Source organism: Amblyomma maculatum, chromosome 6, assembly GCF_055883805.1.
Source record: "Amblyomma maculatum isolate TAMU_Amacu chromosome 6, ASM5588380v1, whole genome shotgun sequence".
Taxonomy (NCBI): domain Eukaryota; kingdom Metazoa; phylum Arthropoda; class Arachnida; order Ixodida; family Ixodidae; genus Amblyomma; species Amblyomma maculatum.
Window position 1 is genome coordinate 140,235,533 of NC_139349.1, and position 283,787 is coordinate 140,519,319.

The 283,787-nt window shown below is 45.5% G+C and overlaps 1 protein-coding gene and 1 pseudogene across 4 annotated transcripts; both read left to right on the forward strand.

Annotated features, from left to right (window-relative positions):
- Positions 1-62,227: 62,227 nt before the first annotated feature.
- Positions 62,228-211,838, forward strand: LOC146186889 (glycine receptor subunit alpha-2-like). 4 transcript variants are annotated; one of them, XM_084607483.1, is made up of 8 exons: positions 62,230-62,651; positions 155,981-156,204; positions 167,396-167,463; positions 190,096-190,408; positions 191,427-191,561; positions 195,754-196,115; positions 204,777-204,821; positions 207,625-211,838. In XM_084607483.1, exons 1-8 carry the CDS (start codon positions 62,530-62,532, stop codon positions 207,826-207,828), a joined length of 1,473 nt encoding a protein of 490 aa, XP_084463609.1. In that variant the 5' UTR covers positions 62,230-62,529; the 3' UTR covers positions 207,829-211,838. The 4 variants fall into 4 exon arrangements, with proteins under 4 accessions (XP_084463611.1, XP_084463609.1, XP_084463610.1 ...); XM_084607484.1 differs by having other exon boundaries at positions 62,231-62,651; positions 155,984-156,204; XM_084607486.1 differs by lacking the exon at positions 62,230-62,651 and adding an exon at positions 103,670-103,830 and having other exon boundaries at positions 155,984-156,204.
- Positions 211,839-225,495: 13,657 nt separating this feature from the next.
- Positions 225,496-255,772, forward strand: LOC146186890 (sperm-specific sodium:proton exchanger-like; annotated as a pseudogene).
- Positions 255,773-283,787: the final 28,015 nt, after the last annotated feature.

Below are 283,787 nucleotides of genomic sequence, written 5' to 3' on the forward strand. Positions count from 1 at the left end.
TTGTGGTGGAAGATGATTGGCGGGAACCTCTAAGGCAAAGTTCGTCAGCGCTAGTGCAGATAGTCCCCACTGTCGTCAGGTGACGATAACAGCGGCCTGCCGGCGTCTGTTGAGACACGTGGGCTTCGGCATGATCCGCTGTAATGAGCACTCCAGCACAGGCGATGAGCGGAACTTGCCGACAAATAATTAACGAAACACTTCGGAGGCATTTCTGGTGCGTGCCGAGCCCGCAACTCGCACACTTCGCTTTTGAGATGGTTTTGTGCTGACATTACATTGCGGGATGCCGAATCCTGCAGACGTTTGCAGTTCAACGATAGACGAGCAAGCTTGCTGCTATCGCCTTCGCCGAGTAGCTTAATTCGTTTCCAGGCGCTAGTCAGACCAGTAAAGATCGAAAATGTGCAACGATATATGTATTCGTCTGTAAGCAAACCGCACGCATTAAGTAGATTGACAAGAAACAGGCGAACTATAAAGCAAATAAACTTTATAAAGGGAAATTTCGTATAAAAAGCTTAAGGCATGATAGATTCTATTGTTCACTTTATTACATTAGGAGCATAAGAGAGCGCGTGTGTCAACAACGTCTGGATAATCGCGTCACCGGTACAGGGTTTACGCAGGCGAAGCTGCATGCACTTTGCAGTGTGGCATAAAATATATGTAAAATATTCGTTTGTTGCAACAACCTTGTTTATCCCAGCGAATGATGCTATAACATATACGCCCCCCCCCCCCCCCCACACACACACACACACATACACGCGCGCGCGCGCGAACCCTCCGTACGGGGCTTCCCATACCTTGGTACGTTAAACCATGAAACGAAACCGTGCTAAACAATATCTCTAATTGTAAATGCTTACAAACGCACGCTCGCGGTGTAATTCGCGCTGCTGGTCTCATGGGGCGTGGACTGTTAACTATAACCATAAAGAAGGCCTGGGCTTAAGGCCTATAATGTGAATCATACCCGGAAATTGAAGACAATTTCCGGAAACTTGATCAAAAACATCTTTTGTTTTTCTGCATATCGAAAGTTTAAACCATAACCATCAATACATCCACGAACTCAACTTCACGAGGTTTGGACTGTATAGTTGTTTATTACCAAAAACGCGCGTAATATTGATCTTCATGGATGTTTTAACTATTAAAAGGAAGCGCTGGACAAACTTTAATATCAAAGCGTTATTGAGCACCGGAAAATAAAACCATTCCGTTAAAATGTTCTCAACGTTACTTAAATTATCGAAAGAAAAGCGCATTTTATATGTTTTATATGACCGATTAAAGTGCTGCGTAGAAGGTCGGGGCAAGCCTTTGAACGAATTTCTCTCTGCGCATCGAAACGATAGTTTGGTACCATCGATTTGTGGGTAACAGTATCTTACAATATCCTATTGTTACCTCCAAATCAAGAGCGATATCCCAGAAAAATGGACTTCACCAATGAGACGGCCGTTCAGGGGTCTTCTGCCACTCCAGTGTGGCTAATGCCATTCACAGTGGCATCACAATGGTTAATGCTACATGGGCTAATGCCAGTTATAATCCCCATTACTGCAACGATGTAATCACAGAACCAGCAGCAAGCAGACCCATCAACCTTGCGTCTATTCTTCGATATGTTCTCCGGCCAAGATAAACCGGCAGGAGCAGGATTGTTGATTCGGTTTGTGAGGGGTTTTGTGGTTACATTATTGCATAATTCGGCCCGAACTGTTCCTGAATATTTTTCACTAGGCTTTTTTATCTTTGTTTCCTCCACACTGCGTCGTGATTAATTAGGTTTGAGACAAAGAAAGGCGCAGTATGCGGAATCTGCTTTCTCGTGTCAGACCTCAACTTCGAAAAAGCGGAGATGGCGCCAGCACGCGCGTTGAACGCCCGAGGCGAAGATTGTATACTTCGTCTCACAGGCTACCCACAACACTGCAAAAGGCAGAGGAGCTCTTGCAATTGTGCTTCTAAGTGCCTCTCGCCCCTGCGCACTATAATGGAGAATTGTGCTCCTATACTGTCACCCCCGCCAATTTGAGGAACTAGAGGCGCGTATACAGAGCACAATTGCCAATTGTAGTGCGCATGATCCTGATTGGACCTGCGTGCCTCTGCCTTTCGCAGTGCTGCAGATATCCTGTGAGACGAAGTATAGAGTTCGGTATACTACGAAAGGGGTGAGGGAAGCCGATCGGGGTGCTCACCTACTAAAACAATTGATAGCTCTTGACTACTCGAGGGCAGCTACTGTCATTTGTGAGACGCTTGAAAACTGTAAGCCTTTATTGCAATGCATTTAATGCTCACATTTAATTTCGAAGAGGAGACCGACAGTTTCATTTAATGTTTGATTTAATGTGCAACCTTTAATAATGGGTGGAATCTCTTTGCGTAGAAAAGTTTTCATCTGAGTGGCTGCAAGTGTGCAAACCTTTTTACTTTCCGAGCAATAGAAGAGGCTAGTATCTGCTACTCACCCCCACTCATTTGTGTTCCTTTCCTTTTAACCGAAGAGTAATTACCACGACTAGTTACTACGATCGGAAGCAGGCGGATGCGGATTTCGAAGAACTGACAGTGACAAATCACCCACTTCAGGATGGTCTCGTTTCGGTGAGGCAACGCAGGAGCGCTGCCAATTATTCTGGGAGGCATACCTAAGGACTGAGCTTAAATTCATGTATAATTGAACGCACTGCGTTCGACTGCCCTTGGAACGTGGAAGCGACAGAACACTTCTAGTTCTCCTAAACGAAATTACCTTCATCGGTATTCCACGAAAGGGATCGCAGGATTCCTAAAGTTCTCAATTTCGCCTAAACCATAGCGTACCCCATAATGCTACTGCTCTTACCAGCCAAGTACCAGTTCGCAGTTATCAAACCGTTTACCTCTCAGATTATAGCAACACTGATGTGATGGCGCTTTTGCTGCATGCTGAAACATAAGCGACCTTACAGGAGCCATTGGAACTCTCAAGTTATACCTCACAAAAACTATTCTGGGCTCTCCCAGAAACAAGGCAGCGCAAACTATCTGAAGTCAGTCACTATAACAGCGTTGGTGGGGAGAGACATGTATTGCGTCAAGCGCTGAATGACAACCCGGATAAGCAAGCAATGTGCACATGGGCGTCGCACGCAGTTGTCATTTTGGCATCCGCGTATGACTTCCTCGTACGTCAACTTGGGAGCTGCCCGCTGCAGGGAAGGCACGGTTCAACATGCCAATTAATGCACCGCGCTTCAGTGCATCCGGGAAGGTAATTCAGAGCGCTCAAGCGGATGAAGCATGGTTGCTGCGGTGTATTGAAACTAGCAGGTCTTCGTTGTCATGCGAAGTGCCAAGCCAGCAGAAATAAAGTGGTGTGGTTTCTTTCGCTTTTTGTGAAAAAAATACCTAAAAAGAAAAACAAAGAAGACGACAAGGGCTAAGGTAGTAACAGTGGTGTTCGCTTTCTTGGAAGCATGCTCTCGCGTTTAATATCGCAGAATTGTGGAGACTTCTGGCGCGTGATCTAATTGGTGTGCTTGTTAGCACGAATGTTTAGCTTATATTGCGCATAACTTAGAAAGAAGCTAACACAGTTTGGCCGGAGCAATTATTTGCAGATTGTTTTCACAGTAAAAGAAAGTGAAGGATACATCAAATATTCAGCAGCTATTTATCAGTTTCATGAAACTTTATATCACTCAAAAATCAATAATAACATCTTTATAACCCAAAACGATGACAAAGCTCGTGAAGGAAAAGCAATCGAATCACGAGAATCCGTTGGCTTCCAGACAAAACTACAGAATCTTTCAGAGGGTCCTAGCCACACTTTTATCAATATTTCACTTCAGCATGTTAAGATTCCTTCGCGCAGCCGAATTCCCTAAAAGCACTGGCACGTTCACGGCGTCAGCGCTCCTCGAATTCAGGAACTTTGAAGAGAAGCACTTAATGATTTCGGTTTCTGATTACGTTTACACTATTGTTTTTGTAGCTTGGTTTTCCGCACACACAGTCTGTAATTTGCCTTTTAAATCCATAGAAACACCCCTTTTTGTAAGGTGCACATCCATCACTTTTAAACATTCACAGCCCCTTTGGTGTATATTTTGCCCATTTTGTATTTTTGTGATTGCAAAGCTGTCGATCTACGTAAGATGTTCATCAGCGGGTCTGCCGTGCCCTACAGAGTTTCCAACCGGTCAGTAATATCCGGTAGGAAAAGTGCAGATTTCTGCTCTTTCTGATCTCGCAAATCACAAACGTATAGACAGTCGGGTTTCTTAAAGCAATAGCGATATGACATTTTCGGACTGCATTTCTATTTTAAAATTATGCGTAAGACATTAGCAAACATGTATCACCCCATAAAATTCGTTTACGTTCAGAAAATATCTTTTATAAGGAAATTGCTTGCGTCCTACTGCTTGCGAAGTGAATACTTTCACGTCACAAGGTAGTGCGATTTCACTTTACGCACACAAAAGCTTTAATACATGAGCTTCTTTGCAGTTTTAATTCACGAAAACTCTTTCGTGCAGCCCCTCCAGAAGTTGAAACGACAGCGTCTGGACAAATAACTATTGTATTGAAGAATATGTGGGCTACTGAGATCTCAACTATATCAATGTGATGTCGCACCTGTCGTTAGGCAACTTGAATCCAAAAAACCTGAAGCTGCGCGGCAGAAGAAGAAGAAGAAGCAGGAGGCAAATTACTGAGCGCAGGCGACTTTCACACGGCGGTAAATGTTTAGTATTATTTTTAGCTTAATTCTAATGCAGGAATATGTCAAGATATATCAGCTGTTCCTCTAAGGAAACCATGTTGCATTAATTCTCGAACACTTTCATTATCTTATATCTCTCCTACCATCGCAGTAGGAGATCGATTGCAAGTAAAGTTTTGCTCCAATTAAGTAGAAAAGGATGTAAGTTAAGGTAACGATAAAGTTAATTCAGAAGTAGGAAACTGCAGTCAGGCACTGCTAGTAGCCAAAACCAGGTTGCAAATGAGAAATTGAAAGAGGAGAAGAAAGTTGGGACGGCAAGTTACCGCGGAGGGCTCCGGACTAATTTAGACCACCCGCTCATTCCGCTATTGCTCAGCACGTGGGTGTCTTTCGCATTTCGCCTTAACTGAGAGGTGGCAAATGAAAGTCCTACAAATAAATGTAACCGTAACATACTCTTTTCAAAGCCCTAATTCTACAGCGACTCTGTCATGCCGGAGGCAACACAGACTTTTATATTCCCAATAGCCAGTTTACTCTGCTTAACATTATAATTAGTCGTTTTTCCATTATCCCGAGGCTGTTTTAGACCCCATGTCAGAAGCAGCAAAGGTCCTGTCTTCTTTTCTCGGGTGTGTTCATATCACAACGATTTATTTAAACCTTACCGATTCACAGGAGGTATTGAAAATGCTTAGGAATGACACCGCATCAGAGCTTGTTTTCTGCTAGGCGCGATAGATAGGCATGTCTTTTCTCCCGATTTTCTAAGCTCTGGTCATTGCATTTTCGATACCTCCGTTGGTTCGTACTATCCGAAAAATCACGACGAACCCGTTTCTTGTAAGAGCGTTACCCTTTGTTGAGATTTTTCCTATATCTTCAGCCTGCAACATGTAAGTCGCCATCTCGTGAAGCGCATTATATATCGACGCATATTAGCGTGAAAGCACTCACACGGACGCCAGAACCAAGCAACGATCTTGGATCTCGTGTGCTTTACTCTTGATTGGACCGCCAGATCGTTCCGGCATAGTCCACGCGTCTTACAGCCGGTAATTCAAAGGCCTTCACCTTGCAGTGGGTATAGTCAGGCTGGTGACGATGATGATGAATTCAAACAGAGCTTTAGTACGGTATCTTCGGTTCAACCGGGTTAAACCGGGTTAATGCCGGTGCTTTATTGTATTAAACGCATTGCCATTCCGCACGGCTGCTGCTGCCAACAAACGGGTTTTCAGTTCAGTTCAGGCGTTCAGTCGTGTCCGACTCTTCGTGACCCTATGGACCATGTCACGCCACGCTTTCCGGTCTCTCACTATCTTCTTAACATCACATAGCTTCATCTGCAATGCCTCGAGAATGCCATCTAACCATCGCGTTCGCTGCCTACCCCTTCTCCGGCGACCCTCAACCTTTCCCAACATCAAATCTTTCTCCAGCGACTCCTCTCTTCTCATCAGATGACCAAAGTAGCTGAGCTTTAACTTTAGAATTTGACCCTCCAATGAGCAGTCAGGGTTTATGGTCGACAATATCGACTGATTTGATCTTCTGGCAGTCCAAGGAACTCTCAAAAGTCTCCGCCAGCACCACAATTCAAACGCGTCAATTCTTCGGCGGTCTGCCTTCTTCATAGTCCAACTCTCGCATCCATACATCACAACTGGAAAGACCATAGTACGGGTTACACGGATCTTGGTTGGCAGACTAATGTCTCTGCTCTTTACTAGGCGGTCAAGGCTAACCATTGCTCTCTTTCCCAGAAGCAGGCGTCTCCTACTTTCATGGCTGCAGTCTCCTTCCGAGGTAATCTTGGCGCCCAAGAACAGAAAATCTGTCACAGCTTCCACTTCTTGTCCATTGATGCTCCAGGACTTGATAGGGCAAGACGCCATGATCTTCGTCTTTTTAATGTTCAGTTTAAGCCCAAACTTCTCACTCTCTTCTTGTACGCGCATCAGAAGTCTCTTGAGTTCCACTTCACTTTCTGCCATTAAAGTGGTATCGTCCGCATATCTAAGGTTGTTGATACGTTTTCCAGCAATCTTCACTCCAGCTGAAGACTCGTCCAGACCGGCCTTCCTCATGATGCACTCTGCATATAGGTTAAATAGGCAGGGCGACAGTATGCAGCCTTGCCTCACCCCTTTCTCAATCTGAAACCGATCAGTAAGACCATGCCCAGTTCTGACTGTGGCCTCTTGCCCTTCATAAAGGTTCCTGAGGAGACAGATGAGGTGAATTGGAACTCCCATCTCTTGGAGAGCTTGCCACAATCTGCTGTGATCTACGCAGTCAAACGCTTTCGCATAATCAATAAAGCAGAAGTAAATGGGTTTCTGGAACTCTCTTGATTTTTCCATGATCCAGCGAAGGTTGGCAATTTGGTCTCTAGTTCCTCTGCCCTTGCGAAACCCAGCTTGCACGTCCGGAACCTCCCGATCCACATACTGCTGCAGCCTACCTTGCAGGATTTTTAACATCACCTTGCTAGCATGCGAAATAAGCGCGATCGTGCGGTAGTTGGAACAATCTTTGGCACTGCCTTTCTTTGGAATGGGGATGTAAACTGACCTCCTCCAATCCTGTGGCCACTGCAGGGTTGTCCAAATCTTTTGACATAATGTATGCAGTGTGTTAACAGCGTCGTGGTTGAGGTTTTGAAGCAACTTAGCTGGAATACCATCAATTCCGCTAGCTTTGTTCTTAGCAAGGCTGCCTAAGGCCCATTCAACTTCACTCTTCAGGATGCCCGGCTCGAGATCAGTAATCACAACCGTCCTATGTTGGGTTTGCACATCCGGGTCCTTCTTGTACAGTTCTTCTGTGTATTCCTGCCACCTCTTCTTTATCTCTGAGGCTTCAGTGAGGTCCTTGCCTCGTTTGTCCTTTATCACGCCCAGCTTAGCACAGAAGCTTCCTTTGATATCTTTGATTGTCTTATACAGAGCTCTTGTGTTCCTTAATTGGCTGTTGTCCTCAACTGCTTGACACTGTATGTTCAGGAAGGCATTCTTATCTCTCCTTGCTATTTTCTGAAAATCCGCATTGAGAACCTTGTATCTTTCTCTTTCCCCCATACCTTTTGCCATCCTCCTTTCCTCAGCTATTTGCAAAGCGTCTTCAGGTAACCAGTTTGCTTTTTTGCATTTCTTTTGCTTTGGAACTACCTTAGTAGCAACTTCTTGTATTATATCACGAACATCAGTCCACATCTCTTCGGGCTCTTTGTCTTCTAGATCTAATTCTTGAAATCGATTCCTCACTTCCACAGCATATTCTAATGGAATCTGATCCAGATCATACCTGAAAGGCCTTCTAGTTTTCTGCGTTTTCCTCAATCGAAGCTTAATTTTGGCAACAAGAAGCTGATGATCGGTGCCACAATCGGCCCCAGGCCTTGTTTTTACTGCTTGTATAGCGCTTCTCCATCTCTGCCGGCAAATAATATAATCGATCTGATTCCTGTACAGACCGTCCGGTGAAATCCATGTGTACAGGCGCCTCTTGTGCTGTTGAAAATGAGTATTCGCTATGGTCAGGTTGTTTTCTTGACAGAACTCTACTAGCCTCTGCCCAGCTTCATTTGGCTCACCAAGACCGAACTTGCCTTTAATTCCGGATATTTCTTCACTCCCGACCTTAGCATTCCAGTCTCCTATGAGAAAAACGACGTCTGATGATGGGGTGCGGTCTAAAAGGCATTGTAGGTCCGCATAAAATCTCTCAACGTCAGCTTCTTCAGCAGCAGTGGTCGGTGCATAGACCGGGGTTTTAGGACCTGTCAAGCTGTTTCCGCAGCTTTTTTCCTCGAACCTGTCCGTTCTCAACTGTATTTTGCAAACGGAAAATAAAGCACTTACTTACTTACTTACACTTGTAATGCAAGGGCAGAATTTCACACGGTCAAGCCCAACTAACAATTTTATGGCATACATATTCCGAGATCGGATGAAAAGCGGAAGAAAATACTGTCGGCGCGGAACGAACTCGAGCCAAGGGATTGCTAGCTGGGAAGCCAGTAAAGAACTTTGTAGCTGTCGCTGTATTTTTGTTTCTTGTTTTCTGCATCGCAACACCACACAAATACACATCAATATGTGCAGCAAATCAGCGCCACAGAACAATACATTGTTATATTACAATTTGCTCAGGCGTACGGGGTCACCAGGAATGCTCACCCACTCTGAGGGTTTCGCTTTGGGTTCGATACACTCCACTAAAGAACGGAACACTTTCAGTTAGGATTTCATGCTCTCAGGTACCGAAAACACATTGACATCTGCATTACAAACAGACATTCTTGTCTTCCACAAACTGCGAAGACTCAGGGTGATATGGACATATAAAACGGCATACCTTCATCGCTTTCAACCGAAAGAGGCATCGAATTCCATAAGGAGTTATGAGAGGTTCTTTTCTGAAAGTACGCTGTAGAATATCTAAATCAAATATGGCCCTCCAACAATAACTTAAGTCATGTTCAACTGCTTCGGGTTTTTACAAGCAGTTTATTAGCAAAAGAAGGAAGATTCTCTTTTCCACATGCCATATGTTAACATAAAGGGCGTTAGAATGCAGCTGGAAGGAAAATGTTTTACAGTAGATCTTCAGGCATCCTTCGGATCGTCGCGCTACATCCTTTCCTTGGCCTGCGCTCGCCCGTGTGCTGATTGCGAAATAGTCTCGAGCTGTGCACTGCACGTTTTACTTGTTTTTTTTTAGCTTCATCGGTTAGCTACGTTCATCTATCGTGTTCCTCCTACTGTGTATAACAACGTCAAAATTATATCATTTTTCGTTTTTCTTGTCGAGGTCAACGGATTACCTTACGAACAGTAGTGCAACATCGCCAGACGATTTTCGACAGCAGCGCAAATTATTGAGATCACTATAAACCTTTTGCAAGACATTGCATGACAACGAGCAGATTACTTTAACTGAAAGAGGTTTCGTGAAAGCATTTTACATGGCACCACATAGCAAATGTCTTCGTAAAATGAGGAATCAAACAATGGAAAACAAGAATTGGTAATGGTATCTTCAAATGATTTGGGATGTGACATCGACAGCAGTTCATTCGCAACGATCACGCTGGCTATAAGTTTTCTGACCTGTATACTCTGAGGTTCTAGTGGGGATATGGGGTTGGCAATGTTATTTGATCGCTGTCAACAGAGTATCGACAGGCGGCACCGAATATTTTGTAAAAAAAAAAAATAACGCGTCTTGCAGAGTATTTTTGTCATGCTACTCTAGCGCTCCCATACGTCACCAATATATAATGCGACAATGTCATCAGAGTTTTATTTGTAAAATTAGGAACAGAAAATAGAAAAAAAATTAGACCTGAAAAATTGGAATACAAAAATTAGAAAAATTAGAGAATCAAACATGTTGCAACCAAAGAAACAATTTTTCAACTACAGTAAAGACTTATAGAGATATGTGAGCTTCTTTTATAATTATGCAAGATTCACAACGTCGTTTAAGTTTTCGTATACCTTGTGTTTCAGAGAAACCACCTTCCACCGGGCCCTCACCCACTCAACGTTTATAGGCAGGGTTTCTCAGACATGAATACAGCTTCTATTGCACACCGGTACCAATTATGGTAGACATCAAAAAGCAGGTGAATAATGTTAACTACTGAGGTACTCACCTAATTTCTGATATTTACCCTTCGACTGTAAAGTTACTATTGGGTTAAAATTAGGAATTTGCGGGCGGCCATTGGTAATATCTACACAAGTTTCTAGAATTTGAACAATGCGACTGCCCGTGACGATGTGTCTCAACAAAGTTTGGCGATTTATCTTTAAAAGACGCGCGCTTTCCGTAATTCATGCTCTAAGCAATGCCTCCTTCACTGTAACTCCACTGCGCAAGTGTCACGTGACCTGTGTACAGTCTTTGCCAATGTCCACTGTTCGAGCCCTTATGAACAAAGCAGTGCAATGAATGGCTCACTTATGTCGTACATTGATGTTATATTGCTTCTAGTACTTATTTCTCTTTGTAATTTTTAATAAGCTCTAGTTGGTTGTCCGTAGTATGTCTTATTCTGAACATTTTTCTAATATTTGTTGTTAATATGGCTTCTTGTATTCTTTCGTAACAATTACGTTTGTATTACGTGCATTCCCTGTGATAGTTTTTGAATGAGTGTTCGCGGTGCGAGTGAATAATTCTACACGTTGTTCTCATTTGGAGAAGCGTGCCTTAACTACATGAACGGCCGCATAGGTCGCGCCGCCCTCAGGCTCCTCCATAGCACAACCCCATAAAAAGTCAAACACAACATCTACTGGGTGCCAGGGCACACCGACATAGCGGGGAACGAACGCGCCGATCAGGTAGCTCGAGGGTACACGAGCTGAGCTTCCTCCCAATCGGACGATCTACCCGAGCGAGTCGGCCCTACGTTCTCCGACATTTTGAACTATTATAAGGGGGTACGGACCCGCTATTCGCCGCTTTATCGGGATCTAAAACAACAAGAGGCCGTGTTCTGGCGAAGACTGCAGACAGGAACATTCCCTAACCTGCATACCCTGAGCAAAATTTACCCGTCACAATATCGAGACACCTGCCCATGGTGTGGTAGCAAACCTTTGCTATACCACATCACGTGGCAATGTAAAAATAACGACAGCTTTCGTAAAGACCCGAGTGCGGAACAGTGGGAGAGCCGGCTCTCCAGCGGCGATTTGGATTGCCAACTAGGTTTAATCCAGCACGCCCAGCGAGCAGCGAAGCTCAGCGGAGCCCTGGAATAGGGGCACCGACCCTGTGAGAAGACGGAAGATGGAACTCTTCCGCTACTAGCACAAGACCTTCCTAGAGAAACTAACGTATTTCCTATCCTATCCTCTCATTTGGAGCTAGTCAAGACAGTCAAGACCATCAATGCAACAAAAAGAGGTTATCAGATTAATAAATATCTCCCTCGCTTTGAGGATTAAGCGATTGAAAATAATTTCCATTGGAGATATTTTCTCTGAAAACATTCATGTTGAACATAGTCAGTTCGAAAATATTGTTGGCTGGTATGGAGAAAAGACACAAAAGAAAAAAAAAGCAATTGGGGCGAGCTCAATGCTGCGTTAAAAAAAATGTCCAGGCACGCGGAAACAGCGGTACCGTGGAACGCGTTGACGGGCACTCATCGTCGACACGCGCCGTCAGCGCCCGGCGGCATTTTAAGCAGATAGTGCAGTGGCGGGGCCCTCGACTCGGTGTCACGTCAAGCGCCGGCCTTCAAAACAAACACGCGCCCTCCCCCTCAACCTGTGTGCGTGACGGCGTTCGAGTGCGTTGAACAAGATTCTCCTTCGGCGGCTTACCGTCTTTGCTATCTATAAGAGGCGTGAATGAGCGGGCACGGATTTTCACTTCTCCGCATCTGTCTCCGCAAGAACGTTAAGGACCCTTTTCCCTAGAGAATTCAGTGTCGACGTTATGAGCAAAAAATCGCGAGCATTGTTTCTAGCAGCTGGTAACTGGCAGGTGGCAGCTGGCATGTCCGGCCACTAAATGACTGCAGGGTTATGTGACATCATGCACCACGTGATATAGCCGAGCTGGCAGGCTCTGCCAACTCAGTCTTCGCTACTGAGTTGAGAGGTTGGGATCGGAGCCAAGCCGTCGAGGACACTTGGATACCGACTTAGGCACGCAGCCATCTACGCTGCGCAGCACCTTGCGTACAGTTTGGTTACAGCGTACATTAATATCGCCACGGATCAGGCAAGAGAAAAGAATAACCTCGAATCCCGTAACAAAGACAATTCTGAGTGGTCTTTCACTTAATGCTATATCTCCCGACTTTATGGTAATGATCACGAGTGATATTATAGAGGCAAAAACAATAGCTTACTGGTTGGGTGGGCAGCAAAAGGAAAGTACGCGAACGAGGTTCCACTGGGGAATGCGGCAGCCGCAAGCCATCAGCCCTATTCTTAAAGTCGGGGCATAGTTTTCCACCGAATATTCAGGATTTCTCTATTTCAGAAGGTAGCTGTATTTCTTTCTTTGCCGAATATTTCCACTCGAAATTTTCTCACCTATCATAGGCACTTATCCATGAGTGCATTACAATACCCCCCAATTGGGCAGTGTGCGCGTCACCGGGCAGAATATTACCGAGTTTTACCACTTCTCGTGCTTTCATTACAATCAATTCTTGTTAAAAAAATTGCGTTTTATTGACACCTACTCATGAAATTCCAAACGATACAGTTATGAGCGGCCTACATTTTGCTCTCATTAAGTAATAATAATCGCTACTGGTTCGACATATCACGGTAACTTATGACGATAACTGATGTTATTAAAGAAATAGGGGAGCAGTGTTTAAAGTAATAAATGCGTTTGCGGAGACCTGAGAACAGCTACGAGTAGTCAAGGTTCATTTAACCACTTACTGCGCATCCTCGTCGATTCGCAGCATACTCAACTCTACATGAAGCTTTAGAACTAATTTTCATGTCCTATGCCATTATCCAACACATTCCTTCAAGATTGCGTGGTGACAGAGCGTGATAGCTGTGCTGAGGACACTCATAAAATTCACGACTTCAAGGTGACGTTGTGTCGTTCCACACTCCTCCCTGCCCCATTTTGTGGAAACTTTGTCAAACAGAGCTAAAACGCTTGGGGCCTGAATTTCTTTTTTCAACTCTAGAGAACTTTGATGAGTACTTAATTGTGCCAACACTAAAGGCCTAAAGAGCATTTACACCGTTGTCTCTCCTATGCATGTTCGACGCTATCCACAGTCGTCTGTTGCGTTACAGTTCACTAGCTTTTTCATTTTTTTTATGCGGGCCCGCTCATTACCGACATACATATGAGTCAGCGGTATCGTGCGCGATGTCCACGCATACTGTCATAAAAGAACACCTGTGTGACTGCGACGCATCCGCGTTGCTTCACTTCAGCCAAGGAAGGCGCGATTGATGACAGTTACGTCACATACGGAAAGCTTTCGCCGCTTCAGAGATCGTTCTAGGGGCCTGAGAGTGAACTTCAAAGATGTAACATGATCCGTTGTCCACCTTCATAATCATCATAGAATATTCATGATGCGGCATGTGCAACCACAGGAATCGTTTCCTGGAAAATTTTTAAATAATTCTGCTTGTCGACGCAAGGAGTTTCGTGTGTATACGCAGCAGTTCAAGTCCCTGATGAAATCAAGAGTTCTGAATATTGCTACTTCCAAAGCAAACTTGTGAATTGCATCGGTAAACAGCACTCTCGCCTCCCCACTGCTGATTGCGGTAGAAATACCTGTATTTCGTTATGCGTGTATGAAATATATTTTGTATAAAACTTGAAAGAGTCAGTAGGTATCCCCATTATGCATTACCAAATGAACAACTGAAATGCACGTATAGTTTCAGTTACCTTAGAAATGACTTTACTTATTTCAGGTTTGCAATATGCCTCTAAACGATTCTCTTCTTGTGAAGCTCTGCATTTTAAAACTGCAGCGGGAAGCTCGAGGGGAGTTTGTAACAGAAATGCTGTGTTTAGCAGTGTCAAACATGGCGCCAATCACTGTTAATTTCTTTTTCGGAAGGTTATGTGTTATTTCTTCAGAACAGCCACTAGCCTGGATCCCTTTTCGCCATCGCCGATCTCATACCGCATCGAAAGTGTCGTCTTGTGTTTCTTTCGGCGGAAAACGGTACAAATGCTTCATGATAGGTTTGGTTTCATTTAGTTCATGGGGTTTAAAATCCCAAAGTGACTCAGGCTATGAGAGACGCCGTAGTGCAGAGCTCCAAAAATTTCGACTACCTGGGGTCCTTTACGTGCACTGACATTGCACAGCACATGGGCGCCTATAGCTCTTCGCCTACATCAAAAAGTGGCTGCCGCGACAGGGGTGCGATCCCGAAACCTTCAGCACACTAGTTGAGCTCCTTAACAACTGCACCGCCATTGCGGAGCAAACGTTTCGTGGTAATTTCTACGTTTATGTTTTAGCAATAGCAGTATAATTAGGATTCGGTTCATGGAAAGAAAATCACCTTTTTGGGTTGTCGTTACACTGGACACACATGCTTATGCAATGGTTATCATTCGTTTAGCTAAGTTTTGCTTCCTTTAGATTTCCTGAGCTAGTTCCTGTCACTGGTAGCAAAATATTTAAGTGCTTTAAGTTGTATTAAAATAAGGAAGGTCTAATTGAGGTCCTTGGTGCAAATTTGTTGGAGAAAATCCAGAACATGAAGATGCGGTCCTAACCACAGCATGAAATAATGGCAGTTTAGTCCGCGAAGAAACCGCGGCTACGGTGATATCACAGTGAAGAACGAAACGAGATGACCCAGTGGTCTAAAGGTATGGCTTATCTCTTTGATTCCCCCCCCGATTTCAAGCCTGCTAACGGCAAGGTTTTTGTCTTCGTTTTTTTTTTTAGAGAGATTGCAGGAAGGAGGCTTGAGAGTTGCCGCGGTTAAATCCAAGAGTGCTAGTAGTAATAGTGCTGCACTAAAATTGCGAGCATGTATCTGGCTGGCGGTCGGTGGTATGTGTCAGTGCTGGGTACTTATTGGTCGGCGGGTGATAAGACGTCACGAGACCCCGTGACGTATCCGAGGTGGCTGGTGGTACCACCTCGGCCAGTTCCTTTGACACCAGGGGGTAAGTTGTAGATTGAAGCGACCGAGAAATGTCGAACCCGAGTGGGACACGCTACTCCTAAGCCACGGATGCTTTATATCTATGGTCCTTCAAAAAATGTGGCAGGCGTCTCTCATAGCCTGATTCGCATAGGGACGTTAAACCCCATAAACCATAAGCCAAATGTGATAGCTTAGGAATGCACGGTAACTACTATTTGTGAGGTAAGAAGCTCAATAGTTAAGGGATCGGTGAATAAGTGAATAGGAACGTGCGCCTGCGTGAAACAGAATTCTAAATAAGGCCAGATATGGGAGCCATAAAAACTTTTTGCCCGGCCATTAAAGAAGCAGATCAAGTGTCCCTTTATTTTTGACTCAGAGCATGAGCAATCGCTAAGCCATGCGTGTCCATATTTGTGAAATAAGCAAAAGTAGTCACTGAACGGCCAAGTCAATGTCGGGAGATAAAATGCCGGCCACGGTGGCTGCTTTTTGATTGAGGCAATACGCGAGGAGCCCGTGTACTGCGCAGTGTCAGTGCATGGTAAAGAACCCCAGGTGGTCGAAATTTCCGCAGCCCTCCACTATGGCGTCTCAAAATCAATGTAACACCTGCAAAAACATTTCGAGATTTTACAATCTTCCATATTTGAATCGCACCCTTCTGGCAGGAGATGCACAAAAGCTGCGTCGAGAATTTGTTATGAGTACGTTCTTGAAATTTCACGTCGACAGTTCCAAGCTGAAGGCAAACAAAATATGAGAAACTATGTTGACACGAAGCAGGTCATGGTTGACATCCAGTGCAAGATACAGCAAATCAAATTATGTCCTGAAAAACGTGTGTTTCTGTGAATATTTATTGGGCTGCTTTGCTTTACCCCAAATCTCCAGGCATATAAAGTCCATTTCCGCCATATTTGTTGGCGATCACGTCTGTTACATAATGCGAAGTAAATTGTCATAGCATCACTACTTCATTCGGCATTACACGAGGCGCAGCATTTTGCAGTGAATACACACCACATGGTATACGGTGAATGTGCTACACGTTTGTACTTGTAATAAAGTCATCCTTCTAGGAATAAAATTTCAGGACGCCAGACTAGTACAGGACGCCAGACTAGTAATGACAAGCTAAGGTTATCACAAATTCTCTTAAGTGTAAGCACGGCATATCGAGAAAATTATTTTGGCAAATAAGCCTTGTGAGGGCGCACCAAAAAGACAAGTCGACCCGCTATGCTCCTCATGTGCGAGCTGCTGAAATAGCAAGAGACACGATTGATTTAAAGCATGTTCTATTGTAAACTCTCTCTCCCTTTTCATAATTTTCATGATGGACGCCATCTCTGGCAAGGGTTTGTGTGTTAAAGTCGCTTTATCTCTACAGTACAAGAGCTTAGTGTTCGCTACGAACTCATGGCCTTTATAAACACTTATTCGAGACAATTAGCATCGGGCGTGCAACCACCGTCGCCTCTTACCGCACCCCGCCAAAGCGGTACACGCGCTGACTGATCCTAACATGACAAGCACTTATTGCGCACAGCTGGGCCGCACCTGACACTCAATAGTGCCCTCCGGCGCAATAATGGCATCCGTACGCGACTTGTTTCATTAAAATCTGTACTGAGTAATATTGCGGAGTAATTCGCGGATGTCCCACTCTAAAAATGATCAAAGTTTCCTTGGAGATGCCTTGTTGATTTGAAATGCGACTTTGTCTGAGCAGTTTGGTGTACATATGTTACAGGTAGAGATGAACATGTAACCCGTTTCCTTGTTTCCTAGCGCTTGTCTCTTGGCTCAGTTTATCCTATGAGCGCGCTGAAATTTTGTTTAGTTTTACCTTCGCGGCTGTTCGGAGCCCCACTATGTGGGCACGTTTCACAGATTATTGATATAAAATGGCGCTACTTTTTCATACACGCACACAGGAAGACAGGCAAGACAGGCGCTGCCTACAGCTACAAGTCTCGTTGGGCACACATTATGTATTTATTTACCACAAATGTGGTAAGCGTAAGCACATTCCACATATGGCAAAAGCACTCTTTAGGAAACGCAGGCTGCACCTTTTAAAGGACAGCTTTCAGAGTGAAGTAATAGACTGCTTGGGCTCCATGAGCTTGTTTGGCAGCCATGTTCGAGCTTTTGCAGAAAGTCAAGGGAGACAAAAGGAGCAGCCCCTAAAAGAATTTCGCAGCGCCAAACCAGCGCGATTCCGTATACACGCTTGTCCTACAACCCGAGAGACAGGGCGTCCTATGGTCTTCTCCACGTTACAACAATTGGTCATAATATGCCCTACGGGGTGCAGAAGTGGCACTGCGACCCTCGGCTGTACGTCCATTGCACTTACCAGAGACCGCTAAAGATCGTTATGTATGTCCATGGGATCATCTGAATAGAATTTTGAATTTTAATACAAAGACTTCAATTGATAGCATCACAAGGGATGGCAAACTTGTTAAGGGCGAAGAGCTTTCAAATGAACTAAACAGTTTTTATGTTAATTTCACAAAGGACCTTTGCGGTTCTTTCACTACTACCATAAGGTATGATTATCAGACACCAAATGTTCCTGAGTCGATGTTTTTTGATCCTGTGACAGAGCACGAAATAATAACAGTATTCACAAACCTAACAACTAGTAAAGCAGAAGGCAAAGACGGCTTTCAAATCGGGCCTTTTAAGTTTGTGATTAACTTGCTCGCACCGGTACTGCTAGGCATTTACAATCTTGCTCTTTCCACTGAAACGTTCCCGGACCAAATGAAAATCGCAAAGGTGGGGGCTATATATAGGGGATGTGCGAAAACAGAACTCTCCAATTATAGACCAATCTCAGTTCTTCCTGTACTGTCCAAGGGCTCAGAAAAAATTACTTATACCAGACTTATCAAATTGTTAGGAAAACACTCGGCGCTTTCTGACTGTGAATACGGATTCAGGCGAGGGATGTCAACAGAAATCGCATTAATAAACAAAAAGAGCTGATCATAAATTCCTTTGAGTATCAAAAAAATGTTCTCTGAATTTATATTGATTTTACGAAGGCTTTTGACTTAGTACACCATCGTCTCCTACTGCGTAAGCTACACCATTATGGCATCCGTGGAATAGGCTTATCTTTAATTGAATCCTACCTAGAAAACGGCATGGAAATGGTTGTCAATGATCACATCATCAACAGTAAAGGCTATTAGTTATGGTGTCCCACAGGGCAGCATTTTAGGCCCCTTACTCTTCATTATCTATATTAATGATATATTTTATATGCCCTTACCAGTGGCTGTAATAGTTTACGCAGCCGATCTCACAATGCTTGTGCACGGAGACAATGAAAGAGGTCTATTATTGTATGGAAACCCATTTTTAGAATATTTGTGCAAATAGTCGGGAAAGAATAGTTAAAAAGAAATGCTAGAAAAATTAATGCAATTATTTTCCGTTCAAAGAATAGTCTATCTCCATTAACTTTAATCTCACGCTGGGTAACATTAGAATCGAAGTTGTAGACAGTATAAAATGCCTCGGTGTGGTGCTCACGGAAACCCTCAGTTAGCACAAACATATAAACATTATCCGCAAGAAATTGAACCCAGTCAATGGCGTCCTGTGTCGGCATAGATACACACTTCCTGCCAAGATAAAAATACTTATCTTTAATGCATAATTTGTTCTTATTCTTACCTATTGCATAAGTGTCTGGAGTACCACAACAAAACATAAACACAAGCTACTAATTGCAGACAAACGTGCTGTCAGATTTATTGCAAATGTATCATGGCATTCTCATGCGGTTCCTTATTTTAAACAATATGGTATTTTGTCTGTTGATATATTGTACCCATTGTAATTATTATGTGCATACAAAAATGCAGTTAAAACAAATAATAAACTATTGCTTGCAGAATTTAATCTACATCAATAAGCACAAGTGCACAATACACGATGTCTTACCTTGGATTCTACCCTTTTGCCGTACCTCATATCGTAAGCAGTCATTAACCTATAATTTAAGAAATTACCTGAACATATTGGCAGCAAATAGTATATGTGTAGAGGACATCTCAAAAAATAATTTATCTGTCATGTGCAGTTTCGAGTCAATTGCGGAATAATTGTTGCATCGGTTTGCTGCATTGTAATGCATGTTGTTTCTATTATGTGCATTTCTTTTGTTGTGTACGCGATCAACATTATACTGTTGTACTTTTTCTTTCTTTGTGTTGGGGGAGGTGTTAAGTTCCCATAAAGCTTGATGTTCCGGAACAAACTGCTGTTCATGTATTCTTGGGGCACTGGGTGCTACCTCCAGCTGCATTATGCAGCTTTTTGCCCAGAGTCCTCTCTTCCCACTGTAATGTGTGTGGACAAATAAACTTCAATTCAATTCAATAAAACACATACGAGTTTTTCGAGAATCTACCCGCCCATTGCCGCCCTTGGCAGACGAAAAAAGAGACTGTAAGCCACGCCTGAAGGAAATGAAAACGATAGATTGGTCGCCAACGGGCAGAACAGATCTCTTTTTCTTTGAAAGAGAGAGGCGACGCGTACGTCAGCACACCTTCTATCTTTCTGCGGAAAAATAAATACACACCACTAATAAAATGTGGTAAAGTTTATATAGTCTCCTTATTCTATAAACTGTTTGTTTCTTTGCCATGTTTGGAATGCGTATGCACTCATCAACTACGTGCTATATTGCTAAACAACATGCGTACCCCTCAATGAACGTAGTTGGAGTCTGCACCCGTCTTATATGTATTTATGTGTGCGCGTGTGAAACTCAGCTCGCTTTTACTTTCAAGAAAAAAAAATATTTCTTCTATTAACCTGGCATAGCGAACGGGTGTGCTTCGCGTACGCACACTTCAGCGTTCTAATTTTGTGGCTCAGTCGCTTGCAATATAGAGTGATAATGTGTGCTCCAGGGAAACGATAGTTTCCATAGAATGCAGCCTACACGGTTATTAAATCTGTGAAAAATTTTCCTGATCTCTAGTGACGGAATATGGTAACTACTGAACTTGTTTTTGTATCGTTTCTCTGTGGAGGACGTGCAGTGCAGATCCCGTTTTCGCATTTGATAAACGGGCTGAGCAGCCAGAGCGCAGCTGCCGCGGTTGAACGCCTTATACATTTTTACTAGTGGCGCGCTGCTTGTTTTCTTTCTTCGAGTGGCCAGCGTGGGATGCCCATATCCAACAGTCACCCACGATATACTTTGTAGGCGCAGCTGAAGTGCACTCCTGTTGACCTCAACCTAAACTGAGCATTGATAAATGATGCCAACTAAGCGCAACCATAGCATGGCGCTTTGCAGAGCACGCAAGTGCAATTCTTCTTGCCTCAGTTACCGCACACGTCCACGTAAAGTGCACCAACAGGGAGCAGCTGGGATGGGGCAGTCAATTTGCAGCATGACGGCAGTCTCCGGTTCACCTTAACACAATGAGACTAACATTCTGTCGTGTGTTCAGAACCGCTTCAAGATATATGATGCTGACAGCCGTAGCAGCTGCTGTAGACTCCATGCAACGGATCGTCTATTTTGGTTCCCAGTGATGTGATTTTTCCCTACTTAACTTTACTTCTTGATCTTCCTCGGCCACGCACGCAAGTAAGCACTCTGACTGCCGGTTCCTTGCGCATGGCTTTCTGGATCTGATCTGTGTCCGCGGAGTGGTCACATCGAGTATTACGTCGATCCACGTCGAGACACGTAGCTTGTAAAAAAAAATATGCGCGGGAATAGGCCTTGAAATCATCGATTCTCTCTTGAAATAGAAAAAAAAAAGGATTTCAAATTACGGAAGGCAGTTCAAGAGAAAAAAAAGAAGAAAGGCTTCAGTTCGAAAATACAGGCCATGTTTTTCAACAAGTTATTTTTTGTTGTTGTTGTTGGAAAGCTTCAATTTCAACTCAGCATTGGAGATCACAGGAGAAAATTTAAGCTAAGAGGATGCAAAGTCCCACTTTTTTCGTCACAACATTTGAAACTTAGGAAAGGACTTGGATTATTTCTTTTTGCCATCTAACATTACGCACACAAATACGTTGTATGCGATCGATCTCTATGCTGCGCTTCTGTACGTCACATCAAAGGATCGAGTTCATGCAATTTCAAGATAATGGAGAAGTAGAAATATTGTCGCGGTTGGGATGGGTTTATTTACACATGAGTGCTGGGCGGACTTTAAAAGGCGGAGTGGGCAGCCAGGAAACGCCCTTTAGCGCGTGGTCTGCTTCTTAAAGTTGCCCCGACAGTGCGGTCGCCGCATGGTATGACAATTACCCCTGCTCGAGACAAAGCTCGTGCTCGAGCCGAAGCCTATTGACATGAGCCACAAATGGGTTTCTTTGGGCTTGTGGTAGCGGCGATTCCATGCACTGACTTTGGCAATAACTCTGTTCACATCACTCAAACCGCTCAGGACAACGGAGGCGCAAGAATACTTGAACAAAAAAATTACAAGATGGCACTTTTCTTTGCTTAAGCCTTTTCCCTCGTTTTCCTCGTCTTCCTCTACTGTCTATATATTCTCTCCTTCCTCTATATTGCGTGTTTATGTAGTCGTTAAAGTTTCATCCCTTTCCTTTCTTTGGCTTCGTCGTCAAAGTCTATTGCAACGTCCTTATTGGAGAAATTATGTTGACGTCCGAGCCTATTACGACGTCTCCCTGACACGTTTTGTGAACACAACTCGAGGAATCTCGCGGATAGATCTCGCACACGCAAGATATTGGCTTTCGCCTTAAGAACTAACGGCAGAAACCACACCCACGGGATGGCACCCAAAGCCCAACGAGACGCCGTGATATGGCGGCAGTGTGACGCTCGTCATAACGACTGTAAAAATGAAGAAGCGCGCACGCGATCCAGGCGACAACCTTCTGCACGTCAAAACACCTCGTAGATTGAAAGGTTGACGAAAGACGAAAAGGCAAAGATCATGTCCTAAATAGCGCGGAACATATTGTCCTAGAGCAGATAGAAATGGAAATACCCGATGAGGTAATTGTTCGCAGTATCGGACACGTAAGTCACGAATGGCAACTTGGCGTCCCAGTTTCGGAGGTCCAATGCGACAACATGAACAGCATAGTTGTTCGTAAGGATGCCATTTGTGCGCTCTGTAAAACCGTTGGTCCCTGGTTCCTGGTAAAGCGTAGAGTGACTTTCGTTAGAACAGCAAAGCCGAATAATTCTTGTACGACGTCAGCAGCAAACGGCCACCAGTAGTCGCTGAGAACAACACTGCGCAATCATAAAAAGGAATAATACAGTGCAGTATATAATGGAACACACCACTTGCCATCGCCAAAGTGCGCGCTGAAGTAGAGATATATGTATTTTATTACTTAAAATCAATTACTTGTAAATAATTTTATTTTGCGGTAATTCTGCAATTCATTGCTGACTTCAAGCATAGACGTTGCGCATAATTGAATTTTGTCGGCAATTGATGGCTAGTAGTCAATGTTTCATTGCACAAATGCCTATAGGCGCGGAGCGTCTCTGACCAAATGATTGCGTGAAATGTTTCAGCTGCTCACTCTCACTTTCACCCGGGGAGCTTCACCAACTTTTGAACAAAAAAATGAACCTTGCTATGGTTTTATACCAAAAGCTGAGTCTGATATTTCCGAGAGTAAAACATACTGAATAGTTTCTCAGCTTTTCAGTGGCCTTACCTGTAGCGCGTTTTCACAGTTTCAACAACGAAGCACGGTACTCCATAGAGGACGCAGAAACTGACATCGAAGCATTGAGCAGCCACCAGCGGGTGCTTAAGGTATTCGTACGGTATACGACTACCCTGTGCACTAGCGGTTGTATACTGACGATCGTTCAGTTTAGCGGTTAATGTTTTCACGAGGAAATGTTGCAAAATCTTCGACGACCGCTTTGAAAACGAACCCCCGTTGAAAGCTAACAACGAGTGAAAACGGTCCAGGCAAGCCACACTAGTTTATTGCCGTTCGAGAGAGCTTGTGACAGCAATGAAGATCGAAGAAAAGTAACTCAACGTTACGCGATTACTGTTCTGTATTATTCAGTTACTGTTCGGGTAGTGTATTTTACCGCTGTAACCGGCTACATTTAAGATAGAGTAATTGTAACTGTAATCATTCCTCATTTTCTCTGACCTGCACAAGACTGAGCTACAGTTTCCACAAATCTCGTTATACATTCTACACCAACAGTAATCACGTGGCACCCTTCTGAAAAGTTGGAAAAGGGGCTAAGTAGGTCGAGTCCATCCTTTCAAAAGGTGTCGAGGCGGTTTGATTGGCCTGCAAGAAAAACGGAGTGAGACTTTATACATTCGCATTGATCCCAGCTGGCGACGTATTGTTTGTCTTATTGAAAAGATAGTAGGAGCCGATAGTGCAAGCTGACGAAGTCTATGCAATGTACAGGGAACACAAGGGCACCCGATCTGATGTCGCCTTGCACAGCGTGCAACACATCATTGCGTCATACCATTATAAAAGTAGCCTGCCCTGTATTTGTTTCTCATACCGATCCAGCCTGAAGCTGTCATATAAAAGACCGACTATATTTATTGCATTGCTTTCATTTCTACAATGTGTCAGCGAAGAGTGACATGAAAACAATCGGTTGTGTTGGACTTCAAAATTCTGTTTACTGCACAGGTCAATTCTGTTGGTAGTTTTCTTCATGTGAGACTGATTTACTTGGAGAAATAAGTGCAGCGGCAAATTGAAAAATGTTCGATTGAGGACTGGGCCTATGCCAGAAAGACTGTTTAGAGTGAAAAACAAGCAATTTTTCGAAACGAATAAACTCTCTATTTCGTATGGGTAATAAAATCACAGAAACTATACCTTTGACAAGAAAGCCGGAACATCTTGGAAGAGATTATGATCTTGCGTGACCGCTAGTGGGTGATTGTTTTGGAAGCAATATCTGTGAATAGCTCCTTAATGAGGTAGCTCTGCCATCCAGAGGTTGGGTTTTAATAATTCTCGATTTCTTGGTGCCAATTAAATTTGCAATCGGTGATAGAAGATCATCAATATCCTCATCGCTCTGGCTATACCCACTGCAGGGCTTAGCTTTCTGCCGCCCCCTGCTACGCTTTCCTTCCCTTGAAATCCAGTTTTTTGCTCTAAGCGACAAATGGTTATCCTCTCTCGCACTATATGTCCTGACATTGCCCATTTCCTCTTCTTGACTTCTTGATTTCCACTAGAATGTCTGTAACTTGAGTTATTTTTCTGACATACTCTGCCCGCTTCCTATCGCCTATCATTACCCCGGCCATTTTTCATTCCATAGCAATCTGCGTTGTCCTACTTAAGTAGAACCTTCTTCGTTAGCCTCTACCTTTCAGCCCCATAGGTGAGTACAGGTGAGATGAAACTGTTGTATTTCACCTGTTGTTGCAACTGTTGCTGTTGTCTAATTGAGTGATACCGGTAAGCTCCTAGTCATAACCTGCGAACGCTTGCCAAATGCGCTCCATCCCAATCTTGTTTTCCTTGTTAGGATAGGATAGATAAACTTTATTGCTCTACTTTAGATATCATTGCCCACGGAGTTCTTCCTTCTTTTTGTCGATGGCTTGGCTCCCTTTCACAGAGTTGGCGCCCTATTCCAGGCCACCATTGCATTTTGCTGCACGCTGGGCATGGACGACCAATCCTCGCTGGAAGATTGGGTTGCCGCTGGAGAGCATGCTCTCCCACTGCTCCGGACTCAGATTTTCTAGTTTGTGGAATGCTTTGTTTCTATCGCATTCCCAAGTGATGCGATATAGGGAGGGTATAGCACCGCACCATGGACAAATTATTTTGCTTAGGATGTGTAAATTAGGGAAGGTTCCAGTTTGCAGTTTCCGCCAGTAGACTGCTTCCTGTTGATTTAATACTTTCTGGAGAGGAGGGTATTTTATTCTCGTCCCTTTATAGTAATTTAGGATATCAGAATACGTCGGGATTACCCTCATGAAGATATCCGGGTCCGCGTTGTGAAGCGCTCGGTTCGTGTGCTCGCGAGCTACTTCATCGGCCCTTTGGTTAGCCTCAATCTCGGTGTGTTCTGGTATCCAGAAAATGGTGTGTGTAATTGGTTCTCTAGGTAGGCCCGCTCAATGGAACATTTGGAGCACTTTGTGGCCTATTCTGCCGTTGGTGAAGTTACGGCATGCCTCTCTTGAATCTGTGAGAATGGTCAAGAGTTTCTTTGCCCGGTAGCCCTCCGCGGACGCTAGAGCAACAGCCATTTCTCCTTCGGTTACCCTGTAGTCTCGTGCCGACACGCTAGCGATTTCCTTGAAGTTCGAGCCTACCACTGTCGCTACGGCTTTGTATTTATTTGTGCACGTTTTTTTTTATTTGTATGGGTAAAGCGCGGCGTCTGTGTACACCATGTTCGCTTTTGTTGCTGTCTTTTTCTACATATTTTGCTCGGGCTTCCCGCCTGGCCGCGTGTAGGTTTGGATCCATGTTTTTGGAGAGCGAGCTCACCTTATAGGTGCTGCGGAAATTGTCGGATATTCTCGCCGTTCTCTGTTCTAGCTCTTTAACTTCCCGATACCCCAGTTTTTTGAAGAGCGATTGGCCGGTGGTGGTCTGCTGTAGTCTCGCTTTTTACGTTTGCAGTTGCGCTTCTTTGAGTCCATCGAATGAATTATGTACTCCGAGGGCTAGCAGCTTCTCCGTCGATTTGTTGGTTGGGAGATGAAGAGCTGTCTTGTATGCTTTTTTTTATGACAGTGTTGGCTTGTTCCCTTGAAGTCTTGGTGGTGTTGTAGTATGGAAAGCAGTGCGTGACTCAGCTGATCACGAGGCTTTCATCTAGCTTGATCGTGCCTTCCTCCTTCATGCCGCTTCTTCTCTGCAACACTCGGGTAGTCATCCTGGCAACTTGCGTGGTTGCTTGTTCTAGGAGGCCGATTGTTAGGCCGCATCTTTGGTTGTTTTGCACCTACATTTCCAGAATCCTAATCTTTTCCCTTTTCCGTACTTTTTTCTCCTCGATGACGACGTTGAGGCTCTCTTCCTTCCGTTTTCCCCGTCTGACTCGCAGAAGCTCGGACTTTTCCGTTGAGCAGGAGGGTCCTCTTTCCCTGACATATTTTTCGACACACGTTGCTGCTATTTGAAGACGTTCTTGTTTTTGGCTCAGCGACCCCTGGTTGGTGCTGATCGTAATATCGTCGGCATATATGGGGGGTTGTAGGCCTTCAATTTTTTTAATTTTTTTTTTTGCCAGGCCTATCATCGCCACGTTGAAGAGTATCGGCGAGACGACTGGTCCCTGTGGTGTTCCCTTGTTTGTGGTGTGGAATTTGTCGCTCCGCTGGTCCCCCATTCCTACCGTTGCCGTACGGTTGGAGAGGAAGGCTTTTACGTAGCTGTGTATTCCATTGCCGCGGTCCAGGTTGTCGAGGCATTCCAGTATGGCTGCGTGGCTAACGTTGTCAAAAGCCCCTTTTACGTCCAGGGCCATTATTACGTTTTCCCCGTTACACGGAATGTTGCTGAGGACCTCTTCATTTATTTTACTGCGGGGGGGGGGGGGAGGGGGGTACAGATCCTCGTCGTTCATATACTGTGAGCGATATTGTCGGAGATTTGTGACTTGTAGTTTCTTCCCCGGTATGGGAATCTGCATGCTTCCGTTCTTCTGGTACCGTTCCTGCAGCCCAGTGGGCGTTGAGGAAGTCAGTCAGCTGTGTGACTGCCTCATCGCTGAGGTTGCGGATTAGTCAGTTTCTAATCTTGTCTGCACCCGCTGCCGCATTCCTGGTGCATGCCTTGATTGCCGCGTAGACCTTTTCTCTGATTACCGTGCTGTCCGGGTTTGGGTTCTCTCGGCCTCAGTAATCTCCGGTGTACGCTTCCGGTCGCTCCGTCCCATAGCACTTTACTCGGACTTTCTCTAAGAGTTCTTCTTTCGTCCCTTGGAATTTATGTACTAGCCATTGAATGGCCTTGCTACTTTCCTCTTCGGCTTTAGGAGGGTCTATCAGTGTCTTGAGGATTGGCCACGTTTTCGCAGTGCTAAGGGTGCCGACCAGCGAGCTGCTGAGATTGCCAGCTCTGTCTGGCAATTTGCGTTGCGTGTTCCTCTGCCATCTTGGTAATTTCCACAACCTTTTTTTTTGAGTTTCTTGTTTAGACGCTGTTTCTTCCACCTTCTAGTGAGTCCCCGCCTCGCCTCCCATAGCTTAAGGAGCCGCAAATCCACCTCCGGCGTCTGTTCAGTTCTTTTCACTTCTTTAGTGTACCGCTGCTGTATGTCGTTCAGCTGCTTGCACCTGTCTTCTATGGAGGCCCCCCCCGCTGCCCCCCCCCCAATGCTTGCAGTCCTTGCGGGAAGTGTCCCAATTTATTATTTCGGCAGTTCCGATCTTGCGCTTGACATCTTCTGCTAAGATTGGCGTTTTAATGATGTAATGATCGCTGCCGAGGTTCCTCAGCAGATTTTCCCAAGTGGTTTGCCTCGCCCCTCTGACGAACGTCAGATCCGGGCATGTATCACGGCTTACACTGTTACCTAGGCGCGTTGGCTGATTTTCGTCCGTGAGAAGGGTACAATTTACAACTTCAGCTGCTCCGCTAACTTGCACCCCTTTCTTATCATCTTTTGGTTATCCCCAGCTTTGTCTGCAGTCGCCTACTAGGAGAAGGGTGTTTTATTTGGCTAGTTTTCTGGCTCCGACCAAAAGCTTTTGAATGTCTCCGTCTTTCTGTTCTGGCGGGCTATATAGATTTATGACGAAAATGCCTTTATTATTATTATTTCTGTCACGATATGTTCTATCCGCGTGTCCGTAATCTCATCGTGTGCTATGGCTACTAATTTCTTACTAACAAGCGTAGTTCTGCGACCCCTCTCCTTAGATGTGTACCCCTTGAGTGTAGGCACGGTGTTCGTTTCTTGCAACGCTATTATATCTTGTGATTTCGATTGTGTGTATATATATTGTTGCAATAGGCCCTGCTTGTGGAGGTTGCCTCTGCAATTCCATTGCCAAATTTCTACTGTATCGTGTCTATCCATGGTTGTTGTTATTAGTTTGTGTAGAACTTTGATTTTCGTTGCCGAATCTTCTTTCTTCGTAGAGTCTGTCTCTAGCTTCGCTAGTTATTCTTTGCGTGATTTGATTCCTAATGTAATTTCGGAAACTCTGGTCCTGCATTGCTATTTTTTGTTGCATTATGCCAAATTCTACCTGCGTTTGCTTCATGAAGGCTTTTATGTCTATCATGAAAAGTTTATTTCTTCTGAGCTTATTTCCTTCAGTTGCGGCTGTTGCTCTTCTACTGGCTGGATTTGCATCCACGATAGGCTACCTGTTCTTTGTGCCTGAATTTCCTTAATAAGGTCGTCTATGCGCTTTTTAAGGTCATTTATGTGCTTTTTAAGCTTTGTATTGTCTTCCCGAAGAGACCTTGTTTCCTCCGCTTCGCCGTTATCATTATTTCGATCCGAGTGCAGAATTAGCGATTTGGGAGGGCCTGCTCCCCAGTTCATCTTTACTCCGCTCTTCTTTTGCTGCTGTTGTTGGTTATGCTTCTTCCCTTTGGCGTTCGGTGCCGCTCCTAGCGGCGGGAACGAGTCGTCCTTGGATCGACTCTGACTCTTGCTCCGGCTCCGCCCCTGGCTGCGGCCCCGGCTCTGCGATCAGCTCTGTTCCCCCTCCGAGCTCAGCCACCTGGGTCGACGCCTGCGGCTCCTGCTCCGGCTCCGGTCTTGCTGCTGCCCCTGCTGCTTCCACGGTAGTCTTCCTGCCTGGCTTCCTCGCAGCTCCTCGACCTTCTTGAGGCAATGACGGCAGTCTCTTATGCCGGTCATGTGGTCGCCCTCGCACACCACGCATCTTGCGCTGCATTGGCGTCCCTTGGCTGGATTGCTTGTTCAGCACATCTTGCAGATTTTGGCGTCCGGTGTCAGGCAGACATCAGAGCGGTGTCCCTGCATTCCGCAAGCCTAGCAGATTTGCCTGGTTGGTCTGTAAGGGTAGGTCTTGTACACCCCCTAGCTGTAGATCACCCAGTTCGGGAGCATGGGGCCATCGAAGGTGATGAGCGCAGTCTCTGAGTTGCCCAGCCTTCTTGCTTCCAGGATCTCCACTCTTTGGGTGCAAATCCTGAGTCTCGACATTAGTGTTTTTGATGATTGTCCCGCCGATATTCCGTGGATGACCGCGCGCTTGAGTTCCCCAGGTATGGGTGGGCAGGCGTTCGTTTCGTAGATTTTCCCGCTGAAGGAGGTTTGCTTGATCTTCCTGAGCTCCTTGTTACTTCCTTTTTATGGTCCGGATCTGAGGTTACTACCTGTCCTAAGTAGAGATATTCGCCTACTACGTCCAGTGCTTCGCTACCTAACGTAAACTGCTGTTCCTTCCCGAGGCTGTTCATTACCTTAGGCTTCTGCATATTGATGTCATTATTCGTAATAAATCGTTATTTATTGAGTCCTGATATCTTAATATTCACTCTGCATATAGCGCTTAAAAAAAAAAACATTTTAACAGTGGATCAACGAACGTAGCTCAGAAATATTTGCCTAGTGGAAATATAGAGACAGTGATTCTTCTGTTAACGGCCTGTTTCGCTTACAAAAATGCGGATACTAGTGAGCTTAGCTCAATGTCTCGTATATTTTTTGTTGCCATTCGTTGGTGTTTTTTTTTGCGCATTTCCATAACAAGAACTTCTCAAAACAAGTCCATAACATGAACTTCGCAAAACAAGTCCGTCTCAAATTCTGTTTCTATTCCTTTTCTTTTATCCAGTGCCTTCGGGTACGCAACGAAATACCATCAAAGGAGCATGTAGCTTAAGGTTCTTGACAGCTGTCTCCTGCAGTATGTATTTCATCATTTTCTTCAGTTTCTCACGCAACATGCTATTATTTGATCATGTGTAACATTCGAGCCCTACGTTCTGACCGGCGGATACAAGTTTTGCTGTTAACCACTCGTGGCTCTGTTAGGAGCCTTCTTTGGCATAAAAGCTGTCGCTGCTGGTGGCGTAGTAACCTGTCACCAAACATTACCGCCAGCACCTGTTGCCAAAGGCAGCTTTAACATGAGGGAGACGAGGCAAAAATGACATATGAGAGTCTTGAAGAGGATACTCGTGCGCCCATAGAGCCCTCAAAGAGAAGTGTGCCCCATATTGCCCAAATCGAAACTAGGTACAAATATTGGTTAACGTGCCTTCGTAATAATAAAATATGTTTGATGTCTTCGCATAGCGAGTAATTTTGTATTCCCAATAAATGCACCATTTTTGGTTCCGCAGTGTTTCCTGCTCATCTCTATCTGGGCATTAGTTCAACGCAGGCCGCAGATGGTCTGTACATTTCATGTACAGGTGCGGCCATAATATTACGGAGCATGCTTCTTGTGTTTAAAATCTCTACACGCCTCCGGTAGAAACGAAAAGACACAATGGTTATTCGGATCCATACCCGAGTGCAGCAATGACATGTGCTTGCATATGCGTAAACTTCTTGCTAATATTCGCTTGGTTACGCATGACAAAATATTTTATCACCAAGCCGATCGGTCCGTAGGTTTATGGCGGGGACAGTATATCCCTAATGTCGCTTTTTACCTCGCCATGGCTTTTCAGTAGTTAGGGGCGGAACTACTTTGCCATATGAGCCCGGTTCCACTTCAGCCGCTGGCGCCAAATTTCGGTGGACGCGAAAGGCAAAGTTGTCCGTGTATTGGGTGTTTTCAGTAAGAGCAAAGGAACCCAGGGGGGTCGAAATTAAACAGAGTCTTCGATTAATAACATCAGTTATCTTATGACATTAAACTCAATAAACCAAACAATTCGGCGTTAACGGGAACTTTGAGTTTTTTTTTTTGCATCAGAATCTTTGTTCTGCGACCCCTTTTATGAAATTTTAAGCAACCCGATTGGTTGCCTATTAAAATTAAATTTCACTTCAGATATATAAGACCTCTATGAGTTTAAGCGTTATATAATGCTATAGAAGATATAAAGCCGCTTTATCTGAAACATTTGTCACAATTGTAGAAATTATACAAGTGTGCATGTTTAAAGAATCAGAGCTTTCTTGCCTATCTTGAATTACGGCAAAACATTTTGCGATTGCGCTCCTTCCGTAAATCTCTGTAAAAATTATCATACATCTTTGTGAGCATTATTCGTATCACCAGCACATGATCTCCCCAGCCGAAGCGACCACCACAAGGCCGTTGTACCTTCAGCGGCCAGAACTATTCCTCACCTCCGTTCATTTGGAGTCAACAATCTCGGCAAAGAAGCAATCTACCGCTGGAGCCGTGCAATTTATTACTTCCAGCCAAATCAGAGAAAGGATAGAGGTGTTTTATTATTTATTTATTTCGAAATACTGCAGGCCTTATGGTCCAAGAAGGAGAGGCATATAAGGTAACAATCAGACACACAAAAAGATATACAACACACAGCACAATTCGAAGAGAAGGAAGGGACCAAATAATTGAAATAATATTACTACAAAATTGTACAGGCTAACAAATAAAAAAGGGTAAATTATTACAATACATAGCACAGTTCGGAGTAAACAAACTAAACAAAAATAGAATATTGTTATAATAGTAAAAGTTGAACAGCAGCCAAGCAAATGATCTTCAAGCGCTTTGCTAAAATAGCTACTTTAGAAACGAACTTCTGGCAGAAAATTCTTATAGGAGATGGTCCGGGGGAAAAACTGTACTTGAATTTGTTAGGGCAAAAACAGGTTGCAGTGTGTGTTCCTTAGTGTGTCGTGTTCGTCTAGCAGTAGAAGGTTGGACAAGGTTAGGTATTAGAATATTTACTTCCTGTAACATAATCTTTCCAAGGAATGAAACTCGGTTTTTTTTCCGGCGGACTGAAGGAAGCGGGTTGTTATTTTCATCTATTAGCTGTGTAGGAGAATCGGACCTACTGTATTGTGCAAAATAAACCTGACTTCTTTCCTTTGAATCATTTCAAGAACGGCTATGTCCTTTTTCGTGTGTGGATCAATATGCAACTTTCTCAAGGGAAGGGTCTCTCCACAGGCAAAAAGGATACTGAGAACATGTCAGGGTGATAAAATAATCCGGCCAATATGGGTACCAGCCCACGCCCAGCTCAGGGAAATGAGGGAGCTCATAAGTTTGGCCGTGGTCTCACCTTCCGGGTAGGCACTGATTCTCAGTACACTCTTAGCAGGGACAGGCTAGTCAGCTACAAAGAGATTACAGAGCACTATCGACTAAACAGGTTAGAATACCCAACGGCAGATAGAACAATAAATAAGATCCAAGAAAGCATTTGAAGGCGCTTACAAACAAGGACTTTTCCGAATCCAGCTACTTTAAGTCAGTGGTACCCGGAGAAGTTCTCAGATAGGTGCAAACTATGTGAGGATAAGGCGGATCTGGTACATGTGATATGGACGTGTCTAGAAATAAAAATATAAATGCACAGACAAAAACGGAATACTTATGGGAGACTCTACTGTTGAGCTCACACCCTGAGACTCAGCTAGGTGTAATCTGACTGGCCGAACACGCCGCCCGGGTCCAAGGGCTCCAGGCCGTCGTGCAGGCGGATAGGTTGACGCCTACCCTGTATCTGTTGGAAATTAAAGTTTTTACCACCACCACCAAAACCATAAAGACGTGCTCAAACATAGTCCGGATGAATGTGTTGTATGCCAAAAGCCTAACACTGCAGGGAGCGCTATTAGGTTTTCGTTTTAGAAAACAGCGTTGAAAATGCTGAAGAACAAATTTGTGCGGTATGCGGTGACCAGTTCAATTGATTGGTAGTTGTCAAAACTAAATACTTACGGCTTGCTGCTTCTTTATTATCTTAATTATCGGAGCCTTGTTGAGAATACGTGAATGAGCTAAAATGTTTTTCTCGTTAGACGTAGGAGGATAGTTTTCTTAATATTAAGTTTCGTGCTGCATTCGACACACCATTGGTCAATAGCTGTCACCGATCAGAAGTTTCCCTTACCTGCTTAAACAATATGCAATCATCTGCAAATAACCGTATGGATACAGAATTTGGAACAACATTAGGCGAAATTAATATATATAAGAAACAGTAATGGACCCAATACGTTTCCCTGCGGTACACCGGAAGTAACACCCAGTGATTGAGAAACGGCATCATTTACTTCAACAAACTGACTCTTGTTTTCCAAGTATGCATCTATCCACTGCGATATGTATTGTGGAAGACATATCAGCTCTAAATTATACATGTTTGTTGTGTGGGGCCGTATCGAAGGTCTTGGCAAAGTCCAAAAACATTATGTCCACTTGGCCGGAATTGTCAAGAGAATAGGATTTGTCATGAACAGTTGACACCAGTTTGGTAACTGTTGATATTTCTTTTCGGTATACATGTTGAAATGATAATAAAATGTGCTTTTGTTACGTGAACTTCCCTAATGATACCGGCTAAAATATGTTCTTGAATTTTTTAAACAGCTGCTAATTATTGATACAGGTCGGTAATTAGATACAATTGATCGATCACCTGTTTTGTGGATAGACTCTACACGTGCACCTTTCCAGTAAAAAGGTACACCGTTTGAATGGAAAGAAATTACCAACATGTTGGTTAAATACTCAGCTATCTTTGAAGCATAGCGTCTTAAAAAAATGTTCATAATGCCTTCCACTTCACAGTCTTTCTGTGTATCAAGCTGACGTAGCGACGATAACACGCCTTCTTAGGAGATGGAAGGTATATTACAATGATTAATACATTCTTTCGGCTTAGTAGGGATAGGTTTCACAGTTTTCACTCTATCTATTCCTTCCTTTCTCTTACTTAGATGGCTTCAAAGTCTCCTGTGACTAGAATTTAAAAATGAAGGAGGAATAACTTTGTAGTAATGGTCCTTTGCTACTGTTAACATTTGTGCTAGCACGTGCTTTAATTCTTGAAAGTCGGCAGCAGAAGTTTTGTGTTGCCTACGGTGTCGTTTTATTTTGCATTTCAGGTGTCTAATTTCCCGCGTGACCCAAGGATTCTTTCGATATGGTTTTATTTATCTAAGAGTAACAAAACTTGCAATAGCAGATAGTATTCATTTTTAAGCACATTCTACAAAACATGAATATCGTTGCTCTCATTACTGATTAGAGACGATTCTAGATAGTCAATTATGGCAGTGTCGTTGCTCGATTGAAGTCTCGAATACGTACAAGTGGTATATTCTCTGAACATCGTTCATATTTAAGAGACGCACAGAACAATAACAATCCATGATCTGAAATTCCGCACTCAACACTCAAAAGTTTATCAGAAAAGAACATTCCCTGACAAGAGCACTTTCAAGGGTGGGTTCTCTAACCATTTGATCCAAATTCAAATCTAACATGATATCCAAGATTTCTATTGGCAATACATTGCCCATAAGCCAAACATGTCCAATCCAAGCTGGACAGGTTGAGATCATCAGTTAATATTGCAATGCATTGACGCTTTGCCAACAGGTGATCATACAGTTTTTGAAGGTACAAATTTGCAGAGTCAGGTGGACGATAAATTGAACAAAGTAAAAAGTATTATTCCCAATAAGACACATTTAAAAATAAGCTCTCGCGGTCAGGTATTTGGTCTGAAACACTAACAGTAGCAGAAGACTTCACTATAACTACTACCGGTCCACCACGAGAACAGGGGTCACGCCTGTATACTTTGTAACCAATAGGAACAATTGTATCGCTAGAGATGCCATCTGTAACCAAGTTGCTGTCTCATCGGACGGTCTGTTTAGCCGGCATTCGCATATTACACGAGTCATCCAAAACGTAAAAAAAGAAACTTTATCCGCACGTAATTTATCTTTTACCTTTTTGCCAGCATCTTTCTCTCCTTTTCGAATCTGCGAAAGTAGTTTGCGCTTCCCTAACGTTTTCGCCGAGAAGTCATTTCGAATAAAAATGCCCGAATCTATTGGCTTCCGTACGTTACGCCACATCATTAGCTTCTCAAGATAGTTCTGTACGTAAAGAATGGCTCGGCGAATAGAGGCACCTTGCCCCATTTTGTGAATACGTGCTGCTGACATGCAATCTAATCCTAATTTATAATTAAAGACCTCATCAATTACCTTTCGTCGCAGGTAATCTTAAGTTTAATCATCCTGTTCATTAATGCAAACACAACTAAGTTATCTTTTCGACTACGATCTTCGAAATATTTTAGGCGTGACCACTGCGAGATTAGTTCTTGGTATTTTGCAACAATTTCGTGCAACTTTTGTGCCCTTCCTTAATATTCTCCTCTACCTTATTTACGCACACGCCAAAATGAAGCCCAGCTTTCTCAGTCTTTTCCTGTCTTTGCGTAACATCTGATAGATCCCTGAAAATTGCTTTCTGACCTTCCACTAGCTGCTCTAACATTTCCATAACAGATGGACCAGGCTGTTCCTCTGTATCGCCGCAAAGCAATGACTTACAAACATGGAAGTAGTCAGCAGCAATAAGTACGAGAGTGCGTGGGCATGGCACAACAACAAGCGTTCCTTCACCTCTTTTAAATAAGCGAGTATATATAACCTACAACAACATGGGGCATGTTTAACACACCGTCCGCTGCGCTTTCGCAGGTACCACTGAAGTCTCAAGAATGCAGTCCTGATTTTATTATCGGTGTCGTTGATATCTGATGCTTGCTGTTGCCGCTTGAAAAAAACCGTCGATACTGTAGGCGTTTTCCAACGTGCTGCCCAATTTTTCTGCTTGCTTGTTGAGTCCTTCGCAGTGCGGTTGAAATTTTAGAAGTCCGGCAGAAAATAGCACGATCGCCTGCAATGAGATGGGAGGCATGTTTAACACACTGTCCGCTCCACTTTCGCCAAGCCCACACAACAGCAATATCCTTCACTCGTGAAATGCCTGACAACCAGAAATGTAAATAAGAAAGCGAAATAAAAATCTATGTTTTTTACATGTTCGCCATAGAGGAGGGTAGAAGTATTCTGAAGGCATCTTTTTGCTTCAAACAATAAGCATTCGCCCTTCGTTTGAGTTCTCATTTTCCGCTTGTATGCATAGGATTGTGTAAGGTTCTTGCAATGAAGAAGCGCTGAGGGCGTACCTATCCGGCACTCTTATCACATTGCTGATTTGATGAATACCTTATTGTGAGACAAAAAAAAAAACATTATGGGGACGCTCAAGCTACGCCTTAAACGTAGGCATGGTTCCTCCTTTGTAAAATTCAAAATGCGCATTATCTGTGACACTTATAAGTGTGCGCCTGAACTGCCTATTAAGATATGAAACACCGCCCCACCTGCAGGTGTTCATGCCGATAACTCCCGACAATTTTCCTGCCGTGTTCTGAACACTTCTGAGAACTCTAGACATAATCCAACCGAAATACGGCGACGGCTGCTCGACCGATCAGGCTGTACGCGCTCTAACTCGCATTATGATCCCAAGTTCAGCTTTGACCTTGTGTGTTATGACTGGTGACCAATAGAGAAATTCTTAGCGTGGGAGCGGCCAGCCTCTTAATAGAAGCACTGCTTGTAGAAGAACCCTGAAAAACGCACGTTTCCTTTTCATTGGAGAAAAGTCTATTTCCATCCTGCCGGCAACGATCCCGGCTTTTGACAGTTGCCAAGTAAGCCGCAGCACATCCCGCCTCTCACGCACTTGAAATCTCACAAGGCCTAGCCTGTAACTCAAACCGCACAACCTAACTTTTTCAGGCTTAGAAGCCGATACTCATACGTGCGAGAAACCGCAGATACCCATTTCAACTCAGTTTACAGTAAACATGATAGAACTCAGTGCTTTGTTGGCGAATGAAACTTTAATTCATTAAGGTAATAATAACGGAACTAGTTGTTTGTTTCGCTGTGTTACCTTTGTATATGGCAGGCTTCTATGCGCCTCCGGCAATATGCAAATATATTGCATACGTTATCAAGTGCTGTATTTTTCTTTTCCGTACACAAGTTGACAGGAGCCACTTCTCCTATCCTGCAAGCGTGCATGCAGATCAGATGATAGCCATTAAATTTAGAAGCTGCTATAGTAGACCCGAGGCAGTAAGCAGGTCGTGCACAGTTGTATCCGCATTCCCTAAAAACTCTTTTTTTTTTTCTTCAACCCACAAATCATGTCTGCGGCCAGAACAAGGGGCCTCGTTTTTCTGCGTCTCCAGTTATTTAAACGAGCATCCATTCCGCTTCTTGGCAACCTTCCTGCCTCTGCATGCTTAGTGGACCCTTCTGTTCTTAAAAAAACAGAAACAAAGAACGGAATTCTGCCGCTCAGATTCAGCCATGCTTGCTGGAGCATGGCGCCGCATTAAAATTGGAAGCTTGAAACAGCGCCTATCCGGCGTGATCCCTTTGCTTCTCTTGCGGCCTCTCGCTGACCCATCTCGCAAAAATGTCCCGGATTCGACACACTACGCAGTGAACTAGCGAGGTAGGTTACTATAGGCGCGTTCTTGAGCAGCACAATGCGGATCGTGGTTATGCGAGGCGTAGTAGTGGGAGCCAATCTAAAGTAGCCCGTACATTAGTTCACGACGGAATTGGAGGATATTTTTGGTGGTTCTATTGCACGTGAATGATATAAAGGCCTCGTAAACAGACATTCTCAAAATCTTCGGTGCATTCGGTTCGCAAATTAAGTTACAAGGATGGGAAAGCCATTTCCGCTAACATATTGCCGAATATAAGGCATTGCCACTGGAGTGCGCCGTCATTACATAGAAAACAAAAAGTCTTCCCTGACTTTTTTTGAAGAAGTTAATTTCAAGGGAGCCATCGTGCCTTCTACCATGGAGCAGCGAGAACTGGATATACTGTGTCCAGCACTTGAAAAGCGTCGGTTTCTGTTGGCTACAAAGCGGAGCAAGCGTTGCATTCATTAAGGATCTGACCGCTGTTTCTGCATGCAGATCATAAGCACGGCCGTGGCTTTTGTGTGGCTCAGTCAAAGGTGCTTGACATTGGGAGTGTGGCAACGTCTCTTACCCATGAGTCGTATAAAGCTTCGGTAATGGTGGGTGGCGGCGGAGCAATATCCGAGGTAATAAACGCAAAGCTCTCTAGATTTTGTGTTGTTGTTAGAGAAAGCGAAATAGCTGCAGGAGGGCTTCGCGCCTTCCTTTCAAAGACGATTACCTTCTTCGAGTACACTTGGTGGCGCAAACGATGACATTGCATCTTTTCAGCGGCCTCTCTGGGCGTGGAATGGTACCGCACAATTTTCTGCAGTACCTCCCATTTAATCTTCGGGCAAGCGTAATCTTTCGATTGGTAGTTGATGGGCCTTAACAGTTGGAACACTTCAATACAGTCACGTGGCAGATATTCGTTATAGGTCTGTTGCACAAGCCGCACATGTGACTGATCCTGATGCACTTTCTGCACTACAGCGGCATATGTACGGAAGGCCGAATTGGCTGTCAAACGCGGGCAACATTCACGTACGATGGTGTACGGTAGTACTTGATGGTAACCTTGACGCATTTATAGCTTGCGATGCACTGAACTTTGATTATGTATATGCTATTCATCGCTTGTTCGAATAACGTATGCTTTACACCAATTACGCTAGCTGTAGTACCGCTGTCCTGGAGGATAAGGGGGCGTACGCTGATATTGCCGAGTTTGGCGAAGGCGGTGAAAATAATTTTTTATCGGGGTTTATTTTTCATAGGGGCTTGATTCCATTTTATGTGAGAGGTTCACAGAAAGGTCAAGTCATTGGTACAAACTACAAGGGATGTGCCGGAGCCCTAAGTGCCGCGATGATCGTTGTCGAGCTTGACAAAGACAACCCGTCTTATTTGCATAGTCTGCGCTTGGAATTCTTCTTAATGCCAGGTACGAACCCGTCGTGGTAAAGCATTCATCAATTAGCGCCGAGGATACCACGTACACTCTCTGCTTGATTCATTAAGTTCGTACAGACACTTCCTCTGGCGGCCGCTCCCGGCCTACCAGGTTTCACTGAAGGCCCTACCTCCGCTTTTTTGGTTGCTATGACTAAGAGGGAAAGACACATCTAGATTATTTATTTATTTTATTTATTTTTAACGTACTGCACTGTGAGCGCCCAAGCAGGAGTGGCATACATTTACATAAAATTCAAAAAAGCACAAGGTACACAACACACCAACACATTGAGTAGACCATTTGAAGCGGTTATTATTGCACATGCTTAAAGTATAGGCATAACAATAGTAAGAAAAAAAAACTGACACAGTAAAAACCGACACCCAAGAACTGACAGGTGCAAGATTTCATAAGTCATCACATACTTAATTACAGCATATCTAAAGACTGGGAGGAAGAAGCAGGCAAACTATTCCAATCTGCATTAGGGAAAAGGGAGAATTGGTAAAGTTAGTCTTTGCAAAGTGAGGTGCTAAAAAGAGGGCATGAGAGTGGCGTGTCTGCCTAGTTATAAGAGGGCAAACGTAAGGGCTCGGATTATGTCCGAGTTTGTTATTAAGTAAGGGAAATAAAAATTTAAGACGGAGGAATTTCCTTCTTGCTTGGAGAGTGGCAATACCATTTTCTGCCATTAATTCAGATACTGAATCGGTGCGACCATATTTAAAATAAATAAAACGCACTGCCTGTCCCTGAATTTTTTCAAGAGCATTTATATTGCACATCGTAGGGGGGTCCAACACTGTGCCTGCATATTCAAGCCTAGGCCTTATAAGTGTTATGTATGCGAGAAGTTTAACATGAGCGGGAGCATCCATACGCTTGTGTCTGAGCAGGCATAGTCTGCGAAAGGCTGAATAGGAGATGTTAAGAATATGTGTGTTCCAGCTGAGGTGGTTATTTAGTGTAACACCGAGATATTTATATTCCTTCACTTCGGTTAAACTGCGGTCCTGGACAGAGTAAGTGTACTGAAAAGGGTATTTTTTCCTGGTTATGCGAAGCAATTAAGACAGATTTTTCTGAGTTTAGGAGCATGCCCCACTCCTGGCACCATTCTAGTATATTAATTAGTTCGACATTAAATGCGTGCTGGTCTTCGGGTACCACAATTTTATTAAAAATAACGCAGTCATCGGCGAAGAGACGAATTTTCACAGAATCGTGGATCACATTAAATATATCATTGCAAAATATCAGGAAGAGGAGTGGCCCGAAAGCACTACCTTGCGGAACAGCGGAAGAGACTGGAAGACAGTCAGAGTCTAAACCATTTATATGTACAGGGTGATCCACTTCTAGCTATAACACGGTCACTGCTTTCAAAACAGCATTGCAACCGACCCGGCCATTCCATAAAGCTAGGCGGTAGGCCACGCGAAGCATCACCTTCGCGTCCCACTGTACGTATATCGCTTTGCTGGGATAAGCGCCTGCCTCCGACGTAATGCTACATTGAAAGCAGTTACCGTGTTATTGCTAGAAGTGGATCACCCTGTACGTACTGAGTACGATTGCTTAAGTAGGCGGAGATCCAGGCAATGAGGAAACGGGGAAGTTCAAGCTTCTTTTTGATTGAAAATAAGTTTGTCATGCGGAATAAGATCAAAAGCTTTGCTAATGTCCAAAAATATAGTGTCTATTTGTCCACCTCTGTCGAGGACAGAAGCGAAAAAATGAGCAACTTTTGTTGACTGTGTTGTGTGTTGAAAACCCCTTCCTGAAGCCATGCTGGAATGGAGATAGAATATTGTGGTTATTTAGGAAGTCAGAGATGTGAGTACTCGCTATGTGTTCAAGCATTTTACAGATCGATGATACCAAGGGAATAGGGCGGTAATCAGATACTGGCACACACAAGATACCAAAACACTTTCGAGACATGGAGGAAGCGCTCTGATACAGACGTTATTCATCCGGGCTGACCAGAATATTGCGCTTGAATGTTTACAAGTATGGTTTGTCTTACAGGCTTTTACTTCCGAAAGCCGCACTGACTATGAGGGGCGCCGTAGTGGAAGGTTTCGAAATTTTGACAAGTGGTACTTTTTAATAAACACTGACATCAAAGTAACACAAATGCCGTTCTTTATGGTCACCATGGCCGGGATCAACCCTGCTTCATCTGCACCAACATTCGAGCGCCTTAAAATCTGAGCCGCTGCCAGCTTCTATAGAAGTGTAGTAATCGCTTTACAAGTTATTGTGCGCAATGCTTCTCCTCTCTTGTCAGGTACTCAGCGTCACTGCTAAAATCGCATGTACACTTTTCTATTGTCTGGAAAAGAGATCTTATATCATCCGCTTTTAATTCCACACCAAACACGAACCAAACTGAAAATATACTAATATTAGACAATTGGACGCCTTTAACAGCATAACACTTTCTACTAACAAATATGTCCCACTCGTTGAGAGAGTCGTGCCATCAAATTTTGCCAGACTACTTCTACAAGTACATACCGGAGCTCTTGGCTGCCGGTTTTCAGTGCTATAGCTCTACTCCTCCAGGTACAAACCCGGGGGCTACATGATATTGACGCCGCTTTTCACTGCAGGCGAAAAGCAAAACGCCCGTTTGCTGTGTGTCGTCAGTGCCTTTTAAGAACCTCAGGTGGTCGATATCCCCAGTTCTTCTAGTATGGATTTGTCTGCGGCGTTAAGCGGACCCGCTCTAACTGCGAGGTACGCACTGCTTCCGCAATCTCATCCCGCGTGTTATAAATGCCAAGCTGCACGAGGCTTGTGGTGGAGGAACAGCCCTGCTGAACTAGGAAAACAATTGACACTTGCGAAGGCGACCAGCTCAAATCTGAAATAGACAAGGCTGCAGAGGGCAGTCTACGGATACCCCCGCTGCCAAAATGCATGCATCCCGAATACCATACGGCACGGAGCGTCAAGAAAAGAGAGCTTGTTATGATCGGTCGTCAGCGCGGTTCCCGTGGCTCCTGCAGCCGTTGACGACTGCAGCCGAATGGGTGCTGGCGAGCGCCTGATGCCCCTTTACAAGTTGCGGTGCTACGCCGCATGGATTTGGCCCACTGAGAAGAAGCCTCGCCGTGGGGCAAGTTAGAACACGCGCCAGACAATCAGGCGCCTGTGCCAGGCCCTCCTCTTCCTCTCTCGCCGCGGCAGCTTCGGGGCGGGAAACCAGCGCGCGCTCTATTGGACCATCTTGGGCCGCCACCAGCTGCTACCTCTGGATTGGGCAGTTAATATTCCAACGGTTTTCTAGCTTATAAAAGAAGGCGCTGCCGCTTGTTGGGGGAGACAGTCTGGAGCGTCGTCGAGTGCAGTGCAGCTCGCCTGGAGTGGACGTAGTACAATCTCCATAACCGTCGCTGTGCGACGACACTCGCGAGTAGCCAGTAGCTTCGGGCCCCCGTGCCAATACGTTATGCCTTGTACCCTGACTGACAATAATGTACAAATTCACTTTTTGTTCACCTCAACGAGTGGATTCGGAGTCTTGATACCCGGACACACAGCAGGATGGTGACAAGCTCAAATACTCAGTTGAGAATTCACACGCCTGCCGCCGGAGGACGTATCCTTCATCGATGCCGCCGATGAGACAAATGCCTTCAGAGTTACAGCGTCAACGCTGGTCACCCTGAAAATTAGATTCCGAAGATAGCTGAGGAAGTGGCTTTAGCTCGAGCCGGCGCCCAGAGGAGAGTGCGTTTCTTGGTCTGCGACATCAAAACTGCTATATGAAATTACAGCCATTGGTTAATTGCCCCCAAAGCGATTCGAATATTACATTAATTTCTAATCTCTCGAACTGTAAAACTGATTTGGTCTGCGGCGCACTGGCGCTCCCGGCAATGAATCCTCCCATGCCCTTACTCAAAGGCTCTAGCCCCGAGCCGGTGGCAAAAAGAAGGGGGGGGGGGGCGGCTTCGAGCCATAAGCGTAGACTGTACCGAATCTTACAGCGAAATTTTGGAGCACTGTCGACTAGGCAGGCATGTAGCTGCTACGCCAGCCCCTAACCTAAATTCCAGGCAGGCCGTCGCTTGGCGCCACATGTAGACTGGTAGATTCCCAGAATTATGCATATAAACTGCGACTCGACAGGAACCCTTGAGTGCATCATCTAGGACTGCCCCTTTTGTCCCGGGAGGCGCCTATTTCTGACACCGCCACTTTGGGAGGCCACGCTGCCCTGGTCGGACCCTGGGCTCCAGCTAGCAGCCATCCTGGTGGGATGGGACGCCACCGGCCAAAAGTGCCTGTAAGCTTGAGACAGAGGCAGGGCCCCTCGTCATCCGTCCCTTTTGATGAGAGCCGGAGCTTATTGATTCGCTGGTATAAATAAGAAGTTCTACTCTCTCACAGGTGGTCGAAAGTTCCGGAGCCCTTCACTACGGCGTTTGTCATAGCCTTTAATTCTTCGAAACGTGCAAACTAATGACCTTAACTTTCGAGTTGAATAATTTTCAATAGCGTCAAAGATCATGATACAGGCGCGCGACGATGTCAATTGACTACGTGATGTCATTGTCGAGCAAAACAGAGCGGCTCGTCAAACTTCATTTAGCCGCTTTAACCGCTGATCCTTTTTCTCACTTCGATAATGATCCCAGCTGCTGAAAGCGTGTACAGAAGACTCTTTGTGCTCTCGCCCTCGTATTCTCAGATTTGGTCGAGCTATAGCTGATTTTTGCAATTCAGGCAAATTTGGAATCCCGCTTCTTTTATATATAGGCCTTTTTTTTCACGAACACTGCACGAACCGTAGAGCAAAGCAGATGGGTTTGATACCCCGTCGTCCTTTATTTTCTTGACGGTATAATTCTCCACTAGTGATATGACAATTTTTTTTCTGGATTTTTTGTGTCATATGCACCTTTAAAATATAAAGGGTTTGTACGCTCCCTCGGTTCATGATTTATTAAAACCCTGTGTTTTAATACATTGTCTTGACTATTTTCGCAGTCTTTAGGATTTTCTTCGGCATGCAAGACAGGTTGGTTGGCTTTGACATCCCAAAGCGTCTCAGGCTGTGAAAGACACCGTATTGGAGGGCTGCGGAAATTTTGCTCACTATAGGTTCTTTAACGTTCACTGACATTGCACAGCACCAGGCTGCTTTGCTTTTCGCCTCCATCCAAAAAACCGGCCACCGCTGCCTGGATTCCTGTATCCTTGGGTAAAGCAGCCGAGTACCCTACCCATTGATGCACTATGGTGGGGACACGTGTACGCAAGTATTAGCACGTGTCTTCTTTTGATACACGAATGAAATGTCTAGCTGGAGGCCAGCATAAGGTATTCACATCGAATATATTTATGACCATTCTAAATAGTAACAGGTGCTTGGAACGGATAGGAAAAGTAACAGGAGAGATCTAGAGAAAACGTCATTAATCAAGAGCCAGCTGTAAGCAATACCTCACGTACGAGCACAAAGGGCCGAACGGTCTGAAGTTTGACCTTGTGTAGGCATTCAGTTAAATAGATGTTTTCGATTCTATGATGGTAACCAGTCATTGCCTCTATATCGCCGTTGAATGCGACTTGAGTACGATAAGTGTACCCCGGATACGAAATTCCGCTTTTCTTCCAAAAGTATGGAATACGGCGAACTAGTTGGTGGGCACCATGGCCTAAATACTGAGTAGAAAGAAGATCACATGCGCAAAATGTGTGGTTTTACGGCTTAGTCTAAGGGGCTGAGAACCCCTGGCAACTGTTGTATTATGCGTACCGCATGTTACTACGAGCATATGAGAGAGACATGCTAAACAGAAATGTGGAGGGCGAAGTCTGTTTGCCTATTTTCAGCAAATATGTGCTGATATAAGGATGGCACGAGCCGGGCACACTGTTATTGTTATTATTGTACTCGTTTCCATATTAAATTTATATTTTCCTTTCTTTTTCTATACAGTGCCCAACTGCACATGTACTTCTGTTAAGTTGTATTTCTTACCACTTGTACTGAAATAGAATACATATCAATAGCACTTCGAGCGCAATAGCGTGAATGCCTTAATGTTGCTTCCGTCTAATGTAGCTGAATTTGTCAGCCTAATGATTTCAAGGAATATTTTCAGCGTCATTTCTATGTGAGAGCGTTTACTGATTCCGTACTGCAGAAAGGGCGTCGCTGGCCTAGTTGGCCATGAGTGAAAAATTTAAATGTAGCATTACATTTCAGAAACAGGTCAAACAGTGCCAATCATGGGACAAAAAAAAAAAGGATTTTGCCTAAAAAGAAATTGAGGAAGACGTAATTACCGCTTTCGAGTGTATGACGAGCCAGCGTTAATGGCTCGAATACACGGCTTCCGTAGCGGATCTTCCTACGCGTCGAGGCTGTCTTTCACTGATCCCTTAACTGCTCACACAAATAGTTCCAAATCATCTCAAATAATCACAAATAGTCATTTTCATACAGCCGCAAGCTAAGATATAAACGTCAAGCACTGATTTACCAATCCGTATACGAACGCGTCTTCGTAGTTTTGGAGTAGAGTGTCGAATTGGGCTGCAAACGTCCTGGAGGTCTTCATTTTGATCTCTTTTCCATACCAAGGTGTTACGTGGTTTCGGCAATGTCACGTGACTTTGTAAGTCGCACAACCTACCTACCAATCAGCGCCATCCATGTCAACTCTATTAGCTACCTCCTGCAAGTGACATGCCTGTTATTTTGCAACGGGAGCGCCACCTCTTAATGTTTAAGGAATTTTTCTGGTGAACAAACGTGAGGAATTAAGAAATGAGTCTTTGAAGCCACTCGAGCCTATAAGGGGAAAGCACCACAATTCCACAAAGAGAGAGAGAGTGCAATCACGATTGCGAAAAGAAATTTCATGGTAATGCGTCTTTCGAATACCTAAAAGGGAAAAAATGGGAATTGATTATGAAGAAAAAAATTTTCGTAATAACAGTGTTCTAAAAGTAGAGTCATGAGGTCTTCGTGGACATCTCAACCACTCCGGTAAGGAAAGTCTAGATGGTGGAATGAAATAGCCTGTTTTTGACACTTGAGAACAAAGAAAAGCAGGCAGATCGCGGGCAGCAGGAAGAGAAGAAAATTTAAATTGATTTGAGGAAATTAATCGGTACCAGCTTACTTCCGATGCAGGCCTCAAACTCGCTGTAAGAAAACAGAAATGGGTGGCGTATCCGCATGTAACCTGCGCGTAGAGGTGTTTGCGCCGGGGGTGCTGTTTACGCTCCCAACACAGATGTAAACTCCCACAAGGGGGTCGCGCCGGATCTCTCTGTCAATGCGGACCTTTCGGCGGAATATTTCACTCAACTCACACTGATTTGCGCTCTCAGCCGCGATTTTTAAACCAGCTATTCTTTTCGCTCATAAGGCAGGCCCCGAAGCAGACCTCGGATGTTTCCGGAGAACAGAGCCTTTAATGCTGTATCGTTAAATATGTTCTGATTTAAGCAAATGTGCGCACCGAGGCTCCCGTAGTTAAAAGAACGTAATTGAGCCTGTAAGAACTTTTGGAGAATTCGGTGGGGTGTAGGAATACAACCCTGGACCTTCGAATGGCGAAATGCGAAAACCGTCCATGCAGACCATGCAGACCATGCAGCCCCGTTGGTTCAAACATAATAAAGGTCGTTTTTGTGAGCGTGCTGTGAAAACAGGACAAGGTAATGCAATCTCGTTCTGCTCTTAAAAGCGAAGCTTACGTGTGGCTCAAAATGTACCCCAGTTTTACTTCCTTAGCACTAAAGCTTGAACAAAGTTATTTAGCTGTTTTGTGACGTGTGACGCCTTCAGTATCGTGCCGCTGTGATGTTTGTACGACAAATTAGCTTTGTGTCTCTGTAGGTTGTGTGACGGGACGCGATCATGGGCGCTTCAGAAGAAGCTGCTTACTAGAGCAGCCTTTAAATTTAATATGGAAATCGAGCCCACCTGGATCCCGAGTCAGCACGCTGCTCCTAGGCCATGCAGGTACACCTTCGCGTATCTTGCTTAAAGCGCGGCTTCATATACCTGTACGGTAGTCTTATAGTATGTGCGACCCGAAAACAAATTCGAAGTGAAAAAGGAAGTGCTAAGGCCGGTAATTAGCATTTGTCTTAACCGTGCACTATGGTCTGTTATTCTATTGCGAACGCAGTAATCCATCGGGAACCACCGCGGACGAAATGCCACCTTGGTTGTGGAGCCACGACCGTGTATAGCAACAGCTGTATAGCAGCGCTGGTACATTCAGCCACGCATGGCCTCGGTAGTGTGCCTATGCGTGAAAGTCATGACCATTGTCAGTCATGACTTCATCTTTGACATTCGTCTCGAACCTGGAGACACCGAGGGGGCCTGCACAACCGCGCTTTCGGATGATATTAAAATTTTAGCCAAAATTCTATGATTATTTTATTCCCTTTGTCACGTGCTTATGTTATCGTAACAAGTGGTTACTGATTTTTTGGGAACCACCAAAAGACGGCAGCGTTTCTTCCCTGCCATGTCACTGCACAATAAGAACTCAGGTCGTCGAAATTTCCAGAGCCCTCCGCTAGGGCGTCTTTCATAGCCTGAGTGGCTTTGGGACGTTAAACCCTACAAAGTACATTGAAAATAGGCGGCCATCAAGTGCCCATCTGCATTCTTATCTGCTGCAACAAGTCTTACCTTAAGGCAGTGGCATGTATTTGTTATTATTGCATATATTAACCCCCTGTGTAATACTCCCGAAGGAGGTCTTTAGGTAAAATAAATAGAGGTAAAGTGAAGTAACTGCACTCGAATTTTCCACTACGATGAAATACAGCGCTGCCATTTACACTGAAGGGCTCAAACTGGCACTTCAGAAAATGCAGGTTGTTGTTCTCTATGAGACTTTCTTGCCTACTGTTTGCTCTCAAGCGCTCTTCAAGGCGACTTGCAGTGAACTGTTTTGCAACAGCAATTGGGAGCAGTGCCCACACATGCGTCATCCAACATGAAATGAAATGAAATGTTTTGCTCCACTGCAATACGGCATTCTTTTAACACCAATGTTTCAGTCACTTTTGACGAATGAAATGGCGGACGTATTAGCTTCTGTTTAAAACTGTCATTATTTTGTCTGAAACAAAAACAAAAGGTTTCCCTCTTTGAACTTTAGTAAAGTAAGCACATAGTGACTAGTTCAAAAACTTCATCTGGCCTTATAACTTGCGTCCGCATTAATTACCAACTAATATATTTTGCGAAATTTGTGTGTTACCAAAGTGATTTGCTATTTTATATTTTTGCACCTAAATACTTTTTCTAAGTTGTGCTGCAAACATATCTTTTGTTTATGTTTTTCCTGAGATGAGGTGCCGACATTTGACGCTAGTTTAAGCAACGGTGGATAATAGAAAAGATCAGGCTATTTGAAGCCATTTTTACGAAACTGGGAAACAGCTTAAGTCAGTTAAGGATGCCTCCGCATATAGGTCATCGGTGCCTTATATGCTAGTGTGTTAGGTTTGATGGCAAAGTTGTCTCAATACGCCCGCTTGGTTTAGTCATCCGCCGTTCTCCGAATTAAAGACGTAAGTGCATCGTGTAGATGTGATTAGGGCTGTGATCAGAACACGATGCGAACAAAAGGAATTTTCAATGAAGAAACACACTCAAGCTGCATGGTACTACCTAATACCACCTCATTAAAAGCTGCGCCAGTGCAACGAGCAGAAGTATTCGAGCAGACTCGAACGCAAAGAAACAAAATATATTAGAACGTTTAATTCGGGAGTTTCAAAAAAGTTCATTCCTATAGCGCAAGAAAACAGTAGCGCTGGCAGAGAGGAGGCATCAGGCCACGAGAAAGAAACCTTGAAGACGACGCTTAATTTGATCGGCCATATAACTTCGAATAATTACTACATTATGAAACTAATCTTCCTCGGAGATTCCCGGCTCGCCAATTAATGCTTTCAGCTAATGAGCGCCGTTGAATGCGTTTAGCATTGGATATGGCTATATTGTTACATTCCTCTTCCTTCAATTCTACCTCATTTCATTTCGAACGAAAGTCTGCACCATTTCTCGAGTATCCACCTCGTATTCAAAAAGCCAGTGTTTGATCCCTGATGTTACCTGCTTTTGCAGCGAGAACACTCTTTTCCCTCGCCTAGATTGCGGCTCTCCTCAGATTATTTGTTTCGAGAATGGGTTCTAGTTCTCACGATGTCACCTTATGTAAAGCGCAATTCCTTGCATCATCGGGCTCTGGTGCAAAGACCCCACTCGAGCCTTTAAGATTGCTTATCACCAACCGGGGTACTTCCCATTGACAAATTGAGTATTTTTCCTGCCAAGAAATGTGCTTTTTAAACAGACCCTGCATACGACTTTCCAAGATAATATTCATATTCGATCTCTCTAAAAGTTGCAACCAAACAATCATGAACATGCGCTTTATTCTCTATGCAGCCGGATTGCTGATGTCAACTTTGCAACCCGTTGACACAAACACATAAAGCAAAAGACGGCAATTTCAATCTAAATGTCTTAAGACAGTCTCAAAGTCATTCTTTCAGTTCAGTTCAGTAGTTCAGTCGCGGCCGTCTCTTTGTGACACTATAGACCATATCACGCCACGCTTTCCGGTCTCTCACTATCTTCCTAACATCACATAACTTCATCTGCAGTGCCTCGAGGATGCCATCTAACCATCGCGTTCGCTGCCTACCCCTTCTCCGGCGACCCTCAACCTTTCCCAACATCAAATCTTTCTCCAGCGACTCCTCTCTTCTCATCAGATGACCAAAGTACCTGAGCTTTAACTTTAGAATTTGACCCTCCAATGAGCAGTCAGGGTTTATGGTCGACAATATCGACTGATTTGATCTTCTGGCAGTCCAAGGTACTCTCAAGGGTCTCCGCCAGCACCACAATTCAAACGCGTTCATTCTTCGGCGGTAAGCCTTCTTCACAGTCCAACTCTCGCATCCATACATCACAACTGGAAAGACCATAGCACGAGTTATACGGATCTTGGTTGGCAGACTAATGTCTCTGCTCTTTACTAGGCGGTAGAGGCTAACCATTGCTCTCTTTCCCAGAAGCAGGCGTCTCCTAATTTCATGGCTGCAGTCTCCTTCCGAGGTAATCTTGGAGCTCAAGAAGAGAAAATCTGTCACAGCTTCGACTTCTTGTCCATTGATGCTCCAGGACTTGATAGGGCAAGACGCCGTGATCTTAAGTCATCCCTCAACCTCTGCTGCGCAAAATAAAAAACGATTTGAACTTTGAACATTTTACTAAATATATTCCAGAAGGTGCCGATGTTGTAGTGGCCTACTCAACGTTTGTAACTACCTAAACGCGGCATGAGAAGAGTCGAGGAATTTTAAAGCCTTGTACTGTGCACTATTGTTCCTTTTAATCGTAGTTTATGTGATACCATTTCAGGATTTTTAAACAAGAACTTCGTTCAGGTGGATATCTGGGCCGTTATCTGTACCGTCGCAATTCGCAAACGGTCTTCCTCTAACAAATTTCGGCAAAGTTACTAAAAATTTGAATTAATATATTAGGTAAAAAGTCGACGCATCAAGAGATCTTCTTCACGTTTGATGTGGAGCTCGTATGAAAGCAAGATTTTAATAGACCCGTCCGCTTGGACATGTGGTAGCAAGAAACAAATCAGCTCATATACGTTTTTACTGAAATTAACATAGAGGACAGGTTGGTGGCTTACAGCGGCGCTGACTGCATCTTTTCTTTTGTTGGAAAATATCCCTAGAAATGAGAATATAAAACTTCAGAATGCACAAAGATATTGCAACACACATAATAAAATTCATGTTCGCCAGACAGTAATGTTAGGTCATGAATATTGGGAAATAAACTGCAAGTAATGACAAGCAAAGAATCATATTGTTACGTACTTTGTACGCGATGTTACGTACTTTGTACGCACGGGGGGTTTATTTACAGGGATCTGTACAAAGAGGACTGCGGCGAAGCGGACAAGCGTTCCTCTGCCCTTGCTCTTTCTTCTTCTTCACCGATCTACCCTACCGCTCTTTTTCATCTTCCGTCGACGTTCTACGAAGGCGCGTGACATTTCCCTCCTCGCAGACGAAGCCCGTCGAGCGAGTTACAGAGATCCTCTGGAATGAAATCGCTTGAAGCGGGCTACATGCACCACCTGCGACTGCCGTGACCGTCGACCATTCGCCGTTATGCGTGGTATGACGTAATTCAGGTCATTGATGCGTTCTAACACAACAAACGGTCCGGTGTAGTGTGAAAGCAGTTTTTGACAAAGACCACGCTTACGGAGAGGTGTCCACAACCACACATAGTCACCAGGAGCATAGGAAACTTGTTGGTGTCGGGTGTCGTAGTGGTTCTTAGAACGTTCTTGTGAAGATAAAATTCGAACTCTGGCCAGCTGGCGGGCTTCTTAAACTCTGCAGAGTGTGGTAGCAAGAGAAGGTTCGTCATGAATGAAAAATGGCAGTATGGTGTCGAGGGCACAGCGAGGCGTGCGAGCATAGAGAAGGTAGAAGGGACTGTAGCCTGTTGTCTCATGTTGCGCTGTGTTATATGCATGCGTAATGAACGGTAGAACGCCATCCCACTCCTTATGGTCTGCAGCGACGTACATAGCCAACATGGTGGTAAGCGTCCTATTAGTTCGTTCTACCACACCGTTCGTTTGGGGATGATATGGCGTGGAGTGGCGAAAACTGCAGGCGCTGAGGCGAAGAAGTTCTTCGACAATGTCCGCTGTGAATTGGCGTCCACGGTCACTAATGATGACTGCAGGAGGGCCGTGCCGAAGAATGACGAGTCGAAGTAAGAAATTTGATACTTCAGACGCAGTAGCGGATGGTATCGCGGCTGTCTCACAGTAGCGGGTTAAATAATCAACGCACACAAGAATCCATCGGTTTCCTTTATAGGACCGTGGAAAAGGTCCAAGAAGGTCAATGCCAACTTGCTCAAACGGGGCTGTTGGAGGTGTGACTGGCTGCAGTTTTCCATGTGGGCCTGAAGTCGACAGCTTAAAGCGCTGACATTGCACACAGCTGGCTACATATCGCTTGATCGTTGAACGCATCTTCGGCCAGTAAAATCGCTGCTGTGTGCGGTGGAGTGTTCGGGCCACTCCCAGGTGACCAGACGTGGCATCATCATGCGTCATTTCTAGAACTGTGATACGTAGGCTTTCCGGAACGACAAGAAGCATACGTGCTCCCCCAGAGGCGAAATTTTTCTTGTAAAGCACTCCTTCGCGAATGCTAAATGTGTTCTTCATAAGATCGTTGGCGGAATCAAACAGTGAAGTTAATGTTTTGTCTTTGCGTTGCTCGGTTCGGAAAACTCTGAGATCGGGGAAAGTTTGTGCAATTGGAGCCAAATATTCATCGAAATTGTCTGAGTCATTATCAGTCGTTTGAAGCGGCAAACGCGAAAGACAGTCAGCATCTGAGTGTTTACGGCCGCTTTTGTGCACCACAGTAAAATTAAACTCTTGTAGGCGTAAAGCCCATCGAGCGAGCCGCCCACAGGGGTCACGAAGACTCACGAGCCAGCAAAGGGAATGGTGGTCGGTCACAATCGTGAAAGCATTCCCGTACAGATAGGAACGAAAGCGCTGTACAGCGAAAACAACGGCTAGACATTCTTGCTTCGTAACCGTGTAATTTCTTTCACATTTACTCAACGAGCGGCTGGCATACGCTATCACGTGCTGATCGCGTCCATGGCGTTGTATAAGTACAGCGCCGATACCGATACCACTTGCGTCAGTGTGTACTTCAATTGGAGCTGATGGGCAGAAGTGGCGGAGGATTGGGCCCGAGGTCAAAAGAAACTTCAGATGACGGAAAGCTGAGTCACATTCGCTGGTCCAATTGAATGGTGTATCTTTATGCAGTAGACTCGTAAGTGGGTAAGCGATGTCTGCAAACCTTGGTATAAAGCGTCGAAAGTACGAGCATAGCCCCAAAAAACTCTGCAGCTCTTTTACTGACTTGGGCACGGTAAAAGTTTTGACGGCTTCAATTTTCTTGGGATATGGTCGAACACCTTCTTTGTCAACTAAGTGACCAAGGACAATTGTTTCACGATCGCCAAAATGACATTTCTTTGCATTCAGTACAAGACCAGCTCGTTCCATGCAATTAAGTACGATATCCAGACGGCTGTTGTGCTCACTAAATGTTTTGCCAAATATTACTACGTCGTCCAAATAACATAAACAAATTTGCCACTTTAGTCCACGTAGAATTGTATCCATGAACCGCTCGAATGTTGCAGGTGCATTACATAATCCAAAAGGCATAACGTTAAATTCGTAAAGTCCGTCTGGTGTTACGAATGCCGTTTTTTCTTTGTCTGCAATGTGCATGGGAATTTGCCAGTAACCGGATCTCAAGTCAATAGAGGAAAAGTATGAAGCTGAGTGCAGACAGTCAATTGCGTCATCTATACGTGGAAGCGGGTAGACATCTTTCTTTGTGACTGAATTTAAACGGCGGTAGTCATCACAAAACCTCCATGTGCCATCTTTCTTTTTAACAAGGATAACTGGAGCTGCCCAAGGACTACAGGACTCTCGAATAATGCCGCGCTTTAGCATGTCTTGAACTTGCTCATCTATTACCTTACGTTCAGTTGCTGAGACTCGATAGGGCTTCTGACGTATTGGAGGGGCGGACCCTGTGTTGATCGTGTGATGAATACGACTGGTAGGCAGTGGCATTGAGTCATCCTTGGCAAAGTCGAACACTGTCACGTGTTTCAGTAGTAGTTCCACGAGAATACGACGCTCAGTTGTAGAAAGAGACTTACTAATCATAGCCGTAACTTGGGTATCCATGCCTGGTCGCACCTGCTGCTCAGTGACAGAGCTGTTTAACGCCGCGACGGAACCGGATATGCCTTCCTCTCAGCGGGCGAGTTTCAGGCCCCGAGGCAACACAGTTGGCTCTTCGGAGTGGTTCACTGTCCATAGGTGAGTGCGGCCTTTAGTCACGGTAATGACGCAACGAGGCACAAGGATACTCTTCTTAGAGCATGTGAATCTCGTAGGTTCTACTATAGCCTCAAAACATTCGCACTTGTTCCGAATAGAGAAAACCCGCACGAATGCTGCAGATAACGCTGGCACAATTGTGTCTTCTTCTACAGCAAATGCTCCAAATTCAGGTGTCGAGTCATCCACAAGAACCGAAAGTAGTTAAGGATTCAAAGCAATCTCTCCCGTACCACAGTCTAAAGTTGCACCACACTCTTGCAGAAAATCAATCCCAAGAATCACGTCATGCGTAGACCGAGGCAGTACTGCAAATTCTACTCTAAACTTGAGGCCGCCAATAACAACATCCGAAGCACACACACCAAGAGGAACTAAAGGTTCACCACCGACACCACGGAATAACACTGCACGGTCACCACTGAACATTACTTTTCTACCTAAACGATTCTTAAAACTCAAACTCATAACAGATACTGTAGCACCAGTGTCCACAAGAGCCATTGTTTTCACACCATCAACAAACATTTCCAATTTGTTCTTTAACATAAACACGGGCAGAGGTATGGACGTCATCGACTCGCCGGCGGCCTCACCTCCATCGGCCGCGCCCCCTAGTTTCCCGGAGGCGGAGGGGTAGAACGACGTCGAGGGGAAGGTGACCTGCGCGGGCGCTGGGGTGGCGGCGTCACACTACGATCAGATGCAGGAGATGAATTCCGCAAATGTGTCGAATGGTGTGAGTCCCCAGTAGGCATAGTCGGGGATCGTTGTTGTTCGGTGTGCAGCCGTCCGTGAATGTTCGCGTGGGGTCGGTAATCTTGTACAGTTGGAAAACGACGGCGGCAGTATCTAGCGATATGCCCCGCAATGCCACACCTGTAGCACACAGGTTGAGGGCGCCAGCGATCAGCATAAGAGTCCTCACTAACAAAGTCGCGACGTTGGTTGTAGCGAGGCTCTCGCTGCTGACGAACCACATTTTCAGAGTAGGCGGGCCTCTTTTCCATCGGCTGGTGGTCATAACGTTGAGTATAGCTGCGCTGATCGTCCATATGCGAAGCGCCGCTAGGTTGAACCCACGGAGTGGACAGGGCGGCAACATTTGCCTGCGGTGCATAACTCTGCCGCACATATTCTTCACTACAGATGGCGTCCCTAGATCTTGACAATTCCTCGCGTACAATCTCTCGTATCATATCAGCCATGGAAACTGAAGGACAGGCTTCAACACTGGCTACAGAGGTGACATTGGCCAGTCTTCCGAATTTAGGTGTAATTCGTCGCAGCTTGAGAGCCTCAAATGTTCTACAATGCTTTATAACATCAGCGGTGGTGCTCAGGTTCTCTTTGCTAAGAAAATTATAAACGTCTTCCGCTATTCCTTTCAGGAGGTGACCGACTTTGTCTTCTTCAAGCATAGTGGGGTTGACGAGTCTGCATAGCTTTAAGATAGCTTCGATATATGCAGTACAAGAATGTCTAGCCGTTGTTTTCGCTGTACAGCGCTTTCGTTCCTATCTGTATGGGAATGCTTTCACGATTGTGACCGACCACCATTCCCTTTGCTGGCTCGTGAGTCTTCGTGACCCCTGTGGGCGGCTCGCTCGATGGGCTTTACGCCTACAAAGTTTAATTTTACTGTGGTGCACAAAAGCGGCCGTAAACACTCAGATGCTGACTGTCTTCAGCCATGTCTGATGGCATTGGTGGTAGGCCAGCAAGTCTACGGCTTCTTCGGTAGATGAAACGCTCCGTGGTCGCTACCCAGCACCTCCACCAAGATGTTACGTACTTTGTACGCGATGTTACGTACTTTGTACGCACGGGGGGTTTATTTACAGGGATCTGTACAAAGAGGACTGCGACGAAGCGTACAAGCGTTCCTCTGCCCTTGCTCTTTCTTCTTCTTCACCGATCTACCCGACCGCTCTTTTTCATCTTCCGTCGACGTTCTACGAAGGCGCGTGACAATATTATTACGAGCCACGTCTTATTTCCCGTAGTGGGAGCGTCGGAAGGCTTGATTTTCGCCAGTACCAGGCGCCTCTTCGTCCTGCTTTTTATGCCGCATAGCCGATTCTTTTTTTCATCGCTTTCTGGGTTTCACAATGTTAAAATTACGCAATAAGTGGACAAAAGAGACGAAGAATAAAGAAAGAAATGTAACAACTGAACACCTAGGAATGTTTCATCAAGCAACAATTTAGGGCCTCAACCGTAGTGAGGATATACCGACGTAACATTAGAGTCAACATCACGTCCATTGAAACTTTGAATTCAAAATTGGTTTTTGGACAGCCATCGCACGTATGAGTTGTAAGCGTTAGCTGATAATAGTGCTCTAAAGAGAGTGAAGATGGTCATGAAACGCGAATGATGGGGGGATGCAAAGACTTTCACATCTATAGTAGTTCAATTTAGGAACACCAATGTCCTCAAGAAATGACTCTGCGACAACTTGCCATATAGTGTTTGCGCGCAAGCGCTTGCCCTCACTAACAGCTTATAAGGACTGAAAGGTTGGTTAGACAGAGCTATTAGGACCATCTTCATTTATTTTCTGGGAAGTAATTTTCATTTTATTCGCATTCTAGTCAAATTGAGGTACACTCACACTTCATCTGTCTGAGTGGTCAATTCTGAGCAGAATGTACTTCGTAATGTCTGTCACGAAATCGCAACTGGTGACCTGGACGCCTTTTTTTTTTTCACTTATCCCCACAAATTTTGGCGAGCTAAATTATCTCTTTCTTAAATACCTTATTTTTGTGAGCATTTCGCTCTTTCTTCAGGGTCTTCGGGCCATCGTCACATAAGAAGCTAGTATTTTTTTTCTGTTTCTCTCTTGTGATACTAATACAGAATGGTCAACCGTGCGGTCCCAGCCAAGGCTGCTGGTTTTCGATGGAGGTGAAAAGCAAGTAGCCCGTTCGGACGTCAGTGCGCGTTATAGAACCCCAGATAGTCGAAAATTTGGAAGCCAACCATTACTATTTCTCTCATAGCCTGAGTCGCTTTGGGAAGTTAAACTCCATAAACCAAACGAAACTGAGGTATTTATCTTCATAAACTGATACAATGCTTCCAGAGGTGCGGTAGTGGATAGTGCCGATTAGTTCAGGTTGCCCAGAATTCTTAGGAATTGTGAGACATCAAATAGCCCATGATTTTTCTGTATTTCTTCTTTATTGAGATGTTTTATGGAGCCCTTGAACTTGAGAGCTGCAGACGAACGCCAATTCCGCTGATCAACGCTGCTAGTCATGCAGTATTTTATTAGCATTGCCAACTCCTCGTGCTTACCCCTAACCCTTCGTTCGTCTTCACCAATGATCCGCATAAATATGTTGCTTCCTTTTCACACATGTCATGTCATGCTCACTCAGCCCCTTTCCCTAACTTAACTAGCGGAATCAGCACCATAAGAATACCATTTCAGAGTGTGCAGTGACATGCAAACTGCAGTCCAGTATTCGCTGACTTTAGTAGATCGCATCGCTTCTCGGGCTGAAAAATATCAGCTCAGTGTGTGTGCGTGTAGGCATGTATGCATAGGCATGTCGTTCCGCAGACAAAAACACATTAATTCTGTCGGACAGTTCGCAAACAAAAATGCCGGCAGAATACCTGCACTGCGCAAACGCCTCTCTTACTTTCCACATCGATTCTGGGCCCGACACAAAAAAAATGTCCTGAGCGTAAAACGCTTCAACTGTTAATATCGCTTTATGCGTGAATCAATGGATGTTTGCTAACCACGTCATCATTTGGTGCTTGCACGTTGTCTAGGGCGCCACGTCTGCGTGCTGGCAAATCTAGCAGGGACTGAAAAACAAAACGAAAGGAAAAGGTGGCGTCCATTACAGCAGAAAAGGTAGGCTGAACTGCTTCGTCTTAATAAGCCAGCGGAAAGCAAATAATTGTAATATGTGAGTGAGTCTATGGAAGTGTTCATGCTCGCGTCAGTTCACTCTGTCCAAGTCAGCGGCCTTGTAAAGAGATTGCGAAGTTGTTCTGAGCTGTACACTCACGTAAACAACGCATGCGTCAAAGTAAACTAAGCGGTTTGAAAGTGTCGCAGTTTTGACGGCGCTGCTCGCTGCCTCGTCTTTCAATCAAATGCAATGGCGAGGTATAATCTTTGTTATCTGGATCTCACGCTGCTTGTGCAAGTAGACTAAGATTTTACCGGCTAAATTGTGCTGCTTACTTACTGACGCGTTTTCGTTTTTGCGGATAAGGCTACAGTTTCCTGGTAATCGCATACTAAAATCGTCCCACGATTGTAGATACACGCTTCCCTTCTGTCTGTAGCTTGTGCTTTCACCCATTCCTGCAAACGACGAAGTAGAATCATTTCATTCCTTCTTCGATGGTGAATAATCTGGGGGCAACCGCCACCGTTTCTCCCGTCAGCTGAGAATTAGCATGCAGTGTGCCAACGATGGCTTTAATAATGCGCCTTTCAGCTCTTCTACCTTCGCTACAGGTTAATCGAAGAGTAGCGCCAGTCGCCATGGTCGTTTGTACTGTACATACACCTTCTTCCGTCAATTCCAGCGTATGCATGCTGATGATGCCGCGCTTTGGTGTGGTCTTTTTTTTTTTTTTTTAATTCATGCCTTAGAGTAAGAACACACAGAACCAAAAAGTTTATTGCCCTGGCCAGTCGCAGAGAGCTACTGTCCTAGCGTGTACTGCTTCGTTTAATCACAGCCCTATTCTGTCTGGCCACAACAGACTGAAATCACTGCCAACACCGTATTTGCAAGTTATCTACTTCAGCATGTATTAACACAATCATCCCAATTCAGAGATTTGATGGGTAACACGGCCCCATGCTACGTGAAATCCTCTCATGTTTGAGTGTAGATCAAAGTAGTGACAGAAATCTCTCTAAAAGAACTTTTCTTGGAATATTTGTGTCAGGCACTAAAGAACAAATGCGTTTAATTTGATTTCGTTTTTGTAGTTTTCATGTTCCCAAGCGACTCAGGCTCTGAGAGACGCCAAAGTACACTGGAGGTCTCCAGAAATCGTGTGTGGTACGTGTAAAGGGGGGGGGGGGGGGGTGTAGGCGCGTGCGCGCTGCTTGAGGCCCAGCTTGTTGCTTTATATGCCCTGCCCCTGTGGACTGTGAAGATCCCTACATTATGCGCTACAATTTAGTTCCATACAAGCGAAATGCATCGCTCAAATCATTGATGTAAATGTAAATAACCAGTAGCCGTTGTGGACAACAAACGCACTTTGTTTTTTCAAACTGGCTTTCATTTCCCGATTCCCTCAACGTAAACAAAATGAAAAAGAAATGCTAAAGTTAAGCACTTGCCCAGCCGATATAGGTCTCGTCGAGTTACAGGAGACAAACTCCACACCTTTAGCTCTGCAAGATTGAGAAAAAAAAAAAAGAAAAAGAAATAGTGGGGCGGCTTCATCAGTCTTCATCCGGGAATCTGATTATTTTTGCGCAAATGTGTGCTTTCTGGATTCTTGTTCAGCTAACCGGGCAGTAGGTGTTGTTAGCATAAAGAATATGGTGCGCTCCACTTCTCGTCACATTTTTTCGTGCACTCTTATGTGTACGACGGGTCTCATAAAGAGGGGGTAAAAAAATACAGAATGCGTGAATAATAAATTCTTTGTGTTAAAGAGTGGAAATTGATCGTTTTCTTGCTTATTGCTTCCCAATATATAGTATGCGACTGCAATGGCAATAAATGCCGCAAGAAGCATACAAAGAAAACGATAGTACAAGAAGTATTTCAAACTTCGTTAAAGTCCACCTCTAAGTTTTCTAAAGCGGTCTATAAATTTTCTCACAGAAAAGTACGCCTTGGTGCACATTTCGAAACTAACGACCCTTCAACTATTCTCCGCGTCCAGCCTTGCTTTCGGCAATTTAAGAGTCGTAGAAATGTAACCTGATTGATCGAATCAGCCAGGCACCTCTGAATAATAGAGCGCGCAGAAAGGGCAGTTTAGGTTCTTTTCCTCTCGTTGTTTTTTGCTAAAATTATAATAAATTACAATAATTTTTATTTTCCTAGAAGTTCTGCTTTTTTTCCCTGAGCAGTGGCATTCCTCTATTTTCTTTTTGTTTTCGAGGTAAGAAAGTGTCAGCTGTTTAGGTCCGAATCCAACGGCATCAAAACATCCGTCTGTAGCCGCTCCATGTGGAAGCTGTTTTTATTGAAATTAGACATCCCGGGGTATTCTTTGTGTTGTCAATAAAGTGCGGCTATGTAGAAACACAATTTCCTCATTGCCTACCCCACCGAATTTTATGCGTTGTATACTGAAAAAGAAAAGGGTGTAGAGCTTGCGGAGAAAATTTTCTTCGAGGTAATTTCTTCACTACACACGATAGAACCCTTCTTTACCTTAGTGTCTTATATTAAAAGCCTAAAAGCATTCTGTAATTCGGCCACCATTAGCGTTCTTGTGCGCAGAAAGCTACCGACTAACTTACCAAACTGAGTCCAGGGTAGAACGAGAGAAAAAATATGGCTAAACAGTAAGAAAGAGCACTGAACAAGGGTTGAGACGAAGACAAATCCCCTTGTCGAAACGTTGGCTTGGCTTGCGAACTGAGGCTCCCTCTGAGCTCTTTTCAGAACTCTTATTAAGCTGCAGCCACACATGTGCATTTTAAGAAAAAACATAGATACCTGTTACTTTGAATTACAAATTGCCCCGCCGGGGTGGTGCAGTGGTAAGACGCCCGACCACTGTGCCGGAGTTCCCGGGTTCGAACCCGACCACGGCGGCTGCGTTTCGATGGAGGCGAAACGAAGAGGCGTCGTGTGCTGTGCGATGTCAGCGCACGTTAAAGATCCCCAGGTGGTCGAAATTACTCCGTAGCCCTCCACTACGGCTCCTCTTTCTCTCTTTCCACTTTCATTCCCACCTTCCTCCCTTCCCTTACGGCGCGGTTCGGGTGTCCACAGAGCAAGTGTGACAGTTACTGCGCCTTTCCCTTCCTGTGAACCAATTTAATTTTAATTAATTGAATTACAAATTCAAATGTCGTGTTTCAGGTCGGTATAGCACTAAGCTCTCAGAAGAATATTACGCTTTTGCGCCTGCTTTATCTCGTGCTCACTTCATTACCTTTTTTTTTCATTGATGCTTGCTTCCAGGCTGAATGGCAGTAATTTATTTTTTTTTTATCTCGCCGGGACCTTAGATGCTCCAGAGGTAGGTACGTTTCTTAAACACACACTGAAAATTCTTTCAGGCGCTTTTATCCAGAGCAGCTCGGGTAGTAAACGGTGTCATTCCTGTACAAACAGCTGCAAAGCGAAATTTCGCCTGTCTGTCGGCTTACCGCCCAGAAAGAGCCATTCACGCTTCAGCAAGAATGTTGGGCTCCCGTCCCTTGGAATCTCTAGTCCTGAAAGTATTCAGTGTCGCCTCGCGCCACATATTGTAGTCTGTTTTTAAAAACTCCGGCGTGGGCAGCGCCTCCAACAGCGCAGCCCCCCCCCCCCCCCCCCCCCTTCCCATGTTCGTAAAAACAAAGGCACCCTTCTCCGGGTGACGGGCTAGCCCGTGTTTACGCATTCTGACTGCGGCTACGTGCACTTTCAACGCTTTCCTCTTCCTCCACCACGCTGTCTGCCTCCTCGCACCCCCCCCCCCCGCGTCTCTTTCCCGTCTTTCTCCAAAACCTAAAACCGTTTAAAGAACGATAAAAAGGCAGAAAAAAAAGACAGGATGCGCCTAGTGCGTGGGGAAACAACGTGCTGAAAGCAACAAAAGGTTGTGGTCCCGGCAGAGTCGAGACCACAGCCCCTGTTGAAGAGAGAGAAAAAAGAAAAATGTGAAGGGTGTGGGGAAAGAGTTGGCAGTGAGAAGCGACGAGAGCCGGAGTCACGTGTCAACGGTGTTTTTTCCCTCTCTTCCCCTCCTCCTCCCTCGCAGTCTCGGTCGCCGGAGTTTCTGGACCGGACCCCGGCGGCGCGTCGGCGGCGTCGAAGGAACGAGAGGCACGCGCGCGGAGTCTAGCGCCAGACGCCACGGAGCGCGCACGCCGACTGAGCACGACTTTCGCGAGGTGCAGCTGCAGTAGTGTCGGCCGCGCGAGAAGCCAACTGCGGCCGCTGACACAGACGGCCTGCGTTCATCGTGAACGAAGAACGCTTCTCTTTCTGTGTCCCTTTCGCTCGCTGATGGACAGGCCGCGGTCTGGCGGCAGCTTCTGATGTCATCAGTTCGCACTACGGCGGAACTGAGTGAACAGTCAGTATGAGTTGGTGGCACGACCGACGGAGGATGGACCCGACGTCCTACCGGGCCCTGCTCTGCTTCTGCCTCGCGGCGCATCTAGTCTTGGGGAGCCTGCGTGTCGCACGAGCATTGGAGGCGAGGTGAGTTGGGCTCCTCCGTACTAATTAAAGAACTCACTGTTTTGTTTTGTAGCCACAGACCTGCGGCCACCATGGACATGTTCACTGCGTCGATGGTTGTAAGAGATATATAACTCATACTTCAAAGAAAAAATATTCACTCACCGTACAGCTTCTATTAAAATGCTGCAGATTAACTTTCCTATAGGCCGCCTCAGAGCAGTCTTGTCCATCGCAGTGCCAATTAAGGTGGAAATGGGTAAAAGCCGCGTCAAAGAGGTCTTTAGAAATATTGCATTTCCAACGTCATGAGCCCGTTATAGGACACGCTACATTTTTGCGCCTTTTCAATGCGGAGCTATTTATTTGGTTTCTGCGGTATCCCGACATTTGTCTTATGCCCGTTTTCAACAAAGAATGTCTTCCAGTTGTTTTAGGCGAGAGGAATAGCACTATGTGGTGCATATTGAAAGTTTTCGGCACTTGCTTTCCGTTACAGCGTTCCTTACAACTGCGGATTCATTTCACTTCATGTTCTGTATAATGCAATCGTCGACGCGCTACTTTGCAACGAACGTCTCGTTAAGAGAGAAGCCTCGATGTTATACAAAACCTGTTGTGGTTGCATACAGGAATGGCATTGGGGGATATCGTAATACTTAGTGCATTACACACTCGCAGTGGCTGTAACTGTTTTTTTTTTTTCACGCGAACGTAATCACCTGATATGGCTTTCTTGCACCCTCTTTCTTCTTAAAAAAAAAAGGTATAGGATTTGCGCATCATCTCCACTCAAATATAATGCACAGATTGCATTTGTACGACTGAAAAGGCACAAAATCCTCCCAGGTAAAATATTTCAGCAAACTATGTTTCCGGATCACACTGTACTGTCTATGAACGGCAATACAGTAGCGCTGCGGACAGAGGCCGTGCTCTTGAGCCCGCTTGCCTTATTTCCTGTCAAACAAGAGCTGTTGCTAAACCGAGGGTCTCGAAAACCCCACCGAAAAAAAAAAATTGGCAAGAGGCCGCGCTTATTTTAATGTAATTTAATAGCACTCAGCGTATGTACATAGTCAGTGAAAAAACAAAAATATACATATGTGTTTCCTTAGAATAATTCTATGCGCTGTCCAAGCATCCGGCGTCACTTCTCTGTTCAGTTAAGCGTCTGAATCAGTTGTCCTACGAGAGCTCTCAACACAGGCGCTTTGTATGATCCTTATATAGCGACATCATCGGGCCTGCAATAAATGTCGGTCATTGACTGGTACTCTACGGCGGCAGCTAAAGGCCGATAATGTCCTCTTCAGACTAGCTGTCGACAGCAAGCGGCGGATATCGAGGGTACAGTGCGATCTTATAGGAAAACAAGAGTGGCTCGCTTTTTTCTCATTCACGTATAAGCCACTATTTACCAAACCCGATTTGGCTTTCTTGCCAACAGATATGTTTTAACTGGGTTAACTTTCAATAACCATCTGCATCAGAAATACTGAACATTTCAGTTGTCAATATTAACTGTATACAGCGAGAATGACAGCGTAAAAGCAAAAGAAACGCTGAAATTTAAACTACAACAAGCTGGAAAGCGAGACCAACAAGCAAAAGCATGCACCGAAAGAGTGTGGTATTGCAGAACGATGCATTCGAGCAGCTGAAGCGGCCGAGAACTTGTGTCCGCCAACTCTCCTTTCATCCGATGGGTTGCCTGTACGGCGTGCGTGCTCTGCGGAGGAGACATTGTATCCGATGAACGTAAAAAGTGAGAAGGAGGCCTCATGCACAACTTTATCCATACTAATTGATGTTGATAACATATCGTTTGTTGTACATAGAACCAAGATCTAAATTATTTGGCAGCTGCAGCTTCACAAAATAGTTTCGGTTCGGTTCCACATTTGCAGCATAGAGAGAAATGAACTGCATACGCCTTCGCACACGTTTTCTAATCAGTACGAATAGATTGCTTGCACCTAAAGAAAAAAAAAACAGTAAACTGAACCAAATATTGCAACTACGAGAGCAGATGCAACCAAAACAAGTCACCAATGGAAGGTGATACATCTGTCGTCTGTCAAAACCTAGATAAATACACCTAATCGCTGCCTGTAGCAAGGTGTGACATATGCCCAATCAAGCTTTATAAATGCAAAGAAAATTTACTAGCATGTTGTAGAAACTCAGTCGGGTTAAGTTCAAGAGAAATTTCTACAATAACTTTTAGCATGCGGAACATAGGCAAAGACGTTGAAATAGCTTCACATTATTTCATTGTAATTACCTTCTGTTCATGTCATTAAGTCATCAAACACTACTAGGACAATGAATAGTCGTTTTTCCGAAAATAGGGTATACGTAAGCAATGGTGTAGTCCTTATGCGAAATAAAATAAAGTAATAAAGAAGAAAAACTAAGTGTAAGTTCAGTAAGGATAAAGTACTTTAGTAAAGATGTGTATTGCATACCAATGGTATACTTTACACAATATTTGCTTTACAGCGCAACATTTAAAATTGGATTTAATTAAGAGCTGCCTCTCTTTTAATTGTAAATATTCAGTTACCATCGCAATCGAAAGCCTAAGGGAGACAAGTGTCTGAGCAAAAACATGATCCGGTCTACTGAAAATGAGTTAAACCAGGAGACGATCGGCAACCTCTGTCAGATGGTAACGATACTAAGCCGACTGGTTTGCCAAGCAGAGATAGAGACGTTTTTCTCGAGCACCTGTCCCGTCGGCTTTTGATCGCGCAGTACATGCTAGAACATTCACCGTAGTCGGGCAACTTCATCACTGGTACAGTATGTGTCATTGATCCGGCGACGCAGTGGCGGCTCTGCCCTCAGAAAGAATAACAAAATCAAGCGCGGAGCACAATAGACGCGGGCCAGCTACTTCAGCGTCAACACTGCTCGACGCCTTCAAAAATTCAAGCAAAGTTTCCGAGCTGTCAATGGATTACTTATTGACGACCAGTATTCGCGATGGAAATATCAAGCTCACGGTGTGAATGCGGGGGCTAGCCTACTTTTGAAGGAAGGGAACGCATTAAAATTGATCTCTACAGGCAATGCGGACACATAGCGATATGCAGCATGCTTACTTTTTCTTTCCTTATTCCTCCAATTTCCTACATTTAAAACCCATAACACTTGTCATGGGTGACTGTGAAGAAGGCTCTAACAGGGTTTGTTTACTATCAAAGAAAGCTGCTAGAAGAATTAAGAGAAGTCTGCATTTTCCATGCTTTCCGATTGTGATGAAGCTGGCGTTTCATTCAGCAGAGACTACGTATGAAAAAAAAAACGAAGCGAACTAAGATTGAGCTAGGGCGCTCTGTTTAGTGACGTTGTGGCTACAACGATCCCCCATTTTGTTCGCTATTTTAGAACCAGGCCTCCCTCTTTTTTTGTCGATGTTATTTTTGTCACGGCGCTCTGAACGCCCGCAGATTCTTCATTATGGGTCCATGACGGGTAGGTAGCCACCTTCGTTCATGTTACGAAGTGAAGCCAGTGCTAATAGTCAGTTAACTATTTGCTCATACAGCACGGCATTATCACTCAAGGATTAGCAGCAGGCACTTGCAAGTACCCAGAAGTAAAAATAAAACCTCAGTTAGATACCACATCACTGCAGTGAGTGTAAAGAATGCAAATGAAAACAATTAGAGTTTATCTTAGATGTCTCTAAAGAGGATAATTGCGAAAGCCTGCCCTTCATCTCCTATCTTTTGCCTCTCATCGTTTGCCTCTTATCGGTGTTCTTTTCAGTGCTACATATAATTATGGTTGGTTTGCAGGAAAGGGAAGGCGCAGTATCTGTCACATGTTTTCCGGCAAGTGTGAGTCTGAACGGTACAGCATCGCTTCTGTCACGTGGCGTTCCGTGGCGCGCGTTCAAGTGGGATAGAAGATGGCAGGAACGCTATAGACAAGGACATATCTCACAGATTCTCGCGGAATATGACAGATCTCGCATACAGATCTCGCCCACAAATCTCGCGCACGAGATTTCGTTCCATAAGTCTAGAAATGCTTTGGCCTTGAAAAGTCGAAGCCTAACTTTGAAACAGCCACGTTTATTGGCAGAGGCAATCAAAGCGCGATCGAAAGAAGAAAGGAGAAAGCTGATTTCGTCGACATCACTACCAGAAAATGAATGTCTTAGAAAGATTCGTGTTGGTACAGATTGCAATTAGAATCCTTGTACAATTTTCGAAACCAACCTTCATCCCAAATGTTTCTTTTTTGGTGTGTGCGTGTGTGTGTTGCTATGTCTGGCCTTATAATAACGCAGTGTGGACACTCAATGAATATGCTATAGTGAAATCTATCATTTGGCAATTGGTACTCGTCTCGTTATCTTGGTGCCTTACTTAATTTCGGATCGTTAACGCAGCGTCAGCTTTCATCCTAAACAAACTGCCTCTTCAGATTGCTTCTACTGCCTGAACATACTGGCACAATAAAAAGGAAACAAGCTTTTGCATTTAAAAATAGACAGATATGACGGTAACTACGTAATACTAGGGCCATTGTCTTAGTCGTACGGACTCATATTCACAGTATACGCTGAGGCCAACTTCTGCGATTCTCTAGAATGACGTTGCAAATGATGTTCCGGACTCTAACCTTAACAAAAGGGGGATAATGCTTCTTTCGGAACCCTGGAGCGGCGGGAAGATTTGACAAATGATTTCGAGTAAACGAGCTAAAAAGTAGCTTATATCGTTTTAAACATATTGTTGTCCGCATTTTGCTTTCCTTGTGGGGAGGGGGGTGGGGTGATGCATGACGCATCAACGCGCAGAGCTCTCGAATGGCTGAGGTATACCCCGCCCATTGCTTTCCATGGATTTTTCAATTTAACATCGTGTCTGTAGTACCGACCAATCGCGGTAACCGCGACTGCCTTTAACTATCAACGTTTCTTTTTTTTTTTTTTTTGCTACATTCACGAAGGAAAGGAAGCGAAGGAACCGAACGGCCCGGTTGCTCCCCTCGTGAGGCTCCCTTCGCAGGCCAGCATTGTGGTCTCTATGTGTGACGTGCGTCTGGCCAGCATTGCTGGGCACTCGTTTTTGTTGTGCGGCAAAGACCGGAAGTCATTTCCAGAAGCGGTTGGGCGAAGATTCACGCACCAGCAGAAACCGAGCGAGCCATCTCCTGGCTCGCTTCGCTCCTGAACCTCCGCCGCGGCTCTTGAATGAATAATGCTTTTTGCTAAATTCAGTGCCTCCAGTGCCCCCACGTTCGAGAGAGTCAGAAAGAAAGGGAGAGCGAGCAACCGCTTGAGTGCCGCAACCCGTTGTGACATGAAGTTTCGTCCCAGAGACGTCTGAAAAGGGATCACACCACGGACGAAAAGTATGAGCAAAGCTGACGACACCTCCTCTGGTTGCTTTCCTGTCTGTTTGCTTTATTGTAACACCTTTTTTTTTTTTACGATAGAAGCTCACTCTTCTCCATCTTCGTTTACCTTTACCGTTATTTTCTTTAATTATCCGAGGACGCCCGCCTTTGGTTTTTTGGACAAGCGTGCCGCTGCTGTCGCCGGTTATTTCTACCTCGTAGTAACTTAGCGGAAACACCTGGGAGACGCGTCCAATGCTTTCGCGCATAACCTGCGTGGTAGCGAAAGACCGCAACACGCCGGGCTGTTGGCGACGCCTTCTAAGATCTACGCGTGAGGCAAGATTTATAACCCCGCTGTGTCAGGAGTGCCAACTGAAGGACAACAGAAAACCAAACAAAGAAAGGTCAGGCAGCGAATGTTGTGAAGCGAGTGTTGAAGGGTCAAAGCTCAACCGTTACCAATGTGAACTTCACGAGGCAGGCAAGGGAGTGCGCAACAGCTTCAAAGTACAACTGCCTGCGCACGCAACGTTCGTTCCTCCTGTTCCGTCTAGCTGCTCCTGTAGTCACTCTGCTTTCTCTTCTCACCCCCAGCCCTCGTTTTGAAGTATTGCTCAAGACATTCTGTGCGAAGACTAATGAGTTCTCGTATTTCTGGCATATTGGCTACGCATGAGCCCGTACTAGGTCACCGTTGCAGCGCGCTGCCGTTGAGGGCATCGTCGGTTTTCACGAAAAGTATTTCCACACGCGCCACTCCTCGCTTGGACGCCGTCTTATGCTATAATTAGCAACCAAGTAAATGTTTTATTACATCACCTTTACGTAACACTGGTGGTCCCAGGAACGCGCCGTTTTGACGTCTTTGACGTTTGGGCCCACTCCCGCAGATAACAAATACACAAGTATAGGAAGTAAAATGTGAATACAAAATTTTAAACCGCATTGTGTTTATCCTAAATTTTAGAGATAGTGTAGTGCCAGGCTCAGAAATAGAACGGCGCGAGCAAAAAATGTACGTTTCACCAGCATGGTGACGCTGAGGAAGGCATGCTTCGCTTAGCCGCAATCAAAAAGATGAGTTCACTTCTCTTAATTTTCAAGTTTTCGGGTGAATTTGAGCGAAAAAAAATGGTTTACTTTCATTGGCATCATGCCATCGAAACAGGGGAACCTTTCTGCTCCTCATTACGTCATCGCTTGTGCCCGGTTCTGACTCAAAGCAAGCAGAGGGAATGTACTGATCCTATTTGTATCCAGCATCCTTTCTTGGCACAAATGTTTAAGACAGCTGATGAATCCCAGTGACAGCAACTACTTTGTTACGGTGCTTCGGAAGCTGCGGCGAACAGTAACAACGAGCTTTAGCGAGAGCGAAGGGGGGGGGGGGGGGATCGTTTGCGGTGCGTTATTATCTGCCCTGACGCTTCGAGTTATTCAGTTGCTTCTTGGCATACAGGGCCTACAGCGCTGCCTGTCAGTGACTGACGCAGACTAACGACGCCGCTGTCTCTTAGTCGTCCCTACACGTGCACGCTGCTGACTCGCTGGGAGCGTTCTCGGAAGTATTTTGTTACTGACAAGCAAACACCCCTTGTACTTTTCATAATTCTTCAAGAATGCTGGGATTTAGAAAAAAAAAAGCGAAAGAGAAATTCTAGACGGTTCTTGCAGTACTGAAGGAGGCACTTGACGTGAAGCTGAGGGGATTCGTGGGCCGTACGTGAAAGGCCATGTGAACAATGATGGGCAATATATATTTTGTAGGGCACTGCTCGATACGGTACGGCAATATGCGGTACGGTGTGGCCTGATAGGGTGCGATACTGTAGTGCGGCATTGGTATGATACGGTATTGTATGCAATGGTTTGGTACGGTACGGTACGGTATGGTACGGTATGGTATTGTACTGTACGGTATGCTACGCAAGGGTATGGTATAGTATCGTATGGTATGGTGTCCATTAGGTTTCGTGTCCTGAAGATGCAAACGGTTCGCGAGAAACACTTTAGTGGTCGCGACCGGAAGGGAGCTGCTGGCGTCTCTCGATTTTGCCTCTTACAGCGGCTGGGATCGATCATGCGACCTTAGGGTCAGCAGCTGAATTTGAAACCTCCTAGCCACTGAAAAAGGTTGGTGATATGTGGAGTGAACGGTGAGTATATAAAATTACACGGAAATATGAGAACCTCGAAACTGCAGCACTAGAACGGATGCATCCTATTTAGATAGCCTTCGCGAATAGCGCATTACAATGTGGCGTGACTCTGGAAAACAACGACAATAAATTGATGAGCATAGTGACGGCCGTGTTATGGGTATTACCTCACCCAGAACCGCGCTCGGCTTCTGTCACTCATTAAGTAAGCACGTTTCACGTTTACAGCCTATAGCGAGCTCGCTCTTTAAGCATGGGATTGATGGTTCGCTGCCCCATTTACCCTTATTCCAACAACATATACATAATCACAAAATAAAATTAAAATGCATTTAAAGTTTCAATTTACGCTCTCTTCTGTAGGTACCTTTGCTTTGTTTTGCGACAGCTCGCCACCCACCCTGGACAAGCGTAGCTGTAGCAGTTACAGCGTCCTCCAGTTGTGCATCCGCAAATAAGCGCGCTGCATACATAGGATCCGTCAACAAAGCTCCAGCACACAAATGCGAGCAAAGAGGCACAAAATGCGCGTTACAGCGGATTTCGGTGTCTGGAATCCTCAGAATCTTAGATCCCAGGTGGTCGAAATTCCCGGAGCTCTCTACTACGGCGTCTCATAGCCTGAGTCGCTTTGGGACGTAAACCCTACAAACCAACCCTCAGAATCTTAGCAAATATTCTTGCTCTGGTGACGGCTTGCCGTATTCATTGTTTGTTTTTTGTTTTTTGTTTAGGCATTCATCCTTGAGACATTTTTTACTGCACGTAACGTGACTAGCAGCCATAGAACGTATAGCGTGCGAAAGCCCCGACAGAAAACGAGCATCGAATGCGCTATACTGCCAACAGCTTGCATCTGCCAAAACAGTCGCTTTTGACGGTATAATAATAACTCGTCCGTGACAAGTGCTTTTTTTTTTTCTGCTCAAAGCATGGCTCATGCAGAGGACAGGAACGAAAGCCGCTTGTATACCCATCTGCAGCCACAGCCGCGACAAGACCCGTGTAAACCTTTCTACCGCTAAGCAAAGAAGAACGCCTAACGGGATCGTAAATATTTTGTTCCGTGTTTTATGCCTGTTCCTCGACGCCTGCGTGCCGTGCGATGTGATTTATCAGCGGCACGTGTTACGTTTACTCAAGCGTCATTAGCAGAGTTATCAGTGGGCGAATAAGTGCGTCGCTATTTGAAGTTCTGGCTTGGCGTGGCGGTAAGCCGAAAATCGAAGCACCCCACAAAGCTGCCAAGCGATGAATCGGATAAGTTTTGTTTATCTACAAATAATTTGTTTTGGTGTTTCAACAAGTTTAAGCGCATTTAGTCGTTTTTTTTTTTGTGTGTGTGTGTGTGTTGCTCCAGAGACAGTGATGAATATGGCCAGTTAAGAAACGTGGTAAAAATTGTCCGGTAAGAAAACAGTGGGAAAAGCCTAGTCTGTTTGACGAGAATGCTCCTGATTTTTACTTGAGCCTTACCGCTCATCAGTAGGCTTTTGTTGACTTCGATTTCAGAGTTTAAGCGACCTATGCGAAGACGCTCTCAGATAAATTGAAGAAGGGTTTCACATGAGCTTTAATTTTTATTGCACTTGAAAGTTGAAGTCAATATAAAGGTGCACTGGGAAGAAACCACTGCCAGGTTAGGCAGTCTAGCGGTCATATATTCTAGACAAATGCGACATGCACTGGTTCTGCCATGAGTCAGCTTTAAATGAGCATTATTCTTTTGAACCGCTTTTCTACAAGTTGAAATATACGTTCACGTCGTCAATACGTCACGTGCATCGTTCTGGCGGCTGGTCCCACAGTGTTTCGAGTATTAAGAAACTAAGATTATATCGGCCGTCGGAACGTACAGTTTGGCTGCGTTAGTACCGATGCCGGAGCTATAGCTACAAAATAAATAATACGCGAACTTCAAACCACGTTTGTTGTGTGAGAAATTCGCTGTGGGCCCGTGATTTTGCACCAACATCAGCTGCTGTTTACATTACTCTGTCCTCCACTTAGGTCAGTATTGATTAGAACACTGACCATTATACACATTACACACATGAGACTCGACAAAACAGGGTCATGCCGTTTAAATAGGCCTCGCTGCAGCATAAGGCCAGAGTAAACATTTCTGTGCCTAAAAGTATATCTCCAGGTTCTACGAAATCTTAAATAGAAGGGTGTCAGTAGTTGTCGAAGGATACTTGTGCGTGTAAATCTGCTGCATAGTGTGTCCCTGAAGTTAAAGCGGTGGAATTAAAAGCTTCAAGAGGAACACGTAACGCTGAAAATTGTTATGTCGTTTCAAAATACTTGTACGAACATTACGAACTTTGGGAAAAAGTCAAAGCAGTACGTGTATGTTAACAATACAGCAGCGAAAAATATTAAATCACGGCTGATTTTGCTTGTGCAGGTAGTTTCCGAAATAACAAAGCAATAAATATTAGTGCCCAGAACAACACGATCGCCAAGCCCATTGCAATCTATGAGACGTTGTAGTGTCGCATCGCTTTTCCATGTGTTATGGGAGGACATGCGCCACTCTAAATTGATAGACGTGTTTTTTAGGCAGTGGCCACAATGTGACGCGCTCAGCTGCCCCAGACCATGCTAAATAATATAACTGAATGGCGAAAGGCCAAGACCGCTAGCTGGTGGCCTCGCGAGGCAGGCGTGGTAAGAACAATGAAAGGTTTGCTGCCTCTAATTGCGTGATCCTTGAACTCGTCATCCTGCACTGGCCACAGCGCCGTTCATCCTGACGTTCATCTGCTGGATGTTAATGAAATGATGAATCCATACTCATTTGCTGAAGTCCGCAAACCTTGACCTGCAGTTCACTGTTAGATATGATCATCTTCCAAATTAAATCCAAAAGTCTATCAGCATCACCAGCTTTCCAATGCTTTTTCTCAACTTAGAGAATAATTACTCCGGCATGATTTTCTGTATATCCGAGCAGGCATTAAGGCGAGTAAAGGACTCACACCGACCTTACCGTGCCCTGTAACAAAGACCTTACCTACTAATAGCTGACTGCGTGATTTAACTTACCCGTTAACGCTGTCGCGTCTCCTTGAGTGCGGAGACTTCTTAACTATTGACGTTCAAATCTTCGTTTCCAAATGGATATGTGCAATATAATCTTACGACTTCATGCATGGCGTTTCTTGTACATGACTCAAAGTGAGCTGCGCATAGCTTAAAATATTGAGGAGACAAGGAATTACAATACGTGTTGAGAACACGATCGTGTTGAATATTGCGGTCCACTCGTCACTGATTCTCTTTACCAGTCATTGCTGCTCGCTGGATGCGCTGAGCCTTTTAATCGTCTAGCATATATTCCATCTTCAGCGACATACATTTGCAGTCCACTTCTCCACTTGAAAGAATTTTTACTGTAGTAGACATGACCGAAGTTATTTCCGGCTTCATTTCAGCCTGATACACGCAGCTGCCTCGACACGTCTGCGCACAACGAAGCGTAGCTGTCAGCACGGACCGCTGAGCCCGACACCGTGCTCGGTCATATCACGTGACCGGAGCACCTGCCAGGTTGGCTACTTAACGTTGTCTCCTGACATGGCACACCACGCCGAGCAATGAGCACTCCGTCATGTCATGTAACCTTGTGACGTTACCACTTCTCGGTTGATTAGTGAGTTTATGACTAACCACGACATGTCTTCCTGTCTTTCTGTGGCTAAGCAGGCCTTAGCCACAGAAAGATGAGATGAGATGTACCTGAGTGTAGAAGAGAAGGAGTGGTGAAGAGGAAGTGTTTTCAGATTCTTATTACAGTTGGTAGTGTGCGCGTGTGTTGTGTATATTCTCTTGTGTTTGTGTTTGTCGCGCCACATTTCTGAATACGATGCAGCACCAACTAGCCCCTCAAGCCGTTATTCTAAGCAGGCCTTCTTTTTTTTGGGGGGGTCAGCAGGCTTCTGATTACCTCGTACCCAAAACGTGTCTTCGTCTTAGTAATATAAAACACGGATTAGCCAAATTTAGCCGCAAATGGGGTTTCTCTTTCCGTTTTCAGCTACATATTAAATTTAAATTTTGCCTGCCAGATCTCCGGAAAAACAGCTCCTCCATAACATCATAATATCGTGACCTCCATGTCTCAAATGTATTGACAGAAATAAGTCAGCACCAATGTAGCTGTACAGCTCAAGACACGAGCCGATTTGAGGCACCAGGGACACGTTCCATGTCCGCATACATTTAGAATATCAAAAAATAACCAATGCACTGAATGAAAGCGAGATATCCAATCGGGTCTAATTTTCTAATAAGTACCTGAAGGCATTTCATGCCTCGGAGTCAACAACCATGCTGGAAATCCAGAATGCAGTGCCTTGAAACATGCACCACCACGACATGCCTGCGGGAACCGCACTCAACGGTCGACGCAGTGTCAGTGAAGATTGACTGGGATTACTCAACACGAAGCGCAAAATTAAGAGAAATACATTAAAACTGCATAACCTAATATCATTTCTTACTCGCACAATGATAAGCATTCAATAATGCTTCTTAAAAAAAAGTGCTCAGTGTAAAACACGCTTCCAAAGAGATACAAAATTCGAACCACGCATGTCGGCAAGCACAAGAATAGGCTTGAACAACAGGTGCTTTGCTCAGCTCTTTTTTTTTTCTTGTATTTCAATAGCAGTAGGGGTCAGTGATCTCTGGTAGCCTTCTCCCTCTTCGGCACTATAGAAACACAGCCGCAGCCACCGTCTGACATCTAGGACCACCCATAGTGTGTCAGTCGGATTTATCTGGAGCTACCACTCCAAATCTTGTGTTCTTAATGACGGCCGCAATAACCTCCCTCAAGCTCCCCCCTCCCCTGTCGGCATCCTTCCTTCCGCTAAGTTTAAGGCTTCCACAGCCTTTACCCTTGCTCCGCTGCAACCGCTGTCACTGCCGTGAGCCCACGTGAGCGTACAGGGCATTCCCCAAATAAAAGCGGCAGCGTGGCTGACGTACCATCTGGAAGCATCGTTCCGGCACAAGCAGACAAGCGGTCGCGCAGCAGACGAACTCAAGGGGAGAGACAATGAACCTAGCAACGGCCGCGCCGACTGCGTCAGATGAAGCCGATGAGGGGAACCTGCCAAAGCGCTGGGTACCCGCACAGAGCAACCGTAAATAACACCTCCGAGGAGATCCCCGTGCCTGGTATCTTTTTCATTAACTCGTGACTGCGGTGAGCCCCTAAAAACCGTATCATCACCGCCGTGTTGAGGGACTGGTTCGATTTCTTCATTTTTTTCTCGTCTTGTTCTCTGCGCAAGTCGAGAAGCTCCCAGTAGGGACAGAAATAAGCTATCCTGGTGAGCTACTCAGATGAGTGACAAGAACAGCTTGCAATGACAAGGCGAAACTTACGGCACGGACGACGACGTCGGAATCAATGTATGACCCTAAAAAAAAGTTGCACGCCATTCTGTTCACTTGAAATAGATTCAGATGGTTCCGTTACTGCCCGCCGTACCGCCTTCCTGTTCGGCACTAAAAGGAAGCTTGCAGAAGACGCCTGGCCCCGCACTCGTGCCTTGAACTGTGATGTATTAAATAAAAAGACATCTCAACATCCCATTTCGAAAGACGTAACGGAGTTGGCAAGTCTCTTTCAATTAGGCTTTGTCACATGGTCTCATGACGTCACAGTGGCCGACTACCATTCAGCGCCTGACCATGTGACCTGCCCACTTCCAGATGCCAGAGCTTCCTCTGGATATTTCGCTTAAAACACAGACAAAGCCAAATCTTCTGGACGACCGGCCCTTAAAAGGATGTCGCCTGAGAAAGCGCTTCCGTGATGTACAGTCATCAACAATATGAGAGGGAACAAAGTTCGGGCGTTGATCTACTTATTACTCCATATTTATGTGTAACAAACGCAGTTCTTTTCTGTTTTTCAATTTTTATACCTAGCTTTCCTGTAGATGTTTAATATCCAAAGGTCATCCTGATATTGTAATAGAGAAATACTGACAGTATTTCCAACTTTGTGCAAGAAGTGTGTTCACTGTCATATAGACCGTGACTGTACATATGTCATCTACTGAAAAGGAACTATAAAGTGTACAGCTGCTTGATTGAGTCTTTCTGAGTAACTCGATAGGTTCTTTGTTTCTGTAATAACGTTTAATGTGTCACGCGTACCGGGGCGTTGCTGAAGTACATTAGAACCGAACTCGCGATTTGGCCGTCTCTGCAGTATAAGTTTTTCGATAGTTAGACTGCGAGCACGCTCGCTTTGCTCCTTACACAGCGCAGATTATTTATTAACAGCATCAGGAACACGGAACAAATGTGCACATGCAATTCAAAAATTGCATGTGCAATTTTGAGCAATTTTGACACTTGAGCTCCGCCACAAGGGTATGGCGCGATGCAGCCTACAACCCTCCTTAATCACACACACACACACACACACACACACACACACACACACACACACACACACACACACACACACACACACACACACACACACACACACACACACACACACACACACACACACACACACACACACACACACACACACACACACACACACACACACACACACACACACACACACACACACACACACACACACACACACACACACACACACACACACACACACACACACACACACGCGCGCGCGCACACACGCACATGCACACGCACACACACACACACACACACACACACACACACACACACACACTTATTAGTTTAAAGTCGTAAAATGCCGCTTTACGTGAAAGAACACATGGCAAACACAGCAACCCACGCTTGTTGCCTCTGCGTACAAGCGGCGCCTACGGAGGCACAACGGAAAAGTTTTGGCATGGACACCGCTGGCATTTTTAACATTTTGTAGCGAAAGCTACACTGCGGTAGGTTTTCAAGCCGTCGGCGTGACTACGTGTTACCATGGTTCCGTAGACAAAGAAGAAATGAAGGAGAAAAGATGAAGTAAAAAAAAACAAGAAGAAAAAGAGGAAGAAGAAGAAAGTGGAGAAAAAGAAGTAAAAGAAGAAGACAGATAACTCGGTATTTGGTAGAGACGAACGACAACAGCGAGTTGCTAAGACAACGTTCGTTCGAACGTTGTGACGGCGGTGTGCCCCGGAGGTCGACGTAGAGACAATGTCATACCATTAGAAGTCTTCTACACCCGACTGAGCATGGTCAACGACGAGAGGCAAAGGGTGCTCACACGTGAAGTTATTCCCCTATGGCATAAATAAACCTTAAACTATAGAGTTAACTACTATGGGCAAAAGTCATGTCTCTACATTGAAGCCGAACCTAAACGTAACAATGCAGATTGCTTTCGCGTAACTGCAGGTTTAACCAGAATCTAAGCCACAGCTACTTTTTTGTTGATTAAGCAAAATACTTTTGATGTTTCAATCATTTGAGACATGGCAATGTTTCGTTTCATATTATATTATCATCATCATCGTCTTCAGCTTGAATGCCCCCACTGCAGTAGGGCAATGACTTCTCCCATATCTGTTTAATTACCTGTCATGTCTTCATTCATTTTCGTGCCACGTGTGACGTCACGTTCTACGTCATCATTGTGTCATGTTTTAAATTCCCACTTGGCTGCGACGTCACGACCCTCTCGTCCAGTCAGGATTTACGCAGCACTACACGACCCGGGTTTCCACCGAACGGGAGACTTACAGCTGTCGCTTTAAAAGAACAACACGTTGATTCGTGTTTAGGCTGGAAGGTCCTAGCGTGAGGTTCTAAAAAAAAAAGCTGGCTTGAAATAAAGCCAAAGCCACCCTCCGCTTGTAGACCATAAAGTAATATACAGTAAAAAGAGAGGACATTCCAGGAGGCCCCTATTACCGACCTGTGCGTTCAGTGCACCTAGCGGAGGCGAAGAAGAGCACCACAGCCTACATCAGTATCAATGATATAGCGCACCTACATAAAAATATCGGACACGAAGTCGTTTTTAAAGAAAACGTAATGTAAAGCCAATGTCACCGTGCAGGGCGCAGGCCACAACTTCGCATGCGCCTCTCCTTCTTCCTTTCATCCGTCTTCTTCTCGCCGTCTTCTGAATCTTCCTGCTTCCCGTCTTCTTCTTTTCTTCTTCTTCTTGCTGCCTTCCGAATATGTTTGCTTCATTTGACCGGCTTCTTCTTCTTTAAATAAACAGCTTTATCACCTGTAATTATTAGTAATGAATATTTCGCTTACACACTAGGTTTAATCAAGCTAAATCATCAGCAATTGTTTTCTTTGAGCAACGTCTTCTGGTGGAGGTGTCGAACCCCACGCTAGGACGTCTTGCTGTTAATGTTGCTCTGTGTCTTTCCGCTCTTGATAGTTATGTTGCTCTATGTATACATGGTGAACGGCGCTGAGAACGCTGGGAGAATAATTTGGTGAGACCTTGGCGACCATAATCTTCTGACTAATCTTAAGAATGAAAAAGCGAACCACACAAAGGGCCGACAGCTGAAGCGACTTATTCCTTACAGTGGAATGGGGCACCCAATAAAAGACGAATTGGAGGCTGTTGCCCATCCCGAAGAGGTTTACATGGTGCCTAGGTTTCTTTCTGTACACTGTCCAGCTTTCGCTGTGCCTAGGTCTCCTACAGTCCTTGTTTCTATATAGCTGATACCACTTCTCAGAGAGTTCGAAGTACCTGCAGTCGTTTACAGCGGTGTCCGCGTGTCCTTCGTGAAATTCACGGATGTCTCTCGACAAGCCAACTTCGACATAGAACCAGCGCCAAGTGGCGCAATATGCTTACTGCAAGACATTTCCGCTTTGCTCTGAGGCATTCCAAAAGCCACGTGCGAGTCCTGTAGGCAAGACGGCGTACGTCTGGCACGACGCGCGCAGAGTTAGCCCTATCACGAATGCCATCTCGACAGGAGGTTCCCGCTTGCGCGGTTCTAAAAGTATGAACGCCATCTGCTTGCTTTCCTTTGCTCCGTGCGACGATTGCCCGCAGGTCTGCGCCCCGACGGAAGGTACACACGGGGTGGCGTTTCAACACCGGGCGTAGTACAAAGCGTCTACTTCATGGCTGGAAATGGGGTCACTAGGAAAGGGGCATAGGAACCATTTGTCTTGCAAGAGAGACTGTATGGTGCACCTGGTAGGAACGCAGACAGGGCGGCGGCAACTGCGGGGCTGCTATGGTAACGCTTCCAGTCGCGTTGGTTGCGTGGTTCTCCCATGGGGGCAGGGCATTGCATAATCACGGACTCTTCTGCTATTTAGTGGTTAAGAGGTAGCAAAAGCTCCGTGGTCTGGCACCTTCGAAGCCACGATGTCGGCATTGGGTGAATTTCGATGCAGCTGTTCGCAGCAAAAGTTGTGGAGAGATTCTTCGCGATAGCTACAAGAATGAAGTTGAATGTGGCGATGATGACGGTAATGTCTGCTTCTGAATCTTGGCGAGTAATAAAAGAAAGATTGCTGCACTTCGTATGAGTCGCTAAGCCTGAAGCAAACAGTGCGGCCCTTCGCGGAGGCATGAGTCTTCTGCGTATGCGGTGCACTACACACGCTATTGCAGCATATTGATCAAACCAAACATGCAGGTGAAAATTGGAAGGCTTTACTATAAAATAGTGAGGAGGAAGGGAAAGCGCTTTTTCGCGCACATGGAATTGATGAAGACGACAACGTATAGTGTGTTGTATTTTAACGCGCGCAAAGACGACAGCTACAACGCTCCGTACTCCCTTCCCCTTTAGAATTGGATTATACAGTCATCTGATGGTTTACGTTCCTCAGGTGCCGGTCGCGCATGACAAGAAAACATTGCTGCTACTGAGTGTAGGCTGAACCACACGATCGTTGACAATATTCTTGCTCGAGGTAGGTCGCTGTGAGAGTGTTTTTTGCAATAAAGCTACTTGCTCCTGGCGACCAGCTCTCCATTGAAGGGGGCACTCCTAAGCACCCCTAGTGGAAACTCACAAGCGAGAGCCCCCATCCGAATGCTGATAAATACCCTTTCACGATGTTCTAACGCACCATTTTATTAATGTCGCAACATATAGGTGAGGCTTCGAAAACACTTACCAATATACCAGTGAGTGATTTCGCCCGTGCTTCAAATGTTACGCTTACTGAAATAAACGAATCTCTCAATCAATGAGTGGATATAGTCAAAGCCGCAAACCGTTTTATAACATTTCCTTTTGTTCCTTGGCAGCAAGGGATAAGTGGAAGCTGTAGTTTGTAAAACGAAAGTTTACATTACATTAGGCAATTTACGTACTCAACTGAGAATACGGTCGAAAAGAAGTGGTATTGTGTTCGTGAGCGCACGAGCAAGACAGCACCACAGATTATTTACCTTGTCTATAAGTGTCTTTCTTTCTATCCCTAGATGGTCCGTCACGCTGTTGTGCACAACATATATAAAATGTAGAAATAAAACCCGCAGAGAAACATATCATGCATTTAAATTACACTGTAAATTGTGTAGTTTGCGCGACTAGGAAGGAGCGCGAATTTTCAATGGTCGCTTTTTTGCATTGGTTTTTAGTGCTCTATTGCAAACCCCTTTAAAATATACTACGAAGTGCTTCACATTATTCAACAAAGATATAAATAAACCGTACAATATGCTCAAGTGCAATCCCTGCGTGTTGAATGCACAACGAATAGAACATTATTTAGGGGACAGTTTGCAACAGAAAGCCGGTTAATTTGCTATCATAACGACATCAACTTTCGTTTACTTTCGTCCTTAGAGCACGTTGTGAAAATGAGAAGTTTAACTAGTCACATTTAAAGCTTAGCCCAGCTTTCAATATTTCAGAATCGGCAGCATCTTTTGGCGTATTAAAAGTTGAAAAAAAAAAAAAATAACTTTCAGAGCGCTCTGTCTGGTACGTGGAAGATGTTGAAATATAGCTTATATAGAAGCAAGAGCCGCGCAGAGCTAAACTGAGTTTCGAATAGTAAAAGGGAGGTGCAGACCGGTGCAATTAGGCTGGTGCAACAGAAGCTGTTCTTGAAAGAAGAAATGTTGAATACGTGTCTGCGTGATACCGCAAAGTTTTCTTCATAGCAACCTTTGTCAACTTTTTTACCTGAAATACGCAGCAAAGGGAAATAGTTCTACTCAGTAATATCGCGTTGCGGTGCAAAGTTTATTTATAGCTATCTTTGTCAACTCTTCTCCCTGGAACATGCAGAAACGTGAAAAATTTGTATGCAGTAATATTGTGTTCCGGTGCAGATGCAACGTATGTGTGCACCAAACGTTTCTCCTCCTGTTTCAAGTTATTTTGGAAATCGTAAAATGAGATATGCCTTTTAAACTTGGGATTTCAGCTTACAGGAGTGCCTTAATATACCGTACCTTGTATAAACTACACGACACAGTGCTTTTGCTTGCTGCATCCAAGTGCTAGGAAAGAGAGAGAGGAAAAGATAAGCACTCGCTCACGCTATCTGCAATCGCGATCCAAAATAATTCGATTTCAGCCCAACAGAGCACAGCCGTCACGAGCACCTGTTTAACAATTTAAACTTTAAGGCGTTGAGACTAGAATTTCGGCCACAATAATGGCGGTAGCAAGAAAAGAGTAAGAGTATTTATGCTCTCGGGTAGATCGTTCAAAGACATTCAAACTTCTTCCGAATAAGAACTGCAAACACGTAAGGCTTGTTCTCGACAGATATTCCCTCTGGCAGCCCAGAGGAACGCCTCCGGCTAGCGAGCTAATCGCTCTTCCAGTTTGCGCTGTGCTCTTGAGCAAGACCTGTTCTAACTCACTGCGTCAAGTCTCTGGCAGCCACACTGCTTCCGACATGGGGAATGGAAACGACAGGCACCCTTCTTCATTTTTCTTTTTGTCTCTTTGCATATTACCAGGAAAGAACGCAATTAAACCGATGGCTATTACGCGCAGTTAGTGTTCTTTACTTTCCCAACACTATAAGGAATTAGCCGAAGTCATTCGCATTAAGAGAATTGCGCACTTCCTCAACACATGCCTGACGACATCGGCTCCCTGGGAATACGCCGCTGAAGGCCAAATTATCGCGGGACTTCTACAACTGAATGTCGCATAGGAAGTTTGCGAGCGGCCGGTTAGAAACATAGCTGGAATGCTTCCTCGCTATAAGTGGCCCCTCGCAAACCAAAAAGGACACTAGATAGCGATCGCGTGGGGGGACGGGATAAGCACAAATTATTAAGTGTCACTCACACTCAGGTTATGCAGTTTTTATTCAGGGACAAAGGGAAAACAAAAACATAATGCGGGCGACCTATATGTGTAGAGAGAGAGAGAAAACTTTATTTCAAAAAGAAAAAAGAAAATAAAAAAGAAAAAAAAAGGGGGGGGGGCAGTGAGTGGAGTCTTCATTTCAAGACCCCAGTGGCCTGGGCTGCCGCTCTTGCCTGAGATACAAGCCTACGCTGGGTGTCTAGATCAGAGCATTGCAAAGTGGCCTCCCACTGCGCCTCCGAATGGTGCATGTTTATGTGTGGAGGTTTGGGGCCTGTGCACCCCCATGTGACATGGTAGGCGGTGGGCTGGTCATTGCACCAAGGGCATATGTCTGTGTAGTGTTCTGTGAACATTATGTTGTATAGATGTAGGTTGGGGTAAGTGTTGGTTTGAAGCTGTCTCCATTCCCGCATTTCTTGTGCATTTATACCCTTGTGTGGTCTAAATGCATATGTGTATGGTGCATCTATTTGTACAGTGCCCTTTATCGGTAAATGTATTACTCTTTCTTGAGGAAACTGAACTGAATGAGACGTACTGAACGCTGCGTATAGAAGGGAGTTTAAGAAGGGGAAGGAGGTTGCGGAAGGGGTAAAAATAAGTGAAAACAAAATGTGCGAACAAGAACGTTGTCGTAGAGTTTAGGCGCATGCGTTCCTAAGGAGGACATTGGAAAGTTCTGATGTGTTCCACACATATAAAATACTAATCATACCTAATGTAATAGTGCATCATTGCACATACTTCTTTAGACGGTTTTAATCTTCTTCCCTTTTCATGCGTCGCGGCTACACATGGATCTACGTCGTATGGCACATTGTTACATTCACAATAGTTTTGACAACCAACGATTCTTCGCTTGACGTCAGAACATAACTTCGCCAGTGCTCTTACATGTCGCTCCCACCAGAATTCAACCTGCAACAATAAGCACAGTCACTGAACAGCAGTGCTAGGTATCTTGATTTTTAATGTTTTTATCTGCCCTTGGATCATTTACCAAGACTGAAATCAGAGCCGCTTTCTGCGTGAACTTACGGTCAGGACAAAATGTAAAATGAAGCAGCCGTATAGTCCTGCGAAGTGTTTGATCATTTTTGGGAATACTTACTATGTACCTCGTGCCCGAACCTTGGAGTTGGACCACTGAGTGAAGAAGAAAGCCGCACGCGCTCCAAAAAGTTTCAAAAAGTTGGTTTTATCTTGACGTAATCAGTATACCTTTAACGTTTTCAAAACGCGGACTACAGTAGTTCGAAGGCCTGTTTATTGGCAGCGCCAGCGTTGCGAGATGACAGCGCAAAGAAAACGCTAAGTATAAAGCACAGGCAAAAAAAAAGGAAAATAAAATAAGATAAAAACAAAAGACACAAATCAAAAGAGAATGTACCTTCTCACTGAAAACTACTTACTATAACAACTACATAAGTTACGAAGCTCAACAAAATAGGCCGCAAAAATAAAACATTGCACTCAAATAATTACAACTAATTACAACAAACCATATAGGCACTTGCGGTCGGCTCAGCGAAAGTTCATATAGGTGACGATTAAAGGAGTCGGCAGGAGCTTGCAGATTATTGATGGTGCACAGGAGAGAAAAGCGACGATATGCCTGTAATAAAGCGAATGCTTATTGGGTTGTTTACTGCGCCTGCGTTTTCATTGCATTGGACGTCACGAAAGCTTTGTATTTGATGGGCTCATTTGTACAATTTGCCTGCGTCACGTCGCACTGTTCGCAGCCCTGCTTAGGGATGTCACGGTTCTATTTTTAAACATTATTTGCGACACAGCGGGCGTGCCTTAAGAAACAATGTGCATACCCATACGTGCTTGAGACCTTGTGAGGAATGTTTCTTTCGACGTGACCAAGTTCGATGCAAAAACATAAAGAGGATGCTGAGGAATACCACTTGCTTTGATGAAGACGAGATAGCTGCATTTCTTGTCCTTCCTAGCTAAAATTAAGCAAAAAGAAAAAAAAGGAAGCGCAGCCTTGCTCCAGCATCCGTGTTATTGATCCTCGCATTGCGCGAACCCTACGTCCTCCCCTTCTTCCCCCCGAGGAAAAAAAAAAGACAGGCCTCGAGATTTGCAACGCCGGTGTTTTTAATCTGGACAATAAAGCACGATTAGTAAGCTGGTTTTTTGCAGCCTGCATGTATTCATACAAATCTCTGCAAGATAGCACGACGATCTGCGTCTCGACGTGCTCCCGCAGCCGCACGGCATAATGAAGGCTTTTTCTGTTCTTTTGTTATTACCCGCGGCCGGCCACAACGGCTTCTCGAGGAATGAGTGCCTGGAATGGAAAAGGGCGGACGGGAGCGACGGAAGTCGGAAGGAGGGATGGCAAGGCGCGATGATAAGGCATAGCGGGATCATCGCTGTGAAAGGGGAAATGAGGTTTGCATAACCAGACCTGACTTAACGATGCCCCCATGAAATAGAGATCATGACTCTGGAGATCCGTCTAGTCGAGGCCCGGAATGAAGTGACTGGAAAACAGCCCGTATGGAGTAGGCAGAAGAAAAAAAAGAAAAGGGTATCTTTGGATCGTGCAAACATCGAGGTCAAGCATCTCTCTGGCATGTAGTGTTGCCAACACGCGCGCTCAAGTATTTTAACGGGTCGTTTTTTTTTTTTTCTTACATACCGGCACTGGTGTGCGTGCGAAGTTAGTGACTCTATTCTGTTTTCTGCAGGAGTTTCTACGAGAGACTTCGTAAATCAAAGTCAGTGCTTTTGCGGTGTTTCTGAGCACGTGTGGGATTCCATGAAGGTGCAAATAGTCATTTACGCCAGGGTTATTTGCTGCTAAAAGCGATGTGGACTTGCAGCAGCTGCCCATAAATATGACTTCTTTGTATTTTCTCTAAATGCACTGTTTTCCTTTTTATCTCAGGGCTGGTTTTCGTACATACCAAAATATAAATGATTCTCCCTCGCAGACAATATCGACACTGCCATCCATCATCTTGGATAAGCGGAAATTGAATTCTGCCTTCCTGCGGGGCGTACTTCCTGCGGGGCGTAATTCCCACGTTTTAATGCTCTAACGCTTTCGTCTTCTTGTTTCCAGAACATTAGGTACGTGCATATTCCCAGCAGTCTAGTTCCCTTCCCAATGCTTTGCGCTGTGTAGAAAGCAGCACATCACAGGCACGTGCTAAAATATGTGGTTAACACATTTTTAGAAAATGCTATCAATTTGTTAACGACCACAACATGAATCCTTGTTCAAAAGATTGCCTTATATTTTTCTCCATTCACTAGCTCTCAGTTTTAGGTGTGATGTTCTCATTTATAATAAAGTTGGCTCCAATTCATTCAAATAATTCAAAGCACCTCATTCCATGTGTAAGGCGGCTCTCTTAGCACTCGCGAGCGCAATGAGCGAGCCGCGTGGGAACAAAATGTTTTCACTCTGCCAAGATTCAGCAAAAGTTCAAACGTGCTTTTGAAAAGTTTGATCATATTTCTTTACGATAGCTGCACCGTTTACATTTAAGTCTACACAGTTCATGTGTCAAATCCTATGGAGAGAGAGGAAGGGTGTTAAAATTTGGCATTATCGTACTGAGCGCCTCTTAGAGCACATAAGAAAGAGTCGCTCTCCGCAGGTGCCAGAGAACTACGCCAATCAATGCCGCCTACACAAGTGTAAGCCGTCACTTAATACGACAGCAATTTAGGCCTATAGACCAATGACACGAAACAAGTGAGGCCATTGAAACCTTCCGAACGGTTCCAGACGTGGAACGGGATTACCAAATGGGTTGCTGTGTTTAGAAAATAATTTACTGCCCGGGGGGAATAGGTTTCTGTTATCTATAAGCACAAGTGTCCAGTTAGATCAGTTTCTATGCAGCTGTCTGCTGCGTCAATCGCATTATTCTTTGTGAAACAGATTCGTACATACTGTAAGAGGATCTTGAGATCATTTTGTCCGGGTGTCAGGAACGGAAAATGAACTGCAACCTTTCAGAATTTAGCTTCCCCCCCCCCCCCCCCCCAATTATGTTCTCAAAAAATATATATGAACTCAATAACTATTTTCTGTGTGGACCACGGCTTACTACAGTTAAAGGTTATCAATAATTGGGAGATATATTTACTAGCGGCCTGTCATGGAACACCCACATAGTATATGTATCACCGAAATTTATAATCGTGCTGCCTGCCCAAGAAAAAAGAAACAGCTGAATTAGCGCTTTCCGTAAGCCAACCTTGAATAACGGCAGGTCTATGGTGGTGGGCCGAATATAATGGCTGCAAAACGATGTGAAAGGAAATAAATGAAATACACTTCTGTTTAAATGTTTCTGAATTGTCGCATCGTTTCGTTTGCTCGTCGTTTGGACATTTACCATCCTCAGCCATTCGGCATTATGCGTTTGCCTTCATAGAGCATGTATTAGGCGCCAATGCTTCAATTACATATTAAGGCCAGTCGTACCTTTCGCTACAAGATTCATCCCAACCTAATACGTCTAAGCGTGAAGTGTATTATTCCGCATCTCTTGCACAATATGTAATCGTCACCGGAGCTTCGCTTTCTCTATAGCTGGCGCTAAAACAGCATCCGTAAAGAATCCAGTGGACCTTCAATGCGGAAGTGCGCGCCGTATGTAAATCATCATTTCCTTTCCTGCATCGTAATCGGCGGCTTTGCTGTAATGGCTTGTTGCTAACGCGTTGCTCTCACTGCATTTCATATTAGGCAGTATCTTTTCTTCCTGCGCTTAACTCCTTACCAAGAATTGTTTGGTAGTTTTGTCCCTCGTACCATTTTTAAAAGAAGACTTCCACAATCAAACAAATGGAAACATTCACTTGAACGTCAAACCAACCACCGCGAATGACATTTTTGCTGTGCATCAAAGAGTAAAGTTTGTTTATTCCGCCTTGTGTCTTAAGCAACCGTCAAGTTGAAGGTGGCAGTGACCTCGCTAAGTCAGGTGACATTCACAATTAGCTTATTTGTTTGTTTTTTTTTGCTCGTAACTGCCTAGAAACAGCCTTCGAATATCTAGTGTCACTGCTCTACTATATTAAGACGCTAGCGTCAAAGGCCCCTTCCACCGGAAACTCTGGCGTCGTTGTCGTTGTCGGCGTTGGCGTTGTGAAAAAAAAAAATGCCAGAGCCTGGCGCTGGTAGCTGGCATGGCCGCGCACTGAGAAGACGTAGGGTTTGCCTTACGTTTCCCCCTTCCATCGCTCCTTATCAAAACATTTATAGGCTTGACTCTTGCCACATCAGTGCATTCAACACCTAGATATTCGAACCGCTTGTTGGTATTACATTTCTACCCAAATCGGCGTTGGTTATTCAGTGTGATAAGTGCTGTTCCTGCACTGAGCTCAGATCCATAAAAAGACCGACTAACTGGCATGCTAAAGCTAAGAATAATATGTCTGGTTCCTCTGTGCGACGACAGCGGCATGAATAAAGAACAAGATAATCACCTGAGAAAAAGTACCGCTTGAGACTCGTTTGCAGTGTGATGACTTTGCGATAATAACGCTAACGAAACTGTAAACGACGGAAGTGAAAATTAAATTTATTTCGATCCTAAAGTGTTAACATCCTAAATAAACCCTTCCATATTGTGCTCTTATACAAAAATAACAGAATATAAAGTCACATTGCTCAGTCAAAATTCGTAGAGATTTGTAAAATATTTATATTCCACGTCCTTTCCATGCCCTCTCTGCGTAAATTCTGTATAATTTGCGTGGCGTCATATACAGATTATAGGAGCTGCAACATTTTCATATACAACGTCTGTAGAATTCATGGATAATGTTTCCATAAGGTAAGTACTGAAAACATATTAATAAATTGCAATTCATCATATAGACTTTTCACTGAAGTGATCACAAATATGCCAATAAAGGTTTTTTGTGTGTACTCTCACGCAGTTTTGAACGTGTTATTTTTTCTAGCTCGCGTTCGCGTGGCTCCACGGAGCCACAGGCCACTGGTTCTCCTTCCGATATTTCCCGTTCTTATATCCGGAAATATTGTGCTTCATGTGCTAGCGAACGATGAGGAACTGCGCAGAAAGCACCACATGCACGGAGTTCAGCCTGTATACATCAGCTGTGCCAAGAGGCTGGGCGTGGTTATAAAATGAACCCCCCTCGTCACCAAGAGAAGGGCGGGTCAAGAGGCCCGGAGTGGAGGCAGGTGTGCTGGCTGGCCCCTCTCTCTGAATCTCTTGCGTCTCCCTGGTTCCCACTCCAAAGTCAGCACACGACCTCCCTTTGTATTCCTGCCGCCACGCGAAGACGGGTGAGGAGGAAAGAAGGTGACAACCCTCAGCAGGGAGCAGCAGCGCTGGGCGACAAACAACCGAGCCTTGGGTTCTAAATAGACCGCCACCTATTAGAGTCGAAGAAGATCACCTGCCTTCATTTTCGAAATATATTCAGCCTAGGGAATATTGTGCATGATAGATGGAAATTGGAAGGTGTCACGAATATTTTGCTACCTGTGTTGTGTTTTAGTCATTTCCTTTTGTTCACGAAATTCAGCCCAGTAATTGCTCGCCGGATACGTCTTCCATGAGGAAAAAAGAGAGAGAGAGAAAGTGACTTAGTCAGGGCTATCGCAAACATTGTCCAACTAACGAAGTTAGAAAACTGTTTTTCTTCCATCGCTCCGTGTTGTGTCGTTGGCGGATAATTCGGTTCTTGGCGCGTTCCCATTGTCGAATTCGCTCACTGTTGCAGACCTGTCTTCTGCCGGATGTCTGCAAGACGGAGGAGCCGCTCAGCCATCCTGGAATCAGGAGCGGGGCAGCAGAATAGTTTCTTCGAGCACGATAGCTCAGCGCGGACCGCTTGATTGACAGCGCGAGAAATGAAAATGGTTATTGTAAAGTAGGAAGCGCACACTTCCGCCGATGTGCTAAATATGGCGATCTGAAACTCTGCTGCTCTACGCGAAAGACAAGAAGGAGGAGCAGGGGTATAGATATAAAGTCAGGCCAGTATATATGAACCAGGACGTTTCAAATTATTAGATATATCTAACACTCAGATTATCGCCTTGTGTCTCAATGAAAATTGCGCATAAAAGCAGAAAAAAACAGGCGCGATATATCGCCCTGCAAATTCGTGCGTGCTCATCATCATGCTGACCAAGGTGCAGTGCTTCTGCGAATGACACTTCTTCAGAGGGCACTCTCCGATCACTAGCGTGCGCGGGTGTGAATCAGCCGCGTTTTCTTTGATAACTTCAGCATTTCTAGTGCTGTGAAACACGAGGTGAACATGAGCTGCGCTCTAGCATTGTCTTCAGTATTTTGTGCTCTCAACGTTCACGCCCAAAACTCTGTATCACGATGACAACAGCGCCGCGTGGCGCGATTCAGCAGTTCCGCGGGGGCTATGTCTTAATATGAGCGAACAATTATCCGAATTATAGTGCATTGGAACAGGATTAGACATCTTCTGATAGGAAGGCGCTAGTTCCTAAGCACCGTCTACTGCAATTTTGATTCACGTGTAAGTAAATGGTGGCAAGGTGGAAATAGCACTGAGTTGTTTGCAGCAGACTTTAAACGTGTTTCTATTTAAGTACGACAGGCTACTTATCAGGTATATTTGGTGCACATATTAGCGTATGCCTTCCCCATGTGGGCGCTGCTGCCTCGTATGCATGTGCACGATACGGACGCGCATTACTCTGTTGATGCAAGATGGGTAATGGGAAAGTTGGGAAGATGCCTCAACACTACAATTATGAAGCGGGAACCCTGTTGATGCCCATTTAATAAATGTCAGATCTAAGATTTCAAAAGCCCTTTAGCATATTGCCGATCAAACAGAGACAGGAATCAATGCCTAAGACTGCAGCCCAAAACCATATTCCACCTATTTACAAAGTGGTCACGAATCGAAGTGCCGTCCATACTACTGCCGCGCAGATTTCCTTAACTCATTTTTTCTTTTTTTCCAACAGCAATTGAACTTGTCGCTAGGAAATGTAGTTGGACGCAGAACTTCATGTAGATTAATTTTGTGATGTTTCTTACATTTTTGTATAATCCGCTAGAGGCGCTGCTGATAATATGTGAATACATTTAGTTTGGGGGCATGACGTCCCCAAGCGACTCAGGCTATGGGGAACAACGTAGGTGGCTGCGGAATAATTTCAACCGTCTGGGGTTGCTTAGCGTGCACTGTCGCCTCACAGTATAAGAATGTCTTGCGCCCAGCCACCGCGCCGGGATTATATACCACGGTCGTTGCAATACAGTAGGCGCAAGACAGTAGTGAGAGCGACCTAACCGTCAAACTTCCGCGTCGGGGAAAACTCCACAAGAATGAAAAAAAAAAAAGAAAAAAGATGAGGTCTTGGAACATCCAGCAAGAGTTAGGGTCCCAACACGCAAGAAACGTTCATCGATGTATTCCTGCTTCTTGTTTGTAGACTGTTTTTTTTCTATTGCTGCTTTATATAACAAATTATCGACATATAGAAAAATTCACGATCCCCATTAAGTTCGATACATAAAGGCTCGGTTGTAGTAAAAAGAAAACATGTGACAAATGTGCACACTTTCACAGCTGCTCCTAAACTCAAACTAACAACTACATATCTTGTTTTATAGTTGGCGTGCATATATATATCAGACTGCACGTCGTCACTTCGAAATGAGGGCGCTTGACCCAGTGCCAGTGCTTTTTGCACGAGCGCTGTGCACTGAATATATGTTTTGCCTGTCTTCACGATATCATAATTTCGCAAAACCTAAACTTTCCGTATCCTAAAGGCAATGTCAATCGCCAAAAATCCATGGCCGTAGTGTCCTATCACCCACTAAATCTAATATGTGCTGACTTAAGTCCCAGCAAACCCAGCACCCAGCAGGCATGTTAAGAAGATTACTAGAAATGAGTAATTGTATTTGCTGACGTCCAAGAGTCTGACTTGCCCCATGTCCTCCGGAGTTGTGAAAAGAGACAGTAAAATAATCCTAGTTAAGTCTTGTCCCAGACCTGCAGCTTTCCACTACAGAACACGTACAGAATACGAAGTCATATCAAGCACCTTGATGCACTCTGAATTTTGTAACTGTACAGGAAGCAAGTGTTGAGGCACATGGACCGATGTAACAAGGCTTCTAACCTGGTCTCCAAGTGATTAAATTAGGTGGTTGAATTTTAACAATGAGTTTATTTTTCCTTTCAGCTCTAGCTCAATAATGAAGATAGTATAAATATTTTGTGTGGACATTCCCGAACCTTTAAGGCAACGGTGTTGATAGCCCATGCTGCAAAGAGGAGTGGAGGATGATTATGTTTTTGCTGGTGCAATTGCGAATGAAAAAGCTTTGCAATCGAAGGGTATGACGCAGTCAAAATTAATTCGTCTACCTTTGTCTTTTTCTATACTTTGTCATCGAAAAAATGCACCATTTTAGGTTTAGCCTCTTTTTTTGTGTGTGTGTGCTTTGATGCACGGCCAAAAAAAAAAGATGCTAAATCTCTTATTACCTTTTTGTTACTTATTATTTGTTTCTTAATAGTTCTTATTATTATTTGTTAATCCTTTGTGAATAGTGAAAACAACACTAACAATTCCTGTTTTATGCTGTTTTTTATTCTTTCGGGTATCATTAAAGGCGCATGATACTAGCTGAAAGGAATCACGAAAGAAAACGTGCTTTTGAAAACCTTGACCTTCATACGGCAACAACGACCGTTAAAGTACGTATGTAAATCATCAATACATGATTACTTTCGGAACCACTGTTGAAAAATGCAGTTAGCGATTTGCCTGTCGCTTAACTATACAAAAGAAAACCGCATAGCCCTGCACCAGCCGAAGCAGCAGCTATTTTCTTTCTATACCCAAATCAGGGGAAAACGATAGACGCAGTGCTAGTAGAATAATAACGGTTTCAAACAAATTATTAGCCTGTGTTTCGGGCCTGTATCTTTTTCCTTCTCGCAATAGGAAGAGCTTTCATTTTTCCACTTGTTTTTATCAAGGAAAGGGTTCTTCAATGGCAATGATTCGTAAGAGAAACTGAACTCTTAGAAAGGTTTATAACATGCTCTGAAGTACTGTGGCCTTATCAATCTTGGGATGATCAGTTCCTCCCCGGTGTTTTCGTTCTAGTTGTAGAAAGGCTTTTCTTGCTTCGCTCAATTTTCATATGCAAATAAAATGCTTATATTTTACCCCAAATTTGAGTGAGACGCTACACTCTATATCAAATACCTTCAGCTGCGCCTACATCAATAATCTGGCCCTATAAAAGCTTTGGGTAAACACTATATGAAGACGAAGAACCTAATCTTGATAGAGGATAGTGTCCTGACTCTGTAGGCGAACTTAGCTGACAGAAAGCGTCCTTTCCGATATTAATAACCCACAGTTTGTAACAATAAACTTGCGTGTTAAAACAATCCTAACCTGCTACGGCTGTCACTTTGACAGAAGAGCATGCAATAATAAACGATGTAACTTTCATTTACCTGTAGCGATATTTCTTGGTACAGTATAAAAACTAGGTGGTCGCTAAAGCCGACGCGGTGGACATAATGTATGCATTGCCTTATGTCTGTCAGATTATGTTTAGGTGCGTCATTAAAAAGAAAGTAATTACAGAATAGTTAAGCGAGTAGCAAAGAATATTTCCGCTTTACGTACCTGCGATGCGGTGCTCACTGGAAAATTCCTTCGATCGTATGACGCTGCCGCAACAGACGGCGCGAGCTGCCATCCGATTCAAAGCATTATACATCCATCCATGGTCTTCAAAGCATTGGAGTTTAGAGCAGCTGTCGCGTTAAGCCCTTGGAGGCAAAGCTTAAGCGTCCTCCAATATTTTGTGTGCTTAAAGGTTAAAAAAAAAGGCATAGAAGCAAGAAACTTCTGAAAGTACTGTTTTAAGAAAAACGCAATTTAATCTTCTCAAACGTCTCATATTATATTCAATGAGACAGCTAAAAAAGACGAAAGAATAATCTTTAGAATCGTGAATAACCAAGCTTAATATATTTTCTGAAAGCTAAATAAAACCTTTTAGGTTCGTTCATATCTGAAGCCTTTTTCTTTTTACAAAACAAGTTGAAGTGGTAAAAGTACTAACCGAAAGCTGCCATCTATCCACACGATGTGATTGCAAAGGAAATCTAAAGTTTTTTCGATGTGTGATATATTTTTTTGAAAGAAAGAAAACACCTCGTTCTATGCTTAAATTGATTTTCTTGGCACAACAAAGTCTCGTCTCACTTTAAAAACATCCCTGAAATGCGCATTTCAGCACGTAAATGACGTCGGAGATTTTACTCAGCCTATAAGGTATTATGTAATACATGCAATATTATACACAAGAGCTTTCCTTTCGGTGGAAATAAAGTTGTGCACCTCTGAGACGCCGCGCTTTTGGATTTAAAAAGAGCTTGAATAGACCTGCGCTGCATAGATTTGACTTATCCATGCAGCACAGTTCTGCATTCGATTTCTGCCCTTAAGAAATCACATGGAGGCCTCTAAACATACGTCTTCTCTGAGCACGCTCTCGATGCATGGTAGCTAGCAGTTGAGTTCGTGGTATACATATTTCTATACATATACGTACACTTCCCGTGCATCAATATCATTCTCTGAAAACACATCCTCTGTTTTGCTTTCTTGTAGGGCTGATATTGCGTTCGTATATTCCAACCACACAATTCAGTGGTAGCGCATTTATGCCAGCATGTAGTAGCGCGCAACCTATGTGGACCGATGTTTACCGTGGGAATTCGTTCAATAGAGCCGTTTTTCAGCAGAGAGATTCCACAAAATCGGCGAATTTCATTTAGAGTTAAGCGGCATTTGAAAGGCTTCGGGATCAATATATTTCCGTATGAGCAGAGGCTTCATTTGACTGCACGTTGCAAGTTTCGTATTGGTGTTCATTAGGGTGGAAGGAATTGTTGCGGTACATGAAACATGACCACATGAATACTCATGGTGGCCAAATTCGAGGAGATGATACGGGACACTTACACCCACGCCTTCGCTTCAGATGCAAGACGTGGATATTTCCCAGGAGGTCAGCATCGGCTCGCTGTCTGCTTGGCTTAAGCCCTACACATACTGAAAGCAAACGGTAATTGCTCCCTCTAATGTGGAAATCGGCACACACCTATGCTAATCTTTACAACTTTTCAATTGCGCTCAGTGATTTGGTTTGTGGGGTTTGACGTGCCAAAGCGACTCGGGCTATGAGAGACGCCAGTTACGCTCAATGGGCGCTCATTTGAACAAAATAAAAATAATAATGAGAATTGTCATTGAAAGTTTAATGAGCGCGTTTAATGCCTTGCTGGTAAGCTTATGGTGTTCTAGAGAACAAAAATTTACAATTGCAAATTTGATCAGGCTTGAATATCTGGCTCTCTAGATCTGTAGGAAAAACTAAGAGGGACACATAAGCTTCCTCTTTAAGGGTCTCACGCTACAGCGGTAAAGGCTCCCGTTTGCGAAGTCTCCTAGCTTATCCTTGTTCATGTACATGGATTTCGCTCCTACGCACCAGGCTAGTCATAGCTTAACTTCATCTAATATGTCACGCATGCTCTCATCATACGTCGCATGTGAAAGGATATAACGGGTCGCTTAACTAAGTCGTAAAAAAGTGCGTGCGTGACCTGGAGGTTGCTTGTCTGACTTCGAATGCAAAGAAGGCTGATTGTGATCTCATCCTTCTATCTTGAACGAAACGTCCGTGTTAGTGCCTCCTGCCAAATCAGCCATGTTATCCGGCCATCTAACGTCAGGCAAACCTACGTCCAATCAGGGCCCGCCATTGCCAGCCACAAACTACCATCCGTCAGAAGCATGGGGGTGATATTCAGCTCGTAAAACCGAGTCCGGATTTTTATGTTAACGTGATCTCTACCGTTATCGCGCTGAAAAGGTTCATATTAGAGAGATTTAGCATACCGTGATCCGCGATACGCCACCGCGACCCTCTACTGCTCGTGGGCGGGGCGCACAAGCTGATTGGTTCCGATGCGGCAGGTCAATGCGCGGACATCCAGTATGTGGCGCCATCTATCGGCATCAAAGTGATCTGGGCATGCGCAATGAAACGCGCGGTGGCGGATCACGGTAGCGAATCGCGGATCACGGTGTGCTAAATCTCTCTACTATCTAATTTAGGCAGAAAGGCATGCGGTGGCGTAAGTGGCTACATGGTGCTTACAAAGTGGGTTCCCAAACTGAAATTACTGGCACCGGCACAAGACCGAAGGAGCCAGATCCTTTAGTGCTCTGCTTCTTGTTGCGGCCGGTTTGAACTGCCATTGATCACTCGGTAAAATACATCCCTGTCGACTGCATGTCGCAACAGGTTGAGAGACACCATTAATAACTCTAACTGGCGCCAGGCTTTTTATACACATGGTACCAGTATAAAGCTCAGCCCTCCTCTTTTTCCGTTCGTCTTGAGGTGACAGTCACAGCGCCTATCCCTCGCGTTTCATTTTTTTATTATTTCTTTGCATTCTTAACCTGATGCTTAACAGTCCTCACGTGAGAAGTCGGGATAGCACTTGCAACTGCCCTCAAGCTTTTTACTTTGCAAGTGGTCCCTCCTGAGTCTTCCTTTCCTGTTATACGCTGAAAACATCTGACGGCCACTTTTTACGGAAATGACTTCACTAATGCTCCTCACAATACCAACCCAACGAAAGACACCTAGTACATATCATGAAATCGATGGCGCCACGTTTCAGTTCTAAGGGTACGATTTTATTAACCGGCATGTACATAGAATGGCTCTACAAAATTCAAGACAGCACGAGAATATAGCACATGTCATTCGGAATGCAAATTGCCCGCGAGTGCTTTTGCTACAGCTACAGCGATCGCATCTTCCAAGACCATTGCATCCAGAGGCACGCACGTTACCCTTAAGCCAGACGGGCATATTCGTACCTTGTACAGCTTGCTTAATCGGGACTTTATGTTTTCCGACTTACGGGAGCCGTTGAAGCTGTCGCGTCATGACTTTACAGGTGCAGCTTAGTGTACCGTCTAGGGTTTTATAGGGAGTATGCAGCAACGTTATAGTAGCGGCCATTGTTCTCTGCATGTAGCACGGTCAAAGGCTGCAGGCTTATCTAATCTACTTATAGCCACCTGCTCCGGTTGCACTTCTGAAGCGGCGCTCTATGCCAAAAAATTGTGTCTGTGACGTCACTGCAATACTTCCTATTGGGGGCAAATTTCTAAAGCATAGCAAATTCTTAAACGCAAAACCTTTTGCTCATTTGACGACCTCCATTAAAGAATGGTTTCTACAAACCCATGATCCGTTCAACCTAACACAGAATAAAAGGCGTTGTTGAAGACCGGTTCTAATTTTTAAGTGGTTTCGCAACTGCGTTATGATGTAAATGAGAGAAAGGAGGACGCTTCAAAGAGTTGACGCTATCGTCGTCAATGGACGCTGAAAAAATGGGATTTTAGACGATTCGCATAAAACAAAGCAGCTGCAGAGGACAAAGCCAGAGGGCTTCAAGCATTTGTTTTTTACGATCCGCCTCCGGATATATATATATATATTTTTTTTTTTTTTTGGAGGGGGGGGGTCCCGACAGACGTCTCGGTTCAAAGAATGGTATGATGCATTCTCTTCAATCCCGAAATTGGAAGCATAAAATAAAAGCACATTTTTTGCTGCCTTCTGTTTCGCAGTGGGATGGGGTGCAAAAGGTCATATCGTTACGATGCGTTGTTTTCTTCATCCTGGTTCTGACATATGCTTTCTTGTGGCTCCTGGCCAGCAAGAAAATGACTGTTCAGAGTTTCAAGAAAAATGCCTTAGATACCTTTAGAAACCAACAGCAGGCCCAACGACCTCTCTCTCTCTCTCTCTCTCTCCAGCAATGGCGCTCATGATTTAGCCTTTGTGACCTCGTGTATTGATAGTCGTTTTTAATCTAAGCTACTCGCTCGGCTGTTATATTGTGCACAAACGCGCTATGGCAACCGCATAGGCTGGAAGAACAGCACACGTATTAGCCACCCCTCCAGTAAGTATACCACGACGTCCTCCTAACCCGCGAGACTCCGGCTCGTGGGATGCTCGTAGGATGGAACAACACGCTCAAGACGGCTGCAGCAACTGGGCTATTTCGATGCCGCCTCGCGCAGCCAGCTGTTCCGCTCCGCTAAGGGGACACTGTACCGAACCGAGGTTGGCGTTCGCGCGCCTCTCCGACTCAGGGTTGCGGCAAGGTGCCACGGATTGACGTTGTGAGATCGTTACACGCTGTCAGGTCGCATCGCGAACTACTCTGGCGCTTGCAGTTCACCCCACTCTTCTTGGCCTCGGCGTTTCCGCTTGCTCGTCCTTTCGCACCGATGCGCGAAGTTAGAAGGCTTGTAAAACACAAATGAAAATTTGTACACTCCTTGTCACGAAACTTTTCTCTCCTCTATATTCTTCTATGAGCCGCATGTGTGCGAGGCAAGCTGAAGGCGTCGAAAGGGGGCGACCAGAAAACCTGATTCCACTGTCTCTAATTTTTGCCGGAGGTGCAATTAGCATTTAATTCCTGAGCATGGTAGCTCCGTTCTGCGCACGCAAGCATTCTACATTTCCTTGAATAATTAAGGGGCAGACAGTTTTAATAGCACACACGAAAAAAAAAATTTATTACGTCAAGCTATGATCCCGACAAGCACTATTAAAGATGTGAACACGCAACAGTTGCATCGGGTCATGCCTGTGATACAGCAATTCAGCAACGAGGCAGTGTTTCATACTGTTCATAAAGAAACCTTGCTTTATGAGAGCATGTTCAGAGTGAACTCTTATTTTGACTGCTGACTTAGGCATTTGGACGTTTTTCGTAGTCACAAGTTCAGTTATGGACTAATGAAACAAACTGTCTTGAGTGTCGTAGAGTGAAGAATGCTGACTTGCAAATAAAATTACTTTTTTCGGTAGCTTTACTTCCCTGACTTTCTGAAGTGCGTGCAGACTGGTATCAGAAGCAGGGAAGTGTCAGATATTTATAAATGCTAGCTTATAAACACAACGGTACCTGAAGGAAAACTACTCCAAAGCATAGCAACTCTGCAAATAAAAATCTTCCGTGCAGTTCCCAGCTATTACCTTTTAAATTCCAGCAGCACCTCAGGCATGTACCTTTCCTTGCGTTAACATCTATATTTCAAAAATGTTGTGCAGAATAACACAGAAGAACTTTAGCGTCAAGGAATGTAAGTTGCTCAATATTTTGAGAGCTCCGGACAGCAATGGTAGCATTTCGAGCGGCCATTTCTCTGATAAGTGCTAGTGGTCCCATGGAGACGGAGACGGATGACGACGCGGTGCGTTTTGCGGCGGTACCGCGACGTCTGACAGGAAAACCGCGGCTGACAGTGAGTGGTGCTTTCTCCTGACGCCTTGTGTATCACCTGGAGTCCCTCTTCTGGCTTCCACCCAAAATTCCGGGACACCGCACCGCGTTGCCACATGATGAATCTGTGCTCTCCGCCGTGCTTCCAAACCAAATAGCTTTCCGCGTACAGAGGCACTCGCAACACCAAGCCTCGCCCTAAAAAAAACTTTGCAAAAAAAATATGTAATACACAGAGAGAAGGGATCGTATTTCGAAAAACAAAAAGATATTGCTGCAAAACACGCAATATGTAAACTCCGCTTAGCACTTGCTAGTGTAGTCTTCAGTCAGCTTCGTTTACTACTGGAGCCGTGTGGTATGCATAAACGGCATCAGCAGTTAATCTCTGCCGCTAATCGCCACTTGTGTTTGAGGTTTCCCTGAGTCCGAATTCTAGCTTCATAGTTTGCCGTGTCCTCTCAGTGTCGTCTCTCCAGGAGAATTAACTGATGGGGAAGTTGATTCAACGCTCCTTCAAGCAAAACCTACGAAGCGTAACACAAAACGAAAGGACCCGGTTAGTTTTTTTTTTTTCGTCATATGTTCTTTTGAGGGTACTTTGTTTGAAGAACTGGTACGTTTATAAGGTGAACCAATAAAAACAATCATCAACGTCCGCTCAGCGTCCGGCTTAGTCCTGTAATAAATTTCTACTGGGCGGATGCTACTGTTCGTCGTTAGACGGAACATCTGGCACTTTGCAAACGCAGGCTTCAGTGGCGAGCCACCTTATAATTACAAGTTTTTCGCTCACGTGGATTACAAAGGAGCACCTGCGCAGACGACGGTACTGAAGAATACATTGACCTCTGTAGGATAGATAGAGTGAAGAAAGTGCAAAATTTGGTTTGGTTTGTGGAGTTTAACGTCCCAAAGCGGCTCAGACTATGAGAGACGACGTAGTGGAGGTCTCCGGAAATTTCGACCACCTGTGGTTCTTTAACGTGCACGGACACCACTCAGCACATGGGCGCCTTGCGTTTCGCCTCCGTCGAAAAGAAATGTATTCAGAACCATATCAATCAGAATCGGACAAACTGTATTTAAAGGAAAACCCTGGATGATCAGCACTGGCTAAAATCTGTAGCCTGACAAATTTCCGGCCTATCTTCCTGATTTCTTGGTTAATGCCCTTGTTTGAGGACCCTACGGGCGTTTTTGATCCCGCTGTCTTGCTGCCCCAGTCACCACTGGAACAGCATGTAGGTGCCTGACAGCGCAATACCAAAGGACAGCAAAACGGAGGGGCAATAGGCACGCTTAGCCCTCATGAGAGCCATTTTGGAGGGAAGTGCGTACGTACAAGAGACGTTTGGTGGCGAGACAGGGGGAGCACTTGATGGGCAGTATTTGTCACTTGCTCAGTTAAGGAATGAGCGAGAAAAGGAGAGATCATGTCTGCTATCATGATAGTATATGCTGGTAGTTCTGTGTGCTTCAGAGGTCCTTAGGTGCGTCCTCCGGGCTGGCCCGATCTTCACACCTGTGCTTTAGAAATTATACTCCACTAATGGGCATCTCATGTAACAGGGTACTCTAGGCGGGAAGAAAATACAAACTCTCTTAAATACAAAGCAGGACGGTAAGGGTATTATTTGCCTCGAGTTATTACCCACATGTTGATAGTAGTCATTTACAGGATGACAACAGACCTTCGAAGGCGCATATGTGGCACCCAGGCTACGCTGAAGGCTCTTTTCACGCCATGATATGATGCTATGGTACAGGCAAGATACATGAATGACGCATCTGGAACTCACGAAAACTCGGAGCATATTGATGTACGTTACCGGTCGTGTACGACCAGCGACCTGCATTGCGTCATTTCGGAAGGGCTCAGTTCTTGTAAGGACCCCATTCACTGCTGGTGGTCAAATTCTTCACCTCTACGCTAACCAGCCAGCTAGCTATCCAGCGGCGTGAGGTGGTTCGTTCTTAATGATGGATGGCTAAGTGCTGTAGTCTGAACCCTGGCGGAAACTGCTCTCGGATAGATTGTCCTGCTCAGTTAATTTCTTTGCCGAGTTTACTCTTAGAGTTTATAGCACGAAATCTGCTATGTTGCCACGAATGTTTAAAGCGTATGTCGTTTTGATTTTGTTTCCAACACACGACGTCTCTGTACAAGCCATGAAACACGTTAACTAGAAGATCCCTACCTTTTAAATCTGTTTGCAGGGAAATCAGTTTGATGAAAAAGCTAGCGATTACTGTCATCGCAGCCACAGTACTCAAACTTTTGATCGACGCGATGCTTTCTAGCCAGGTACTAGACTAGTATAGGAGACCCGTTTTTGATAGCTGTGCAGTTGATTAGCTGACTTCTGTTCTTTTTTGTAAGGCTGAGAAGCCTAGGCGAAGAAAATTATACGTGGCTGATATGCATGCTGACAAGGTGAAATAGAGAACAAGTGCAAAAAATAATTTCGAGGTGAGTTGTGAGCAGCTAGGTAGGTCATTTGGAGTTAATCCGATAATTACGGCATGAAAGAAAAACCAAAACTGTTTACAGGCCTTTTCTCTGCTATCTAAGCTCTTTTGCTCTGTAGCATGTCCTGCTTTTTTGAACATTTTTTATGATAGGGCAACTGCGACGTGTTGTAAGACCAACTTTTGTGCATCTAGCAGTATAGAATATTCCAATAATGTCCAAACCTTTGCTTTAACGGAGTGTCCTTCGCTCTTACCGAGTAAAATTATGACGATCACTGGGGTGCAGTTTTGGCAGTTAATTGCCGAAAACTGTAAGGGTCTCAAATGAGAATCAAAATGCATAATGGCTTTAATGGTACAATCTAAAGACAAGCGAAAAACAAAATGTTTCCATAAGCGAATTCCCGTTGTAAAAACCAGTGTGTGTGAAATGTTACAGTGCGTTAAAGATAGGAGTGACGCATTTGCCGGTTCTTCATCCTCTGGTCGCTCTGAAGATTTGCAATCCTTTTAGAATGGCTCTATGAGTTTCACCTTATTCGTGCCTGAAACTCTGAACCAGGAACACGGTACTGCGACTGCTTCGGGCTACTGATAGATCATCGGAGCAGCTGCGCGTCAACGCGCTGTGTGTCAACTGTGCTGAGGAACGCCAATACCACAATATTGAATGTACCTGGCCTTACCCGCTTTTCGGTATAAATGGATGTCAGCCGAGGATATTCGCCTGCTAATATACTGAACCAGCGAGAGATACAGAAATACAGGGAAAAAGAATACACGAGACAGCGGTGCCCCGTGTACTTCGTTTTTTGTGTTTCTGTGTCTTTCACTGGCTCAATGTCTTAGATTCGCACCAAATAACCGAAATGGTCACTATATTCACCTTACACAATGTTTTCTTTCTCGTAATTGTTCAACAAATTGAGAGAAACGGAAAGGACATGTGCTCACTCACTTGCGGCCGGAGCTCTGGTAATCGATGCACACTGCAAGCGTTGCTAGCACTCGCCCACACTACGTGCTTTTCATTAAAACGTGGTGACAGCCCACTTATTGAGTTGGCGAAGCGCAGCGCCGCGTAGTGTGATTGCCTCTGTCGTCAGTCACTTGGTCTATTTTTTTTTATACTCGCATCGATGTTCTAGGCCATATGTAGCTTTAATTCATGAGTTCTCTATTCGTAAACCAAAACCTCTGTTTTAGGAGGAGTAGTGCTTGGCAAGGCACTGCAGCCATTACCAAACGTAACCAGGCGTATATTGAGTGGCTATGCTGCGATCGCCATCCTTCGTTGGCTAAGATAATAAGATGGGCGATGTGCGCAGGGAAAGAGTTAGGGGAGGGGGGTGCAGCTTGGGTGTTCGCACCTCCCCCCACTCCCCAAGTCAAACATCGTATACAAAAAAAAAACTGCGCTGAAGCCCATGCTTAAATTTAAAACGTCTTATAAATACACAAGGTTATCGGGATCCAACCTCCCTTCCATTAAACGCCAGCTTTAACATCGATTAATAAACCCGCATCTGCATGTGTATCATCATTACTCTTGTCTGGCTAGTGAAAAATCATTTAACAGCATGAGAAGCAGTAGAGGCAACCTATACTGTAAAGGAAGAGGGCAGAAAAAAACAAACAAAAAAACACCCGTGAGCAGCGAAGATTCCGCGCCTATTGCTTCTTAACAAGACGGAGTTCCACCTCGGCGGCGCTGCAAATTCAGAAGACAGGAGATGCTTTCTCGGCGTCTTTTATGCGGCGCCTTATACTGTTTACGTCGCATAAATGATACTGGGATCGCTTCATTCATAATTTGTCAAGCGATACCTGCTGAGCTTAGGCCATCACGGGCCCTTAGAAGCATTTGCATGCAGATTCTCCTCGCGCCGTATTACCGGCATGACACTATTAGCCGCCGTGTGCTTGCTCGCAGACGTGCCCTGCAAGAGAGAGCGGCTAACGAAGCGCTCGTGGCATGTGTCCCGCCCTGAATGTCAAGATGCATGACAGTTGACAGCGTCGCCCTCGGGCGCGAAACCTGCATGCGCTGCGCACAAAAGGCGGCGACAACGCGCGCAGCACTCGAAAGGGAGCCAAGAAAAAAAGGGCCCGAAAGAACGGAAGAGGCAAGTGACAAAAAAATAAATGATCACCGACGCAAAACGCAAAAGCCCGCAACAAACGAGCTCCTCTGCGGATGCGCTAAAAGGGGGTCGACGCAGAGGCGAAAACAGCGCGGGGCAAAAGCCGGTTGCCCCTGGGAAGAGGAAAATGGGGAGGAGGTGAACGTCGAGGAAGTGGCCCGAAGTTAGTGCGGCGTTTCACGGTGCTCACGCAGCAGAATACCATGCTCTCACTCTTTTCCGGGCATCATTTGTCGCGAAGGACATATTGGAAGTGGTTCGGGTGCGTTTCACGCTCTGTGTCAAGACACAGCATGAGATGCGTCCGCCCCCTGCAAAGAGGATGGCAGCCAGACAGAATGCGCTTTGGCAAAGCCATATTGCATCCCGTCTCACAAGGGCCGGAGACCGTTTGCTAACAGCGAGGCAAGCCTAGGTGAGAGCCCAACGCATTAGTGCTTGTTGCCGTTGATAACTCGCCTTATTTCAAGTCGGAAATGCTCGGTGTGTCCTCACTTGGTTATTTAAGTAGACTGCGGCACGTGCAATATAGTAATGCACTGTTTCCGGTTGAGAGTAGTTTCCGTCCGAGAATAACTCAGGCCTGTGTAACGCGTGAGCCTTGTTTCAGGTATGTTTCGCCCAATTCCAAGATGGTACTGTTTCTCAAATGTCAGAAATACCGCTTAGTTGGCAAGTTAGCTCTAGCTACCTGCTCACTATTATGATTCACAAGGGCCCGTTCAAAGCTGAGCACCAATAAAAGAATTGAGTGCGATTCTACTAGCATTTTATATTCCTCATAGTGTTGCTGGATTTCCCGATTAGGGCAGTTAGGGATTGTCCTAGTCTGCGACTACTGGACGGAATTTTGCTGCACTGCGAAGGCGGAAGCATTGGGGTGTGTCAAGGCCATTGGTAGTGCTTTTTGCCAGAGAACCATCAGGCAACGAAAACAGAAGCATCCATCTAAAGAGAAAAAAAAAATAAACTGAGCTTTTTTGCCTAACAGCAAACTTGACCTACCAGCTTCCTCTTTTCAAACTCGTGAGGCAGAATGCGTTGCGAAAGAGAAGGTTGCCTTTCTAAACGCTTTATTCAGCTCTCCTTTTTTCTTTTACTGCGGCACTTAGGCTCGCTTCCTCGTTGTTTCGTCACCCCATGTTCAACATTTTGCAATAAAAACTCGGCTCGTGGCGCCATATTTGAGAAATATTAATGTTAACAAGAACATCTGCAAAATATACGATAAGCAACGGGTCGTGATTCGCTCAAAACTAGGCGCCAGTGTTCTCTCTGGTCATCGACATTCATTGAGCTGAGATAGTGGAGTGTATAAGGAAATGCATCTCGAGGAGTGCGGTATAATATGTTTTTCCCCAGGGGAAAATTATAGTAAGAGTTTAAGTCTGAGCGGGTAGTATTTTCCAAAGGAAATCCAATAAGAATAATTAAAAAAAAAACTAAATGGAATGAAAATCGGATAGTGATTGAACCGAATGGAATAAGAATTAAGCATTTGCACTGTGTTCGGTGCCTGTACGAATATCCCGGCAAAGCTAGACAAAGCCACGCGAAGCATCAAAGTGCAAGCAACGCTTTTGCGTTTTGGAGCTGTAACTTACGGGTGTTATATTTATAACTCTTAAATATCTCAATGCTAGCATTGACTAAAGAATCGCTACATGAAGTCTGTATAATAAATCGCCCATCATTTTATGCATCGAAAACTCGCAATCAGATATTTGGTTTTGTTTGGTTAGTGGGGTTTAACGTCCCAAAGCCATTAAGACTTTTTTGTTTTTGTACCGCTTGGAGTTCTTTAACGTGCACTGACATCGCGCAGCACACGGACGCCTTATTTTTCGCCTCCGTAGACAAGCAGTGACTGCGGCCGGGTTTCAATTCCGCATTCCTGCGCATAGGAGACGAACCCCCTTATCACCATCGCAGCGGGGATAAACTGCATAGAGCGACACCTGAGGGCACGAGGCCGTTTACAGCTACGTATGTGTTCTGGCCCCCGAGATCGAGCATCAATTCAGACCTTGCTGAATTGCCCAAAACTTCCCGCGTCGTCGTCTTAAGGGCAATGTGCACGTATTATGGACGTACGTTACTAGACGAATGGACCCTTGCTAGCACGCATGTTGATGGCGGCCGTGTAACATGCGATGTCAACGTGAACCTTGTTTTAAGGGCATCGAAGACCACAAATACGGTGGGCATTATTCAAACTTCTTGCCAATTCGAATATTTTTAGAAAAGCCGAGAATATATTCGAATAGTTTGAAAATAATTTTTAGCGTCCAGGATTTGGTTCCTTCGAATATTCGAATTGAGGTATATTCGATTCTCTATTCGAAATCAGAATACTGTCGCATCCTTAAATATCCTTGCGGTATAACCTGGCTGGCTTTGGTGATTAAAATGACACAAAACATCTTTGTGTCATATTAGTTACGTTAAAGACTACAGGGGCTGCAAAAACTGAATTTTGTACCAGCCATTTTAGTCATAAAACTTCATCAATAAGCTCAATTTATAAGGATTCTTTTTTCGAGCTAAATAAAGTTTACCACTGCGATCAAAAGGGGGATAACTTCTTACATCAACCACAGTCTTTTTAAGAGTGGGGAGTTCTAAAGGCGTGTTTGTATACGGGATGCAGTCTAATAACATTAGATGTTAACACTTATGAACTATATTTGATTTATTTATGCAACTGCTCTTTTCGCATTACTCCTCTTAATACAGAAGCTAAAATTTAAAAAAAATAATTTGCTCCGTTTTCTGTAAGGGTCCTCCAACTAAAAGCTCGAAGTCATATTCCTCAGGCGAATGATGGCGTGCGTCATCTTGCAGGAAGCGTCCGCAGAACCGCAGAACGTAAAACTATCACAAATAGGTACACCACGCAAGAAATGAGCACAGGACACGCCGAACGTCGAACCACAGGCTGCCGCGAAGGATTCGTCCAGCGAGAGCGCGAGACACACATACACACTTCGTCCCCTTCATTTTCGTTCGCTCGGCTCGTAGTAATATAAGCCGCTTTCCAAGCCCCACGTTGTCATCACTAAGTCTTTAGCTCATCGCTTTCACTGATCGATGCAGTATGAGAGTCAGTTGTGTTGGCGATGAACAGTCGCTAACATATATACGTCGCCCATAACAGAAACGAGACCACGTTTAGTGCGAAACATAATGATTTTTCCTGGCAGATGGTCCATCCAGTCGCTTAGAAATTCCCAACTCGAGCCGCTATTACACAACCCGCACGTGCGGAAACATGTGGACGGACGCTGATCGACGGTGATGGGGAAGGACTAGGATAAGGAAGGGCCAGCCAACCAGGAGGAGCGTTTCACAGGCCTGTAATTTAGTGTGCTTCAAACCTCGTTCGTTTCACTATACCTTAACCGATTTCGCTGGAGTGCTTAAGCGGCCTCGAGTAGCATTTACGTCACGATTCCAAGAGTGATATTGAAGGCGTGCGCCGGCTGAGGAGCACGCTCGGAATTACGTGCCAGAATGCGCGGGTCGTTCTCAAACACTTTGTGCTCGGGAAAATAAAAACGCGAACAAATTGCCACAACCACGCTGTGTTGCCACTGCTGTTGCTTGCGCGAGCAGAGGCCCTTTGTACTTAACCATTCTCCATCACGCGACGCCGAATCGATGTGAAGAATCGGCTCGAGATATGGATTGTTCCGCTGCGTTCTCTCCGAAACTGTTTTCCTTAATTTTGTTGGGATTCACGCTGGAAGCGTCGTATGCATGAGTTACTGGCGCGCTACGCCTAGAATACGTGAAGCGATTTGCCGCCACGCATCGACGCGATGTTTAAAGAGGTTGAAACAATTGGTGGCAATGTTTCTAAGCTTGTGGCGGTAAACTTAATCACTTTGTGTGTTGCAAAGAGCAGGGCGTTGGGGCAGAGACCTGTCACGTTTTCCTCCGTTGGGCGATCTATGGACATTTGTTTTCATGTCGAGGTGCAACAATGCATCCTAAATGTTCGCTTTTATACGTGGCAACATGAGAGAGCTGATTTGCCGTTATCTGATGTAGGCGCACCAAAAAGAGGTCGCAGAAATATGCGGAATGCTCTGGTGACAAGCTGGCAGAATTTAAGAAGGTTAATCGACCGAAAGGCATAGCGAGAAGGAGAAACGGAAGTTATATCTCCTTACTTTCATCCATTATAATCCCGATGTTATGTGTATAAATGCTGCAAAGAACTTTAAGGGATTTAGCAGATTGCGCTTCATATGAAACTTAAATTGCTTTGAAGGTTAAATTATCTGCCTCTTGGCCCTTGCCTTCCTATGATCTGTTGCAGATAATTTTGTACAGTTTTAAGGATCATGTATTATCTCCACTTGAAATGTCTCAGGTATATTTTATCATAGAAACATTAGGTAAGGTTTAAGCGCGAGTATTCAAAGAAATATGTGTGCACGAGGGCAAGCGATACGGTGCTCTCTCGGAGCTGTTGTTATCGTATACGTCGGATGAATATATCCTCAATAATTATTTTACAAGACAGTATTCAAAAGCGGCGAAAGAAAGACTGCGCTTGACTCGCATGGATTACCAAGCAAGCAGGGAAAATAGAAACTTCAATATTAAGGGCCTAAATAAATTCAGGACATTTCAGCAGGGCTTGCGGCAATAAGGATTTTTCAAAAAAGAACGCAAAAAAACAAAAATGAGAACAGTTTAGACTAAACTGACCTATGGCGCCCCGGAAGCGTACAGACGTCTTTGACATTTATTTCAGAAAATATTAGTGTCTTATTTTGGCTTGAAGCGTACTGTGCTTTCAGGTATGAGTCGTTCGCAAGTAGATGTGAGCTTCATGATGGGCTTAAAAGAGGGCGAGTGTTTCATTTTTTCTCATTCCCAGTAATCGCATTTACTTTAATCAGTGCATTCAGTACGTTGTGGGTCGCTAGAAGTGTCGAATCAAATTATTTTTCTCTTGCTGCAGAAGCTCGCTGCGGTCGACATCAGGTCACCGTGTTTCGGAGGTACAAGCTTCCATACTGCGTTGCCCTGCGTACTGGCCTCGCGTGCACCGCTACTATAAGTGCTTCGATAGAGAGTGATGGCTGAAGGTACAGGAGAAGGACTGGTCGGATAGCGAGAAAGGAAATCAAACCTTTCGGAAGCGAGGAAACGCTCGTGCCAAGGCGGCACGCGACGCGGCGCTCTCCTGTGTCGCCGCATCGGCAAACGAATCTCGGCAAACCTGGAAGTGCACCTGGCCTACAGCTAAGTCGGTGCGCCGAAGGACTCGTTATAACAACAAGTGCGTCTTCTCCCTCATTCTTTTTTTTCTCCCTGGGCCGGCATCGAGCTGGATGTGTATTTCTGTTAGTTCCCAGCATTCCCGTGTGACTGTAGCGGCTGTGCCCACTTGGTGGCACGAACGGACACGGCGCAGGATCGCCATCACGCCACCGGTTTCCTTTGCTCAATCCGACGAGGCCCCTCGCGCGTCGGAACCCTTTTGCCGTGCCAGCTCCTCCTTCGGTCTACTCGCTTGATAGTTTATTTTGCGGCGAAGACACGACACGTCACGTTAATCAATACGCAGTTATTTTGTGGAGTAGAATCAGCGTCCAATTTATTCTCTCTTCTGTGCTCGATGAAAATGCACGGTGTTTCATAAGAAATTATGGGGTACACGTAAGCTACGCCTTTAAGAGTATGATGCGATAGCGTAGGCTACCAGCCCACATATAAAGCCCCGCTTTAACCTAGCCGTATGGACATGCCTGAATGGCCTAGGGATAACGGGAATGCTAGGGGCTGGCCGGCTGATTCTGATATCACCCTCCTATTTATGAAAGGAGAGGCCCGAGTTGGCCGCTCCTGCAAAACGTAACACCAGGCAACCATAAGGGTAGTCAGTGGGTGGCATGGAGGAAGGAAAAAACTGAGGCGAGGCCCCATGTATGCCAAGATGCATTGCGAAAAACATGCCGGAAGTCACGTGCTCTTTTTTTAGCCTAGATATGGGCAACTAGCAACAGCGTCAGCGTTGCTATGGGGCAGCATGGCTTTCGGTGTAGGCGTCGGACATGGTGGCATCGGATGGGGCGGAGAAGCGCTCAGAAAGGGAAGGGCACACAGAGGAGTGCGAGGGGAAAAGGCGCCCCATGTGTAGGTGGCGCCACAGCAATTTTCGGTCACGGGCCGGCATCGTGAAAAGTGACGTAACATCCTCTCAGTTTTTTTCCTTTCTCCATGGTGGGCGACCATGCTGCCATCTACTGCCTGTCAGCGCCATGCTCTTGATTATTCGCTCACAATGCGGGCTCGGACGCCGACGCCAGATTTCTTGTGAACTGTGCGCTTAACGCAATCAAGCTAAAATCGTAAACTTCGGTAATATTCTGGCCGGCAATTGGGCGGCTATCCTCGAAACAAAAATCTTGAGAAGGTAGGTGAACTTAACTATTCCCTCATAAAGGAATGGCAGGAGCAGATATTTCCTCGCGTTTATGCATCGATAATTATTGACAGCTTCTGTTACTTCGTGGCTCTTCCGTGGTGCATCATTGTAAAAGCATAAAGAGGGCGCATTCGATAAGAAACCTTTTGAACTGAATAGAAATTGCCCACTTCATTTGGAGTGACGTCGCCGTGTAGGCAGTTTCATACGAAAGCAAGAAGCGACCAATCGCAGAAATCACAGAGTAGAAGTACTCTAGCCGCTTGCCGCAAATTCACATGTTAGCCACCAGCCCGCGATATGCGACGCCAGTAGCGAGGTCATGTCCCCAATGAGCCAAAATGTGTGATCGCTTATCGTAGACGCTTGAGTCACTGCTGCGTTACCGAACAGATGTGATTATTTCTTGAAGCCCAAGTGGATACGAAATGCAAAATTGATAACAGATACTTATGGAACACTACTGTATGCCATGTTCTAAATTGTCTCTTTTGTGTTGTGCATACGACAATGGAAGATATTAACCTTATTTTGCACAGCTGTCGAGTTCATTTATTTCAGTCGCAGTTGTTTAAAAAAAAAAGCGTCTGAAAGTTTCTTTTTTTTAACGGTATTTGACACGGTTACGGATGCCATACAGCCTATAGTCGTTGCTTCATTCGCAAGAAACCGCTCTAAAATGGTGGCATCAACAGACACCCATACACTACGTGGTGCAGCGGATGGTGCACCTCTTTCAAGTAAATCTTTTTTTTTTTTTCACCAGTAAAGAATTTTTCAAGTAACATGCATAGGTAGCATCCCAAATTCAGCCGGTTCATATACGGTTAGCGTATATCTGTGTCTGGAGAGCAAAATACGCCATATTTCCAGGAGTAATTGTTTTCTGTAAGGAGCGTGGGGCATTTCAAGGCGGCATTTGACCCAACTAATGAAAGGAGAAAAAACTAAATTTTTATATTGCGTACTTCTTTTTTTTTCTGCTCAGCCCGTCTTCTCGGTTTGCATTGTGAAGAAACTGTTCTTGAACAGCCCCTCTTCTCTTTGATATTCCTCGTATTTTCTCTTTGACGTTGTCTGTAGTCAGTAAAACGGCGATCTTTATAACGTCGTTCGTTAAGATGTCACGCTGACTCATACACTCATCACTGCTGAACCTTTGCTGCGGCCTTCCCCACGCCTCTTTTAATAATATGGGCGAAACGCATCATAGCAGAGACGCTCTCGATGCCTCTCTACGCTCCCTGAGTTACCAAGCGCAACTACAAACGGCTCACCAAGCGTTCGGCGCCGCATTCATCTTTCCGAAGGTGGACGTGCACAACAGCAATGGTGCGTCTAACGGCGGAATAGTGTCTGCGGTGAGCCGGAACAAGAGAAGGGGGACTGAAGATCGAGTCACTCCATAGCAGCGTGCGGGCGTGCGGTTCGAGTAGACGCCCCTGGTCCGAGGCGGTTGCTCGGCACGTTTCCGCTCAGCGCCCCACGCCCAGCTAGAGCGGGATCCACGGGCTGGGCTCCTCGAGCTACTGTGACTCCCCGCACGCGCTATACAATCTGTTTGTTATGCTGGCCCTCGCGCTGCCGAAGCACGTAAAATGACGTAAAAATAAAGAGAAAGAAAATGGTTGCAGAGCACCGAAAAACAGTGCTTCCTTTCGCAGTGGCGAGCGGGACAGAAATGGCGAGAAACTAAAGAGAAAATATCCATGCACGGAGTGGGGAAAAAAAGCAGGAGTGAATGAAAACTGCGACACAGAATGAAGTTGTGCACAAGGCAGGAGGAGGGAGACGAGAAACGAGAAAAGCCTTGAGCCATGGAAGCTGTTGCCATAATTGTGTAAAAAAAATACAAGGCCACAGCTGTATTACGCCAGAAGGGCAGTAATGAAACAGGCGGTTAAAGTGGACTTTATATTTATTTTTTCGTCTCTAAGGCTACATTCACGCTACGAAATGACGTTGACGAAGTGGCACCTCTGACTGACCCTGAGCAAACTTCTAACTTGCGTAATAGAATGCAGCAAAGATCATTTTGAGCGAAATTGGACCTCGTTCATTTAGCAACTGCAACAGTGTTTAAATGTGATATTATATATGGCTACGTAAAACGAAAACTGGGTGACGACGTGCAACTCTCTTACCACTAAATACTGTGGTCGTACATTGCGCCAGAATTTTGATGATGCTAGAATATCCAAACGTATATCTTCATATACATCACTGACCCCACAGTTGCTCTTTCCATCATTCTGCGTGTATTAGATTCCCCGTGCGCTTGTAGCTTAAAAACCACTTCCGTAATGGAGGCTCAAAATATAAGTTGGGAAACATGACAGCGATCAAACGCTAAGATGCTATTTTATGTGGTAGGACTGTCCTAGTACATGTATATTTGCTCAGAGCTGTAAAAATGTAGAATAAAAAGAAAGGCAAAAATACGGTTTGCTTTTAAATTCTTTACAAAGTTCTGTCGTGTGCATTTAATGTAACACACCTTTACGGAGAACACAAGCGCTAAAGAGGTCCAAATAAATGGGCATTATATTGTCTCCTTGAAGTCTGATACTACAAAATGAACTGCAATATTGCGCTCACCAACGGACACTGAAAATTTAGGTTCTCAAAAAGCAGCCTCCTTAATTAAGGTATTTATATTAACAGGGTAAGCGAGGTGGTAAAAGAGGTGGAAGCGGTTGGTTGACTTCGATAATAATAAATAGGCCGCATTTCCCGCCATATTCATCTACAGAGGTATTTTAACAGGCTTCTTAGTGCTATTAGTATCGAAAATATTCTAAAAATTAAACTTAAGTACTTGAATTGGGACGTCGAACGACGAGAGAAAACGATGAAAGATACTAAACACGCTAGTCGTTCTTCGGCGTTCCAGCGCCCTCGCGTATTTCTCACCTTACTCACCACCGAAGAACAGTGTAAACAAGCCTGCGAGGTCTCGTCCAAAAAGAGGTACGCGTCGGCACGAAGGGAGAAGAGAAAACATGTCCCGAGTACGTGTAGCAATAGCACGTGGCCGAATGCCGAGCTTTTCTTGAAACACAGTGTAAACGTTCCAAGGAGCAGAACAAATGGACCGGCTCGATGGCAAAGAAAAAGCAAACTTTAAGCTTCTCGTCTTGGCTTGAAAACGCTGTTCGCAGTTGTTAGAAACAGTGAGAGTATACAAAAGATACGAAAAGAAACACGATAGCGTTCTAATCTTAGAAGTACGACGAGGCTACTATTAGAAACTAAAAGGAACTGGTGGGCATAGGTCAAGACAGGCCCTTCAAAACTGAAACATATCTCTTCTGGAGTCTTCAAAACTGGTTTAAAATAACCGCTCGCATAAAATAACAGTGTTACAGCTAGATTTAGTTAATGAAAAACCAAATAAGAAACCGTTCATATCCAGGCGCGAAGTTGTTGAAAATACGTAGTCGCTGAAGAAATGTTTCCTAAAAACTCTAATCCCAAGCATCGGATTTATACTTAAATCTTTGAGGTTACGGAACTAAAAGCTGCGATCGAGTTCCAGTTACCCAAAGCGTATAAACACACGAAAAAAGGACCACCTTAAATATATGGTGCACTGATGAGAACGTTCTGAAGGTTAGATACAGAGCTTTGAAGATAAGGATATAAAACTGAGTGGTCAGCAAGTGTACTATCCAGTCTATAGATTTTGTCACATCGCTGAAAGTGGTAACGTCCATGCTCGCGAGGAAGGAGCTGAAAGTAGAATTAAAAAGACCGAAACCGTTCAGTGAATTGCATGCATTATTCCGTAACTTTAGGCGCGATAGCATTTCTTAGCAATGTCCGGCACTTTTAATGCGAAAGCCTTTAATGGCTCATGATGTCTTGGACAAAATGTGTCCCGCATTTGCGGCAGCTCTTATTGGCCGAAGAGTGATGACGTCATAGAGGTCTCGACCAATCACTGAGCACCACCACAGTATGCGCGAATGCGTGCTTTATATGGTCATATGGCAATCAGTGATCAATTACTACTTAATGTATAATTAAAATTAATTACATTATTAGTAAGAAAGCAATATTTAAATAAATAATGAATAATTACTGATCAGTTAATTAATTATTTACGGACTAGTGCCAGTTGCGCAGCAGAATGCGGCACTCAGGCTTTCGCCTTTCACTACTTTAGTCGCTAAAGTCCGTCGCAATTTTTTATTACTGTCCTTTTTGTTAAGTTGGACTTTTGTGATTCCGAAAGCAGGCAGGAGGAGTATGACGAGAGAAAAAAAATAAATTAAAAGTACACTTCAGGAGAAGACCGCACTTGTGGTAAGTATAATTTTGAAAACGTTTCACGTGAGGTAAAAAAGAAATAAAGAAGATAGCATGTTACCTTAAGAATTCGAATTGTGCACTCCACCGTCATTCGGCTGATCGAAATAGGTGGCGAAACAAACCTGGTGAATAATGCAGGATAAAAAGAAGAGCGGCGGAAGCAGATGCAAGGGTAAGTCTGTTTCTTTATTTTGTCAGTTTTCTTGTTATGCTGCACGCTACATCGAGATAATGTACGATGCAAGAAATTAGAGTTGTTCGAGAGAGAAGCAACTCCCTCTCCCCCCCCCCCTACCTTCAATAAAAAATTTAAAGAAAGTTTGGCGCGAGTGATATTGTTATCAGATTACAAGCGATCACGCACTAGCATGCAGTTTCCAAGAACAAAAGTTCTGGAATGAAGAAGTAGTCGAGCAGCAAGTTTGCCTAAAGGTGCGCAATACATGCTACTGAGGTGCTACCGAGAGACGAGACATAACCCAACGCTCCGTAACAATCGGGTTCAGCCATAGTTCAATCAATCAATCAATCAGTCAATTTTTTTTTTTGTTTCAGTTTTCGTTAAAAGGAAACGGAGAGCGGCAAGAAAAAAGCAGTCATTACGACCGCTTAACAAGCCTCGCCACACCTACACGGAGGCAGTTTTGTAGCGACTGAAAGGGCGAGAATGACGTACCCTTGTTGTAACACACGGAAGATATAGAAGGTAATACACGCATACACTCAAGATAATCTGGGTACATCTGATACTTAGGAATGAAACGACAGAAGGGGAAAAAATAAACACAGTGGTTACATAACATTACAATTCGAGACATATTTGCACAAGAACACCTAATCAATTTAATCAAGGAATGAGTTCTGAATAGCAGCGGAAGACATACTCTGCAACTGGTCATAAAACTGTGTGTTCAAGTATTTGGGGAGTATATATTTTAGTGTGGAAAGACCGTAATTTGTTCTGCATCGCGGTAAAGACTAGGTAGGGTCTTTTCGTGTCGTATACGGTATTTGGTGTCGTGTAAGTACCGCTATGTTAAGAAAGAATATGTTGTTATCTGCCGTTGTATTTTATTAAAGGATGCAAACCTGTAGTCAAACAGTTTGTTTATCGGTATTATTTTGTATTGCAGGTAGATCGGACTTGTATGTGCATCATACGACACGTTGGCAATTTCTGAAAAATTAGGATCTTCTGGATATTAGATGCTGTAGTTTTTCCCCAAACAAGGAAGCAATATGATACATAGGAATAAAAGAACGCGTAGTAAAAGTGGAGCTTTGTCTTGGCAGGAAGAATATACTTATTCCGTGCAATAATCCCGACTTACTTAGAAAGAGCTGTGCAGACTTTGCTCACATGGGCATCGCAGGACATAGTGGTTGCACACACGACACCAAGTGAGTAAATGTTTGTACAAACTCAATGGCAGCGTTAGCTAAATAGAGGGATGGCGCATTGATTATGTGTTGCCCCTTTGATGGAATTATAAAGCCTTGGTTTTTACCTTGTTTATTTTTAATGAGTTTAGCGACGACCAGTCTGATAATGATGTCAAAGCTGCTTTTGCGGTGTAGGTTAGTTCTTTAATGTGCTTCCACGTTTGTGCGTGTATGCGTGTTAGTTGTTATGAACAGTTGCGTATATTTCAAGGTAATAAAAGGACGTGTGCAAATTTTGGCAGCTGGCATTCATAATTTCTCCTTCTTTAAAAGGAGGTAAACACTTCAAACGCTGTGATCGGACCGCCACACATTCGAGACTAGCATTGGCAGGCAGATGGCATGTGGAGCAGCCGATGAAAACCCAAGTATTCACCTAGAATACCTTACGATCCACTTTTGAAATAATCCTTTTGGCGTTAAGTGCAGCGGTAGTGATCGACCGTACGTGGAATTCCAACAACGAAGGCCTCTCGGAATTCGGGAACAAAACGAATTATTTGGGAGGATATACAAACGCTAGTGCTTGGCAAGTATGGCAACGGGTTTAACATCCGCCTGCTTTCGTTTTATGTGGTCGGAAATGAATGATAATGTTCACACATTATCACAGAATCGCCCATGTCAGGCACAGAGCGCATAGAAAATTTGGAATACCGAGCTTCATACCTGCACCTGCCTCTTTCTGTCTTTCTCTCCCCAAAATCCATCTCCACGCAAAGAAGCAAGTAATCTGGACGTCAAAGCAGACTGGATTTTATTTTATTTTTTTCAATAACGTGCTTCACTAACTCTCTCTGTATCTACCTCTATATTTCCCTACCTTCAAAAGAGGCCGCTTACAAAGCACCATTTACCTATAACCACTTTAAGCATGGAAACCTGACGGGAAAGCAGATATTTCTTGGCAAGCCGAAAAAAAAAAGTCCTATGGGAAAGTCAGGTGTCAATAAGATAGTTTGGGATGGTAGTGATCGTCTTAGGCCGCCAGTCATCACTAATGCTCAATGTGTCTCCCATAGACTAAAGACCTTGACCCAAAAATTAGGCGCCAGGGTTGTATTATCGGCCCCAATGAATCTGGCTTCAATTCTTCCGCAAGAGTACATAAATTTCAAGCCTAGTAGCCACATGAAGTGAAGATCTGTTCAAGGAACCATGTCTCGCCTGTCCTCAAATTTAGACAGGGCTTTCTGCAGAGATTGTCGTTATCCTCAGGCAGCGTGCACAATGGCTAGATTGGCCGGTATTGTTTACAGCACGAATTTACTCGGTAGTGACTCAATTGGCCGCCTTCCAATACAATCCCGAAATGTAAACACATGCTACTTATACCAACCTCCATCATTCTGTTTTGCAAACAGGAACAGAACCAGGTGTCCCTGGCCTTGCTGCAAGCCTTAAGAGTAAAAACACCAGTCGGTGTGGCAGTCATTCTTCGCCTTTTTATTAAACCATCAGATAATAGTCAGCGCTTCTGGTGTCTTTTTCACCGTGAATATTCCGCAGCAAGCACTGGTTCGCAGGGCCCACGCTGCTGCGTGCGCCACTGGGCTGCCGGGATAGGGGGACCACCCAAAACTCCGGGAATTCCCATATACTCAATAAAGTTTTCAATCAATCAATCAATCCGTAGCAAGTTCAGACTTCACTTCTTCAGCTGCATTCGTGCGACAGTGCTCACGTCTCGATGTTGTTGCGCTCGCAATTAAGAACTCATCCGAACTAAATCTAAGGTGGCCAAGGGCCGCGCAGAATATAATAATACCTTAGCCACAATTGCAAGTTTCGTAATACACAAAGGCTGGGCTGAAACCATTACGAAGGGAAAGCTAGTTTGTGAGGACGTCTTTTACGCCGTCAGCACGAAACCATAAGCGTAAATACGTTTAACTGCGAAGAAAAACCTTTGTAAATTAAGAGCAATATGATAAATGGGAAAACGGCTGCTGTAATTAATAGCAAGGCGACAAACGGCGGGTGGCACTGCCCGGTAACAGTGAGCCCCTCCGAGTTGTCGAGCAAGGTATGCTCTCAGGTATTCTTCATGGTATGCTCTCTGCAGGTTATTGCCTATAGGTATAAATGTCTTTTCAGTCATCGCTTGCTAGAACTGCGATATTACAAGCTGCTAAACTTCCCAAGTGTTCCATGTATTACAAAAAAGGACTTCGAGAACACTGCAGAACCTGAACTGGAGAAATACGAAAGCCTGAACGTTGTATCTGCTGTTGCGACACTAGACGCGCCGGTACTATTTTTTATTTTTCTGTGCTGCCACACTGCCTTGTGGGTTTGCTAGGCTCGCAAACCTCGTCCGCACTCACGAAGATGGCGCATTATTATGGCGTATTTACCAAACGTAAATGAAGGAGTGGCGCAAGTGGAGATTCATGAAGACGATGATGTTCGATGCAAAGCGCTAGTGTGTCTCAGTTGGAACTTGATGAAGACCATGTTTGGTGCAAAGCAAGAGAGTGGGCTAAAGTCTTAAACGAGGCATGATTCCTTGCTACGATAGAAGTGTGCTCTCGTGCGTGGGCCAGGGAAGCTAGTCTTTTTATTCTGTCGTGGGTTCGAAACCCTGTCGCGGCAATGCTCTCTGTCTCTGGTGCCAGCAAGTGCGGAGGCACTCTTACGAAACTCGGATAACAGAATCTGTCCACACACTGGAAACGCCGCTCATGTTTTCTGTTTAGAACGGCGGTCCGAATGGGCTTAATTCGGCGCTTACGAGTTGTAATGACGCCCGTGGTCAACTGCGTCCAGGTCTCAAATTTTGAGATTGTTCTCATATGCAAAAATGCTATCTGAACTCATAATGGGCAGAAGCAACTAGCCCGTGACATAGCCGACATAAAGTAATTCCAGAAAACTGTCAGAGACAGTTTCAAACGTCTCGATTTTTGTGTTACTGCGCTTGAGTCCTTACCACAAAAAATTACGTCATCTTACGGGCTCAACTTGACTACTTGACTGTTGCTGTTGAACAACTAAGTAAGAAAAATGATGACCTGACGATTAGGTCTCGTCGCAATAGCCTAATCTTACGTGCCATCCCAGAATACCCAAATGAGGATGGGTAGGAATTATTAAACAAGGTGTCAAATGGTATTACAAAGAATTTGATGATCCAATGTCCAAGAATCGAGCGCGAGGGCTGTCATGGGCTTGGTAGGGCGCGCGAGGACCGTCCGCATCTCCTTATTCTGAGAATTTTGGACTACTCCGAGATAATAACCATACTAAAGAACGTACACAAATTTAAAGACACTGACTACCATGAAACCGAAGACTTTTGCTTCAACGTTCGTGCACTTCGAAAAAAACTTTGGGAAGCATCCCAGGTATATCGTGGGTGTGGCTGTGAGGTGAAGCTTTGGTTCAATTCTATTGTCATCCATTAATCTCGGTACATCTGGAATGCTAATAAGGATGCCTTTGAGAATGGCCGCAGGTCCTGCCCTAAACGCATAGCCTGACAGTCTACTCCGTCTTCTGCTTCAATTCTTAAACACGGACATAAAGAGCTATCCATTCCTAACATTAACGATATAGGAGTGTTATCAAAAAAATTCCTGATTTCTTGTCTTTTGTGTGTTCGCATTCCTACACGTTTTGCACATCACGAAAACGTGGCTTCACATTGGCATCTACAATTTATAATTCACTCCCCCAGGCTATGTGTAGATACGAGCTGATCGAGAGCATAGCAAAGGCGGAGGCGCCACTTTTCTCTTTCGATCTGAAACATTTCTCCGTCATGAAGGCCCCATATAAGACTTAATCCGTCTGGTGTTAAATATTGTTGTAATCGGCATTCTATATAGACCACCAGGTTGACCATTCTTAATTATTATTTGAACACACGAACATTAAAACTGTCTAATTTTATCTCGATGGACGATTTCAAAGCTCCAGGCATTTATTGGCTATCACTTACGTTTTCTCGTCGGAATGCATCCATCTGTCGAGCATTGGTGAACATTTCCTTATTATTCGATCAAAAGCGAATTGCTAACAAAGCAACAAGAAGTGACTCATTGCTTGGTTTTCGTAGGTTCAAATAATTATCAGTGCTGTTTTGAATGCGATATTGTTGATGGAATTTCGGACCATAAGGTTGCGGTAGTTTCAATTCTCCTTTTTTCGCGCCACCGTCGACATTACCCACGTTTCACGATTTCGCTCACGCTGACGATGTTGCTATGCACCGATCTGCTAGCGGCTTCTTTTGAAACATTTTACATGTTTATCGCATGGGTGACATCAAAAAATTAGTCAGCTACTGTGAAGCTGTTGTCAGTGGCTACATGCAACGTTTTGTTCCGCTAAAAATAATGCAAAACACCTCAAAGTACCTTGGCTGAAACGTGATATCCTTCACTTATCACGCCGCATTGGACGCCTGAGGCACATGAAACGTTCATTGGATCCAGAAAAATGTTGTCGAGTTGTTTAGCAGGGCAAAGGAAGTACTTTGATCAACTGCCAAATTGCTAAAGATCGTTTTTTCAATGTCCACTTAGGAAATCTTCTAAAAGCTAATCCTCTGAAATTTTGGCGCTCTGTCTTGCCAACAGAGCCTGCATCGTCGTCTATAATAGTCAGTGATGAAACAACTATTGATCGGTTAATAATAGCTGTCTTGTTAATCCCTACAGTAAATTTGTTTTTGTTTTTTTGTTCACCAGAAACTCGCAAAGTTCCATTCTCTGACAGTCCAAGTGGGGCAGCCCCGATTACTTATATCGTGATTGTTGACCACGGTGTATTTAATTAACTTAATACTGGAGTTAGACACACATACACACACACACACAAAAAAAAATCACCGTTCCCGATGATATACCCAATTCTTTTCTCGTTTTTTTATGTATTGTGGTTTGCTTGGTATCAACCGTCATCTTTCAAAGTAGCTTAGCACTAGAAATTGTTACATCCTCACGGAAGCGGGTCAAAGTACATCTATTATTCAAGTCTGGTAACAAACGGTTGTTATCTAATTACAGGCCTATTTCAATAACATCATATTCATTTAAGATAATAGAGCGCATAATTCAAAAACATATAATTTCTGGAATCTGATGACACGTTTTCAAAATTCCAGCATGGCGTTAGGAAAGGTTTTGATACCTTAACACAACCAGTTGAATTTTCACAGGTAATTATCTGCGCCCTTAATATCGGTAACCAGATCTACGCTATATTAATAGATTTTTCAAGAGCTTTTGATACTGTATTGCATTCTAATATCTTAATAAAGCCTAAAATGATATTGAAAAATCTTTACTTGGGTAGCTGGATTGCCAGTTTCTTTTCGCATCAGTCATAATTCGTAGGGCATCATTCAACTAACTCTTCTCCTGTTGACGCGTCATCTGGTCTACCACAAGGGGCAGTTTTTTATCCTTTATTATTTTTACTATACATTAAGGATTTGCCTCCAAAAGTTTCTTCTCACATATGCCTTTATGCGGACGACTATGTTTCATATTACGTGACTAACACACGAGAAGATCATCTTCAACTAAATTCTTCAATTGTCAGCTTATGTGTAACACTTGGAAATTAAAAATAAATTTTCCTAAACCTATAATAATGCCATTTTATAATAGTGCACTTCCTTCACTGTGCAATAGCACTTTCAGTGACTTATCCTTGGACAGGGTTTCGGGCTAAACGCATCTTTACGTCATAACTACTAGTAACAGGTCCTGGTCGAAACTTAATCATTTGCACTAAAGCAATCAGTCAGTCAGCTTGGATATTTGAGGCAAAATTTCAGCAATTCTCTGAAGTTAATAAATTATAAGTCCTAATATGCGTCGTCTAATTCTATATTATGCTTCCCCTGTCTGGAACCCTCATACGCATTGTGACATTAATCTGCAAGAGCATACAACGAGAATCTATAAGGTTCATATGCTATCGCTATTATCAACATTTTTCACCATCTCGTGCCTTGTATTCCATGAACGTAACCCCTTTATCCTTACGCCGTCACATTGACGGCGCTTTTGCATGACATCGTCAATTTTTGTTATCGTGTCTCACATTCAATATATATTCCTTCAGATATTTATCCTTTATATTAAGCCTTAGTCTGCTTGACCTGATCATCTTAAATACAGTTTTTCTTTTTTCGCGCCATTAAATTCTGGAACCTAATTCCTGGAACAATTAGGTCACTTCGCGCTATTTCTCCAAAGTGTCTTCAGACTTTGGTAAGAAATTCACAGTCTTTTCTCTCTGACCGAAGATCTCAGAAAACGTACTTCTATGGTGTTGCATCCTTGCATGCAATGGATAAATGATTTGATTGACGGTGTACATCCTCGCATGAAATGTAGGTTAGTTTCGCAAGGTGTCAGTTTTGCTGGCAGAAAGCTGTGGGCAGTGGTAATGCAAAGGCTCCGCGTTGCTGTCTTGAACACTGTCTTAAAATAACGCCGATACTTATTTACTTCAATCTTAAAATTGATCCTGCATGAAATATATAAGAATAACTCTAAAATAAGAGATAATACAGTCCCAACAAGATCATTTTTTTCTGGTTTTCTCATCAGATTCTAACATGCTTCGTGTGTTCCAGGGCTTGCTTTAAATATTTCTTTGATCAAGCTCCTCTTTTAGCGTCTTCGTTTTATCGGCGACAAAATATCTCCCATAATACTCATTATGACACCATCGACATATCTAGTGACCCTTTCGTAAACTTTTGTCTAACTAATCGGACTTGTAGCCGTCAACATATGCCGGTTTACACTTAACACATCAGTTTTATGGCTCCCTCAAAACACGCACTTTTGTTTGCACATGTGTTTTTTCAATCACTTGCGCGACCTTAAAATGCCCGAAGTAATAATTATTTGCCTGTAAAGAGTGCTTCTAACAGGGTGTCACGGTGTTTCGAGTATAGTTCTAAACAATGTTTGTGTGCCTATTGGCCAACCCTAGCTGTTCCCTAGCCCATAATACCGCCTCTCTCCCCTTCCCCCTTTTTTTGCCGAAACTATTTAACCTTTATCCAACGAGTTTGATTACCAGCTAGCTTTGCTTGGGCACAGCAAGAAAATTCTGAGAGGTCAAGCTTAGTTCTCCGGAATTGTTTGTTCAGTATGCTTTTTAACTGAACTGAATGCCAAAGATGATATTACGCGTGCTTTTGCGTGGAGTTAACTGTTTCATTGTTCAAGATGCATCCCAAAAGAGAGTGAATTATTCATAGAAAGAGACCTCGATAGCGGTGATCTATAATCTTCCTACGCCCCAAACGGAAGTGGCACCCCGCTCCGGAATGACGTGCATTAGAAATGCGACCCCTGTTCAGTCATAACCGACCGTGTTCCGGAAAGCCTACGCGATCGACGAGGGATCATCATCTGTGCGAGCCGCGTATGTTATCTAATTCGATTAGCGCGAGGCGGGCGCGAGCCGGGTAACTGGCGAAGGTACAGCGGTCGCTCTTAGGTATCGGGAATGCGCGAGTTCGCGCAATGATCGCTACCGGCGCTGTCTCTCTCGTGCTATGGAAAATTCCGATCGTCGAATGCCACACAGCCTATTACTCCAATGTCGCACTGACTGTCCGTCAGTAATGGCAATGACCCCGCTTTTATGCAGCCGCTGCCAAGTTCCATAGTAGCTTGTGAGCGTAATCTGAATACCACGAGCTCCAGCAGATAAATTCGTTGGCGGCAGTTCGCTACTAATGCAGGAAAAATGTTTTTCATTCGGATGTTTGAAGAGAATAGCATATTCTGTTTAGAACCATTAAAAACATATTGTAAGTATTATAAAGGCCGGCGTAAAGTGGCCAGAAAGTGACACACATCAGTTAGAAAACTTAAGTCTAGTTTGAAAACAAGGTTTCAACAAATGAAAAGGCTTTGATCATGTATCAATCGAACGCAACCCGACCCTTTCGCAATGTAGGCAATGCCAGCAATCTACGTAAGATATTTTGTTGGTTGGAGGTCTTCGAAAATTTCGACTACTTGGAGTTCTTTAACGTGCACTGACATTGCACAGCACACGGGCGCTTTGTTTTTCGCCTCCAGCAAAAAGCAGCCTCCGCGGCCGGAATTCAATCCCGCATTCTTGGGTACAGTCGAGCGCCTAACCACTGCACTAACACGGCGGGGCCGAAGACCTTTTGTGTGATCTGAAAGAATTCTTTAAAGAAAATATCCATGTTATAAAGGACCTTCTTTTTTTATTTTGTAACATGCGCCATACTCTGTAGTGTCTGCCTCGAACTCAATCCCTTTTGCACAGTCTGTTTCAAGCCGATTCAGTAAATGTCAGCTGCAGTGTCCATTTCCGTTTTGTTAGTGTTAAGACTCTAGCGATGCAAAGGCGGGACGACCTCTGCCACGTTTATTGGCTGGACGAAACGGCCTCGGCGAAGGAATGTAGACAAGCCGTGGCACTACGAATGGACCTCGCCAAGCATTCTGAGACGCGCAAAGGACAGTGGCGCTTTTCCGTCTGACCTGATGCGAGTGCTGTGAAGGACTCGCGGATTGCTACAAAATTTTCAATCACGTCACTATTTCAAAAGGTCATGGGCCATAATTCGCACGGCGCGAAGCATCTTCAGAGATTTTTAACTCTGCAACGCATACAAATAAATACCGTAATGCCCACTATACAGTTTGTGCACTGTACGCATTTGAAGGTTTCAGCTTTTCGGACTATCCATGAGCACCTAATATACAATATTTTTTTTTCGGCAAGACAAATATACTCTGACTTTGCAGAAGCTTATTAGTCTACAAACTTTTGTGACAATTCTGCTGCGCACGCGCATAGCTCTTTATGGGGAGGTCAGAACACCAGAACAAATCTGCGAAAAAATCTTACCTCTTATTGTTAGGTAAGAATTTTTCGCACAAGTTTGGGCTTGCAGACTAAAAAAATGAGCGCGGACTTTGTGCCCGAAAGTGCGAAATATAACCGGCATCTTGAGGGGTACACGCCGCTGCCGCTTTCTTTCTTGTCCGGAAAAGACAACGTTAGGCAGCTGGGTGATCATGCACCGAAAAGATACGTAACACCAGGAAGGAATCTGGGATATCTGAATGTTCGTGGCGGTCAGCTTTGTGCTCCAGCTGCCTCAGGCAGTCCTTAAAAAGCATTGCAATAGTAACCGCTTGTATTGCCACACGGCGCGAGACATGACGGCCGGTTTGGGGCCATGAAATCAGCTCGCCTGTGCGGTCATTACAGAGGCGCGCAGAGTTTGTCTCTACGCTACCGCAATGCACCTGCAAACCCAATATGTGTCAAAAGATATATGCCGCTGCACGTTTAATATATACGATGGCTCCTGGTCTGATAATGTGAGCACTGTAATTTAAGGTTTGCTTATTCTTTCCCTAAATTGACTCCCTCGTAACTATGAGGCAACATTGCCAGGAACTCGAAAGCGTAACCATCGCAGGTTATCGCACTCTGTTACAAGTAAAGCTAAGCGATCAAGTTTGGCTTCTCAGCGCGATTGTTTCACAGCATGGAATTGTATCCGATCTAAGTTATCAACTTGCGTACAACCGTTTTCCCCTACTTTGTACTTATTTCGATTTATCATTGCTGTATTCCGGGGTTGCTTCTTGAATTTGCGTATCTCAAGAATTGATAGTGTCACATTTTTTCTTGAGCATCTTTAGTCATGTTGGTAAACAAAGAAAGCGCGTAAAACAGTTGTGGGCTTACGACCTTCCACTTTGCTTTCGTAGCCTGTGATGACAGTCTTGATGACAATTCGCTACTTTGCTGAATATATGGAACTATTTTTATAGTACTGTGCATTACAGGAGTTATGGCTCCCACTATCTTTATTCTGCATCCGACAAAAGCGATTTCAGTCGGGTAATGAAAGCAAACTACTCTATTTCATTGCGCGAGACTGAGAATAAACCAGCATATTTGAAATGTCACTGACTTCCCCCAAGGATAATTTGATTCTTCAGTGGCAAAACATTACAAGGGTTCAACGCTGCTGAACCAAATATTGAGCGAAAGCATTAGCTGTGGGCGACCGAGCGTTCTTCTTCTCTTTTTCTTCTTCCTCAACCCAGATATAAAGCCCGGCTTTAACCAAGCCGTGTAAACGTGCCTTAGTGGCCTATAGGGGTAACGTGAATGCCAGGGTCCTAGTAGGCTGATTCTGACATAACCGCCCATGTGAAACGAGAGACCCAAGTTGGCAGCTCCTGTCAGCCCATCTCTCGCTTTTGTGTCCCGTGGGGTGTGACGTCACGCGCTGCGCCTTGGCTGCGACCGCGCTATGCCGACCGCTTGATTTGGTAGCCCAGCCCTCACCCTAGTGTCACGTGGAGTGTGCCGTCACAGCGTCACGTGGCTGCGGCCGCGCTACGCCGACCGCTTGAGTTGGTAGCCCAGCTCTAACCCTAGTGTCACGTGGGGTGTGACGTCATAGCGTCACGTGGGTGCGGCCGCGCCATGCTGAAGGCTCGAAACCTAGAGTAGTATTGCTTTCGCAATAATATCTCAGGCGAAGTTGCAACGAGTCGAGTCCAACGACGCGGTTCGAGCAAAAAACGTTCATTGGGAGGTTTACCGCTATATAAAAAGTATCGAAGTATCTATTAGTTCAAAGTTTATGTCTCTTTATTTTATCATCATCATCTGGAACATTGTTTTCTGCAGCACATCAAAATGACAGAGCGAAAAGCTACCAACATGTAAGAGCTGTAGTTACCACTGCAGCTCTTACATGTTGGTAGCGACCCGCGGCTTCGTTAGCTACAGCGCAGCTCGGCGCGAAATTATCAAGGACATAGCTTATGGCGTTGGCATCTTGAGTTTTGCGCATTTGTAGTACGTTGCAGTCACCCTTTGAACAGTGATAGCTGCCTTTGCAGCTATCACTGTTTGCTACGTTAATGTGCCAAACAGAGTAATAAATCGCAAGTATTGACGGCTGCGCCTGGCGTGCAGCACACCAAGGGCCCAAAAGCAATACAAAAAGTAAGCCGTTATGGCTTTTCCGGGACAGTGTGCAACTTTCCAACTGGTACATTTTTCGTAGTTCCAAAGATACGAACCGGAACTGTTCATTAGGAAAAAACATGTCGCTACTTCGAGAAGTAAGAAAAAATCCCTAACACAGAGAGCTGCTTGATATCGCTACTGCTTCGGTTTATGTTTTAGTTGTAACACCTGCCCAACGCTATTTGAAACATTTTAAAGCTATTTGAAAGACACTACCGAGGTGTTTATATAATGATATAAATATCTGCTAATATAACCACTTAGGGCATATCCTGTATTACGCTACCTTTATGATATGTCTATACTGCAAAACAATGCTGTCTTCCAACTTAGATTTTGAAGAATTAGTCATAAAAGTAGACATTACTTTCCTGTAATTAACCGGTCCTTAATCTGAACCATAACTTAAATCTCGTTCAGTCTGCAACGATTGCAAAAAAAGAAAATGTGATTCTCTCCGCCTTATAGCTTCCATCTATCAACTGTTGCTATTGTGTCATTACACAATGAGTGGCGATTACGATATCAACAGTGACACAAAGAGTTTTCGGAAAGTTGATGCCTTCCCTTTCGACCACGTTCCAAATCACGAGCCGCATAGTGGTCAAATGGACAAATACCAGGAGCCACGTAGATGTAAGAGGCGATATCGGAGAGTGCATGAGTCCGCAAAGGCTTTCTACTACACCCGAAAATATAAATCTATTTTAACTTACATAAGCCGAGAGTCGTAGTCATAGGTCATTTGCTCAATTGACTGCAAGGCAGAAAATATGCCGCGTGTTCTCTCCCTCCGGTCACGTTTTATCCTTCCTCATAGTTTCTACACATTTACGCTCGATGTTTAAATAATTCCTTACACGGCCTTTTATTAATGCGAAACAGAAATACATTGTAATCTCGTTACCTTCAGTCGTGTTAACTGAAGCATTCTCGAACAAAAACATGACATTGCAAAAGCTCCCTTATAATAATATTATTAATAATAATAATAATAACACCTAAACCGCGCCTAAGGGAAGCAAGGAAGGTGTGATTGAAAGTGGTGAAAGAGGAGACAGTGGTTGGCTACAGAGTAATTTTGACCACCTGGGGATCTTTAAACTGCAGTGACATCGCACAGCACACGGACGCCTCTTCGTTTTGCCTCAATAGAAACGCAGCCGCAGGAGGTCGGGATTGAACCCGGGTACTCCGGCGCAGTAGTCGGGCGTCTTACCGCTGCACCATCACGGCGGGGTCCGGCATAGTAAACGGTAGTTTGAATTCGCGTGACAGCTAGGAACACATGCACGGTCTTCTATAGGTATTACTTATCAATGGGCGTCTACTGGAATGCCAGTGTGTTTAGGGGCTAAGAAAGAGTTTCCATCTTTTTACGTGTGGCGCAACTTATTACCTTAAAAGGCTTAAGAGCTGAATCATAATTTCGAAGTTTACCGTGCAATCCCCCAATCAAACCCGCCTCTTCTTCAAGTTTCGCATGGACAGCCACAGACATTTTGTGTTTTATAGTGCATGATTAAGCTATTTTTACAACCCGCTTTTTCGATACTCTGGTCTGTTCATATAAGCGGCATTCAACCCACAAAAAAATAAAAAGGAAAAAAAAAGTATTCAGATATGTGGCGCAAACAAACACAAACACAGGAGAAGATCCACAAGACACGCGTACTTTTGCGCGTGTGTTGTGGATCTTCTCCTGTGTTTGTGTTTGTTTGCGCCACATATCTGAATACGATGATGCACCAACTAGCCTCTCAAGCAGTTATTTTGAAAAAAAAAAAAAAAAAGTCCTCGCTGTTACCACCTTCCAAACTCGACATGCTTAATTTTCTTTCCGTGTTTTTGCTAATGATCACCGACGCTTGCTAATGTGATTTTCGCCGTTCTGCCCACGATTGATGAGCACGCGACCAAAAGAGTATTACTTCTGTTTAGCAAACTCTTCCAGCAAACTTACGTGTATGACGCAACAAGCTGGTGGTTTCCTATCCATAAAATGTTCTGCCGGAGCAGAGCACCGAAATATATAAAAATTTATGATATTAAACAACGGCAGAGTTGAGACCCGTCCCGCCCCCACTGAGACCCGTCCCGCCACCGTATGCTCCACCGAAAAAGACGCGAGCAGCCGCGGCGTTGCAACTCTTATTATGTAACTTTTTTTTTTACCACACCGCAGAGCGGACACCCAAGACTCATTTCTCATAAGTGGTGGGATGTGCTGACAAAAAAAAAAAAAAGTAACAGCTCAGACATGCCGCTCCAGCGCTACATAAAGTTCGCACACAATGTTTTTTGTTTTGTCCCTTTTTTTCACCGAACTAAACACTCTCTGAAACACCAGAAAATTAGTGAGTCAAAGTTTGTTAGCCGGGATAATTAAAGACTTGGGAGGCTAATCGTTTTTACTGCCGCTAAACCCTGCAGCGTGCTTCGATTATTTCTGCCCGCAGGGTTCGCTGTTTACGTGCGCGAAACTCAAAGCCACGCTTGTCCTTTTACGCGAATTTCGTAAGCGCCCTAAACTGCAAGAAAGCGGGCGGTGGATGTTCGTCTTGCTCGTCTGAGTTTTCGTCTTGCTATCCATGAGCGGCTCCACAGTACGGGATTCAATGAAGAGCAGAAAGCTTGGGTAATTGGAATGGCTGGGATATACTTTATAGCAAAAAGAAAAAAAAAAGCCTGGATGAAAAGAGAGGCAGCTGCTTTGCTGTTTTGTTGCCGTCTCTGCCGTGTACGTGGGTGCTTTTCATAAAATTTCACCGAGCCGCACAACATATTCTCACCACTGTTACGTTTGGGGTTCGCGCGCCCCTCGGTGGCGTTGGCCTGGCGGCTCCGTGGACGGCGGACGGCATCAAAGGTGCCAGCAAAGACGAGGCGTCTTTTAACGAAACAACCTTTACTGTAACATCAGGAAGAAACGGGCAGTGAAGCTGACCCGGAGAGATTACAGACACACTCACACAGCTGGTGTCTAGCGTCGTCTCAACGGCGCGTCAAAGTAGTCTCTATCTCAGCGGAGTCGGCCGCTGCTTTTTATAGTTTTTCCAGTTCACAGGGAAAGGGTGAACCCTCACAGGAAAGGGAGAGCCAAACATGTTGGTTCACGACGAATGACTCAATCGCAGATGGTCCGAACTCATCTCCTCCACCTCCTGCAGACGGGCGAGGGCGGCGCCCTCTCTCACGAGCTCCAGGCTTGGCCGGCGTTTGCCCACACACACGCACGCACACACATTTGGCGCGTGGCAGGAACACGCTGAGACTTGTCGGCGGGAGGAAGCGTTGCGCGGCCGATGAACGGCGTCGAAATGGCCGATCCGCTCGCGGTTCTGCCTGTTGCTATGCGGTGGCCGCGTCCGCTGTCCCACTTGTAGGTGGAGAAACGTAACAGACTGCCCCGCCGGGGAAGGGAGATCCCGAAGGGCAGGGGACTGCATCCGCTGTCCGGAGGGATCGAGATGTTGCTGCTAGCCGGGTTCATCCGACTCTGTTTCTCTTGAGCCAGTCAGCCTGAAGAATTCCTTGGCAAGTCCGGGTTTCCAAGGCACTCTGCAACTTGTCTTCAGGAGAGATTTCTGACAACCTACAGCATCACAACCACGCTAAAAACTCAACCGGTCAGCCAGCAAGCACGGCACAAACTTCACTAAGTTCTGCCAGACTATTTCCCTCCTATGCCCCCATCTACATTAAAGGGCAGCTCAGCAGCACTTGGAACGCGTCCACAAATTTGAAAATCGCATTTTCAAAACAGCACTTCAAACAAAGATAATACAATACAAATGTTCAAAATCCTATGCCAGGAAGAAAAACACCAAGAAGTGAAAACTGAGGCTTCTTCTCACGTTATGGGCTTCGACTTAAGCCATCGGCATTACCGTTGAGATCATCCTTTTCACTAAGGCTTCGGCTGTCCGTTTCACGGAACAACCGTACCTTCTTGTTTCTATGCAAAGAAACACATGAGCATAAGTCACTCACTTTCCTAAACAACCTATCCCTCTCCTTACGTGTGGCGCACCAATCACGCATTTTCTTTGCACGGGCGCATTTGTGCCTTTGGGATAGTCGCTTTCTCTTTCGCGATAGCTTCAACTTCCTCGCTTCTTTCTCGCGCCTGCCTTTCCGTTTTTTTCTACGGCAGCACTGGAACACAGGCTTTCTGCTTTCTTTTTGCAATCTTTGGAGTTTGCTCTCCTTACGATGGCAGCATTCTTTCTCGCGCCTGCCCTTTCGCGTTTTTCGTCGGCAGCACGGGAATACTAGCCTTCCGCTTTCGTTCTGCAATCGTTTGCTCTCCTTACGATGGCAACCTTCTTTCTCGCGCCTGCCTTTCCGCGTTTTTCGGTGGCAGCACTTCAATACTCTAGTCCCACTTTCTTTCGGCGCGAGCTCTGGCAAGCTAGCGGTCAACGTTCTAGCGGTAACTGGAGCTAGTAGGACACGGGTGTCGTCGAAGTGCGGCGCCGCGTCTGCATCGCGGCCAGCAGCGCATGACTCACCTTCAGACAAGTCCGAACAACAACTGCTCACGCCAGCCCTCAAGCCAGGCATTTCCTCTGGCGGCTCGCCACTCACGTCACACGGGTCCTCCGATGAGCCGCATTGCTCAGCGCTAACCGGAACAGGATCAAGCTCCTGCGACAGCTGGGGCGCTTCGGATAGCGTGAGGGTCATAAGTGCCACGTCCGCGTTCGCACTGGGGTTGCTTTCGCGAATACAACCTAGCGTGGTATTGGGGCACGAACGATTCTGACTCTGCTCTGGTCGTACACTGTCGCCGTTGCAAGTCTCGCTCTCTACAGCGTCGGTCTGCCCTGGCTGATCGCAACTCGCGGGCTGCGCAGTTTCCCTGATCGGCACTTCGTTTTCCTGCGTGCCCTGCTCTACGACACAGCTGATTTCGGAAACCGCAATTTTCTCCTTTTCTAGCTCATTTCCATCTCCGTCGCGATCTACACAAGCTTCTGCTTTCGACTCGAGAGACGGTTCAGTTAATACCACTTCCCCACACTCATGTGATGGAACGGTATCTCCTGCAACTACTTGGGTCGGCGTGCATTTCACCTCGCTTAACGGCGTCACTTCGGACTTCTCGCCGATTAAGCCTGTGCTAACCGTCTCAGCTAGTGGCTCGACCAAAGTAACACGATGCTCTTCTGTTCGAGAATCGGTCGGCTCACTACTGCGGTCACGTTGCTCGGCCGCTTCCCCAAGCTGTTTCTCACACTCCGGTGCAAGTTCGATTTGCTCCGGAATTTCCGCACTGTCTAGCCATTCGCTTACAGCGGCTTTCAACTGATACGCCAAATCAAAGTACGACTTGTAACAATTTTTCTCGCTCTCATATCTCTTCCTAAGATCATGAGGCGTTATCTGATATCGTATCAGCAATGACTCTTTTAGTGCATCATAATTTTTAAAGCTGTTGCCAACCAATCGCTTGATTTCTTCTGACGCTTCAGCGGAGAGAAGAGCTACCAACATCTGCGCCCAACTATCTCGCTCGAAACGTTTACTTCTGCAGACATTCTCAAAGTCTGCCAAATACTCGGCCACATCCTCGGCGATGAGGAACGGTGGCGTACCGTCTCGCGGTATCGAACCGTTACGCTGAATGGCATTGAAAGCTTTAATCTTTTCCACGCTCATTCCATGTGCTGAAATCTCCAGCTGTATCAGTTTGCTTACGCGGGCGTCCTCTTTCTCGTAACGTTCCCTACGTTCACGATCCTCTTTCTCGCGACGTTCACGTTCCTCTTTCTCATGACGTTCACGTTCATCTTGACGTTCGTCAATGATCTCAAGGCATTCCAAAAGCTCGTCATCTTCAGCTTCCAACGCAAGAATAGCCTTTAACACTTCTGGTTTTCTGAGTTTGTCTGACAAATTCAGGCCCAACTCCTCCGCAAGCTCCAGCAATTTCGGTTTGCGCAACGACTTCAAATCCAAATTCATGCTGTTCCGAGTGCTGCCTCCTCTACTGCCCACTATTGCCTTGCTGCAATTAACCCAGCAACAACGACAACACAATTACCAGCTCTGTTCTCTACTTAACAAAAGCCTGGCAAAACTCAGCAGAAGAAAGTCCCGCACTCACCAAACCTCGCAGCCAAGAATCCAACGCAGTCGTTCCGCTGCAGGCAACCAGTCATCACACAGGGCTCGTTGCACTGCTTCCGTCTTTCCGCTGAGCTGCTAATTGATTCACGAGTCACGCCTCGGACATCTCCGCTCTTCCCACCAGATGTTGCACCTCGGTCAGGCCTGGCTCGTTTCACCGACCTGCTTGGTCGTCCTCGTCTCTCCGCTGTTCACCAGTTGTTGGACGACGGTATGGCCTGGCTCGTCCGACCACGGTTACGGCTTGGTCGTCGTCATCCCACCGCTGTTCACCAATTGTTACATTTGGGGTCGCGAGCGCCGGGGTAGCGTACCGCTGCGGCGCGCGGCCCCTCGGTAGCGTTGGCCTGGCGGCTCCGTGGACGGCGGACGGCATCAAAGGTGCCAGCAAAGACGAGGCGTCTTTTAACGAAACAACCTTTACTGTAACATCAGGAAGAAACGGGCAGTGAAGCTGACCCGGAGAGATTACAGACACACTCACACAGCTGGTGTCTAGCGTCGTCTCAACGGCGCGTCAAAGTAGTCTCTATCTCAGCGGAGTCGGCCGCTGCTTTTTATAGTTTTTCCAGTTCACAGGGAAAGGGTAAACCCTCACAGGAAAGGGAGAGCCAAACATGTTGGTTCACGACGAATGACTCAATCGCAGATGGTCCGAACTCATCTCCTCCACCTCCTGCAGACGGGCGAGGGCGGCGCCCTCTCTCACGAGCTCCAGGCTTGGCCGGCGTTTGCCCACACACACGCACGCACACACATTTGGCGCGTGGCAGGAACACGCTGAGACTTGTCGGCGGGAGGAAGCGTTGCGCGGCCGATGAACGGCGTCGAAATGGCCGATCCGCTCGCGGTTCTGCCTGTTGCTATGCGGTGGCCGCGTCCGCTGTCCCACTTGTAGGTGGAGAAACGTAACACCACGTTAAGCACCACTCAACGCGTTCCCGTTGTTTTCGTTTGTTACCACAGTTTTCACCTGGATGAGTAATTTTCCTCCCTAACTAGGGGCTGGGCCTTCACTATACGCCTCCTTATGCGCATGTTAGGCCAAGCCCCGCCACCATTGCTCGTGGCCAGGCGCGCAGAGTACTGTCGCTTCATTTTTTTTTTGTTTTTTGTTCAGTGCTTGTGGTACTTGTGATTATTTACGGTAAACGGCGGAGCACTTAGTAGCCTTCAGTCGTGGTAAGTACGCCATGAGTTTCGCCTTAAACAAGAAGCTCAGTTTTAGGCGGGTCGCACCAACAGAAAAAGATGTGATTCTGCATTTTTTTCACAATCATGTGCATATAGCGTTTCAAAGGGTAAACAGCTTTCCTGGAAAAAATTATGTCCCATAGCGTATCTTATGAATTTCAAAGAAGTTTTTGGCGGTTTTTTGAAAGATGACAGCGATGAAACAGAGGGATCAATCATTAGCATTTCAGTCATTCTAGGTCAGCGGACGGCTTGAACACACAGCAGCAAATCAAACCATACCTCTCTCATTTTACCCACGCAAGAACCTGATCCAAATGACCGTTCACTGGCAAATATTTTATTCAGAATATGCTCTAGTAATAATGTTCGCAGCAGTAATGCTTGACACCATAAACTCGACTTGACTATTCTACTCTTGTGATGGCTTTCTCAACGGACACTCCACTTGCTGGCTTCGCTTAGAGTTGGTGTAATCGCCTAGGCAGCTGTCGCTTTCACCTCTTGACCTTGAATTAAACCTCAAGGCAACTGTTTGTTGTGAAAGCCCCGGACATTGTTTAATGGTTATTTACAATTTAAATTTAAGTGCGTGCGTCTCATATAAAAGAATAGTGATCTTGGCGTCAGTGCTAATATCAATATGAAAAGGGACCGCCTACTGCGCAAAAACCTTTCCCTGCTTCCATTTCTTTCTTACATTTCAAGTTATGAATGTATGTCTATAACTACTTTTATTTTAATCGTCGCGATAGTTTATGGCTGTTTCATTTTTCCTTCTTTGTTGCGCCTTTTCTGATATCGCGAGTCTTCAGCGATCACTTACGCACGCCATTAAAATGCGCTGATGGAGCACCCGGAAGCAGATCGTGAAGAGGAGGAAGACAAGGTTCCATTCGCGGAGGTCGCCATCTTCTGGTCGTGCTTAGATTTACATTTCAAAAGGCCTGATAAAATAGGGCTGCGACATCGCGGCGACAAAGCAACATAATCTAAATTTCTATCGAGCTTCCTGCGAAGTACAAAGCAAACATCCGTTTCGTACGGCTGACCCTGACAGTCATTGAGGAGCCAGCTACGTCCAGAAGATCACCAGCTTTCTGCAGATCACTCTGTCACCGCAAAAGGCCAGCCTTGGGGATGTGCAGCGTATTTGCGCTCCAAATACTTCAATGAACGCCGACCAACCACACCACCGAAAGGAAGGGGCCCTAATCGAAAAGTAAATGGGATTTGGCGAAATGCGGAGGAGCATGCAGCTGCGGCGGCTCAGCCGATCGAATGCATCGAGATCAACCACCACTGGAAGAGTCCCGCCAGCTTCACGCTTCGTACTCGGTGATCATGGCAGATCTCCATGCGGTTGTCTCCGTTGTACTACAATGCCCTGCTGCACCCTGATAACCATTTGTGGAACGCTGCTGCCCCCAGTCCAGTGACTGCTGTATTGTGACGTGCCGATACAGCATCAATTACTGAGCAACATCACTGGATAGGGCGTTTCTCGCTAACTCCCCGTGCGCCCTTTGGCTGCGGAAGGGATCTGTAGTCCAACAGATATCTTTTGTTATAGGAGACCCCACTTTAAGGATTCTTGCTTGTCTGTTGTAGTTTGTAACTTCAGATTCATAGCATGATACCTGGCCGACAAATATCAACCAGAGATCACGTGTCACGTCTTTGTATGTCATCATTTAAGCGCTTCACTTGTGCAAGCACTTGTAACCTTCTTGAACACATTTGAATGCCTTCTGCAGCCGCGCATTTCTAGCGTCTATCCCATGCTAGATTTAAGGATTTTCTACAGCGTTGCGAGGATATCTGGGGCTTTAGGGTGCGTATGTTACGAAGCATGCAGAATGTATCCGCTTATTAAACATCCACCTTACAAGTTACACTCCTGCATATAAGTTCAGGTTGAATGGAACATGTGCAGCTGTTTAGGTAGGGTTGCGAAACAGCGCTGAGTGTTCTTCTCATATATCACCTGAAGAAAATACAAAATTCAACATGAATTTAGCATAAACTGAAAGCGTTCAGAACGACTTCTTTAAAATTAATTTGGAAATTTGTTACTGTCACCATAAAAAATTGAGACTCCTCTTTAAATTTTCTGATGTCATTAGTCTCATTGTAGAAAAATATAAATTTCTTATTACAACATGCTACAAACCCTATAGATGGATAAATAAACCTTCCAAGTAGCAATTACTACCGAACAAGAAAATCTGAAATACATTCGGCAATACTTATTTTAGCTAGCTAGTTGACAGCTTATTTCCTGAACAGCAAACGGGTTTATGCAGAGCTGTCATCGTCAGCATTATCAGCCCGCCAACCACCTTTGTTAAACAAATTCCTCTTTCATTAATGTTCAGCTGCAATTACTGTACCTCATCTACCTCGAAGCTATCGCCTAGTATGGTTTGACCTTATATGGCCTGCGTATAGCAGCATGCCATAACACCCATCTTAGCAATGTGGCACTGATTAATTGCAAGACCATTGTCGTACAAGCAACATATCACCTTTCGCATTGGGGAAGCCTGAGCAGAAACCTGTTGTAAACATCGGAAGAGCATCGTCATCACCATAAGCCTGACTATGCCCACAGCAGGGCGATGGCCTCTCGCATATTGCTCCAAAGAACCCGGTCCTGTGCTAGCTGCATCCACTTGACCCCTGCGAACTCCTTAACCTCATCCGCCCACCTAACTTTCTACCAATGCTCCTAATTGGGCTTGTTGGGAACGAATTCAGACATGGTGCTAGCGCACAAGAAAGACACACACTGCAGGTAGGCGGACAGGACATGAGCTAGCACCATGTCTAACTTCCTGCCGCCCCCTGCTGCGATTTCCTTCCCTTGGAATCTAGTTTGTTACCCTAAGCGACCATCGGTTATCCTCTCTTCACACTATATGTCCTGCCCATGCCCATTTCTTCTTCTTGATTTCCCCTACAGAGTGTCAGTAACTTGAGTTATTTCTCTGACCCACCCTACACGCTTCCTATCCCTTAACGTTACCCATACCATTTTTCGTTCCATACTATAGAGAGCATACTGACGCACATCCTAGCAGCGGCGGCCGCATTTCGAACGAGTCGATATGCGAAAGCGCCTTAAACTGGGCAATGTCAGCGCACAGCTAAGAACCCCATGTGGTCTGAATTCAGCCGGGGCCCTCTACGGCGGCATCCCTCATAGCCAATGTGTCGCTCCGAAGCGCCGAACAACGCATACTAACACCAGTATTGAAACGCAGACTTCGGTTTAGATTCAAACATGACTACCGCAGATTTATAGGCAGGCAAATTATGCCCTCCTACATTGCAGCGTTGGTCACCCTTGCATGAAAAGCAAAAACGTTCCGAAGTGTACTCTCCCTCGAATACTAACAGAGTCTACATCCTAGGCTGGCTCAATACTTTATTCGGCTACGGCGCTTCCGGGTGCTCAAAGTTGCCTTTTTCTTTTTCTTTCTGGGCTGCTCACGCAGTCTACGGCAAGCAACGTTCTACCCCCTGCGCATCCGAATTCCTTCCCTTTGTGAACGCGGTCTTTCTTTTTCTCTCGCCCCGCGGACGAGCATTTCGCTCTTCACACGCCGTAACTGCCGATGGCAAATGGAATCTTCTTCGCCCGTTCGGTCACGTCTTCCGCCAGCAACAGCACCCAGTCCTGAAAAGCCACCCTCACCCCGTTCGTGCGTGACGCACTGCACGCAGGTACGAATCAGGTCTGCCGCTAATGGAGCCCTTCGATGCTGGCGCCGGTCGCTACGGGCCCGACCTGACGCGGCGGAAGTAACAGAAAACGACGCTCCGGCCAGTAACGTTACCGTCGCCCGCTGCTGCGCTGTTTTACGATCAGCGCACGTATACGGAAAGCAGAAGCTGACGAGCTCTCATACGTCGCGGTTCGGGGCCCGTCGGCCGCTGGCTTGTATATATACGGAGCTGGCGGGCTTTACGCCGGCAGCCTGTTAGCAGCTGCTGCCAATGACAACGAGCTAGGGAACAATAAGCGGTGACGTCCCTGACGCTCCTGCCTCGGCCAGGATAGACACAGCAGGCGTCGAAACGATGCGCCCGCTTGCGATATGCTTGACGCCTCATCCGGCCTTGTCCGACGCACCACTGGTATATGGTGAGCGCTATGGTATTAGCTCGTTGCGAGCTCGTATAAGTGGATTGCCATCGTAGAGATATGACTTTAGACATACGGACGCCCCTGTTTACGCAAAGGGGACAATGTTATGGATCGAAATGCCACACAACAGCGTTTACACAGTATCCCTCCCGCTGAACAATAAGCGCCAAGCATCAGAGTTAATCAACATAGCGGTAACATCATACTGTGCCGTAATACCTTACAGCTCACTTCGTGAATGGCAGGAAGGTGCTCGTCGCTCTTCGCGAATGACGGTAATATTTGGGTGGGACGAGCCCAAACACGATTGGGCTGTGGATTATATAATATACACAATATTCATAACTCGGTTGCTCTTACTGGTTGATGAAATTAGGTCTGTACTGAAAGCGTAAATTTCACTGACACCTTTTTGTATCCGCCGAGCAATTTTCGCATCAGTTACACCGTCTTACAAACCTGCCGAAAAAACTAGAACTTAGGTCTTACCGTAATATAGCTCGACCCTCCCCAACTTCCCATTCCTAAACACTAAAGAAAATAAATTACTGAATGATTAAACGTACCGGCAACACACCTACTGTGAACCAAATACAATGCAGCCGCCTCTGCATACCGATGACATTATTTATTTTCATTTGCACTTAAACGCTGCTTGCATATTCATTATGCACCAGAAGACCATAAAGTAAGCAAGCGTGGTTAGCAGTCATGTGAACTCGAGTCGGAAGGGGGGTACTCGCTGCCCACTTGATACAGTACATCGTCCTCTGTACCGCGCAGCGCGTTGCTGATGCCACATTTCCAAAAATATTTGCGCACCACCCTTCCTGCCACAACCAGCAGCGGTCGACGTCACAGTTGGCCGGCCAGGGTTTTCCGGTTGTTCTTCAGCACCCTTTCATTTTACAGTTTATGCACTCTATCCCTAAAAAGTACTTTCACGCTCTCGACAGCGCTGTCACATGATTTTAATGGTGATAGTGATGATCGCTGTATCCTTTTTAAAGAAAAGACCGCGACGTTAACCACATGGTCAAGCCAAAAGAAAATAAACAAAGGTTGCCCGCAAAGCTTCAGACAGTCAGACGGGACGAAATGTCTGAAACGAAGTCTCATGCCACCAATGTTCAAGACAGCGCTTCGTAACTTCAAATTCCGGGCTCCCGTCTCGGGTCTCTCCAAAGCCAAGTGCGGCCGGTAGTGAATCCATGTCTACCGGTGATTGACTCTCATTCCAGGCTATCACCATATTGTATATACAGCGTTTCTTTCTCTGCTCCGCAAAAGGAAGAATCCGTTGATGCTGATGTCGCCGGCTGTCCTCTTTGATCTGAGGGATCAGTGAACTAGGTCATGACGTTGCATTGCTGATGGTTGCAATGGTGATGACGGCTGTTACTTCAGCCACGCCTTGCTGCAAGAATCCCTTAGGTGTCCCATCGACAACTGTCATGTAAAACAGGTGTCATTGTTTAGCCGTCATTTTCTTTAGAAAAGTTCAAGCTAACGTTTATGGTAGTTAAGATGCTCGAACCCTGCCGTTTTTTTTCTGTCTCCTTGAACAGTACTAAGCACCATGTAAGGTATTTAATATTTTAAAGCGCCGTTTATGGCTAGATGTTGCATTCACCAGCAAGTATGCTTCCAAGATTGGAACGGCAGACAGCTCTGCCTGTGAAGAAACAATCGAACATATTTTATGAGAGTGCCCTACATTTGTGAGTGAAAGACATAAGCTGCGTTGTGTGCTGGACCACCTCGATCGTCGCCCAGATAAGGTCCTTGGTCTGTGACCACGGCAGTCGACCACCATTAAGGAATATAGGGCACTCTTTAGTTTTCTAACAGCCACCGGCTTGTGTGACAAACTCTGACTGTGCTCCAAGTCCCCTTTCTCTTCCTCTCTTTAATCCCCTTATCCCTTTTCCCCAGCGTAGGGTAGCCAACCGAAGGCCTTCCAGGTTAACATCCCTGCCTTCCGTTCTCATCCCTATGTATCTATCTGAAGCAAAATTTAGACTTATTTTGCATGGATTTATTCACTTTGCATGAATTTGTGCGCAAACTACAATAGGTATATCGATTTCCTTGGAACAAGGCACAGACTCTGCAAGCCGTTTTCATATCCGAAGACCCGCGCTCAATCGACTTTGCACGTCGCTCCTTCTGAGCCCTTGTGTTGCAGCAACCTGCGTCTACCTTGAGAAAACAAGTTCAGTTAGCACTTATCGCAGGCCAAGCTACTACCCTCAATTGTATGCGTTAACGCTACAATGAACAAAGCGGCGATCAGTCTCCGACAAACACCGACTGCTGTGCAGACATTCTGCACGCCCTTTTGCTTCTGTGATCGACATGCGTTCAACTCTCGCATCTTCTCGAAAGGCTAAGTTACGCCTGAGAAATCACCGACGTCTTCTAGACGTTCCATCAATGTCGAGGACTTCGCGAGAAGTGTTGAGAATAAAACGTACATATGAAAAGAGAGCATCTCACTTCGAAGCACCTACCTTCTTTTTGCCCCTCACTGTCCAGTCCACATGTTTTCCGGTCAGCCGACGCCAGCCCCAATAAAACGCCTCGGGAATCAAGTCTGGGCGTCTGCGGCCGCCTGTATATGGCCCTCGAAGCGAACGAGTGAAAAGCGAGCATGCAATAGACAGCTTTGGCGCCTGGCCAGTGACAGGCGCCGTATTTCAGGCCGCTCTTCGGTACGATGATCGGATAACAAGCACTGACATGCGCTGGGCAGAAAGGTGACCGGGACGGTGCGATGCACGTGTGACCCCCTGTGGTAGGAAAGAAAAAAGCAGGTAGCATTTCGCAGACGCATACGACGACCTATGCGCGCTGGCTAACTTGGTTAGCTGGATATGCCGGCGCACGCCCTCGCGCTCGAGCACTCGCGGAAACACTAATTTGGAGCATTGCATGCAATAGGTCTTGACACAACGAGTCTCCGGTGTTGACAGTGCGTGGTTATTCTCGCCTGCGGTACTTGTGATTTTCGAACTACGCAGCCTAATTAAGGCGCAGAGACAACACCGATCCTGTTGAGCATATAGCCTCACTAGCACAACTCGAAATTGTGCATCCAGAGTTACATCATCAATAGCATAACTTCATCCACTGCAAAAAAAAAAAAAAGAAGTGACTTTTTTCCAATCCTCTCCAGATAGCCCCTCCCCCTCCCCTTTCTTTTTCATAACCCAACGTTGCCTAACTAGAGCTCCCTCTTTGTGGAACGAAGCTCGTGCTGTCTTTGTTCGAAAATTGTCTTGTTGACTTAAGGATACAAATAGAGAGATATGACGCTTGAAAGCCGTCCTGAAACATTTACATGCAGACAGAGCTTCAACACTAGCAACGCCACTATTGTAAGGCAAAACGAGGCTGAGAACGAGAAAGAAGCGACGATACGGAACATTGATTTTCAACCACCTATTTATTTATAGTCCGGTGTCACCGCTTTCTTCTCCTCCTGTGTCCGTGTTGCCTGACACTAGCGTCATGCTTAGTTATACACCTTGAAGCGCACTGGGAAATTTATGGATCTGGAGGGCAGCTAGTTGATACGCAGGCAATGACAAGTGTCTCTGGAATATAGCGTCCCAGGTCTTACTGAGCTGTCCGAAATAAAACTGCCGGCGCTCCTTATATCGAAGACGCGATCCACTTGACGGCTGCCGTCCAATATAAGAGTAGAATCCTTATCTGAAAGAGGAGGCTAAGGAGCGCAAAAAACAGAAAGAAGATTCAGCGTACGAAGCAAGACCACCAAGTACTTGAAGTATACTAGCTCAGAAAACTTCCGCCATTATATTTGTTAAAGTTCTTGGTTGTTTCACAGTTGTTGTGCTGACTACCAGGTTCAGAGTACAAATACATTCAAATAATCAACTCTCACGTAGTGGAAGGAAAAATAATAAAAGAAGGGCAAGCATCACGGCATAGAAAGTTATTCCGTCGCATTGCACAACGCTTTCGTGTATGGGCAGTTCCACTTCATAATTTTATTCCTTTCCCACAGTATCCCCTAACGCCTTAAGTCATTAACCAACTTTAACAGTACCGATGCATAGCCGCCCCCTCCCCCCCCCCCCCCTGCTTCATCTAACTGTAGAGGTAAACACTTTTGTGGCCTGTGGTCGTTGTTGGTAATCCTAAATATTACGATGCAGTGACCCGATTTCAAGCGACCATACTGCTAAAAGCTAAAAAGCTGCTAAGGTGGCGTATTCGCAATCACCGCGTTTTCTTTTCACTCCTGTAACCGAAACTGCTAGAAGCCATCCTGTGACCAAGATGGTATTGTGCACTGAGAATATGTATAATGACATGAAAACGCCCAACTTACTTCCTGTGCTTTTTAACGCGCCGTTCAGCGGAGACTCCCGCAGCGCCGATGTACCAAGATAAAACCAACATAGCTGAGAAAGGTTTAGCATCACACGTTGAGCTGAAATCGAAAGTCTAATAAAACGCTACATACATTGGGAACAAAAACTCACATGGGCGAAACGTCATTAGGACGCGTAAGTATATGGCTGAAAGAATGGCGCTGAAGAAAAAAAACGCTCCTAGGATATCAAATGGGCATCGAACCGCCGGTTTGGATCTTTACTCCGTTGGGCGGCCTAATTAGGCCACGTGGTTTTCTTTTTTGTCTTTATCCCTATTATTTCACAAAATATTCATCATGGCCGATACGGAGTGAGCCGCTTTACATGCAATATATAAAAAATTTATGGAAATATCAAATTTATTAATTTTTCCAGTGCATTTATAAACTCAAGTACACATGACTTTGTTTTCGAAACACCGATTATCTGTAGGAATTAATATCCAAAATAGTTTAGAGCAGGTCTGATATGAAAATCCCCATGGCGAATGGCAGTTCGCCATTCGGCGTTTCTACACGCTTTGCAAACCTCACAGCATTATCACGTCATACGGTACACCATCACCATTTTCTACGGCTAGACCCGAATTGCATGAGGTATTTTAGAGAGAAATATTTGGACAAAGCTCTCCGTAGAACATTTAAAACAAAAATCCTATCCCAAAAACCTAAAAACACATGTTCAACGGTCTCCGGCTTGCTACCTCAAGTACAGTTCGCACCTGTAGCCACTTTTTTTACCACGGTATTTATTTCACAATATTTGGAAAAGAAGGAACTATGTAGAGCAATTATTTACAAAACAGCCAGCCTTGTGGCTGAGATTCATCAGCCTGACAACACGTGCAGCTATACACAAGCATACAACACATGTCTAAAAGACTTGGGTTGGTTAGGTTAAGCTTGGCTTGTGGGATTTAACGTCCCCATGTGACTCGGGCTATGAGAGACGCCGTAGTCGAGGGTTCCAGAAATTTTGATCTCCTGAGGTCATTTAACAAACGATGAGATCGCACAGCACGCCTTTCTTTTCACCTCCATGCGAAAACTGCCGCCGCGGACGGGGTTCGAGCCCGCATCCTTGGGAACCACCGCGGCGGACTGCACCACAAAGGGTGGTAAAGAAAGACAAATATCAGTAACACAAGTCAGGCTGTCAGAACGTTAGTTTCATTATTACTGTCTCTGTTGGGCTGCTGAAGAGGTCTTGGAATTCAATCAAATTAAAGGAAGGAAATGTGGGACCGCTGCACGTAATTAAGCCATGTCAGGTAGTATTGTGCTAGTTTTTACAGCGATTACGTAATCCCTTAATAAACCTATACCGGTAGTTGCTCTTCTCCGCAGTGCCATTGACAAGTAGGCAGCCTGATGATGACGTCTTTCTTACTGGCGGTACGTTTCCAGCGTAGAAACGTCTTCCCTGTCGAAGAGAACCAACTCCATTGAAGACAGAGGGAGCGAAGAGTTGTTTGGCGGCATCGGACAACGCCCACAGGGGCGTGAACAAAAGAAGTCGGAACCTGAAACTTCACCAGTAATGACGTCATTAACTTGTTACTCTGTATTGTTTTTGTGCTTTCAAGAGAAGCCTGAAAATTGTCGCAACTTTAATAGCCGATTAGGTTACATTACTGCATAGTAGATCAGAACCACTTTCTAAGCTTAGCCGACTACCTTCATATATTCTCATTTTTATATGTGGTTCAATTTTCAGAAATATTTTTAAGCTCCCATTTCATCTGAGCCATCATCTGGCCGAAACTTATTCTAGAGAGAAAAGGTAGGCTCAGCATACCGGTAAGACATTCGCATTTCCCACAGGCTATGTGGGCAAAGTAGAAAATCAAGCCGTGCAGTCAAATTAAGTAGCCATAAACGAGGCAGAATGCAAAAATTATAAGCGAACGCTTTCTTCGGTGGTCAGCCGAAGAACTTCATAAAATAAAATAGTACCTTTGCAGTCCATAAAGCCGTACTCGATAGGTTCCAGTGCATCACTCAGACGGTAGCTTGCGGGCGATACGAAATTGGTCTTCTATGAAGTCACATTTAAAGATTTTTATAAGGGAACGACGATTTAGTGCAAGGTGAAATCGTCATTTTTCGCGCGCCTTACGACGAAGAGAGATAGCCGCACTGAGCAGTGAGGAACCTGAATGATTTTTTTTGTTTGTTTGTTTTTTGTCACGTCGTTTACCCTATGCCATGCAGGCTAGTTCGCGCGGCCTGGTTCATGCGCAGCTTGATATCTATGTTGATTGGGTTTACACATAATTTGGTAGTTTACAACTGAATATTGTGAGATAACAGATTCACGGATTAAGGGATGAATGGTTACGCAGGTAGAAAAAAAAACGAGCATCGGCAAGTGTATCCCATGCGAGAGACGTTAGCACTGTCGCATATTCCCCTAAGGTTTAGCTTCAGTGCCGACCCCCCTCCCCTCTCTTAAACTTGTTTGATTTCCACGTTCGTTGTGCTTTTGTAATCATTCGATAGAAAGTGAGCGTCCAGCTGCCATTCCCGTTTGTTTTCACGAATACTTGTCCCCTAACCTTTTCTAAGGGCCCCGATCGTGTCAAAAGAACGCGTCCTGGCGAAATCAGTCACGGTGATGCGTCAGCTGTATTAAGACGGACCGCGGACGCTGCTCATCACGACTCGCTGCTTGCAATTCCTTCCCATTGTTTGCGGTTGAGTACGCACTTCGGTGCCCTTTATGCTTACTAAGGCAGAAAAACGCACCCTTGGAAGTCCAGAGTATCGTTTTCACCGGATACCACGAACGATACTGTTTTTGAACGCAGTGCTACATACTGCGAGGAAAAAGAACGAAGAAAGCAGCTATATCCCAGTAGCGTTTATCTGAAAATAGAGTTCAGAACCAATGCAGACGCGTGTCTCGTATCGAGTGGCTTCGAGCAACGTCCCGAGTTCTAGATAGGCCTATTCTAGATCAAGGAAACTAGACCAGTAAATCCAGTAAGAAAGTGAAATCCCTCTCTGCTCCTTATAATAAATGCGTATTTCAGGTTCGGATCTTCGTTATGCGGCGCCATCCGGCGATCGGAGGAAGTGGCGTTCGCGATACGCTTGGAGGTCATATGTTCTCTCATGTTCCTTTTGCTATGGTCTGGTACAGTAGTGTGGCAGGCCACGGATTGTGCCTACTTACTCCTGGAACCCGGTAGCAACTCTGAAAATCTCTGGGTACGCAAGAAACAAACTTCACTGCAGTTCATTTCTAATGCCCTCGAAACTTCGCAAGTGCATGATGTACTTTATATTAAGCGCTTTGTGCCAGGTCTTCGTTTTTGCTTGCTTTGGTCTTGACGCTGTGGTCAATTTAATTACGAAAAACAAATGTTACCCTACCTCTGCCCTTCTGTTTACCACTCACTTTCAATGCTCAAGTAGAAAAGAGGTTCTAATATAATATTCTGCAAGCATGAAGAAGTAGTATAGCTAATAAGGCTTGTAACTGCAATGCTGTGTGCACGTTAAAAAGCTTATTTAAAGAATATTTTTATATACTTATACTTAATTGTAGATCCACTGTAGAACGAGAAAAAAAAGATGGCTGCACAGTATGAAAGAGCACTGCACAAGGGTAGAGGGGAGAAGGGGGGGTGGGGCGGGGGGGGGGGGGGGCTCAGTTCGCAAGGTAAGCCAATGTTTCGACAAGTGGACTTGTCTTCGTCTGGGAGCGCGATCATCGCTGTCAGGGGTTTAAATGGCTTTATTACGCTTCTGCTTCCGAAGAAGAAAAGCTAGGAAGGGAGTATGGAGAAGGTGGGGAAAAAGAAAGAAGGTCAAGAAGTTAACAATTGGATCTTCGGTATGTATTTTTCAGCCTGGAATCGGTGATCCTGTGACCTGAAAAAGAAAATAAAAAGCGGCTGCAACAGGAAAAAATACAATGCGGGGTGGATGATGATGCAGTATCTAAAGCAGGTTCGATGCTGACATACATTTCTTGGAAGGCGGCAGGCATTCCAAAAGGCCCTGATAAATAATAAATCTGCAGGGAAACAGTTCTCAAGAGCCTTCCACTTGGAAGGGAGAACGACAAAGAAACAAAGTAATAACAGGTCATGTGAACCACACCTGCCACGTCCTTATAAAAAAAAGGGTTCAAGAGAAAGTGATAGGAGAGAATCTTATCACTAAGGCTCCACTCCCCCTCTCTACCCTTGTTCAGTGCTCTTTTATGTATTTAACTGTGTCACTGTGACTACAGCGGCAGAGCACACGCCAGAGAAAACGCATCAGTAATTGAAGCGGCATAGAGGAGACTACGTGCATTTAATGTTTTCACAGAAAAGGTTCATTCTTTGCTGACTGTTTCTAAGGTCTGAGGTGCATATCTGGCAGCAAAAATATTGCCGCATAGAAGACGACGCCAAAGATGATGACTGGCCCCACAAGCGCGAGTCTGGAAGAGAAGGAAGTTTGAGCGCAAGACTCGTCCTGGTTGATTATTAAACCCGTCCTATCTTTAGGTCCTCCTTGGCGTTCTATAGAGACGTGATACTGGTGGAGGTGCTGGGTATAAACCAAACGGAAGGACCTTAAACTCGTACAATCCGTCGGGAGTGACGAATACTGTCTTCTCCCGATCACTCTCGTCTACTTCTATCTGCCAATATCCACTTTTCAAGTCCATTGATGAGAAGTAACGTGCATTTCGTAGGCGATCAAGAGAATCGTCGATGCGCGGAAGAGGGTACACGTCTTTTTTAGTTACTTGGTTGAGCTTGCGGTAATCTATGCAGAATCGTAAGCTGCCGTCCTTCTTTTTAACAAGTACCACGGGGGAATCCCAGGGGTTCTGTGACGGCTGGATAACAGCGTCTCTAAGCATTTCGGCCACCTGGCGCTGAATGGCTTCACGTTCTTTCGGAGCTACACGGTAAGGAATTTGTCGAATCGGGCGAATCGAGTCGTCCGTGATGATTTGATGTTTTGTCAAAGGCCGATCCGCGATTCGGAAGCAAAACAGTCTCGAAATTGATCTATGAGATCCAAAAGACGGTCCCGTTCTGAAGAAGACAAATTTCGGCTCACATCGACGATGGTTACGGGCGTCTTGCACATTGATCCTTCCTGTTGCAGTGAGAAGCAGTGCTGCGCATTTGGAAGACTGTCGAAAAAGGCCACAGTTGTGCATTTCGGAATTTGCTGATGCTCGTCGCTGAAGTTTGTCAGCAGCACTTCGGTCTGCCCATTGGTCAAGTTGACTAGCCCTCGAGCTATAGAAACACCTTGGCTTAGTACCAGGGCGACTGCCCTTTCGGCGATACCATCGCCGGTATGCGCCATGTCGCACTTCACTTCAACAAGAAAGCATGATCGCGGAGGTAATGTCACCGTCTCATTGGCGACGCGTAAGGGCAATAGTGGTACTTCCGCATACCAAGGTCTTCATGATTGTTGGTGAAGGCAACGACGCTGTCACGAATGCTGATTACAGCCCCATGAAGACGCAGAAAGTCCATGCCCAAGATGAGGTCTTTGCAACAGTCAGGGAGAATAACGAAGCTGCCAACAAACACCGCGTTTCCTATTCCTATCCGGGCAGTGCACTTCCCTGTCGGTGCCAGTAGCTGGCCCCCAGCACTTCTTATTGCTGGCCCAGTCCATTCGGTTTTTACGTTGCGCAGCGTGTCAGCCAGTTTCTGGCTAATAATTGAAAAATCCGCCCCGGTATCCACCAGAGCATGTACCTCCAGCCATTCAATGGAAACGGCGAGGTCAGCGCTAACAACGTTACCTGGGTTACTCGTCTCTTTCGGCATTTGCGGCGGAAGTGCGGTAAGGTCAGCGGTGTCAGCTTCGTCGTCGGGGTTGCTCATCTGGTGCGGCATTTTCGGTGGTAGTGTGGCAATGTCAAGGCTAACGGCAGCGTCAGAAGCACGGTTTGTCGGCAGTTGCGGCAATGGTGAGGGTTTTGACACTTTTCGACTGTGTGCAACCTCCCCTCGCGAGGTTGCGGCGGTTAGTTTCCGCGGTGAGGGCGGGGGGACCGCCGCCCGCCAACATCAGCATTGACACGACGCATCGGCGGAGAATAACGCTGTGGCGATGGGGAGGAGCGGCGGCGGAAGCCCGGGGATTCGGTTTCCCTGCTGACCGGAAGGCCGTCCTCGGTTTGGCAAGTGTCAGCGTCGAAGTGGCGGCGAGCAGAAGCAGGCGGAAAGGTCTGCCCCTCTTCGCGGTGGCGGCAGTACCGATATACGTGGCCAGGTTGTCCGCAGTCGAAACAGTGGCCGGCTGTCATAACTGCGCCACCTGTCCGTTCGACGTCGTTGAGAGCGCCTGGAAGGCGCCCACTGAGGCCCCTGGAAGAATTGCGTCTCCTGACGGCTTGGTGAGCTCGGTGGGGCGTGGTCTGGAGGCGGGAGACGTAGTACCGCGGCGTAGCTCTCATATTGCGGCTCATAAGGTGCAGGAACGTTGGCCGTGTAGTTGACCGGTTGTGGAACGCGGTATGGTTCGGAAATGGCTGCCGCGTTGTCGACTGGGTGAAACTCGTTGCAATGGGCAGACGTTGATAGGGAGCACCGAATTTTATTCCTTACAGCTTGCACGAGGGCTTCTGACGACTGAGCTTTCGTAGCCGTAATTCGCTGCAGCTCCTCAAGGACAATTTCTCTAATCATGTCTCGAACAGGGGTCTGATCTGTTGCAGTCAGCGCCGCCGCAGTCGTCGGGGCACAGCTGACAGGTCAGTTGTACTGACGGCACCGATCTTGGAGGGCTCGCTCTATAGCCGTACCGTCCTTAATGAACTCACTCACGGTTTTAGGTGGGTTGCGTACAAAGCCGGCAAACACCTGCTCTTTGACACCGTGCATGAGATGCGTGGGCTTAGGTGCTGTGCTGGTGCAGCGCCAGAATGGTGTGGAAAAAGTAATTGCTTACGCCAGTCGGACCCTATCTAAAGCAGAAGCGAACTACTCGGCAACCGAAAAAGAATGCCTTGCAGTGGTATGGGCGGTTATGAAGTTCCGCCCTTATTTGTACGCTCGCCCCTTTCAAGTCATTAGCGACCATCACTCGCTCTGTTGGCTGACGAATCTAAAGGACCCTTCAGGGAGAGTCGCGCGTTGGAGAGTTCGATTACAAGAATTCGACATGGCAGTTATTTACAAATCTGGAAAAAAGCACACGGATGCTGACGGCCTTTCGCGAGCGCCGGTCGAACCTTCCACTATGACCGATGAAGACACTGCGTTTTAGGTGTCATAGATGACACAACGCTTTCCCAACAGCAGCGAGAAGACCAGGAATTGCTCCCTGTTATTGATTTCTTGAAAATATGAACTACGATTTTTCCTAAGATTTTCACCCGAGTATTCTATTCATTCTTTATTCGCAACAACGTTCTTTACAAGAAGAACTCCCGCCCTGGGGAAAACAGTCATCTACTCGTCATCCCATCTGCTCTCCGCAGTGAAGTTTTGCAAGCGTGTCACGACGAGCCAACCGCCGGTCACCTAGGCTACACCCGCACGTTGGCTAGAGTCCAGCACGGATACTACTGGCCGAAACTGCCGGCAACAGTGAAACACTATGTACGTACGTGCATGGACTGCCAGCGCCATAAATCACCCCCTGTAAAACCAGCTGGCCTACTCCACCTCTCTAAGTGCCAACAACGCCTTTTAAGCAAATCGGCATGGACCTCCTGGGACCATTTCCGACGTCCACAGCCGGGAATAAATAGATAATTGTCGCCACCGATTATCTAACCCGCTACGCGGAGACCAAGGCTCTGCCAAAGGGTACCGCCGCTGAAGCAGCTCGGTTCTTCGTGGAGAACATTGTCCTGAGGCATGGCGCTCCGGCGCTCATTATAACTGACCGAGGAACTGCATTTACGGCCGAACTTTTGGAGACCGTTCTCCGCCTTAGTGGTACCAGTCACCGTAAAACTACAGCCTATCACCCCCAAACCAATGGGTTGACGGAACGCCTCAATAAAACCACCACAGACATGCTTTGCATGTAATTCTTGACGAAATTCTTCCCTACGTCACGTTCGCCTACAACACGGTACGCCAAGACACCACTCGTATGACACCATTCAGCCTCCTTCACGGGTGACCAGTAACAACTATGCTGGATGCAATGTTGCTCCCGAATGCCGACACCGACGATCTCGATCAGGACGCTGATGAAATCGCTCAGCGTGCAGAGGAAGCTCGCCAACTAGCGGGTGCGGATCAAATCAGCAAGAGCATGATGCACGACGCTACAATCATAGACGCCGACATGTAATGTACGAATCTGGCGACAAAGTGTGGGAGTGGACGCCTATTCGCCGCCGTGGACTCTCCGAAAAATTATTGTGGCGATATTTTGGGCCCTATGTTGTTCAGCGACGTTTAACCGACGTCACTTATGAGGTGGTGCCAGACGGGGTGTCGACCTCAAAGCGACGCCAGCAACAAGCCGACATCGTCCACGTTGTACGCATGAAGCCGTACAACTCGGACCGACATTGACCTCCTACTTCCTTTTATGCTCATCGGGACGATACTTCCTGAGGAGGGGGGCAAATGCCGCATAGAAGACGATGCCAAAGACGATGACTGGCCCCACAAGCGCGAGCCTGGAGGAGAAGGAAGTTTGAGCGCAAGACTCGTCCTGGTTGATTATTAAACCCGTCCTATCTTTGGGTCCTCTTTGGCGTTCTATCGAGACGTGACAATAAAAAATACAAAATACGCATTTATTACCTAGAAATTTGCATTAAAAAGTTTTGCCATTTGATTCAGACTCACGGCACTCTTAATTACCAAAAAAGGCGCATTGCAGCCTATTTGGCAGTTTTGCCTCGTAGCCTCCCAAATCCGCACCCGAAAATTGCGTCACACGCGCGCATTTGCTTAATAAATCTGCCGAGAAATGACGACATCTGCAATTCTTAGAGGTCTTGTTTACTGGATTACAAAACCTCAGCTCTAAGTCACAGCTGTGTATTTCATTTTCTGCGCACATTCCCTGCGGACATTTGCTGGGAACATTTCCTCAGCCCATCAAATATAGAAAACCTTTCGACTTAAAAAGCGTGCTTAAGATGATGGAGGCAGTGAGAATCGGCGCACAGTAAGGTCGTGCCTCAGCACATCAAAGCAGTGGAAACTCATGACAAGCTGTGCTACTGCTCGATATACTGCACGCTTAGCAATGCTGGAAAGAGTTCTCGTTTTTTTTTTTTTTTTTTTAGAAAAAGAATATAATGATAGCTTTGTATCCGTCTATATCACGACTGAATATTGATTATTCTCGTCTCTTTTGCCTAACCATGTACGCAGCTTCTTACACGTTTCGCCGGTGCTTGTGCAAAGTCGGTGTAGAACGGGCAGGAGGTGAACCCCCAAAACATTCGGCGGGTTATTCTGCATATTTTTCACTGAGAATGTGGGCTCCAAAGCTGTCCCTATTTTTCGCATGCTGGTAGTATAATATCTGGCACCTCCTGCGCTATTTTGTAGCGCTTCGATAAAGAGGGTTACTGATCAGTAAAAATCGAGTGCGCGACGCGTGTTAGGTGCGTAATGTGGGACATAGCAACGCAAAGTGCGTAGATGAACGCTGAGGAAGTTAGGTGATGAGATAGGTGAGTCAAGTGAGTCATTCAGGTGCGTGACGAGGATTCATATGTGGATCTTCATGAAGGATCATCATTTCGATCGTAAGACGAATATATGAGGGAGTAGGCGAGTGCTAACAGTATCACGATCAAGATGGTATATTAATGGAGATATGATGATAAAAGCAGTCCCGCAGCGATTTGAAGTGGTTATAGCGCTGGAATGCTGCGCCCAAGGATGCGGAATCCAGTACCGGTAGCGGCGGCCGCTTTTCGAAATACCAAGTCGATCGTGTGATACGCGATGTCAGTGCACTTTAAAGAAGCGCAGGTGGTCGAAATTTCCGGAGTCCACTGCGTCTCCAATATCACATTGAGGCTTTAAACGCCACAAGCCAAACGATGATCAAAGCGTGGTTCAGCACTGTAAACTTACGTCTACTGGAAAAGTACTGCCAATCTACTGCATCGGAGCGTTTTAGTGCGGGTTAGTGCGCACCGCTAACATGAGTGGTATATGGAAGTTGTGTTTGGTAACAGTATGCAATAACGCTCCAATCATCTCTGTACCACGTAATAGATCACCGCGTAAGGGCTAGCATCATGGTAAAACTCAGCAAACGGTACCGCTACCGCGAGCAGCATGCGGCAGTTGTCACAGGGGTACGGTGTGTAAAAAAAAAAAAAAAGAAGTCTGAACTACTGAATAATACGTACTGCATGACCACGTAGTTTGCGTCCACGTAATATGAAAACTATACTACTTATACCGATCAAGGTCCTCCCCCCCTCCTCCACACACAAATGTTTTTCTTTTCTTTTCTTTTTTTTTTTTTTGCTTAGACCACTGAATGTGATTTGCATCGTCTTACTAACGAGACGCAAATTCCGAGCATCGTATGCAGGTCATGGTGTCAACCTGAGCTGAAATATTTGCATTTCAGAGTCCTGTTGACGATAAATCTTTGATATAAATCGCGTGAATAAAGAAAAAAAGTGAGAAGTTTCATATAAAAAAAAAACGTGTTTCCTGTTTCCATGGAACCGAGGTCTGAGAGCCGAGGGCGACATATTCATATTCGTCAATGTAGGGACATCCTATATTTTCCAACTAGGCCTCGCCTTCTCCAACAAAGTGCGCTAACCCGATATGATGTCACGTTGACAGCTTCGGCACTCAGCACTTTTCGCGCCTAAAAGTCGGACACATGCCTTCGACAGCGGCCGACTGTCTCTGGAGACAGCCCTTTCTGGAAGTCGGAGCATCCGTCCGTCTTGCTTCGTCATCGCGACAGCAGCGCCCCGTGTCGGAGACACAGCGCTTCGGCCGCCACACTGCAGTCAATCTCATATATATTGTTTGGGATGCGCGCATAGCGGCAGGAGGCATTTGGGCAGAGTGCCCTGCAAATCGAATGAGCGTCCCCCAGCCGACGCTGCTGTCGTGGCTCTGTAGAGGAAGACCGGCGCCTGCCGATATTCAAAGCGCTCCGAGGCAGCAGCTTATTCGCTTATTCTTGTTTGTAATTTTCTGGGCCCTTCTACGTTGGCTCGAAAGTAGGACGCCCCACCAGAGTGGAAATCCGAATCCCTGGAGCTACGCGTGCTAAGCGATGCACTGCATGCGTGAAAAGAACTTTTGCATGCATGCCAAAAGAAGTAAACTGAAGGCCATATTTCGTCTTATGGCTTTTAAACATAATCACTGTAGTCAGTAGAGCCTTTTTTGAGAAGCTATTCCCCCCTACACATGTTTATTGTCTTACAGCAGCTAAAAAAGGCCTTTTTTTTTTCTGAAGTTTCATCGCGTCTCCAGTTGGCCTGGTAGATTGGTTACGAATAGAATGATAAAACTTTGCTGGGCTGACTGAAATACGTGTTTGCGACAGAGCTTGCTGCAAAAAGTTTCATCGGTTAACTATAATAAACACCGCAGGCAGCTTGCCGTTATATAGAAAACATTACCTACTACACTGCGGAACATTTACCAAGGGGATCTATATGGCTTCCCGGAAATAATCAAAGCCAACAATGGAATTGACCGGGCTCGAATAATTAGGCGAAGAATTTTTTAATTAAAAGAGCACTCCATTCACTGCGGCCCCTCATCTAACCGCAAATGTGCGATGTCGGAAGGAGGTTCTCCCGGCACTGCCAAAAAGCAAAGAACTAAGCTTGGATTCATAAAGTCTGTTTTGCTTCTACTTATCAAAAATGTGCAGCAAATTCCAGCCTTTCATTTTTCGGCGGTTATTTAATGCAAAGCGGAGATACGTTTTGGCGCTTTCAATATTAGTTACACATGGCGCGTTCGAACTGACAGATCACGGTATGTAGACAAAAATGCATGACGATTTATATTAGAAGAAAAGCGCTTATCTGCTAGAGAGACAACAATGTCAATGTTACCTCAGAAAAGCCTTTTTTGCTTTTCCTTGCAGCGCTTCACTGGCCTCAACCGCATTGTAGTGATTGCACCTTTCAGCCGCTATGCGAGGTCATTATCTGGTGATGTACATTGCATCTGCAACTTGATGAAAAAATTATAGCGATTATTGTCATTAGGCTCGCAATGTAAGTAATCAGAACCTTTCAGCTCTAAATAAGATTTAACACTAAGTATCCTTGAAAGAATGTCAGTTTCTCATAAGCATTTCCAGGATGGCGTGACGATTGTACACGGCAAATCGTTTGTAATGAACAGTCTTTATGTTGGCGCAATTAGTAACTAAAACACCATGTTTGAGCGCATTAAGCGTACTGATGTACGAGATAACGACCCCGGTTAATTCCAGCTTTTAAGTTACAAAGAGTGGTTAATCTCCGAATATATAGACGGAGAACGGGAAAGCAGCATAGAATTTTTATTTCTTTTTAACCGTAATACAGTGCGCATACTTGCCTGGTTATGCACAGTTGCATGCTAGATCTAGGAAGGCCAGGCGCAAAACACATAAACCACTTGCCAATGCGCTATTCTTAAAGCAAGGTCTCGTACTTCGTCGCTACAAGCAGCTCATACTATGGGTAGCATTTCTACCTCGTACCGGGCTCTCTCGAAGAAAACGGCTTTCCTAACGACTTGTACGGATACCTTTTGAATTAGCATGCCGTTATACCATCTTTGGGCCTTGTCCTCGCTATAGCAGCAAAGGTTAAGCCGTGCATAGATGATGGCATCTGCGAAAATCTTTTGTTGCTAGCAGCCGCATTATAAGTCCCAACTGTCGGCTCCGAAGTGTTTGGTTGGTTTGTAGGGTTTAACGTTCCAAAGCGACTCAGGCTGTGAGACGCCGGAGTTGAGGGCTTTGGAAATTTATACCACCTAGAGTTGTTTAGCATGCACTGATATTCCACAGTACACGGACACCACTCCGTTTCGCCTCCATCGAAACTCAGCGTTCCTTGATGCACTCAGCTTGTATATACATTCTTTCGCTTCTACTTTCGCTATAGACCAGAATTTCTTCTATTTCACTTTTTAGGAGTGAGCCGCTCATGCCGATAAGTGTAGCGCCATACAACAGAAAGTAACATCATATGACACTATAGCGGGAGAAATTGGGTTACATTTGTTTATAAAGTTCAGACTAGGTAACTGCATCAAATAGACTTAAATGAAGGTTATCCTGCTCCTTTTCGACGTGTCATGTAGCTTGCGTAGCCTTTTTCTCGAACAAATAAGCTTGTATCCTAGCAGGAAGGGATTTAAGCTCGGCGCTATCAAGGAGTAAGGAACTTTCTTTGTGTTCTTGAAAGCCACAAATTAAAGTTACTGTGCAACTCGGAAACCACTGAGCAAATTCCCCGTGAATCTTACGGTCGCTCTTGTTTTCATCTCCGGTCGCAGCAGCAGCGGCGCCACGGGCGTTCCGGGCGAAGGCAGCAGCAGCGAAGTGTACCTGAGTAGTCTGGAGCGCGAGGGTGACTCCCCCGCTGCGACCAGCGACCCGCCGGTGACGTCAGCCGACGCAGCGGCGGAAGGGGCCCGAGCGGGTCCCACGCCCCGGCTCGCCTTCCTCGACAAGATGCTCGAGCAGTACGACAAACGGGCCTGGCCCACTTATGGGCTCGGTGAGCAGCTGTGTTCTGTTGGATTTTAGGGAGCGTGGGCTCCGAAGACTATCATGTGCCAAACATAGGGTTCACGTTGAGCAACTGGCAATTCCGCTAGGCGGCACCCATCGCGCTTGGTTAACACGAAGACTCTTGTGCCGAGCTAAAGAGGGGGGCGTTCAAGAGCACTGACTGAAGGGTGGCAAAAATATGTGGAGCTCATTAGCGGCCGAGGCAAACGTGAGCAAGAAAGTGAAGGGTAGCTAGAGTTCTCAAGTATATTTAGCGCTGTGGTGTTGCTAACTGATAATATGGGTCGACTAAGGAAAAATAGCAGGGGGAGTTACTAGTTGAGTTTGCAGAGCGCAATAACTTACAAATCATGAATACCTTCTTCAGCAAGCGGAAGAACCGGAAATGAACATGGAAAAGTCCGAACGGGGAGACTAAAAATGAAATCGACTTCATAATGTGTTCAACCCCCGCCATTATGCAAGATGTAGAGGTAACGGGAAAGTGCGATGCAGTGACCACAGGATGGTGATGTCCCGAATTAGCTTAAATCTGAAGAAGGAACGCAACAGATTAGTAAGAAAGAAACCCATCAGCGAATTAGCGATGAGGGGGAGGGCAGAAGAGTTCAGGACCTCGCTACAGAATAGGCATTCAGCTCTAACCGAGGATGGCGACATTACCCTAGAAGAAAGGAACAATAATTTCAGAGATATCATTACTGAGTGCGCGGTAGATGTAGGCGGTAGGATAGTTAGAGAGGATACAGGTAAGCTGTCTAAGGAGACGAAAGATTTGATTAAGAAACCCCAGAGAATGAAAGCTTCCAATCCAACAGACCGGATCGAATTGGCCGAGATATCAAAGCTAATCAATAAGCGCAAGGTGGCCGATATAAGGAAGTATAACATGGAGAAAATTAAGCATGCTGTAAAGAACGGGGGAAGCCTTAAAGCGGTAAAGAAAAAAATGGGCATAGGCAAAAACAGATGTATGCGATGAGGGACAAGGCGGGCAACGTTATCACGAATATGGATAAAATAGTCGAAGTAGCCGAGGAGTTCTATACAAATCTGTACAGTAGCCAAAGTAGTCAGGACCGTAATGAGATTGGCGGTAGGGAAAAACAGTCAGACGTTCCACCAGTTACGAAGGACGAGGTCAAGAAAGCATTAGAAACTATGAAAAGGGGGAAATCAGCTGGAGAGGATCAGATAACTACGGATTTGCTGAAGGACGGGGGGGATATCGTGTTAGAAAAACTGGCCACCTTGTATGCGCAGTGCCTGGTGTCATCGACAGTACCGGGACCATGGAAGAATGCAAACATTATCCTCATTCATAAGAAAGGGGACTCTAAGGACCTTAAAAATTACAGACCAATCAGCTTACTGTCTGCTACGTATAAGGTATTTACTAAGGTAATCGCTAATAGAATCAGGACAACCTTAGACTTAAATCAAGCAAAGGATCAAGCAGGGTTTCGGAAACGGTACTCTATCGATCATATCCATACCATCAATCAGGTGATAGAAAAATGCTCATATATAACCAGCCCTTATACATAGCATTCATTGATTGCGAAAAAGCATTTGACTCAGTTGAAACCTCGGCGTTGATGCAGGCATTGCGAAATCAGGGGGTAGACGAGCCGTACGTGAAAGTGCTCCAAGATATGTACAGTGGCTGCACACAAACCATAGTTCTGCATAAAGAAAGTAGCAAAATTCCCATAAAGAAAGGTGTTAGGCAAGGAGACACAATCTCCCCTGTACTATTCACAGCTTGCTTAGAGGAAGTATTCAGAGACTTGGAATTGGAGCAGTTAGGGATAAGGGTAGATGGAGAATAGCTCAGTAATCTGCGATTTGCTGATGAAATTGCCTTGCTAAGCAACTTGTTAGATGAACTGCAAATAATGATTGTTGACCTAGACAGGAAAAGTAGAAAGGTAGGCTTGAAAACCAATATGCAGACGACTAAGGTAATGTTCAACAGCCTCGGGAAGGAACAGCAGTCTACATTCGGTAGCGAAGTACTGGAAGTAGTAGGCGAATATGTCTGCTTAGGACAGGTAGTAACCGCAGATCCGGACCATGAAAAGAAAATAACAAGAAGAATAAGATTGGGATGGAGCGCATTTGGCGAGCACTCGCAGATTATGTCTAGCAGCTTACCGGTATCGCTAGAGAGGAAAGTATATAACAGTTGCATATCTTACCTGTACTCACCTGTGGCGCTGAAAGGTGGAGTCTAACCAAGAGAGTTCTACTTACGTTGAGGACAACCCAGAGGGCTATGGAACGAAAAATGGTAGGAGTAACATTAAGAGATAGGAAGCGTGCAGAGTGGGTCAGAGAAATAACTCAAGTTACCGACATTCTAGTGGAAATTAAGAAGAAATGGACATGGGCAGGACATGTAGTGCGAAGAGAGGATAACCGATGGTCGCTTAGGGTAACAAACTGGATTCCAAGGGAAGGAAAGCGTAGCAGGGGGCGGCAGAACGTTAGGTGGGCGGATGAGGTTAAGAAGTTCGCAGGGGTCAAGTGGATGCAGCTAGCACAGAACCGGGTTAAGTGGTGAAATATGGGAGAGGCCTTCGCCCTCCAGTGGGTATAGTCAGGCTGATGATGATGATGATGACGAAGGAAAAATATCATCAAAAGTACACTTACCTGTTTCATGGCCCCGCTCATGCTGGGTCTTGTGTATATCTGTTTCGTGTGGGCCAGATATCTCGCTGGTTTTCAGTTAGTGAAATCTTGGCCCAATAATATAACCCTCAACTCTAGAGAAGCGAATTTTTTATTTTTATTTATTTACAAATACTGTTAACACTTCCGGGATGTTACATTTGAGGTCAGCTTTGATTTGAGGCCAGCTGAGTATCTTGGATTGAAACCGAAAAAATTTCAGAATTGCATTTACAAACAATTATCATAGACAAAATTTCAATCCTACGAAAGATAAGTGATACATTCCAAAGGTGCTACTACTTGCCAACGGCATCTTGTTTTGGGTTCTTGACGAAACTTCAAGCAGCGATTAAATAGGAGCATGACAGAGACCCTTAAGACAGGTTAGGGCACTATGGAACACAGAATTGAAAGGGCACTCCTTTAGTCCAAAACATGCTAATAATAACAAAAAAAAGAAAGGATGTGCGATCGACATAAACTGAGAGAAGCAAAGTGCCGACAAAGGCAGAAAATAGAGGACATTTGGCAGCGAGAAACAAGTATAAGTGAAAAACCCAGATGGGCTAATAAAAAAAAAAAAGTCTGGTTAATTTGCGGCTTGAAGCGGTCAGTTCAGCTGGAATTAATTTAAACTAGGTGTCTGCTTTGACTTTTATTGGATTTTGCGTCAGACGAGCAATGCGCATATGATGGTAGATTCTTGAATATTTGGGGGCTGGGATTTAAAAATTCCTATGCAAAATCTACTAACCCATTCGAGCTGAAATAACGTTCACAAAGTAGCAAAATATAGTCTACGTTATCTGATAAGTGATTCAACATCGGTACTTGCCTAGATTTCTCGAAATCGAGAAAAAACTGCTCTCTGTGGCGTGCACAATCTTCGCAGAAGAGAGTCGAAAAGCTAGTTTAACATGACGCACCATGTTAAAATAGCTTTTCGACTATCTTCTGCAAAAATTGTGCACGCCACCAAGAGCAGTTTTTTCTCGATTTCGGAAAATCTAGGCAAGTACCGATGTTGAACCACTTATCAGATAACGTAGAAATATTTTGCTACTTTGTGAACGTTATTTCAGCTCGAATGGTGTAGTAGATTTTGCATAGGAATGTTTTAAATCCCAGCCCCCAAATATTCAAAACCCTGTAGTAGGTTCTTCCTCTTCCTATTTTTCAGTGACGTAAACAGCTGTGACGACCATCCGGGAAGATGTTTTTTAAACTGATTCTCGCTATAAGTGAGCCATTACTACATTACATTTATTTATACGCATGGATGCTTACCCTTGTTGTTTTGCTCCTGTGCTTTCTGTTTGGTTTGTTTAGAAGAGGGGAATCTTACGATGGTTTGGTTTGCTTTGGTTTGCTTTGGTTTCTTGGGTTTGTTGTCCCAAAGCGACTCAGGCTATGAGAGATTCCGTAATGAAGGGCTCCGAAAATTTCGACCACCTGGGATTTTCTGCCATGCACTGACATCGCACAGCACACGGACACATTGCTTTTCGCCTCCATCGAAAAGCGGCTACCGCGTCCAGGATTCAATACCGCATCCTTTGGGTACGGCAGTCAAGCACGCTAATTGTTTGCTTCCCCGTGGGGTGGCTCTTTTGCTATATATTGACGTCAACGCCGCTAAAGCTCTGCGTTCAAAATATTCCTCACATATCGCCAATAAAGCTAAAGCATTGCTTCACTGGGAAAGTCCAGCTTTGCTTTAGAGGCCATTGTAGACTGTCTAATGACAGCATCTCAACGAAGTCCGTCAACCATTTCAAACATAGGCTTGTTTATGATAAAAGTGGCCCTCACCTATCAGTAATTCCTACGATGGCAAACATGAGACAGCAGGTAATGAATGTAAAATAGTTAGCTGATTCACTAAAATATAATAGGAAATCTTGAACTAGTACTTGTATTAGTCATAGATATACAGCCCCTCTTCAAACAAACAGTACCAGCGCCCCTGTGTGATACTCGGTAGGGGATCCAAATAGTCCGGGTTGGATTCCCATCTTAAATTACTTGCCAGAGTTGGCAGCTCCGGCCAGCTCGGCCATGTCACGTGGTCTCGTGACGTCACACAGAACGCCAATCATTTAGTTCCCGACCGTGCCACCTGCCAGCTACCACCTGCCAGAGGCATGTTGGTGATATTTCGCCCACAACGCCGACAAATACAAACCCGACGCCTACTCTAACGACAACGCTGAAGAAAGATTTCTTTCAAAATGAAGCCTGTATTGCTATTGCGTTAGATACAACACAAAAATAAGCACACGGGGAGATATCTTCAGACATCTTATAGTAGCGCGAAAAAACACACACAAGACAGGGTACAGGACGAGCGCTAACTGCCAACTGTTTATTGGAAGGAAAGAGGAACGTATATTTAAACCCTCGGCCACTCAGGTGTTCATAGCCCCAATCGCACTCACCCCACCCGGTATCAAAATTCATCAATGACAAGCCTAGGCATGTGTGAATAAACACAACAAGGAAGCGATAAAAAACGATACAGATCTTAACAACAGTCAAACGTAGCAAAGCAGTGTGAAGACTTGAAGCAAAAGCAGACAAAACTAAACAACGTAAAAATTAGACCTCACAACAAGGTAATAACCAAAGGCAACTAGGTTAGTTTTCTCTGCTTTTGCTTCAAGTCTTCACACTGCTTTGCTACGTTTGACTGTTGTTAAGATCTGTATCGTTTATTTATCGCTTCCTTGTTGTGTTTATTCACACATGCCTAGCTAGCCTGTCATTGATGAATTTTGATACCGGGTGGGGTGAGTGCGATTGGGGCTATGAACACCTGAGTAGCCGAGGGTTTAAATATACTTTCCTCTTTCCTTCCAATAAACAGTTGGCAGTTAGCGCTCGTCCTGTACCCTGTCTTGTGTGTGTTTCTTCGCGCTACTATAAGATGTCTGAAGTACTGCACCAACTAGGCCGACAACACATCTTACTGGAGGGGAGATATCAATGCGCCTTTCCATATGAAGCATCCGCTACTCTGTGCGATCGGTTAGATACGAAGGCCTGTTATTGCGCTAACCTTAAAGACCTCGTTACCCAGAAAATCCGACGTTGGCGCTTTCAGATTTCTCGTCGTTACCGGCTTTGTAGGCGTCGAGAGTACCTGGCAGCTAATCTTGCCGAGCGCTGATTCTTCTAGAGTTTGTGCGAATTAATGAGAACACATAATATGAGAAGTTCATAAGGGAACTCCGCTTTCTCATTTCGAGTGGAAGTGTGAAATAACGAACAGCCTTCCAGTGCTCTCTGATGCCGAGTCAGACACGTCACCTGTAGGTCACACAGCCACATTCCGACGGCTTGGTTTACGCGTGGCTTTATGCGTCGGGCTGTCGCCTTAAATACCCATAAATGCGGAGTTTAAGTGTCCCCTTATTAATCTATATGCTAATGAACTTCGTACACACGTTGTATTTTACGTGTAAGAAAGCTTGTGTGCCTACAGTACATTTGAGCGCACTTTGGTTGGTTGGTTGGTTGGTTCATAGGAAGGGAAAGGCGCAGTATCTGTCACACTTGCTCTGTGGACACCTGAACCGCGCAGTAAGGGAAGGGATGAAGGTGGGAGTGAAAGTGGATAGAGAGAAAGGGGGTCGTAGTGGAGGGCTACGGAGTAATTTCGACCACCTGGGGATCTTTAACGTGCGCTGACATCGCACAGCACACGGACGCCACTTCGTTTCGCCTCCATCGAAACGCAGCCGCCGAGGCCGGGATTCGATCCCGGGAACTCCGGCACAGTAGTCGGGCGTCTTACCACTGCACCTCCTATGCCTATGCACTACCTTGCAAAAGCGCCTGAAGCAAAGACCCTCTAATATGCCAAAGCTAACTCAACTGCAGTTAGATGTGAAAATTTGCTCGCCCTCCATCAATTTACTCCTCTCATTGGCCTCTAACTCGCTATTCAGGTATTGATATCATAACTAGCTATTCTGTCGTTATTGAGGTATTGATATCATGACTAGCTATTCTGGACTGATGTGGAGAGAAACTGAGCGCTCACAAAGGCGACACGATAAGCAGACACACCCAGCACAAGCGCTGCGCGTCTCCTCTTTTTGCTCCCTTTCTCTCTAAATCAAACTGATGAAGTTTATTTGAACTGTCCTGTTTATTGTAAGGCCATATCGGCTAGCTGATACAGAAAAATACCTGCCGCGTTGGCTGACAGATTAAGACGCTCGGCTACTGTACGGGTTCGAACCCTGCTGAGGCGGCCGAGTTTCTATAGAGGCGAAAAGGAAAGTCGTACGTGTGCTGCTCAATGTCAGGGCGCGCTAATGATCCCCACGTAGTCTAAATTATTCCGGAGGCCCCTCTTTCCCTTAATTCTTCCCATCCCACCTTGCTCCCTTCGCTTACGGCATGGGTATGGTCCTCACGGAGAAGTGTGACGGTTACTGCTTTTTTCCTTTCCTATAAACCAATTCTGATTTATTTATAGGAAGGGAAAGGCGCGGTAACTGTCTCACTTGTTTTCTGTGGACACCGCAACCGCGCCATAAGGAAAGAGAGGAAGGTGGGAGTGAAAGTGGAAAGAGAGAAAGAGGAGCCGTAGTGGAGGGCTACGGAGTAATTTCGACCACCTGGGGATATTTAACGTGCGCTGACATCGCACAGCACACGGACGCCTCTACAATTCGCTTTCACATATAAGCACAAAGATGAGGATAAGAAGGAGGAGAGAGTGGTTTGGTATGGTTTGGTTTGGTTTGTTGGGTTTAACGTCCCAAATCAACTCAGGCTATGAGAGACGCCGTAGTGGAGGACTCCGGAAATTTTCACCACCTGGGGTTCATTAACGTGCACTGACATCGCACAGCACACGAGCGCCTAGCTTTTCGCCTCCATCGAAAAGCTGCCGCCGAGGCCGGGATTCGATCCCGCGTCCTTGGGAACAGTAGTCGAGCGCCGTAACCACTGCGCCACCCCGGCGGGGCGAAGTGGGAGAGAGCCCTATTGTCCCTTCCGAACGTCTCGCCGGTAAGTTCCTACAGCCGAACTGATTGCCGAATGTAATAATAATAATAATAATAATAATAATAATAATAATAATAATAATAATAATAATAATAATAATAATAATAATAATAATAATAATAATAAGGAACGGAAAGGCGCTATGTCTGCCACACTCTCTCCGTGAACACCTGTTCTATAAGCAAATAGAAGAAGGTTGGAGCGACAGCGGAAACCGAGAAAGAGCTGCCTCCTCGAGACCTCCGATTGCCGTAGCTTCTTTTAGGTCCTCCCCGCTGTTATCACTTTCCGCTTTTTTTTACCGTGCACTGATATCGCACACCACACGAAAGCCTCTTTGTTTCGCCTCAATCGAAACGCAGCCAATGGTGGTCGGGTTCGAGCTCGGATACTCCGTAAAAGTGGGGCATCTTACGCGAGACCACGACGGGGCACTTGAACAGCATCAACTAGTTTACTTTTCACTACCAAGAAACTCACGGGAAGAGTAAGTACCGTACGGCATCGGCTAGTTTTGTTTTCACAGCCAAGAAACTCGAGCGAAAAGTAAGTGCTGTTATAAAAATAAAATAGCAACGAACAACAGGCTCCCTTTAAAGTTCCGAGAAAAAAAAAAGAAAAAAACCGTCTGTTAAAATTAAATTGGTTCACAGGAAGGGAAAGGCGCAGTAACTGTCACACTTGCTCTGTGGACACCCGAACCGCGCCGTAAGGGAAGGGAGGGAGGTGGGAGTTAAAGTGTAAAGAGAGAAAGAGGAGCCGTAGTGGAGGGCTACGGAGTAATTTCGACCACCTGGGGATCTTTAACGTGCGCTGACATCGCACAGCACACGACGCCACTTCGTTTCGCCTCCATCGAAACGCAGCCGCCGAGGTCGGGTTCGAACCCGGGAACTCCGGCACAGTAGTCGGGCGTCTTACCACTGCACCACCCCGGCGGGACACCTGTTGCCGGGTCCTCAGGGCAAATGTCGCAAAGTTGCTGCCTCAGCCAACCCTACCGGCGTATCAATGATTCTAATATTATTTCTAAGTGGACGCAGCTGCAAACGGATTATGTTCACCAAATATGCTGGGTTGGATTAGAAAAATTCCCAGCGATATTGATCGCCTAGTTTGAGAGGGAAAGCAAAAGTACAGTCGTGAGCAAAAGTGGTGTACAACATTCAGCCAGTGCCGGAGCTCAAGAAAACAGCATTCCAACTTCATCTAGCATTAGCTATCTAAGCTCGAGACAATAGTGGCAGTGCCCCATTTTATCCACATGCATGTGTCACTGTCGCTGTGCCTTACGTAGATAGCATTTCAACGCAATTTTCTCGAGCTCTGTCACTGGCATGGTGTTGTATACCACTTTTGCTCCCCACTGTACGTGTTGGCCCCGCCTTTCGCATCGTCTGCTCAAACAACGGCTCTTGTTCACTCCCATCCACTATTCATAGCGCAGAAACGTTTCGGGCTATTTTCTTTGAGATCGTCTGCAAAGGTGTAGAACGTCCGTGGGAAAATTGAAGCGTATTGTTTGATTCAGCAAACCGTGTGGCGTAGACGCGATTTCCTGTACTTCCCGATGAAAAACGAGGTAAAGAGTGTTGCTTCATTGCTACCCTCTCCCAGACTAGTGTGAAACCTAGCACCGTCACCATCAGAGTAACATTTCATATCGACAACCTCCAGAACCCTGTTTCTCAATAAAATCTTGATCCGTGAGTTTCCATAGCCCGATGCCGAAAGAGCCTTTTAAATATTGCTTGAACACTACGAGCTCTCGCCTAAGGCAAGCGTGTTACTGACGAACCATTTCTGCGCATTGTCTGCTGTACTCATTTTAATTTCCGTCAGTATTCCTGTCGTTCTTTCTACGCATAAAAAATGGCAGTTTCACTCTACTTTTAGCAGGTGAAAAACAAAACCATTGATCGAAATGAAATGTACCGCTTGCATTTATTGTGCATACTTTAGTTTGAAAAGATGACCCTTTTGGGCATGCATTATTGTGCATGTGCCTCCTAATTAGACTGAAACAACCAAATTACTATAAAAGGAGGGAACAAATTTAATTTTCTTGCGAGTCTACTGTTACTATCGCCGATGAGAGTTGGCGTGTAAACTAAACAAACAGCCAATAAAGAAAATAAATTAGAGGAAGAATAAAATTTTGTATATTGCTCTGGGAGGAGGTAGGCAAACTGTGCGTAACGCAAAGCAGCTACCCTATTACGCATTGTCAGTCGTCAGGGCAGCCACTAAACACCAGAGAACGCATTCTTCAAGCGAGTTCACTAGCCTTGTCTCTTTAGGGAAATGATGTTCGATATGCGCGCAAATCTGTTTCCACGCAGTAGAGGCTACTCAGAAGACGTGCCAAGGAAAATAAATCATCCGGAGTTAAGCCTAGTTAGAGCGAACATACCGTGGAAAAGCGCAGATTGAATTACCCGCGTTAGAACACCTAAGCTGCGACGTCACAGTCTGGCGGACAAACCAAGCGTCAGGTACAACCAAGATTGTTGCCTGGCTCTAGCGTTTGCATTAGTACGTCTGCACGTAAGCGTTAGAACCGAACAGCAAATTTGCGTGGGAAATGAGTTCTTTTTCCAGTATGTATTCCTCCGCGGTTTGACGCCCGTGTTGTATAACGCCAGATAATGCTCAATGGAAAATGGCCATTACAAAAAGTAGGCAACGAATTTAAATCTAATACGGGTCAGCTACTGGAGGTAGGAAACAAAAATATTCAGTCAGTAATTGCTTCCCGAGTGCGAACTTTACTTGGCTAATGGACACAGCTCTTGCCCGGGGCGTTTCCCGCTCTCTCATTAAGCTCAGGCTAGGCAACGTACTCTTTCGATATTGATTTCGTTTTGCGTGCCAACTGCTGCTGGAGGCATTTGTCGTGCTTGATTTACCGTGCGTCTCTTATTGACTGTGGTCGGCGTATCGTGCGAAGCAATTACCTAGCTCGCTTCTGCCGCTGAAAGCATTTCGTGTTGGCTCAAACTTTCGGGCGCCATCAATGGACGGAAACGAATGTTCATTCGAAGTTTTTTTTTTTTCTTTCCTGTGTTGATGTTCACGTTTTTAAACTCCAAAAATGTGAGGGCAGTTCTATGATCCGCTGCCCCTCACCGCTCTGAGGGAAAGGCGAGTAAGGAACCATTATCCGCTATTCGGGAAAAGCCCATGCCAGCGTCAACATAGCGTCCCCCCCCTCCTCTCCTTCTGCCTTTTCTACGCCCAAAGTTGAATATTCTGTCGAAAATAATTGCCTTCGTGTCTTGCCCTTAATCCACGACTACATCCCTGTTAAACTTCATATTGTTGCATGTGATAGTGTGTTAGAGCTACGGAAATATATTTGCTCACAGCGTATCGGTGGCCAAATAAAAGCACAATTATTAAGCCGCTCGTAAATTTTCCTCTTTAGTGTCTGCAACTTCATCCAGTCTCATTTCTTGTGTTTTTTTTTTTTTCAGGGCAGCCAACGTACGTCAAAGTCAACATCTACGTCAACAGCATAGGACCAGTCAACGCCAACAGCATGGTAAGCTATTTCCGAACGAAAAACAGCACAAATCCAAAAGCGCTATTCCAAAGGCAAAAAAAAAAAAAAAAAACAGAGGTCATTTTACTCTTACTGCTTTGCGTTAGCGGCTCGAATGTCGCTACGCCCAAGCCATCGCTGAGACTTCCCAATCGTGGTGTAGGGCTGAAATGTTACATAAAATTAAAACGAGTAGCCTGTGTTACCCTTCCCACCCCTTCCCACCTTTGTATAAAACTACAGATAATTATCTTGCTCAACGATCCTCAGTACCTTTGAAATACTATGGACTGAAGTGTTGCATTATGTTGTTTCAAGTTATAAAACTCAATATAAAACTGAGTGCTTGTCTCAAACATTGTCAATATTCAGGCCTGAATTCTGGGAAGACGCAGTAAAAGGTTGTCAGTGAAACTTTTCCTATGTATTATAAGTGCCTTCTTCTTTAATCCGGGTAAAATTTTTAACTCTTGAGCTCTCCATTCGTCACATTATTTCTAAATTGGCCGAAATCGAAAACTGTAATATATGAACAATTTTGATTCGAATTTTAAAAACAACAGAGTTTTTATTTTAGTCGAAATCTTCTAAAATAATTCTTTACTACATTAGAGATGTCAGACATTAAAATAATTGCATTATTCTGAAAAACGTAAGAATAAATATAAAACTGAACGCATGTTTCTATATTATAGGGCTTCCCTTTAATGACTATGCCTCAGAGATTCGATTTAGTATTTCCTCAATTGAGTAAACTTTTATCTTATATGATATACAAAGCCTTCTCGATGCTCATGAAGTGGATTTCTGCTTGTCGGCAGGGCTGATGATAGATTTAAATGGAATAAATTTGCAATTTTTTTCCTATTTCATGAGAAAACGCAAGTGACAGTTGAACATTTTCGCTATCCTATGATTTTTTTCACTGTGGGGCGCAGTGGTATACAATCAAGTTCTTAATCATTGTCTGATTTCTCGCTTATTGAAAAAATTAACAATAAAATATACTTAAAGGCGATTTTTCTAATGTGCACCTAAGTCCATTCATAAGACAATGATTGACAGTGTAATAAATAGATTTGGTGGAATTATATATTTCTTTATGGAAGCAGCATGAATGAGTCGAGATAAAGAGTATTTTTGTCGACAGAGCTATCTGGTCCAAAGAAAACCAAATATTTGTGAGCTAGCAGCAGGGCTTCAAACTTGCAACTTTTGTTGCGAAAACAACGCTACGCTAGTCGCTGAGCCATTTCGTGGAGCCGTCAATGAGCTAAGGTGCGCATGCGCGAGGAGCGAGTGACGTCACACGGAGCACATCTGGAGAGCCGCGTCGGAGACACCGCTGACTCCTCCGCGGCGCGGTAAACCAGAGGTGCCTAAAGTCCCTTGATAATTTGAAAGTAGCGACACTCTCCTCCGCGCCGCGCTTTCCTCCTCGATTCTCCTCGCGCGGCGGCGGAGAGCGCTGCGCACGAAATGCTTTTTCTCCTTGACGCCCGCCGGCCGGCCGCAGCAGTGAGTGAAGCGCGAGCTTTTGGTCCAGGTCTGCGCTCCAGGAGTGCACAAAATTTTTGAAAAATTGCGAGAAAAGCATTGAGAATGCCGAAAGTAACGTTCATGAATTGATTGGTTCCTTCTTAGATCTGTTTGAATGGGGAATACTGATAAACAAAGCTTTCAGGCGAGTTCTGTGCTACAGACACTTTTTAAGTCTCATGATAAGGTTTTACTTTGTGCACTTAATCTAGTACTGCCTCTGACTTTGTGTTTGTTTTTTTAGAGCGTGAAATCTGTCACCGCGGTAAAACTTCAGAAAACGATCCAGGCTGGTGCTTTGAACTTCAAGATTAGAGAAGGTTAAAGCAGGACTTAGTCTATTTCGCTACTGTCAAGCTATCTCTCTAAGCATAGTATATGTCACGTGATCAACCATGAGATTGGATTATTGGTTAATTGTACATGTATTTCGATCAATTACTGGGCCAAATTAATTGATATTTAGCAATTGCAATGCGCGAGGAGCGAGTGACGTCACACGGAGCACAGCTGGAGAGCCGCGTCGGAGACACCGCTGACTCCTCCGCGGCGCGGTAAACCAGAGGTGCCTAAAGTCCCTTGATAATTTGAAAGTAGCGACACTCTCCTCCGCGCCGCGCTTTCCTCCTCGATTCTCCTCGCGCGGCGGCGGAGAGCGCTGCGCACGAAATGCTTTTTCCCCTTGACGCCCGCCGGCCGGCCGCAGCAGTGAGTGAAGCGCGAGCTTTTGGGCCAGGTCTGCGCTCCAGGAGTGCACAAAATTTTTGATAAATTGCGAGAAAAGCATTGAGAATGCCGAAAGTAACGTTCATGAATTGATTGGTTCCTTCTTAGAACTGTTTGAATGGGGAATACTGATAAACAAAGCTTTCAGGCGAGTTCTGTGCTACAGACACTTTTTAAGTCTCATGATAAGGTTTTACTTTGTGCACTTAATCTAGTACTGCCTCTGATTTTGTGTGTTTTTTTTTAGAGCGTGAAATCTGCCACCGCGGTAAAACTTCAGAAAACGATCCAGGCTGGTGCTTTGAACTTCAAGATTAGAGAAGGTTAAAGCAGGACTTAGTCTATTTCGCTACTGTCAAGCTATCTCTCTAAGCATAGTATATGTCACGTGATCAACCATTAGATTGGATTATTGGTTAATTGTACATGTATTTCGATCAATTACTGGGCCAAATTATATGATATTTAGTAAATTGCAATTAAAATCTAAATTTTAGCTGCAACATCGAAAGCTTAGGCCAAGTGTAATGGCACTGTGCTAGTTAGCGATCCGCGATAATCTGCGTTCATTAGTTAATTTTGTATAAAACCAAATTTTGAGCTGTTCCTTGCTGCTTCGAGGCAAGGAACAGGTTTGCCACGGCAGTCTTGATATGATGCTGATGGAGGAATTAAATAATTTTATGAGTACGGGGCCCCTCACTGACTTCGCGTGTGGTTAAAAAACAGCAGGGTGCACTGGGAGGAGTGGTGGGCCCTATTGCCGATACACTGAAGTTCTGGGGCAAGCATGCTGTGTTCTCATGCGCTGTGTAAAAGAGCTTGATTTAATTGAACGCAACAATCAAATAAAAAAATTACAAGGTGCAGATAGGTCTTCAACGTGCGGAAATGAGAAAGCATATAACTGCCAATTCATTAACTATCACTATCCTATCTATCACTATATCTACTAACGCCAGAGACCTATCGTAACTGTCACTATCCGCAACGAACACTATCACCTCACTATCCGGGCCTATTACTATAATTTACTATTATTATCCGTAACACTCACCATCATTACCTATCACTATTCATAACCATCACTATTTAATCTGATGCCGTCCCATGACCACTGATATACTTCAATTTTCATTGACTTACGTTGTCAGTCATATCTCTATTATCTCATAATATCTGACGAGACAACTATACATTGACTTTTAATTCTTATACTTTCTTGTTTTCTCATAAATGGAGGTGGGAAAAGAGCAAGCCACAGAAATAACTGACTACTATCAGCGCGAGGTTCATGTCTCTGTCGAGGAGGCTTCCTTTACTTCAGGACAGGTCGGTGAGAGAAAATTGATGGAACTGCGTTTGGCCTGATTTTTTTTTTCGGGTTCGTGTAATATTGGCGGCTCAAACTGGTCTTCAGTGAAATGTAGCTGGAACATAGAGCGATGAGATAATTACTCAGGTTAGGTAAAAAAAAAAATCTTCTTGCATACAATTGAAATGAGTACTATGTTACAGTGTTAACAATTGTGGCTCGCAAAATGTTCCCCTATTTTTACATAATAACTATAATCATTATTGATTGTTTAAGTTTCGTAAATACAGAAAATTTATGCAATGATTCCGGCTGATTTGACATCGATGGGATAACTTTTCTCGCAATAAATGAATACGCGGAATCGCGCTTTTAGAGCTCCAGCTTTGAAAGCGAAGGTAACCTGCCAACGCCTAATAGTCATGGTCAAAGTGAAGCGTGTGTGATCATATGAACACCTCCTGCACATTGGCCGTATCCCTGATAAAACGAACGCATATTTTTTAGCCCACGCGTGCGTCGAAGCATGGCAAGACACATTCAAGAATTGAAAAAAAAAATGCCATACGACCTAACTAGTGCAGATTACCCGCAATACCTCGGGTTTACTTGCCAAAGAGTTTTTCAGGGCCAGCATTCATTGCTCCCGAGTAACCGACGCACACTACAAGTAAAAGCTGGAAAGGCTAGCTCCTCTACAAGCCCGAATTTTGACTTTTAGTGAAGGAGGCCAGGGATCCTAGCATAATCGCAACAAATGCAATCGAGAGACTGTAATTTTCCAGTTATTTCTGACAGCAAAAAGCAGATTTTAGCGCCCTGTTTCTGACTGTACAGAAGTCGAAGCGTGTTAAATGATGAAGCCTTGGAGCCTCGCAGAATATTCAGCATGCTGCAGAGGACAACCTTATTTTTATACAATGAACATGCTGCCGCCGCAAATATATTGAGCAGCAAGCAGGAATAAAAAACGCAGCGTCAGGTGACGCGTTATTACGGGGAGTGAGGAAGGCACCCGACGTCGCAAACAACTCTGTTGTTTCTAGGAATAAACGTCTTTCGACTAATCTTGTGAATCCATTGACTCGTGCGCAAGCCGTCACGCTTGCCTTGAGATATCATGTATACCGCATGACCATCTTCAGGCCGCTTGCTGCAGTTGTACGCGCAACAGCATGGCATAGAGCTTGCACGCTGCAATAAAAGCACAGCGCGCAATATTCGCTCGCAGAGACTAGGAGCAAAATGGCGCGAAGGAAAAAGAAAACACAAGGAAAACGCCGGTCGCGCGTCGGTTTCCAATGGCAACGGCAGGAAGACCAATCGTCGCTCAGGAAATCGGGCGGAGAGCCGGCCTTCAGCGAAGGGGCGCGCAAGGGGCGAGGAGGGGGCGAGGAGGTAGCGCGGCGGCGGCAAAGTTCAATCGTTGGCGTAACTTTCAAAGTATCAAGGGGTTTTAGAGGTGCCTAAGGCTCCTTTATTTTCTTAAAGCTAGGGACAACTACACGAGCGCCCTCTCGAGGGGTCCAGGGGGCAGCGCTAGCAGACGACACGCCGCAATCTTTCGTGCATACCACGTACTCATGAAGCCGCGCTCGGTGGACACATAAACCGGTTAATTCAACAGATTTGTGCCCTCTCCTACTCAAGAAGCTTCAAAATACAGGAATAATAACTTAAACATGCGTGTACAGCATAAACGCAAAAAAAAACGCGTGCCAGCTCATTCTTCTCAACCATTCGCCTCAGTACAGCGGTTAGTAAACTGTTAATTAATTATGCTTTGAAATTAGTAGCGAACTTGAAGTAGAAGCGATATTTCAGTAAACTTATTGGGCTCGCTTCCCTACTAAAAATAAGTAGACTACGAGTTTCCTGCAACTTTTGGGAACGTCCTTGCTCACAGAGCTCGAATGAAATATGGACGTCATTGCGTTTGTAACCATTCGGGTATACTCCGATTCATACACTTTTTTTTTGGCTCGAGTTTATTTTGTTTGCACAGCATTCCGATAGCTTATTTTGGAGAAAAAGACAGATTCTCTGCAGCTGCGCATTGCGAACGCATGTATATCTTCCAACAACTACAAAAACAAAAATCGGGAATGATGCGATGCAAAGCTCACGGATAATCTTTTCTCACTTTTCTATTCTTTATTTGCTGTATATTAATTTTATTATAGCTTTCCGGGCAATAAAGTCACCAGTAATCTTGGATGGCGCCTTTTGAAACTTGATGAGTTCCTCTGCGCGTTCACCGAATTTGTTTAAATTCGATGCAACTCCACGAGGCTAATCCGTTAAAACAATGGCTGAATAGTGTTTCACACACACGGTTGTTTTTACTCTTTTTATGGTATAAATTTTTGTTTTTTTTTTTTAATTTTATACACCAATATTTAGGATAGGCAAATATTGACTTCCCACTTCGATCACTTTGACACCTTGCACCCTCCTCTTTTTCCTATGTTTCATTTTTCATTTATAACCATTAACTGATCAATTGTACGAACCAAATGTTCATAATAAGCATTATCAGACATATCCTTTTCATTCTGAGCATTCTGACACCATTGTTTCCACGCGTTATATTGCAGTCCTGATCTGTTTGAGGAACGTAAGGGGGCGCGAAACGGCAGTGACTTTTCACTAAACATCGACAGTACAATAGCTACATAGTAATAGCGTTCTTGATATTTTGCTCATGAAATAGCATAATCCCAAGCAAAGGCCATCCCGGGTAAGCGAACGGCTTTTTAAGCAGACAGAAATCACTTCGCATATTCGGGTGTTTTTCGTGGCCATGAAAATCTTTCACCCAATTTCATGAGGCCACAGCTTCCTTCTGTTGGTATTATCGTCACCGCGAGGAATGGGAAATTTCTTTTTCGCATCTTCTGCACGGTTTCCACAGCCGAAAGCACAGCAGCCCGGCGCAGCCGCATGTCATGCACGCTTCAAGATTCGAGTTCAGAGATTTTATTCTTGCGTCCGCCTAATCATTCAGTACTGCATACACACTCCTAAAAATGCAATAGAGGCTTGTGAACTACTTTTTGCTTAACTCGGCCAATATCATGCTAGCAAGCGCAGATCACCGTGCATTACAGCGCTACAGCGAGCACCGCTGGACCTTTTGGGCGGAGCTTGGCGGCGAAGAGTTCACGTGCAGCCAACTGGCCTATTGGAGGAAGGGGCGGCTTGATCAAGATCTATCGCTACTTTGAAAAATAAAGGAGCCCTAAAGGTGCCGCCGCCGCCGCCGCAGCGTTCGCCGCAGATCATGAAGGAAGGAAACAACTAAGGAAAGGCCCTTGCCATTCCCAATGCATTGGAGAAAGTGTGGCGGAAGTGACGTCAAAATTTAGGGTTAGCCAAGTCGGGCCATTAGCAACGGCGACGCTGCTGCTATGAAAACTCGGGCCACTAGCAACAGCGTTGCTAAGGGCCCTAGCTACGTGAGCGTCGCGGAGAAAGAGAATGCGGAGGGTAAAGGAGGAGGAGAGACGTTGCAGCGTCCGGTCGCGGCGCGGCCGCGCCGGCTTCAAAAAAAGATTACGTCAGGGCCTCTCCTAAGTTCTTTGCTTCCTCCATGCCGCATATGCTGCCTCCGCAATTCTACTCGGGATAGCCATTGGTCAAACGGCCAATTTTAAGGCGAGAGCCTTTATTGCCTCATCGTTCGTCGTGAACAAAAGCGTCCGCGTTTCACGACGGAACTGGAAGTCTAACAAAAACACACTAACGCCATTGAGGCCCAACTAATTTTAGTAGCGGTAGTGGTGGTAATAATGAACCTAACTACCAAATTTGGCAACGACACAATGATTAGTTCATTAGTTAACGATCATTAATCACTTTGGACGTCAAAATTGCACGGACGTCTTTATAGTCGAAGGGAAGTGACGTCACGGCCATCGAATTAGTAATTGCAACGGCTGCTACTGGGTGGCGCCACCAGTCTGCCCAGCAGCCCTGCGGTGTGAGAGGGGGCAGGACCTATTCTTCCACCGTGGGCAGGACAAGATGATTGATGGTAGAGTTACTATATAGGCTTTCAGGCCCACACCGACGGAATTACTGTGACTTCGCTCCTGTAGACGGATATGATTGCGGCGCCTGCCACGGGGTGGCAGGCGCGCGACATGAAAGGGGCGGGGCGAGATGATTAAGATTGCGCTTGCTTTGTCAGTAGTCTGCCTGGTGCGAACATGGGCTTTCGCCCCTCCACACTTTAGACAGTTAGCGTGTCCCCTGAACTTCTTTGTTTTTTTTTTTGAAATGGCAAAACCAACGCTTTTCACCTGTAGGGGCATACGATTACTTTCGGAGAAAATTACTGTCTATCTAGCAACACTAAGCAACAACTCTGTGTAGATATATTTGCCCACTACATGTAAAAATTTCATTAAAACAAAACGGTCATTTGACTTCGATGTCTGTACGTGATTTAATGCATAATAAAACAGGGGTAGGTTGCATTTACTTGTAAGGAGACAGACTAATACATGGAGGGGTTGAGAGACATTCGCACATAATTCACGAGCACTCCAGGTAGCGCCACACAATTTCGCGTTGCATATAGATGCATGTGCTAGCAAAGTTGAAGGCTAGCTCAAGATAAGGATTCGAACCAGAGACATAAATACGTCCATCAGTAGGCCTTCACATCAAGGACCCATAAACCCCGTGGTGCATGACAATTTACCCGTAATACGTAAATAAACTCACCGAATACAATAACCGCAGAAAGGACCTAATTAGTGACCGGAAACTTCATTCGGAAACTATTTAACCTCTAGAATATTTATTTAAGATGCAGCGCAGCGCAAAGGACGGGACACAGAGACACAAGAAAGCACAAACACTAGGCGCTGACTATCAACTGAGGTTTATTGCAAAAAGGCAGAGATTATATAGCGAAGATACCTGGGGGTGGAACATCCATAAAGATAGTGCTTAGTCACTGGCCGTCAGAAGATAGTCACGTCCCTAAGTTAAAACATTTGCTAATGGTTGAAATTTTGGTGAAAAACAGCTCACTAAGGCCCTCTACACCTTGATTTTTACCTTTTACGTTTTATAGATTTTACCGGTATTGCCTTTCATATCCCATTATTGTTAATCTATTGTTTACCTTGTGTTCCATCGACGGCTGTTTTTCACCACAAGTTTGAATTTTTAACTTTTACGTTTTATAGATTTTACCGTTATTGCTTTTCCTCGTCATCTTCCTTTGCTGTTAATCTATTGTTTATCTTGTTTTCCATGAATGGCTGTTTTTCACCAAAATTTCAACTTTTTTAACTTAGGGACGTGACTATCTTCTGACGGCCGGTGACTGAGCACTATCTTTATCGATGTTCCACCCCCCGGCGTCTCCGCTATATAATCTCTGCCTTTTTGCAATAGACCTCAGTTGATAGTCAGCGCCTTGTGTTCGTGCTTTCTTGTGTCTCTGTGTCCCGTCCTTTGCGCTGTTCCTTAATTACGCAAAACCAACTAGCCCGCCAACTTGCCCCTAGAATATATTGATTGCGCACTCATACACGTAAGCTGTCGTGTCTCAGCTGAATTTAATTATAAGACATTTAAAGAAAATAGTGCTCATTGGAGACTGCTTGGAACAATAAATGTGGAAGAAGCCGCGCAGCGCTTTATATCTATCGAAATTTATATCTCCTGTCCCCCGAACATATTGTCACGACTGAAGTCAGAGGAAGCCGTGAGAGTACACGTAGCCGAGGACCCGAGAATAAGGTCGGCTTGTCGTTCCGAACGCAGAGTCACAGAGTCCAGCACCAGCGCGCCGCTCGTGCCAACCACCGCTTCGTCGTCGTCGGCCCCAAAAACGGCTGTCGCGCGGCGCTAGGCACGTGGCAATATCCCCCCCCCCCCCCCCCCCCGTGAAAGAAAACATCGTCCCGATGACAAGGTTAGAGGAGAAAAAAAGTTAGGCGTGAGGTGAACTGTACAATAACGCAGGGTTTCACTTGCAGGGAACGCTCAGTCACGCGAAAAGTACGGCTTTAAGCGCACCACATGCACAATTTCAGGCCGCTGGCGTCGAACACTGGCGGTCAGAGTTCCATCTGGAATGACTTCGTAATTGACGTTGTTTAAGCGGCGCAGGACTTTATAGGGTCCGAAATAGCAGTGGAGTAGTTTCTCGCTCACGCCTTTGTGGCGCACGGGGGTCCACACCCACACTTGGTCCCCTGGTTCGTAGTGGGCCTCCCTGTGCCGAAGGTTATAGTGTCGAGCGTCGGTGGCATGCTGCTCCTTGATGTGCAAGCGGGCCAGCTGACGGGCTTGCTCGGCCTGTTCTGCGAAATGGGCGGCGTCGGGTTCGACCGCTTCTTCCCCGCACGGGAGCATCGCGTCCAGCATCGTGCGGGCCTCTCTGCCATATACGAGACGGAACAGCGTAAACTTCGTGGTTTCCTGCGGCGCCGTATTGTAGGCGAAGGTGACATACGGCAGGATCTCGTCCCACATTTTATGCTCAACGTCGATGTACATTGAGATCATGTCCGCCAATGTTTTGTTTAGTCGTTCCGTTAATCCATTTGTCTGAGGGTGATACGCTGTTGTGCGATGTTCGGTGTGGCTGAGAGTTAAGGTGTCCCGCAGTAGCCGAGCTGTAAACGCCTTTCCGCGGTCAGTAATGATGGTCGACGGTGCACCGTGTCTGAGCACAATGTCGCTCATAAAGAATCGAGCAACTTCGCCGGCGGTACCTCGGGCAAGGGCCTTCGTTTCAGCGTAGCGTTTTAAGTAGTCTGTGGCGACTACGATCCACTTGTGTCCGTTCGAGGATAAAGGAAATGGGCCTAAAAGGTCCATGCCCACTTGCTCGAAGGGTGTGAGGGGTGGTTCAATAGATTGTAACATTCCGGATGGCTTGAGCGTGGGTTTTTTTCGCCGCTGGCACTGTCGACAAGTCTGTACGTAACGTCTAACGCTCGGAGAAAGATGTGGCCAGTAGTAGTTCTGCCGGACTCGGTTTAGGGTGCGTGCAAAGCCAAGATGCCCTGAAGTTGGTTCGTCGTGGCAGGCCAGGAGGATTTCGTGCCTTAGATCAGCTGGTATGACTAGCAGGTATGTTTTCGCACTCGACATAGAATTCTTCTTATAAAGCACCCCATTGCCGAGGCAATACGACGACAACTCCCGAGCAAGGTACCGGGGTATTGTAGGATGCCCACCTTCAAGATGGTCAATAATCAGTCGCAGCTCGCCGTCGGCACGCTGTTTGCAGGCGAGATCGGACGTAGTGACTGCTCCGAGGAAGCTATCGTCGTCGGTGGCATCTGACGAAGGAGGGAAGACGGGCGCGCGTGACAGGCTATCAGCATCGGTGTGCTTCCGACCACACTTATAAATAACATCAAAATCGAACTCCTGTAGGCGCAATGCTCAATGTGCTAAGCGGCCACAAGGATCCTTTAAGTTTTTCAGCCAACACAACGAGTGATGGTCAGTGATGACGCGAAACGGTCGGCCATATAGGTACGGGCGGAACTTGGCAGCGGCCCATACTACCGCCAAACATTCTTTTTCAGTGGTGGAATAGTTACACTCAGTACGGGAAAGTGCACGGCTGGCGTGGGCAAATACTTTCTCGACCCCGTCTTGGTGCTGAACTAGAACGGCACCAAGGCCGACGTTGCTCGCGTCCGTGTGTAATTCTGTGTCGGCATCATCATCGAAATGTGCCAGGATCGGGGGTGACTGGAGCCGGCGTCGTAACTCGTCGAAAGCCATCTGCTGCTCGGCGCCCCAGGAAAATGATGTGTCATCTCGAGTCAGGAGAGTCAGAGGGCTGGCCATCTGTGCAAAGTTTTTGATAAAGCGACGATAATAGGAGCACAGCCCCAAAAACCGTCGGAATGCTTTTTTGTGGACGGGGAAGGGAAAGGCAGCAACGGCAGCAAGTTTCTCAGGGTCAGCTCGGATGCCATCAGCACTCATGATGTGCCCAAGAAACTTCAATTCGGTGAACCCGAAGTGGCACTTTTGAGGCTTGAGAGAAAGGTTGGCAGACCGGACAGCTTCGAGAACAGTTCTCAGGCGGCGCAGGTGTTCCGTGAACGTCGGTGAAAAAATTATCACGTCGTCGAGATAAACAAGGCACGTCTGCCACTTAAGACCTGTGAGCACAGTGTCCATCATCCGCTGGAAGGTGGCAGGAGCACACCAGAGCCCGAACGGGAGGACGCGGAATTCATAGAGCCGATCTGGTGTTACGAAGGCAGTTTTTTCACAGTCCTTCTCATCAACTTCAATTTGCCAATAACCACTCCTGAGGTCAATGGAGGAGAAGTACTTGGCTCGGCGAAGTCGGTCGAGAGAGTCATCAATCCGTGGCAACGGATAGACGTCTTTCTTTGTCATACTGTTAAGTTTCCGATAGTCAACGCAGAAACGAAGTGTTCCGTCTTTCTTTTTAACGAGGACTACAGGCGACGACCATGGGCTGCTTGAAGGTTGAATGACGCCATCGGCGAGCATCTCCTTGACTTGCTGTTGGATAGCGTCTCTCTCCCGAGGCGACACACGATAGGGCTGCTGATGGATGGGTCGAGTGCCTTCATGCGTGATAATCCGGTGTTTAATGACCGACGTTTGCTGCACTTTAGATGAAGACGTGAAGCACACACGAAACTCCAGCAATAGATCTCGGAGTTGCCTCTTTTCAACGGAGGAAAGGCTAGAATTGATGTCGACAGCGTGTACGGCATCATCCGGTTCAGTGCTAGGCGCAGCTTCCTCTGAAGCAAAACATTCGGCGACTTCGTGCAGATGGTCGACGTAAGCAATGGCAGTGCCACGGAACAGATGTCGATGTTCATTGGAGAAATTGGTGACAAGTACCTCCGTCTCTTTTCCACGAAGGAAACAAAGACCTCTTGCCACAGAAACTCCCAAGGCGAGTGAGAGGGAGACATTAGGCTCAACAACCCGGAGGCCGTGATGTGGCTCGTCACAAGTAACTCTGGCGAGGATGCTGGCGCGTGGCGGCACTGTGAGGCTATCATCGGCGACTCGCAGCGTGGAGTGGGACCCGCGGTACTCATGCCTTTCAGTGGCCAGTTTGGCGGAAAACGTCACCAAGCGGTTCGGTAGATCTATAGTGGCACCGTGCTCACGAAGGAAGTCGATGCCAAGAATAACATCACGAGAGCATTCGCGTAGAACGAGAAAAGTCGCAACAAATGTGCAGCCTCGCACCGTAACCCGGGCTGTACACATACCCAGTGGTGCAACCACATGTCCGCCTGCCGTACGTATGTCTGGTCCGTTCCATGGCGTCATCACCTTTTTCAGTGTCCTTGTAAGACGCCCGCCAGGAATAGAATAATCGGCTCCCGTATCAACTAAAGCGCTGACCTCCTTCGTGTCGACGATAATAGGGATGTCCAGGGAGACCCGGCCAAGACCAGGGCCTGTCGACGTCGGTTCGGAGTGAAGTGAGCGGTGTGGTGGCGGAAGCTGGACGGCGGTTGGGTGGTCGGCGTCGGGACAATTCAATGTCGACGGCAGGTCGGAGTGAAGCAAGCGGTGCGGCGACGGAAGCTGGGCGGCAGTTGTGTGGTCTGCGTCGGGGCGATTTAAGCGACACGGCGGTGATAACTGGGCGGCGATGCGGACGACGTCGGGGCGATCTGGTCTGTGCGGCGAAAACTGGACAGGAATTCGGCGTTCGACGTCGGGGCGAATCGAGCGGTGCGGCGGTGGAAGCTTTACAGCGAATCGGTGTGCGGCGGCCTCGCCCCAAAGGTCGCCGGAGCTAGTTTTCCCGATGAGGGCTCGAGGAACCATGGCGTCCAGCGGTATACCGTGACCCAGAGGGTGAAGAGCGACGAGGCGAAGGCGAGCGCGACTCGCGACGAGGAGAATGTGGCAGACTGGCGGGTGACGTACGCTGGCGGGTGACGTACTCGGCGATGTCCTGAGGCCGCTGACCAGGCCGTGGACGAGGGCTGTCGGGGGAAAATCCCCTAAGGCCCATCTGACGATAAGGGCACTGCCGGTACAGGTGACCTGCCTCGCCACAGTGGTAGCAGAGAGGGCGGTTATCTGGAGCGCGCCAGAGATCAGTTTTCCGGGGCGCCTGGTGCGGATCTGCCCGAAGGGGCAGCGGTGCCGCAGCGTGCACATCGACCTGAGGTTGCGTGTAAGGCGAAGGGGTAGGTAGCAGGGCTGGGCGGCGTGTGACATCAGCATAAGTTATCCGCTCGGCGGGGCCCGGGGGTGGTGGTGGAACGACTGTACTTGTTGGTGGCGTGAGTGCGTTCTGGACCTCCTCACGGATGATGCTGGCCAGGGAAGCTACGCCAGGAGTAAATGATCCATGAACTTTCTGGAGCTCCTCGCGAACAACGGTGCGAATGAGGTCGCGAAGGGAGCTCATATCTGCCCCGGGATTGTAGTCGGTTCGGTCAGACGGCGGTAGTGTGGAGATGGAATTCAGCCGACCGTACTGGCTGCAACGCTGCTGTAGCAGTTTCTCCATGGTCACAGCTTCAGCCAGAAACGCCGCGACGGTGGTGGGCGGGTTCCGCACGGGGCCAGAAAAAAGCTGTTCTTTGACGCCGTGCATCAGGTGCCGAACCTTCTTCTCCTCACTCATAGACGGGTCGGCGCGATGGCAAAGGCGCATAACGTCTTCAACGTACATTGCGACCCCCTCGTTCTGACGCTGAACTCGAGAGGTCAGGGCACGCTCGGCATTCTCTCGGCGGTCACTGTTGTCGTACGTACCGAGGAGCTGACTTCGGAAGGCCGGCCACATAGAGAATGTGGCCTCGCGGTTCTCGAACCATGTCCGAGCAGCGTCTTCAAGGCTGAAGTAGACGTTCCGCATTTTCGCAGCGTCGTCCCAGCCGTTAAACGTCGCGACCCTTTCATAGTGAGCCAGCCAGTCCTCGGCGTCTTCAAACTGCTCACCGTGAAATGGTTTAGGGGTACGTGGGGTCTGAAGGATGAGATAGGACGAAGGGGTGGAAGGGACAGTCATGGTACGGGCGGGCGGTGTCGTTGCCACAGCCAGAGTCTCTTCGTCAAGAGGGAGGGCCTCGGGGGACAAGCCTCGGAGCCGTCGGCTGGTACGGTGAACAGGAGTGGTCACGAGAGGCGGCCGCGTAGGGTCGTCCGCAGGAGAAGGGATCATCGATGGCACCTCCACCAGCGTCACGACTGAAGTCAGAGGAAGCCGTGAGAGTACACGTAGCCGAGGACCCGAGAATAAGGTCGGTTTGTCGTTCCGAACACAGAGTCACAGAGTCCAGCACCAGCGCGCCGCTCGTGCCAACCACCGCTTCGTCGTCGTCGGCCCCAAAAACGGCTGTGGCGCGGCGCTAGGCACGTGGCAATATTAAAAAAAATGGCGAGGCGAGACTGAGATGCGGGAGATCTTCTGTGGCCAACATCAGGCGAAGAGTCCAATCGTTTAGAAGTAACAGCTGTACAGTAGATAAGCTTGCCTAATTTGAACTCCTGGTTTATTGGAACTGGTGCCTCCATGACGTTCGTCCCAAAGGAAGCTGAAATAAAAACAAAAAAACAATTTCGGACGTCGGAGGCTTCTTAAACGTCATTCAGTGGTTCTCAGGCCTCTTCGCCGTTCAGTACAGTAGGAAAAAACTGCTTTTCTAGCAGGTGGAGAGGGCGCTTGAAACTTTTGAAGCTTGTACTCAGTTGAATTCTTACTGCAACAAATTATCTTTAAAACAATAGTGGTATTTCTTTGAATTACGCAAGTAATATCTCTTGTTTAACACTCGCACCTTGTACTCTGCGCGGTTCTTACCCCATGTGAGGCTTGGAGTTTCTTCACTCCTATGGGGCTATTCTTAAAGTTTTTTTTTTTACGCTTTTCGCAGAAGACTGAGAAACTGGTATTCAGGCTTTCCGTCTGATTTCCATATGTTGACTCCCCGAAGCGATTATTGTCATGGGCAGTCTACGAGGGGCTCCGGCTGCGGCACTTGGTGTTCAAGAAAACGCTAGGTGATGATAAGCCTCTGTGTACATATACTGGCACAAATATGTTCATCACTCCAAAAGGTCTGTTACCCAGCAACGCTCTCTCCAGAGCTTCTGAACATGTGGCTCCACAGCCAAAGCAACAATTGCAGCCAGTTCTTAACCAAGAGCGCACCAAAAACTCTGCCCTTCAGAATACACGCCTATATAGTATTTGCTCCCCCCGGAACAGGCCTATGTTAAGTTACGGGGCCATTAGCCTGATCAAAGCTCCCGGAAGCGTTCGAAATGTCCCTCGGGTTCTCCAGTGTGGGAGGAATAGTCAACTGTCATTGGGGCATAGTGGCCAGCTGAGCACGTTATGACGCGGCCGTGTGGCATTAGTCGTTCTCGTGCCCACTCTGGGGTCGCTAGACAGCCACGGCGACATATACTACTGCGTAGAAGCGGGGAGCGTTCACTTTAACAAGTAGCGCAGTAAGATGAGCCTTCACGTCCCTGCGGATTTGTAAAAATGTACAGAGGCCATGTTTATGCAAACTCATTTGTCAACATCCCGCTTCAATGCACGGTACGATGGAGGACATAGCATTATTTTCGAGTCCCGGCACGGGCCTTTAACAGGCTTGGAAATGCAAATGAACGTGAGAAGATTGTTCGATTTCATCTTTTGTTTTTTAACTCGTCCCAAGCAGCCGAGATAGAATGAGGAGATGCAATGCTCATCAAAGCATGGAGCGCTATAACTATTGAAACTTCGGGTGGTTACAAATATATTTCGGAATAAGGTAAGGCACGTGGACGGAGCTGGCGCTCTTCCAAAGCATAACGCTGCGAAAAAGACAAAAGACAAGGCGAACAAATTCACAGCACCATCACTGGTCCTCTTCATGTGCCCTTCTACTTTGGTGCTGCTTTCAGGTGTTTGATATTTTTTTCTCCTTGCTCGGAGGAGAACTGAAAAAAAAAAATATTCAAAACTACGCAATGTACTGAACTTTTCAATCGGCACAGTCTCTCCCAAAACAAGACCAGCGCTCCCCGGCAGCCTTTCTAGTAGTACTGCGTATACCCAAGGAAGTCGTTTGAAGTTTGTCTCTGAGACAGAGTAAGTTTCCGCTTCCAAAGACATTTTGCGAACAGTCACACCCACGCAAACATTGCTGCTCTTCTGAGGCGACGATAGGACGCCGTTGCGCGGAGAGCACTTGCGACATTTGGCAGTTTCTCCGCAGAGAAGCGAGTCAGCCAGGTGGGTTCGGAGCTATCTTGCAGCCTCTATGAGATTCCGCGGGCCGCAGTCGCCCGCCGGCTTTATTGGTGTGAGGCCAGTAGGAAGCAACGAAGCCGCCGAATTTTGCCTTCCTACCGGAGCCTGTCGCCAATACAGTGCGGACGAGAAAAGAGACAAGGCCTCGGTACGAAGTGCGCACCATTTAAAATCGCTGACGGTTTCTAGCAAGGTGGCTGCCGCTTCATCAGAATTCGGCGGGCACTCTGTTGCTGCAACCTCTGTTCCATGCGGCCATCCTATTTTGCATTGCGTAGCGTAGGCATCATGCGCTTCCAGAGTTTCCCTGTGTATCTTTCCACGGGCCTGAAAGCTTTTCTGGCCTCCCACAAAGAGTATAGAGTACAACCCTTTCCATTCCTCAGGTTTCAATCACTACACGCTTGCCTACAACCTACGCAATCTCAACGTACTTTCCTAACTTTGCGTGACTTGTAGTTGGGTTTCCCTTCTTGTAATAAAAGTACGATAGAGAAGGCGCTGAAAGCTTGAAGGTTCTACTATGCTGCCACGGTAGCACAGACATACCTTTTTCATCTTTTGTTTTTCAAGCCAGTAAAATGTCAGAATTGCAGAGATAGAAGAGACTCGGCGGTGTAGTCCGCCTCCCTTTTTTTCTGCTCTCTTTTCGGTTTCTTCTACTTTTGAAAGTAGGGTGAATATGGCTCCATTTATTTATTTCCCAGTTAGCATAAAATGATCATCTCGTTTTGGCTATCACGTATATGCCCGTTATCAAAATAGACGCTTAATAGCAGTAAAACATGATTTAAAAATTGAGTTTTCACGTCACTCGGTTCTGCCTCATGACATCCGTACTGAAAAAAATTCTGTGGTTACCATTGTAAAGCGAATGGTGGATCGTCGTTCGTGTATACCATAAGATTCACGTTTTTATTTTATTTCATTTTTATTTCCTTAAATACCCCCTTACATTAAGGGATGGGGTTAACATGAGAAAGCAAAACATTTTTCTTTTCATGATGACAGGTGAAATGTAACTTTATCTAGGAAGGTTGTTGGGCAGCTGATGGCTGCAATTTCATGGAGAAGGTCGTTCCAGTCGCTTGCTATTTGGGGGAAAAATGACTTGGAAAATGTAGTCGTAGGGGCATGCTGGCGTGAAACTTTCAGCGGTTGACCAATGGGGTGATAAGTGCGTGGTGGCGGTGCGCAGATGTATGGCTGCTGTTTGAGCTGGAAGTAATAAAATTTGTGAAATAGGCACAGCCTAGGAACGCGGCGACGGAGGGAAAGACTGTATAATTGGGACTGTAGCTTGAGAGATGAAACACTAACATAGGACGAGTATGAACGGAGAATGAAACGGGCAGCTCTGTTTGGCACGGCTTCTAATGAATCAATGAGGTATGCTTGCTGTGGATTCCAAATTGCGGATGCATGCTCAAGATTTGGTCCGATCATTGATTTATAAGCAAGTAGCTTTACATTTTACGTTGAACTCTATTAACGCCATCAAAGTTTGCTTCTTAATACAGTGGATAACGGTGACGATTGTGATTCATTTTTGTATATATTCTATTCTATAGGCGGTGTATATTTAGAAAATGTAGTCAACAGAAGGCACTAATTTATCAGCACAGCGGAACATCGATTTACTCTCGCAGTCTCGTTAGGTCCCCTTAGGTTAACGACAAAAACCTTTATTGCAAGCTTCCCACCAGCCAAACTATCATCGAGTGTTCGGCTTGCATTGAGAGGAAATCGTCGAAAGTCGTCAGCGCCGCCTAGAAACTCAAAATGCGCACAGATAACGGATGTGAGGGCGTATGTTCATATTGCACTGCGTTTTTAATGCGTCACGGCAGAGGCGCATATAACGCGTAAGAGCGGCACTAAACTGTAAAACGCTCCGAGCGAATGTACCATAAAAAGACCTTATTTTACAACTCTAAATAATGCGGCGGAAACGCGTTGCGTGCTCCGTCCCCGTCTCAAGGCCCAAAGCCGGTGCCTTCCGAGAAGAGCCAAGCAAAGCTAGCGAAGGTCGAGAAGCCTTAACAATAACCACTGCATCGCCGCCTCGCGCCGCGTCGTTATGGTAGCGCACGCGGACGCGGCGACACAAGAAGCCCCGCGAACTGCTTTTTGCCGCCCCGTCGTCATCGCCGCCGTCATTGCGAGGTGCAGGAAGCAACGATACGGGTGCACCAAGGAAATGAAGCTGCGGTACGGGAGCGGGGTAAAGCCGGAAAAGCCGGAACAGCCGGAACAGCCGACGCGTCGGGCGGTCAGCGAATTCGCTGCAAGAGCCCCGCAGCAATGGCAGCGGGGACTGACTTTTCTTGCCGGGCCGGAGGCTCGAAGCGCGAACTCGCAGAAGCCGCTCATCTGAATAGTTCCTGTCGCGCAGCCGCTCGGCCAGAAATAAAGGCGGCTGCCGTCGCGCCACCGCCTGAGGGAAGCCGTTTCGCTGTCGAAAACAGGCGACCAGGTCTATTTGCCTGCGTCGCTTCCCGGCCGAGTGATGCTACAGGCGGCGTATCATTTTGATGCCTTTTATTTTTTTTTTCTTGCGACTGTACAACGTCGCGTTAGGCCGTTCGGCAGGCATAGTTTTGCTTTGACGCAAAATATATATATATATATATATATATATATATATATATGTATATATAAGCTTTGGCCTTCTGTGAAATGCTCCCCACGTCGCTGACTGGTCACGGCGATTCGTGCGGCTAGTTTAACGCGCAAAATGCTTTTAACGCTCGCGGTGACGTCGAGGTAAAATAGCGGCAATGGTTGAGCCGAAAGCGCTTCCGTGAGATGCTTTGATTCTCCTTACCTTGCTCACAAAGGCGCTAACGCGAGACGTCGTGACAAGGCGGGCGCTTTGTAGTTGGCAACGTCAGAGACCAGACGGTATTATAAGCATGCGTGCAAATTTCGCGTACAGGAAGAATAGGATCATGTCAACGGTTGTAGCGCTTAAAAAAGAAATACGCGTAGAAAGAAACACGACCTCTGCACTTGCTGTTTTTAGAATAGAGGATATCGCCTTTCAGTTTCTTGCTTGGCCGTCTGCTCTTTGTAAACTTAAGCCCCACGCTGACATACTTGAGTTTCTAAAGTTGCATTTACGTTTCTGGGCCTTGACTAGAAAGTTTTCACAATGCGGGGTAAATATTGAAGCTCAACACATGTGCTTTAACTTTGCGCGAGAAAAAAAAAAACACAAAAAGAAATTTGTTCCTTTTTTTTTGGCACCAGGAGCTTCCGTGAGGTGGAGAATAATTTATCATATATTCACGAGGCGTCATAGTCTGTTCACCTCAGGGAAGGCACAAGCAATAACACCGCCACAAAAGTACAGTAGCAGCCCAGCTGCTGAAAGTTTTTTTATATTAAGTATGGTTTTAAGTTTGCGAGATCACACAAAGGCATGGCCTCTGATATATCTTACTCATAGAAACTTTCCCTCGATTAAAAAAAAAAAATCTTCCAAGTCAAAACTAGTAATAAGTGCATACCACATTTCAATATTCATGCGCACGTTGCCATTATTGGCACACGTGCTCGCGCGTATGTACGTACGAGCGCGTTGTGCATGCGTGCCTCTCTGTATGTGTATATATGTTGATGCAAACACTTGTTTTGATACGTTACAACTTAGCACACTATGTCATTCTATGTAGATCCAACATGCAGCTCATCTGGTTGGGGGTCTAATGCAGCACGTTCGAAGGATAACGAGCATGTCTGGAATAATTTGAGGTCTCCCTGATGAAACCAAATGAGAATAAAAAAAGTGAGCGGGAAAGAACTTTCCTGTCGCTTCTCATATTGTCTTCAAAATAATTTCTCCGTAACTATACATGGCAGGCATAAATGAATTTTAATTTGAATAATATACGTGCTCATTCGCATTACGTGACACAGAGGGCTGCACATAACACAAGTCCAGGGTTCCTGGTGATGACTGCATTTTAATGTAATTACTGAGAAGTATTGAGCGAGATCCTGTAATTAAAATATATCTCCGTAATGTACTTTGGTTAAATTCTTGATGGGATGGTGTAACCTTCCTATGTGTGGCAAAATATTGCTCTTATATCTCATTCTGCTCTCACAATGAGTATTTAAGCGTCGCTTAGAAGAACAGCATGGTGCGTTTCGGTGAATAAATTGCAAAAAAGAAACACGTGTGTTGAGAGAGGCTCCACTTGCATATTGATTTTTATGGTGCATTTTTATAAGGTGGAAAAACAATTTAGTTCACAAGCGACACTTTGTTTAAAAAATATGTTCTCCGGATTTTATGTGTATGTGCAGCACATTAATCACACCTGTTGCGAAACCGCAACCCAGGTATGTTTACCTTCTGTGGGTTAGCAGACAAAATGTCGTGTCCAGTGTGCTGGGTTGTCAACTATGCTACGATATGTGCTTGTCTACCATGCTAGCATCTTTGAGCAGCGCTTAATAGTTTGTCTGAACACCGCAAGGGGCATGACAAGCAGTGGTATTCGAAATATGGCCCTGCCAGCGCCGCAACGCAGCAGTCTCATGCAGCAGGGAGCAGCAAATGATCGGAACAGAGAAATACTTTCACATTTTGAGCTGTCAAATAGTCTTAAGAGCAAGCCTCTAACTTTTTTTAAATTAATATCTGTTTTGACATATTGATTTCTGGGCTCCGAGCTGAGCGCTGGATAAGCAGGTACACGATTTATGTCCGTCATTATTTTGTCGGACGAAGAGCTGCTTTGTTAGCCTTACCAAAAAACGAACCTGCGTCGTATCCGGGACTTCTAACGGAAGATAGCTGGCGCTATTGACATTAGCAGCTTTGTACGTTAAGTAATGTGCCAGAGGAAAATGTGGCACCTGCAGGATTCGTAAGGCTCAATCATGCCTCTTCTCAGTGCGTTTAAAACAAGACTGAATCGTTTCGCAGCCTCGTTTTCTGCTAAAGTCGCTGCTAGTGTGCCGACCCCAATAATTAGAAAAAAAAATAGCAAGTTCTGACGTTAAGGAATGGGGCGCTGTTTTAATGGAAATTTTTATTTCCTTCTTGCGCTGCGCTGATTTTACCCACGTCTACGGATTTCTGTCCCGTAGCCTAACATCATCTGGAGAAGGACAACATGCAAAATGGCACGACATCGACAACGGTCATTTGTTTCTTTATTTACTATATATTCATATTTCGGAGCTACTAACTCTAACTCTCTAACTCGTATAACTCGTGCTATGGTCTTCCCAGTTGTGATGTATGGATGCGAGAGTTGGACTGTGAAAAAGGCTGACCGCCGAAGAATTGACGCGTTTGAATTGTGGTGCTGGCGAAGACTCTTGAGAGTTCCTTGGACTGCCAGAAGATCAAATCAGTCGATATTGTCGACCATAAACCCTGACTGCTCATTGGAGGGTCAAATTTTAAAGTTAAAGCTCAGCTACTTTGGTCATCTGATGAGAAGAGAGGAGTCGCTGGAGAAAGATTTGATGTTGGGAAAGGTTGAGGGTCGCCGGAGAAGGGGTAGGCAGCGAACGCGTTGGTTAGATGGCATCCTCGAGGCACTGCAGATGAAGTTATGTGATGTTAGGAAGATAGTGAGAGACCGGAAAGCGTGGCGTGACATGTTCCATAGGGTGACGAAGAGTCGGACACGACTGAACGACTAAACTGAACTGAACTGAACTCTACCACAGCAGTGCATATGTTATCGGTTCGAAGCATCAATTCCTGCATTCGATTTACTCTTCTTTGTAGCGAAACGACTTTGCATATACATGTCTCACGGCGCAGGAGTACGGCATGGACATCTACCTGCGCCAGTCATGGCAGGACGTGCGGCTGAACGTGAGCAAGTACGGCGTCACCACGCCTGTCACCATCAACGGCGAGGACATCATGAACAAGATATGGAAGCCCGACCTCTTCTTCCGCAACGTGAAGGAGGCCAACTTCCACTACGTGACCGTGCCTAACAAGCTGGTCAAGCTGGGGCCTGACGGAGAGGTCCTGTTCAGCATGCGCCTCACGCTGCGCCTTGCCTGCTTCATGTCCTTCAAGCACTTTCCCCTCGACACGCAACGCTGCCACATACTGCTTGGTCCCTGTGAGTGGTATCGATATCCCGTGTGCTCTGGGTTTCCTAGGTTATTTCCGATGAAATTCGGTCAGTCTGGAACCAGTTTGTCTAGATTAGCTTAGAGCCGTAATTACGCGGTAGTGTTGCGGAATATGGCCTGCCTAGCGTTGTGGGAAGTGTGATTTAATTATATCGACGGCTAGCGTATGCAAACATCGATTACTTTGTACAGTACTAGAAGGCATGGAAGAAAAGCTCGGTTCAGGCTAGAACAAAAAGGGGCAGCTGTTGCAGCGTTCTCGTCAAGCTTGCGCCGTGCAATAATTACAGGAAGCAGACATCAGTGCAGCAGTTTCCTGCGTAGGTTAGAAAAAAATTCTCAGCAGTGTTGACAATGGGGCCGCACCAGGCACGCGCATGTTTCGGACTTATATATCGTTTAATTGCGAAGGTTGCTGTAAAACCGTGAATTTGATAAACTTGGAACTGAATCTGTACGCCCACCTCTTTTCACCTCTTTCTAAGGGCGTCCATAATGTTCTCTCTCTTCTAGGCGCCGAATATTTGCTTGTTCTTTAACGCGATTCCTCCAGACTAAGCAATTTAGGAGACAATTAAGTTCCACCTTCAAGGGTATGACTCAGAAACTTCAATGGCTCTCCTCTGCGCTCCCTGCTCAGAACAGAGTTACGCAGAGATAGTTAGGAAGTGTTAGCTCGAAGCCGGAACTAAGTTGCAGATAACATTTTTTCTGCAGCGTTATACGCAATGTGCACTGCAACACGATAGGGAGGAGTGAAGTTCTCCGATAAGAATTTCCTTCTTGCATTTTTTTTTATCATTTATTAAAATTTTCAAGTAGTGAAACTCTTCTGTCCCCTTGAGTTTATACGCAGACTGGTCATTCACATTTATGCAAGCTTTTATAGACGCATGCGTGCCTATTCCGCAACGCAAATCTCGGTCGCTCGATAAAAGTGTCTCCAGTGATGCTATTATGCGTTCATAGATTCATCTTCAAACAAACTGTTTGTTCCCTTCGCAGACGCCCAAACTATCGAACAAACGGCTATATCATGGCAAGACACGGATCCCATTGTGCTCGAACGCCCAATCGAAATCCCTGAGTTTGACCTTGTGCACAACTCATATGGACACTACAACAGGGCCATCGACACAGGTACGCCTCCAAAACTATTCACTGAATTCCTTTCAGGCAACCGATTTTTGTGCTTCGGTTACAATTATAACGTAAACAGTCCGAAAAACACCATAAAAAGTATAACATTTAGCCGTGCGACGTATGCATCTGAAGAGGCTTTTTCATCAATTTTTCAAGTGCATTTGGATTTAGTGCTCTCAAATGTACGAAGACTCGACTTGGCGTAGGCTGTGTCAGTTTGGCAACCTCACACAAGAGGTGCACGATCGTTCCATTTTAGGGGGAACACTCAGTCCGGTGGTTGCGGTCTTTGAAGAGTCACTATGTCCGACACGGACGCACGGGAAATGACGGACTTCAAATTAAATTTATTAAATTAATATAATAAATTATGTTTAGTTGAAACTGCGCTTTACTTTGATTCTAGACCGGTCGCGAAGGTGCTCAGTAGGGAGCGAGCACCTCCTAGCGTGTTCGCTCTAAGACTGAATGACCCTGTATATTTTGTGCGCTTCCACATCTTGTGAGATTTTTTAGCTGTCCCTGAGTGCCTTCAAGATAATTACCAATGACATTCTCATGCGCAAGCGTTTTCACTTATATCACCTGGACATGAGCTGTATTTATAAGGCATGCACATCTTTTTAAGTGTTGTTCGTTTTACAGCTTCACAAGACTGTTCAGACAAACTTTGTCGCTACTGGAGCGAGGAACTTACAGTCGTAGTAGTATCGGTAATGTTAAAAAGTCAGTAGCTCCGAAGACCAATGCTAAAATCTATCAATAATGTTTCTTTAGAACTTCTTGTTGAAGGTGACCAGTTTTTGAACCCATTGCTAGAAGGGCAGGAGTAAAAATATCAGTTGCAGAACTCTGCGGAAAGATGAATGAATTGACATTGTGCACTCAAATTGGTTCAAAACCCGAAGGGCTGCCAACTTCCATGCCTCTTGAGATGTTCAAATGAACTTCTAAGAGGTGCTGTACACGTGAGAACGTCTGCTACACGTACATACATATATCGCGAAAAAATATTTGACCCAAAACGACTATTTGAAACTAAATATCATTTCGACATGATAGAATAGACTGATCCCACCGACCGATATGCGCATGCGCTGGTTTTCCGGAAGTTGCACCACCGCCATGTTTGTTGTAGTCGGCTGTCGGCTGGTCAGCGTGCGCACATGCGACGGCACTATTTAAAACTCCGGTCCACAGGAATCAACGCACATTTCCCATACCTCACTGCAGAGGAAAATTCGTTGTCATTATTTCACAAATTTACAGTGACTGTTACATGCAAAGCTAGCGTTCTAAGGGCCTTAATTTTGTTTCGTTTTTAACCAGTAGCCTCGTCTAGTTATGAAGAGCTTGTCGGAAATAATCGAGGGCTGCGTACAAAATCGTTTCAAAATAATTATGTGGTTCTGGTGATTGATGGTTGATTAGAGTGTGATAGGCGATAGTTAGGTAAAGAAATTATTGTAATTAATTGATAAAATAAAGAAAATAAAAATGAATGAATTAGATAAAAGGGGTGAAATGGTGTCAAGATGCTGAGAATTAAAAGCCGATGCATGACGATGCTAATAGAAAATTTAGAATATGTAATTGATCAATTACTAAGTGAACTAATTGAAAAAATGAGAAATTGGAAAAAGATTTCAAAAGTGTCAAAATGCGCAAATGAAAAGCCAAGCTTGATTATCAAATAAAGAAAACCTAAAGTATGTAATTGATCAAATATTTAAAATAACAAAAAATAAAAAATAAAAATTGGGTTCAAAGGTGCTATGGCATAGAACGAAAAGTCTATGCCTGACATAATAACTAATGAAGATAATTTAGGGAGTAAAACTGACCAATTATTTATTTGAAACAAAGGACAAACTGAAAAATTATGAAGAGTGGTCAAATACACATAATGAAAGATAAATGCTTGAGGATGGTAATGGAAAAAATAGTTTATAAGTGACCAACTAAAAGTTGCAATGACTGTATGAAATAGAAAAGTGCATATGCCGAACTGATTTTGATACATTGAGCCGCATTTTGTAATAATACAAGATTTTCAATTATTTCAAATAATTATTTTATCAATTACACTCTCTAAAATTTTTTATTTAGCGCCATTTAGTTTTGAGTTTTCATACCCCGCCATGTTGACACCTTTGGACACCCTTTTTCGGATTTTTACTTTTTCAATTCAGTTCTTAACCAATTAGACTTTAAATTTTCCTAATTAGTATCAATACGCATTGGCTTTTTATTCCAAGCATTTTAACACCTTTCAACTCCCTTTTTCTAATTCGTAATTTTAAAGTATTGAAATTACTTATTTGATCAATTACACACTAAATTTCCTTCCTTGCAATCATCAAGCATTGGCTTTTTGGTCTCAAAATTTTAGCACCTAAAACCCCGGTTATTTTTTCAATTTCTCACTTTTTTATTTATTAAAAATTCTTTCATCATTCACGCACTAAATGTTCTTATGTCACATGATCAAGCATTGGCTTTTCATTGTGACAATTTTGACATCTTTCAGGCTTCATTTTTCTAATGTTTGATTTTTTTTCAATTTAATTAAACATTCTAAATTTTCATAAACATCACCATCTAGCACTGGCATTTAATTTAGATAATTGGACACAAGTTTTCATTTTTCTGTTATTTCAACTAATAAGTGGCAATATGCACTACAGTTTCTAAGTTAGCATCATCAAATTGGCTTTTCATTCTAAGCGTTTTGAGACTTGAACCACCTATTTTCCAATTTTTCCTATTTCCTTATTTATGGAATGGAGCTATGGAATCGCATTTATTCCTTATTTCCTTATTTATGGAGCTATGGAATCACATTGATTCAATAGCTCGTCGTCGCCTATCAAACACCAATCAATTATCAAACTGGAAGGACAAATTACCATGATGCGGATTTTTACGCAGCGCTCCTTATTTTCGACATACAGCGCAGACAACTTCGTCTACTACTTCTACTACTACAACCAGAGCCGTATACTATTCCCAAAGCTCTGACTACAACGCCATCGGCTGAACGGGCTTTATAAGCTCTTGCCTAAATACATACTAGACTAATATATGTACCATGTGCTGTTATAGCGTCCAGGAACGAGACAGGTGAATTTTCCTAATGCACTGCGGCATACACACGAGCTAAAAATAGTTGGGAAACACGGTGAGTAGGCTCTCCGGGCGGCTGGAGTGTCTGGTTGACTACATGTGCCAGCATGCACCGCGAGAGCGGTGGCGTTGTGAAACTGGCCGGTGGGATCGGTCTATTCCGTGGCGCTTCACGATGATAAATAAAAGCAGTCGGCAAACACAAAATTAGCTGGATTTATTGCAGTGGCGTTGCTAAAGGCAAGTTCATAGTTTCTGTTGGTTTGTTTTGTTCGCTTGTAGCACCTGCCAATGGATATGAAAGAAGCAACGCGGATTGCGAATTAAGTTTCAGGATGGCCCCTAGTAAGCATTATGACTTTCATACTACAGAAAGGCAACAACCGCAGCCAACGAGATCAAACATAACCATCATATGGGTTGCTATGTACTACCGGCCGCAAACGTTTACGGGACTTGTGTTCACAAAAACAAAATATAGCTCAAGTGGCGACTCAGTCGCTTGATTTTGTTACCAGCCGATAGAGCAAGTTAATGTCTCCATACACTGGTATATTTCAGGCGGCTCGGTCACATTACTGAGAAGCGTCCTTTTTCATTTTTTGTTTTGAAAACAGTATCACGTAAACTTTTTTAGCCGATAATTTATCTAATTGGGCCGCATAACTAAATTTTGAGAGTTCTATACTGAAAGCGCCTTTTACTGGAACTTTTCTTTAGCATGTGCTGTTGCACAGACAGTGGACACGAAGGAGTAAAACTTTCAATGTGTCCGTGTCGTTTCGTTGGCAGAAAATGTATTAGAACCGCATGTCGTTATTGATTCACCTCGTGTAGCTGCGCAGTACTTTCAGATGATCAGAACGCATTCGGTTCAGAGGCATTTAACGCACCCATGCATCCCTAGTGTCAGAAATATTTCTTCTGAACGCTACAAGCGAAAAGAACCGCTCAGATGTCGCGCCACCATATTCTAACCTGCAGAAACTGGGCGCCAATAAGCTTAAATTTCGACTTAGCTTCGTGGCGTGTATCGCAAATCACCTGTCAATCTTGTGCGCAGGCGTGTTCAGCTTCCTGAATGCCACGTTCACGCTAGAACGCCAGAACGGCTACCACTTGATCCAGACGTACTTGCCTACGTTCCTCATCGTCATGATCTCGTGGGTCTCCTTCTGGCTCAACGTGGATGCGACTCCCGCGCGAGTCACCCTCGGAGTCACCACGTTGCTCACCATGACTACTGTCGCGTCCGGTGTGCGCACCCAGCTGCCGCCCGTGTCCTACATCAAGGCCATCGACGTCTGGATAGGCGCCTGCTCCGTCATGGTCTTCGGCGCTCTTCTTGAGTTCACACTCGTCAACTACCTCTCGCGGAGCAAGCTCCGCCCGGAGGAGTTTCGCAAATCGATCAACATCTTCCACGTGAGTATTCTATGGCCAGCTGACTTCGTTGACGTCCGAACTACGCGGCTAGTGTCTTTCAGATTCTACTGCAATTATTTGGCTCCCTTGAGGTCGCAGTATATACTGTTTTTTTTGTCATATTTATTTGTCGTAAGTTTATTTTGTTTGTTTTTGAATGCGAAGTGTGTACTAGGCATGATTCACCATCAACAAAAGTATGAACGCAACTAACGGAAAACTTAACGTTCCTCATCGCCATGTCGTTGCTCGTCCACTTACTACTTATACTCGCTCATTGATATTCGACTAGCGACTAGTATAATGAAGTACAGTGCTCTCAACAAGAAGCAGCGGAACAGAAAACTTGGCGGGATGTGTGTGGCAACCACACCTCTTTACGTAGAGCTCGGCTTTCCTGCTCCGATAGTAAACCGGTAGGGTGTGGATTAAAGTACAATAGATGGTGAATATGGGCGGAAGTTGCAGGCTGCTGTTAATGTTTCTTTCCGACATACAGGTGCGAAAACCGCATTGCTAAATTTAGTCGCATATGTTGTGTATGTGGGGGCAAGAGGTGAAGGGGTGGAAAAAATGATTTGCTGCAGATTGAACCACATTTTTTTTTCCACATAATTGTGACTCGAAAATGTGAAAGCTACACCTAAACAGTCAGCTTAATGAGACACCACCAGATTAACGCCGTACATTCGTCCCGTTGCCTTCCAGCAGCCGACGCTCCCGTTCATGTAGTACTCTGGCAGGCAAGCTTTGTCGCACTAATTGCATGCTTGCGGCAAAGCGCGCTCTGCGGCAAGCACTGAAGCTGCTTAAGAGATGTATAATTTGCAAAAAGACATTCAAAATGCGATCTTTCTCACAAGCACGTCCCTTTTGAGCATAGTACTCGCCAATGGTGGGGAAATCCCTTCCCTGAAGTTCTTCTGTGCTAACAGAGCTATACGAACAAGTGCGGACAAAATTAAATGGAGCAGGCTTTTCTGTTCACCTTAAAATAGCGCCTTCTGCACCGGAGATAAAAAAACAACAAACAAAAAAACAATATCTCTCAGTGAAAGGTCACTGGCGTCAACTACCGGTTCGCACGTACTATTACTGCCAGCTTCAATTATGCAAAGCGCGAAAAAGTTTTGAAGGAAATAGCATGCTCCGTTTACTTTTGTCAGCACCGGTACATATCAATGCAGCTGTTGACGGCAGCAACGGTGGACTGTCTTACAATTTTATCCACTACCAGTTGAGTTTTGGCTGCTTTTCTTAAAGACTAAATATCTAAAGGGCAGGCGGTCCAACAAAAATGTTACTAGCGCAAGGCGCCTATGGTGCTGTGACTTGTCATCTTCATTTTGTCAGCGGCGGATGAGGAATCTAACGACGCATAGAACGCTGCATATTAAGAGGTGATTACAAAATGCATGTTTAAAATAAATGTATTTACACTCATGGTTACGAAGCGTCAAGAAAACAAAAAAGTGCGCGAGAATGCATTTTCTGGGTTGGGCGCCAAATATTTTAACTAACATCTTTGGTTGATAGCATCACTTGACATTATATTTTAATAATTATTCACAACTTAAGAGGCATAAAATATGCAAAGCTCCCAGCAGGTGAACATGTAAAAGGACTGAATTTCGAACCTTTAAGCTGGTGGCTAACACAAGGCTTTAGTAACATCGCAGGCATGCCGGATCCAGGGTAGGATCAAGTGTGGACGATCGGTAAGCAAAGTCAAAGGAAATCGAACAAGGGTTGAGGGGGGAGACTCAGTCCGCTAGTCAATCTTTCATTTATTTCAACGATAATTTATCAAAGACGCTTCCCGTTCAACTTTGTTCGACAGCGTACAAACAATACCCCGTAATTATGACTTGACGGATGACTGCACTATGAACCGTGTACGCAGACATCTCGGCAAAGCTAAAACTTTGGCTTTCAGCTACTTCGGCTTCTGTAGTGAAGCCGCCTTAAGCCAAAAACAGGTCAACGCATGCACAATTTTTCTGTCAAGGAACGCGCACAAATTTTGTAAAAGAAACACAAAGACAGATGACCTTAAAAACATCTAAAGTAGCTATCTGCATAAAAAAAGTTATATTCAATGCTCTAGTTTCTGCCCCCGTCTGGGTTCTCCCCTCTAAGAGTAGTAATTTTATGGTAAACTTTTGAAATGGCTTATCGCTCTTCCACCGTGTGTGCATTATTGGATTTCTTATACGGTTCAGTATTTAGTGTGTACTTGTTTTTATTCCTTTTTTATGCTATATCGTAACTTTTATAGAGCGCACTTATTTTTTTCATCCGTGACCCACGTCAGAACTTTAAAAAACTTTCATTTTTTTCTGAGACCTTGCAGTTGCGTAGTCATTGGTTTGTGCAATCGTACACTAATTCCGTCACCGAGAACTCACATTTTCTTAGAAGCCATTCGCAAGAGTTGTTATTTCCCCATTTTCAGTTGTTTCATTTCTGCAAGCGAAATTAAAAATTGGATCAACAATGGTTGAGAAATCATTGTGTATAGGCCCCTTACAGTGGACCTAATTATCCTTAGAAAACTATCCGAGCTAGGAATATTGATGTAGTACTGTATTATGTTATCTTGTGCGCAACTTTTTAAAGCATTGTGAAAAATTAGAGCTTCGATCATCTGCGGCTTCGCAAAGTGCACGGTAGTTTTGCATCTCGTCTCCATTGAAAAGCGACTGCTGCGGCCAAGTTTCGAACCTGTGACTTGGAACTCAGCAGCCGAAGCCATGCCCACTAAAGCGCATAGGTGTGCTATCCATGAACGCTAAATGTTTATTAAAGCACTAAAATCTATAATTTTAGCTATGGATATGTCATCAACAGCAGCACTTTAATCAGCACTAGAACGCGTAGTACAAATGGCCTTCGCAGATGCAATGAAAATATAAATAATTTCACAAATGTGATCGCTTTTTATAAAATGATGACTATCTAGAGCGGCTACTTATTGCAGTTAAGACAAAATGTCTGGTGTATAAAACAAAGACGTGCAAAACTTTCATTTGCTGAATTTGATTTGCTGAAGTCAAGAATAGGTTTTTCCCATTTTGATCTTTTTTGCAGTGCTTTGTTGCATGTGATGCTGTCTAGCGTTGTGATTTCGGCTGCAATATAACATCCATAATACCTTTGTCAGCATTTTATTCTATCATATTTTCTTCGAATACGGTTTCTTTGCTGAGCTGTGACAATCCTAGACAAAAGCATTGAATGTGCAGATTGTGCAAATACACAATTTGCATGTTTGGCAAGGCTGCTCCATTTGTGAATATTAGTGGGTGGCGGTAAAATGGAAAGTTCGTTTGTGGTTTTTCGAGCGCTGTTCGCAGGAGATCTCCTCAAGTATACTTAAGCTGGCATTCAAAAAGCATAAAAATATTCCACTTTCATGACAAATAAAGGTCATATGCTCTCTTCAAGGGTAACGGAATCATGGTTTGATAATTTGAAGATATTCAAAAAGTTTTAGTCCTATGTAGCCTTTACGATAACTATGCCAAGTGTTTTTGCGATGGTATTTAAGATTGCGGTGCAATTACCGAATAAAATTCAGGCTTCTCTTTACAGCGGGAGAGGAGTTAGATGAGCTCTGTGGTGACGTCAAGGATGATGAAATTTAGTTTTCCGCTGTCTGTACTCGCACTCGGCCACGTACCTATAGGACGCCGTCAAAGAAATATTCGCAGGCTTTTCTGGTAGTGCTGTTATTTTTTTCTTTCAGAGTAGGCGTTTGTGAGTTGGCCATGTACCGCCACAATGAATTACGTCATCATGCATCCCCCTCTGGCGATGTGCACTGCGGGGGAGCCTGAAAGCTGAATAAGTAATCATCTGTGGTTTTATCACCATTTGAAGTACTAGCCAAAAGATGAGTTCGTATGCTTTCTCTGAAAATGTAACACCTCCGACCTCTTTAAGATCGTCAAATTCCAAAGCCACTTAAGCGGCACTTTAAAAGAGCCCATCCCAATTACCCACGGGATTCGTAAAGAAAAACGGCTTTATAATAGACCGGTCTATGCGGCATAAATTTAGACTTGAACCTTTGAACTACTACAACATTTGTTAAAAGACTTCAAAACGTTCTACGGAGCAGTACGACGCAGGTTAGTTAAAGGAAGGGGAGATTTAAAAAATAGTACTCATAATATCCCTTAGCGAATGTGCGTTCAAACCTATGGCAAGAAAAAAGTGGGCCACGAGAGAAGCAGAGATGATGTGTCTTCGACCTTTTTGCGATTGTTTAAAATTTTACATTTTTCTTGCACACTTTTTAAACTTTTTAAACTTTCTAAACCACCAACGTTAAGGCCTCATTCTCCAGAAAACCAGGCGTTCTCAACGTAGTTAGTAGTAAACCACGACCATGATGGTTCTGGCCGGTGGTAGCTGACAGCTGACAGCTGACACGACCAGGCCCTGATTAGTGGCAGGAGCTTCCATCTCGGGTGGCTGGTCTAAGGTGGCAATCGAACCCATCGGGGCCCTCGGATACAGAGTCAGACAGGCTACTCTTACTTCAAGCAGGTCCCGTTCCTACGACTTGGTTAAGTGAAGCTTTATGTCTATGTCGGATGGCTTTTCGCATATAGCGGTAGCTTACGAATGTACGGTAATGATAAGTGTCAGAGCAAACATGCACAAGTTAAAGGATTAGTGATTAAGAGATTAAGTAAATAAGTAATGCGCATGTACACGAAGAAGGCTCCGCAATGGGAGTCACCGCAGACGAAAAATATTAACGCGGTCATGTCATGCTCTGAAATATGAAGTTGAGGTGTCCTCCGGATTTTTTATACAAGAGGCCTGAAGCACAGCGCTGGAATTAGCACTGGGGTAAGACACCTATGTAGTTAGATGCAGAAATAGAATTGTGATCCTGGAATAAAAATGTGCCGCGCCTAGAATTCGTTTGCTGTTTTCATTGAGCCAACGCACTCAATAAAAAAGTTTCAATATCCTAGAAAGCGTAGTTTTTTGTTTTAATACTTACACTCAGTCGTAATTTTTTTTAGCATTAACTTGCCTTTCCTCATTGCTTATATCTGTACTGTGTTTGATGCTATCGTTGGAAATTGGTACAAGTGTGTAAAATAAAAGCAATGAATACGTTTTTTAAATATCGTCGACAAATACAAAACTTCTTTGTAACAACATCTTCGAGGCATCATTCGCGTCAAGTTTTAATGTATTAGAAATTAATATTATTTTGGCGCAGAATATTTTTATAAGTACTTCTAAGATCCTAACCTACATATTACGCTTATATCGGTGGCTTGACGATAAATTTAAGCTCTCCAAACACCCACAGAAGAACACAATTTCCTAAAATAAAGAGCATGAACAGATAACTTCGCTTGCAAATTTGACCGCGTAGTTGTCGGTAAAAGCGTCATACCAGAAAGGGAAACTATCGTACTGTGCGACAGGGGGTGAGCGTTTTATAAGCACATTTTGATTACTGCTAAGATGAATAATAATAAACTTAACTCAACGCAAATACGTCGTTCGATGCTGACCACGTAGTTGTCGGTAAAAGCGTCATACCAGAAAGGGAAACTATCGTACTGTGCGACAGGGAGTAAGCGTTTTATAAGCACATTTTGATTACTGCTAAGATGAATAATGATAAACCTAACTCAACGCAAATACGTCGTTCGATGCTGACATGAAGTGAGTTATCAGTCACGTCGGCGACGCATCTATGGCTTGTCCCGAGAAACCGCATCTTCATCTTTGCTCATCGTTCTTCGCCCGTCCCGATATGGGCTTGGTAGCGCCACACTAGAGCAGTCAAATTCGTTTCGTGGAGCTCTCTTGCGGCGTTTATACGACCACCAAGCTACATCATCAAATGCATCTACCCTCGTCGCTAGAAGGAGGGAAATGGTGTGGAAGGTGATTTATGGTAATCTCTGGAGGAGGCGGCCTCCTCGGGAAAAGCTGAAATTGTACCACGGCTTAGCATAGCTCAAGTTTGTACTCCCTCGGGTGCGAAGGCAGTGGTAAGTTAGGAGTAACGGCGCGGCAGGAAGTTGGAAAAACAGGCCGATGAATCCTGGGCACAGCGATCGCAACAGAGGCTTTTGGCTCGTGAACAGCGCTGCTCAAAAGCTGTGCATGCGTAACACTCATCAGTTTAAAACATTTGCTGATGTGTACGCTATAACAGAGCATGCAGTGTGGACGCAACAATGACATGCACATTGTATTCACAAAATGAAACATGAACAGCAAGGGTGGTTAGTGCTCAGAAGTGTCATGGAGAATATGGCTTTGAAAATGTTCCTAGATGTGAAAACATGTTCGGGGATTCTGGCTGGGTTTCGCAACATAAAAGAATGCTGCAGAGGTGTTCCCACGGGACATAAAAAATGGCGTGAATTAATTTGCGCTATACATTTGGCTGCCACTTTTACAAGACTTTTAGGCTATGCAAAAAACCTGGAAGGAGAAAGAGGAGAGAATTGTTCCAGATGTTTTTGCGCGCGGGGGTATGAATCAAGTCCTGTCTTCGAAACTGCTATTTTAGGCGGAAGCGAAAAATACAGCTGTTCGCCGCCAACTATAAACTCTCTCTTGCACCTTGCTCTAGCAAGGTGCAAGAGAGAGTTTAGGATCCTCGGACGTTTGTCTATACGATGCTCCTTTGTGAAAGATAACCAACTATACTAAAGAAAAAAAAAACAAGTTTTCCTTGTAGTAGCTGCTGCTTCTGCTCATGCTTGCGCTATTCGTCCGCATTCAGTCTAGATAACCTTTCACTCTTCTCATCCAATGAACTCGCCTATGTTTAAATAGCTGGTGACTGAGAGAAAAGCGACTGGCTGTCCTCGAATCTCGTAAAGTTTTCCTAACTTGGTGCTCCTACCACTTGAGCATTTGCACAAATTGGCATGCATTCCCCGAGAAGCAAAATATTTTAAGCAGACCTTACTATTCTTAAATATACATCAATGGCCACTAGTCGGGAAAGCGTTTTTTTACTCCTATAGGTAAGTATAAGTCTTTGAACGAACATGCGGGACAATTGAGAAGTCTTCTTTTCACTCGCTCATATATGCCTTCGCTTTGCTATCTCGCCTAGCTTAAAAGGTAATGCACACAATCTGAATTTGGCCTCTATCAATGAACTGTGATGGTTTAAAACCAAAGGGACTACGCCCGTTAAAAAGGGAGCTTTTGCAAGTTTGACAAAGGCCATAAATCAAAATTCCGGCTTTGATATGACAGGTAGATCTCGCAGAATTGAACACGTAAAGTAAAACGTAAAACAAGCAATTTGTTCGCTCATCCGTTAGATGATGCTGTGGCATCATTCAGTTCACAACATTGGAAACAGAGTCCTTCCTAGTGTCGACGTCGCGAGAGTGAAAGGAAGGGCACACAATTTTGAAGTTATTTTTCTCAGCCACACACATTTTTCGCATTTTTCAGCAGAGGAAACAAGTCACGCCTTCTTGGACACTAACTTTAATTTATAAATTTTATTTATTTATTTTTTCTTATTTATTGATACTGAGATTTTTTACAGGACCTTTTCAGCGTGGGCACACAATATAGAAGTACATCAATGCTGTAAAAAACACAACGATCTTAAATATTAACAACACATTCGCAAAAGTGAAAACGAAACAAAGAGATGTAGCGCTACAACAATATGGCTCCATTGTGCGTCGACTGTTAAATATTGTAAAATGCTGTTGTGCAAATATTCACAAATTGTTGAAACTTTCCCACTCGCAACATATTGCACAAAGAGGGGACACACAGGCGCAGTGTGTGTGCAAAAACTTCCATCCACTATGGACAATCAACTTGGCCAATATGCGACGATACTGTAAACATTCAGGTGAAAAAAAAAAATGTTGAAAAAAGGAATGCAAATCTTGAAAGAAATAGTTTTACCTCTTGCAGTTAAAATTGCCATAGAAACACCAACGGAGAGGGTCTCTGGTGATAGCAAAAACGTTCACAGTAAGAACCTGCGACCCTTCCAAGGAAGAATCTGCGAATCTGCGGATAGCAATTGTTTGCGCCGTGAGAAAAACATTGCGTTCATAAATAGCTTCCGTTTCAAAGAAATCTGCGCGCACCTAGAGTTTATAAATACGTTTACCCACAGAGAGGCAGAAAGTTTATCTGCAGCAATAATTTTGATTTATTGATCCCCACCAAGTTGCGTGCTCTCAAATCAGGTGATTCGTCAAGTAATTTGTATAGCTTGTACTCCACAAGGAAATATGTATCAGGGGATTTCCCATCCAGCAAGCGGATGGAACTCTGCTTTAAGCAGCTCATGTTCACCTTTTTATGTGCCATCGCGTGACTGTTGACTGTCCTTTGTGTAGATTAAGTTTATTCCTAATATTGGACGCTTACAACAACCCTTAAATTTATCAAGTGCTTCTTGTCTTCTAATCACTTTCAGATCCACAGCACGGCCGTAAGCTCTGTTTTGTTTACCCTGATTTTACCCAAAGTTCTCTCTTATATATCAGGGTATGTTGTCCGCTTAACGGAGCCACATACCCCAGTTTAACCTCCACATACCCTAAGTATATCGCCAGAGCCAGTGCACTACGGAGTATGGTCCAACGTTTCTGAAATGCCTTATCCCTGTTGCTTCTTCAGCCTCGCAAGAACAAAACCTGGGACGTCGAAACACAAGAAGAAGAGGTTAGCCACGGCTAAAATTCTCTGTTCTCCTCCTTTGCTCTTTACTCTTCTGTTTGCTTCATGTTTCGACGAGTAGGACGACGGTGCTGTCTTCAGTCTCTAATTCTTCTTTTTCTTGTGTTCGTGCTGCTTCATCTTTTCTCTCCTCTCCAAAACTCTTAGATCATCTGTTCTCTGACGTTTTGTTGGCGGCTAACCTCCTCTCTACACTTTTTTTCCTCTGCAACTGATACGATTCTTTGGATGTCCTACCCTTTGTACTCAAAGCACCCGATGATAGCCGCTTGAGCCGTGAGAAAAAAAAAAAGAATATTCTATTCGAAGAAATACACGCAAGCGTATAATCACATCAATCGTTTTCTTTTTTAGTTTGGTTTAGGAGGTTTAACATCTAGACAGCGACTCGGGCTATAAGAGACGCCGTAGCGAAGGGCTCGGGGAATTTCGACCAACTGGAGTTCTTTAACAAACGTTCTCATCGCACAGCGCACTGGCGCCTTCCTCTTCGCTTTCATCTAAAAGCGGCCGCCCCGGCCAGGATTCGATACCGCATCCTTGGGCGGAGTAGACGGGCGTCTTAACCACTGGGCCACCGCGGTGGGGCATTTTCTATTTTGTGTCTGCGTTTAATAGAACCCAGGCTTCCAGAGTGTGCACACGCATGTGACCTTGACAGATTGCAATATCTTTGAATTGCGTTCAACTCAAGGCTAATTCGTAGCTGGTTAGCCTACATCTTATCTGGCTAGCCTAGCCACAGAAAGGTTGAGCCGTGAATGTGTGCAATTAAACCAGCGCGGCGGCGGAATAAATAATTAGTAGTTTTGTTTGATATCTTTCGCAAATCAGTATGCTCGTTCATCACGAGTTCATAGCAGATGGGAGTTTAAAAAAAATACGTCGTTATCATTTAATTTGGTGGAACTCAAAGTTGGCCGCTCGTTAATGCGTGCAACGCACACTGAAGTGCTAGAGCCGCAGACGAAGTTTAGGCGAGCACCCCATTTCCGAGACGAAGCGTTCCGTTGGGGGGCCAAGCTGAAACGAGCGTGCCTCGCATAAAACTTTCCGTTAAGGCGCCAGCTTGGACGTAATTTGGCACAAAAGAAGCTCGGGGGAGCTTATCACGAACCCATGTTCGATTGATTTGGTTGCTCGCGCTATATATTTGCTCCTTTATATTTACTGCATTAAATCTATGGAGCATTATTCAGCGTAACTGCTATGCTAAATACGTAATAAATGTGTGGGGAAGTTTGTGCGATCTTTTTAGCTGGTTTCATTTCCCACGTAACTGATTAAGACATTAGGAATTACGAGATCAGAAAAATAAAAGACCAGTTTGTCCCTAGGAAGCGAAGCGGTTGAAAATTTCTCTTGTTGCCTAAGAATGTTTTCGTGCTTCTTTTTTCTTCTTCACTTCCGAAAAGGCGACTGGCTACGAATTCGATGACTCTGTATGTTACTTCTAACATCTACTATATATTTCTTGCTTGTTCTTGCACACCTTTTTGAATTGTGTTTCATGCAGCACAATTCTTTTCAACCTCTCGGAGGCCTTTTTCTTGTATGTCTACTAACAATGTGGGCTTATTCTGTTTATTGCACTCAAGCATAATTTGCATGGTGCATGTTTTAATCTAAGAGTTTTGTGTGCTTCTTTGCAGTGGACAAGACTGAAAAAGGTATCACATGTTTTTCTGACGGGTGATTGTAACAACACCTAAAATCGGAGTGGAACTCATATGAGAATATTAAAATATATTGCGATAATCTCTCATAATTTCATTATTCTTGTTCAACTAAACAAATCCATTAAAGCAAAGATATTTGTGACCAATAAATAGCAATTTCTGTTTGTGTTCATGTCAGTTTTGTACATATTTAGAAACGGCAACTGACTAATCAATAAACGTGGCATAACTTTAGTTGCGTGTAAAGCCTAAGTAAAGTCATTTTGTATGAGTTCAGGCATATAACAAACGTGTTTAATAATGGTCAAAGCAACCTTTATTTCAGTGAGGTTAATTATTTCACAACAGAGGCTAGAAGTTAGACTTCCGCTAATGATCTTAATAGTTCACATTTCTTGAATTTAGCGCATTCAACTCCAAACTGGTTTAAAATTCTACTCCTTAGCCTTGTGTAGCACTTACTTTCTCCAAATTCGTTGTGCTTTTCTCCTTATAGTAATACATAAGCGAGACGCCGAACATTATGTTATCATATGATGAAAAATCCCTAGATGGGTGACAAGCTCGGTAGCTATTTCCTGAATCGTTACGACAGCGACTCTCTCCGAGTGATGTTCTCCTCCTTCATTAAACCAGTATTTAAAGCTACCAGTGTGGTATCACGTCAGAAGAGCTCTGTTTCCAAATTTTTATCTCGTTGTATTCTGTGTTCGAATGTCAGGAAATAAAAATGATTCTTAATCATAGTTTTTACAGTAGTACTCGGCCATTTACCGCAAAGAAGTTCAGCGAACGGAAGAATCAATTAAGTCACCTTTCATTACGTCACCTTTCAGATCATGTAAATGCTTCTCCATTGCTCGTATACTGTGTGGTTAGGAACTTAGGATACAGTCCCTTTTCAGGTCTCGTAATGGGCTGTACGAAGGATTTTTTAAAAGTAAAAATGTTCCCGACAACGGCGCAAAAGAAAAAAATGCTTATTCCCCATATATGCCTCTAAAGCTTACAGGGCAACACATTTTTATTGTTTGTTTTTTTTCTTTTTGAGTAGTGCAAGGCAAAAGTACTCTCTAAATCCTGCCCTTGTCTCTTCCACCTTCGTTCAGCGCAACCGGAAGGGAGGCACCGAAAAGCAGGATGGCGAGGAAGGCCCCAACAAATACAGCAGCCGGGGAAACATGGAGCTTCAGAAGAACCTCAAGAGGTCTCAGAACGTCGACAGGGTGTGCCGAATCATGTTCCCGTTCATTTTTTTTGTCTTCAATGTCGTCTATTGGTTTTACTATCTCTACAAGAGCGAGCTCACCTGAGAAGAAAGCCCAGATGTCTGAAAGCCCTGACCGCATTTTGACGTCCCGGAGCCAACGGGCTTCTGAAGGCAAAGGTCAACGACAGACTATATGTTTGTGTCAGGCAGGTGCCTGTGCCAGAAAGATGGCGGATACAAGAGTCATGGCGTTGTATCTGTGCCACGGAACACTTTGCGCGACTCGAGTGCTATGCCAATTATTAAGCTTCAAACCGCCGCCTGCTGTGGTGCGCAATGCACTGCGGTTTCTTAGTTTCTTATCGTTTGTCACAGCACGTTGTCCGATGTTTTACGATTTGATGCACATTGCAATGCATACGTTTAAATCAACAGTATGGTTTGATCTTTATTTTGCTTCAATGTTGGCAAAACATTATTTTCATTCTCTTCTCACAAGTGTGCTGTGCGCACATGAATGGCTCTACTGGTTGTACGTAATAACGTATGTAGGTAATGGAGCAAATTTAAATCAACAAGCTCAAAGCATCACACCTTGTCGGATCATTTGATTACAGAGTTTGTTCGTGATAAAGCCGCTGGGAAGCATGTTGCTCAAATTGCGCAGCGTTAATTTTTATGTACCATCTTTCGGTGAAGAAAGAATCGTGTTTATGGTATTCATTTTTATCAGTAAAATATTTATCCTGACCGGCAGCCAAATTTAAAGTTACTATTCCTGGCTCCATGTTTATTGCACTGTGAAACAAATGGGTCCGCTTAATCTCGGTTTACGCAAAACCCCGCGCTTTGATTGTTTTGACTCATATTTTTACTGATCCAGTTTACCGGTAGTTAATAAATCGGAAAAATTCATCGCGCTCCATCGCCAGAACTGGTCACTTGGCAAGGTGAGTGAAGAGAGCCAAATAGAACCAATAGAAAATAATCGCTGTCTCACTCAGCCTTGGTATGCATAATAGTAATCCAAGCACTGATCAAGCGCCCTGCTTAAGAAGAAACATTTCAGGACAAAGAAGCAGGTTTCCCTCACTAGCATGTTGTACATTCAGGCAGTAATACAATTGGAAACAACTTATATTCTCAGCGGTTGGCAATGGCAGCATAAGGCCCGTGTGGTCATGTGCTATTTTTTCACTGAACAAAAAAATCATAGAGATCAGAAATGTTATGTTTTTCATGTTTTCCTGAGAGGTGCGTTTCGTGTAGTCAAGAAGAAAAACTTTGACTGCAGACTGGGTGATGCCCCGAAGAAACAGTGCGTACCGACTAAGAATATGGGCTGAGATTCATTGACTACTCTATGTTCTATCTGTACAGAACGACCACGAAAGCCATACATTAAGCTTGAGCCGATGTATTCTTTTTTTACTTCATTTAGCCCTGAGTTGAGAGCGATATGAGCTGAAAGCACTTGAGTGTCGTATCACTGAAGAAGTAGTTCGAAGTCGAAGGGTTGAAGTCGACTATATGTGAACATGTTTGCATAGCTTAGACTTTAGTGGCTGACCCAGTAGCATAAAGGGACGACCAAGGAAGGCGCGGGGCGCCCGGTGGGACCAAGCTTGCCTGTATGCCTCGGCATTGTGCTCCATGGCGGTGTCGTTAGGTGCCTGGTGTTTTTTGTTCTGACAGGCACGTGGGCTTGTCTAGCATAACAAACGCGACAGTTTAGACGCTTCTTTCTGACGCCCACCTGGAGCTATTCGTGGAGAAAGGGCTCCATTGAGTAAGGCATTTAACTGGGCCAACTCTAGGCAAGGATCGATTTGTACAAGCTGGTCAAGCTGTCATCTGCGCATTTGGTCACCCTTATGTGTTTGTTTCCTCTTCTCTAGTCGTCTTTTGGTGTGCGCGTGCCCATTGAGTACATAAACATAAGCACAGTCAAGAAGCTACTGCCTAATCTTGATATGAAATATTTGTGCGATGTATGCCCTTATGTCCACAGAAAATGCAGTGAAGCGTTTATAAATATATTTGCGGATTTCTCAGGGTAGCGCTTGCTATTAAGTTGTGCAGTGATCCTGAAGGTGTAAGGTGCTTTTCTCTCCCCTGAATAGAACTGCCGCCATGCGTGGCAGATGCTGGCGTGTGAATGTTGTTTGATTAAGGGGAGATAGCTATTCCCTTTGCATAAAACTTCTCAATGTTCGGAATGCCCTTCGTGGGCCTAGATCCAGTTTTCAAGCAAGTGTACAATCCAAAGGTGAGTTTAATACAAGCCCGGAGAAGATATGCGGAACGCTTGTATTTCCCATGACTGAAGTTTGCTGCAAATTCAGTGTGAGCTTGACCTTACCGCGCCCAGTAGAGAACGTGCTGCGCTGTACGCAAGCATCGGTCTTTGATGTGACAGTGTCGGAAACTACTATAGCTCCTGCTTCGCATATTATGCCCGATCTCGTATAATTAAAGCGTTTTGATGTTCTGCATGGACACTAGCAACTCACTGGAAGATGGACACAGCTAGTGTAAGCTCAATAACTTAAGAGAGTGTATATGATACCATTATCTTCTGTGTTTGGGGAAGTGATGGGCATGCGATAATAAACCTGGCTTCCTTTGTTATGCGTACTGAAAATCTCAAATTCGGCTCAGTCATACTTGCTAGACTTTTTCTTGCGTGCGAGATGGCTATTACATGGCACACCGGAAGCTCTTAACGCTAAGCGCAGGACCATTAGCAAGAAGCAAAACTTTTCATGCAAAGGACCTCAAACTGTCTTGTGTTTTTTAGAGCTGTTACAATTGCTCAGATACATGTTTATTTGGAATCGTTGGTTCTCGGGACAAATGGTTTGTGAGGCTCACACTTCTCTGCGATTACGCAGTACTAAGAAGCGATAAAGCTCAGTGTATTCTATGAGAACGTGTCTCTGTACATATCTCCGGTTTAATTCTCGCCGCCAGAACAGTAGCATTCTCTCGCACCGATCCTAAAATGAAGCTCCTGCAAGTTACTGTGAAATCTGGCTCAACTACCTCCACGCTTTTCTCGTAACACAAAAGGTAAGGGAAACTGCCTGAATGACCGTTCGTGCTGTTCTTGTCCGTTGATATCTCAAGCACTATCCTTTCTATAAATATTATTTGTATTCGTTCCCTTTGCAGCTGTAACTAGATGTGCATATGCTGTTGCGTTGTAGTCAATGATCAAGTGATATTTTTTTTTGTTGAAGTACCCTGGTTGCCCCGAGAGTGCTGTATGCTATACGCTGACAAAGCTGGGATGCAAACGAGGCTTTGAAAAAACGGATTCTAACTTCCGAGCTACGGTGCTTCATTTCCACCTGAGTATTCTTACGCCTTTATTGTTTTAGATTTTCAACGTGGTGTAATTGATGTCGAGCTCAATGCATTGATGTAAAAGCATTTATAGAACCACCGCCCAAAATAAAAAAAAATCGTTCGTGAAAAAGGGTCGCTATGACCTTCACATGACGTAGATAACTTGAGACTAATGCGAGACTAAAGAGGAGTATTGGTATTAGAGGAGTAAGAATAGGATTATCCGGTATGCTGTGAAGCAAGTGCTTTCCGCCATATAAGGATCAACGTCGAGCGAAGCGTTTTTGTGGTGAAAAAGACAGCTTCAAAAATCGCAACAGCACTAATATGCCACTTCCGACTTAAGACAGAAACAGGAGCAGGCTTTGAGGCAGCTTTCTGCTGATAGTCTCCAGCCTAGAAAAAAAAAAAGAAACTTTCTTCGAGGACTGGCGTAAACTTAAGCTACTATCACAATTTTCGCAAGTCACGAGCGCTGCTAAATGGCGCTGCAAGAGAGGCGAGACCGGTATGTAAGCGGACGGAAATGAGGAGTAGTTCGGCACCGAGATATTTCCCGACATATTTGCCCCCTTCTCGTTAGTGCTGGTTGGGTATCTCGCACATTCACGCACCATACGAATCACGGTGTGCATTCCCATTCACTCTACCGGAACTCGACACCATTTGTATACGCCTCTGTTACTTCCATTGCTCACAATCAGTGTTGTTTTCGATATGTCGGTGTTGACGTTTGTAATAAAAACCGATTGTTTTCTCACATTTGCATGTATGGAGCGTCACTTGGATGTTACGTTCCCTTTTCTTCCTCCCAGTTCCCCGAGCAACCTTTCTTTCTCTTAATTACACAGTCAAGTGTAGTTCGTTTAACGTTTAAGTAACATATCTTAGTAATATCTAGCAGATGGTCGTTTAGCGTGCCATAACATCACGCTGACAGAGCGCTTGTCAGTTGCAACACTGTCTGCTAAGCGATCCTGCTGCTGGTCTGCTCACGAGTTCCGGAGATTTGCCTCGAGAAGAGTCGCGATGTTTCGGCTGAATGCATGTTTTGTTTCCTACAAAAGCGAAGACAAGTACGAAACTCCATCGCCCATGCATTTCTACGCTTCTCTTAAAGGGTGATATACCATAGGGCGCTATTCCCACTGTGTGATACTGAGAAACTACCCGAAAATACAGCAGCGGAGGTTGTGTCATGTCAGCAGAGCAGCCGCGCAAATGGCCCTTCAACTGCCAAGCACTCAGTGCACATGCTGTAGTCTCGTCCATTTTTGCCGCTCCAGTCCTTCACAGAACTCCGAGCGGCCACCTTCTCGACGACGCCGGGCTATTACTAAAACATTGAAAAGCTGTACTTGTGTTCACGTAAGTTCACACAGCGTTGCATGACGGAAGGGTTGTGTGGAGTTGTGCGACACAAACGCAATGAAGGCTATACGGTACGCCAAAGACCCAGTAAAATCGACGATGTAATTTCAAAACCGTAAAGGCAAGTAACAGATAACATATATTCATTTCGTTAACTTGGACTTTTTTTCCACAGAAATAGACTATATATCTTCCTCACTCCTTCCGTCCCCTCTACTCTCCTTTATTTTACAAAGGAAATTTTTCGTGCTCAGCCCCGCCGGGGTGGTGCAGTGGTAAGACGCCCGACTACTGTGCCGGAGTACCCGGGTTCGAACCCGACCTCGGCGGCTGCGTTTCGATGGAGGCGAAACGAAGAGGCGTCCGTGTGCTGTGCGATGTCAGCGCACGTTAAAGATCCCCAGGTGGTCGAAAGTACTCGGTAGCTCTCCACTACGGCTCCTCTTTCTCTCTTTCCACTTTCACTCCCACCTTCCTCTTTCCCTTGCGGCGCGGTTGAGGTGCCCACAGAAAACAAGTGAGACAGTTACAGCGCATTTCCCTTCCTACTATTTTAACAGAGGAGTTCGGGGCGCGCAGGCCCCTGGGCCCCCGCACGGCCCCATTACACTCAAACGTTCATGTTCCTACGGTTCATGACGTCGGCAGCTCGGTCTGTGGCGGTCTTTTGCCGGATCGGGTCCTTAGAGCGTAGCAGGGTCTCCCAATCCTCCCATGTGGTGAAGTGCTCCAGACCCCGCGTGGGAGGAACCGCCGGGCATTGGGATAGAATGTGGGCGAGGGTGGCAGTGGGGTGGTTGCAAAGGGTGCAGGAGGGGTCGGTAAGAGTGGGCTGGTAACGGGACCTAATGTAAGGGGATGTGAGGGTTCGCGTCTGGAGGCGGCGCCATAGTGTTTGGTGGGGATTGCTGAGGGAGGAGTGAGGTGGGGGGTAGATCTGTCTCTCGACCCGGTAGGCCTGAGTCATCTCTTTAAACGTGTGCATGCGCTCCCGGGAGAACTCCGACGTGGGGACTGCCCGTGCCCGGCGTATCAGACCTCGGGCTAAGCTGTTGGCGGCCTCGTTGCCAGGGTTCCCCGAGTGCGAAGGCACCCAGATAACATCCATGTGGCGGGGCGGGTTGGCAGTGGGCGAGGTCAGTATGCAAAAAGCAGAAACATGAACTCGCCCACGTACGAAATTTAGTAGTGCAGTTTTTCAGTCTGTGAGTCTATATTTAGCTTCCGTGTGGGCAATTGCAAGGGCGATCGCTGCCTCCTCGGCCACTTCTGAGGAGGTAACAGAGGGGAAGGGGAGAGTTGCAATGGACTGAAGGGTATTGTTCACCGCGGCTGCCGCCGCCGCACCGCCCGAGCATGTGGCGTCCACCCATACGGCATCCGTCTCGGAGCCGTAATATTTGTGAAGCGCCTTTGCCCGGGCTCGGCGGCGGGGCTCGTGGTGTTGTGGATGGGAGTTTCTGGGAAGGGGTTCGACAAGAAGGTTAGAGTGGATAGGGCGTGGGATGGAGAGGAGTGTGGGGTCGTTAGCTGGGATGTGAACATCGAGAGTTCTGAGGATGTGACGTCCGGTGCCACTCTGTGTCAATCGGATATACTGGGTCTGTCTGTGGGCCTCCACAAGCTCCCCAACAGTATTGTGGAGACCCAGCTGAAGTGATTTCTCTGTTGAAGTGTTGAGGGGTAGGTGGAGGGCGGTTTTGAACGCGGTACGAAGCATCGCGTCCAAGGTGGAGATCTCTTCACCTCTAAGTCTGAGGTAAGGGAGCGTGTATAAGAATCGGCTGAGGATAAAGGCATGAATGAGACGACATAGATCATGCTCCCTCATGCCCCTATGTTGGCCCGAAACTCTGCGGATGAGGTGCGAGATCGCACCTGTCACCCGCTTGAGTTCCTTTATTGTGAGGCTGTTTCTACCGTTGCTTTGGATATGAAGCCCCAGGACCCGGAGAGTGTCCACCTCCGTAATGGGGCGATCATCCAAAGCAACGATTATGGGGGCGCTGGCAGGGTTACGGGTGGTGGGGCGGAGGATGAGGAGCTCGGACTTCTCTGGGGAGCATGAGAGTCCGATGCTTCAGTAGTGTTCTTGTGTTAATGTGGCGGCGCTTTGTAGTGTGCCTTCTATGTCGCCATCACGGTCGTGGGTGGTCCACAACGTTATGTCGTCGGCATAGAGGGTGTGCCGGAGGTGTGGTATCGTGGTAAGTTTCCGGGCGAGTGAGATCATTGTCGCGTTGAACAGGAAAGGGGAGAGGACAGAACCCTGGGGAGTACCGACTCCTTTAAGGGAGTAAGGAGGTGAAGTGTGGGGGCCAAAGTGGACCTCAGCCGTGCGGTTGTTAAGGAAAGCTCCGATATAGTTGTGCGTATAAATAAATCAGTTTTACGTGCTCACTGTAGAGTTCCGCAAGATGAATAAAGCAATCTTTTCATCTGTATAAGCGGTCACTTTATTCTTCCACCCCCAAATACGGCACAATACCTTCTTCCACCAATAAACGTTTATTCGCTCATTCACGTATGGTCACTTATGGACGGAGACCACTGTGCATGCATGTCCACTTCACTAGGAGAAAAAGTTACCTATATTACGTGGTGAATCCGGAAGAAGAACGAGCTAAGAGCGGGAGCCTGCTCCGGTTCCTCACGGAAAACCATTTACATGAGTTTATATAATATGTCTTATGGCAAGTTTGCGTACAAAAAAAAAAAAGAAAAAAAAAGAACGAGTTTGAGCGTAGAAAGAGGTAGTCTCGGCCGAATGCGTCGGATTCTCTGATTTCTCTCACGATTGAGGATAACAGCCTATTTGTGGTCTCAATTCTGCAGGACCAGCGCATGGCTTTTCAGGGCTGTAATGTGCACCGTTTGTTTAGTAATCAAGACGGGTTCGTGTTGTTTGCTCGCCGTCATTCGTTGAGGTTACTAGAACAGACTGAACGCTACTGCGATCTTTTGCTTTTTTTTAATAACGTTGTCTATTGCCTCAGGCCATAATGGAATATGTAAAAAATATTTAAGGCGGTAATAAATGAAAGAAAAAAGGTTGGCTTTTCTAATAAAGTTCAAGAAAGAGTGATGATAAGGCCCTTGTGTCCAAGCAATGTACGATAATGAGTTGTTCGGCGAAAGACCCACTGCCGTCAGGTGCCGAATTGTCGTCGGCTTCAGCGCCCAGCAAACCCATAACAAGTGGTAAATGCTTTTCTTCCCTGCCGTATATCAGACATCCTCCCGCTTACTCGAATGGTCCTGAACTCCACGAAACTTTAGAACACTGCGTTTTCTCGTGTTCCTTGAAATTCGGTCTCATCATTTTCCTCTCCCTTATACCCCAATGTGGCGCTCTTGACTAGACTCGGACAAGCAGATGGACTAGTTGGCCTTGATGACCCTTGCCCAGGACCGTTTCGACGCTTAATACTCTGTTGCATTAAAGATTTTTTTTCGCCTCCTCCTACTACAAAGTGTTTGTGCGCCATGCCAGAATATGATTTGTCGGCTAATTTTCCATCCAACACGACGCATTGTAGCAGCCGTCAAAGTGTAGGTTGTGATGCTAGTAACGAATTTTTTTTTTTTTTCAAATACGAGATGCTTTGAGAGATGGGCCCCTGATAAGCTGTCGCAGATCGCATATCTTCTGTCCGCTTCAAATACATCGCGAGGTTATTTCGTTACCACACTCTCGTGGGTACCGTGCGTCGCCTCTGCTCGCTGATTAAGAAGGGCTACGTAGAGGGCGCAGTTATGACGGAGCCTGTGGAGAATCTGAGAGCACCCACTCGTGAAAAAGGCGTTCTGTGACGCACATCGGAAGCAACTGGCTGTGTATATATGTGAAGCGGATGCCAGCGGCGTAAACTGCGGGGATGTCATCGCAAGGGTAAACACGTCTTGCTGCTAGAGCTGTATTATGTGCTTGTGGGTCCAGTAGCATGACTAGAAGCAGTAGCGCGAAAAGACCAGAGTGAGCATATAAGCTTGCATGGATGTGGCAGATGTTACAGTATGTCAATAAAATGTCTAAGCCTTGATTGTCCACGTGCCTGCCACATCTTGAGGACATGCTGACTGCTGTGCCTGAAGTGTGAGAGCAAGGAGGCAGTCAATGAGAGGGGAGGGCTTTGTGTCCTTTCGAGGTGGTCTAAAAGCTTTCCCCACTTATGCTGGAGGATCCTTGCCATGAGGGTATCCGTTGCTGAAGCTGCCATCTTTCATTCTTAATATTATTATCCTCCTGTTGAGTCGGTGTCGACGCGCGTCAATTAGTTGTTATGCTGACTCCTCAATTCTCCACTGCCCGCACGCGGAATTTCTTGGTGCTGGTCCAACCTGGAGCACGCGGGCAGGCCCGTTTTTCCTTTCTTTCTTTCTTTCTTTCTTTCTTTCTTTCTTTCTTTCTTTCTTTCTTTCTTTCTTTCTTTCTTTCTTTCTTTCTTTCTTTCTTTCTTTCTTTCTTTCTTTCTTTCTTTCTTTCTTTCTTTCTTTCTTTCTTTCTTTCTTTCTTTATTATTTGTTCCATTCCTTCCTGCCGAGAAAAATGGAATAGTGCCTAATGGCTAATAATGGTCGAACAAAGGCTCCCGTCCCAGCTAACAAAGTTGGGCACACAGTGCACAATGTTCCCACATCAAGCCGAAACTGCAAAACTTGTGGACGTGTGTGTTGCTGTATGACAGTACAAAGAAATACCAATTCGTCAACGCAAAACAAACATTAAAAATAATTACATTTCTTCAATGAACTTGTAACAAAACACATTTTAATACTGAGTTAGCAACATCATCATCACCATCATCATCACCATCCGAATTATACCCACTGCAGGCAAAACACCTCCCATTAGACCGGTCCTCTGCTTGCGGCATCCGCTTGACCACTGCAAAACTTATTAACCTCATCCGCACACCTTACTTTCTGCCGCTAATTGCTCAGCTTTCCTTTCTTGGAATCATTTTTTATACCTAGCGACCGTCGGTTATCCTACATTTGCATTACATGTCCTGGCCATGCTCGCGCCTCTTTGTTGACTTCGACTAGAAGGCCAGAGTTTATTCCTTGATCAACTCTTACCGCATCCTGTCTTAACGTTACACCTACCATTTTCCGTTCCACACTTCTCTGCGTTTAGAGCCATTTTCGTTAAGCTCTACGTATCTTTCTACCCTATAGTTGAACACCGGGGATATACATCTTTTATGTACTTCGCTCTCGAGGAATGCTGGTAAGCTGCAAGCTATGGTATGCGGGCACTCGCCAAATGCATTTCGTCCCATTATGAATCTACTAGTTATCTCTGTTTCGTGGTCCGTTTGTGCGGCTGTTACCTCTCCAAACAAGATATATTCCCTTGCACTTCCAGCTCCTCACTACCTATTTTAAGGTACTTACTCTTCCCGGGAATACCGAACATCGCAATAGTTTTTTGCGCATTAATTTTTAGGCGTGCTGTTCTGCTTTACTTGTCTATAGTGATTATTCATCCCTTGTAATGCTTTCACAGAGGTATTTGGCAAGACAATGTCATCAGCTAATTACAGAGTACTCAGGTATTGTTCATGAATTCTTCTCCCTAACTCTACTCAATCCAGCGTTTTGAATGCTCTATGCAAGTTGTGAACAGTACGGGGCAGGTGATATGTCCAAGCCTAACGCCCTTCTCTCCCCCACCACTTTTGTATCCATTCGACCCCTTCCCCCTGTGCAGGGTAGCAAACCGGTTAATTTTACCGGTTAACCTCCCTGTCTTTCATCCTCCTCATTTTCTTCCTCCTCTTCCTTGTTACTTCATTTATGAAGGACGACAATTGGTGTGCATCTACTGCGGTTATTTTTTAGTACGTTCACATCTTACCCTTATTTCGCAGTACCTGCATGATCGCTACAGGTTTGATTTGAGTCCAACAACGTTTTTACGATCAATGAATATAATGTGCAGAGGTTGGTTATATTCCTAACACTTTTCCTATCGCCTGGTTGATACTAGATATCATCTATAGTGGAGTAGCCTTTAATAAAGCCTGCCTAATTGCTTGATTGATTGGAGTCTAAGTTTGTAATCATTCTACTAGCGACTACTTCAGTGGTTATTTTGTACGTAGCAGATAGTCACCGAGCTTCGGGAAAGTAAGCTCGAAGCTGCAGATTTCCTATTGCATATGGCAGAAAAAAAAACTGTCGAAACCTTGCTGTCTGCAAAAGTATATCTATTTCATGGCACCTCAAACAGTGTTATGCACATCAAATGTACTTGACCTTTCTCTTTACATAATGGAATTTGTGGAATTTGAATTAAATCAGCTCTAACGTTCTTTATCTTCTTGGTTGAAGCGTACGTCATGACAATTCATGATGTGCAATGTATCAACGGGCGACTACTTTTGCCGTGGATGTACTCGTGTGGCCACATTGTCTTAACGCAAGCTTATCCTACTAAACCCCACTCATTCTTGCGTTTTGTAACATTTGGGGACAATGTGTGTCACGAGAAAGCAGCCACAAATCACCACATCAAACTCCTCACGCTTTTGCATAATAAATGGCATTTCGCACTACTGTCATCATTTTATTTCTTTAACCACACGTAAGAAGTTTGATGGTTGGATTTACCGCAATACTAGGATCAATTTCCAGATAAAAATGAGAAACAGAAACGTGAAGAAACATTACCTCCACGGTACAGCATCACATCCCATCCTTGTCACTGTGTGCTCAATGAAGTCAACCGACTTCGTTCAATCAGCCGGGATGATTGCGGTTTCTCGAAGATCAGAGTCGAAATAAGGTCTGTGAAACTTTTAATTGGCAAGTGGCGGAGCTGATCGCTACATTCTTCTGCATGCGTTTGTAGGAGTCAGTAATAGCGCATGCAAGATGCAATGATGTAAAGAAATGGGACTCCAAGTACGTGATACAAGCGACAACCGCGGCCGGAGACACTTAGCTTGTTGCTGCAATGTTCAAGTTTGATACATATTTACAGCAGTCCAGTCGGGGGGAAAACGGCTAAATTGTTGCAAAAAAAAACAAACTCTTTAATAGAATGTTTAGATCTCACATAAAACTGATCAATACAACCAACAGGTACAAGCCGGCCCTCATCCTCACCAAATTTAAAGCTCAAGAAGAAGACCTTTAGAGATAAGTATGCGCAGAACTACAAACATTCCAGATCCGTGTGGTCGAATCTACAATCCCGAACAAAGCTATAAAAACTTGTGTCGGCGGGTTTGAACATAATCAAACATTAAAGACATTTCAGCGTTAGCCGCGCTTAAAACAGCGGCCCAGTGTTTGCTAAAAAATATTACCACGAAGCATCAACTAGGGCTTATATTGCTCAAACACACGACGTAGAATACTCCTGGCTCGTTCGCGGCATTGCGAGGATGTGACTTCATCAGGAACGACTTCACAGTCCAGCTCAGCTCGTCGACGAAGGCTATTGCGCGGGCCAGGAGGCTTCGCAAAAGCTTTTACTCAGTCTGCTGTGGGCAATGGCTGTCCACATCCAGATTCGATCGTCGGTCCTTTCTCTGCCGAGTCTTCCCATTATCATCAGCAATGAGAATATAGCAGCGCATTGCCGTCTCAGTCATTCACATGATACATCGGTCACCGCTTATAGCTTTTGCTAGCAAGGCCGAGGCTTGTGCACAACAGCATAGAGTACCTTTTTTTTTGGCAGACGCTCTTTGTAGTCCTCCTTAAAATGAAGGATTTGCATGCGACATCACTCGTCATCATGCCCCCTACGTTCCCATGCAGACGGCAGGAATACTAGACATGAACATATCTCGCGGAATCTTGCGGACAGATCTCGCGAACAGATCTGAACGTTACTTTAAGCAGCCTTTCTACATTTTCGAGCAGTATGACCACTTGTTCCAAATTCGAGAGCGCACCTCAAAGGTAAACTTGTTTGCGATTTCATTTTTGTCAAAACTGTGCAACAATGAAATCTGCTTTTGGAAATACAAGTGGACTCTGCAAACCTAGATACGTTTTGTAGCGAGAGCTACACTACGACAACCGCTCCGTCTCATCGCCGTGGTCGCACGTTGGCCGGGGTCACACTGACTTTGAATCGTCGCCTAGCAACCGCAAGAAGAAGTCGTGGGAAGCGGTAGATAGCAGCTGACATGGTCGAGCACTATTTATTTATTTATTTAAGGCGCTGAGTTTGCCACACGGCATAAAAGATGGTGGTAGAGTCACAGGAATGTGTGGAGTGCAGCCATGTGCAAGCAGTCACATAAACTGCGTGCATGAATGTTGTTTGTTATCCATAAGTAGAAATGAGAGTCATTAGTCGGTGAAAGTCCAGCTTTTTGTAGAATGGTCTTGCGGATATGTGAAGTTCCTGAGCATGTCCTGATCAGATGCCGGACAGTGGTGTCGCAAGCAGGTTCTTCGCAGTGTGGCCGAGCACTAACTGGACGTAGGGCTTCCTGACATTACGTTTGGCCGGAGCTGCCATTTCGGGGCTGTCGTTTCATTTGGGAGGGTGACATAACAATCAACCTGCCAAACGCTTTGCAGTCACGTTATCCCTAGACCAAGGAGGCACGTTCATCCGGCTCGGTTCAGGAGGGGCTTTGTATCCTGGCTGGTAGTTTACGCTATCGCGTCATCGCGAAGGTGGGAGGAAAACCGCAAGAGGTACCCTAGTGGAGGGATTCGGACCACCGGGACACAGCCGCTTTCGCCTCATTGCACTTTAGTGGTCAAAAGTGCCCCCTATGACAAAAATAAAGGTGAAACCACAGAGTAAACTACAATGTGCAAAAACCATGTGTTTACTTTCAAGACGAACCTTAGTGTAGCCATGCTGATTGCTTTCGTGTAACTCCAGGTTTAACCACACGATAAACCACAGCAAATAATTTTGCGAACGTGTAACCGCGCCGCTATAATCTCTTCGGATAATTTGGGCAATTCTTGAATAAAAAAGGATTGTAGAAAGTTGGAGTTATGGCCTTTAAGAGTTCAACGCGATAGCGTAATCGGGACCCGTTCGCGTCGCCTTCTCATCTTCTTCGCCGATCAGGAGTAGGCGTTGATGCGCTATCGGCACTCGCAGATGACGACGACTCATTCGAGCACCCTTCACTAGTACAGGGCACAGCCGGCACTGCATCCATCGCACACAGGTGGTGTGGATTGGTTTGGTTTGCGCGGCTTAACGTCCCAAAGCCACTCAGGCTATACGAGACACCGTAGTGGAGGTCTCCGGGAAGTTCGACCACATATGGTTCTTTAACGTGCACTGACAACACATAGCACATGGGCACCTAGCTTTTCGCCTCCACCGAGGAGCGAGCGCCGCGGCCGCTATTTGATCCGGCAAACTTGGGCGCAGTAGTCGAGCGCCCTAACCACAGCACTACAATGGCGGGGCCCATCGCACACACTTTGCAGAACGTATAAGCACAAAGTGTGGAAGCTCGTCTGTCTACTTCCCGGCGCGACGTGAGCACGCCGGCTAACGCGACCTAGCCGCGTCAAGTACGGTATTTTGTATAACCGAGGGATGGCTCGTGCCAACTATTGCGGCAGCGCCGTGCGATCTAAGGAATTTTTCATTCAGTGCCGCATCTAAGGTAAGCAAAGCGGAATGTTCTTTGTTACTCGCTTAACTAATACTTCCGAAAGGAATTTTTTTCTTATCACGCACCTAAACATTACATGACAGTCATAAGGCAACGCATACATTAGTTTCACCTTTATTCGGAGGGAAGTAATGCGGTTCTGTGGCGGAATATAACAAAAAAAAACTTTATGTGGCGGAACGGCTGCGTGCTCGCCTCGCACGGTGAAGGAAACCTGTTCGACTCTGCGGGTTTCCGCAAGACGTTTATTGTTCCTTTACTCTCTCCTGATTCTCACGTTACAATCACCAGGCCGACACCAGATCTGCTAAGACGCGAGGCACTTAACGCTATCGCGTCAAGATATAGAACATCGAGGGATCATTGCAAGCTGGGATTTTCATGGGCCGCATGTCAAAATGCTCCTTATCAATATTTCCGGCACAACCTGCCACTGTTGGTTTAGGTAACGTACTCAATGAATCATACAGGGCGTTGGTGACGAACGCTCATCCCATCTAAATGAAGCTAAAAGGTCTGCTTCTTTCTACCCAAACTGTCACCGAATAGTGCCAGCTCTAAGCAGCCACCCTCAAACATTGTCACATGCCTTCAATGTTTCATTTTTCTAGTCGCAAAACTTTATTCGCGACGTTGCGCGTCAGGAAGTATCCGCGGCACGTAAATCTGACGCATCATGCAAGGCGCAAGTAGACTGGCCACCAAAACTCAGCCTGCCGCGAAGGATGAGGCCAGCTAGCACGCGCCAGACTCACACTCACACTTCGCCTGCCTCAACTTTGTTCATTCGGCTCGTGGCCATTGCAAACTGCCTGTACTATATCAGCTAATCATCACAATTTAGAATCTAGGAGCCATTTTCACTACCTCATTGATCATTGTTGTCCTCGTTGTCAATCTGCAATAATAAATGTTGAATTATTGGAGATTTCTTTCTCTTTAGGCTTCAGCTGATTCGTCTTTTTTATGTTCCGCGTGATACTCCGCGCCATCAGGCATGTTTGCTACATAGACTTCGTTTAAATGTGGCTTTCACGCGCAAGTACATACATTTAATTGGACAGGTGGACTCGCAGGAATGCTCAACTTGTGGCATCCCAGAGACTGTGGACCATATATTATTGGTGTGTCCAGCATAAGCGTGCGAAAAAAGTGTGCTAGCCGCTTTCCTGAAGCGTTTGGACAAGAGGCCTCTGTCGGAAGAACTGCTGTTGGGCGCTTGACAGGACATGGGGAAGGGTGTCGAGGCAGTGCGTGCTCCTTGCCGTTTTTTATGCGCCAGCGGACTTGATTCGCGCTTGTAAAGCAAGCCACTGTGCCTGTAGATATGTATTTCATATGCCTTCTCCCACATCGTCACTCGTCACGATCTTCTTTCTTCTCTCCTTCCCCTTCCCCAATTCAGAGCAGCAGGCCAGATTTCAATTATTCCGGCCAACCTCTCTGCCTTTTCCTATCTATCTATCTATCTATCTATCTATCTATCTATCTATCTATCTATCTATCTATCTATCTATCTATCTATCTATCTATCTATCTATCTATCTATCTATCTATCTATCTATCTATCTATCTATCTATCTATCTATCTATCTATCTATCTATCTATCTATCTATCTATCTATCTATCTATCTATCTATCTATCTATCTATCTATCTATCTATCTATCTATCTATCTATCTATCTATCTATCTATCTATCTATCTATCTATCTATCTATCTATCTATCTATCTATCTATCTATCTATCTATCTATCTATCTATCTATCTATCTATCTATCTATCTATCTATCTATCTATCTATCTATCTATCTATCTATCTATCTATCTATCTATCTATCTATCTATCTATCTATCTATCTATCTATCTATCTATCTATCTATCTATCTATCTATCTATCTATCTATCTATCTATCTATCTATCTATCTATCTATCTATCTATCTATCTATCTATCTATCTATCTATCTATCTATCTATCTATCTATCTATCTATCTATCTATCTATCTATCTATCTATCTATCTATCTATCTATCTATCTATCTATCTATCTATCTATCTATCTATCTATCTATCTATCTATCTATCTATCTATCTATCTATCTATCTATCTATCTATCTATCTATCTATCTATCTATCTATCTATCTATCTATCTATCTATCTATCTATCTATCTATCTATCTATCTATCTATCTATCTATCTATCTATCTATCTATCTATCTATCTATCTATCTATCTATCTATCTAATCTATCTATCTATCTATCTATCTATCTATCTATCTATCTATCTATCTATCTATCTATCTATCTATCTATCTATCTATCTACCGTTGCATGTTGTTAACGGAGAGGGGGAGCCTAAATCAGCAAGAGAGGACGTACAAGGAATCCTGGAAAGTAAACCTCGGGCCGAAGCTTGTGCGTACTCGTTTCCTTCAACTCCCTGGTGACCTAGAACCCATATTACCTCCTTCCGTGCAGCTGAAGTGCTGATTTAGGATCCCCCTCTCCGTTAACAACATATTCAGAAATATTACAGCATTTGCGCCTTGAAAGGCAGACATTCCCGAAGCCCGCTAAGGGTCTTGGTAAATCAGAAGAGGGAAACTTTCGATGGTTACAAACTGTCATTTAATAATCCAGCAACACTTCACGCCATTGAGCCCAAGTCCTTTTCGGCGCAGTGCATATTTTGTGGCCAGAAGGCAAACCTATACCGTATCTTAAAGGCTTGTAAAGAAAATAGCAGTATTGACATAATAAATCAGCCAACGTGGGAAGGCTGGGAGGCGGCCCTGTCCAGCTCGGACCTCAAGGAACAACGAGCCCTCGTCGAGAAAGAACGGGCAGCGGCTTTTAGCAATGGTGTCCCGGACTAGGAACCCGATCTGCCTTCCCCTAATCTAAACCAATGTGGCTTTCAATAAGCGTTTTTATCATCATCATCATCTTGTTACATGCGGGTGCACGTGCCGGTAATGATGGCAGAAGAAGAAATTCCTTCGTGCTCACGAGGCGCTCCTATCGTGTCTGTATGATATCTCTAATCTCTAATCTAATCTAATCTAATATCTCTGCACCCCAATTCTTGGCCGATCCCCCAGTGTGGGTATGTGCCATCAAATTAGAGGAGAACAACAACAACAACAACTCGGGCGCCCGCATCACGGCTTGGCACCGCTTGTTTTAATCAGCGGACGTTCTCCTACTTCGAGGTACATCTATGGTCCTGAGTTCCTTCTGCGTGACGAGGTCTTCCTGCTGTCCACAGGACTGGTCCATATCGCACATCTCCTCCTTTTCGGGTATGTGTCCAGGCGGTCTTCCTGAGGCCTTGAGATTTTCAAAGATAGCATTCCTTGCTTCTATCCGCTGGACCAGTGCCACTAATCCATTTTCTTGCTACGCAGAACACTGCTGCGATGGCTGCCGAGCCGAAACGAGATTTGGTGCGGTACGATCAACAGAGCGACACCTACCTAGCCTTGTTTTCCTTCCTCACCATCATGGGTAAGTGCACTAACCTGACTTGGCAGCACAGAGTCGTTGCTCAGCATCAGCCAGGAATAGCGGTCTACCACGCAAACGGGATGCGCTATGCTATTCATTCCGTTATGCTCTTATTACTGTAGTCTACATTTTCGTAACAATATTTATTGCTTCAGGACGATGCAGGATTTCTCGCTGAAAGGCCAGCTATCGTCAGGTGCCACATTCGTGTCAGTTTCAGTGCTAGGATGTCGACTTCAACTTTTTTGGTTTTATATATCGGACACCCAGAGGGAGTGTCGAAAGTGAGACCACATCCCAGTGACAGCGGGTGTGAGGGCAACACCGACCCGAATCCTCCTAAGCACCACCTCCTCTGCACGAGTGAGACCGCGGGGGAATAATACCGCACAAGGAGAGATAAGAGCATGAGTGCGGCGACAGGGATGTTACTTTCTTTATAAACGAAGGGTAGCGTCATCTACTTCAAGCAGCCGTGGCATTGATGAGTCTTGGGTAACGAGGCAGGTCGCTAAATCTAACTTCGAGAAGGCAGAAGGTCCCCACTTTATACATATTGACTGCGGGATGCGCGCCGCAAGCTGCTCGATATCTTGACATATTAGGGCGCAACGGCTTACACGTCGGAACAAAGGTACTGCTTGAAGTGCGTCAGTGCGGATGATAACGCGGGCCGCAGGAATTATGGTTATGGTAGCCACGGAGCAGAGTGCCTCCTGAACTGCCACGAGCGCAGCGCAGAGAATTGTAGGGGGTTCTGAATGTGGAAACATAGAGGCCTGGTTCAGGCTAGGTCTCCACAGACAGTAGATTGCCGTTTTTGCTACACAGCTTTGTATGCTTGCATCCACGCGCCCTATATTGGACCCTTGAGGCAGGTGAGCATCTTGCTCTTCAAATCTCCGGATAAGCGACGATGCCGAGTTTGCAGACATTGGTCAGTTTTGAAGAAACTTTGTATGTGCGACAATTTCCTCATAGTTTTACGCACTCGTTCGCAAAATCTCCCTATTATATCTATAACCTTGCGCAATTTTATTCACAAATTCTCCACGAAAGTTCTATGAATATACTTTTACAAAGAACGGAGTTACATTCGAAATATGGCTCTCACTGAGCTCTTTTCACTGAGTACTTATACAATAGTCCGCACGCACGAAGTTTTTGATTAGCTAGCAGCGTGGCTTGGACTCCCTCCACTGCCCCACGTTATAGCCTCCGTTGTGAGACCACGATCTCTATCTTTTGACGGCTCACGATAGCTAGTGCACTGTTCGGCTTGAGTGCTTTTATGTCTGTGCACTGTAGCCGCGACTGGTGCAATGGCCAATCTTCGGCCTTTTGCTAGCAGTTGCATCCTCACGGCTCCAGGCTACACGTTCCAGCTCTTCTATTAGAGAAAAAAACGCAACCTTCGTGAGCGCTCCGTCTTCGTGGCGACCGAACATATAACAAAAGCAGTAAATTTGAATGGGGCAAGCACCAGCTGTGGGCCACCGCCGCAAACGTAGAGAGCATGGTCTTGCACCTGGCGTCTTCCACTACGGCGTCTCTCATAGCCCGAGTCGCTTTGGGACGTTAAATCCCACAAACCAAACCAAAGTTTCGTGGCGCTGGCGCTAGTCGAAGCCAGACCAGGGGCAGAAAACTCTCGCAAGTTTCAATTTTAACTACACGGCGCACCTGGCGACTGAAGGAAATTGATGTTTATAAAGAAATGCCTCATTTTGCACGCATGTGGACCAATAAGGTGCAGCGGTGGCCGAGTTTTCGCATCGCGAAACACTCTTTTTCGCCGGTGGTGGCTCGATTTGCTTGCTACGAGAAAATGTTTTTCACAGCGATTCACTAGACCTTCCTCCTGCCGCTTGGAAAGGAATTGGCGCTGGCTTTTTAAATGGAGGACAAATGAAGCGGGTTCCTTCTCCTGGTCACGCTCTAAATCGTTCGAGTGGCTGTACGCCTTAATTTAAATATCTGTGTCCAAAAATTATGTAAAGCGAGTAGTTAAAAATTTACGGCTTTGTCTTTCTGCTTGAGTGGGGTGAGCACTCGCTCATCAATTCATGCCGGATTTTTAACCTTGTCATTAAGAAAATAAGATTACGAGCAAAGTTACTTTGTGCTTACTTCTCCTCCGTTATACATTTATAGAAACGTAGCTGCATTTTGCGTACGCTGTATCTAGATCTTGCGTGAAAATAATTGTAAAACATTAGGCTTACTGTACGCCTAACAAAACTCATACACGCAACCATTTCGGAATGAGTATATAAGATCCGCATTACGCTACTACCTGACATTACCGGCAGTCGTATTGCCCGTAAAAAGTGCAGTGTGCCCAGTGCAAGAGTTTGAGCTCCTTAAATTGTCGAAACGTCTATTCAAATTAGAACTAATGTTTTAAAAGAAAAGCAAAATTTCTGCCTAGAACTATATTGACGCTCAAGAAGCGTTTCAGTGCTCCTAGCAAAGTTATTACTCAAACTTCTCTTTGATCAATTCGTTCTCACCAAACATAACCAATCCGTGGTACCTTGCTTTTTAATAATTTGCATATGTAGTCCTTAACACGAGACCAGAATAATCATAACCAGACAGAAATTCTATGAGATTCTGTTAGCGAGGATGGCAGCTGACGTCCATCGTCAACAGTTGTTGCGTATGGGAGAAATCATATATCGCTGCGTTTTTGAAGCCCAGGATAGGCTGTGAAAAACGCTCCTGCTCATACGAGTCTTGATGACGCTACATCCATGAAAGCGGTGGTGAAGACCATGCAGTGGCACATCCGCATACCGCACACGCTCGTGGTATCCCTGGCAGCGACGGTCAGCATCATGGCCTTCTTGTCGACCGAGACTACTAAGCCGACGGACTTCTTCTTCGGCTCTCTGGGTCTGCATGCCATAGCAGTCTTCATGCCGGCCTTCGTAGTTCACACCACGTAGGTCCTCAACAGCTACATCTTTCGGAGATGCCAAATCGAGATCATGATCTTCTGCCTTGGAGTATTTGGTACGACGCCCTCAATGAGCAGGCATAGTACAAAAATAACTAATTAATATGGTAGTTCGGCTTGTCTGTACATGTCTTGGACAGATGACAGCGCAAAAGATACAAGATTTAGACAAGGCAAGGAGGACGTTGAACTTGCAACTTTTATTTTGTATGGTTCAGGTATACATTATACACTCTGAACTATCCGGTTTTACCGCCAATGCAAGCGCAGCAAGGTCGGCTCTTTTTCAAATGTAGTGATAGATGTGGAAATGACGCATGTTTCCCCCAGGTTACATATCAGTACCGATTGCACGATTTTTCGGGTAACATGTTCTTTGATCTTTTTTTTCTAACAAAGGTGCTCCCAAGCTGAGGGCAAGGGTTCTCACAAGGCAGGCATTGAGTGACCAGAAAACTTCCAAATTTATTTTGTTCACGGCCATTTGGTTTTTGCGTTCTTGCAGTTTTCTCTTATCCTATCATACACGCATCTCCCAGTTTTGCCGAGATATGCTTTTCCAAAGCTTAATAAAATTTATCAGTGATATACTCCGCTTTTCGCAAATTTAACGAAAGGCCATATTGTGTACAGTGTTTTTATGTATTGATAAATGATTCGCCATAAACGTTGTTTCAAGTTCAGTGCCGTCATATCGTCGAACTCCCTGCCGTTTTTGTGCTGCCATCTGTTTAGGTACCTAACGTGAGGTTTTTCGCGCAATCGAGTTTTGTGCATAATTCAATAAGCAACTTAATAGCACTTAACAAAATAGAACATCAAAGACCAAAATCTGATTGTAGGAATTTATTACTGTAATGCGGAATGTATTTCGCTAGAAAAGCAAATAAACATCGTGGCACAAAATGAAAAAATATCATTGCCACACATTCATTATCATTATATTTATCATATTGACAAGGAATTGCAGCGAGGCACGCAGACACCCAGAGGCAAGTTGCCATCTCTTGCAATTACACGCTTTTAACTATTTGTTGTGCTCGAGCACACAATTGTCTTTGTGTCGCTTTTTCCGTACAGCGCTGAAATTCGTTGTTATGTCTATAAGTGCATTATGTTCCCAAGTACCGGCTTCGTCAAACTCAATCAGGCTGTGTGGCGTTGCTTATCAGTCGTGTGATGAATGCCACCCACAAACTCGAAGGAAAGGAGAGCCAGTCTTCCAAACTTTTCCGAGACCTTTTGATACCAGAAACCTGTAAACGCTCTGGGGTAAGATTGAGAAAGAAGCCATGCTGCGTGATTACCTTTCTCACAGACGGTGCACTCAATTAACATCTTCAAGTGCAGTTGCTGTATGCCATTTAGATGCCTTTGAATCTAGAGGCCCTCATCAAGGACTGAAAACTCCCTGCTAGCTGTGGATCACGTTATGAGCTATCAGAATCCTTCCGAAGAAAATCTGGAGACCCGCAACAGAAGCAGGCAAACTTGGTGTACAATATTGTTTTGAATTTTCCTTAAACCCGAGGCAGTAGCTTCGTCCCTGAGTTAAGCCTTCAGGGCCATCGCCTTGCTTAGAAATGCTGAAAATTTTGCTTTTGCCACGGTCATTTGAAAGCAGTAAAGGGATAATCCAGGTATTATCGCTTAAGAAAGTGTATAAAGAAACAATTAGTGCCTTATGGTAAACAGGGATGCTGAACAAAATCAGCTCTATAAACGAACAGCCCATTTAAGCAGCAAATAACCGAAGAAAGCACCTACGGTATTTCTAGAGGCAGCTCATTGAAGTTTGAGGTTAGCGACATGTGTACTGCGGACTGAGGCGTACCAAGTCAAGTACACTATTGCACACGTCACTGAGGGGAGGAGTAAAGGCTGAACAGTAGGTAATTTTCTGTAAAGGCTTCCGCCATACAGCCCACGGCAACGGGGCTGCAATATTTACAGAACTGGGGTTTAAAGGTCAGGAGAAAAAATAATTTTATACGGGTACGAATTAGTAAAAGAGATTTTTGTGACTGCTACCTAAAATCTACATGTTATATATGTTAAAAACTACATGTTAGAAGTACATCTTATGTCACTATTAACGGCAAGGCCACTGCCCGATTCAAAGCGTTCTGCCTTAACCATCCATATCTATTCAACCACCTCGCTTCTCCGCTGCAGGCATCTCGCTTCTAGCCATCTGCTCTCACACCGTGGTTAGCACGGCAAAATTCGCATCATTTTCCCATATGAAAGCGTTAGAATCATGCCACCAAAAAAATGTATCGGTCTCAATCATTACTTCAGTACTTTGTGGCCCTCGTACGATATGATCACCACGATTTAGATATATACTTTCGCGTGCTCTCTCCCCTTCCTTTTTAAAATGTTTGAGGTGCGGCCCACACACGCCACATACGAAATTTTTTTTTCCAAGTAAAAGCGGACCGATCAGTGTACTTATTTAACATTGAATTGTCACTGGCGGAGTCTGCAGACTCCGAGCTGGTGCCTTGCTCTGGTGCACGTTCAACCCACAAGCCTCCGCCTTTAGTCCCGCCTAAACTGTTTCAAATCCCGGTCACTTTGCAACTACGGAATACAATGTCCGTAGACACGGAGTTCCTCGCTTACAAAATTCAGCCAAGCAGAATCGCGAGTGGTGCCTTCTTGAGTCGCCCGGTCGTTTACTCGTCGTGATTGCCGTTTGCCATCCATTCTGAATACTACTTTCGGATTTCAGCATTAAAAAGCCAATTGATGCTGCCGTCAAGGGGTTGAAGCATGCCGATGAGGCTGCCCGATATAACGGCCATGTCGGTGCGGATATTGCGCAGCTGCTCTTTGACCCTATCAGTCAATTAATCGCGGAAGCTGTCCAAGATGAGGAGCGATCGTTTCGCCAACATGTTGCTGGAGCAATTCTGCCAAACGCTGTTTATGCAGTCGAGCACAAGCTCATCGTCCATCCAGCCCTTGTCTTGGGCCTGAAATATAACTCCCTTGGGGAAAGCGTCGTTAGGAATCATTTTGCTTTTCAAGATGACATAGGGGGGCCGCTTCTGCCCGTCCGCGGTGGCGCACAACAAAACGGTGCACAGTTGGCGCTCCACGCCGGCTGTCCGCACGGAAACTCTTTTGCTCCCTTTCATTTCAACTGCGCTGTTCCCAGGGCAGTCGAACTACACGGGGGTAAGGTCGGCGTTCGCTATCTGAGAAAATATATAGTTATGCTCATTGCGCACACCGATGACGTACATATAAAAGCTGAGCACCTTGCTGGTGTAGTCGGGGAGCAGCTGCTGGCACAGCGTGGTGCTTCGCCGAAGGGATATGCGCTTCCTCTTCAGAAATCTTCGTAACCAGCCGACACTGGCTTTGAAGTCCTCCCGTGGTATGCTTCTCGCACGCGCCAAAGCTTGTGTCTTAACGCGCAGCATGTCCGTTGTCAACGCGTAGCTATTGTTCCGCACTACCATTGCATAGCGGAACAACTCTTCTTCCTGGTCGGGATACTTGCACCTCTTGTCTCGAAAAGCACGCCTTTTGTAGCTGGTGTTTCTCAGCGCATCCTTCTGGTTGCGCCATCTTCGGACCCACTTCTCGTGCATGGCAAATTTTCTTTCTGCTCCATGCTTGCCACGTTCCAGGGCAAACTGCACTATACTTTCAGTTTAAAGCCTGCCGTGTAGCTATCGATATGCTTTGCTCTTCGTGCTGGAATAGTACCGCTCAACGGTAATTGGCGAAAAAGTAAGCAGAGGGTACAAAAAAACCGCAACTATGGCGTGCGACCACGTCCACCACGCACCGCTATTCACGTGCCTATGACAGCCTCAAAAAAAAAAAAAAAAAAAGCCGAGGTGGCCGGGGCGCGTATTGCCAAACCATATCTTGTAAGCGCACTCGAGCAGACGACGCTCTGGCGCGTGATTCCTCTGAGGAGCATGACCTGGCGACGAATAGTAGAAATATTGACAAAACGAATAAGACTGCATTTAAAGGCCGCTGTTCCCATCGTTTTTCAGCCCAACGGATTAACACTTCTCATCAATAACCTCAATGAAACACCCGTTCGAATCTAGTATTGCACTTTTTTTCTGGATATTTTTTTTCCATTCACATATTTTGTTTCCATTTACAATGCTAAAATAACTCATCAACATTATTCCTGGGGTGTGTTCCTCTTTAGGTTGCATTATGTGAGGCTTTTGGTTCAGTGAATGTATGTTACCTATAAGGTTGTGTTCACAGACACCTTTCAGCAAGAATCGCCGCTTTCAGTTAGTATATTTTACCTTTAGGTTGCGTTCACAGACACCTTTCAGCAAGAATCGCCGGTTTCAGTGAGTGTATGTTACCTTTACGTTGCGTTCAGACACACCTTTCAGCAACAATCGCCGTTGAACTCGCCGAGTGCGTCGTCTGCTAGAGTGCTTCTACGGGATATGGTTTGGCAATACGCGGCTAGCGGCCGAGGCTATCGATACCAATGGCAATTTGTAGTGTGGAGACTGGCGGCAGAGGGAAAATACGACAATGATGATGACCTGCGACCTCGGGTGCCATCTGTGGGCGGCATCTGGAAGCTGCAGTAAGCGTGCATTTTGAAGGCTATTCGCGCGTGGGTCGTGCAATGTATTAGTGCAGCCCTCACACTTTTGTTTTACGTTTCATGCGGGAAATTGGCTGCTGCCCGTAAACGGTTGCGGCCCTTAAACGCGTTCATATCATATTTACGTCCAATAGGTGCCGTTAATTCTAAGTGTAGGTGTCCACATAGAAGAAAGACATGCTGATGCTGCGTGTTTCCTTTCCTCAAAAATTAGCTGTGGCTTAGCTCTCTTTAAGCATAGTGAATGCGAAAGAAACACCTCCCTGGCTGCGCTTGGCTCTGCTGGTGGTTTGGCATGGCTTCGCCTTTTGTGCTCCTAAAGGATTTACTTAGGACACAACATGGTTTCTACTGTTTGTTTATTCCAATGAACACGCTTTGGTGGTCAGTAAAGTAGTGCCTCTTGGTCTGAACACTGGCTCGCTCACTGAACTTGTAGAACACCGCCGGGCTCCCTATTCTGCGGCATAGGCGCGTTGCTTAGCCAACCGATGCTGCCTTTCTTCGTCTGTCTCCTCGGCACGGCGCCGGCGTTTGCGCGCAGCACGTCGCTCCAGCGACGCCTTGTACAACTCCTCAGATATGACTAAGCAGAGCGCGCCTGCGGCGCCCCGTTTATCCCTAGCGAGCGCCCTCACGCCGCTGGACGAGGAGGCCGTCACGTGGTAGCTGCCGTGCCGAGCGAAGGAACGACTACGGCCGAAGAGACAAGTTGGGGCCCCTGCTCTCCTCTGTTCATGACGTCACGCTGTCACGTGGTAGCCGGAGCGAAGGAACGACCTCCACTGACGGCAGAAAAGTGCTAGCAGTATTGATTTGGCAATAAAACCAAACCACATAAAGGCGTTCAGCCCCGCCGGGTGGTGCAGTGGTAAGACGCCCGACTACTGCAACGGAGTTCCCGGGTTCGAACCCGACCACGGCGGATGCGTTTCAATGGAGGCGAAACGAAGTGGCGTCCATGTGCTTTGCGATGTCAGCGCACGTCAAAGATCCCCAGGTGGTCGAAATTACTCCGTAGCCTTCCACTACGGCTCGCCTTTCTATGTTTCCACTTTCATTCCCACCTTCCTCCCTTCCCTTACGGCGCGGTTCAGGTGTCCACAGAGCAAGTGTGACAGATACTGCGCCTTTCCCTTCCTGTGAACCAATTAATTAAGGCGTTCAGCACTTTGCCAAACTCTGGGCAGCCGCTCAGTGCTTGATTTGTTTAGGGTGAAGTTAACCATGGCGAAGTTTAACTTTGCGCACAGCGTAAAAGCCTCTCGTTTCATTCACGATGAAGTCATGCTGTTTACGCAAAGCGCCTGCAAAAAGTGTGGCCCTCACATTACTCAGCATGGCTTCACACCATCTCAAACGTGGCCGATATAACATTATACATAACCTTTCTGCCCAAGGACAACAGTGCTGAGCTGTGTTGATCGCTGACAAAGCCGAAGGGTGTATGATGAGCATCGAGTGTGTGCATTTTTTGCGCAGGCATCACGCTGGCCGTCTCCCTCATGTACGTAACGAACAAAGTCGCCGACGACACGTGGTCATTCCGCGAGACCTTGCTGTTCAGTCTATACATGGCCTGCGTCGAGCGACTGCCCATGACCGATGAACTCTTCGAAGAAGGTTAGCAGCCACCAACATCCGCTTCTTCCCTCTCATGTAATACATATTTCTTCAATCACGACTACAGCTCTTAAAAAGCTAAAGCCCGATGATGTAGGCGCATTAAATGGGAGAATTAGCTCAGGGTCTCGGAGGACCGTTCCATGAAATCGCTGTTCTCATTAAAATTTCCCCTGGCCACTTCCTATGTAGTCAAAGCAGAAAAATGGCTAGTTGGTGTGCCATCATAAATAAAAAAGACTAGTGCAAATAACAAAGACACAGACAAGTGTTCGTGTTATTCGCCGATGTGTTTTGCAAAAAACACATCGGCGGCTAATAAAAAGGACTTGAAAATTTTCTTCACCGCTCGGTTTAAACTCATATCGTTTATACTGTCGACGCCAGGTTTCCGCCCTTTTGAATTGAATGGTCTTTTTACATGGCCTCCGAGATCCATCCTAGATGTTCGGCGTCGACCATATAATTTACTTGCGAAATGCCCCACGTCTGGCGACACGCGTATTTCGAAATATATTCCTTCTCTGTTTTACAAAAACTTCGTTTTCAATTGGAGAGCTTAACTTCACTTCGTCTTCAAGGTCCTTCTAAGTACCTTACGCCAATGCGTGAGTTTTCTCAGAACACGAACGAAGCAAGAATAATGTGGTTAAAGCGCTTGAACCCTGAACGAAGATATGCAGTTTTGTTCCTCACCGCGGCGTCGAGTTTTACATGGCGGCGAAACGCAAAGCGTCCACGTACTGTGCGATGGAAGTGCAAGTATAAAGCTCCGTGGTAGTCTAAACAATCCTGAGCCCTCCAATGCGGCCTTTTTCATAGTCTTGGTCGTTCTGGGACGCTATACCCTATAAACCAAAATAAACTGCGTAACGATTACAGATAAGGTAAAGGTTGCAAAGGTTCATTGCATGGCTCGTATTCTAAGCATTCCTGAGGAAGTTTCCAGAACGGTTTGAAATCATTCCGGAAAAATAAGAAACGTGAAATGGTGTACAGGAATGGCGGAAGCAAAGTTTTTGGGGGAAAGCAGCCATGCAGCTTACTTGTAGTCACCTAAGGCAGAACATTACCTATTGTAATGGGACAAGATTATGAATCTTGATATAGACAGTGAAGCCTAATTTCGACGTTATCAGTGGCCAGGAAGAGCAGGAGTTAGAGGAGAAACTAAGACTTTTCGTACACAGGTAAAAGCTGAGACAAAACACCAAGACCTCGAATTAACATTCTCCTGATAAATAAGCAAATGAAGCTCAAAGCGCACAGCTTGAAGCAATTAATTGAACGTTAGAAAAATTATACGCAGTTACTAGGTGGATATAGTAGCAAAAGTCTGCTGTGCAGTTACCAAGACAATAGGTCGCAAAAATTTTAGATGCCTTTAGCAGTAACCTCAGTTTTCTGTTGATAGAAATGCAATCTTTGAAGAACATGCTGAGAGGTTATGAGGAGGTGCCTGAAGTACTAGGTAAATTGCAGAACTTCTTCATGAAACGTATTAGGTTAAACTTTCTCCGACTGTTTTTAGTCATAGCTGGAATTGTTAGGGAGGAGAGTGTGCATTTCTAGACATTTAAAAGACGTGTGACAACACTAAAAGCTCCCAGTGATGCCAAATTTTCACAGAAAGCATTGTGGCTGGCGAAAATATATTCTTTTAGAGCGCAGCTTTTTGGCCAACGTTCCTGCGTTTCTTGGCGTCACCGTCAGCGTAGTCCCTCGTAACCAGGTTCCGCACTGCGCATGCACGTGCTGCAGCGGAGAGCTGACCGAGTGGAGCAAGAAAGCCCGATATAGCATTATGTTGTTGTTCCTAGATTGAAACGAAAATGCACGGGCCTGCTACTGGCTCTGCCGCTGAGCCACGTCACCTGCCTCATGCGGACAGAGGAGAAAATAAAGAAGAAAGAAAGAAAGAAAGAAAGAAAAAGAAGAGGGAGCGAGACAGACAAGCTTCTCAACAGCCGTCGTCCGCCACCGCAGTGGCGCAAGTGCAATGACGACCTACGACAGGTACAAGCACAGTGGGCAGGTGAGATATTCCCAGCCCCGTAGGGACACGAGCCAGCATAAAAGTGGATTCTGCCTAGAACGCCGATGAACTTTGATGCGTTCAACTGAACGCTAGTTTTGTTCGCTGCAACGCTAGGTAGCCCGCACCGTCCGAGCAAAACGCGTAGCCGCCGCCGTTCGCCACTGCGAACCGCCTGCTTGCATAAATAGTTTATTCTCTGCCAGTTCTTTCTAAGCCATGAATGAGGCAGCCGGCTGAAGTTCTTCATCTGCCGTGGCGTGCACAGTTACTCCGTCCAGCGCCACCGCCGCCTTTCCTGTTGTAGTGCAGGCTACTTATGCGTTTCGATCAAGAATTGTTAGTGGAGTGTTTCTTGAAGAACCAATATGTGCGAAAAATAAGAAGTTGTCTGCAATTGTATATAGATATGTTGCTCGAATTCTTTGCTTCGATCTATCGAAAACCTGAAAAATCTGATGAGCTGCGATCAAATTTCACATAAGAAAGTAACGTAATTGTCGGCATGTTTAATGGTTCTTCAGAACGACTTTAGTTATTTGATCGAAACAGAATGTCGCCAAGGACAGTGTTTTCTAATTCTGTAAAGGCATGCCTTCGCTAAACGAATGTATAAGTTCGAGAGGAGGCAGTTCTCAACGTTTGCGTATTTTGTTAGTTCGCTACGGAATCGAGCGGAATCTGCAGTTGGCTGCGCCTCCAACAGCTGACAATATTGCTCGCAGGTCGATACCCCGTGATGACCACCATGGTGCAATCCGAGTCGCTTATCAACGCAGTCTTGACATGGGGCATCTTCGGCTACTACCGCTGTCACGAAGGTGTGGGCAAAGTATAGAATTACTTTATTCAACAAGCGCTAACCTTCTAAAGATCGATTGCCCGTGCTATGGCCTGCTCCGAGAGGGGAAATAATAATGTCTGAGAATGGTGTGCAATTCGTTGTTCTTTAACGCTCATTTTGTTGCAGCTTTCTCAAAGCGTCGAAGCAAGTGAATTTTATTCGGGTGTATCAGATTGTTTTGTGGTTATGAAGTCGTCATTGTAAAGAAGTATATTTCGCTATATCTCCCGGCAGTGTGTCAGAAGATATAACAAGAAAACTGTCCGTCGTCTTCAAATTGTGCCTTGCGTTTTTCCTGACTTCAGGAGGTGATATCGACCTGATGTTTCCCTTGCACAACCAATGCTCGGCGATAGCCGTGGGTTTCTTCACGGGCGCGGTCACCATCTTCCTCCTGAACAACATGTCGGTCATCGGTGGAAACTCTGCTGTCACCGTAGTCGTAGCAGGCACCTACCTTACCTACTACATGCTGGAGAACATGAGCAGCTCTGGTGTTACCGGCGTTGTCGTCTACACCATGGCGGTCAACTTACACCGTTCCGTCGCCTGTACCGAACTTGCCCGTGCCCTGGAGGAGTGAGCATCATTATTATTTTCGCTTAGACTTGCATTTCAGTTGTCCTTTGTGCTGCTCTGAACTGGCAGGGATATACGCTGGAAAAATACTTCCATCGCAAAATCTTCCGATATGGTTGGGGTCGTGATTGCGGACGTAGCCCACGCACCCTTAACTATTTACCGCAGGGAGACGCACTATGACATGGAATAAACTCTGCATGCTTTAGGGCACTACATAAAAGGCACACTGTTGTGTTGGTCAAAAATATATTGTCCTCTCTTGCTGTCATTACCAGAATCCAGGCATCGATAGATTGAGTAATATTAGACAGAAAGGAGCGCGGTGTTAGCTACATGGTCGCACCGATAAACTAAGCTTGAGATAGGGGCAGCAGAACCAAAATAGCAATTGTCGCAGTTTGCAGTTCATAAATAAATGTTTTATCAAGCACAGTCATTGAAGTACCAAAACGTTCTCACGACCATGAACGAATGGTCTCTCCTAGAACATCGTGAACAGCTCGAAATTCGCCAGTCTAATTTATCTTCAAACAACAAACGCATCTTGGTATTTTGCTCTGTCTTTCGTTCCTTGGAACTATTAATATGTCATCTTAATATTACAAACCACAGGGGTTATCCCGATAAAGCACTGTCCTTGCATCTGACCGCCCTATTGGGTTTCTTATTTCACTTCGTTTCTCAGGTACTGGGACTTGATGTACGACGTGACGGAAACCTTGGCTTCTTGCCTGTCGGCCGCGTACACTGCTTTCCTGCTCATCCAGCACGCTTCCACGCTAGACTGGAATCTCTAGTGGAACTGCTTCGTCGTCGAATGCGCCATAAGGTAAATGCATTTGGTTTGCTTTGGCGCCGCTGAAACGCGTTTGCATTCGTATCGCTCGTGCTGTGTCACTGCCAAAACACACGGCAAAATCCTTACCTGCTTACCTGTAATAGAAAGTAGCTAATGCTTCAAAGCATCTTACTATATTGGGGTCCATTTTCCCTATATACGAGCCTGCTGCAAGCCAAACTATGTTTAAAAACCTCTCTGTGCGGGATGGAAGCGTTCCTTGTTAGGCGCACATTTCGGAGACTCCTTCCACCGCGTTATTCTTATGGTAGCACAAACCATCCTCCCAGTATCAGTATTGAATTGGCCATGTCTGACCCTGCATAGGTAAACACACTTAAAATTAATTAAATGCGTTTGACTTAGCTCGGCTAAGACCGTTTATACTTGGTAATGCTGCGTTAAGCGAGGTTAGACTCATAGGCCTGAACTTAATTTAGAGAGTGGAAGCTCTTTTAAGCATGGTAAGGTAGAGTTTGATGTGGTTTTTACTCCTCCATGATGGTCCACGAAGCTGAAGGACACCACAGCCGGATCAAGACGACACAAAGCTGTCGAGGGCATTTCGAAGAGTTAGGTAGCAGCAGGTGAATCAGATGGGCAGCGGTGACGGCGGAGTGTAAGGGTATGCAGAAGACTGGAAGGCTGTGGGCCACTGCGTCATTCAATGTTCTATTTTTGTGAAGATATGTATCGGTACAAAAAACGTTGGTCAAGTGTTTGAAGAATAAGCAACGTGTGTGCGAAGTAGAAGCGAAGCAGAAGAGAAAGAAGCCAGTACAGCCAAAGACCTTAACTCGAAGAGACAATATTCAAGATTTCGCTTTTAAATAGTATGGTGTTTTCTTACGTCTGGGTCACTTTTCGTTCGGGCGCCTATTGAAAAGCGGTAGCTTCGAAGCTCTATACGAAGTGCTGTATTGATTTTAGTTTTTCAGCTTGGTCACTTTTGAACCTCTTCTCTGTTCTCCGACCACAGGTGTATGGTGGTGCTCCTATATCCGGCGATCAGGCACTTCGGCTACCAGGTCACTGTGCGCCAGGCGATGGTGCTCTCTTGGGCAGGCATTAAGGGAACCTACCTCAGTTCCCTCGCCACTGCTCAGTTGCTGAGGAACGAGAACATCTACACCGAGAGCATCACGAAGGTCTCCTTCTCGACCACTGAAGTGCCTAAAAAATTCAAGGGTTCTGAATTATTTTTTTTTTTTGCTGCTGAAGCCTGTATTGAATCGCTTCCTCTAAGAACTCGTAGAGATTACGCGGGCAACCTTTGTATTAAACAAAACTAAAAAACACAGCATTTTGTAACGAGACGCCCTTGCCACAATAGTTTTGTATTTTTTAACAAAGCAATGGAAATGTTTCATTCTGGAATAAAAGTTAAAATAATTTTCATCTCTCGCTTAATAATTTCTTTTGACAGCGTTTCATTTTGATAACAAGGAAGGCTTTGAAGGCATGATATTTTCGTCACCGGCTAAACCTAAGCGGCAGTCATGAATGTATTCAGAGCTTTAAGAGAACAAAGGTTGTATTTCACAAACAATTCGTAGTGCCGCTTGCAGAATATAATTCCCAAGAAAGCGCTCATTTCACGCTACGAAGACGAAGCGAGAATTACTAGTACGCATCGCACAAAGGAAAGCCGAAAGTTCGTCTGAATGTGTAATAATGGCGTCGGTCACGTATGTATAAACGGCAGTCATCCTACAATATGAGCCTATAATACAAAAAATGTGACGCTTATTTTTTTCATTCCAGTCGTACCTGTACGTCGTCGGCGACATGGTTCTCACGCAGCTCATCAACGTCACCCTCTTGCAGGTGGTCCTCGGCACCCTAGGTGCGCCCAGCAGAAGGCCTCCCCTTGCTAGCTCCTCCTAACCCTCACCCTGTGCGCAGGCATGCTCGAGGTGTCGGACGTGCCCTCTACATGAGGGATGACTCATTCTTGCTGGCAGACTGGCACTCGGTGGCACGGAACACGCTCATTCAGAACCCGCTCGTGGCCAACTTCCGACTACAGACAGCCTTCGTGAGCCCTTTCTTTTCCCGCCAGACGCTGACAATTTTGTTTTTGACTCTGCTGCCCTAAATGTAAATTATTGCTATTCTAGACGCCTTTTGTGATTCAGGTTATACCGAGAACGCGCAAACGTACTATCGTAAGTGCCATTCTGCTTCCTACAGTACAGTAGCCTTGTCACAGTAGTCTTGTCACAGTATTGAAAGGAGCTATAATCACGTATTTGCGCTTTTACCTGGTTTGGTATGTTATTATGCGCTTCAGTTTACACCAGCGCCACCTTGATGGTAGCTTCTTTCTTTCTGCAGAGGGCTGGATGCATTGTGCGACTACGAAAGGTTCTTAGGCACATCGACACATTGGCAGTCGAAAATGTCCTCAGAATTGAGCAGGTACGTTACCGGGTTTTCAGTAATCACAAGCCAATTGACTTAGCCGGTTTACAGGAACACAGTCATGAAAAGTAGCCTTCCTACTTACAATTACGAAAGAAATCAAGGTATATAAAGAGACCACAGGGAATTGTATTGGCACGAAATATTGACTGTTTTTTGACTGGTATAACTGTGCCCGTTTCGTTCATGTTCTCGGCCTTACTGCTGACACAGTAGGACGCAGAAAAGTCAGTTTGTATCTCAGTCACGAAATCTCTATGATACAAAACCTAATATCCGCATAATTATGGTTATACACGAAAACTATATCTCTCGCGTGCTCTCCCGCAGGATCGGTTGTCCTGCTAAAGCAAAATAAGTCACGATAATAGAACAAGTAAATGCACATCTCGAAGTTATGCTAAACACACCATAACGACATCACAAGTAGACTACGGTGAGAGCTAGGTCTCCTGCACACTTTTTATTTACTATTACCCTTCGGAGGGAGCTTTTAGCCCTTTGCAAAGCCGCGGTAGAGCTCTTTGTTAATATCACAAGAACCCTATAAGAACCTTTTAAAAATCTTTTTTTTTTTTTGAAGGTCAGCTATGCTCGTTAGTACACCCAAGGAATAATTTAGCAAATGACCAAAATGACGTTAATTGCAGCTCTTCAGTACCCATTTGACAAGAAAGTGTAAGTGAAACTTTCTCTTTCTTTCCAGACACGCTGTACATGTTAAAGGACACTAAACGGGAATGCGAATTCTAGGTAAAAAATGACATTTATGTCCAAATGTTACAAATTCAGCATTTCTTCTGAAAACTCTGATTTTGTGAACCAAAACTGTCTGTATATGTTTAAGGCACACAGCTATGCCCCCGCATATTTCGGCTAGCTGACTTTGACACAACTTGCTATCGGTAAGACACCGGTTAACGGTAATTGAAAAAAGGAATAATTCCTATTACACAGATTGAGCTTAAGCATGCTTAGGGTACCCGTAATCCTCCGGAGAAAGCGCCTGTTTCGTGTGCGGAACCAATTTTGGAGGTTCGCGATGCCTCTTCGTTATTTCAATTAACTTGCACTGAGGTGGTTCGCCCGGTTGGATAAAAGGGAGCTCCTTAGTCAGTGCTTCCATGGCATAGATTGCTCCTTCTGGTCCACCGGGAGAGTCTTGTTTGGTACTCTTTCATGTGTCAGAAGCTCGTGGATACAGGCCAAAACTCTGCCACACAATGCATTTGACTGATTCGACAGCACCTCCGTAAAGTTTGCACTTCATGTCGTATTAGGTTATCTTCATCTTCTGCAACACTATTTCGCCTGGCAGCTATCACCTATAGAGGATGAAGGCTGTGCGGCGAATCCTGACTGTTTGCGAAGCAATGTTCCCTCCGCATACAGTCCGCTTTGTCTGTTCAACGGCGACACGAGCAGCAATTCTGGAGCATTACAAAGCGTAAGCTGTCAGTTCAGGGCAAAATATATCTGAAACGCAAAAACGCAAGAGCTAATAAACAGTAGCTCCATCTTACCGAAATAGACGCACCTTACATAGAGCTATTTGATCAGCGGTCATGGGCAGTTTTTCCCCTCACGACCCGCCTAATCTGTCTCGGCCTTCCTGTAAGAGCAGTAAAGACGATGTTGTAAAACTCATACGCAAATGGAGAAACAAACAGACTTCTATTCCGCTTTTTCAGACGCACGGTCATGATTACAGCGTTGAAACAGACAAAATTGTTAACAGTCCCCGGAGGTGTAATTTTACTCGCAGATAGTCTTTCATTACACTTTCTCTTTAGAGTATCGTGTAAGGCCTTGGCAATATCAGTTTCTAAGTCACTCCGCTGAACCAACCTCCATCATAAGATATTCCTTAATCTTCGAAGTCACATTCCAGTCTGCACAGCGGAATATCAGCAGCTAATGTGTTTATTTTATTTTCCTACCGCGCAACTTGTATTTCATATGTAGGCAAGAAATTGCAGACAGACGTACTCAGATCGCTATGACGAGGTTCTTTTTAGAATATAATTACCACCTAAGGGTTGCTTCGGTGGTACAAAAAAATACACCAGGCCGGCCCAGCTAGAAGCACATATTTTATCTATACACGCATTTGATGCGACGATAGTGAGACTAAAAAACAAGATGAAGACACATTGTGAGAAGTGACCAGGTGTCAGAGGATGAGAGAGGAGTCGGTCCAGACTCTCGCGGTCTGGTGGACAAGATCGGCGAGGTAAGCCCAGTGTCGAGGTGAATCTGGGTAAGTATAGCATGCGGCTAAAGCGCTGGAGGGGACCCGGTTCAGGCGAGAGGCCTCAAGCTGGCCGTCCAACGACAGTAGAGCCAGGCTTTCAGGCCTCTGAGTCCAGCAGGGCGCCGAATGCGTGCGTCGACTATATGCCCCAATCAAGGAGGAATGCATGAGTCGGCCACTCGCAGGCCTAGTCACCCAGGTCTGCAACAGGTTCAGGGCTGGAGACAGCAGGCAGGCCCCAGATCTGGTCACTCGTGTAGTAGGTCTGGTGGAACACAATTTGCCGGAGCTTTGTGGCTGTGCGTCCTCCAGGTACGCTGCTCCCTCGTTCTGATTTCCTCATTTCTCGCTCCTAGCGCCATTCGAGCCGCTCGATTGCACGTTCTCTTCCAATTCCTCTTTTGCAAACGTAGCTTTTTTCCTCCTGGTGTCTTGGATATTGGTTCTTGCACGCACTAGTTTTTCAATCACGCCATTCAACTGTGTTTTCGAGAGGCACCTTGTTGAAGATGATCCCAAATGGAAACGTATTTCGAGTTTCAATTGGTCACCTAGAGCAAGGAATTTTGATCAACAACCGAGTAGCTGTTTCAATGCGAGATTTGAATTTGTATCTTGAATTAGGATTGGACCACGCCGGGAATGGTCCTTATACTTCCAAGGATATTGCTGATACGCGGATATGGAGAGCCCTCAGGATAGCCGACAGAAGTTCATTACGTGAGGAATGTGCAAGGAATCTCAACCAGTTCAATCGGAGACCCAGAGCGCTCTCCCAATACGCAATAGTGCAAAATATTGAGGAGATAAATAGCTCACGATGAGATACAACTCATACATTGAAGTAGTTCTCCGGTTTCGTGAAAGAACTAAAGTTGGTACAAGCCACCGATTGTGGTCGGCCTTTAGTAGTATAATAGTGCAACCGAGCAAAGCAGGAAGCCGCCACCATTACCACCGTTCACCATGTGAATGGTCTTCAGAATAGATGAGAGTACATGGAGTCAAAGTAAGAAGCAAAGAGCCTAAGCTTTGCACTGCTATTAGCTGCATGGATTTTGGCTGCTAAAAAGACATCTCGGTACATGTTGCCCGTGGCCAGTTATCTAAGAGACGCGACTTTTGTTTTTATACCGCAAGAGAACACTTATTTTCAAAATTTTGGTTATAGGACTGAGGTTTCCCCTCAACCTGTATTTTGCTGTTTTAAATACCTGAAATCGGTTCTATGCCAGCCAATACTTGAAGAGGAAGAAAATTTAATTTTATTATTCTCTCCGAAGCAGTCGTGCCAGATTGACGCCATCTGTGCAGTAATTCTGTTTTCACAAATGTTTATTCTTAAAAACAGCAGCGGACAATAAATAGCCTTGGATGAAAAGCTACCGTTCGCCTAATATTTGTTTAAAGCTAATCGTAGTGCAGATAAAAAGTAAAACAAATGATAAAATATAACGCAAAAATAGACTGCGGAGCACCTCTAAAACATTGGTCTAAATAAGTAACAGAATACATCTGAAGGGAATTCAGCGCGTGCCTTGTAAAACATGGAAAAAAATCGGTAGGGACATTTAAGACTTCTTATATGTGAAAACACGAAATCGTGAGCAATACCGTTAAAACCACAGAAGCATCATCGCTCCCGCCATACTCGTGCTTATGCAAGCACTCGTGCTCTGGAATCCACTTACAATCGTCGTGGTCGCACAGATGTTAGAGCGCTCGACTACTGTGCCCAAGGATGCGGGATCAAATTCCGACCACAGAGGCCGCTTTTCGATGGAGGCGATCAGCAAGGTACCAGTGGGCTGTGTGTGCGATTGGTGCAAGTTAAAGAACCTCAGGTGGTGAAACTTCCGGAGCTCTCCACTACTGCGTATCTCATAGTCTGAGTCGCTTTGGGACCAAACCAATTCCCCCACAAAGCTTGTTCGCCGGCGCGTAACTCTGGCGTCACGTACTGCGAGCTGCCTCTAACTGAACACCCGCGGTTGCTGTCGCGTTGCCCGCAGAATTCAGACTTGCTCGAAGAACGCACATGTTTTTTCAAAACACACGTGTCGACCCGGCGTTAAGATTGTAGAGGACGCGTGTTCCGCGCGTGAAGAAACGCCACGGCCTCCAGAGAACGCGAGGGAAAGACGCCCGTCCACAAGCATAGCAAATATGAGTGGACCATTCTCTATGTACTGAAGCGTGAATGCGTGGAGAAACAAGTAAGCGCGTAAAGGGTTCCTTGCGCGACCTCCGGACAATGGCCTTACACTCGTGACTAATCCCCTCACACGCGTGTTTTGCATGGCCACATTTCTACCTTTCTGCATGCTCCTGCTCTGTTCATACTGATGCCGACAAACATATGGGTATTGGTGCCAATCAATATGGCTAGTAATAACAATTTAGCATTATATTCCAGCCCTCCTTATCTGTACTTCTGAGTGTAATACTCGCCTGCATTCTGTCCGTCTTAAAGCCTCAAGGCACTGACTTCCAGTTTCAGATTCTAGTAAACTTAATTTGATTCTACGAAGTGCCTGTAGGGAGATTCGGCGACGAAGTGAACGCATGTCCTCATGTTATCATTACTAACGCCCGCATTAGATATTTTCAGATACTTGGACATGGACACCATTGGGTCGATACTGGCAATACCACAGTGGGTTATTTGGCTGGTAAGTTAGACCTTTTGACCCTTTAACACATTCTAAAATACAAGCGGTGTATATACGACGGTTGGTTCGCAACCAGTGAAGAAGTTAGTAACTCTGCTTCTACGTCCTCTCCAGAAGGAGAACGTCGGCAGCGTTCACGAGGAGGGACTCATGGAGGACAGCGCCATAGACGTGATCGAGAGGCCTTTACGCGAGCGTGTGGTCGAGCTGTTCGAGCACTCCTACTACGAGACGGTCGTCACAAGCTCTACTCTAGCCATAGTCTTCGTGCTGGCCGGGCTCTTGCGCATCTTGTTGGTGACGGCTCGCAGCAGCGCCTTCATCGCCGCAATCAGCGTCGAAGCCATCTACCTCACCATGTTCACCACAGAGGTTACCGTCGTGGTAAGTCAAGTTTCTTTTATTTACCTCTGCTGTCGCATGTAGGCGTCCTTCAACGTAATACTGTGAACTTTATTCAATGTTCAGCGGTGGACTACAGTACTGCTTTTTCCTTAATAAAACATACTATACGAACAATTATATACTGGTTTCTGGTTTCGCGCATATATTAGCCTGATAGAATGTCTTTGTACATATGCGCATACACACCCAAACTACATGTCTTCTACTAAAATTCATATTCTGTTCTGAAAATTGGTGCTTTTCACTAAATCTTCCGTACACCCAAGCGGCTGTCTGAATTTCTCGAACAGATTGAACAGCGCCGTTTTCATTTCAATTTCAGATATCGGCGTATGGCCAGCGCATCGTGAATATGGACAACTACAACCGCCTAGACCTGGTGCTAGTGGCCGTGTGTATGCTAATATTCACCCTGCAGTGCGGCCTCTTCCTTATGCAGCAGAACGACCTGGCCAACAGCGCACTCATCGTGTGCTTCATCGCCGCCATCTCGCTGCGCTTCCTGCACGCCGCAAAGTACGCCGAGGTTGGTTTCCCTTTCTTTATTCGCAGTGATGTCGTGTGCATAGTACGATCAATACCAGCTGTAGAATAGGTAGCACCTTGGTTACTATTACGGTACAGGAGGTATCCTGTGCCGCATTTGAAAAGCAATTTAACTGGTGACAGCCTGCCCTAGGTACATTGGTTAAAGGAGAAATATATCTTCACTGTCATCATAGCCGTAAGTACACCGGAGCACACTCACTGGCACGACCACCGCATGGTGATATTTTTCCGCGTGCAGAAATTACAGAGCATGGAGTGAGGCATAAAGAGAAAATCTCACACCACCGATGTATATCTACCAGAGTTGCAGGCAAACCCGATTTGTTTTACGAATATTCTAGCGGCTTTGTGTAAATATTGAGTCTTCATAACTATTAGCGAGATTCGCAGCTATGTTGGAATCCACTATCCCAATTGTCGGATGCGCGCTGACTGCTCGAAATAACCCAGTGATACCAAATACTGAAGTGGCGTAACAGTGCGTAGCAGTCCGATGTAACACGGCAAACAAGTACTGCATGCAGAATGTCAAAGTGTCTTAGTGTGAAACGGGGCAAACAGCGAATGGGCGCTTTAATTTCCCAGACACCAGAAAAGATCCAGGATTTTATCTAAATTGAACACACTCGTAGGACGTTTCAGAACGGTTTCCACTTATGCAGCTATAAAATTATTTGTATGTGTACATCTGGCGTCAAAATCTGTGAGTCGTCGTCACTACATATGCGCTGTATATTTGCGTTTTCTCCTCCAGTCATCATTTCTTCGGTGTGATAACTGTTGCAAATAACTACCTCTTTTCCCATTCTGTCTTGTGGTTTCTGTTGTCACAGGTCATGAGAACGAACTCCTTCACAAATTTAGAATTTTCGCGAAGGAAAACGTTCAACTTAGCCAGAAACAGTCTTTTCTAAGATTCTCCTCCGATCGTATCCTCACGCTCTTTATACTTCTCGCATTAGCACAGCATGTACTGGAACGGGTGGCCGCATACGTGCATCGCTACCTGGACGCTAAGATTTACGACGCTTACCAGATCGGCCATGCCATCGTTACCGGCGAGGAAGAAGTTCAGCAGAATGTCTGGAACTTCGTCAGCAACAGCAACACCATTGCAGAGATCCGTTTTCGAGCCACGCTGAACCGCCTGCTCGTGTTGCGACGACTCGTCAAGATTCAGGTGTGCCTTGGGCTGCCTTTTGATACGCGGCATTACGTTCTCTTCCCAGAAATGCAGATGGGTGGCTGATCGGGCTACTGGGTGCAGGTTTGATATTTTTTCAAAAGCGCTGAAACAATATAGACGGAGAATAAACAGACACGAATGAGCGCTCGCCCCTGTCTGGTTCTTCTCCGTCCACACTGTTTCAGCGCTTTCGAAAAATATCAACCAAGAAGTGCACGTCGGTGACAGCAGCAATTTCCCTAAACACGACCTAGGGAGGGAAGGGGGGTTTACGCACCACCTTGGTTTTCCCGAATGCACTTCATTCATAACGAACATTTGTGTTTTGCACATTGCCGGGAGTTTCGCCTAAAAGCGCCGGAAGACAGGCATGTACGCGAAGGGACACATTATCCATAGCTTGCTTGTGGTGGAACATGACCCCGACAACCAATTCAATGTACCAATTCTTGCGTAGCCGCCGTAAATACACATCTAGATGTGTCAGGATCGTGCAACTCGTATTGCCGATATCAAGGCTGTAAAATACACGTTCAGAGTGCGTAATGGATTCTGATTTCTATGCTGTGTGTGTGTTGTTCTAATATGCCATTGTGCAAAGTCGCACGTGTTTTGCAGCATTGTTTCCAAGTCTACGTACGCATGGGGTGTTCAATGGCTACTTTTTGTATGAGGTTTATTGCTAGTAGCCGGAAGTGTAATGTAGTTTACCGACAATTTATATATTCTTGTTGTTTCTTGTTCTGAAATACGCATTTTGTCTTTGTGTAAAGTGAAGTAACTGTTCGCAATTTTTCGCATGAGTGTTAATCCTTGGCATCACATCGACGACAAAGTAAAAATTTCGAGAGCACTTTGGAATATATACTGCACAAATGCAAAAGCCAGGCCTTTTCTGCTGCACACGGTGCATAATATTTGCTCTCATTACCATTATCAAATAAATGCACTGTAATTATCATTGCAAATGTCATCATTGTCATTATCACTAACTGCAGTGTCTTTGTCATTGCTACTACCATTCACAACGTAGACAGAGGGAATTAAGATGTCCGTTCCATAATCCCGGGCGTGGCGTAATTGGTTAAAGCTCTCGGCTGGAGATACGAGAGGCAGGAGTTTTATTTTTGTGATTACGTCATCGGGATGATTGGCAATTGACTATCAGCGCACAGATAAGGTGCCCATATCTGACGCACAGATACCACTTACGGCGTTTCGTTCCATAAGCCTAGAAAGGTTTTCGCCTTAAAAAATATGAATGACCACCGCTCCTCATCTACCGCCCCCCCCCCCCTCCCCGCGTCCCCTAAAAATAAGGCACCCCATGCTAATTTGGATTTTTGAGTAAACCCCTGGTGGGCCGCATTTCCTGAAATTATCCACATATACGGTTGTAGCAGTTGTTTAAATGAAACACACATCGGCTTTATTCCTAAACCGCACGCGCATTAGCAGCAGAATGTTAGTTTCACGATGTTTTCAAGGGAAGCATTTTTTTCCCTTAGGGCAGATAAAGTTCGTTTTAGCCATGTTCTGATTAAGCGACGAGTACAAAGCTCATAAAATAGGGCGATCCTTAAAACAACCTCAAATTTTCTGTAGTACGTTGTAATTATGCTGCACGGGGTTCTACTCTTCATATGTTATTTCCTGCCGCCATTCAGAGGTGGGCATCGAGGCAAACATCCCCAAATTACACGTAATATGGCCGCATACTTGTATTGTGCACGAAAAAACAGTGCGCAAATTTTCTTTTTTTTTTACAAGCAAAGCTGAAAAGCAATAAATATTTACTGCTAAATTAGTGAGCAATATTTGAACGCCTTTCTGCTACTTGTTCATATGAGCGAGGCAAAATTGAAAGCATTGCTGTGTGTTGGAGCTGACAAAATTCATCACGGTCAATGAGATGAAAGCAGCAGTACATATGTGGCTCCGAGGTCAGCATAAAGAATTTATTTTACGCATGCGGGCTCTGTTGAAACTTTCGACCTCCCACGTCAGTCGTTGTATTTCTTATGGCCAAGAAGGAAAAATTACATTTTTCATCGCACTAAACGTTTTGACAAAGATTATTAAGTCAACTGTCTCACTAATATTACCCACGACTTACGGAGATTGATGACGTGGCATTTGACGCTCGATTTCTGCCATGCTTGAAAATTGCACCAGCTTGGCTGCATTGCGATGGAACTCTGTTTATTTCAGTCTCGGTTCCAGGGAGTGATGGTAGCCTTTCGTAGTCGCAAGGCGAGCACTGCTATCTTGGACGACGTCGCCAGGAACATCGACGTCCACCAGTCTGAGGGACTACTTGACGCGGAAGCAGTTCAGGAGCTCTGCGTGGTGAGGCCACGGTTGGGGGGCGATAACATGTACAAACACGTTATCCGCGCAGCCGCTGTCTGCTCCGAAAGAACCCACAGTTAAAAACCTATTCAATATTTTGGGAAAGAAAAACTGTGCCATAGACGCCTGCGATGGGTTCGAGGAAGACCTGCAAAGAACGAGCGAAGGTTGCCTATTTTTTAAAAACATTGAGAGCACTGCAGACACCTACATAGGAGAAAAGGGAAAGCGTGTGCGTTGGATGCTCTTTGGTGTATCCTAGAGCGTCATGACTCAACACTTTTAGCACTTGTCAATGTCATAAAATCAGCAGTTTTGAGTGACATCACCAAGCCCTTTTGAGAATCATGACTAGACACTAGTAATTGGCATGACCATTATTGAGTTACGAAAGTCATGGACACCATTGGATTTTCGATCTGACTGCCTCATGACAACAGACTATGCTTCCACGTTTTGGGTATACGTTTTCAAAAACGTAGCCAAGGAAGGCTTTCGCCTTAATAAAAATGCCTACCGAAGTGTAAATATTGTTACGGGGATGTACTTAATGTAAAGGCACTGCGATGGCCTGAACTCGACGCTAAGACTTCAGTTGTCGTGCAGTATCCACTCTGTTAGCGTCGTCCTCTTTCTCAACGCTTCGTCGTGCCCGGGTTCCTCGGTCGTCGTCTTTGTCAGTGAGCACATCACTTTGGTCCCGCGTTTCCCGGTAACACTACCCCCCTCGGCAAAAGGCAACGTCCCGGTGCGTATTAGGCGTGCGGTGCGGAGGGGGAGTAATTTGGGTTGAGGCGGGCGACATGTACGATTTCGGAAGTGGGTGTAGCAGTCAGTGACTTTGGGTGGAGCGGTGCAATCTCATAGGTGACGTCGGTCACTGGGCGTAGTACACGGTAAGGACCTGTGTAGTAGGGCAGAAATTTTTGACACAACCCCACACGACGGCACGGAAGCCAGAGCAACACCAGAGATCCGGGAGGATAGTGCACATCGCGGTGGTGAGCGTCGTAGTGGCGTTTTTGTGCTTCTTGAGAGATGGTGAGATTGTGACGAGCGTTCTGGCGAGCAGCGTCGGCTCGGGCGATGGTATCGCGGGCAGAGGTTCTGAAGGGGGCAGCGGTGGGAAGCAAAGTGTCGAAGGGCAGTAAGGGGTCTCTTCCAAAGAGGAGATAGAATGGAGAGTACCCAGCAGTGTCATGACGCGAAGAGTTATATGCAAAGGTGACAAATGGCAGACTAATATCCCAGTCGCGATGACTGTCGGATACGTACATTGCGAGCGTGTCGGTGAGTGTGCGGTTAATACGCTCCGTAAGGCCGTTCGTCTGAGGGTGATACGCAGTGGTGAAATTTTGCTGAATGGAGCAAGAACGAAGTATTTCCTCAACAACTCGGGCAAGGAAACAGCGGCCACGATCGGTAAGTAGTTGACGGGGAGCACCATGGTGAAGTATGACGTCGTACAAAAGGAAGTCAGCAACGTCTGTGGCGCAGCTGGTTGGAATGGCGCGAGTGACCACGTACCGCGTGGCATAATCGGTGGCCAAAGCGATCCATTTGTTTCCTGACAAGGACTCGCGGAAGGGCCCTAGGTGGTCAAGGCCAGCACGAGAAAATGGCTCAGTCGGGATAGCAAGCGGCTGCAGGTGTCCAGGTGGTAGCACAAGGGGTTTCTTCCGGCGCTGACAGAGGTCGCAAGCGGCTACATAACGTTGGACAGAGCGGTAGAGTCCAGGCCAGAAGAAACGCCGGCGCACGCGGTCGTATGTGCGTGAGAGGCCAAGATGACCAGCTGTAGGGGCGTCGTAGGTGTTGGGGAACGACCAGCAAGCGCTCAGCGCCATCAGGTCACATGTTGTGGCGGTATAGCGTATTCCCATGAAGGAAGAACAAGGCGAGGGAAGAGTCACGGATGTGTGTGCGGAGGCGGTCGATAAGAGAACTGAGGGTTGGGTCCAAGCGCTGCTCGTCGGCTATGTGGGAAAAGTCCTATATAGAGAAGACACAGGTGTCCGACTCATGGTCAGTAGAGGAAGGGGGATCGACGGGATAACGGGACAGACAGTCTGCATCCTGGTGGAGCCGACCGGATTTGTAGCAGGGTTTAATGAAAAACAATTTAGTAACTATATGCCAGCATGCTTTCAGAAAAGGTAGGAATAAAATAATAATAAAGCCATTTAAAAACAGACAGCTTATTCTGGGCATATCCGCAGATTTTTCCAATTCTTTGATCAGATCAGCTATGGGGCTTTTTTACCCAAGCTAGACATATCCGGTTTTCGGGGATTCTTTCTCCAATTAATCCAATCTTAACCTTTCATTGCCAGCAAATCAAAATTAAAAATCAGTTTTCTCATTATAGGTTGTACGAAATGGTGTTCCTTACGGCTGTATATTGAATCCACTGCCATACAACATATGTATAAATGATATTACTAGCCTAGATAACAACTGCACATTTATAATATACGCTGACGACACCAACGTATGTATTTAATATGTTTCGGTAGGCAAATAAGGGTTTGCGTTCTCTTTAAGAATGAACAACCATTACTTATTAGAAATTAGTACTACAAGACTAAAGGTATAATTTTCCGGTAAAAATGGAATCATTGACTTGCTAGCTAGGCTTCTCACTTTGGATAGGGTCAGCTGCCTCGGAATTTCAAAGCCATGGAGCATATATTTATGAACAATTATCAATACATATACATATTGTGCCACAGTGCGTTAAACAAATATCTCAGTCACTATTCTCGTTCCGTTATATGTTGCTGCTGTTTAATTTGGGGAACCACCACCTTTTTTAATGTTACCGGTCTTTCCTAACCACAAAAACAAGCCCTTAGAACAATCGTCAACGTTTCCCGAGATACCCCTACAGAACCGATTTTTCATATACTGAATGTAATTCTTATCCAGCAGCTATACAAATGTAAAGTCCATGCAGGACTGCAGCTACAAACCCAGTATTTTCCGTCAAGGAAAAGTACTAACTTGAACAGAAGTCTCACAACTTTGGCACGGGTACTAAAAATCATATCATTCCGCGTACCCGAGCTAATTAAGGAGCTATAGAGAGCATTAATTTTAACTTGCCACTACTCTTAAACAAAATTGAATAATTACAGTATACAGATTACATTTGTATAGCCTATAATGCGCGACAGGTACCGCCCACCAGAAAATTTAACGTCATAGTTTTCAGCGGTGCTATCGCCAGGTGAAAATCATCCCCGGTCAAGCGGGCACATTGTTGAATGCTGGACGATCCGGCCGGTAGCAACAGCGCGCACTCAGAGGATACAGATGATCTCCTTCGACTGAAGTCTCTCGATCATACTATCAAGGGGCTTTACCTTCGACGTGAGCACGCCTGATATCATCCCCTAGCAATGCGACTGACGGATGGAGCTCGAGGTGGCTCTCGGAGCCCTACGCGCGCGCTCTCCATAGGTCTGCCGCGTTACTAGGGTGTGACGCACCTCGCGCGAAAAATCCTATCCGGAGCCTCCCTTGGGCCGCAGGTGACATGACTGGGCTGTGAATGGCCGTCGGGTTTTATGACGTGATGAGGTGAGGCTCTTGGAACCACAATCAGACACCATAGAAGCCATAGTGCGCGTGGCTTTGCTAATGAGGGGCTTTGTATCTATGCCGAATGGTCTTGCGCATATGTTAGCGTAAGACAGTACGCGAATGAACGTTTGTGAGATAAAAATGATTACTGATTAAACTAGTAGCAAAATTCGAGTACGAGAACGAAGGTCAATTGAAACTATGACGCACAGGAACCATTAACGCGATGTCAGATCGTACGCTTAAAGATGGAGCTTAAGCACTCCAGTTTTCTTTCACGTGTTGGCTGCTTTCGCACGAATATTCACGCGAAGAGTGAACATTGCTGCAAATATTCTATTCTATCGCTACTCGATTCGCATTCGATTCAGTTTTCCTTGCGCTATTCGTATTCTGTTCTGGTTTTGGACAAAGTACCATTCGCTCACCGGTAGTGTAAAATGTTTCAGAGGCACAGCGTCATCTTTAGTAGCGCCCTTGTCCCGGAAGGCTCTATTCAACTACTTGGGGTCATTGTTTTTACGTTTATTTAACGGCTTCTTCACGCGTTTGTTCATCGCAGACGTGCAGGTGACCGCGCTGCTGGTTAACCCGATCTTCCGGCAGCACACCTTACTCATCTTCGCATGCTGGTTCATCACGTTCGGCGTTTTCAGCAGACTCGCAACGAACTCCAGCCCGGAAGTACTCATCGGGCTGGTACTGCTCAAGCTTCCCAGCGTCGTGGTGAACGTGCTCATCATCACGCATGTCGGGCGGCGCAAGACGCTCGTCCTCAGCATGATCGTCCTGGCCCTCATGGCCGGTGTACTGGCCACGGCGCACGTTCTGCGCAATGCCAGCCATATCATAACTGGCCTCGTGATACTATGGATGCAGTTGTTCGACCTCTGCGTCCTCACTTTGTTCATACGGCTAGCCGAGCTGTATCCGACTATAGTTCGTGGATCTGGCCTGTCCTGCTGCTACACCTGCGGGAGCATGGCCTCGTTATTGAGTTCGTTCCTTAACGACACCCTGTCGGCAAACATGATGGGCATGCTGTACGCCGTGGCAGCGTCGCTGTTGCTCTCCTTAGCGCTGATGGCAATGGGGATGCCGGAGACAACGGAGATGCAGCCGATCAATACGATGAAGGACTTTGTGGCGAAGAAGTGGGCTCTTCACTCTCCTTTGATAGTCGCGCGTAGAGGGAGCAAGCGCAAGACATCCAGATATTATGACAGCAGCCGCATTGTGTCCAAGCTGGCGGCTAGAAGAGAAAACTGAGATGCGCGCTGACTGGTGGCGAGGGGGGGGGGAGGGGTATCGTATGTCATTTTGGGAGTAACTGTGCACTCATGCCCCGTTTACTTTTGTTCCATTATTGACTGTTTACGTAGTTTATTTTGTGGCTTCCCTCAGTAAGCGAGTATCATTTTGTTCGCAGCATCAATGTGTAATTATGCATGTCATATTTTCACGAACTGCTAACGATTCATTGTACGAGAGATATTGGTTCGTGCCGCGCCCATAACTGGTTCACAACTACTGCCATTCAAAGCCATTCAATAATTTTCTTGCTAGATTAAGGTTGTTCCAAAAATTCTCTAAGTGTTCTGGCACGCAGCAACGGCCTCCGATGCTGCGTGCTGAAAGCTATAATACAAAGAAAGGAAGGACACCCTATTTATACCATGCAAGAACTGCCTAACTTCCCTTTAGCCATGCACTAGCGATGCAGAGGGGCTCCTAGACCACGCCTTTTGAGCAGTGATCAATGCACAGAAAGTGCTGTGAGTGCATCAGCTCCAGCTGTGGCAAACAAACTGTTAAATTGAGCAGTGCGTTAATTTCGGTAAGCGACCTGGGACTTCCTTACCGCAGAACGCCTTTACAATTGGTGGCCACTTCATTTCAGCGGCGCAGTGACCATATTTCATACTTGGGTGCCTGGCGTTAGCTTATTTTGTCCCGAACATATATGGGCACAGGAGAGGCCATTAAAAGTGCATTTTCAATTCGGTTTCCCTATTTTTGCGGTGTGTTTCTCACGGAGGATCCCTATGCTTTGCGTATAATTTAAATATGTATGTGTCGCGACAAGACTTGCCATCCCTTCACTGTTGATACTATACCAACCAGGATGATGTCGACCAGCCCACCGCGGGCCTGGGCGTGTAAATATATGATGTGTGCCTTCTTGCCTTTCACAATGCTGGAGTTTTTTCTCTTTTTCATGCTGACAAAAACACCGAGACGCTTAAGTTATTTCGACCAAACAGAATTGTCTCAATAAATAAGCGAAAAAAGTAACTCCACGTCGAAAATATTTTACGCGAAAAACGAAACTTTAGTTCTTAAATAAGCACCAAAATCGTTGCACTGAATTAAAAAAAAAAACAGGAATCCATATAAACCATTTTATCAGTGGAGCTGCCATTTTGTGTAGGTGGCGCCATCTAGCGTCTAAGTTGTGAACAACTGCCATGCTGGTATGTGCGGTCGCATCAGCGAAACTGGAGACAATTAGCACACATCGGCATTTCGGAGCTTTCACATGCAAAAGTTTCCGTCCTGAAGGTACCTTGCTGAAAGAAATAAGGCCTTTGAGCTGTGTTCAAGCCGTTCTGTCATAAATGACCGAATTTTGAGTCTGATTGTTTCGGCACAGGACTACGAGTCTGATTAAAATAATGTGTAATCTTTGTGGTACAGAGAGGCGGTGGCGCACCACTGGCAGCGAGGGCGGTGAAGCATGCAAGCAAGGCATGACAGCTTTCGATCTACGTAATGACTTCTAAAGATGGGCTACTATAACCGTTTGAGCAGTGACAGCAAGCGAATTTAGTTGTTTCGTCATTTCAGGAGCAGTGCCAATCGCGCTACATTTGTTGGGTCAACCGATCATTCGTATACTGTTCACTGCTTGAGCGGCTACTGCGTGCAATTCTCACACCTCCACTAGCTTCTATTCATAAGGATTCATTATCCATTTCGGATCCATTTACGCGGCCCTATATAGGTTCCTTTCTTTGAGTGACAAAGCCAGGTCGTTCAAGCATCCACTACCTAGCGACAGGATTTCAGCATTGTCTGAAGAAGACAACTTCTCGGGGTAGTTGGTTTCCCATCGTTTTCGGTCACAGCACGGAGGAACAAGTAGGACACACCGTCGCTGAACTGCAACTATTTTGGTAATCCGCAAACAACATCATAGATACCCTCAGTAAAAATGACCACGTCTAGATATTGCAAAATTCTTGCAGAGCACGCTCAACCTGTTTCCAGTTAACGACTATATTCAGGTGAAAACAAAGAGAAAGTAGTCAGGTTCTCGATCGAAAATAAAAGCAATCCTTTAAGCAGATTCTCCATCGATGTAAAAGATTTATTCTACTCAATACCACAGTAGGATCTTATGAGATGAGCGCATGATTCTGTTGGCACTCATGGCGCGTAGCTTTTCTAAATGAGTGTGTCATTAGTGTTGATGGTTTTTGGAATTGTTGTCAGTTTACCTCAAATCAACCCTTGCAGAGTGGAATGGGTCTCGTTTTATCCAAAGGTAGGGAATCCGTATAGGACCATGCATTGCCAATAGCCTCAGTGACCTTTACCTCTCCATGCATGACAGAGCTCTTAAGGAACGCTTGATAACTCACACGTTCTAAAAATATTCTGGTTTGTGCATGATTACTTAGCGCTCTTAAATTGCAGTAGTGAATCCATATTACGTCAGGTACCCTAAGTTCTGACCATGTTTGCGAATACAATGGCACCACTCGAATCGACCCACGAAGTGCCAGACAATAATACCAATCGTTTTCTCGAGCTAAGACACTTCTTCTCTCCTAATCAGTGTTGAAGACGTTACCATTAAAAAGTAACTAAGTAGGCTACTCTTTACACTTAAAAAAAAGGAACGCATGACCGCCATACGTTAACTACCAAAAAGGTAACGCGTTACCGATATTGTTACCGAAAAAAAGTAACGCACGTTACTCGGCCGTTACTTCATGGCCATAAATTATCATCAGTGCATATTTGCTGCAAGAACTCGCAATAATATTTTTATAAAGCTTATATTTCACATAAAACTCATATTAACAATTTTATAAAGTTCATATTTCACATAAGACTTGTCGCGCAAACAGATTTTACCCGAAATTCTGATTTAACAAGAATACTTTGCACAAATGGCAAGGAATTCAGCAGTACTATGTGGCCTGAAGTTGCCCGAACAGTGAACTCTGATAGGTTCTAGCTATGTGGCACATGATGAAGCCATTTTCTGAATGTGACATCAAAAACAAAATGACTCTTCACAATCAATTCCAACTCTACCAAAGAAAAAGAAAATCGCTAAAATACTAACAACCATACAGTAATTCTGGAAATTATGATGTTCCAAAATAATCGGTGAGCCTCTTTTTACAAATAGACGCGCAAAGTGTGTAGCAACAAAAAACTGCTTAAAATGCATAATTCTGGAAAATTGTACTTCCAAAAAAACAATCGTTTTAATCTGAACCTGTAAATTAGCATAAAAATACGATTGTTCGTATGAAGGTGTGCAAGGTAACCTCACTTGTTTAAATTATTAAAGACACCAATTTTTGAAGCATCGGAAGTAATACGGTTGCTTTCCTGTTTATACAGAGATGCTCCCCAAGTAATCCGAACTTCTCATTTTGCCCAGAACATATTTTAATTTGATTTTAAGTGCAAGCTAAGCAAAGACTCTGCTTTTCAAAACCCATCGACAGGGACATCCCTGTGACGAAAACGTGTACAAAGGTAAACAACATGACGTCATCAAACAACTGTGACGTGAGGTCAGTAGAGCCAGCTGGCAGAGCAAAGAGCAGTGACGACACAGGATAGCTCACCGTGCCTGCCCTGTCTGTATCGACTGGGCACCCCACGGAAAGCTATGCGCTTCTGCTCGCTTGACTCAATATCTTCTCCACTGTCTTCGTTGCAGCATGTTACAATTACTTCACTTGGCGTCCATTTCACGGTCGGCGTGTTTTTCGAGCGCGGGCACGGACACACAGATCTGGCTCCGAAAAGGAGAAGCACAATTTATTTACTCGTTTCATTGACGCCTCACTTATTCATAATGAACCTGGTGTACATTCAGGCTGCCTGCTGTACTCAGGTCCCAATCCTGCACAAGTGCACAGCTTTCGGCAACGGTACCGTCCTCTGTCGTGCAGAGAGACGTGAACTGCACCGTCGCTCCCCGCCTGCCGACGTCGCTGGGCAAAGCTGGTTTCACATCAAAGCGGCACCGGACGACGCTTCGGAATGGGCTAAAACGTTTTAATAAACGTCAGTCTTTCGCGCTGCTTTACTGGAAGCATATCACATAAAAAATACATTCTTGATGCGCAAGACGGCTTCAGCAGTGGAGCTAGCAGACGCCAGGCGAATCGCGCCGGGCGCCAGCAGCAAAGTGGATGTGGAAACAAGAAACTCGTTTGTACCGCTGTAATCACTCTACCAGCACCTCAGTATTGTTCAAACAATGCTCACAATTTGTTCGTTATTCATGGTCCTTTGTACGTAGTTGTTAAGCGGTAACCGCTTGTGGCGACAACCCCTAGCGATCCGTCGGTCGACGCCAAAGCCAACGCCTGTCGTTGAACAAGAATGCTGAATTGGGCGAGTTGGTGTGTTTGCATTTTAGGAACGTAGCGCAAAGAAGACAAGCACACAATATAAGGCCGTTGTGGCTGGTTCACACCGCACGGAGCGACGGGGCTCAGCGACAAAGCGGCGCGTTTTCAGCGTTGTTTCGTTACCGTTGCCTCCTCGTTCGGTGAAGGGGAGTGTAACTCTATATTCCATTTCTCACGCTACACATAATGAAGTACAATAGAACACTGATGAAATTTCTTGTAACGCATCGCAATTTTAAGGGTCAAAGCGCAGCGGTGCGCTACTACACTGCGATGCCGACTTGCATTGCAAACAGTGACTGCTCCCTTCGAAAATATTTAATATCTAGCCACACTAGCCTTTTGTTTTCCTTTATTACCCTTCCAAGATTTTACTGAATTTCCTCGATGCGCTTTTATATACACTTATCAGACAAAGTGAGCGTCTGCAGGTACCAGGTTCTTCGCCCAAACCTGACAAGACAAACAATCTTCACCCGCAAAACGAAAAGAACAGAAGTTGAGCATCCCAATGCTTCCTGCGACTGGCTGCCTTGAGAGTTACCTCCGGACGACACGCGAAATTTTCTGAAAATCCAGAAACTCAGCAACAACGACGAGTGGGAATGCTTTGGCGGCCGCTCAGCCCACCGCACGACGCGTGTCGCCGCGAATTGTGGCCGCAGTCATGCGCGATAGATTCGCGGTAGCAAGTCACTACTGGCTGATAATATCTGATCGAGCCATGGTTTTTTTTTACTGCTAAAACAATTGTTTCTTTTTTCCCGACGTCAGTTTGGAGCTCATAGCGCCGGCAAACCGGGCTGAGAAAGCAGCATCTTAACAATAATTAGTTCCTTTGTTCAACATGTCTAACCAGCTGATATTTCCCGTACGCCAACCGCTGAGCTTTCGTGGCTGCTGTTGGGTCCTGCTTTTTCACTTGAGTCGCTGTCGAGCGGGCCGAAATGAAAGTGCTCGGCAATGTGAATAACACCCGCGCTTTCGGGCTAAACAACGTCGGAGAACTAGTTATGCTACGCTGAAACACAAAGACCGAAAACGCTATCGGTATGCGTCATTAGATTGTGTGTGTACGGGTCGCCAAACTTGCCAGCAGGAGGCACTCGTGTGGCGCTCTGGCATCTCTGACGTCATTGCGCGCTCGTGCTCGGATAGCTCGAAACCGAAAGTGGTCCTGATAAATGCCCTGATAATTAATTGAGGCGCGTTGAGGCTTTGTGGGTCGCAGTTCTTCTCTTTTGGATCGTGGATCGTTTAAAGCAAAAATACGGAAACAGGAAATATACGTGCCTATACTCTTATCAGAATGCAATAGCCAGAAACATAGCATCAGTTGCAGGCAGAAAGAAGCAAAATTTATTTTGAAAACAGGGTTCTAAACAGAGTTATAGTACTCCGGCGACAACTTTAAAATAACTACAACTTGCTGTAGAATTTAAGCAACCGCTGCATTTAAAAGCTGCCATCGGACAGCTTGTCTCGCTTCTTGGTGAATGCGTCTGCACCTACGCAAAATAGATGCTCGACAGACGCACTGGATGACACTGCTGTATTCTCTTTCAGAAAGAGCTGATGAACGCGCGGGAAGCTTTCCTTGAGCACACTCAGCGTAAAAACAAAAACCAGGGTGTAGAGGGGGACAGTTGGAATAAATAACTAGTAACGTGACACCTTACGTCACCGAACAATGTTAGCGTAGGTATGTTACCCATTACAGTTCCGAAACAGAGGGAATTCACATTCCCCTCGCTCGCACGACACGTTAAACACACTCTATCCCTCTTGGGGAGCTCTTATCTTTCCCCTCCTGGCCTCCTTCCCCCGGAGCTGTGGCGGAGAGGGTGGAGATGAGAGAACTGGCGTAGCATGCCGGGCGGTCCCTCCTTCCACCTCCCCTCTCATCTCGGCTGACAGCATCTGCATCCATAGAGACGACACCGCGATGCCGAAGCGCGCGGATGCTGATATGACCGAATATGTGAATTGGGAACTCCCAATGAACAGCTTGGCCCGGTTCCAGATTCCAGATCCGTGTGGTCGAATCTATCGTCCTGAACAAAGCTATAAAGGCTTGTGTCGGCGGGTTTGAACATAATCAAACATTAAAGACATTGCAGCGTTGGCCGCGCTTATACAACAGCGGTTCAGTGTTTTAAAACAAAAGTGCTAAAACATACTGAGAATGGCAACACGGAGCGTCAACTAGGGCTTATATTGCTCAGACACATGACATAGAATACTCCTCGCTCGGTCGCGGCATTGCGAGGATGTGACTTCATCAAGAAAGACTTCACAGCCCAGCTCAACTAGTCAACGAAGGCTATTGCGCGGGCCAGGAAGCTTCGCAAAAGCTTTTACTCAGTCTGCTGTGGGCAATGGGAGTCCACAATAAGATTCGATCTTCGGTCTTTTCTCTGTCGCGTCTTCGAATTTTCATCCGTAATGAGAATCCAGCTGAGCATTGCCGTCCCAGTCATTCACACGGTACATCGGTCACAGCTTATATAGCTTTTGCTAGCAAGGCCGAGGCTTGTGCACCACAGGATAAGTTCCTTTTTTTGCACACGTTTTTTGCAGTCCTCCTTCAAATGAGGGATTTGCATACGATATCACTTGTCATCACGCCCCCCCCCCCCACCCGTTCCCATGGAGACGGCAGGAAGGCTAGACATGAACATATCTCGCGGAATCTTGCGGACAGATCTCACGAACAGATCTGAATGTTACTTTAAGCAGCCTTTCTACAGTTTGGAGCAGTATGACCATTTGTGTCAAATTCCAGAGTGTACCGCAAAATTAAACTTATTTGCGAATTCATTTTCGTCAAAACTATGCAACAATGAAACATGTGTTTGGAGATGCAAGTGGACTCTGCCATCCAAGATGCGTTTTGTAGCGAGAGCTACACTACGCCAATCGCTCCACCTCTTCGCCGTGATCTCACTTTCGTCGTGGTCGCACGTTGGCCGTGGTCGCACTGACTTTGAACCGTTGCCTAACAACCGCAAGAAGTCGTGGATGGCGCTGGAGTTTGCCTCATAGCATAAAAGGTGGAGGTAGAGTCACAGAAATGTGTGGAGTGCAGCCATGTGCAAGAAGTCACATAAACTGCGTGCATGAATGTTGTTTGTTATCCATAAGTGGAAATGAGAGTCATTAGTCGGTGAAAGCCCAGCTTTTTGTAGAATGGTCTTGCGGATATGTGAAGTTCCTGAGCATGTCCTGTTAGATGCCGGACAGTGGTGTCGCAAGCAGGTTCTTCGCAGTGTGGCCGAGCACTAACTGGACGTAGGGCTTCCTGACATTAGTTTGGCAGGAGCTGCCATTTCGGGCCTCTCGTTTCATATGGGAGGGTGACATAACAATCAGCCTGCCAAACCCTTTACAGTCACGTTATCCCTAGACCAAGGAGGCACGTTCATCCGGCTCGGTTCAGGCGGGGCTTCGTACGCTGGTTGGTAGCTTACGCTCTCGAGTCATCGCGAAGGTGGGAGCGAAAACAGCAAGAAAGCGGTGCCGTAGTGGAGGGATTCGGACCACCGCGACCCAGACGCTTTCGCCTCATCGTACTTTAGTGGTCAAAAGTGCCCCCTATGACGTAAATAAAGCTGAAGCCACCGAGTAAACTACAATGTGCAAAAGTCATGTCTTTACTTTCAAGACGAACCTAAGTGTAGCCATGCTGATTGCTTTTGCGCAACTCCAGGTTTAACCACACGCTAAACCACAGAGAATATTTTTACCAAAGTTTAACCGCGCAGCTATAATATCTTCGGATAATTCGGGCAATTCTTGAATAAAAAAGGATTGTAGAAAGTTGGAGTTATGGCCTTTAAGAGTTCAACGCGATAGCGTTATCGGGACCCGTTCGCGTCGCCTTCTCACCCTCTTCGCCGATTAGGAGAATACGTTGATGCCCTATCGGCACTCGCAGAAGACGACGACTCGTTCGAGCACCCTTAACTAGTACAGGGCACAGCCGGCACTGCATCCATCGCACACAGGTGGTGTGGATTGATTTGGTTTGCGGGGCTTAACGTCGCAAAGCCACTCAGGCTATAAGAGACACCGCAGTGGAGGTCTCCGGGAATTTCGACCACATAGGGTTCTTTAACGTGCACTGACATCGCACAGCACATGGGCACTAAGCTTTTCGCCTCCACCGAAAAGCGCGCGCCGTGGCCGGGATTCGATCCCGCAACCTTGAGCGCAGTAGTCTAGCGCCCTAACCACAGCACTACAATGGCGGGGCCCATCGCACACACTTTGCAGAACGTAGAAGCACAAAGTGTGGAAGCTCGTCCGTCTACTTCCCGGCGCGACGTGAGCACGCTGGCTAACACCACCTAGCCGCGTCAAGTACGGTATTTTGTATAACCGAGTGACGGCTCGTGCCATCTGTTGTGGCAGCGCCGTAGGATGTAAGTAATTTTTCATTGAGTGCCGCATCTAAGGTAAGCAAAGCGCGGAAATGTTATTTGCTACTCGCTTAACTATTACTTGCGAAATTAATTTCCGAATCACACACCTAAACATTACATGACAGTCATAAGGCAACGCGTACATTAGGTCCACCTTTATTCGGACGGAAGTAATGCGGTTCTGTGGCGGAATATAACAAAGAAAAACTTTATGTGGAGGTAAGGCTGCGTGCTCGCCTTCCATGGCGAAGGAACCCTGTTCGACTCCGCGGGTTTCCGCAACACTTTTATTGTTTCTTTACTCTATCCTGATTATCGCGTTACAATCACAATGCCGACACCAGATTTGGTGAACCGCGGGGCACATAACGCTATCGCGTCAAATATAGAACATCTAGGGATCATTGCAAGCTGTGATTTCCACGGGTTGCATGTCAAAATGGTCCTTTTTAATATTTCCAGTATTACCTGCCACTGTTGGTTTAGATAACGTGCTGAATGAATCATACAGGGCGTTGCTGACGAACGCTCAGCCCACCTTAATGAAGCTAAAAGGCCTGCTTCTTTCTACACAGACTGTCACCCAATGCTGTCAGCTCTAAGCATCCACTCTCGAACAGAGTCACATGCCCTCAATTTTGCATTTTTCTCCGTGACTACCTAGTAACAAAACTTCTATTCGCGACGTTGCGCGGCAGGAAGCATCCGCGGCACGCAAATATGACGCACCATGCAAGGCGCAAGTACACTGGCCACCAAAACTCAGCCTGCCGCGAAGGATGAGGACAGCTAGCACGCGCCAGAAGCGCACGCACATTTCGCTTGCCTCAACTTTGTTGTTGTTGTTCTCCTCTAATGTGATGGCACATACCCACACAGGGGGATCGGCCAAGAATTGGCGTGCAGTGATATTAGATTTTGATATGTATAACTACATCGCAAAAATAAAAAAAAAGTAAATGCTAGGGAATAGAGAAGGAAATGGAAATATGATAAACCATAATATAAAAGAGTAAATACTAACGCACGCAGTAGGAGAATAGTAAGATTTATATGTACAGAATAAAACTTCAAAGCATATTCAACTTTGTTCACTCGGCTCATAGCCATTGCAAACTGTCTCTCCTACATGAGCTAATTATCCCAATTTAGAATCTTGGAGCCATTTCACTTCCTAATTGGTCATTGTTAGTAAATCAGAAGAGTGACACCTTCGAAGGTTACAAAATATGTTATTTAATAATCCAGCAACGCTTCACGCCATTGAGCACGAGTCCTTTTCGGCGCAGTGCAAATTTTGTAGCCAGAAGGCAAACTTATACCATATGGTATGGGCTTGTCAAGAAAGTAGTAGTATTGGAATAATAAATCAGCCAACGTGGGAAGGCAGGGAGGCGGCCCTGTCCAGCTTAGACTTCAAGGAACAACGAGCCCTCGTCGAAAAAGCACGGGTAGCGCCTTTCACCAACGGTGTCCCGGACTAGGAATCCGATCAGCCTTCCCTTAATCTAAACAAATGTGGCGTTCATTAAACGTTTTCATCATCATCATATTCGACTTTTCCTCTTTACATGCGAGTGCACGTGCCGGTAATCGTGGAAGAAGAAGAAAATCCTTCGTGCACACGAGTCGCTCGTATCTCGTCTGTCTCGGGCGCCCGCATCACGGCTTGGCACCGCTTGTTTCCATCACCGGACGTTCATCTCCTACTTCGAGATACCTCTGTGGCCCTGAGTTCCTTCTGCGTGACGAGGTCATTCTGCTGTCCACGGGACCGGTCCATATCGCACGTCTCCTCCGTTTCGGGTATGTGACCAGCCGGTCTTCCTGAGGCCTCGAGAGTTTCATGGATAGCATTGGTTGCTTCGATCCGCTGGACCGGTGCCACTAATCCAATTTCTTGCTACGCAGAACATTGCTGCGATGGCTGCCGAGCCGAAACGAGATTTGGTGCGGTACGATGAACAGAGCGACCCCTACCTGGCCCTGTTTTCTTTCCTCACCATCATGGGTAAGTGCACTAACTGCGCTTGGCGGCATAGAGTCGTTGGTCAGCATAAGCCAGGAATAGCGGTCTACCACGCAAACGGGATGCGCTATGCTATTCATTCCGGTATGCTCCTGTTACTGTAGCCTACATTTTCGTAACGATATTTATTGCTTCAGGACGACGCAGGATTTCTTGCTGAAAGGCCAGCTATCATCAGGTGCCACATTCGTGTCAGTTTCAGTGCTGGGATGTCGACTTCAACTTTTTCGGTTTTATACATCGGACACCCAGAGGGAGCGTCGGAAGTGAGACCACATCCGAGTGACAGCGGGTGTGAGGGCAACACCGACCCGAATCCTCCTAAGCGCCACCTCCTCTGCACGGGTGAGACCGCGGGGGAGTAATACCGCACAAGGAGGGATAAGAGCATGAGTGCGGCGCCGGGGATGTTACTTTCTTTTCAAAAGAAGGGTAGCGTCGTCCACTTCAAGCAGCCGTGGCATTGATGAGTCTTGTTTAACGAGGCAGGTCGCTAAATCCAACTTCGACAAGGCAGAAGGTCCCCACTTTATACATATTGACTGCGGGATGCGCGCCGCAAGCTACTCGATATCTTGACATATTAGGGGGCAACGGCTTACACGTCGAAGCAAACGTACTGCTTGAAGTGCGTCAGTGCGGATGATAACGTGGGCCGCAGGAGTGATGGTTATGGTAGCCACGGAGCAGAGTGCCTCCTGAACTGCCACGAGCGCAGCGCAGAGAATTGTAGGGGGTTCTGAATGTTTAAACGTAGAGGCCTGGTTCAGGCTAGGTCTCCACGGACAGTAGATTGCCGTTTTTGCTTCACAGCTGTGTATGCTTGCATCCACGCGCCCTATATTGGACCCTTGAGGCAGGTGAGCATCTTGCTCTTCAAATCTCCGGATAAGCGACGATGCCGAGTTTGCAGACATCGGTCAGTTTTGAAGAAACTTTGTATGTGCGACAATTTCCTCAGAGTTTTGTGCACTCGTTTGCGAAATCTCCCTATTATTTCTGTAACCTTGCGCAATTTTATTCACAAATTCTCCACGCAAGTTCTATGAATATACTTTTACAAAGAATGGAGTTACATTCGAAATATGGCTCTCACTGAGCTCTTTCCACTGAGTACATATGCAATCGTCCGCACGCACGAAGAATTTGATCAGCTAGCGGCGTGGCTTCGACTCACTCCAGTGCCCCACGTTATAGCCTCTGTTGTGAGACCATGATCTCTATCTTTTGACGGCTCACGATAGCAAGTGCACTGTTCGGCTTCACTGCTTTTGTGTCTGTGCCCTGTAGCCGCGACTGGTGCAATGGGCATTCTTCGGCCTTTTGCTAGCAGTTGCAGCCTCACGGCTCCAGGCTACACGTTCCAGCTCTTAAAGGGAAAAAGACGCAACCTTCGAGAGTGCTTCGTCTTCGTGGTGATCGGACGTATAAGAAAATGAAGCAAGATTAAACAAGGCAAGCACCAGCTGTGGGCCACCGCTGCAAACGTAGAGAGCATGGTCTTGCACCTGGCGTCTTCCACTACGGCGTCTCTCAAAGCCCGAGTCACTTTGGGACGTCAAATCCCACAAACCAAAACAAAGTTTCGTGGCGATGGCGCTAGTCGAAGCCAGACCAGGGGCAGATAGCTCTCGCAACTTTCAATTTTAACTACACTTCGCACCTGGCTACTGAAGGAAATTGATGTTTATAAAGAAATGCCTCATTTTGCACACATGTGGACCAATAAGATGCGGCGTTGGCCGAGTTTTCGCATCGCGAAACACTCTTTTTAGCCAGTGGTGGCTCGATTTGCTCGCTACGAGAAAATTTGTTTTCACAGCGATTCACTAGACCTTCTTCCTGCCGCTTGGAAAGGAATTGGCGCTGGCTTTTTAAATGGAGGACAAATGAAGCGGGTTCCTTCCTCTGGCCACGCTCTCAGTCGTTCGAGTGGCTGTACGCCTTAGTTCAAATATCTGTGTCCAAAAATTATGTAAAGCGAGTAGTTAAAAATGTACGGCTTTGTCTTTCTGCTTGAGTGGGGTAAGCACTCGCTCATCAATTCATGCCGGATTTTTAACCTTGTCATTAGGAATATAGGATTACGAGCAAAGTTACTTTGTGCTTACGTCTCCTCCGTTATACATTTATAGAAACGTAGCTGCATTTTGCGTCCGCTGTACCTAAATCTTGCGTGAAAATAATTTTAAAACATTAGGCTTACTGTACGCCTAACAAAACTCATACACCCAACCATTTCGGAATGAGTATATAAGATCCGCATTATGCTACTACCTGACATTACCGGCAGTCGTATCGCCCGTAAAAAGTGCAGTATGCTGAGTGCAAGAGTTTGAGCTCCTAAAATTGTCGACACGTCTATTCAAATTAGAACTAATGCTGTAAAAGAAAAGCAAAATTTCTGCCTAGAACTATATTGGCGCTCAAGAAGCGTTTCAGTGCTCCTAGCAAAGTTATTACTCAAACTTCTCTTTGATCAATTCTTCCTCATCAAACATAACCAATCTGTGGTACCTTGCTTTTTAATAATTTGCACATGTAGTCCTAAACACGAGACGAGAATAATCATAACCAGACAGAAATTCTATGAGATTCTGTTAGCGAGGATGGCAGCTGACGTCCATCGTCAACAGTTGTTGCGTATGGGAGAAATCATATATCGCTGCGTTTTTGAAGCCCAGGATAGGCTGTGAAAAACGCTCCTGCTCATACGAGTCTTGCTGGCGCTACATCCATGACAGCGGTGGTGAAGACCATGCAGCGGCACATCCGCATACCGTACACGCTCGTGGTATTCCTGACAGCGACGGCCAGCATCATGGCCTTCTTGTCGACCGAGACTACGAAGCCGACGGACTTCTTCTTCGGCTCCCTGGGTCTGCATGCCATAGCACTCTTCATGCCGGCCTTCGTAGTTCACACCACGCAGGGCATCAACAGCTACATCTTTCGGAGATGCTAAATCGAGATCATGATCTTCTGCCTTGGAGTATTTGGTACGACGCCCTCAATGAGCAGGCATAGTACAAAAAGAACTAACCTAATTAATGTGGCAGTTCGGCTTGTCCGGACATGTCTTGGACAGATGACAGCGCAAAAGATACAGGTATTTAGACAAGACAAGGAGGACGCTGAACATGCAACTTTTATTTCGAATGGATCAGGTATACATTATACACTCTGAACTATCCGGTGTTACTGCCAATGCAAGCGCAGCAAGGTCGGCTCTTTTTCAAATGTAGTGATAGATGTGGAATGGACGCATGTTTCCCCCAGGTTACATATCAGTACCGATTGCACGATTTTTCGGGTGACATGTTCTTTGATCATTTTTTTTTTCTAATAAAGGTGCTCCCAAAGTGAGGGCAATGGTTCTCAAAAGGCAGGCATTGAGTGACCAGGAAACTTCCAAATTTATTTTGTTCACGACCATTTGTTTTTTGCGTTCTTGCAGTTTTCTCTTAACCTATCATACACGCATCTCCCAATTTTGACGAGATATGCTTTTCCAAGGCATAATAAACTTTATCAGTGATATACTCCGCTTTCCGCAAATCTAGCGAAAGGCCATATTGTGTACAGTGTTTTTAAGTATGGATGAATGATTCGCCATAAACGTTGTAGCAAGTTCAGTGCCGTCATATCGTCGAACTCCCTGCCGTTTTTGTGCTGCCATCTGTTTAGGTACATAACGTGGTTTTTCGCGCAATCGAGTCTTGTGCATAATTCAATAACCAACTTAATAGCACTTAAAAAAATAGAACATCAAAGACCAAAATCTGATTGTAGGAATTTATTATACTGTAATGCCGGAATGTATGTCCCTCGAAAAGCGAATAAACATCGTGGCACAAAATGGAAAAATATCATTGCCACACATTTATTGTCATTAGATTTATCATAGTGACAAGGAATTGCAACGAGGCACGCAGACACCCAGAGGCAAGTTGCCATCTCTTGCAATTACACGCTTTTAACTATTTGTTGTGCTGGAGCACACAATTGTCTTTGTGTCGCTTTTTCCGTACAGCGCTGAAATTCGTTGTTCTGTCTATAAGTGCATTATGTTCACAAGTACCGACTTCGTCCAAGTCAATCAGGCTGTGTGGCGTTGCTTATCAGTCGTGTGATGAATGCCACCCACAAACTCGAAGGAAAGGAGAGCCAGTCTTCCAATCTTTTGCGAGACCTTTTGATACCAGAAACCTGTAACGCTCAGGGATAAGATTGAGAAAGAAACCATGCTGCGTGATTACCTTTCTCACAGACGGTGCACTCGATTAACATATTTAAGTGCAGTTGCTGTATGCTATTTAGATGCCTTTGAATTTAGATGCCCTCATCAAGTACTGGAAACTCCCTGCTAGCTGTGGATCACGTTATGGGATATCAGAATCCTTCCGAAGAAAATCTGGAGACCCGCAACAGAAGCAGGCAAACTGGGTGTACAACATTGTTTTGAATTTTCCCTTAACCCGGTGCAAGCTTCTTCCCTGAGTTAAGCCTTCAGGGCCATCGCCTAGCTTAGAAATGCTGAAAATGTTGCTTTTGTCGCGGTCATTGGAAAGAAGTAAAGGGGCAATCCAGGTATTATCGGTTAAGAAAGTGTATAAAGAAAGAAATAGTTCCTTATGGTAAACAGGAATGCTGAACAAAATCAGCTCTGGAAACGAACAGCCCATTTAAGCAGCAAATAACCGAAGAAAGCACCTACGGTATTTCTAGAGGCAGCTCATTGAAGTTTGAGGTTAACGACATGTGTACTGCGGACTGAGGCGTACCAAGTCAAGTACACTATTACACACGTCATTGAGGGGAGCAGTAAAGGCTGAACACTTGGCAATTTTCTGTAAAGGCTTCCGCCATACAGCCCACGGCAACTGGGCGGAAATATTTACAGAACTGGGGTTTAAAGGTCAGGAGAAAAAATAATTTTATACGGGTACAAATAAGTTAAAGAGAATTTTGTGACTGCTACCTAAAATCTACATGTTATATATGTCAAAAACTACATGCTAGAAGTAATGTTATGTCACTATTAACGGCAAGGCCACTGCCCGATTCAAAGCGTTCTGCCTTAACCATCCATATCTATTCAACCACCTCGCTTGTCCGCTGCAGGCTTCTCGCTTCTAGCCATCTACTCTCACACCGCGGTTAGCACATTAAAATTCGCATCATTTTTCCATATGAAAGCGTTCCAATCATGCCAACAAAAAGAATGTATCGGTCTCAATCTTTGCTTCAGTACTCTATGTGGCCCTCGTACGATATGATCACCACGATTTAGATATATACTTTCGCGTGCTCCCTCCCCTTCCTTTTTAAAATGTTTGGGGTGCGTCCCACACATGCCACATACGAAATTTTTTTTCCAAGTAAAAGCGGACTGATCAGTGAACTTATTTAACATTGAATTGTCACTGGCGGAGTCTTCTGACTCCGAGCTGGTGCCTTGCTCTGGTGCACGTTCAACCCACAAGCCTCCGTCTTTAGTCCCGCCTAAACTGTTTCAAATCCCGGTCACTTTGCAACTACGGAATACAATGTCCGTAGACACGGAGTTCCACGCTGACAAAATTCAGCCAAGCAGAGTCGTGAGCGGTGCCTTCTTGAGTCGCCCGGTCGTTTACTCGTCGTGATTGCCGTTTGCCATCCATTCTGAGTACTACTTTCGGATTTCAGCATTAAAAAGCCAATTGATGCTGCCGTCAAGGGGTTGAAGCATGCCGATGAGGCCGCCCGATATAACGGCCATGTCGGTGCGGATATTGCGCAGGTGCTCTTTGACCCTATCAGTCAATTAACCGCGGAAGCTGTCCAAGATGAGGTGTGATCGTTTCGCCAACATGATGCTGGGGCGATTCTGCCAAACGCTGTTTATGCAGTCGAGCACAAGCTCATCGTCCATCCAGCCCTTTTCTTGGGCCTGAACTATAACTTCTTTGGGGATAGCGTCGTTAGGAATCATTTCGCTTTTCAAGATAGCATAGGGGGACCGCTTCCGCCCGTCCGCGGTGGCGGACAACAAAACGGTGCACAGTTGGCGCTCCACGCCGGCTGTCCGCACGGAAACTCTTTTGCTCAATTTCATTTCAACTGCGCTGTTCCCAGGGCAATCGAACTACACGGGGGTAAGGTCGGCGTTGGCTATCTGAGAAAATATATAGTTGCGCTCATTGCTGACACCGATGACGTACATATGAAAGCTGAACACCTTGCTGGTGTAGTCGGGGAGCAGCTGCTGGCACAGCGTGGTCCTTCGCCGAAGGGATATGCGCTTCCTCTTTAGAAATCTTCGTAACCAGCCAACACTGGCTTTAAAGTCCTCCCGTGGTATGCTTCTCGCACGAGCCAAAGCTTGTGTCTTCACGCGCAGCATGTCTGTTGTCAACGCGTAGCCATTGTTCCGCACTACCATTGCATAGTGGAACAACTCTTCTTCCTGGTCGGGATACTTGCACGGCTTGTCTCGAAAAGCACGCCTTTTGTAGCTGGTGTTCCTCAACGCATCCTTCTGCTTGCGGCATCTTCGGACCAACTTCTCGTGCATGGCAAATTTTCTTTCTGCTCCATGCTTGCCACGTTCGAGGGCAGACTGCACTACTTTCAGTTTAAAGCCTACCGTGTAGCTCTCGATATGCTTTGCCCTTCGTGCTGGAATAGCAACGCTGTCGTGACGCTGGGACTAAGTTGACCCGGCCTTCACTTGGTAGCGTGCAGAGACTCCGGGTTCATGAAGGATTGAATCTTCAAAGTTGGTAAAATATATACAATCAGGTTTAACGGCACTTTGAGAAAACTTATTTACATGATTATTTACATGAACAAGAAGGGTACATCAGCAAAATGGCAAGCGATAAGATTTCATAGCGAGAAGTTTCTGGATGAGCCGTTTACCCAGGGTTCAGAGCGTCTTTTCGTGCTCTGCAATGTCCTTAAAACCCCCTATGTCCAGCCCCTCTCTGAAGATGCTGACCAACCAGTTCCAGGGCACGCCCCTCAGATATCGGCATCCAATAGAACACATCACTGCACTGATGGTCTGATGCACTGACTGGTCCGGTATTGTTTCGTTGGGCGTGGTCACTTGTTGGCGGGAAGAGCTTGGAAACGGCGAGGAGGTACATTTCTATTCTTCAGCAAAGATTCGATATGCTGGTTCCGGTAAGTGGATTTCCTTCTCAGAAACCCAAGTGCACGTGCGCGCCGCATACTGCTCCCAGCATTGTCCCTTTCCAGTAATTGCAAATCTTTCCTGCATTCCCGGGAAATCCTCTAATGGCCGTAATCACCTTGCTCCTTTCTTGTCCTGTACGTCAGCGGACGTGTTACTCTGTCGTCTCCTTTGGACAGTAGGCATTCCTCACTGGACAATAGCGCTTCTCGACGAGAAGGGTGAACAATTGAACGAAAGCACTTCCGGCTATTTCCCGCAGGGGGACATTTCTTTGTATTTTTCTAGACGTTCCCTTGACAGGGCCAATTTGGCATTTGCCGGGTCTCCACAAAGCAAAACAGGCTTACACAAAAGGATTCATGGAAACAGGCTCACTTAGCGCCATTGTACCAACAGCACATATCCACAGCACTTATCCATGCCCTCAGGCGAACAATAGAGCGCGCAAGTGCGGATGATGTACGGTCATAACAGCCTCCTCCCCCGCCAGAAGAGTCACGGAGGGCAGCAGTCGCAGCTGCTGCATGAAGAGACGACTTAATGGCCTGCACATGAATGCTTGAAGCTCGATGCTGCTTGTCGCGTTGTCTTGATTGTCGTAGGCCAAACTGCTCGAGCTGTCTGAAACTCAACCACATGTCCAAGCAAGCACTCGGCTACCGTCTGAAGAGACCAGGTTAAAGGAAAACTGCCATCGTTGTTCGAGAAAAGCCCACACTCAAGACGTTAAGGACCTACGTATGCCTAGAAAACCAAACATGCTGCTTTACATAGTCACACATGTACCAGCGCACGAAAAAAAAAAGAACCTGAGTATCAATTTGGATACATGGCGAGGAACACCTCGGACCGCTTAGAAACAGCGGCTAAGAGCGTCCGCATTCCCATTTAACTTCCCCTTTTTGTATCTTATTTCAAAATTGTACTGCTGTAAAATCAAGCTCCACCTCAGAAGGCGGCTGTTCTTCGATGTCGCAGTTTGCAGCCACGCCAGGGGACAATGGTCCGTCTCTACGGTGAATTGGGCCCCTCCAAAATAGCACTGCAATTTTTGAATGGCCCATACAATGCAAGCGCACTCTTTCTCTGAACGCGCAATAAGCTCTCTCTCTAGAACTCAGTTTTCTGCTCAGGTAGAGCACGGGGTGCTCATTACCATCGTCATCTCTCTGGCAGAGAACAGCACCTAGCCCTCGATCACTTGCATCACACTGGACCGCGAATTCTCGGTCATAGTCTGGAGCTCGCAATACCGGACGGCTAATCAGCACAGCCTTCAGGTTTACGAAGGAGGCTTCCTTTTGTTCGTCCCAGACTACATTTGTCGGTTCTGTCTTGCGGAGAGCGTCGGTCAGAGGGCTGCCCAAAGCTGAATAGTTAGGGATGTAGTGATTGTAGTATCCAGTCAGACCCAGGAATGCTCGAATTTCCGTCTTCGTGCTCGGCCGCTTGTAGTCTGCTACCGCAGAAATCTTAATCTCGCTGGGTTTCCTGAAACCTTGACCTACATTGTGACCCAAGTAGTCCAAGGTCGCCCTTGCCAGGCAGCATTTCTCGGCCTTTACAGTTAGTCCAGCTTGACGCAAAAGGCTCAGTACAGCTCTTAGATGTACCATATGGTCCGCCCATGAGTCGGAAAAAACCGCAATGTCATCTAAATAAGGCACCGCGAATGTTTCACACCCCTTTAAAACCCTACCCATGAGTCGAGAAAAACAAAATGGAGCATTTTTGAGCCCAAAACTCATCCTTGTTGGCTGGTAGCTGCCCGTCGGAGTGACGAAAGCCGCGTATCTGCTGGCGCGTTCAGTGAGCGGTACTTGCCAGTATCCTCGAGTAAGGTCCAGCGTAGTCACATATGCCGCTCTACTGACCTGTTCTACTCTCTCCTCAATATTCGGAATAGGATACACTTGATCCCTGGTGAGAGAATTTAGCTTTCGGTAGTCTACCACAGGCCTAGGGTCTTTACCTGGAGCTTCTACTAAGATCATAGGCGAAGCATAATCGCTTTCCGAGGGTTTTATTACTCCCAATTCCAGCATGCGAGTTACTTCCCTATCCAGAATTTCTCTTTGCCTTGGAGAGAATCGGTAGCACCTTGATCGCACTGGCACGTCTGAAGTCAGCTCAATATCGTGCTCAGCCAAATCAGTCCTGCCTTGCCTGTCCATGAAGCAGGCCTCAAACTCTGTTATTATCTCGCCCAGATCGGACAGCTGGGATTTCTTTAGTTCTCCTTTCTGCTCCGTCTTTTTGAGAAGCTCCTGAGCGTTGCTTCCTTTTCCGCTGAGGCAAATCAAGTTGTCCCCCATCTCCTCGGGAAGGTTTAACGTTAGATTTACCAAGGCTTCCCTCTGCACATAAGGCTTCATAAGATTGCAATGATAAATGCGCACTTCTTTACGCCTACCGGGGATTTTCACTGCGTAGTTAGTGTTAGAAAGCTTTGCAACGACTTCAGCAGGTCCTTCCCACTGTACTTCGAGCTTATTCTGCCTTGAACCTCTCAGCAACATCACCTTGTTCCCGATACGAAACGTCCTTTGACGGGCTGACTTATCATAGTACACTTTGGAACGAGCCTGGGCTGACTTCATGCTGGCCTCAACGAGTTCCTTAGTGTTATGTAAGCGATTCAAGAGGTTCAGAATAAATTCTACTACTGTTGGGTCTTCTCCGCGCCCCTCCCAGGCTTCGCGCACCATTCGCAAAGGTGAGCGCAGTGACTTTCCGTACACCAACTCGGCTGGGCTAAATCCAGTGGATTCGTGCGGCACTGACCGCAAAGCGAAAAGTGCTGCAGGCAGGCAGGTATCCCATTCGTACTTGTTTTCATAGCACAGTCCCCTCAGGACTCGTTTGAGAACAGAATGCCATCTTTGTACGCTGTTGCTCTGCGGATGGTGGATCGAGCTATGCACTACCTTAATGCCGCATCGCTCGAGAAATGAGGTGGTGAGGACACTTGTGAAAACGCTACCCTGATCACTTTGGACCTCGGAAGGTAATCCAACTCGTGCAAACACTGACAGCAGCGAATCCACTACACTCTCGGACGTCACCTCGCGCAGCGGAACAGCTTCTGGAAACTTTGTGGCTGGGCATAACATGGTGAGGATATAACGGTACCCTGACTCTGTCACAGGAAGTGGCCCAACTACATCTATTACTAACCGGTGAAACGGCTCGGTAATGATTGGTACTAACACCATCGGAGCTTTCCACTTATCTTGCGCCTTTCCAACCCGCTGGCACGTGTCGCATGACCGTACAAAATTTTCCGTGTCCTTAAAACATCCAGGCCAATAGTATTCTTGCAACAGTCTGTGCTTTGTTTTCCTTATTCCAAGGTGACATGACCACGAGCTGCCATGGGAAAATCGCAGTAAGTCTTTGCGGTACTTTTGGGGAACTTCTAATTGGTCCCGCTCTACTCCACGCTTATCCTTGAATAAGCGATACAGCACTCCCTTTCTCATCTCGAAAGAAATATTCTTTGCTGTCTTAGTGGCGCGGTGGCGCTCCCTTATCTCCTGTATCTTGGGATCATTAGCTTGCTCCATAGCTAAGTCCTCTCGGGTTCCACTTAAAAGTCTCGTGAGATTACTAGACACTGGCGGCAAGAGGTTACTCTCAAGAACGTCCTCATTCCGCGTCTCATCAAGCTCACTTTCAAGTTGACTTATCTGAGATGCCTCGCTCTCAAAGTTTTCTGACCCGCTATCTTCCGCATCGACCACTGTTTTAACTGCCGTTTCCTCCGCTGTGGATTTTTCTGGAATGAGCAGTGTAACTAGTTCTCGCGCCTTTGAACGTGTTAAGACTTGCACAACTCTGTCTCCGAAAAGGATGCCCCTCTTTCGCAGTAGCATGTCCGATTTGTTGGAAAACAAATACGGATAGCACTTAGGAAGCTTTCCTAAAACGGCAGCCTCGGTTGTTAACTCGCCGAAAGGGCCCTCGATGACCAGGTTCGCGATTGGCAAGCACACACTCTGTTCCTCCACTACCTGGCGGATCCATGCACACTGTCCTGTATAGTCGGAAGGCGACACATACGCCGGATTGACAACATCCATCGTTGCGGCCGAATCGCGCAGTACCTTGCAAGGCTTCCCGTTGACTACTAGGTCATGCATGTAAGGTTCCAAAAGCTGCATATTTTCATCGCACATACGAGAAAGCAATCTTTTCTTTCCGGCAGTTGACGGCAACGTGACCCTGCTCATTACACCTAAAGCATGTGAGCGGCTACCTAGCCTCAAGCTTATTCTTTGCATTTTGCGCGTTGGTCACTTCCCCACTTTTCTCACTGCCGTCCTTTCTAGGGAGTTTGCCTGAAGAAACCTTCCTTTCTTCGTTTCCAACTCTAGCAAAGTGCCTTTCCTGACAGTTATTCACACTCAACTTGGGATTGCGGGGCCTATCCACTGCTGGGTTGAATTGTCGGCGCGAAGCATACTCCTCAATGAGTTCGGCAGCTTCAGTTGCCGACCTAATGTAGCCTCGGTCCTGTAACCAATTTCTTTCTTTTTCTGGGAGGCAGTTATAAAACTGCTCCAAAAGAATTCGCTCGACTACAGCGTCCCTATCACTGTAGGAATCTGTGCTCTTTAGCCACTCGCCCAAATTGACTCTTAAATTGCACAGGACCCATGTAGCACACATGGCCCGTGGCCCACCTGGGGCCCGTATGGGCAAGTTGGGCTTGGGTAACCACAATAACACCCATGAGGGCCCCCTTTAGAGATCAAGCGGGCAAGCCCAAATTGGGCTTGCCCCTGCTTTTTACTTCTGGGCATCATATAGGCGCGGAAAGGGCTAACTCATTACATATTCCCACATCTGGCCCTCAAGGGTCCCGCTCGGGAAATTTTAGGGCCGATGCAAATAAAATTTGGGCTCTGTGTAGGAAAAGCCTGGGCTAATCTAATTGGGGCAGCCCACTCAAAAGCCAAATAGGTCCCGCATGGGCCGTGGCGGGGCTAAATACGGGTATGCCTGCACATTGCCTACATGGGACCCTTGAGGGGTACTTGAGGGAAGGTCAGACGAAAATGTGGAATTCATTCAGAAAATTCCTGGGCTGTCCCAAATAGGGCTGCCCACCAAAAACCTAGATAATTTCCGCATGGCCGTTAGCGGGGCCGGCAAGTACTCCTGCCCGCATCGGTCTCTTGCGGGGCAATTTAGGGCAGATGCGATGCAAATGTGGGCCTAAAGCAAATAGATGACGGGTTAGTCCGATTGGGGCTGCCCACGCAAAAACCGAATAGGTCCCACATGGTTTGCGGCCGGGCTGAAAAGTGAGCACACCACCACGCTGCCCACACGGGTATTTCTTGGGGTACTTGCGGGAAAATGCAACATATATTCGTAGTCCATACGGTAAAAATAAGGTCAGCCCAACTGGGGCGGCCCATCAAAGGCCGCAGTGTGCCCCAAATTGGCCGTAGGCGGGCATACCGCTCTGAAACGTCTCCACTCTATCTTTAAGGCACCATTTTATTTATGTAAATCATGTTATACCGGCCACTAATTGCCTCTTCTGGAGGTTTCACATAACTCTCCTAAGCATATCTATGCAATGAATAAAGACTATCTATGTTTACTCTACAAACTACGTTAATTATGCAGTATCGACAGAAAATATGCAACAGTAACTGTTCCGCTTTACGAGTATGTACTGAACGACCTCCAAATGTTTCTTACGGCATTACTATTCTGCACGCAGCACCGAAATAAATATTCAGACCAACATATTGGGGTGATGTGGGCAAGCCCACATTACTGTAGTGTTGGGAATAAATTTCTCTCATGTTACTGAGTGTAGCATACAAGGAAAAAAAAAATAGTGCTTAATGTTTCACATTTGATTATTGGAACTTCGGCAGCCCTGAAAATGCCCGATTCAATCCATGACGGCAGCACGTGGGTCAGCCCGATACGGACTGGCTTTCGCAAATCCCGTGCCTGTACAATTCAGGTATTGGAGGGATTAATCGACTTAAAAATTAAAACCTTGATCAATGGGATGTCACTGCCTGCACAAACATGGGACAAATTAATGGTTCTGGTGTGCTGCCCACATTCGTCTGCCTTAGTTGAATGCGGGCAGCCCTATTTGGGCTGAATGCGGGCAGCCCCATTTGGGCTGCCCACACGGATACAGTTTGGGACCGATCGCAGCGAAATTGGGCAGCCCACGCGGGGCCCCTCTGGGTACGTGTTGCAAATCCCGCATGGGGCCCGTATGGGCTGCCCTCACGGGCCCAACGCGGGCCCCCACGTCATAGCCCACTTTGTGCTACTTGGGGAATTCAGGGTAACTCTCGTCCCTGGACTTAGTAGCGTTCCGAAAACGTTGTCTGAACGCCTCGGCGCTAAGCCTATACTTTCTCAGCAGGCAAGCTTTGACCTTCTCGTAGTTGTCCGCGTCCTCCTTGCTTAGCCGCGCGACAACCTCCGCTGCCTCGCAGGGCAGAACCGTCAATAATCTCTGAGACCAAGTGTCTCGCTGGAAGGACAGTTTTTCGCAGGTTCGCTCAAAGTTAGCCAGATACAGACCGATATCCCCTGATATCACATATGGCCGCATGTACTTTGACATCTTGAAATCTGTCTCCTTGTTGAGAAGAGGTACAGCTAGCTGGGGACAATTGCCCGACCTCTTGCTCAACTCTACTTCTAATTTCCGGAGCTCAATTTCTAGCTCCAGCCTTTTTGCTTCTCTTTCAATTTCAATTTCACGCTCACGCCTCTTTTCCTCTTTTTCCCGCTCTTTCTGCTGTCTGAGCTGTTTCTTTTTTTGACCGATGAGGTTCCATGCTTCACTGAGCTCCTCATCATCGGTTCCCAGATCAGTGATTGCCTTTATAATCAAGGGTTTTCGTGCCAAACCACTAGTATCAATTCCCAATTCCTCACACAATTGCAACAGTTCCGGTTTCTGCAGCTTTTGTAGGTCCATGATCGCTCCGAGCGTCGGCTACTTCCAAAACAACAGTGCAAACTACCAAACCTAAAGGCGTTTCAACACTTTTTACCAGTTCTAAAATCTAACCCTGCTCTAGAACCTGGTCCACATCAGAAGAAAAGCCAAGCACTCACCCACACATGCGATCGATGTTCCGAGCTGCTCTCTTGCCCTAGTGAAAAACACCATATGAGTCACAATAGCATCATACAGATTTCTCATACTAAACTCATACAAATCTCATTAATTCTCATATATTTCTCATATTATGAATGAGTTTTGTATGAGATTATATGAGATTGGTATGAGATTAGTATGAGTTTTGTATGAGAATTTGTATGAGGTTATTGTGACTCATAGGGTTTTTTCACTAGGATGTTGGCCGATTGCTGCTCTTGCTTGTTGCTTGGGATGCCACCTCCGATCACAAGATGTTGTGGCTTGTAGCTTCAGATCCACCTCCATTCACCAGATGTTGTGGCTTGTAGATTCAGATCCCAACGCTGGTCACCAGTTGTCGTGAGGCTGGGACTAAGTTCACCCGGCCTTCACTTGGTAGCGAGCAGAGACTCCGGGTTGATGATGGATTGAATCTTCAAAGTTGGTAAAATATATACAAGCAGGTTTAATGGCACTTTGAGAAAACTTATTTACATGATTATTTACATGAAAAAGAAGGGTACATCAGCAAAATGGCAAGCGATAAGAGTTCATAGCGAGAAGCTTCTGGATGAGCCGTTTACCCAGGGCTCAGAGCGTCTTTTCGTGCTCTGCAAAGTCTTTAAAACCCCCTATGTCCAGCCCCTCTCTGAAGATGCTGACCAACCAGTTCCAGGGCACGCCCCTCAGATATCGGCATCCAATCGAACACATCACTGCACTGATGGTCTGATGCACTGACTGGTCCGGCATTGTTCCGTTGGGCGTGGTCACTTGTTGGCGGGAAGAACTTGGGAACGGCGAGGAGGTACATTTCTATTCTTCAGCAAAGATTCGATATGCTGGTTCCGGTAAGTGGATTTCCTTCTCAGAAACCCAAGTGCACGTGCGCGCCGCATACTGCTCCCAGCATTGTCCCTTTCCAGCAATTGCAAATCTTTCCTGCATTCCAGGGAAATCCTCTAATGGCCGTAATCACCTTGCTCCTTTCATGTCCTGTACGTCAGCGGACGTGTCACTCTGTCGTCTCCTTTGGACAGTAGGCATTCCTCACTGGACGATAGCGCTTCTCGACGGGAAGGGTGAACAATTAAACGAAAGCACTTCCGGCTATTTCCCGCAGGGGGACATTTCTTTGTATTTTTCTAGACGTTCCCTTGACAGGGCCAATTTGGCATTTGCAGGGTCTCCACAAAGCAAAACAGGCTTACACAAAAGGATTCATGGAAACAGGCTCACTTAGCGCCATTGTACCAACAGCACATATCCACAGCACTTATCCATGCCCTCAGGCGAACAATAGAGCGCGCAAGTGCGGATGATGCACGGTCATAACAACGCTCAACGGTAATTGACGAAAAATTAAGCAGAGGGTACAAAAAAACCGCAACTATGGCGTGCGACCACATCCACCACGCACCGCTATTCACGTGCCTATGACAGTCGCAAAAAAAAAAAGCCGAGGTGGCCGGGGCGCGTATTGCCAAACCATATCTTGTAAGAGCACTCGAGCAGTCGACGTTCTGGCGCGTGAATCCTCTGAGGAGCATGACCTGGCGACAAATAGTAGAAATATTGACAAAAGCAATAAGCCTGCATTTAAAGGCCGCTGTTCCCATCGTTGTTCAGCCCAACGGATTAACACTTCTCATCAATAACCTCAATGAAACACCTGTTCGAATCTAGTGTTGCACTTTTATCTGGATATTTTTTTTAGATTCACATATTTTGTTTCCATTTACAATGTTAAAATAACTCATCAACATTATTCCTGGGGTGTGTTCCTCTTTAGGTTGCATTATGTGAGGCTTTTGGTTCAGTGAGTGTATGTTACCTATAGGTTGTGTTCACAGACACCTTTCAGCAAGAATCGCCGCTTTCAGTTAGTATATTTTACCTTTAGGTTGCGTTCACAGACACCTTTCTGCAAGAATCTCCGGTTTCAGTGAGTGTATGTTACCTTTACGTTGCCTTCAGACACACCTTTCAGCAACAATCGCCGTTGAACCAAGTATAGGAGGTGTTGGTTGAACTCGCTGAGTGCGTCGTCTGCTAGAGTGCTTCTACGGGATATGGTTTGGCAATACGCGGCTAGCGGCCAAGGCTACCGATAGCAATGACAATTTTTATTGTGGAGACCGGCGGCAGAGGGAAAATACGACAATGATGATGACCTGCGACTTCGGGTGCCATCTGTGGGCGGCATCTGGAAGCTCCAGTAAGCGTGCATTTTGAAGGCTATTCGCGCGTGGGTCGTGCAATGTATTAGTGCAGCCCTCACACTTTTGTTTTACGTTTCATGCGGGAAATTGGCTGCTGCCCGTAAACGGATGCGGCCCTTAAACGCGTTTATATCATATTTACGTCCAATAGATGCCGTTAATTGTAAGTGTAGGTGTCCACATAGAAGAAAGACATGCTGATGCTGCGTGTTTCCTTACCTCAAAAATTAGCTGTGGCTTAGCTCTCTTTAGGCATATTGATTACGAAAGCAACACCTCCCTGGCTGCGCTTGGCTGTGCTGGTGGTTTGGCATGGCTTCGCCTTTTGTGCTCCTAAAGGATTTACTCTGGACACAACATGGTTTCTACTGTTTGTTTATTCCAATAAGCACGCTTTGGTGGTCCGTAAAGTAGTGACTCTTGGTCTGAACACTTGCTCGCTCACTGAACTTGTAGAACACCGCCGGGCTCCCTATTCTGCGGCATAGGCGCGTTGCGTAGCCAACCGCTCTTGCCTTTCATCATCTGTCTCCTCGGCACGGCGCCGGCGTTCGCGCGCAACACATCGCTCCAGCAACGCCTTGTACAACTCCTCAGACATGACTAAGCAGAGCGCGCCTGC

Bases quoted from the DNA above. Each gene is read 5' to 3' on its own strand.
- LOC146186889 (XM_084607483.1), top strand. From the start codon at position 62,530: ATGAGTTGGTGGCACGACCGACGGAGGATGGACCCGACGTCCTACCGG. The intron at 62,652-155,980 runs GTGAGTTGGGCT...CTCCGGTCGCAG, and splicing joins GCACGAGCATTGGAGGCGAG to CAGCAGCGGCGCCACGGGCG. The intron at 196,116-204,776 runs GTGAGTATTCTA...TTGCTTCTTCAG, and splicing joins AATCGATCAACATCTTCCAC to CCTCGCAAGAACAAAACCTG.